This window comes from Cricetulus griseus, chromosome 7 (assembly GCF_003668045.3).
Source record: "Cricetulus griseus strain 17A/GY chromosome 7, alternate assembly CriGri-PICRH-1.0, whole genome shotgun sequence".
Lineage (NCBI taxonomy): Eukaryota > Metazoa > Chordata > Mammalia > Rodentia > Cricetidae > Cricetulus > Cricetulus griseus.
In genome coordinates this window covers 99861201-100149558 of record NC_048600.1, presented here as the reverse complement: position 1 = coordinate 100149558, position 288358 = coordinate 99861201, and the positions used below count along the sequence as shown (strand labels likewise).

The 288358-nt window shown below is 40.7% G+C and overlaps 3 protein-coding genes and 1 pseudogene across 4 annotated transcripts; 3 read left to right on the top strand and 1 right to left on the bottom strand.

Moving 5' to 3' along the window:
* The first annotated feature begins 51577 nt into the window (after positions 1 to 51577).
* LOC100758946 lies at positions 51578 to 69982 on the top strand (annotated as a pseudogene).
* Positions 69983 to 98029: 28047 nt separating this feature from the next.
* On the top strand, positions 98030 to 141260 carry Dhx40 (DEAH-box helicase 40). The gene is made up of 18 exons (XM_027426350.2): positions 98030 to 98217; positions 99027 to 99194; positions 100976 to 101121; positions 103678 to 103797; positions 104715 to 104942; positions 105358 to 105424; positions 106667 to 106798; positions 113176 to 113275; positions 118198 to 118284; positions 118422 to 118604; positions 122000 to 122080; positions 123629 to 123786; positions 132544 to 132658; positions 133593 to 133701; positions 135689 to 135783; positions 137185 to 137254; positions 138148 to 138376; positions 139972 to 141260. The coding sequence occupies exons 1-18, from the start codon at positions 98106 to 98108 to the stop codon at positions 140109 to 140111; spliced, it is 2340 nt and encodes a 779-aa protein (XP_027282151.1). The 5' UTR covers positions 98030 to 98105; the 3' UTR covers positions 140112 to 141260.
* A 10266-nt stretch (positions 141261 to 151526) lies between these two features.
* Cltc (clathrin heavy chain) lies at positions 151527 to 213617 on the top strand. Of its 2 annotated transcripts, XM_027426351.2 has the most exons (33): positions 151527 to 151742; positions 172610 to 172817; positions 176114 to 176382; positions 176890 to 177051; positions 178987 to 179100; positions 179716 to 179889; positions 182290 to 182487; positions 183511 to 183711; positions 185895 to 186047; positions 186629 to 186751; positions 188262 to 188399; positions 189004 to 189168; positions 189253 to 189433; positions 190833 to 190996; positions 196041 to 196166; positions 196768 to 196910; positions 197159 to 197393; positions 198992 to 199114; positions 200637 to 200782; positions 200994 to 201177; positions 201345 to 201537; positions 202358 to 202515; positions 203138 to 203302; positions 203427 to 203534; positions 203616 to 203783; positions 203878 to 204027; positions 204116 to 204247; positions 204330 to 204440; positions 205243 to 205413; positions 205631 to 205852; positions 206983 to 207003; positions 210832 to 210907; positions 212599 to 213617. In XM_027426351.2, exons 1-33 carry the CDS (start codon positions 151701 to 151703, stop codon positions 212721 to 212723), a joined length of 5049 nt encoding a protein of 1682 aa, XP_027282152.1. In that variant the 5' UTR covers positions 151527 to 151700; the 3' UTR covers positions 212724 to 213617. The 2 variants fall into 2 exon arrangements, with proteins under 2 accessions (XP_027282152.1, XP_027282154.1); XM_027426353.2 differs by lacking the exon at positions 206983 to 207003 and having other exon boundaries at positions 151529 to 151742.
* A 4027-nt stretch (positions 213618 to 217644) lies between these two features.
* Ptrh2 (peptidyl-tRNA hydrolase 2) lies at positions 217645 to 228845 on the bottom strand (the record flags this gene model as incomplete). Its single annotated transcript, XM_027426358.2, has 3 exons — positions 217645 to 219292; positions 219483 to 219536; positions 228741 to 228845. Coding segments are annotated over 3 exons (705 nt in total), but the record flags the coding sequence as incomplete, so codon positions are not given.
* Between the last annotated feature and the right edge of the window lie 59513 nt (positions 228846 to 288358).

Genomic DNA, 288358 nt, shown 5'->3' with positions numbered 1-288358 from the left:
AGAACTGCGCCTCTAGATAAAATGATTCCAGTTTCAGATTCTTCTGGTAGACGATTTTGTAGGAGGCAAGAAGAAGAATTAGAGGACAGGTAGGAGGCTGAGTAATCCCCCAGTCAGCTCTTTTGGAGGAAATGGTTCCCATTGATTCTGGGCAGCTGTTTATTGCAAAACTCGCTGCCAGCTATTGATAGCTAAAGAGGCACTGGAGAGCTTTGCATGGTACAACTGGGGCAGGGGCTAGATGAGAAGATGGCTTTCTATTTGAGAAGCGAAGTCTCGAACTGCTGTGTCCTAGATTTCCATTGTTAGTGTGGGCTGTTCCCAGGACTGGGTGCAGAATCCAAATAGTGACCTCCAATATAGGCTAGAGTGAGTCTGTCTCCAAAGCCAAAGCCAGGGGGTGGAGAAATATCTCTGGAGTTAAAAGCCTTTGTGCGTTTGATTCCCAGCACCCATGTTAGGCAGCTCCTAACTGCCTAAAACTGCAGTTCTAGGGGATCTGACTCCCTCTTCTGGCCTCCACAGGCACCCCCATACAGATGTGTAGCATAGACACACACAGACATGACATACATATATGTAAATGAAAATTTAAAACAAAACAGATCAGGTGTGTTGGTATACACTTTCACTCCCAGTGTTCAGGAGGCAGAGACAGGTGGATGTCTGTGAGTTCAAAGCCAGGGTGGTCTGCATAGCAAGTTCCAGACCAGCCAGGGATACATAGTATCTCAAACCCAAACCAAAGGGAAAACAGCAACAGCTAAACCAAAGGTAGACATATGGGGATGTAACTCAACAGAGCAATTGGCCTGTGTTCAATCTCTGAGTTAGGGCAGGAAGTGGTGGGGCACGTCCTTAATCCCAGCAGAGGCAGGCTGATCTCTTTAGACCAAGTTCCAGGACAGCCGGGACTATACAGAGAAGCCCTGTTTCAAAAAACAAAAACAACAAAAGAACAAAAAGGGAGTGGTAATGAGTGTTAGCTAAGGATGTAGCTCAGGTAGTAGTAATCTACTTGCCTAGCATGCTCAGGTCCTATGTTTCATGCAATACGGCACAAACCCAGTGCAATAGCACATGCCTGCTGTCCCAGCACGCAGGAGGTGGAGGCAGGAGGATGAGGTATTCAAAGTCATCCTCAGCTGCATTGGGAGTCTGAGGCTAGCCTGAACTCCATAAATCCCTATTTCAAAACAACAAAACCGCCACATAAACCCCTAGAAAACAGGAGCAGGGCAAAGTGCCCATGAGAAAAACCAAAAGCACGTGGCAGGCAGGCACACTGCCAGGCTGGCCATGGCTTTGACCAATGCTCATGCCCCGGTGTTGACACAGTGGAAAGTGGGAACCTGAAGCTAACTGCTAAGCCTGCATTTCCCAGAATCCATTGCAATGCACCCTCTCCTGCCAGCAGGAGTTATGCTTTGGTTCTGTTCTCTGAGTGACTCACATGCACTTGTGCTACTCTGAGATCATCCAGAAAAAAACACTGACAGTTGGCGTGGGAAGTGTGTGAGGCTTCCTTGCTCTTGGGACGCCTTTGATGGGCATGGCGAGTGGGCACAAAGGACTATTGCTACCTAGTGCCCCTGGTTATGTAATTTCTTTCCTTTTTTTCTCCTCCCATGAATTCAAGTTTCTTTGCCTGAATTTTGATTTAATTCCTGCCCCTCCCAACAGAATCTGACGATGTAGCCCTGGCTGGCCTGGAACTTACAGAGATCCACCTGCCTCTGCCTCCTGAGAGGTGGGATTAAAATCATGCACCATCACCTTGCCTTCCCCCACCCCATTTTATTTTCGCGTGTGTGTCTCTCTCTCTCTCTCTCTCTCTCTCTCTCTCTCTCTGTGTGTGTGTGTGTGTGTGTGTGTGTGCAGGCACGTGTGCACTCATGTGTAGGCACACGAACGTGTAGAGGTCAGAGAACAACTTGTGGGAGTGTCTACCATGAGATCTCAGAGAACGAATTCAGATCATCAGATTCAGTCACAGGGTTCTACCTCTCAGTGTCTTCCCAACTGATTTTTTTTTCTTTTTAATGCTTTCTAAGCTAAGAGCTCTAATTCCTGAGGAAAGTGTGTATAGCCATGGTGTGTGAGCTATTTCTGGAGATAGATGATTTAGATTCTAACTCCGCAGCTCAGAAGAAGCATCTATTTTGGCTGAAAGCAAAGTAGAATTATTGACAGATCCTCACCTAATACACAACAGTCTTCCCACTTTTAATTCCTTCCTTTCCCCACCTTTACCCTCCTGATCCTCCTTTCCTTCTCTTTTTAGAAGCAGGGTCTCATTAATATTGTTCAGGCTGGTCTTGAACTCACTCCATAGCCCAGATGGCTTTAAACTTGTAATCCTCCTGTCTTGGGCCCTGGAGTAGCTGGGACTGTATCTTTGTACCACCATGACACTTTTGTTTTTCTTTTTTCTTTTGTTTTCCTTTAAGACAAAGTCTTTTGTAGCCCAGGCTGACCTTGAACTCACTTTGTAACTAAGGATAGTCTTAAACTCCTGGTCCTCTTGACTCAGCTTCCCAAGTAGCTTAGATGACAGAGCACAGAGCCCTTCCTGGCTGATGTTTTCTTCCTTCTGAAAGAAACCCAATTAGCAGAGCACTCTCTTGACTTCACCTCCTCACCCCTCCCTGAGAAGGAGGCAGAGTTGAGTATGACTGATAGGTAGGAAGGAGAGGAAGGAGGACTCAGAGCATCCCCTTTTCCTGTCTGCCTGGGTGCAAGCTTTTCTCCTGCAGGCTGGGAAACAGGAGCCCATTGTGGTCCAGGGCCCTCTGAGTGGCCAAGATGGTCTGATCCTAAGATAGAGTCCTGGGAAGCTCAAATTTTGGACAGCATGAGCCACAATCTCTATCCATTTATCCCCACTGAAGATTATTTTGAGTTCTCATTTAACTTTCTATTGCCTTCTGATTCCATTTGAAACTTGCAGGGAAGGGAAGGGGCTGCTATTTTTAGTCCTCCACAAAGACCCCAACAGATTTTTACTGGGAAACTTCCTGCTAAGTCAGAGAAGCTGGCTCTCAGTGCCTCGTTACTTGTCTATAGAATGCCAGGATCCCTAGCTGTCAAATGAGCAGATGGAGTGGGAAGGTGTTTTCCCATCTGAAATGCATCAACGGTGACATAAGGAATACCCGGGAATGCCTGGATGATGAAGAGAGACATTCTGTGCCATCATACTTTATAGTCTAAATAGGGTGGATCAATTGAGTGGTTTAATGTTGCAAATGAAATAAAGTGATTTCAAACATTTATTGGCTCATTTCAGATCTGGGAACAATTGGGGCCAGAACTCAGACAACACACATCTTCCTTGGCTCTGCTCTCCCTGGATTGGATTCATTCTTTAGCCACCCATGACATCACTCCTCCCTCCCCCCCCCTCTTTCTCTCTCCCAGCAGCTTGGTGCTTCCCACTCTTTGCCTGCAGCAGTGTGGATGTTCCATTTACCAGGCAGTGAAGACCCTAGCTGTCCCTTCAAACTCCTGAGGTCTACTGTGATTAGACCACCTTAGGATAGCTTGGGTCATGCACTCGGAGCATAGTAAACACTGAGCAGCTCACACCAGGGGGTCCCACCCTGGTGTAGAAAAGTTGGCTTGTCTTTATCTTCCTGTCTCTTTTAAATGTGATTCATTTTATTACCCTGTATGTGTGTGTCTGTGTGCATGATGTGTGTGGAAGTCCATGTGTCACAGAGAGCAAATGGAGGTCAGAGGGCAATTTTATGGAGTCCATCCTCTCCCTTTATGTGGTTCCGGGAATCAAATTGGGCTTTTGGATCTTGCAAGGCGAGAGATAACCTTTACCGGCTGAGCCATCTTACTGTTCCTCTTTGTTTCTTTTCCTGTTGTTGTGATAACATATTCTGACACGGGGGTGGGGAGAGCTGGAGAAGTAGCTCAGTGGTTAATAGCACTGGTGGTGGCTCACAACCATCTGTACTGAGCTCCAGTTTCAAGGAATCCAGCACCCTCTTCTGGCCTCAGGAGGCTCCAGGCACACAGGTGGTGCACACATACACACACACACACACACACACACACACACACACACACACACACACACACACACACACACACGGAAAGCTCCCATATACATAGCTTTTAACAATAAAAAGAGAGAAATACTCTGAAAAAAGCAATTTAAGGGGAAAAGAGTTTATTTTGGCTCACAGTGCAGTGTGTCCATCCTGGTGGGGCGTCAAGGCAGCAGGACCCTGAAGCAGGTAGTCACCTGACACCCACAGTCAGAAAACAAATGGCTGAACGCATGACAATGCTCTGCCCACTTATTCAATTTTGTACAATTCAGGAACCCTGGACCAGGGAATGCCCCTCCCACAATGAATATAGGTCTTATTAATATAAGATAGCCCCTCCATATCCAGAGGCCCAGAGTATGTAAAGTTGGCAATGAACACTAACTATAACATGGGGCCTTTCCACAAGGCTCAGCCATTTGAACATCTCTTTGGAAGGGAGAAGGAACCACAGCTCTACTGGTTGCTTTTTTGTCAACTTGACATGAACTTAGTATTTGGGAAGAGGGACTATGCCTCCATCAGATCAGCGTGTAGGCAGTACATGGGTGCTGTCTTGGCTTTCATTTGATGGGGAGGGCCCAGGTCACTGTGGGTGATCCATCCCTAGCCTAGTGGTCCTGGGCTCTATAAGAAAGCAGGCTGAGCAAGCCAGGAAGCCCACTCTGCCATGACGTCTACTTTCCTGTCTCCAGGTTCCTGTACTGAGATCCTGCCCTGACTTTCCTCAGTGATCTGGATGGGTAAGATAAACCCTTTCCTCCCCAAGTTGCTGTTGGTCATGGTGTTTTATCATAGCAGTAGGAGAGTAACTAATACAACATATGGAAAAAATACAAAAAAAATACAATGAGAATTCTCTAAAGGGACATTTCAGTCAGTAGAATATGGAGACCCGGTGATTAGCAAGCACTCTCTACCCTGGGTATGGGTCTGGTCATGCAAGCTGTGGTTCTCATTACTCAGAAGGTTGAGGCAGGATGATGATCAGTTCAAAGCCAGCTTGGGTTGAAGAGTGGGTTTAAGGTTAGCCCAGGTAACATAGTGAGACCCTGACTCAAAGTAAGAAGTGAAAAGAGAGGCCAGGGACAATTTGGCAGCAGAACATTTGTTTAGTATGTGGGGGCCAGATATCCAGTACCCTCCCCAATCAGAAAATAAGGCAGATATCATGCTGCTGGTTGGTGTGCCAGGTACAGGCCTGGGAAGCCAGAATTTACATTGCAAATTCTATGCAGGTGTTATTCAAAGCAGACCTCTGGACACTGTGGGGCTAACAATTCTGCTTTGTTTTGTTTTTTATGCATGGGCATATGTATATGTGTGCTTGCAAATGCGAGCACAGACCACAGAATAACCAGGGATGTCATTCTCAGAAACTTGTTCTATCTCTTTTGAGACAAGGCTGGATCTCGACTTTTAGGCTACTCTGGCTGGCTAGCAAGTCCCAGCACATGGATTCTGGGGACTGAACTCAGGTCCTAGAGCTTGCAAGGCAAGCTCTTTACTGAGTAAAGGGCTCTCTCCATCTCTAGACATTGCTTCTTTTTTTGTGTGTTTTTGTTTGTTTTTGTTTTTCGAGTCAGGGTTTCTCTGTGTGGAACTCAGTAGACTAGGCTGCCTTGAATTCACAGAGAGCCGCCTTCCAAGTGCTGGGATTAAAGGCATGAGCCACCACCACCTGACCCTAGACATTACTTCTTGATTTGATGGGAATTGTCCTTGGGTTAGATTTTCCTGTTCTGTGATCCTCCCCTCCCCTCCTTTCCCTTTTTGACTAAAATATAGATTTGTATATTATATATATATATAATGATGTTAATATATAATATATAATTGTGGGCCCCCCCACCAGTCCAAGAAGATGAAGGGGCAGAAGTAGCAACAGAGAGCTTTTCATACAGCCTGTGAACAGAGTGGAAATAGCCTTCCAGGAGACAGCTCCAGTGAGACAGCTTAACTTTATTCCACAGTGAGGGGAGATATAAGTATGGTGACAGGCTGGGGCATCACCTAATTTGTATTAAATACCACATTCCTATCATAGGGCTCCTAGTACAAGTCTAATTACCATGTGGGCAGCAGAGGCAAAGCTTCTTTAGGGGACCGTGTCAAGGGTCACACTAGAGATAAGTCAGGTATCCTGGCTTAGGAACAATCTCCAGTTAAGGTCAGGTAGAGAGCAAGAAGCCCCCTTGCCAGGGGAAGAGAGTCCTTCATGTTGCTGAGCTCAGAGAGCTGCCAGGCTGTGGTAGACCGCAACCTCTGAGTAGCAGGGCCTCCCAATATAGTATATATATTAATATGTAGCATGAATCTAATTCGTTTTAATAATAAAAACCTGGAGTCAGATATAGGGGTAAATGCTGAAAGATCAGGGCTGGAGAGATTGCTCAGTGGTTAAGAGCACTGCCTGTTCTTCCAAAGGTCCTGAGTTCAATTCCCAGCAACCACATGGTAGCTCACAATCATCTGTAGTGAAATTTGGTGCCGAACACTGTACACATAATAAATAAATCTTTTTCTAAAATGCTGAAAGATTAGAGAAGTAAGGAACAGACAAAGTCACCTCTCACCTCCACAACTCCTCAGAACAAAAAGGGACAAGCTCCTGTCTCTGTCTGCCTTATATTCCTCTCTCTACCCAGCCATATCACTTCCGGTCTCCTTTCTTTCTTTCTTTTTTTTTTTAAAGATTTTATTTATTTATTATGTATACAGTTATCTGCATGCATGCTTGCACACCAGAAGAGGGCACCAGATCTCCTTACAGATGGTTGTGAGCCACCATGTGGTTGCTGGGAATTGAACTCAGGACCTCTGGAAGAGCAGTCAGCGCTCTTAACCACTGAGCCATCTCGCCAGCCCTCCAGTCTCCTTTCTATACAGACCTCCAGACTTCTATGGTTGACTAATGGCTAACCCCACCCTCTGATCTTCAAGTGAGCTTTATTTGTTAGAGCACAAACAAAATGTCACTAAATTAATATACTAATAAAATAATACATTAATATTATGCACACACACATATGTTTTGGCTGTGGTGACGCATGCCTTTAATTCCAACATCTCTGAGTCTGAAGCCAGTCTGGTCTACATAGAGAGTTCTAGGCTAGTCAAAGCTATGAAGAGAGAACTGGTTAAAAAAAAATTTTTTTTTTGACCGAGTCTCATGTAAAACAGGCCAGCCTCAAATGTGCTATGAAGTTGAAGATGATCTTGAACTTCTGCCTTCTGCCCCGCTCCGCCTGAATGCACCACCCTAACAGGTTTATGCAGTGGATCCAAGGCCTTGTGTATGCTAGGCAAACATACTACCACCTGAACTGCATACTTAGCCTTTAAGGATTTTGAGACAGGTTCTCATGTAGCCCAGGCTAGCCTCAAACTTGTTCTGTAACCAAGGATCATCTTAACCTAGAAAGCCTCCTGTCTCCACCTCCCGAGTGTAGAGATCACAGGTGTACCACCATGTCCCGCACTCTTCTGTTTTAAAAGGAAGATCACACGCGCCTGAGAGAGGCTGGAAGGGTAACTGAGGCAATGTCCATAAAGAAAAATGTGCCAGTCACTTCACTCAGGCCCCCTATTAGAGTGGGTTGTTATTTTTATCAGATGTAAGGGCTAACCATTAACCACACTGGGGCAGATCAGAACTAGATGAGCTATGAGCCATGAAGATTCTACTGGCCCACAGTGTTCTAAGTTCAAATGATCTGTGAACAAGATAGAACCTGAGTGAGCTGAAAACCCATGGAGAGCAACCGAACGCATGGTGTAAAGGGAGCATGGTTGCTAATCACCGCTGCTCACAAGAGCTGTGAGAACCAGCCAAGCGACTGCAAACTGTCTGTGGTGCCTGTGCAATCCCTTATTTTTCCAGGGGTTCATCTGCCTCTGCCTCCCCGGTGCTAGGTCAATAAACGTTTTTTAGGTATCTTTTATATAAGAAGCTACGGCAAGGGACTGGGGGTATAGATCAGTGATAGTCTTTTCTCAGTGGATGAAAAATGTGTTTGGTGCACAACCATCCCCACCCCACCCCCAAAAGCTACAAGCAGGGACACACAGTCTGATTATGCAGCAGGCTCTTGAATCCTTTTTAAGATAACGAAGAGATCATGTAGCCCAGGCTAACCTTAAGCTTGCTGTGTCTCTGAGGATGACACTGAATTTAGGATTCTGCTGACTCCATGTCCTAAATGCTGGGATTACAAATATGTGCTGCCCCATGCCTGGTGAGTTCAGTGTTGGGCACGAACCAGGGTCTTTAGGCTTGGCAGGCAGGCTATTACTAAGTAACATGCCCCAACCCTCCTTTTAAAAATGAGCACTCCTTTAACCCCAGCACTTGGGAGGCAGAAGCAGACAGATCTCTATGAATTGGAGGCCAGTCTGGTCTACATAGTGAATTTCAGGCCAGCTGAGCTATGCAGAGGGACCCTGTCTCAAAAACAAAACAAAAGAATAGGTACTTTGAACCAGAGAGCTATATCCCATCTTAAGAGCAATTACTGCTCTTCCAAAGGTCCTGAGTTCAGTTCTCAGCACACACATCAAGTAGCTGTCAGCATCCTTTAGTTCCAAGGGATATGATTCCTCTGGCCTCCAAGGGTACCCCCCTCAACAGACACATATACACAATTAAAAATTAAAAAAAACTATTTACCAATGGATAAATTATAAGAAACTACATGCAAGCTGTATGTAGTGACACAAGAGTGTAATGCCAGTACTTGGGAGGCTCAGGGGATGCATCTGGAGTGTGAGGCCCACCTGGAATATAATGTATAGACAAGGTGAACCTGGGCTTCAGGGACAGAAAAGGCAAAACTGATTTTTTTTCTAGAGAGGAAGTTAAAGAAGGGATGAGCCATGCCTGAGAACTGACCTTGAACTAAGCCATAAGCAAGTAGGTCAAGAGAATCCAATCAGTCATTCCAAGTCTTTTGCATAAATGTGACTCAGCCCTCTGGACATGACAGCAGCAGCCTATCTGTGCTTTTTCTATGGCTCTTATGCTGACTTGAGTCACAGTTGATGATTTATTCACTTACTTATTTGGTCATTTACTCATTGAACCATGATAGAAGGATCACTTGACCTGGAGTCATGCCAAAGGCCAGGTACAAGGCACAGTGAGTGAGGTTCTATATGCTAGGAACTCACACCAAGCAGGGGGAAGCAGGGTGTGTGTGTGTGTGTGTGTGTGTGTGTGTGTGTGTGTGTGTGTGTGTGTTGACCATAGCATGACAAGTGCTCTGACAGAAGCATGCCCCGAGTGCTTGGAGATGAAGTCTTTACAAAGAAAGTGACCTGGAAGAAATATCTAGAACTGAATTTCCAGGGGAACAGGAAAGCCCCTGAAAGAAGAGCTGATATGTGTGTTAAGGTTGTTGTAAGTGGTTTGGTATGCAAGGGTCCCAGGTGTTCAGGAAAAGCAACCTGAAAAGGTAAGTGGGTTTTAAGTCAGGAGGGTTGCTATTTCAGTAACCAAGATGAGAGATGGGAAGGTCTTCAAGACTGAAATTGGAAAAAGAATGAACTCAATGAGTTCAAGAAAGAATAGAAGGATCCAGTCAGCAAGACTTGGTCCACTAGGTGGGTGATAATTTGAGAAAAGAGAGTTAATAAAGCAAAAGCTGGACATCATGGCCCCTGCCCCTAATCCCAGCACACCTGTGTGGCTGAGGAAATGGGGGCTCTGATCTCCACAACAAGTAATAGACCGGTTATAACATGCTGTGTTTAAGATGTCAATGTGACATCCAATGGGCATGCCTCATTTGTAGTTAATTCTTCCTTAAGCTGCTGGAGAGGTTAAAATGCATGCTGTTCCCAGCACCCACATAGGGCCATTCTCACCTACCTGTGACTCCAGCTCCAGGGGATCTGATGCCATCTTCAGGCCTCGGAGGGTACTGCACGAAAGCACTTAACTCCCTACCCTCATATACACCTAATTAATTTTGAAATAAAAATAAAATATTTTTATTAATTTTTGGTTGAGACAGGGCCTTGATGTAGCCGACCTGGAACATGCTATATCAACCAGGCTGGCCTGGAACTCACAGAGATCTGCTTGCCTCTGCCTTCCGAGTGCTGGGATTAAAGATGTGTGCCACCATACTGGGCCAAAATATTTTGAAAATACTGGCTTTCGAGTTGAGAAAGATGGAAGCTAAAGTCTGGCTTTGGCATGGGTAGGGGCCACGTCTGTGGACTTGTGGCACAGCTGAAGAACCAGGAGAGGTGAGGCACTAGAGCCGCGCTAAGGGCACTCTAGAACAGCCTGGTTGAGGAAGGTGGCCGGAGGGGTAAGGGGGTGGGATAAAGGAAGCAAAGAGAAGGCTCCACAGAAGAGCTGGAAGAACCTGGAGACAGCTGGAAACCACAACAAATACGAAGAGGCAGCCACTAGGTCAGAGCTGCTGAGAGAATTCCTGAATAGCATTTGTGACATGTCCCCACTAAAGAAAGTTACTAGATGCTTGTATCACAAGCGTGAAGCCCTGAGTTCCAGGCCTAGTGCTCCATAAAACAGGCATGGTAGCATGTACTGGTAATCCCTGTACTCAGAAAGTGGAGGCCGAGGAATGAGAAATTCACTTCTACCTAGAGAGTTCCAGGTTAGCTTGAGGTAAATGAGACCCAGTCTTGGAAAGGGGGTGGGGTGGGATTGTGTGTGGATTTTTTTCTTTTTTTTCTCTCTTTTTTTTGGGGGGGGCTGAGGTGGGGAGAGCTGAGGACCAAACCCAGGGCCTTGTGCTTGATAGGCAAGCACTCTACCACTGAGCTAAATACCCAACCCTGGGTATGTGGATGTTAATCTTCAAATTCTACTAAAAACCTGGTGCACTGGCCTGTGTATTTCTTTGCACTTGGTCTTCGGGAGGACATACATGCTAAATGCTATCTAGTGTGGATACTGTGAAAATGTAGTTTTTTGGAATTGGAGAGCTCAATAGATGTTGCTGGAACACAGGAATTGATGTAATTTGTTTGACATTTAGAAAAGTCGTTCTGAGGCCACCTTCATAGTGTCTTCAAATGTCACGCAGCATTTCAGTCCTTTGCATTTGCTTGTCCTTTCAGCCTTGTTTGAATATCTGAAACGGCCTAGAGCGTGGTGGGGACAAAAGGCGCCTTATCATCTCTCAAGGAGCTCATTGTCCAGCAGATCTATAGAAGGGACTGTCACTGAGGTAGGCCCAATTGCAGCTGAGGATGGAAGACATCCCAGTGCAGAGGCAGGAAACATGGATGCCAGCATGGTTAGAGAAGTCTTTCCAGAAGAGGAGGGAGTGGGTGATGCAGGCCTGTAATCTCAGCAGGCACGAACTGCTGAGGTGGAGGCAGGAGGATCAGGAATTCTAGGTCAGCCACTACAAATCGAGTTCAAAGCAGCCAGGGATACATGACACCCTGTCTCACTTCAGCACTTTGGAGGCAGAGTCAGGTGGATCTCTGTGAGTTCAAAACCAGCCCGGTCTACACAAGTAGTTCCAGATGGTCTGGATTATACAGAGAGACCTGTCTCAAAAAAACCAATCAACAAAACAACCCCCGGCCCTCTAAAACCACCCCAAATCAAACCAACCAACTAAACAAACCAACAGAAGAGGTAGTGTCTGCCAGGTGACACACTGGAGGATGAGGGTCCAGATCCAAGGGAGAGCAACTGTAGAAACAAGAACAGAATCCAGTGTGTCCAAAGGGTACAAAGAGGAGGATGCAAGAAACGAATGTGGAGAGGTGGGTATCAGGTGGCTTTGTCGGCCCCAGTGGCCCTTCTAGAGTGTGAACTTGCTGGAATGTACCTGAGTGGTACTTGCCTGGCGTTCACAATGCTCTGGGTTCAATCCTCAGTTAAGAGGGAGGGAGGGAGGAAGGGAGCCCGGGAGAGTGAGCTCAAGCATGCCTCACAGATGTGGAGGTCAGAGATGTGAGACGTGGAGGTCATGACAGTGTGTGTGTGTGTGTGTGTGTGTGTGTGAGTGTGTGTGTGAGTGTGTGTGTGAGTGTGTTGGAAGAGTTCTATGCTTCTGCCATTTGGGTTCCAGGACTTCCACTGAGCAATTTAGCTGCCCTATTCTCATATATATATATATATATAATATATATATATATATATATATATATATATATATGTAATTTTACAGGGCTGGAGAGATGGCTCAATAGTTAAGAACACCGGCTGCTCTCTTCCAGAGCACCTGGGTTCCATTCCCACCATTTGTGGAGCTCACAGCTGTCTGTAACTCCAGCTCCAAGGGATCCGAAGCCCTCTCTCGCCTCCAAGAACACTGCAGGCATGTAATACACACACACACACACAGAAAATAAAGATTTAATTCTGTACCAATTTTCCATCTTTTTCTCTCTCTTATTCCATGCTGTCCTTTGTTCCTTTCTGTTTGTACTTTCATACACTAGCTGGTCTGGCCTATCCCTAGGGAGGAGAAAGGCAGGGGGTTATTTATGGCTTGTCTATGCTTTGTGTGGAGAAAAGAGTTGCAGATCCCGGCACCCAATTCCCACTCACAATAGGGATCAGACAGACTTGTAACTCAAGCTTCAGGTATTTGACACCCTCTTCTGGACTCCTCTGGCACCCACAAAAGCAAGCACCTATCCCACAACTTACACACACACACACACACACACACACTTGCAAATTAAATAAGTCTTTAAAAACAAAAACAAAGTCTAGCAGGCTTTCTTTTGGGCCACCAACCAGCTTGGGCATGATTGGCAAGCGCTCTCTCACTCACATGTCCAGCTTTAGGTTTTTGAGACAGGGCCTCATTTTGTAGCCCAGGGTGGCCTGAAACTTAGTATTCTCAAATACTGAAAATACAGGTGTACACCTCCGTTCCAGCTTGCATCCTGACTTTTGGTGATAGTAAGAAACAAAGTAAGAGGATCCCAGAAATAATTCATATCACCCAGAGACTCTCCTCTCACCCCAAGCTGTCTGTGTTCTGACTTTAAAAGGAGTTGGTACCTGAAAGGGGTGAACAGGGATCTTATTTGCAGAGAGAGTTCTAGACATACTATTAACATTGGGGCCCCTGCAAACTCAGCATCACCAGAGAACTGGCTAGGCAAATCTCAATCTCCTCCATCTCCCGAATCAGATCTGTTTTATTAAGATATGCCATAGTGACACCCATGCACATTGTTGGTTTGAAAACTCTGATTTTTGCAATAGGAAACAGCCTGGTTGGTAAATTTTATGTCACAGTATTGCAACCGGCACTTTGCTTTGCATGACTGATTGACATATGATCAGTTTGTCAACAAACTCTTTTTAGGTTTTCAAAAATGATTTTTTTCATCAGTATCAGGGATGGGACCCAAGGCCTTCTATGTGCTAGTCAAGCACTCTGCCACTTAGCTATATCCCCAACCCTTTAAAATATTTTCTTTATTTTGAGACAGGCTCTCACTCAATTGCTCAGGGTAGCCTGGACTCACTTTGTAGCCCTGGCAGGTCTTGAACTTGCAATCCTCCTTGCCTCAACCACACAAAGTAGCTGGAATTGCTGCCATCATTGTATCCTGTGCTGCCATCATTGTATCCAATTTTTGTTTTGTTTTGAGACAGGGTCTCTCATACAGTTCTGCTCTCTGGGAACTCAGTATATAGACCAGGCTTGCTTCCTGCCTTGCTTCCCTTCCCAAGTGCTGGGATTAAAGGTGTGCGCCACCATGCCTGGCCATTGTATGTATTTTTAAGTTATGGTGCAGTGTATTTTGTGCATTTCGCATAGTTGAGCATCATCCCCATTATTCTTCCACACAGCATTCTTTTTCCTTTGGTGCTGTGGAACATTATTTTAACCTAGGCAAAGATCTGTTACATTTGTTTCTGCTGCTGTTACACTACTGTAACTGTGTAAAGGTGTGTTACTTTTGTTTATGCTGTCTTTGGTAACAATGTGAAAATGTGCTACATTTGTTTATGCTGCATTTGTTTAATTATGAAAAGATGTGTTGCTGTTGCACCTTGCCTGCCTAAGGCACCTAATTAGTCTAATAAAAAGCTGAACGTCCAATAGCTAGGCAAGAGAGGGATGGGCGGGCCTGGCAGGCAGAGAGAATAAATAGGAGGAGAAATGTAGGAAAGAAGAGAGGGTGGAAAGAAGGAAGAAGAGAACGAGGGGAAAAACACAGGGAGATTCTCAGCTGCCAGCCAGCCAGCCAGCCAGCCAGCCATGATAAGCAGTGAAGATAAGATACACAGAAGGAAAGAAAGGTAATAAGCCCAAGACAAAAACAGATGAAGAGAAACAGGTTAAGTTGTAAGAGTTAGTGGGACAAACAGATAAGGCCAAACATTCATAACTAATAAGAAATCTCCTTGTCATGATTTGGGAGCTGGTTGGTGGCCCAAAAGAAAGCTTGCTAGACTTTGTTTCTAAAGATTTATTTCATTTGCAATTGTGTGTGTGTGTGTAAGTTGTGGGATATGTGCTTGCTTTTGTGGGTGCCAGAGGAGTCCAGAAGAGGGTGTCAAATCCCTGAAGCTTGAGTTACAAGTGGTTGTGACCAACCTGATGTGGATGCTGGGATCCAAATTTAGGTCCTCTGCAGGGGCAGTACATTCTCTGGCATTCAGACATTTCTTCAGCATCACCACCACCCTTTGCTCATTTGTTTGTTTGGGGCAGAATCTTCTACAACTGAGGCTTCCCACCCTTAAGCTCACTATGTAGTTGAAGCTGGCCTTGAATTCCCGATACCCTGGCCTCTACCTCCCTAGTGCTGTGATTATGGGTGTGCAGCACCATGCCTGACTGCCAGGCGCTTTCGTCTTCCTAAAATGAAATACACTTACACAATAACTGTCCATCTGGCCACCCCTGACCACTACTGTACTTTCAGTTCCTATGACTGGACTACTCCAGGTATCAGTGAACTCTATGACACTTGGCTTTCTACAGCTGGCTTATTTTACTCACTGTTATGTCGTTACGATGCATCACTGTTGTAGCTTCTCACTCGTGTTGAAGCAGAGTTTCTCTTCCTTCTAAGGCGGAATGATATTCTCCATCGTGCATCCAGAGAACTTTATCATTCATCCAGGGCAGACATTTGGCTTGCTATTATGGATAATGCTGCCACTGTATGGGTGTAAAAAGATTCCCCCCTACCTTCCTTTCCTGAGACAAAGTCCCCACGTGTTGTCCAGCCTAGTCTCAAAGACTCACAGGCCAAAGGAACCAACCCACTTGGATCTCCTAAGTAGCTGGGACTATTGTAGGTGAACACCACCATACCTGCTGAAGAATCAGTGGGATGTGGAGTGAGACAGGGTCTCCCCTTATATCTATAGCTCAGGATGCCTTTGAACTCAGCCTCTTGAGAGCTGGTGTTATTGACATGTCACTACTTGGAGTTTTTTTGAAAATGACTACTTGCTGAGCACAGTGGCTCATATGTGAAACCCAGCACTCAGGAAGTAGAGGCTGGGAGACTCAGAGTTCAAGGCCAGCCTGGGCTACATCCTGAAACCTTGTCTCAGGAAGGAGAAAGAGATCCTCTTACATCCAGTATTATTGACAGCCACGCAGCGCTCCCAGCTTAGCTTATTGTTTAACATGCTAAACAAACGCAAAATCCCCAGCTAGGGGACACTCACCATGGATTTTTCTTTAATCTATCAAGTCTCTTGATGACTCTCATTTAAGAGAAATGAATTTTCTGTTGTTGGGAGCAAACTGTCCATTTCATTTAGTGTCTCTGTCCTAAAGGAGGGGCTCCAGACCCAGAGCCCAGACATTTGTCTGTGAAGTTCAAGGATTTATCTGGTTTACCACTTTCTTCTCCTATGTATCCAAATTATCTTCGTGAATATAGGAACTTTTTTTTTCTGCCTAGTGTGGGGGCAGTTGGTGACAAGCAGCTGTCTGATGGGCTCTGACAGAGCAGCACAGTTGGCTGCCCTGGGTGAGCGAAGCCTTCCTCTCTTGTCAGTGTTGCTAGGCAGAGACATCTGTATGCCCAAAGCCCAGGGCAGACAAGGCCCAGGCAGTCTCAGGGCTCCATCCCGACTTCATCGGTCTCCCAGCAGGGCTCACCCAAATGGAGTGGCAGCTGAGCTTATGTGTGACCTATTCTAAAGAACTGGGGAGAACTCAGGCAGTAAACTGCTGGCTGTGCCAGTTTGAGCCTCTGAGTTAGGCTCTTCCAGCACCCAAGTGAAACCCAGGTGCAGTGGTGTGCCTGTAATCACAGTGCTGGGAGGTGGAGGCAGGATAGCAGAGTCCCTGCTGCTTGCTGAGGCTTGCTGGCCAGTCTAACCAAATCAGCGAGCATCTGGTGCATCGAGAGGCCTTGTCTCAGAAAACAAGGTAAAGAGCAGTTGAGGAAGGCAGCTATGCCTCGCCATCAAACACATCACGTGTGTGTGTGTGTGTGTGTGTGTGTGTGTGTGTGTGTGTGTGTGTGAGAGAGAGAGAGAGAGAGAGAGAGAGAGAGATTATGAATTATGTAACAGTATTATCTCCCCCAAATGTTGACATCTGTCTCTGAACCTTGGCTTCTACATATCCTCTTGCATGCTTTCCCTCGGGCATCCAGTTGGGGTGCTCTAGCACTCCAGTTCATCCCTAGGATTCCACTTCTAGAAGGTAGGGCTTATCAGATTCCCTGTGAAGAGAGGGTGACAATCACACCAGCTCATTTGGAAGGCAGACAACAAAATTCTGAATTTCACCTTTCACGGACTCCCTTTCACATTGCAAAGAAAATCTAGACCTAAAGATAGGGAAACAAGACCAACTTCTGGTTCTGACATTAAGGCCTGGTCCTCAAGGATGACTGCTTCTGGTCTAACCATCTATGGGATCTGATTAAGGGCTTTGGCAGAGATGTGCACCTTCTCTGATAGAGGCACTATCGATTTGGAAGAATGTACGTGGAAGGAATTTCCATTCACCACGTTCCAAAAGAAATCACAAAACAACTACAAAACAGCGAACTGCACAAGGGAGAAAGGGGCCAGGGCCCATCTGTACGATGCTAAAAAAGCAACTGTCTGCATACCGGTGAACACACTAGATGGATTCCCCAGGAGAGCCAGTGACTAGCCAGAAGCTACAATTCCATGGGGAGGTTATACAGGTAGGCAGCAGGTGACGTACATGTGTTATGTGTGTGTGCGTGTGTGAGGACTCATGAAAGCATGGTAATATTCATGAACTACTAGCGCACTTGCAGGCAATTGTGTGGAATTTACAACTTGCCGCCTCTCAGATTGATCCCACTATGTCCATTTGGAATGCTCTTCCTCCCCTGTGCTTTCTAGCCCAGTAGTATCAGCTATGGCCTTATTCTGGAGCCCAGGAAAATGTACTGCCTACAGGAGACTGCCTGGACTGACCTCCCTTAGCTTGTGATCAGTCTTTTTTTGGGGGGTGGGGAGGGTGGGGAGGTTCAAGACAGGGATTCTCTGTGGCTTTTTTGGAGCCTGTCCTGGAACTAGCTCTGTAGACCAGGCTGGCTTTGAACGCACAGAGATCCGCCTGCCTCTGCCTCCCGAGTGCTGGGACTAAAGGCACTACCCTGCTGTGATCAGTTTTTTTTTACTTTGCTTTTTTTTTTTTTAATTCTTTCAATTGAACCTGGGACCTCATGAATGAATGCTAGGGAAGCCACACACTGAATACATAAGAAAGAGGGAAAGCAATGGACAGGAAAGGCTTATCGTATATTCTTCAACCTGCCTTCTGAGGGGGTTAACGTTGTGAATAGCTTCAGTGCAGCATCAAAGCCGGGAGGATGATCTGGGGACAATTCCTCAGCCCAACCACCCTATTACTGTTTTCTTTTTCTGAATATTGTTTTTAAACAGGGGCTTACTGTGCTTGAGCTTGCTTCGTAGCCCAAGCAGCTCTTAAATTTGAGATCCTCTGGTCTCAGCCTCTTGAGCAGCTGGGATTACAGGTCCAAAGACACCAGGCCTGGCTTAATCAGCCTTTTGTATACAACCACAACAGGCAGCCGTCTGGCATTGGTGATCTCTCTCTCTCTCTCTCTCTCTTCTCTCTCTCTTTCTCAGTTTTATTTTTTAAGTCTCACTGTGCAGCCCATGCTCACCTCAAAGTCGTAACAATCCTCCTGCCTCAGCCTCTGTAATGTAGGAACCACCACATCTGGCTCCAGTGATGGATTATTTTCCTTTTTTTAGGTGGGGTGGGGGTTGTCTGTAGTTTAGAGGCTATCCTGGAACTCACTCATACGACCAGGCTGGTCTCGAACTCACAGAGAATCCGACTGTCTCTGCCTCCCGAGTGCTGGGATTAGAGGCATGCGCCACCAACGCCAGTCCCAAAGTGCTATTTATTAATGCCATTTTCACATGTTTCTCTTGGGTAGCTTAAAGCAGTGTGCTTTTTGTTTTCTACAAAGGGTCACATGTGGCCCAGATTGACTTTCAACTAGATACATAGGCAAGGACAGCCTTGAACTCCTGATCCTCCTGCCTGCCCCTCACAAGGCCTTGTGATACCAAGTATAATGATTCAGTATAGGCCAGTGGAGACTCTGTTTCATTTTTTGAGATAGATTCTTGCTGTACAGCTTAGGCTGCATGGGAGTCTCTATGTAGTCTAGGCTGGTGGTCCTCAAACTCACTACCCCCCTGTGCCTCCCAAGTACTGGGAGTACAAGTGTTTACCACAAGGCTGAGGTTCCATTTAGTTCCACTCTGCACCAAGGCTGCCTTGCTTTAAGGCTGGGGAAATGTTGACACTTTGTAGGTTCAAGTGTCGGTTAAGGGACAGCTACTTCTGCTCTTGGGACTTGGTAGTATCAAACTCTGCCTTCTGGGAACTCTCAGGCTTTTTTTTTTTTTAAATCAGTAAACTTTGAATTGTTTCTAGGAAAATTTCCCTTCTGAGACCAAACCCTTTAAGCAAATGCTACCTTATAATAAGGTCTTTCCCTGCTTTGATCACTAACCAGTCCCCTAAATTAGTTGAAGCCTGAGAACATGGTTTTGTTACAGGGCAGTTGTTTGAGTCTGTGTTTAAATTCTAGGACTACATTTGGTTTTGCTAATGAAACTTGAGAGGATTGGTGAGTTATTTTGGGTGTGCATGGCTCAGCCTTGTAATGCTAGACCACTCTTGATAAGAGCCGCAATTGTACCGGCTAGTTCCCTAAAAAGGCATGCATTCTATCTGGCACGCAGCGCTGAGATTGTGGACTCCATTATCTGACTATAGGCTCCCTGTCTTTTCAAGTGTTAGGTAGCTGGAGACAGAAAGAAGCTTGGTTTCCTTTCCCTATGTCCCATACACTTCCACTTCACCATGGACAAGTAATTCTGCCCCGGTTTCACACAACTTAATCCCTCCACCCTTTACCCCAGACATAGGGTATCGTGTAGCTCAGGCTGGCCTTGAACTTGCCATAGAGCCAAGGATGGCCTTGTATTTGCTGTGTTGGTGAGGCTGGCCTTGAACTTCTGATCCTCCAACCTCCACCTCCCCAGTGCTGAGATTCCAGACCTGTGCTACTATGCCTGGCTCAAATTGGTAGTAATTTACTCATGCTAAGCAGACTTCTATCAACAATTTGAAACTAGAGGACAGGCAGACAGTTACAGAGGCTGGTACTAGTGAAGCCACACCCACATTGGGATCGATTTCTACCGCAGAACCAACAGGAGGGTGGGCTACTGTGAACAGGAGGGCACCCAATGCCAGGGCTTTGGAAGGCATGTCTACAAGATCAAGGTTTTGGGCTGAGCATGGTGGCACTCACCTGTAGCCTCAGCCCTTGGAGGTAGAAGCAAGGATCAGGAAGTCAGGGTCATTCCTGGTCACACAGGGAATCTGAGGCCAGCCTGGGCTACATGAGATGCTATCTCAAGGTAACAACAGCAACAACAAAACCCTAGAAAAAAAGTTAAAATCTAGGTGTTGGTGTGAAAAGAGTGTCCGGCTTAAGGTCTGCTGCAGAGTCTTCTACCGGGAAAGCAGACACACAAGTGCACAGCCGGCTGCTGGACAGCACAGAGTCACGGGGAATCTTGGCTGGTTCGCTGTTTCCCTGGTCTCAGCCCAAATGCTTGCCTTGATACGGAGCTAGGTTATCCCTTCCTAGAAAATTCGGTGCCTCACTTTGGCCCATCTGTTATGGAAAGACCCAGAAAGATGTGCCCTGTGCTGCCACCTAATGGCCGTGCTCGTCAAGGCCAAGCTCCTCTCCTGTCCCTTTCTCCCCCAGCCTTCCCCATCCATCCGAGGCTCACAGGAGCCAAGAGAAGAGCGCTCGCTCCTCCGGGTGCCCTCATCCACGGAGCCCAGGCTCTGACTGACGAGTCTTTTCAAACGTCATAATGTCCTCCTTGTTATTTCCTGACTGTTTCCCCGCCGTGATTAACTCTGAAAGCAGAGAGGGCCAGGAAGTGGGGGAGAGGAAGGAAGCGGAGCCGGGGTAAAGGGAAGCAACAGCCTGACTGTGAGGAGGATGGCGGGAACTGACAGGAAGAGAGGCTGAGTCCTCCTGTTTGTTAGAAAGACCAAAGAGCAGGTACCAGCTACTTGGAATGAGGGTACCAGTCAGGTGGCTCGGTCAGCCTTTCCGGTTTTATCTTTTTAAATTATGATTTGTTTGAGACAGGTTCTAAGCCCAATCAAGCCTTTGTGCCTTGAACTTTTCTTTTTCCTTTCTTCCTTTCTTTCTTTCCATCTTTCTTTTCTTTCTTGCCTTTCTTTCTTTCTTTTTCTTTTTTGAGCTAGGGCCTCTCCATTAGACTAGGCTGGCCTAGAACTCACAGAGATAGATCCTCCTGCCTCATCTCCTAGCTGCTGAGGTTTCAGGACTGTGCCACCATACCTATGGACACATCTGTTTTCAAGTAGGAAAACGAGGCAAACAGTAGTGTTACCAGCTAGTGCTGCAGGTTGCAATGGCACCTTGGTAGCAATGGCACTCCCAGACTCTACACCAGCCTAAGTACACATGGCTACAGAAAGGCCACACATATATGGTACCTGCCTGGGAACAGTGAGGGGAAGGCTATAGGGAGTGGTGGGGACTGTGGTAAAGGAGAACACATGCCCCAGCTAAGGAAGCAACAGGTGCTTAACCACGGGTGGTTATGAGTTTAGTAAGACGGTGCACCTGCGTTGCCAGATCTGTCAGACTCTAAAGAGCTGGGAGCCTGGACTCTTCTGTGAAGTCTTTCTTTTGAAGTGTTGGCAGCTAATGCTGCTTTAAAAAAAGCATTCTGTGGGCCAAATAAAACATGTCAGTGAGGCATATTTAGCTCCAAGGCTGACTCTGAAAACTTGGATCAAGGGCTATTTGTGTTCTGGAATCACGACACACTAAGAAGACCCTTTCAAGGCATGTGGTCTCCATCAAGCACGTGCTAGATAAAGGGGGAGAGAGCATGTGTAGAGCTTTGGCTCAGACTTATTAGCACTGCTGGTCATACCTAGAAGTCTACAGAGAGTTAGTTAATATTTCACACACTACTAGAAAGCATCAAATGTATTCATTCACGAACACATTCTTCATTTCGAAGAAGCAGTTATCAGCTAGACCCAGTGACAGAGGCCTGTAATCCCTGCTCTTCAGAAGGCTGAGCAGGAGGATGTCACATGTGAGGCCTGCCTGAGCAGCACAGTGTCACTTTGTTTCAAAATGAAAAGAAGTCTGGGGATGTAAGTCAGTGTTAAGAGTAAGCACTTGCCTAGCACACATAAGGCCTTAGGTACAACCCTTAGTAATGAAGAAAAAAAGAAACATGTATTGAGCACCAACAAGTCTGGCCTTTTTCAGTGATGGCCCAGGTTCTGTCTGAGACTTTTAGGGCCACACAGTGTCCATCACAGCTACTTGTCAACCACTGTGCTTGCAAACAGCTTACAGGCAACACATAATAAGCCAATGGGTATGACTGGGCCCCTCTAAAACCCTTTTATCAGCAGGCAGCAATCCAAATTTGGCTTCCGGGTCAGGCCTAAATCCTGACCTACAAGATTTAAGAGAACTTACAGCCTAATGCAACCATACTCTTTCTTTTGGTTTTGTTTTTCCAGACAGGGTTTCTCTATGTAGCCCTGACTATCCTGGAACTCACTCTGTAGACCAGGCTGGCCTAGAACTCATAGAGATCTGCCTGCCTCTGCCTTCTGAGTGCTGGGATTAAAGGTTTGTGCCACCACCAGCTCAGAGTTGGTTCTGTCCTTCAGCCTTGAGGTTGCTGGGGATTGAATTCAGATTCTCAGGCTTGCTGGCAAGTGCCCTTACCCATTGATCCATCTTAACACCCCATGACTGTTTTAAGGAAAGCTACACATTGCATTTCACCTGTCAAGACAAGAAATTAAGATGGTATCATCCTATGATTTTAAAGTTGTAAGTAGGATATTCAATGTGACAGTAAAATTCTCTCTCTCTCCTGAATGTGGGTCTAGTGGCCTGAACCCCTCACTCCTGGTGCCACAACCCTCTTGGTAGCTGTAATCATCTAGTTTATCATCATGTATAGCCACTAGAATCAATAGAGGTGGCACTAGCCTGATCTGACCACCCAGGCTGTCTGAATATGAATTTGATTTAAGACAATTTTCACAAAGGGAACTATTTCCAGAGCATGTTGGATTTTTTTCTTTTCAACCAAGATTGAGTTATTCTAAAGGAGTGATTCAACTCTTTCTTTTTTTAAGCAGAACAAATGTAGATTTGTTAGGGTTTATTAAGGAAAAGTGAGGAAGAACTATGGAAGGTGGGAGAGTCATCAAGGGAGGGGTGACCCGTTTTGATGGGATTGAAAGCTGCCACTGATAGGCAAATAGGCAACAGGACCTGAACACACCTGTTTGTCTCTGAGTCCCCAGGACTTGCTACATGGAACCTAAAAACTAAATAAATAAATAAATAAATAAATAAATAAATAAATAAAATGATCTATGAGCTGGAGAGATGGCTCAGAGGTTAAGAGCACTGACTATTCTTCCAGAGGTCCTGAATTCAATTCCCAGCAACCACATGGTGGCTCACAACCACCTTAAATGAGATCTGGTGCCCTCTGCTGGCATGCAGGCAGAAGACATAATAAATAAATAAAATCTAAAAAAAAAAAATGATCTAAAGAGAGTAAAATAGAGTGGCATTTCATTTTAATTTCATTAAAAATTAGACCTGTTACTATAATGTTCTCTTTACCTTTTAAAAAGGATTTACTTATTTATTCTGTAAATATGTGTATATGCCTGAGTGTTATGTACACCAATTCATGCAATGTCCATGGAGGCCAGAAGAGGGCACCGGATCCCTTGGAACTGGAGTTACAGCCAGCTGTGAGCTGCCTAAGGCAAGTGCTGGGAACTAAACTCCGGTCTTCTGCAAGAGCAGCAAGTGCTCTTAACTGCGGAGCCATCTTTCCAGCCCTTTTAGAGAGTACTTTTTTGAAATTTCAACTATAGATGCTTTGGTGTTCACGAAGCTGTGGAAGATTGGTTATTAGGCACCAATGAGCTGCCGGTAGCCATCTTACCTGTATTCGTCTACTGCAGACCCTTCTGCAGGCAGAAGACCACACGTGCCAGTTTTGTTTAACAGATATGGATGGAAGAAGCATCTGCGTAGGGCCCTGGAGAAAGCTCTCCAACAAGGATGAGTCAGTTTGACCACTTGGCCGTTTCTTTTTCTTCTTGACTAGAACACGCATGTAATACCTAAGTAGTTCAGCGATTATCTTGTGGCCATGAAAACAAAAGCTACAAATGGAGCATAGTGGAGTAAGGGGGTTGAGGACATGCTCTCCTAGCCCTGAACTGAACTAGGCCTTTGTTTCATTTTCTTTTTTTTTTCTTTTGTTAACATTTATTTATTTTAATGTGTGCATATATGTACACATGAGTGCGGGTTCCTGTGTAATCCACAAGAGAGCATCCGACCCCTGAGCTATAGTTAGAAGTGACTGTGAGTTGCTTGATGTGAGAAATGAGAACCAAGCTCAGGTCCTCTGTAAGAGCCATGATTGCTCCTAGTCACTGGACCATCTCTCCAGAATGTCCTTTTTTAGTTTTATCTTTTCAGGATCCTGCTATGTAGACTAGGTTAGCCTCAAACTTGAATGGTGGAACAGTCCTTCCTGCTTTGCCTTCCAAGTTCAGGGATTAAAGGTACACACCACCACACCTAGCTTCCTTGGACTTCTTACTCTGTGAAGAAAGATATGAAGTCATTATCATCTAGTTTTTTTTTTTTTTTTTTGAGATAGTGTGCTGTAGGCTGGCCTTGAACTCACTATGTAGCTGAAACTGGTCTAGAATTTCCTACTCCTCCACCTCCCCATGCCCCAGCTATTTAGAGTCTTCTCATACTCTCACACTCCATCAACCACTCGGGTATGAAAATGCAGGGGAATCTGGCAGCCAGATCTGTATTAATATCCAATTCTTCCTCTGCCCCCTTGAAGGTCAGAGTTGTTTAAAATCTAGAGCTGGGTTGTAATTCAATAAAAAAAGATCTTGTCTTACTCTTGCTCGAGGTCTTGGGTTCTATCCCTAGCACCAAGGAGAAATAAAGAAATAGGATCTTGTTCCAAACTAAATAACATATAAAGATCAAAAGCCCTTGGCATTCTCCAGAAGACGGCTATTATAATACATCAACATGAGATTCTGAAGAAAATGTTCAACAAGGCAACTTCTCATAAAATCAAAGGGCCTGTCAGCAGACTTCCCCCAGAGTAGGTAGCAAACACATTATGTTGACAGATTACCCCAAAGTATTTAAAAATACCTGACACTTGCCTATATTTTAGAGTTTTGTGTCCTTGCAGTCCATCATATTTTCTGGCATATAGATTAAATTAAAGGCCGTCCAGCTCTTCAAGCTCTGACTTGCCAAAGTTAACACAATGTGTGTTTCAAATCATAGTGCTGGTGCTGGATGAGAGCATAAGATGTACTGAGGGAAAAACTCTGGAAGTTCTCGGCAGCTCAGGAGCATGCGGGCTGTTAGTAACCTAACAGGGTTACTATGACAGGGTCAGATGCCCTGGAATTGGAGTTACATGTTGTGAGTTGTCCAGAGTGGGGTGCTGGGGACCAAACTCCAGTCCTCTGTGAGAACTTTTAACCACTGAACCCTCTCTCCAGCCCTGCTGCTGTTTTTGTTGTTGGTTTGTTTAGTTTTGGTTTTACTCAGCAACCTAGAGTTGCAACATAACCAATTACCTCCACTCTTGGTAGAAGCCTAAAGAAAAAAGAAAGGAGACAAGAAAACATGTGAACATATGTTTGCACACAATTTGAACATCAAAGCCAGGACATGAAATCCTGGATCTCAGGAGCCAGGGCACAAGGATCCATGAGTTTGAGGTCATCTTGGGCTTCATAGAGAGTTCAAGACTACACAGTAAATGCCCTCCGAATATCTCCAGTCTCCCTTTCCTGCCCACATTATTTATCCCAGAAATTATTGTGTGTGCTTGTCTGTCCTTACCTCTTTGATAGCAGTAACTTTCTGTTTCTGTCAGGACCAGCCTCACTGGTCCTTCACACAAGATCCTTCACCAAAAAGTAGCTAAGAATGACTTTGAACTTCTGATCCTCCTGCCTCCACCTCCCGACTCCTGGGATTACAAGCATGTACCACCAGGCCTGGTGTGAGCAGTGTCTCAGGTCCAGGGCCCTGTCCATGCTAGACAAGGACTCCCACAGGCTCAGCCCTATCTTTGAAACTCTTGATACTGTTTGGACAAGTACAGGTGTTGCCCCACCCTGCCACCCACTTCTCACTATGTACTATGCCGTAGACCTTCCGAACCCATCTTTTCACCTCCAGGTCTTAGTTCAGTGATGATGCACATGATCTATGCTCCACAAGATCCACTCCTTTTGCCAACCCCACTGTGCCAAGAACAGAGCCTTGACCTTCAGCATGGGTACTGCAGCTCCCTATGCACCCAGCACTCTATTAGCAGCTGGGGAGGATTCAGTGAGCCAAGGCAGGCAGGCAAGGCTGTCTTCCTCATCTCTGCAAGGAGCCATTCCCTGGGAAGACATAAGGTCCTACCTCCAACTGCAGTGACAGCGTCTGACTCATTTGTACTTTGGGTTAGAGAAAAACACATCACCTTGGGATCCTGACTCTGTCAGTCCCGAGGGTTACAGGAAATGGGAGTCTCTGATGGATCTGGATTCATCTAGTTCTTTTCCATGGTGTGAGTAAGAAAGAAGTCTACTTTGCCTTTTTAAGTGTCTTTGTTACAATCACTTTGACATCATAATTAAAGAGATCTTATCAGTACCTGTTCACTGTAGTTTCTATGTACAAAACATAGCAATAGGCATTGTCATGGGAAGACTGCCGCTGGCTGTCTCTCTCTCTCCCCTTTTTTCTTTTGGTTTCTTGAGACCAGGTTTCTCTGTGTATCCCTGACTGTCCTGGATCTCACTCTGTAGACCAGGCTGGCTTCTAATTCACAGAGATGCACCTGCCTCGGCCTCCTGAGTGCTGGGATTAAAGGTATGCACCACCCGGCTTGAGACTTAATTTTAAGAAGGCTATATCTCACTCACCAGCAGCCAGTCCTATGTGACTAATAGGGTAGAAGTACCTTCCATCCACAAAAGGGTCCCAGCTGGGAATATATTTCCGTGGTGGAGCACGTATGAGGCCCTAGGTTCACTTCCTAGCTCCCCAGTCAAAATAAATAGCATAACAATAAAAGAGAAACCAGAGTATGGCACAGAGATGGGGGTGGCTGGAAGAGGGCAGAAATGTCACTTCCCCATGAGAAATTTTGATATTCTAAGTTGTAGAGGCCTCCAGCCCAGATCCTCAGGGACTAGGCCTGGCCGCAACCATGGGTAGGCAGCAATCTGTCATAAGCCATGATTCGCATGGCATTGTCAGGCAAGCAGGAAAGAAGGCCAAGGACTTGATCCTGGGTGTTCTGCCCGGGTCTGCTGTGCCCTTCCCGAGTGCCTCCTGACAGGCTGGTTCTCTCCACATGGGAAGCTCACATTTTGAACTTTAGTTTCTAAAACACATTAAATCCCATTTCAGCTTCTAAGGGCAGGAGGGGATGTGCATAATGACGACTCATCTGCTTCATGCCTCATCTAAGGAAATTATCTCTTCAAAAACGATCAGGTGCTCCTGACCCGTTCTTAAGTGTGGGTATTTTTGAGCTAACTTAGGAAGTGTGTAGGATAATTGCTAGCACTCAGAAAACCTAGCTCTAGCCTAGTGTTTAAAATCCCAGAGACGCGCAGATGCCCCTTTCTCTGTGGAGGAAGGAAAAGACACTTGCTCATGCCGAGAGAGCTGCAAAAAACCTCGGGGTGGATGGCAAATTGACAGTTTCTATTGTGGATCAACAGTCATAGCAGTATTCTACTATGTGCTCTCTCTCTCTCTCTCTCTCTCTCTCTCTCTCTCTCTCTCTCTCTCCTCTCTCTCTCGCTGTCTCTTGCTCTCTCTCTCTCTCTCTCGCTGTCTCTTTCTCTCTCTCTCTCTCTCTCTCTCTCTCTCTCTCTCTCTCTCGCTGTCTCTTGCTCTCTCGCTCTCTCTCAATGGGGGGTAGAGAGTACATGTGTGTGCATTCATGTAGAGGCCAGAGGTCCATGCTGGTGTCCTCCTTGCTCCCCCACCCCTCAGCCCCTTAATTTTATTTTATATGTATGGGTGTTTTGCTTGCATGTAATGCTCCTGGGGGCCAGAAGAGGGCACTGGATCCCCCTGGGACTACAGTTTCTGATGGCTGTGGATGCTGGGAATCAAACCTGGGTCTGCTAGATGCTTAGCCAGTGCTCTTAATTGCTGAGCCATCCATCTCTCTAGCTCCTTCACTTACTTTTTTATTTTTATTTTTATTTTTGAGATTGTATCTCTTCCTGAACCCAAGGATCACCCATTTAGCAAGATTCTCTGTCCAGTGAACTCCAAGGATCCTCCTGGCTCTGCCTCCTGAGGGCTGAGATTACAGACAGGTACCACCATGCTCGATTTAAAGTGGGTGCTGGTGATCATGTCCCTGCTGCAAACATTTTACCAAAATGAATCCCCTTTCCCGTCACTTTCTGCCATTTATTGTTTGTTTAGACACAGGCTGCCCTCAAACTCACTAGTTAGCTGAGGCTCACCTTGAACTCCTGACCCTCCTGCTTCTACCTCCTAACTGCTGGGATTACAGGCATATGCCACCATATCTGTCTCTCATTTCCCCCATGGTTTATCTAATTTATATTTGTTTGTTGGTAGAAACACTACCAACAACTACTTTCTCTCCATCTACCATGGAGAGAAAGAAACCACTGTGTGTTGAATGCTTGTTTGTACCAGGCACTAAGCTAAGGCCATTCAATCCCCACAAGTGTCTTCAAATAAATTTTCGTATGGGTCTTATTTTATGGATGCAGAAATTGAGGCTTAGAGGGTAAATTCCATGTTCCTAACCACCTAGACTGTCCCTGATTCTCTCTAGGGTTGGACTCATCTGCAGACTTTCACGTGACAATATCCAGCCTTGAGGGCATCCATCATCCATACAAGAAAAAGAGGGAAGAGTAAACCCCCCCTACCTCCACCAGGTTGCACTGTAACTCTGCTTACCTGTGTCCTTCTGCAGCATTCTTCCACGGAGCTCTGAACTTTGCCTGCCTGACTCTAAGTGCAGGCTTTTTGCCCCCTCCTCTATGAGCTTCCAACATTGCTGGTTTCCCTGAGGATGGAGCCTGGCTCACCCCAGTATCTGCAGAGGTTATGGCATAGCAAAACAAGCCCCCAAACTAGCTTCACTCTGCAAGGCATAGCCTGTTCCAAGAACATGCTCCACTTGGAGAAAAAATCTGTTCAGGCTTGTAGAACAATTGGGCAGAATGGGGATACAGAAGGCTGGGGAAGTAGCTCAGTGGTCAAGCCCTGGTCTGGTATATAGAATTCAATTCATTTTTTTTTTTAATGTGAGGGATGGCTATACAGAGATGTTCACCTATAGTCCAGGAGGGGATGGGAGCTAGAGATGGGAATAGATTGTTAGAGGGGAGCAGGTAGCTCGGCAAGCCTCATTCTGGGCACAAGGCCCAGCTCAGAATGCCGAGGGCTCCCTGCTAGGGAGTGCAGTAGTGAGAGATCCAGAAGGTCCAATATTTAAGAATCGAGCCAGGCCAGGAATGGTGGCACATGCCTGAAATCCCAGTATTCAGAGATCAAAGGTAGTAGGTTGGTTGGTCATTTCTAGGGCAGCCTGGGTTACATAGCAATATCCTGTCTCAAGACAAAAAGAGGACAGGTGTCAAGGCGTGGCCTTTCCTTGACTACACCCCCTCTCAGGCCTAGAATGCTGCTCTCTCCAGATTCCATTTACCATTCCTAAGCTCTAGCACCCCAGTGTATGTCCTGATTTGGAAATACAGCTATTATAGGTGGGATTAGTTTAGGCATCATGAAAGTGGCCCTGTTCCTAGTACTGATAAGAAATTTAGAAGGCTGGAGAAATGGCTTAGTGGGTAAGAGCTGCTTTTTTAGAGGACCCAGGTTCAATTCCAAGCACCCACAAGGTGGCTCACAAGGTAACTCCAGTTCTCTGTGGGCACCAGGGATATACATGGTATATAAACATACATACAAAGAAGACATAATTGGAAACATTAAAATGAAATTGAATTTAAAACAAGAAAGAAATTTAGAGACAGAATATCCTGTGGCGAGGAAGGCAGAGAGTAGGGTGATGTATTCACATGCCAAGGAGTGTCACAGCTCACCAGCAAGCCACTGGAAGCTGGGGAAGCCATGGAGCAGATCCCTTCAGCCCAGGATGGCACTTTGATTTCAGGTGTTTGGTCTCCAGACCTAAAAGACAATACATTTTGCTATTGAAGTCATTCAGCTTGTGGTGTTTTGTGACAGTGGCCTTGCAAACTAATGCATCCATTTGCTTCTGACCAATCTGGCCTGGTTTCCTAAACCCGAGCCTCAGAGAAGCTGAAGTTATGGAGAGCTTTTCAATAAAAATCACATGTTAAAAGCTCCCAGGTAGGCAGAGGGAGCTCCCTGGAAGCCAGCAGGCAGTGATGGGGGCTTAGTTCCATTTACAGAGGGGAATGTTCCAAGCCCTGGAAAGCATGTGGTTTAATAGAAGAGGGTCTCAGAGTGGAGCTGGGTGCCAACTTTCGGGGAGTCCAAATATTCAGCCCCATGTCTGGAACATGGGCGTTGTTTAATATGGCTCACAAAGTCTTTGTTCTCAGCCTTCTCTTTGTCATCGTTCAGGCTTGTACCCAACTTGCCTTTAGATAATCCGATAAAGGCAGCCAGTTTCCATGGTTACCTCCAAGCATGCAGCAAGGTGCCTTTCCTAGGAGACCCTAGGTTTAAGCAAATAACAAAACATGGCCCCTGGCTCAGTGAAGGTAACCTGGGCCCAATGAGCAGAATGAGATACTGGGGTGGGGGTAAGCAGGAAACCCCATGATTAGAGTTGGGTGTGTGCAAAGAAACAGAGCAGAGCGCCTCCCCAGTGTTGCACCTTCTCTGCACCGAACTGGTCCTAGGGAGTAAGTCCTGTGTCCAGTCCTTCATCTGGCTTTCCTCCATTTAGTCATTGCCAGGGTGAGGATGCCCAGGTCACTGGGTTAGTACTCAGTAAATCCCTGCAATCTAAAGTCGGGGTGGGTTTCTGAGACTTGCAGATAAGAGGTGCTGATCTGGCTGGGTGGTGGTGGCACACACCTTTCTTTAATCCCAGCACTTGGGAGGTAGAGACAGGTGGATCTCTATGAGTTTGAGGCTAGCCTGGTCTACTGAGTGAGTTCCAGGACAGCCTCCAAAGCTACAGAGAAACCCTGTCTTAAAAAAATCAAAAAAAAAAAAAAAAAAGAAAAGAAAGAAAGAAAGAGAAGAGGTGCTGATCCGGAGTGTGTGATATGTGGTTATACACGGGAGAGGAAGGCAAGAGAAAGGCCTAGACAACTAAACAGGGTCTGAATTCAACTCACTTATAGGGGCTTCCAGTTCCCACATTTCCCTTATGTCCTGACAGCTACCCACTTCTCAGCCATGGTTCTGAGTGGTCTAACTATTCAGATGGAGGGACCTGTCATAAGTCTGTCTGCGTCTTCGACACCACTGCCAAGTTGGTAGGTCCTGAGGACCACCCTTGCCTCAGAAGATCAGGCTACCAATGTACAGGTTCCCATAGCCACCCTAACAGCCTTCAGAAAAGGTGCACACAGTTAAGATTTATTTCTTATCTTATGTGTGTGGGTATTTTGTTTGCATGAATGTCCGTAGACTGCCAGCCTGCCTGGTGCACAAGGAGGCCAGAAAAGGGAGTTAGATCCTTAAAACTGGAGTTATGGATGGGTGCTAGGTACTGAATCTTAGCCCTCTACGAGAGCAGCTAGTGCTCTTAACCCCTGAGCCACCTAGCTCCAAGTTGTCATATTTATGTTGGTACTTTATCAGAGTGAGTTGCACAAAATCAGCCAGGGGAAGGGATACACAGGAGGTGTCCACAAGCAAGCTTCCGGTGATGCTTCCCCATGAGCCCTGGAGTCCTGTCTACCAGGCATGATGATATTCACGCAGTATTCGAATATGGAAGTTCAACCAAGCCTTTCCGGCCCAGTTTTTAATGGTGTCTGACCACATAATACCCTTGTGGCGTTCAGTCTCCAGGCCCTTCTAAAGGTCACCATTGATATCATTGTGACCCAAAGTCCCCATCTCAAATCTCATGTTAGCTTTTCCAATGGCCAAAGCTCCTAGGCAAACAAAAACATGGCTAGCCAGCAGGACATTCAGGAGCCTGGAGATCCCTGATGACTAGCCCAGGGCAAAGGGCAGGTTCCTGCATTCCTGTCCTCCCCAGCCAGCCCACATGTCTGTCTAGTTTGGAAAGGGCTCAGGAGGTATCTGAGATAACCAATGTTGAGCTAAGCAGATCTTACCCAGTCAAAGAGTCACCATGGAACCACCGTTCCCCACTGCTGTGGTAGCAGAGTGTGTTTATTTACCTTGTTGCTGGAGAGGGACCCTGACCAAAAAACAATTCCTTTGTGGCACACAGGGAAGAGTCTACAATCTATATTTATCTTTTTCTTTTGTGGTGCTAGGGATCAAACCCCATCATATATTTATGGTGTTTTCCACCATATATATTTATGGTGGAAATATATTCCATCATACATTTATGGCAAGTTTTCCACCATTCTCAGATGCTGCCGCCTTATATATAATTTTTTATGTGTATAGGTATTTTGTCTGTCTGTATGTGCATCATAGGCATGCATGGTGCCCATGGAAGCCAGAAGAGGGCGCCAGATCCCCTGAAGCGTAGTTGCAGCTTTTTGTGAACTGCCATGTGGATTGAACCCTGATTCCTCTGGAGGAGCAACCATTGTGATTTTAACTATTGAGTCATCTCTCTGGTCCTTGCAACCTTCTTTAAATGCTCTTTTACAAAATATTTGTTGTCACATGAAGAATGGTGGCATTCCCATTCAGTCCCTTGAACATATTCTCTGTTCTACCTTTCTTTCATCCTCTGCTGCTTGTTCTAGTCTTAGGACTTTTGGTGCCAGCATGCCTTTCTCCTATACCCCCAATGCCTTGCACAAGCCAGTTCTGAAAGGCATTCTGTAAACATGAGTTCCTGCTTTGCCTGCTCATGGACACAGCTGTGTTTAATTTCTGCAGATAAGTGCCGGTGTGGATGCTTCTGGCTGCAGGCTTGCCTGCTTTTTGGAAAAAACAAAACAAAACAAAACATTTCATTTGAAAGAGTTACTCTGTAAGCAAAGATGACCCCTTTTTATCCTTGTACCTGTGAGAAATGTACTGTAACCCATGAATAGATAAAGAAATCGAGGTGTAGAGAACAATTTCCCATACTTTCTAACCCCGAGGTGGTCCAGCAGGAACAAAACCAGACCTGCTAGATTCCAGAGCTCCAAGCCCTTAACCACTGCTCTGGGTTGGATGGAGCAGTTCAGTGAAATCAATTCAGTTGATAGGGAGTTTCCAGAAGAGAGCTGAGGGTGAAATCATGCTTATAGTTGGGAAAGAGATTGTAAAATGAAAGTACACTAAAAGGAGGGGGGAAACACACCTGTTGATCCTGCTTTTTCAAGGTAATACAATGCTACTGTCAACCCACAGACTGAAAAAGGTTAGTGTTAAAGGTTAGTTTAAATTTACCTGCAGGTGGAATGAAAGCTGGGTCATTTCTGCATGGATTTTTCCATATCCTCGGAGGAGTGCTGGGATTACAGATGTGCATTACTATACCTGGCTTTGTTTGGGTTCTGGGGAATCAAACTCAGGTTCTCACATTTGCTTAGCAAGCACCTTAATGAGCCATCTCCCTAGTGCCCCCACCAGCAAAGCTTTCCTTCAATTAATGTTTTTAGAGATTTATGTATTTTTATTTTATGTGTATGAGTGTTCTAAATGCATGTGCACCCCATGTGTGCCTGGTGTCTGAGGGGCCTGAAGAAGATGTAGGATCCCCTGGAACTGGAGTTATGGACAGTTGTGAGTGTGAGCCCTGTGGGTGCTGGGAACAGAACCTTACGCATGTGGTCAGAAGACAAATTTGGGGAGTAGGCTATCTCTTCTGCCTTGGGTTCTGTGAATCAAGCTCAAGTCATTAGCTTGCATGGCAAGCATTTTTACCCACTGAGCCATCTCTGCAGACCCTTTATTTTTCAAAGAACACCTGAACTAAGCACTATCGCTAGGTGCCAGGGTAGACAGAGGGAAAGGACTGCTCTCATAGCACTTAGAGGTAACTTGTTGCCATCCAGTTTTAGACATGACATCAGCAGAGCAGGCTGCACAACATTCCAGATGCTATTTTTCCAATGATGAAGCACTTTATGGATTTTGACCCTTTGGGGGGAGTTGTTGGGAACTGAACCCAAGGGCAAGGTACCCTACTGTTGAGTCTCATACCCAATCCTTGTTTGTCATCCTGTCTAAAGAAGTAGGCCATTTGATTCAGTAAACATATACAATATTGAATTCTATTCTGCAAAAACAATATTGAATTCTGTTCATTTAGGAAATAGGCATTAAATTCTAGATAGTTCCACAGCGAATTGCTTCAACAAAAATAAACATATTGCTGTAGGGAGACCGCTCAGTTGATAAAGTGCTTGCCTGGCATGCATGAATCCTTGGTTCTATCCTCAGTCCCACATAAGACTAGGTATGATGGCACACCTCAGAAACTCCAGCACCTGGGGGTAGAGGCAAGAGGACTAGGAGCCCAAGGTCATCCTCAATTCAAGGTCATCTTGGGTGCAGGAGACTTTGCCTCCATTCCTCTCCCCAAATAGTAATAAATAAGAACATCCCCCTATGAGAGTATTTTCACTTCTGTAATCTGGAGGTAGAGGTGGCAGTGGGGATTCGGGATCAGGAGTTCAAAGCCAGTCTCAGCTGCATAGCAAGTTTGATGGGCTGTTTCCTTTAGGTGGCCTCTCACTGTGTGACACAGCTTCCAAGATCCTGACTGCATTGATGCTGCCGAAAATAGGACCTTGGTGACAACAGCAGTCAGCAGTTACAAAATGCCAGCACCGTTTTAAAAGCCCTCTGTACTATCTCACTCCATGCTCATCATAATCTCTTGATGTTGATATTATTTTTGTTCCTATATCACAAATGAGGAAATTAAGGTCACAGAGTGAGTCAATGGGAAGTCTGGACTCCCACCCTAGTCTATTTCAGGCAAGAGCCTGGACTTTTAATGTCTAGGCCATAGTTCCTCCATAATTGGAAAATGAAGTCTGGGCAGGGTCACTTATTTATTTATGTTCTTGTTCCAGAGAGCATTTAAGACATCTGGGTAAGTAACTTGCCCAAGATCACCCGGACAGTTAGGAACACAGCCAGGAATCTATTTCTCTCACAAACTGTACAAATGGGAGATAACACTGAGGCAGACTCCTGTTATATATCCCTTCACAAGCATGAGAAAGGGAAACAGGGACATTTTCTTTGGCTGCTTTCTCGTTCATTGTGCTTGGATGTGTTTTTGGCTTTATAGTCTGAGAACAGAGTGAGTAGGCTGAGCGAAGTTAAGGGGCAGTTGGACCAGGCCAGCAAGGATGTAGACTGCCTGTGGTGGGAAGATGAGAAGAAGGGCCTTAGAAGTGTGCTCAGGACATGGGCATTGCTCAGCAAATCAACAGTTTTCAGAAGTAAACCTAAGAAATAGAGAGGAGGACAATGTGACAATACAGCAGCTAGGAAGCCCGGTGTTACTGGAAGAAGAGGGGAGGAAACAAGGACACATAGAGTTTGCTGTCCAGGGAAGATTAGAATGTCAGGCTGTAGTTGAGGTAGTGTGGGCTTAGTATGCCTGCTGAGGGTTCAACACCACACACACACACACACACACACACACACACACACACACACACACCACGGAAACACACACACCATACACAACACACAAACACATACACTACACACACACACCACACAAACGCACACCACACAAACACCTCACACACAAACACACACACACACACACACACACACACACACACACACACACACACACACTCCACCACCACCACCACACCATGGTGTGCACACACACAAACAAGTAATAATTGGGGTTGAGAGCACAAAAAACAAAAGACAGACATCCATTTTTTTTAAAAAAAGTAAATAAAACCACACACACACACACACACACACACACACACACACACACACACACTCACATTATCAAGTATCTTCAGGACAGTCCCCTCTGCTCAGTGATTAAGCTTTGCCAGTTTCTGTCCCTCTTGATTCAGTAACATCATCCCTCTTAGAACAGACCCTTCAACCATTTTCCTTTATCCTAAGAACTCCTTCCAAACAGTTTGTATAAAGAACTGTCTTTTCTTGGCAATAACTCGAAAAATAAACAAATGTAACATACACTGTGTGTGCGTGTGTGGCTTTGGCCTTTTTTTTTTTTAATGGAACATTCATTTGCTTTCAGTTTGAATTATTACAAAAACATTGCAGTACTTGTCCCCAAACTTTTTTTTTTTTAATGAAAGGAATCTGTCCCAATTTAGTATTCTTAACCAAACATGCTTTAGTGGGGTGGGGTGGGCAAGGACTGGCTGTAAAGAAAACATAGCCCTTACCCTGGGAGTCTACCAAAGCTGTCAAGGCAAGGTGTGTTTGAAGTGTTCTCGTTAGGAAGCATGCTGTTTACCTGTGCTTGGCCTGGGCCACTCTAACAGGAAGCAGAAGGCTTGGGCTGAGAGGTAGGCACAGGAACAGGAAATGGCCACCCTGAGTTTGCACACCACCCCTTCTCCTTGCACCAGTATGCAACTCCAGCTGAGCAATACTTAGCTCCTCAGAGTTGATGGGTGATTATGAACCTCACAGGACATTAATTTCTTTTTTTCTAAGTTTTCTTCTCTGCACATTCTTCTCCCGCACATATACTTAAAACAAAATAGCCGGCAGGTGGTGGTGCTTGCTTTTAATCAAAGTACTTGGGAGGCAGAGGCAGGCGGATCTTCGTGAGTTCGAGGCTTGCCTGGTCTAACAAAGCAAGTTCCAGAACACCTAGGGCCCTTACACAAAGAAACCTTGTTTTGAAAACAAAGTAAACTATGTAAATACATTTTAAAAGGATACTCAATACAGGCTTTTTGGACAGAATCCTGTAGTATATTGATCACTGTAGTTTCACTTTTGCCAGAAGCCGTGAATAGAGTTCTTTGCTGTAAGTAAATAAGTCCAGGACAAAAAAAAAAAAAAATTCCCATCACTCTGAGCTCATTAGAGCTATTCCTTTTCTCTAAAGCAGGCATAACATATCTATTTATTTTTAAATATATGTAATTTAAAAAAACTTTTTTTTAATTTTTTATCTATATAGTGTTTTGCCCTCATGTATGCCTGTGCACACATGTGTGACTGGTGCCAAAGTCCAGAAGAGGGTGTCAGAGCCACGGGAACTGGAATCACAGTTGTAAGCTGCCATGTGGGTTATTGTTATTATAGAACTATTAAGATATTGTTGTGCCTAAAAGCCTGGCCTGAATTAAGTGTAATCCCTCATTGGCAACTTGGTAAAACCTAATTTCCAACAAGAACAAGCTTGACATGAACTCAGTAAGGGCACAAGTAGAAGATTTAAATGCTCCATAACGGACTGGAGGCTCACAGATGAGCCTTGACGTTATTCTTCAGAGTTCTGACTGATTAGCAGTTCTAAGAAACCCTGAAAGCAAAGTGAGTCATTCCATAAGGGCCTGCATACGAAGGAAGTGAGTTGGGACTTAATGGTGGCAGTAAGTTATTATAAACCAGTGAATTCCATGAAAAGCAATTTGGTATTTATAATGGCATCATTGTCGATTGAATTAATAAAGAATAAAAGTGACTCAAAGGTCTGTGATGAGCAAAGGATGACAAAGTGGAAACAGTAATGGAGAGTTTGGTGATGAAGACAGAAGAAAAGTCGGGGAAAGAGACATAATTGCATTTGTTTTTAAATTCACTCTTTACCAGAAGCGGTGGACATGATTCCAGCCCACTGGAGGCACCCTGAGCTACATCGAGATTCCAGGTAAGCCCCAAAAAGATACATAGTGAGACCCTGTCTCAAAAGACGCTTCTTCTCCCCCCACCCCCACCCCCTGCGTGCTTTTGTTTCTTGAGACAGGGTTTCTCTGTGTAGCCCTAGCTGTCCTGGAACTCACTCTGTAGACCAGATTGGCCTTGAATGCAGAACTAAGAGATCCACCTGTCTCTGCATCCCAAGTACTGGGATTAAAAGCATATACCGCCACCGCCCAGCAGAATATTTTTATTATTAAATTATTTGATTGGTGATCCATCCTTGAAGGACATGTGTTTATGATATTCTCAAAAGCCACAAACTAAGACTATCTCCATTGTTCCTTGGCTACATATCCCAGGCTATTTAAACTGTAAACTAATGTGTTTTTCTGTTGTTTGCACTCTATAACCTAATCCACTCCATGCTACCTTTGGAGGACAATGTAGGTTTTGTAAATGTCAGGAGCTTGTGTGAGTTATCAGACCTCATTGTATAACATACTGTACCAAGAATGTTCTTTTTTTCTTCACATGTGGTGTGTTAGTGAAGAAACAGAACCTTAACAGTAAAGTCTGTCAGAGAGACTATTAGTGTAGAAATGGTGCCTGCCCCGGGGTGAAAATGAACCGATGCTTTGACATAACCTATTGACTTTTAATTGAATCCCAGCTTATTTTACAACTGCTAATCTATGAGCTAAATTGCACTTTGAGTCTACACATTTATGACTGGAATGAGTTTAATGGTGAATTAGCCCTTGGAAAATGTACCTTGCTAGAACAAAAGTTTCAGCTCCAAGATATATACCTCTGGTTGTTTTATTGCACCCAAAACAAAAGGCATTGAAATTTGGCAACAGTGTAAGACACCTACTTTAGTTAAAACAGCATATATTTTAGAATGAAGTATGTTCTGTAATTGTTTCCTAAGAGCACCTGGAAATGTGTTCACAATATCTCCAACGCAGTGGACAGTGTTTCATTTTCAGGACAAGAAAGATGATGTAGCAAATGCTTAATTAGCAAGGCTACTCTGTTCAGAAATTATAATACATTTTCCTTTTGTCCTCTTCTTTCTTCCTCATCTTGTTATTGTTGTTGTTTGGGATGGTCTTACTATGTAACTCAGGCTAGACTTGAACTTAGAATTCCCCAGTGCTGGGATTATAGGCACATACCAGCATACTTGGCTACATACTTTTAAATTTTACTATCATTATTATTGTTGTTATTACTATTCTTTTATGTGTGTGGATATAGAAGGGGCATGTATTACACAGTGCACATGTGGAGCACAAAGGGCTCCTTCATAGAGTCAGTTTTCCCCTCCCACCTTTCTGCGGGTTCCAGAAACCGCTACACTTCTCAAAGCATGAGCATTTGCTCTCTGACTCATATCACCTCCCTAGCAAAAAATTTGACATTTTGATAAAATAATTGTTTTAAAGATTTTATTTATTATGTATACAACATTCTGCTTCCATGTATATCTGGACACCAGAAGAGGGCATCAGATCTCATAACAGATGGTTGTGAGCCACTATGTGGTTGCTGGGAATTGAATTTAGGACCTCTGGAAGAGCAGTCGGTGCTCTTAACCTCTGAGCCATCTCTCCAGGTCCCGATAAAATAATTTTATTAAAATTATATTTAATAAAAATTTAAATTACAAAATTCATTTTCTTTTTTACATGTATGTCTATGCACTGCAGAAGCCCAAGGAGGTTAGAATAGGGTGTGAGTCCCCCCCAGAGGGTTGTAAGCTGCCATGTGGGTGCTGGGAACCAAGCCCAGGTCCTACGAAAGAGCAGTCAGTGATTCCTAAAGTACGCTTTTCTTTTGGTGGGAGTGGACAGGATTTCTCTGTGTAGCCCTGGCTGTGCTAGAACTCACTCTGTAGACCAGACTGACGTTGAACTCAAAGAGATCCACCTGCCTCTTGACTCCAGAATGCAGGGGAGATTAAAGGTGTTTGACACCATGCCAGTCCTTACTGTACATTTTTATACCCTCTGTCTCCCTGAGAACGTCTGCTTTGAATTTTCATTTTTTTTTCTCGCTCTTGGAGGTTGTAGCTGGAAAAACATAAGCAGTAATTATGTTTGCCTAAAAATCTAAAAAGTTTTTCACATGACCCCTTGACCACTCTAGTATGAATTATATTTTATTTACCCTTTTAGGGAGTGGGGTAGGGTGTGAGGAAGGTCTCCTGTGCAGCCCAGGCTGTCCTTGAACTCACGATCTTCCTGCCTCAGCTTTCCAAGGGCTGAGATTGCAGCTCTATACTTAAAAGTTGAATTGTTTTTAAGATTTATTTTTGTTTTTAACTATGTGCATATGTGTGTGAGTGGAGTGTGTATCTGAGTGGAGGTGCCAATGGAATCCAGAAGAGGGTATTGGGCCCCTTGAAACTCAAGTTACAGATGGTTGTAAACTGCTCGGCATGGGTGCTGGGAACAGATCCAGGGTCCTCTTCAAGGCCAGTATGTGCTCTTAACTAATGAACTGTCTCTCCAGCCCTGTGATCATTTGAATTTTCAAGATCAAAAGAAAGTTAAGCAATAAATACTACTTTCTAAGAAAATAATTTTTTAAAGGAGATCCTTTTTTTGTTGTTGTTGTTGAGACAAGGTCTTTCTATGTAGCTCAGGCTGGCCTTGACCACTCACAGTGGTCCTGGGGTCTCAGTCTCCCAAGAGCTGGGATTACATGTGCATGCCACTTTGCTTGTCCTGAACACTGATTTTATTAAAGGACTGAAAGTGACACTGTTTAATTCATTTACTTTGATTGAGAACTGCACAAAACTGTAAAGATGGACATGTGGGGGTGAGGGGATGCCTGGTGGGTACAGTACTTGCTGTACAAGCCTGAGGATTTGAGCATCCACAGAGAGAGCCTGGTGTGGTGGCTTGTGCCTAGATTTCAGTGCTGGAGTGATGGAGATAAGAAAATTCCAGGGGCTCACTAGCCAACCAGTTTAGCTAATCTGTGGACCTCAGGTTCAGTGAGAGACCCTGTCTTCAAATTTAAGGTGAAGAGCAATAGAAAAAGACATGCAATGTTGATCATCTCAGGCCTTCACAGGCTCAAGCATTTTCATGCATTTGTACCCATTTTCTCTCTCTCTCTCTCTCTCTCTCTCTCTCTCTCTCTCTCTCTCTCACACACACACACACACACACACACACAAAATAAATAAATAAAAATACATCTCCCCACAGTTCACCCACACACACATTAAAAAGATAAAATAAAGGCAATGTGTTTATGTAACTCATTTGGAATTTCACCAATCCAGAGAAAACATGAACTTTACTATAGGTCTGTTCATGTAGTTTAGGAATATAAGGAAAGGAAACATGATTTTTAAAAGTAAAAGAGACCTGGTGGTAATGCTCTTTTCTTGAAATAGTTTTTTTCTACTTTGCAGCTAAGAACTCCTGGCCTACGTACCCACGTGAACCCAGTTACCATCTGCAGGTGAGAGTCTGTCAGCTGCTGGATTTGGTGGAATGGCGGACAAATCACAGAGGCACTGTGACTGGTCCCTTCATTCACCGACAAACAAGAGTCAGGATGTTCCAGGCTCTAGCTTTGGTCCATCCAAGTGCTGAAAGGGGTAAACGAAACCTAACAGGAGAAATTGAACTACGAGGCCTCTCGGAATCACTATGCAAATGCACCTCTAACTTCCTTTCTTTTCAAGTCATTGTTTCATTGAAGTTCATATTTTTAGACATTTTCTTTCATAATGAAGGTTGAATGTGGTTTTTTTGTTTTTTAGAAAAAGATTAATTTTAGAAAAGCCGCAGTGTATAGCTCCTGTTTAGAAATGTTCTGTTCTTTGCTGTTGCTTCAGGCAAATGGAGTGAGCGCAATTCTTCTTAGCTTTAGGATCCTGTGGGTCTGCAAATTACTTTAGTGGATTTTTTTTTTTTTTTTTTTTTTAAGTACAGGGTCTCACTATGTAGCCCCAGCTGGCCTGGAACTCACTCTATAGATCAGGCTGGTCTCAAACTCACAGAGATCGATCTGCCTGTGCTTCCTGAGTGGTGGGATTAAAAGTGTGCACCTTCAGACCTGGCTTTGTTGTTGTTGTTGTTGTTGACAGTGTCTTACCATATCATTCACCTGGGCCTCAAACTCAATGATCCTCCCGATTCAGCCTCCTGAGTCTGAGAGTGTGGGTGTGAGCCCCCACACCTGCCAGCAAATCATTTTGATTAGATACATTTGCCCCAAAGATATTAGTGTGGTAGCTCATACCTGTAATCCGAGAACTTCAGTCAGATGTGAAAGGCAGGAGGATAGAAATTTAAGACCACCTTTGGCTCGATAGTAAGTTTAAAGCTAACCTGGGCTACTTGAGACCCTGTCTTTAAAAGGGGGCGGGGCTTAGCAGTTAAGAATGCTTGTTGCTCTTGCAGAGGACTCAGGTTCAGTTTCCAGCACCCACAGGACTGCTCTTAGCTGCCTATAACCCCAGGTCCAGGGGATCCAGCGAGCTCCATTGGTCTCCATGGGCTCCTGCATTCACACGGTGCTCATACATACACTCAGGCACACACACACATAAAATAAATAAATACCTTAAAATGCATTTACTCGGGCTGGAGAGATGGCTCAGTGGTTAAGAACACTGACTGTCCTTCCAAAGGTCCTGAGTTCAATTCCCAGCAACCACATGGTGGCTCACAACCACCTGGAATGAGATCCGGTGCCCTCCACTAGCATGCAGGCAGAAGACTGTATAGACTGGATACGTAATAAATAAATAAAATCCTTTAAAAAATGCATTTACTCAACCAAGGAGACTGAATTTGACACCTATTCAAGATCATGTGTGGGGCCTGAGAGACGGCTCATCGGCTAAGAACACTGGCTGCATTTCCAGATGGACCCAGGTTCACTTCAATTCCCAGTGCCCACATGGCAGCTCATATCTGCCTGTAACTCCAGTTCAAGGGATCTGGGACCCTCATACAGAAGGACATTCAGCCAAAACGTTAAATGAGCATAAAATAAAGATAATTATTTAAAAAGATCATGTGTTACCTGGTAATACACCCTGATCTTTTTGTTCTGAAGACTGAGATGTTTTCTGTGCCCATATCGACCTCCCCATTGCCCGGTATTTGTTTGTCAGTGTCCTTCGGACTGAGCTTTCCAGATATGTTTGTTTCTCTGTCTTGCATTCTCTAATGCTGATGAAACAGGCCCACCCAGCAAGCATTAAACTCCAGTGTAACAGAGCAGAGAAGGTGATCAGATGTGCTAAATAAGGTTCTGAGCCACTTGAAATAATCAAAGGCAATATAGATTGCAAAGCTTGCAATTTGCAAGCAAGGGTACTCAGAATAAGCATAGACTGAAGAAATGAGACTCATTGTGAAACGGGACTGGAGAGCTGGCTAAGAGTTTAAGAACACTTACCGCTCTTGCTGAGGACAGGTTTGGTTCTCAGTAACTGCATGGAGACTAAATGATCTGATGCCTTCTGACTTCCAAGGGCACCAGGCACACACATGATGCACAGACATACATGGAGGCAAAATACTCATACACATAAAATGAAATGAATAAATTTAAAAAATCCATGGGGCGTTGGTGGTGCACGCCTTTAATCCCAGACTCAGGAGGTAGAGGCAGGTGGATCTCTGTGAGTTTGAGGTCAGCCTGGTCTACAGAGCGAGTTCCAGGACAGCCAAGGCTACACATAGAAACCCTGTCTCAAAAAAAAAAAAAAAAAACAAAAGTAAAAAATAAAAATTCATGTGGAACAAAGTAATCCATACTTCCTTTTGTCTAGCAAAAAGAGAAGAAATAGAAATAGATTTGTATTTGATTATATCTGCAGAAAGAAACTTTACCTGGAAGGGCAAACAAAAAAAACTAAAGAATTTCTGGGTCAGTGAGATGGCTTAGTGGGTAAATAAAGGAGCTTGCTACCAAGTCTGAAGACTGTAGCTTGGTCCCAAGGTCCCACATGGAAGAAGAAGAGAACAAAACCTCCTGAAAGTTGTCTTCTGACCTCCATTTACACACCACAGCACACAAGTGCACATACACAAATGTACACAAAATATTTGATTCAATAAAATCCATAGGTTGAGTTCAATGACACACACATAATGAAACGCATTAATTTTTGCATCAAGTAAATGATACAAATGTACAAAAATGTTATTATAAAATTCATTTCTTTTACAATAAAATTTAATAATAAAAAATTAAAATGCATAGGTTGAGAGAAGGAAAGAAACTGCATGGAGTTTCTTTCAGCCTCAAAATGACATTGGGTTATATTCTTTTATTAGGAAAGGTTGTTAAATGCTGTGTGGTATAAACACCGTCTACCACAACAACAACACTCCCTTGAGACTCCCTGGTCCCTTAAAGTCTCTTGGGCTTTGGGGAGATGATAAAATGTGGCTCTTCAAAAGAGATTTCAGATTCCTCAAGAGGAATTTCTTAGCCTGAAATAGGCTACTTTTAAAAGTCAGTCAGAAAAATTGCTATTCTAATCAGAGATTTAAAAAATTGCTTATATCCCCCCATTTTATGAGTCAGTTAATAACAAGTAGTTTGCAAAACTGATTACTGAGTTAGACAAGACAATAACAACTTTTTTTAAAATTTTCATCTTTGAGCTCCGTTTTGCTGTATACTGTTTGAGGATGGTGACTGCTAAGCCTCCTGGGATTCCTCCAAGAAAAGCTTAAAGGGAGGCTTCCCTCCAGGAAGTCTTCCTGGAAGTGTTCCCTCAGCCAGGTATTACCCTGTGAGTCCCTGGCTGGGTCCAATTAGCTTTCTACACCATCATCAATTATGAAAAGGGTGGTAAGATCCTCCGCCATTTTCTCATCATTCCTGGCAAGCTCAGAACACTTCAGTCCAGCTACAGTTGGTTCAGGTACATGAAGAAACCCCACTACACAGAACATAAGTGGATCCCAGGAAGCAAACTGTCTGCAGTGAGACTGAAATAGGTTTTCCTTGTTGAAGGCTGGCCCTAACGGCCGTACCTTTGTACAAGCTGACCTCAGTGGGTCTGTTTCCCTGGGTTCCTTCTTGGCCTTTGGTCAAGTGGGAGCTGGTGTCCATGTACAGGGATGGCTCTGGTGTTTTGAAATGGGAAATGGTTCAGGACAGCCATATAGTCAGAGTAACGTAGGGAAATATGCAGACTCTTGTGTATTTAATTAATTACAGTTTTGGCTATTGTTATTTATTTGGTTTGTTTTTATGACCCATCCTAAGCAGGCACCCCAGCTTTTGCATGCCTGGGGTCTTTTTAGTGGTGATTCAAGGAGAGACACTGATGGAGAAAATGGAACTTGCTTTGTGGACCAGGCTGGTTTTGAAATCACAGAACTCACAGAGATCCACCTGCCTCTGCCTCCTAAGTACTGGGATTAAAGGTGTGCACCACCACTGTTCAGTGGAAGAAAGCATTTAATGGGGGCGGCTTACAGTTTTAGAGGGTTAGTCCACTATTATGGCAGAGAGCATGGTGGCATGCAGGCAGGTGTTGGAGCAGTAGTTGAGAGCTACATCCTGATCTATAGGTAGACACTGGGCTTGGCATCAGCTTTTGGAACCTTAAAGCCCGCCTCTAGTGACACACTTCCTCCAACAAGACCACACCTCCTGCTTCTTATAATCCTTTCAAATAGAACCACTCCCTAGTGACTAAACATCCAAATATCTGAGCCTATGAGGGACATTCTTATTTAAGCCACCATACACACCCACTTTTTCCCCTGTAGAAACTGCCTCTTGTGGCAGGCACTGTCTCACTCTGTTAAACAAATTCACCCATGAGAAAATACCTAATTTCCATGAGCAGCACATTGAGGGATTCTACATTCATGTGAGCATTGAAGATGTCCCTGCCCCCAAGTTCACAGTCCCAAAATGGAGTGAGATATTAAAATACAAATGACAGCCAGGAGTTGGTGGCACAAACCTTTAATCCCAGCACTCGGGAGCCAGAGATAGGTGCATCTCTGTGAGTTCGAGGCTAACCTGGTCTACAGAGCAATTTCCAAAGCAGGACATGTTCCAAAGTAAAACAGAGAAACCCTGTCTCAGAAAAAAAAAAAAAAAAAAACCAAACAAACAAAAAACAAAGTCCAGATGGTTCAGAAGTTAGAAAAACTTGTTGCTTTTGCAGAGGACCCAGCACCCAGATCGGGCAGCTCACAACCACCTGTAACTCCAGTTCCAGGGGATCTGCCACCCTCTGACCTTTGCAGGCACCTCCATACATGTGGTGCACATAGACACATGTACATACACATTTAAAAAATCTTAAAGCCAAAGTCAGCCTTAGGAGACTCGTCCCTGAAGGATGGCAGGTAGATATTACAGTGTGGGCACCAGGGAAGGTTTCATTGCTTCCTTGTGTTTCCTGTTGTATTCCTTCTCAAGTCATACTGTCTTCTTTTCCACATTGAAGTCACTAGGCAAATATTTGTTGCATATTTCTGATAAAATTGTTGGCGCTGTCAGCAGCATAGGACTTTTATTCCAGTGGGGGAATAAGATATAAGCGATTAAACAAGTAAGATTTCATATTGGGATAAACAAAACAGGCTACGGGCTAGATAATGATGGTAGATAGTGGCCAAAGGGAAAAGACCTAAGGAGAGGCACAGGCTCTGTCTGGGGGCACGAGGCATGACTGGAAGGTAAGAAGGAGGCACAGAGAGATTTGGAGGAAGAGTTTGGCTGCCAAGGTGGAACAGGCAGGGTGGGTTCTGTCAGCTGGAGTGTATGGAGACTCAGAAATGAGGAGTCCAGTGCTTAGAGTCCCGTGCAAAGTGAGGATGGACATCTGAACTCAGAGGTATCTCCAAGGGTGTGCAGGCTGATGTTCATCCTTTAAGTTTAAACCACATTCTTCCTGCAATCTGAAGAGGGGAGTGTGGGTTTATAGGGATCAGCCATGCGTCTTTTCTATCCTTTTAAAACTGTCATTAAAATCCTGACAGTCTGACAAGCATGGTATCAAAGACAAAGCAAAGATAGAATAGACAATTAAAAAAATTTTAAATTATTAAGTTTGTGTGTGTATGTGAATGGGTGTGTATGTGCGTGTGCTTGCTTGCATGTGTGTGTGCCATAACATATATGTAGAAGTCAGGGGACAACTTGCAGAAGCTAGTTCTCTTCTTCCAGCATCTTGGGCCCATGGATCTAACTCAAGACAACAGGCTTTCGGACAAGTCTCTGCCCACTGAGCCGTCTTTCTGGCCCCAGGATAGATATTCTACACAGGCTACTGTGAGCTAGACTTACTGGGAAGAAGCCACACCTGACCCTGAGCATTCAACAAAAGCTGAGTAACTGGTTAGAAATTTCAGTGTTTGTTCATGGGTGGGATGTTGCAAGTCCAGAGCCTAATTAGAATTTATCTTGAGTTATCTTTACCCCACAACCTAGTTACCTTTAGACTGACCATTCATGTCCCACCTTTGCGTGACTTAACATCTTGAGACAGTTATGGAAATCTTTTTGGAATGTAGCAACAGACACCCTAGCTTCACCAATCTAAAGGCTCAGAAAGTTGTTGGGCAGCACCTAAGACCTATGGCAGACATTTCCTGTAACACTAAACCCACCCACCTGATGTTTCCACTAGAGTATTTGGAAAGCATGTTGCTTTAGACTTTCATTATTCTGTTACTATGCAAACTTCATGAAATTGCTACAGTGTTGGAACATGCAATTTCAAAGAACCCAAATCTGTGTTCTGGCGGCCACAGTCAGCCATATTTGGTTCCAGAGTAAAGGGTCCCTTATGCCTTTCGAGATAAGAGCTGTGCTTTCTGTTGTCACCACCCAAGGGTCTTCGGCACTGGGGATTTTCCTTTCAAATATCTCAATATTTTAAAGTACCAGATATTCTAAATTCTTTTGAAAAATTCAAAGTCCTCAAGTCTTCTTGCTTTTTTTTAAGGCTGACAAGGACTCATTTACCTTTATTTATATTCTTTTTTGTTTTGAGACAGGATCTCAGTATGTAACTGGCTGTCCTGAAACTCAGTATGTAGACCAGGCTAACCTCTAATACCACAGATCAGCTACCCTCTGCCTCCTGAGTGATGGAATTAAAGGTGTGTGTGCCACACCCAGCTTTTATATTCTTTTATTTTATATATATGTGAAAACAATTTTTAAAAATTTATTAAGTGTTAGAGATATGATTCATCTGTTAAGAGCACTGGCTGCTCTTCGTGAGGACCTGGGTGGGTTCCCAGCACCAACATGGAGTTACAGAAGTTTTACCCTTCTGTGTAACTCCAGTCACTGGGGGTCTGACCCTTTTTTCTGACCTTGGCTGGTACCAGGCACCCACATGGTACATAGATACACATGCAGGCAAAACACTCATACTCATAAGCACATACAAATAAATCTCAGCTGGGAGGTAGTGGCACACCTTTAATCCCAGCACTCAGGAGGTAGAGACAGGCAGATCTCTGTGAGTTTGAGGCCAGCCTGGTCTACAGAGTGAGTGCCAGGACAGCTAGGACAGTTACACAGAGAAACAGTGTCTTAAAAAAAGTCAACCCCAAAGAGTGAGACTTTTGAGTATATCGTTTTGTATTTTATTTTCAAATTTTATAATTATACGGGGGATGTTTGAGGGTGTGGTGGTCAGAGGACAACATTCGAGAGTCCGTTCTCTCTTTCTGCCCTGTGGCTTCTGGGGATCCAGCTCAGGTCTTTAGGCAGCAGGTACCTTTACTAGCTGAGCCACTTTTCTGACACCTGTGGTGTGGGATTTCCTTTGTTTAGTTTGTTGTTTAGTTGGTTGTTTCACTGTTGTTTTATTTGGGGGATTATTTTTCTTTTGTTTTGAACCAGCATTTCTGGTAGCCTAGTCTGACCTCAAACCTACTGTATAGCTAAGGATAACCTTGACCTCCTGACCTTCCCACCTAGACTTTCCCAGTGCTGGGGTTACAGGTGTTCGCAGTCACATTTAGCTTCACTTGTTTTCCTCTTGTTTATTTTGTTTTAGATATCTCCATATCCTAGGATGGCCTCAAACTCAGCTATCTTCCTGGTCAGCACCGGGGTACCGGGATTACAGCACGAATTTGGCTTGGTCTTTGGTGTTAGTCTTTTTTTTGGGGGGGGGTAGTCAGGATCTCTCTATGAAAATCAGGCTGACCTTGAAATCACAGAAATCTGCCAGCCTCTGCCTCCAAGTACTGGGACCAAAGATGTGCATTGTCATGCCTGGCTTTGTTAGTCTGATTTTATAGCTTGTTATCCTGTTACCATTGACCACAATACACATATAATTTTGGTGTAAAATAAAATGTATGTATTATCTCTCAACGTCACAACCCATATGGGATGACTAGTGTAGGTGCTCACCTTCTGAGACCTCAGTTATTAATTCAATTAACTGGAGCCCCAGGCAATGCACTGGGCACAAAGGATAAAATAGAATCGTGATGGTTCTTCCAGTCCCTGAGCCAGACAAAGCTTTTGTATGTCCTTAAAATGAATGATCTCTCCACTTAAAAACTGTATACTTTGACTGCTGTGGATGAACAGGACCTTTACTCTCTATAGCTTACAAATAACATCTTTCATTGTTTTCCAAAGACTAACAACCACCACCGTTAAAGGTTTTTTCCCCCCCTCTTCTTTCTCCTCCTCCTCACCACCTCCAGAGCTCGGGCCACTGTCACCATGACAACCAGAACAGAAAGCCTTGGCACCTTCTCTCTTACTTCTCTATGGACACATATCTCCCTATATGGACATTTTTATATGTCAGCCATACTGGACTCTAGGGGCTGATCTTCAAATAGATCATTAAGTCATATAGAAATTGGCAGTCTAGAGACAAGATTCTGATGATCAAGGAACTAGGTACCCTCATATCTTGTGTCAAAGAAAAGAAAGCAAGTGCCGGAAAGTGTTTTTACTGACGGGGCTTCACATCTAAACCCAGGTAGAGTTCCTCTTAGTATGGCCGAGACTCTCCTGAGCTAAGCCAGCGTGCTTTGAGAAGCCGTTTGAACACTGAGAGACTGGAAAATAGTTCCCAGATGAAACCTGTCCTTTGGGCCTTAGTCTCATGTCCCATCTGCCTCCTGGGCATTCCCCTGGCTGTCTCTGGGTCATCTCAGCAATCACCCATCCCTCCTCTTCCTTCTCTCCATAAACAGTGCACCAAGCAGCTGGTGGCCTGTCCAATGGGAGCCATTCCTGTTTGTCCCACCCCCTTGCCTCTTTCCATAGCAATCCTTATCAAGCACTAAACTAGAGCAGGCATGTTTTTCTCCTTCTTCAGCCCCACCCACCACTTTCAATGAAAGCATAGTTGCCTTCTGCCTCTATTTTTGTTATTTGACTTTTTTTTTTAAGACTTTTTATTTCCTGGTGTGAGTGTCTTGCTCTTATGTATTTCTGAGAAGAAGTTGTCAGATTTTTCCAGAACTGCAATTGTGGATGATTGTGGGGGTGGGAATTGGACCCAGGTCCTCTGCAAGAACAACTGCTCCTAATCATGGAACCATTCTTCAGCCCAACTTTGCTCCTTTAAGACAGAGTCTTCCTTAATGGCTCAAATTGGCCTCAATCTTAAGGTTTGTCTCTATCCATTTGGTGCTGGGGGTGCAAGTCTATAGCCCACACCTGACTGCAGGACTATAACCCACCCCACCTGTCTGCCTGGGTTAGTCTAGGCTTCTCTCATTCCTCTTGTTCCTCATATAGGAACCTCTGTGACCTCTCTCCCTCCCTCCCTCCTTCTCTCCCTCCCTCCCTCCCTCCCTCCCTCCCTCCCTCCCTCCTCTCCCTCCTCCCTCCCTCTCTCTGTTGTTTTGGTTTTTGAGACAGGGTTTCTCTGTGTAGCTTTGGAGCCTCTCCTGGAATTGACTCTGTTGATCAGGCTGGCCTTGAACTCAGAGATCCACCTGCCTCTGCTTCCCGAGTGCTGGGACTAAAGGTGTGTGCCACCACCATGATCTTTTCAAAGGATAGATCAGGGGCTGGAGAGATGGCACAGTGGTTAGGACTTCTATCTGCTCTTCCAGAGGACCTGAGTGCCTGTAGCTGATCCCAGGAAGATCCAATATCCTCATCTGGCTTCTGAGGGAACACACACACACACACACACACACACACACACACACACACACACACACACACACACACACACACACAGGCATCCTTAAAAATAGATTAAAGGGGCCGGGCGATGGTGGCTCCCGCCTTTAATCCCAACACTCGAGAGGCAGAGGCAGGTGGATCTCTGTGAGTTTGAGACCAGCCTGGTCTACAAGAGCAAGTTCCAGGATGGCTTCCAAAGCCACAGAGAAACCCTGTCTTGAAAAACAAAACAAAACAAAACAAAAAAAAGGAAAATAAATAAAGGGATAATAATCATAGAAATTCTTTTTAGCTTCCCCTTATGCGTGGAATAAAAGCCTCTACTCCAGTTCCTCACCGCCCCCACCCCACCCCCTACTGCCCTCCCCTTTCCACCGGGCTTGAAATTGCCCGGATTCAACTTCCCCCAGAGCCAAAAAAGTTGCCACAGGTCTCGTTTTCCCCACAATGCTCTTTGCTCATTTCCAAGTCTTTACCCTCTCCACCCCTTCCTGGAACTCGTTCCTAGATTTTGCCAGCTCATTGCGTGGTGGCCATTTCCTTCTCAACCTTGAGGTCTCAGTTAAGTGCCATCCCCTCAAGAAGACCTCTGACCAAGCCTATCCAATGCTGCCTTCTTCCATCAAAGAGTCTCCATCAGGACCCTTGGTTTATTTCTGTATAAGACTTTCCAGAACATGTGACTACCTCGACTACGCATTTGTATCTTTGTTTGTCTCCCCAGCTAGGAAGGGAAGTTCCTTGTGGGCTCCAGGAATTCAGTCTTGTGTTCAGGATGAATGGCATACATGAAGCACTGCACGTATGTGGACCAGCCTGCGGCAGTGCAGCTAAGGACCTCTCCTCCCAGGAAAAGCACACCTCTTCTCCCTTCGATGCCAGGGTTTGTGGGCTACGATGCTCAGATACCAACTGGCATAAGCAAGGAGCCATTATATGTGGGAGATGAGGGACACAAAGGAATGAATGGGCAGAGTCCAGTAAGACACAATGCTGGGGCCACCATCCATCTAGGCATGTGGTCTCAGAGGTGACAGCAAACCAGGACAGGAATAATATCATCTTTTCTTACTCTACCATGTCTAGCCCATTCCCCTCCGTGACTGAGGCCAAACGAGGGAACCAGGCCAATAACGAAGTCTGCAGGAGCTCAGTCTTTCCAAGTCACACAGAGAAAGATAAATGGAGACACAAGAGCATAGGTACTCAATGCCAGCAGCAGGGTTTTAGGCTGGTTCTGCCCCTAAGACTTAGCAGCGAATCACAGTGGGAGTTTATGTTCAGACTATAACTGCCATTTTTTTTTCCTACTGTGGGCCAAGGAAAAATATATTTTAAAAAAATTTTGGTGGTGTTTTGAAAGGGGGTCTCATGTCACCTAGGCTGGTCTTGAACCCACCCAGTGTGGCTGAGGCTGAGCCTCCTGCCTTTACCTCCCAAGTGTTGGGATTTCAGGGTTACAATTATCACTGCTTGATTCCTAAACAACCAACTTAGTAACAAACCCAAGAGCACAATTCTTGGGGGCGTTGGAGCCTGCTTTTATCCTGAACACGTGGGTGAAGTGTTTTTCTTATTAATAAGCATGACACTGCCCACTCAAGAAAAAGAAAATGGTAATCTTATTAGGCCACCTTCTAAACTGTATTATGCAACTTACTGACAATAGAGTATTTTCAAAGTCTATGGGACCGATACTTCGCAAACTCTGATTTCTAGGTTCTGTCAAAGCAGTTGCAGGGGAAATAGCACTGCAATCTGTTTTTCTGAGTCAAAATGCTTTGAGTATTTGGGTTCCAGTGTTCATCCTTCTCTGAACAGTTTGCTGCGTGAGAACTCGTCTGTAGCTGACTCATTTTATTCTACAAATACCAAACTGCACCCAGGTCTATTTCAGGGATGTTGGTCATCGTGGAGCTTTTACAGACATATGCTGGAGGAGAAATATGTGAAATGCAAATCTTCTTGAATGCTGGCCATGCAGGTTTACCTTTGAGTAGCGGTGGGAGCTGGGCCAGCTCGGAACAGCTGGAAGGAATTGCAGTATCAACATACAGCTCCTAAAATTCTTTGGTTTGGAATTTAACTTGAATGCTTAGCTGGTTATATTGAAAGCTTCCATAGGAGCAGAGGGGCCCACGTCTATAGTGCCAGCTGCCTAATTGATTGTCTCTGTTAATTAGGCCCTGGTTCTGTGAATGGAGGCCCCCCCACCAGTCGCAACAGCAACTGGATTTTCAATAATTCATTTTTCTTGCTGCTGAAAATGTTCTGGACATTGGAAACACTGTTTAATTATAATATCACCATCTGTCTACTCTCTGCATTACACAATGCAGATGCACCAGCAAATGCACAGTGTGCTTATTGTGTTTATTGATTTATTTAAGCTTCAAATATAATAGAAGGCTGTATAATAGGGTGGGTTTTTATCTTTCTACTGTTCAGAGCAGAGACAAATTGCTCTATGCTTTCAAATGTTTGAAACAGACGCTGTGAGAAAAATCCAAATTTGCCTCTGATTTCCCTGTTCTCAGAGATTCCCCTGACAGAAAATTATGTCCGAAAATACCTGAATGCCACCTGCTCTATATTCCAAGAGAAGCAGAGTGGACAATGAGGTTTTTTAAAAAATGCCTGGAAAGCCAACTTGTGATAATAGAGATCTTAATTGAATCACCGGGGACCTTAGGCTTCACAGTAAGTGCCCAGTGCCTCTGGCATCCACTTCATTAGCACTGCGGTCCCTCTGTTAGACATGGTGCCTACGGTTGGGATATACCTGCCGAAAACACACATCTGTAGGAAAGAACAATGCCTTGGTGGTGTGCGTGTGTTTATGTTCAGATTAAAATGGCCTCATTTCTGTCTCAATGTATGTAGCGACCTTATCGAGTCACCCAGATTAAAGGATGTGGTAAAAATAAGGTAGTTTCACATCTAGAGATTAGAAAGCACACTGGTGTAAATCTTATAGAAACCAAGCTTAAGAAACACCAGGCATTGGCTTTGACCCAGAAGCTTCTCAGATGTTGGAGAAATATGTGTAAGATTTGGACTCTCGTTTTCTCAGATATGAGGAATCTGTGTTCCAGAGTCAACAGCCAAGAGTGGATGGAAAGATTAGTGAGAGTCCCACTTGACAGGCTGCTGGGCAGAAACCCATACGCTCTCTGACATTGATTATAATTATCTTTCCATCACTCTGGGGCTGGTTCTTAGCAGGCATATGAGCCTGCTCCATCCTGAGGGAGGCTCCTGCTGGGAAACCATAGCTGCCAATGAATCTTTAACAAAAGATCAAGAACTTGGCATTTATTTTTAAGCACGAGAAGGAAGTGTGCAATGTTGGAAGCAAACACAGGGAGGGCTAAGCAGATCTTCTAAACAGTTGCAGAGAGAAGTGGAACTCGGAGCTGTCACTCGGTATGCTGGCGCCTTTACTGCTGTGAACTATCCCTGCTGATCATGTGGGGACATGGAGAGTTTATAATGCAATATGTGTATACACATATATAGTGTGTATGTGTGCCCACACACATATATTCACATCTTTTTAAAGTAGAAAGGTGGGGCAATGCATTTATTATTTTTATTTTGGATCAGGTGTGGGGTTTGATTTTTGGTTTATTTTTTTATTTTTTGGGTTTTTGAGACAGGGTTTCTCTGTGTTGCTTTGGAGTCTGTCCTGGCACTCGCTCTGTAGACCAGGCTGGCCTCGAACTCACAGATATCCACCTGCCTCTGCCTCCTGAGTGCTGGGACTAAAGGCATGTTTACTGGCTACTTGTTTTTGTTTTTTTCCACAAGGTTTTTCTGTGTAGCCCTGGCTGTCCTAGAACTCACTCTGTAGACCAGGCTGGCCTCGAACTCAGAGATCCACCTGCCTCTGCTTTCTATGTGCTGGGATTAATAGTGTGCTCCAGCACTGGCTGGCTGAATCAGGTTATTTTTTATAAGAAGATTTATTCCTATCATTTTTAATTATGTGTATTGTGGGGGTAGGCACACATGAGTACAGGTGTCTGTGGAGACGAGAGGTGTTGGATCCCCTGGAGCTATAGTTAGAGGCAGTTGAGAGCTGCTAACATGGGTGCTGGGAACTGAAGCCAGGCTCTCCGCCACAGCATCAAGATACAACCACTGAACTCTCCAGTCCTGCCGGTGTGTGGTGTGTTTAACATTTTTTATATGCAGCTAACGATTCAATGACCCTATTAGGAGGTTTGGTTCACACACCAAACAGAAAAGACAGCCATGTTCATTTTTAATTGACCAGACTAGCAGAAACAACAGCAATGGTTTTGTTTTGCCCTCTCCTCCCCTAAAGGATGTATGCATGCAAACTTTGAATTTGTCAGTCTCCGTGGAGGTGGGAGAGTGTGCCTGGTGAAAAGGTTAAATAAAGTACACTGGGTGAGAATTTATCATCTTCAAGCTGTCCACCTACAGTGAGGAAATTTCTTCAAAATTAATTTTAAACACAACAGATGCAGAAAAAGGTGTGACTTGTCAGAAACTTAACACATGAGGTATAAAAGGGTGTCGGCTCCTCCCCTAAAGGAGAGTCATTTTAGTGCCCTGATTAGTTCTGCCATTAAAATCAAATGCAGAATATAATTAAGTAAATCCTCCAGCTGACAGCTTCAAAATTCCTCTAGCTGCAGGGTTTTCCAGAAGGAGTAGTATGTACTTTACTAAATGATTTAGACCATAAATTCAGTTCAGATGGGCTTTGAAGTCAGCATCCACCCACGGTAGGCAGTATGCAGCCAGTGGAAGGCAGTGAGTGGTTGTGTGTGTGTGTGTGTGTGTGGTTTTGTTTTCTTGAGACAGAGTTTCTCTGTGTAGCCCTGGCTATCCTGGCTCTCCCTCTGTAGACCAGGCTGGCCTCCAACTCAGAGATCTTCCTGCTGGGATGAAAGGTGTGTGCCACCACTGCCTAGCTCTAATGGGATTCTTATTTCTTCTTTAGTTCAAGTTGGTGTGTGTATGTATGAGTTGATATGTATATGCCTATATGTGAGGATGAGAAAGTTGCTTTGATGGTTTGAAGGAGACTCCCACACATACACACTGACATATTTCATTGCTTATTCACCAAGAACTGGAACTGTTTGAAAGGGTTATAAGAGCTAAGAGGCGTGGCCTTGTTGGAGTAGGTATAGTTTTGTTGGAGGAAGTGTGTCATTGGGAATGGGCTTTGGGGTTTTAAAAGCCTATGCCAGGCCCAGTTTCCCTCCTTCCCTCCCTCTCTCATTCTCTCTTTTTCTCTCAGACTGCTGATCAGGATGTAGCTCTCAGTTACTGTTCCAGTGATATTTGTGATGCCATGTTCCATGCCAGAATGATATTGGACTAAACTTCTGAAACGTAAGGAAGCCCCCAATTAAATGATGTTCATGGTAACTGAGGGGGAAAGAGACTATTTACTAAATGCAAATTTATAAAATAAAGGAGAGACAGCTAATGAGTTCTTTACATAAGCACATTTGTTTCTTCCTTTGACAGTGGTTCTCAACCTTCTTGATGCCATGACCCTTTAATGCAGTTAGTTCTTCATGTTGTGGTGACTCTTCCCCACCAAAAAATTATTTCATTGCTACTTCATAACTGTAATTTTGCTAGTTATGAATCGTAATGTAAATATCTGTGTTTTCTGGTTGTCTCAGGCCACTCCTGTGAAAGGGTTGTTCGACCCCTAAAGGGTCTTGACCCACAGATTGAGAACCACTGCTTTAGAATAAGAATTAAGTGAGCCTGGAGAGACAATTCAGGGATTAAGAGCTCATTCTGCTCTTACGGAGCACCTGGGTTTGGTTCAGAGCACCAAAGAGAGACCAAGAGGTCGGGAAATCTGTTCCTGGATTGAGCAATGTGGTGTTTGTAGTGTGTGTTATCTTGCATGCTGTCTTCTGGCCTTCATTTTTCCCGTCTTGTCCTAGATGTCCAATGGTCTGACACACTGGTGTGTCCCTAAGATCTGGTACATGGTAAGTGTTCAATGAGTAGTCATCAAATGTTTCTTCAATAGAAACCCTGTGGAAGCTGAGCGCAGTGGCGCACATCTTTAATCCCAGCACTTGGAAGGCAAAGGGAGGCAGATCTCTCTCTGTCTGAGGCCAGTTTGGTCTATATATCAATTTCCAGGCCAGCCAGGACTACATAATTAGTACCTATCTCAAAAAGCAATCCACAAGACAAGGAAAATATCATAGTTAGATCTCCCGCTGCAATTTTCTCTTTGTATTAAGGAAACTTGCTTTTGTATTTGGGTACAGAATAGTAAAGGGGGAAAAGAACCTGAGATAGGGCCTCCTTCTGCAAGCTGGCCTTGAATTCTCAATTCTTCTGCCTCAGCCTCTTGATTATAGAGGAGCATCCCATGACCAACTAAGATTTTGAATGATTTATTCAAAATTAGGCAAGGGTTTAACCTCACTATATCTGTAAGAGGGGATGGCTCATTTCGGGAGGTACTTGCTGTCAAGCCTGAGGACTTGAGTTCAATCCTTGGAACCCACATGGGAGGAGAGGACTGTCTCCCAAAAGTTGTCCTCTGTCTATGCACACACACAGACACATACACACACACACAGTGACACATGCACAATTTCTCCAGCGCAGAACAAGTACAAGTAAATAAATGAATAAATAAATGTATAATAGCCGGGCCGTGGTGGTGCACGCCTTTAATCCCAGCACTCGGGAGGCAGAGGCAGGTGGATCTCTGTGAGTTCGAGACCAGCCTGGTCTATAAGAGCTAGTTCCAGGACAGCCTCCAAAGCCACAGAGAAACCCTGTCTCGAAAAACAAAAAACAAAAAACAAAAAAAAAAAAAAAAAAACAAAAAAAAAAAAAAGGAAAATATATTTTAAAGGAGATGATAGCAATCATGTTTGACACTTAGAACGGTGTGTGCTATTTAGTAGGTACTCAACATGTGCTTTGTAGATCTGAAAGAATCATACAAATCAGACCCCACAGCATGGCAGGCTGTTCTAGATAAGTAAGCCATTAGTATAGCCAGTTCCACCTGCTTAGGAAGGGATTTGCTGTTGCCCTTCTCCCCCAGTCATGTTACAGTCTCACTTTAAATACCAGGGGGAAAAAATCCCTGAAATGTTCCTGGGGTTTAGGTTTCCAACCAAAAGCTCTCAAATGCCTCTCGGGGTTGGAAAAAAAAAGGGCCATAATATACCTGGACAAGTGTTGCTACTATCCTTGTCTTATAATAAGATGAAATAACTCTGAGAGCCACACATGCAAGGTGGCTCACACCTATAATCATAGCACTCCAGAAGCTGAGGCTGGAGGATGACTAGCCTGAACTACATAGAGTTCCAGACCAGCCTGGGCCATAGAACGAGACCTTCTCTCTCCTCCTCTCCCCACGTCTCCCCATGGGTTTTGTGCATAATACCTCATTTCTTTGTTTAGGCTCTGTAGCTCAAACATCACTCCTTGGTGGACCTATAATGGTTAGACCTCCCTAGACCTACATCTTCTTCTCAGTAATCCTGAGCAGAGTGGAGGCGATGCTAGGGCTTGGAAAGACCATTGTTGCAATCTAGATATTTGGCTCCAAAGGTTAACTAGGAAACTCCCAGGAGCTCCTGTAGGTTTAAAACAGGTAAAGATTCCATTTTCAAGGAGATTGGCCTTTAACAAGGGAAAAAAATGTGCTGAGTGGAGATGGTTAGAAGGGGGTGGGATAAGCAGTTGGAGCCGAGAGTCCATCTGGATTATCGCTAAGCAGCCTTGGCCAGGAGCCAAGGCTTCTGAGTTAATGTTCCTCCTTTGTTGTTCAGGATTAGGCAACAGGCGGCCTTCTGCTAGTCTGCGGTTCTTCCTGCCCTAGACCCAGAATATTTGACCCTGGTCTTTTCCGTTTGTAGATGGACCGAACTGATTACATTTTGGCACTAGCATATTGATACCAGATATCAGGAGGCAAAGCCAGGATGGTGATTAAAGTGAAGATATTTTGGAAATCAGCATTTTGGGGAAGCTATTAAACGTTACGAAATGCTAAGAACTTGAAAGACAAATATTTAAAGAAAAGCTTTAAGGACAGACATTTCCAAATAGGGGCAGAGTTTGCATTAGTATGCTAATTCTATTATTATTATTATTATTTATCATTATTATTCCATGTAGGTTAGTGCAGTGACAGGGGATGAATGACTGAATCACGAAGGACGGCCATCAAAGTGTGACGGCAGAAGGATGGGTTCTTAAGTCTGCAAGTGTGCCCTTTAGATGACTCAAAGCCGTCATGCTGCAAACTCCCTCTTTTGTATTCTTGTCTTCACGGGGGCAATAACATCTCTGCAAGTGACTGTGCCTGACTGGCCTGTCATTATTTTTATCGCATTCACTTGTCACTTCCTAATATTAGATATTGTGCTAACTGCTTTGCATATGTTATTCCTTTTTAGTCCTTATTATCACCCCCCCCCCAAAAAAAAAAAACAAAAACCTCTGCAGTCGGAGTTATGAAAGTTCTTACTTCATACAGAGAAAACAGCCTTAATCCCTTGGTCAGGCACAGCATCCGGAGAGTGGGCAATAAATCACCAAGGAAGAGGAACAAACACAGTTAAGGGCGACTTCACAGAGGTAAAGTGTACTTAGCTGGAATAACAGGATGCTCGGGTCAGGAAGGGGCTTTCTGATTCGAGGGCTCTTTGAATAAGAAATAAACACATTCCCATTTCCATTCGCATTCTGGTTCCTTCCATGAGCTGAGTATTGTGTTGGGACCAAGAATAATGAGCAGATGCAGGTCCAATGCTTTAAGCCTTTGTGGTATAAATCAGGGCTTTTAAAGCCTTTCCAAACCGGGTGATCTCCTGGGCAGGCCGGCCTACTTCCCTGAAAATTCTAAGGCTCTAAAATCTGCTTTTCTTTTCCTCCCTTTACTTCACCCACGGGTTCTGAGAAACCAAAGCTGAGGTGTTTATCAGGCCTGGGGAGTTGCCAGGACTTCCCAGGGGGAGGTGACAGCTGAGGTGTCACATCAGCAGTTATTTCATCTTCCTGCAGTAGGATCCTCGTGCACCAAGGTGTGAATAAGCGCTGACCCATTTAGGATGCTGAAACACCACGGGAGCACAAACTGTACGGGGCTGGGGTAGGGTAAAGAAAAAGGTAGGGGCCAGGTGTGAAGATCCTAAAATACCATGGGAAGAAACTGAGAGCTTTGGGGATGCTTTTTAAATGGCTTTGGTTTTTGTTATTTTAATATTATTTATACTATTTATCATTTGTAGATGCCTTTTCATTTCTATATCAATATTAAATAGACTCACACAATATGTATGTTTTATACATGTTCGAGGGATTGACAGGGCCTTAGATAACTGAGGCTGCTCTCAAACTTCTGATTACCTTGCCTCCACCCTGCCCAGTTTGAAAACTGTTGCTCTTTGTCTCATAGTCAACAAGTCTATTATTTTAAATAGGAAACCTTTAAAAATATTTTCTATTTTATTTGTAATTTGGTTGGGTCATGATTTTGTAGTCTGGTTCTAATTCAAGACCATGAAATATTTTAAAAGGAATTTTCCTTTTTGTGAAACACTGGACACATGGAAAACTCACCCATACTTTCCTTTCTCTGGGACACTTTACATTTTCATGACAGTAAACTTTCTTTTTTTGGGGGGGGGGGGAGTTCGAGACAGGGTTTCTCTGTGGCTTTGGAGGCTGTCCTGGAACTAGCTCTCGTAGACCAGGCTGGTCTCAAACTCACAGAGATCCACCTGCCTCTGTCTCCCGAGTGCTGGAATTAAAGGCATGTGCCACCACTGCCAGGCCTGACAGAAAACTTTCTAATTGGTTTTTGTTTTCATGGTGCCAGGGATCAAATCCAGGACCTTATATATGTTATGCAAAGTCTTTACCACTTAGTTAAATCCTCGCCCTCTCCACCAGAGTCAGTTTCACTTTGTAACTCAGGATGGCCTGAACTTGGTGTATTTAGTATGCATAGAATAGTATAGACTGGCCTCAAACTTGAGATCCTCCTGCCTCAACCCCTGGAAGTGATGAATCTAATTACCTTTAATGCTTACAAATTTATTAGTTTAAATTAATTTTTATTAATAAAATATACTTATTCTATAATCATTAAAGTAAAGTAATAAAATCTTGAGTTTAAAACTTATCTGGGCGGGCGTGGAGGCAGAGGCAAGAGAATTTCTGTAAGTTTGAGGCCAGCCTGATCTTTGAACCTAAATGTGGGCACACAATAATAATTCCAGTACTTGTGAGGTTAAGGCAGGAGGATGAAGTATCCAAAACAGAACAAAATAAAACAAAACACATAGCCTTTAGTAAAGACATATCTTGGTTATGTAGATATACAGCATTCTCACAGGAATCTGAATTGAATCACTCATAAAAAATCTTCATTGAAGAAAAAAATCTTCATTGAATGAAGAACTGTACATAGGCCAAATGAAATTTGGCAAAAAGATTAATTCATTTTAGGGAAAAAAGAAAATTAATAAACAGAGAAGGGTAATCTAGAAAAAGCATTAGTGTGAGTCTATTGGCCGTTTGGACTCAAGCAATTTATCCAATGAAGCAGTTATTTGTATTTACAAAACTGGAAGAAAATGTTGGCAATCTTCGTTTTTCTCTTGTGGGTCATCTTCTTTAATATCCTGGATGTTTGCCAGGCTTGGTGGTGCATGCCTTTAATCCCAGCACTCAGGAGGCAGAGGCAGGTGGATTTCTGTGAGTTCCAGGCCAGTCTGGTCTACAGAGTGAGTGCCAGGATAGGCTCCAAAGCTACCCTGTCTGGAAAAACAAAACAAAAAACAAACAAACAAAAAACAAAACAAAATCCTGGATCTTTGAGGGGAAACAGAACACTAGCTGAGTGTATAACTCAAGCTTGTAATTCCAGCACTCAGGAGGCTGAAGCAGAAGGATGGCAAGGTAAGGCCAATGTGGACTACTAGTAAAACCCAGTCTCAACAAACACCAAAACCCAGGGCCAGGGGTCTGTAATTCATTGTGTTTAAGAGTCATCTCAGGGGCTGGAGAGATGACTCAGAGGTTAAGAGCACTGACAGTTCTTCCAGAGGTCCTGAGTTCATTCCCAGCAACCACATGGTGGCTCACAACCATCTGTAATGAGATCTGGTGCCCTCTTCTAGTGTGCAGATATACATGGAAGCAGAATGTCGTATGCATAATAAATAAAATATTTTTTTTTAAAAAAAGAGTCATCTCAGAAACTGGAAAACATCCATGCTTGGACATCTTGTTCCCACCAGTTAGCCATCTTAACACAGCTGGTTTATCTAGGCGTTGGTGGCACACGCCTTTAATCCCAGCACTTGGGAGGCAGAGGCAGGCAGATCTCTGAATTCGAGGCCAGCCTGGTCTCCAGAGCGAGTGCCAGGATAAGCTCCAAAGCTACTCAGAGAAACCGTGTCTCGAAAAACAAACAAAAAAACAAAACAAAAACAAAAATAAAAAAACAGCTGGTTCTGTGTAGAAGCCAGTATCATATTTTTCGTATAGTGCAAAAATATACAAAGAAAGGGCTGAGGATGTGGTATTGCTGGTGGATTCTTGCTTGGCCCTCGAGAGGTCCTGAGTTCTGTGTAATCAGGCATGGTGGTTCACTCCTGTAATCCTAACACTTGGGGAGGAAGGCAGGACCGGGAGTCTATGCTCATCCTCAGTTACATAGGGAACCCAAGAACTGCCTTTAGTGGCACTAAGTTCACTCATGGTTTTATAAAGCCACCGCAGTCACCCAGCTAGAGAATTCCAGTAGCATCTCTAGTGGGAGTACAGCTCCAGCTCCGTGCTACAGTGCTGGTCCACCAAGCAGGAAACCCTAGGTTCAATCACCAGCACAAAACCAAAATAAAACAACAAGGAAGCCAAATATAATCTCTGTGCCTGGCAAACAGGAGCCGTTCTCCCTTCCCCCTCCTCTTCAGCCGCTACCACCAGTCTGCTGCCCACCTCCATCAACTTGTCTGCTTCACACTATCCTGCGCAGCGTCCTGGAGACTCCGTCACGTTGCAGCATGGATGTGAGTGTCCTTTTTTCTTTTTCAAGCTGAATAGCATCTGCTCTATGTATTTTCATATTTTGTTTACCCATTTGTCTATCAGTAGACATTTGGGTTATTTCCAGTTTTTGGTTGTTGCCGACAAAAATGTCTTAATTATCTAGTCAAGTCCCTGACCTCAATTGTTGCTGATATGCATTTGTGAGTGGAAGTGCTGTATCACTATTGTACCATATGCTTAATTTTTGAGGCACTTCCATTCTTTTTCCACAGCAGCTGTACTATTTATTATCTTCGGCACGGTATTTAATTTCTCAACACCCCCCCCCATCTAGGTAAAAATTTAAATTTTATATAACATTTGATAACTACTAAGTTTTTGTAACCTCAGCTGGTTCTAGATTGTTTCTAAAACAATCAAAAGATTTGTTTATTTTTATTTTATGTGTACAAGTGTTTCCCTGCATGTGTGTCTGTACAGTGCACATATGCAGTGCCCATGGAGGCCTTAAGAGGGCATCAGATCCTCTGGAACTGGAGTTACATTGGTTGTTACTCACCATGTGGGTGCTAGGAATGGAACCTGGGTCCTCTGCAAGAGCAGCAAGTGCACTAAACACTGAGCAACCTCTCCAGCCCCATGTTGTTTTGGGGGGCTTCAGTGTAGCTCAGGCTGGCCTCCAATTTACTGTGTAGCCAGGGCTGTCCTTTAGTTTCTGACTTCCCGCCTCCACCTCTTAAGTGCTAACACTGCAAGTGTGCCAACTGTACAGAAGCAGAGAGTTTTAAATATTCTGTATGTCTAGATTTTGTGATTTTTAGTGTAGTATGAACACTCTGGCTATAAAGGCAGTATGTGATTATTGTAAACCTATACAGTTCATGTAATCCATATTTTTCCATCTTTCACAGAACTGAGATTACTAATGGGGCCACATTAGCAGTAGAACCTGAAATGTTGCCAGCTCTTTTCTCTGTCCTGCCCTGGTATGTTTTTTGATGGCTCTGCACGAGCTGTGCAGTCATGATGTAGTTACCATACAAGCCACTGGAGGGCAGCAGCTCCCTCTCACCTCTGACCCTATTGTGGAACTGTTGTCACCAGGCCAGGAGCATTCCTGAAGCAGCAACTTAAAGGACTTGCTTGACAACTGTACAGAAGCAGAGAGCTTCTCCTTCTTCTGCAGTGAGTTGTCCTTGGTCACATGGGTTTTGTAGAATTCCTAGATTAATATCAGACTGAAAAAAATGGAGGGGGAAAAATGGCCCTGGGGGTGGGGAGATGGCTCTGAGGTCAAGAGCTTGTTGAGCAAGCATGAGTACTTAAGTGGAAAGCCAGGCACACTAGTGTGCCTCTCTAACCCGGGCTGTGTATAATCCAGACACACCATCGAGCGTCTCTAACTCCAGCTCTGTGAGGAGAGGGCTTGAGACAGGCAGATCTGGAAAACTCATCTGCCAGTGACCCTGCCACAAATAATAAGGTGGCAACTAAGGAGGCTGAGGCAGGTGGATCTCTTCGAGTCTGAGTCCAGATTGCATTATCTGGTGAATTCCAGGTGAATGCTATATAGTGAGACCCTGTCTCAGAACTCAAACAAAACACAGCAAACAACAAAGCTGCAGGGGCTGGAGAGAGGGCTCGGTGGGTAAGAGGTCCTGGGTTTGATTCCCAACAACCACTTAGCAGCTTACAACCATTCATAACTCCAGTTCCAGGGGACCTGACTCCCTGTTCTGACCTCCAAGTGAACAACACAAACATGGTGCATAGATATGCCTGTAGATAAAAGAGCAAGACATATACAATAAAAATACATAAAATCTTTTAAAAATAAAGGTTATAGAATTCAAGATGTGACTGGGTTGGTAGAACACTTGCCTAGTAGCCATCAAGCTGTAGGTTCAATCCCAAGCACTTTCTAAAAGGTGGTAGGGTGATTTATACCTGTAACTCCAGTTCAGGGAGTTGAAGTAAGCACATCTCTCCTAAGCTTGGCAGAAACTGCTCCAGAAAGAGGTCTCATAACTGTACTCAGGGTAGGTGAAGCTCTACAACTTGGCCATGGTTTCATCCAGACCTGTGACCCAGGAAAAACAAACTCCTTCCATCATAATGTGTGGGACAGTCCTTGGCTAGACAGCCAGTTTGGGGCCAGCCTGGGATACATGAAGGCCTGTTTCAAACAACAATAACAAAATAAATACAGTGAAATTAAATTTTAATTTGTATTACATCTATTTGTGTGTGTTCAAGTGTCTGTGCCATGCATGTGGAGGCCAGAGAGCAATCTTCCCAAGTCAGTTCCTCCTCCGCCACAAGGTTCCAGAGATCAAAGCACCTTTACCTGCTGAGCTATCTCACTGCCTGTAAAACATTTTTAAACTACAATGCTGGTTTAAGCCTGTAATCTCAGTCCTTGAACTCAGAAAGCCTAAGGCAAGAATTCAGGTTGAGTTGGAATTCAGTCTGAGTTACATAGTGAGACTGTTTCAAAAAACAAACAAAACCAAAAACAAAACAGTGAGGGAAAGAGAGAGATTATATTTACTCCTATTTTATATATGTGCACATGGAGCCACAGAATAGCTCAGTGGTAGAGCACTTGCCTAGCACATGCAAGGTCCAGAGTTCAATCCCGGGGGTGGGGCTGGGGGGAGCCATGCCCCAAGCTCTACTCTATTGTTCACAATATCCTGAGATAGCTATCAGGGACCCCTGTGTCTTCTCTGATCCAAGCTGGACAAAGCAGAGTCAACTAAACATTTACTCATAGTAATTCATTTCCAGAGCTAAGGGGCAAACATGTTTGGTTTCTAAGCACTCCAGCTTGGAGGGGGTCCAGAGCAGACCACTTGCCCTGTAAGCTCTTCATAGTTCTTGCCCTCGACTCTGCCCTGCCTCCAGCTTCCAAGCAAGTCTGCTTGTTCAGCCTTCCTGTGAATTCTATAGTGTCATCACATTCTTCTAGCAACTTCTTTTCTGTGTGAGCTGCCAGGATTTATATATATATATATATATATATATATATATATATATATATATATATCACCAAAGAGACTTAATAGCTATCTTTGGGGACTAAAGATAGTTTGGAAATTGTCTCTGTTCTACATCCAGTGATACTCAGACTGACAGAACATGCTTTAAAGCTTAGTTGCTCTAGTGTGAGCACAGTTACAGCACTACTAGTTTCTTATCTATCACATGGTGATGACCAGAGTAGCTGCGTCAGAGGCTGGCTAGTCGAAAGTCTTGAGAGAAATGCGAAATATCTGTGGAACAGCACCAGGCATGTAGACTGTGAACAGATAAATATTAATCCTGTTGTTTTTTTGTTTGCTTGTGTTCTGAGATGGGGTGTCTAAATATAACAGCTCTGAATGTCCTAGAATTCCATTTGTAAACCAGGCTGGCCTTGAACTCACAGAGATCCACCTGCCACTCCCTCCAAGTACTATTACCTGGTTTATCCCTTCCTGTTTTTATCACTAATATTTGTAGATAGTTAATGTTATTCTAATTATGAAGGGACTGTACACTAATAATGTTTCTGAGACAGGCTCTCTCCATGTAGCCCACAATGGTCTTTAATTTGCAATATTCTGCCTTAATCTCCCAAATTCAGGGATTACAAACATGTACAGCTATGACTTTTACAGAGACAATATTTTTTAGAGAAACATTTAAAAAATAGTTACATTTGCCAGTGCAGGCCAGTGGTGTGTGTGTGTGGGGTGCCTGTGTCACAGCACTTTTTTGGGTGATCAGAGGACAATTTACAGAAATTGGTTCTATCCTTCCACCATGTAAGTCCTGGAAATTGAACTCAGGTCATCAGGATTGGCAGCAAGTGCCCTTCTTAGTGAAGCCATCTCGATTGCCCTGCAGTAATAATTTCCAAATGTGATCCTAATAATGTTAATTCAACTTTTGAATGCAGTCATGGTGGCACACATCCGTAATCTCAGTTTTGAAAGTCGAGGTGGGAGATTGAGAGTTGGAGACTATCTTGGCCTACACAGTAAGACTGGGCCTTTGATTCTAGCAACTGGGAGGAAGAGACAGGCAGATTTCTAGTTTGAGGTCACTCTAGTCTACAGAGCAAGTTCCAGGCCAGCCAAGGCTATATAGTGAGACTCTGTCTCAATCCACAAATAAGCAAAGAGGGGCTGGGGAAATGTCTCAATCAGTAAAATGCTTGCCGTGGATGGCTGAGGGCCTGAATGTGGAGCCCCAGCATCCACATAAAAACCCAGGTGTGGTGGCAGAGATGGGTGGACCCTGGGGGCTCACAGGCCAAGCGCCAGGCTCAGTGACAGACCCTGACTCAAAAGCAAGGTGGAGAGTGATAGAGGAAGACCCATGACATCAACCTAGCCTCGACATGCACCTGCATAAACACACGAATATGTGTACACACTCGATGAATAAGTAACAGGTGGGGTGACAGTCCCTTGAGAAGCCCACATCCACATTTGGGTGAATTTGATCTTTTCCCTGAGTGTAACGTTCTCCTTTCTGTTAATTCTCATGATTAAATCAATGCTAAAAATGTCTTTTGTGAGGACCAGTGAGATAGTTTGGGGGTGGGGTGGGGTAAAGAAACTTACTGCCAAGAGTGATGACATGATTTGATTCTCAGAACCCACATAGTAGAAGACCAACTGCCAAAAGTTGACCTCTGACCCCTACAGCTACACCCACCCACAACACCCACCCCCCCACACCTAAATAAACTTTAAAAATTAATGCTGAACAGTGGTGGCACACAGCTTTAATTCCCAGCACTTGGGGGGGGGGCAGAGGCCAGAGGATTTCTGTGAGTTCAAGACCAGCCTGGTCTACATACTGAGTTCCAGGACAGCCAAGGCTACACAGAGAAACCCTGTCTCAAAAAACCAAAACCAAGAAAAATTAAAATTACTTAAATAAACTCCAACTCTATTTTAAAATAAGTAACTTATTCAAATAAAATATAGGTTTTCATTAAAATCTACAGTTTTTTTTTCCCTAAGGAAAGTTATATTCATTAAGATTTTTTGGTTTGGCTATCATGGAGTCATTGTCAGCTTTGATAATTATCTAAGTGAGAAACATATTAAGTTTTTCCTATTGTCCTAAATTATCTTGGCTCCATCATACTCATCAGATAAATATGCAACCCTCAAATTGGTTTTTCTATTTTGAAGATCAAAATATTCACCAAGAACAGTTTTTGTTAAAAATGCTGTCCCATCTACAATAAGGGCAGCTGTCTGATAAATGCCACATCATCAAAATTAGATTAGAATGGTTATAATTGCTTTTAAAATGAAAATTAAAGTTTCAATTATTTTCTTTCACTCAGTCAGGGTAAAGGACATTCATTTTCTTTCCCAGTTTATAAAATTGTTACTGAAGACTCTTGAATTCAACGCCAGCCTGGACTACACAATGAGACACTGCCAAGAAAAGAAGTAGGAAACTAGGTGTGTGGCGTGTGCTTGTAATCCCAGCACCTGGTGGAGGCAGGAAGGAGGAAAAGAAAGAAATGAAAGAACCAGAGCAAAAGGCAATGGGGCCTGGGAATTGGCTCAGCAGTGAAAGGCAGGAGACGCATAAACCTGATGCACCGAGTTCAATCTCTCGAACCCACCTAAAAATGCAGATGTGGCCGGGCATTGGTGGTGCATGCCTTTAATCCTAGCACTCAGGAGGCAGAGGCAGGCAGATCTCTGTGAGTTTGAGGCCAGCCTGGTCTCCAGAGCGAGTGCCAGGATAGGCTCTAAAGCTCACAGAGAAAACCTGTCTCAAAAAAAAAAAAAAAAAAAAAAAAAAAAAAAAAAGCGGATGTGGTGCTGAGTAGCTGCAATCCCAGCTCTCATGTGCCAGGATGGGAAGTAGAGGAAGGAAAACTGCCCAGAAGTTCAAGAACCAGCCAGCCGGGAGCACGGTTGCAGAAAAATAGAGACCTTCCTTCAGCAAGGTGGAATGGTAAAGCCAACTCTTAGAAGATGTCCTCTGGCCTCAGTGCATGCAGCCATAGCAGTTTCTCTCTGTATCTCTGTCTTTGCCTCTCTCTCTTTCTCTCAATTAAAAGAAATTATTGAATTTGTTTGATAGCCAGGGCATGGCAGGGCACCTCTTTAACCTCAGAAGAGGCAGGCAGATCTCCGTGAGTTCGAGGTCTGACTGATCTACATAGTGAGTTCCAGGACAGCCAGAACTACAAAAAGAGATCCTGTCTCTAAAAACAAACAAATCCTTTCTTGTTGGATTTCGGGCTCAAACAATGACTCAGTACTAAGAGCATTGGCTCTTCTTCTAGAGGACCTTGTTGAGGTTCCCAGAACCCACATGGTGGCTCACAACCATCTATAACTCCAGTACTAGGGGATTCAATGCCCTCTTCTGACCTGTGTAGGCACCAGGCACAAAAGTGGTGCACAGACACATACCCATACAAATAAAATAAAACTAAAACAATGAACAGAAATTTTAAAAGTGTGATTTAGTTGCTTTGTGGAGAAAAAGGAGTGAGTGGAAGGAAAGAGCAGGGAGCCAGCTCAAGTGTCTGGGCCTGTTAACCTAGCTACTCAGGAAGCTGGGGTAGGAGAACGGGAAATTCAAGACCAGCCTGAGCAACTTAGTGAAAACTTGTTTTAAAAGAACATCTTCCAGTAACTCGCCAAACACAAAGGGAGAGAGGAGGGGCACTCGTTATGTTCTCTAGGCCTTTCAGGGAACATGGAGTTGCTCCTTTGACCACATACATGCGAATCTACAAAAGGGTGATATCGTAGACATCAAGGGAATGGGCACTGTTCAAAAAGGAATGCCCTGTAAGTGTTACCATGGCAAAACCAGAAGAGTCTACAAGGTCACCGAGCATGCCTTGGGCATCGCTGCAAACAAGTAAGCTAAGGTCAATATTCTTGCCAAGAGAATTAACATGCGGATTGAGCACATCAAGCACTCTAAGAGCCAAGACAGCTTTCTGAAACGGGTGGAGGAAAAACGGTGGGGAGAAAAAGGAAGCCAAAGAGAAGGGTGTCTGGCTACAGCTGAAGCGCCAGCCAGCTCAACCCAGAGAAGCACACTTTGTGAAAACTAACGGGAAGGAGCCTGAGCTACTCCTTCCTAACCTAACGTACAAAAAGAAATAAAGGACCTGGACTGTAAAGTGTTTTTCCTTTAAAAAAGTGAGAGAAATTAAAAATAAGCTAAGTATTGTGGTTTTGTTTGGTATTAACTCGCTGTTGCTAAACGAAAACCCATTTGCTATTTAGTATGTTTTTAGTATTTCCCACTGCATGTAAATGCACCAAGTAGACATCGAGGGCAAAGGGTGGGAATTGTTTAATATAAAATTTATTCACAGAAATTCCACTAAGTTCAGGGTTAACATCAAAGAGAATGGAAGAGAGGGCGTCTTTGAGCCAATCAGGATCGAACTGTCTTTGAGCCAATCAAGATCGAACTGCGCAAATCCTCCCACTAGACCTCTTAGTTCTCTCCTCCTTTCTGCTCACTGCTGTCTTTTTCAGTGAGAGCTGTGTCTTCAGGCAGGCTTTTCCACACAGAAGCAAAAATGACCATAGAACAGCCCCAGTTCATTTATTTATTTACTTAGATTTTTAAAAAATGTCTTTAAATGTTTGCCTGCATTTATATGTACACTGTGTGCATTTCTGGTTTCCCTGGAGATCAGAAGTGGGCATTGGATCCCCTGGAACTGGAATTACAGATGGTTGTGAGCCACCATGTGGGTGCTGGGAATCAAACCCAGGTCTCTGTGAGAACAATGTTCTTAACCAATGAGCCATCTCTCCAGTCCCCAGCTTATATAATTCTGCTGCCTACTATTTCCCACGAAAAGAGAGCAACTCTTACTGCCTAAGCATTCATACCAGTCCTTGGAAAGAGCTAGTTCCCTTCTGGAGTAGTCATATGTCTAGGTTATTTCAGGACTTTGGACAGCCTGCTTCAGAAACCCATGGGGTTTGTTTTAGGGTCATGTGGCTGATGTCTGGGAAGACAGAGGGTGGATACATATATGCTGGGAGTTAGGCAGCTTCTCAGTTTCAACCCATGCATCTGTTAAATCCACAGGATTTAACAGTTTGCAAGAGAAAATGATCAGAGGCTGGAGGGGTGGCTTGGAGGTTAAAAGCACTTGCTGCTTTGGCATAAGGCCCCAATTTAGTGCCTAGCACAAATGTCAGGCAGCTTATAACTATAACTCCCTCTCATGTACATCAAACATGTTTGTGTGTGTGCACATGGACACACACACACACACACACACACACCCCTCTTATATAAATAAAAACAAATCTGTTTTTTAAAAATAAAATGACCAGAGAAGATGCTCTTCACCCCCCAATTCCTCCACTGCTCACCCTTCAAATAACAGACATCCACTTATGTGGTATATTTTCCTAAGAGCTGAAGTTCTTCACCCTGCAGAATACTAAATAAAATATTGCTTTAAGGACATCCTTGAGAAAACTGTCCTTCTGAAGTAATAGATGGCTTAGAGTTAAAAACAAAACCAAACCCTCAACCCACAACATTATTAAAGTTAACATACAGTCTTGGTTTCTAGGAGACATGTAAATGATTCTCTTGTATTTTTAATCTGTAAATAAATACTGCCAGATTTCCAGATAACTGCTAAAATCAAGTACCTTATAATGTTTTAAAATTACATTTATTTTTATTATTTTTGGTGTGTGTAGGTCAGTAGCTAGCCCAGGTTAGGGTCTTCACTTGGTTAAATAGTCATTCTGTCACTGAGATACACATAACCAATCCATTAAGTACCAACTTTTTTTGTAGGTAGGAGTCTTGATATTTTGCCAAGGCTGGTCTTGAATGCCTGGGTTTTGGCAGTTCAAGACCAGCCTGGGCTACAGATGCTCATTTCTCAAACAAAACAGAACATACATAGTACTTTAATTGTTATATTTGTCTTAGGGTGCTAGGAATAGAACCCAGTTACATGCTAGTACTTTATCATCAAACCACATGCTAGCTCGATATCTTAGGATTTCTACTGTTGTGATGAAACACCATGACCAAAGCAACTTCGGAGGAAAGGGTTTATTCAGCTTACACTTCCATATTGTATTCCATCATTTAAGGAAGTCAGGACAGGAACATAAACAGGGCAGGAGCTGATGCAGAGGTCATGGAGGGGTGCTTCTTACTGGCTTGCTTATTATGGCTTTCTCGGTTTGATTTCTTATGGAACCCAGGACCACCAGCCAAGGGGTGACACCACTCACAGTAAGCGCCCCCGCATCAATTACTTTATTTTATTTTTGGTTTTAAGAGACAGGGTTTCTCTGTGTAGCTTTGGAGCCTGTTCTGGAACTCACAGAGATCTACCTGTCTGTATCTCCCGAGTGTTGGGATTAAAGGCGCGTGTCACCACTGCCTGGCTGCCACATCAATTATTAATTAAGAAAATGCTCTTCAGTCTTGCCTACAGCTGATCTTATGAAAGCATTTTCTCAATTGAGGTTCCTACCTCTTAGATGACTATAGCTTGTGTCAAGTTGACATAAAACTAGCCAGTACATCACACTCTTTTTCTCCATTCTCTCTCTCTCTCTCTCTCTCTCTCTCTCTCTCTCTCTCTCTCTCTCTCTCCTCATGTGTGTGTGTGTGTATGTGTGTGTGTGTTGTTGTTGTTGTTGTTGACTACATTGGTCTCAAACTCACGGAGATCCATTTCCCTCTGCTTCTTGAGTGCTGGGATTAAAGGTGTGTGCCACCACAGCTGGCCTTTTTTCAAAAAAGTGTGTGTGTGTGTGTGTGTGTGTGTGTGTGTGTGTGTGTGTGTATGCTCCAGAGTGAACATGTGGAGGTCAGATGACAACATGGAAGAGTCAGTTCTTTCCTTCTACCATGTGGGTCCCATGAATAAATTCCAATGATCAAGCTTGCTGTAAGTGCCTTTACCCACTGAGCCATCTCTTTCACACACACCCCTTTTCAAGGTTAGTTATTACATTCATTTATTTATATATGTAGACAAGCACAAGCCACTGTGTGTGGAAGTCAGAGGACTTCCACTTTCAGGAGTCAGTTTTCTGCTTCCACCATTTGGATCCCAGGAATGAAACAGGTCATCAGTTTTGGTAGCAAGCACCTGTACCTGCTGAGCCACCCTATCAGCACCTCCTTCCTTTTTGTCCTTTGGAGGTAGGGTTTCACTAAGTTGTCCATACCGGGTATCAAACTCTTGGACTCAAATGATCCTCCTGCATCAGCCTCTGGAGTAGATGGAAGTTCAGGTGTGTGCCACCATGCCTGGCATTACTTGTTATTTGTTTATAACTTGTTTGAGACCTGATCCTCGAACTATATGATAACCTGTAAGCTTTAAGTTCCAAGAGGACAAGTATCAGGTGTGCTTTACCGGGTGCTCATCCCCACAAACAACTTAGCACATTACCTGTGTTAAGTTAAGCTCCAGTGGTGGTTGTGAAATCATCGTGTTATAAGTGATCAAGCAAGATAGAACCATGTGGACATTGACAGGCTAGATAAAAATTGGATGCAAATAAATGACCATCTCATCTTTCCTTGTGAGGAACGTGGACGAGAGGAGTCCTTCCTTCCTTCCTTCCTTCCTTCCCTCCCCTCCCCTCCTCTTCCCATCCCTTCCCTTCCCCCTTTCAGACCTCTGGCTTTGAGGCCTATTGACAAAGAGCAAGGGCAGTCTCTGTTAGTGTGAGTCTCCTCCAGACCCAGAATGTGAATGTCCTAAGCCTCCTGGGTCTGTCTGACTCCCTAAGAAGTTGATAGCTCATCCAACAACATACATTTCCTGGTAAGAATACTGATGCGTAAAAGTAAAAAACAGTAAGTACAAAAAGAAAAGGAAAAAAGAGCACAGATGAATGTCCTAGTTAGTTTTTTGTTTTGGCGAACTGACACACCCAGGAATCACCAGGGAAAAAGGGTCTCATGAGGGACTGCCCGCATCAGATTGGCAGGTGGTCATGTCTATAGGGAATTGTATTGATTGTTGACTTAAGTGGAGGGCCCAGCCTACTGTGGTACTACTACCCCTGGGCAGAAAGCTAGCTGAACACAAGTAAGGGAAAGCAAGCTAGCAAGCAGTGTTCCTCTGTAGTCTCTGTTTCAGTTCCTGCCTCTGGGTTTCTGCCCTTACTTCCTTTGGCGATGGAGTGTGACCTGGAAGTCTAAGCCAAATAAGCCCTATTATCCTCAAATTGCTTTTGGTTTTGTGTTTATCACAAAATAGCAGGGAAGTAAACTAGGACAAAGAATGTTTATCTTTTAGGGGAGTCACATGAGAGTTTGAGACAAGTTCTTGATACAGAGCACGAGAGGCTTGAAATTTGTTATGTAGCCCACGCTAGCCCCAAATTTGTGATCCTCTGCTTCAGCCTTCCAAATACTGGGAATACACCTGGTTTGTGATTTTTTTTTTTTAAATGCAAGCTTTCAAGGGAGACAGAAGAGAGTTACATAACATCACTAGGAGCATTTTATATGTTCCTGCTGACACACCGCTCTCTCTCTCAACGCTTCTTGCCTTATGCAGTGGCCTCCTGTCTTCCTCTCTGCTCACATCTGTTTAGGTTCTATCTTCTGCACACACACTTCCTCTTTCCTTCCTCATCTCTCCAATGTGAAACAAATGGCTCTCTTTGAAGGAAAACTTTTATTTCTAAAATTAAAAAAAGTAGAGAATGTGTGTACATGTGGAGGCCAGAGGACAACTTTATGGAGTCAGGTCTCTTCCCACTTCATGGTTCCTAGAGATTTTGGAAGTATCTTTACCTAGTGAGCCCTCTCATCAACCCCCCAAAAACTTTTCTTTAGAAAACACAATTAGCCAGGCAGTGGAAGCTCAAACTTCTACACCCAGCACTTGGGAGGCAGAGGCAAAAGGATGTCTGAGTTCTAGGCCAGCCTGGTCTACAGAGTAAGTCCCAGGACAGCCAGGGCTACACAGAGAAAACTTGTCTCAAAAAAAACCAAAAGAAAAAAGAAAAATAAAGCATAATTAATAGAATGTGAAGATAAGATGGAATTACAAGTAACTGCTTGTGTTTGTGTGAGAGACACGAGTGGGGGATCAGGGAAAGTACCCACAAAGGCCAGGGGAGGACATCTGATCACCTGACAGAGAACCATTCTAGGCATTAAAAGGATTTTGTGACTTGTCTTGGCTTTTGTATCTCATTAGTGCTCAAATAACTAATTATAAGCTGTAGAAACTTGTTAAAGCATCTCAGTGTAACTCCTTAAAAAACACATTACAAATACCTGTGTATATGCATCTTTCTCTCTCCCTCTTTTTTTAAAAATTTATTTATTATGCATACAGTGTTCTGCCTGCATGTATCCCTGCAGGAACCAGATCTCATTACAGATGGTTGTGAGCCATCATGTGGTTGCTGGGAACTGAACTCAGGACCTCTGGAAGACCAGCTAGTGTTCTTAACCACTAAGCCAGCTCTCCACCTCTCTCCCTCTTCTTATGTTATTTTTATGTGTGTAGGCCAAATGTCAACATGACATGTCTTCTCCAGTGGCTTCTGTACCTTATTTAAAAAATCTCTCACTGAGCTGTGAGCTCACTAATTGGCTAGACCAGTCAATGAGTCCCAGAGACCCCCCCTTCTCTACCTCCCCAATACTGGGGTTACAGACTGGCTGGCCAGCAAGTTCCAGGGAGGACCCTCCTTCCTCTGCCTCTCCAGCACTGGGATTATAGACTGACTGTCCAGTGAGTCCCAGAGACACCCCTTCCTCTGCCCCCGCCACTGGGATTATAGGTGCACTGGCCTTCCAGTTAAACTTTGAGGTTTCATAAGCCTACCACCAGCAACACACATCCCCCAACACACCCCAACCTTTCCCAAGCAGCTCCACCAAATGTGGACCAAATGTTGAAACATATGAGCCTATGGGGGCCAGTCTCATTCAAACCACCACAGCTATGTTTTCTAGGGAAACTTGTCTATGACCTACAAGAGAGGGATTTATTGTTACAGCTCAGCTTCAGAAGAATTGTGGCTATAAAGATGATATTTTAGACTTCAACTCTCTCCCTTGTGTGCCTTTCTCTAAATAGGTAAAGTTTTGAACTCACAGTGATTCAAATGTTATTATATGGCAAAAGTTTTTTTTAAAGACATACAGTGAAAACTGCCAGAGTTTCAAGTGAGGACCTTAAGACTTGACTGAGTTACTATAGCTAGAGAAAACTGTGGAAAACCCACCCATTCACTGACAAGGGTGCAAAGAACTAATCCTGATCCTAGACACCTGTTATAGTTCAGATGTCCAATGTCCCTAATGTCCATGTTTTAAGTAAAGACTTGGTCCTGAGGGTGGTGTTATTGGGAACTAAGTGGTGGAGTCATTAAGAGACGGGGCCTTCTGAGAGGTCTTTAAGTCATTGAGAGCACGGTTTTCAAGGGAACTGTTGGGTTCCAGTTGTTGTGGGATATTTGATTGCATTGTGAAACCCCAAGCAAGGCTGTGTTAATAAAGTTAACCTTGGATCAGGATGCTGGGCCAGCAACTAATTGACAGGAATTAGCCATCCAGAATATGGAGGGATCGGGAATATGGATAGAGACATGCACAGGAAGGAGGAGGGAGGGACCGAGAGAGTCACAGTCTTTTGGCTTTGGGACAATAGGAGAGATGCACTCTTGCTGGGTCTCCAGCCAAAAGGGGAAGGTCAGCTGGTTGCTTCTTGGATTCTCTGACTTATCAGGTTTTCACCTCAATATCTGATTCCCAAGTAAATAGAACAACTTAGTTAAAAAAAATTGAAATCCGGCATGTGGTTCCATATCACACTAGCCAGTGCTACAGCTTCTGCTGCTGCCACTTTCCTGCTGTGGCCTGCCAACTTGGGCTTCTGCCACTTTTGCCACCAAGCACACTGGCCCTGAGTGCCTCGCAGTCCCACCACCGCAGCCATTGCAGCAGATTTGGTAAGCACCTAGAATCCGTAAGGAGAGAGTTAAGCAATATTTGAAAAAGAAAGAAAAATCTTTCCCATGTAAAGAATGGGACTATCACAATGCAGAGAGTTGGGACTCTGTAAAGCACTATAACAGATATCTTGAAATGATAAATGAAGGGATAACTGACTTAGTAGGAACTGACATAATGCTGACTATAATTACTATCAGTTTGGCCATTCATATTATATCCTTTAAAATATGGTTTGATAACTATGCCAAATATGATAATTTGACTGATAAGATATAAGCCTTAGGGAGACCTAATAATGAAAAGAATAAAAATACATAGATACAAATAGAGGAATTTAGACAAGAACCTATCACACCACTGTATGATGAAACTGAAGAGGGGTGCCCAAGGTTATTAGAAAACCCACGTTAGTTTATCCAGTTACTATAAAGGAATGACCAGCAGACAATGCATATCCCAGGGGTTATGCAGAAGTTAGATGGAATCGTATAGAAATATTAGATTTGAGGAGATTTAAGGAATCTGTCATTTCATATGGTATGTATTCACCCTATGTGAATCAGATACTAGATTCATGGACAACTCAGAATAGAATTATTTCCAAGATTGGAAAAATTTAGCTACATCAGTATTGGAAGCTGGTCCTCAACTACAATGGTGAACATGGTGGAAAGAGGAATCTAGGGTCATAAAACAACAGCAAAATAGGGCTAGAAGCATTAACATTTCCCAAGAACTGTTTCTTGGTGAAGGTCAATATGGTGATTTGCAAAAACAGTGTGAATTGGATGATCAACCTTTGATCTATGTCATTTAACAGCTTTAAATGCTTGGGACATGTTGAAAAATCAGTAAAAAAAAAAAAGGTCTAAGTCATTTATTAAAATTATACAAGGCCTAAAATAAGCATTTATTGATTTTTTAAATATGGACTTCAGCTATAAATAGTACAGTATCAGATCCAGAAGTCAGATGAATATTAATTGAATCTCTGGCCTTTGAAAATGCTAACTCACAATATATAATTGTGATTAGGCCTTTAAAGGCAATATCAGCACCAATAGATGAATGGATTAGAAATATAGCTGATATTGGATCTCACACTTATGATGCTGCTTTGATAAGACAAGTACTTTCTAGAAATGCTAAGAAAAACAAAAATATCATCTGTTTTAATTGTGGTAAGCCAGGTCATCTGAAAATAGATTGTAGGGATGATGTTTCTGGAAACAATGTTTTTTCTAGAGACAATCCAAACTGAAGTCCCCAGCGTTCTGGAGTATGCAGAAGGTATGGCAAAGGCAGGCATTGTACTAATGAAGGCAGATCAACAAGGGACAGGAAAAGTAACACTTTGCTATCAAGAAACAGGTTCAGGGGCCTCTTGCAGGTCCCAATATCAAATCTGGTTCAATCATTTCCTGCCAGCATTGGAGAAACTCATCCATAGAGCAATTAAAGGACTTAATACCTGTTGTTAAAACCACACTGCTCTGCATGTGATCAAGGACACACACACAAAAAAGACACAACAAAGTTTTCAGGAGGGACCAAAAAAGAAATATTTTGGCAAACTGCTATAAATAATCAGAGATCAAAATTAAAAATACAAATAAATGATATTGAAATTGTAGGTTTATTAGATACAAGAACAGATATAACAATACTTTCATTGAAAACTTGTAATCCAGATAGTCCTTTTCAGGAGGAAAATATTTAGTTTCTAGAGATTGGAACTTTATCTTAGGCAAAACAAAGTACAAGATAGGGTAAGTGGATCAGGCCAGAAGGAAAGAGGAAAATTAAAGCCACACATGGCTGACATAGCAATGAATTTATAGGGATGTGATTTATTGTATCAGTGGAAGACACAGGTTAACATTCCTCCAATCTCAGAAACAAACAATAGAATAAAGAATATCTCTGAGAAAATTATTAAAAGGTATTAGCAAGGACAGTTACAGACTGTTAAGGTTAGACATAGTCAGGGCACACAGCTGTTGGTCTTTCAAAGGTACCAACAGTCCTACCTTAAAATGATTAACTGACAAATCTGTGTGGGTAGAACAACGACCTTTGATATCAGAAAAATTACAGGCACTAAAACAGCTGGTACAGGAGCAGCTTTATGCTCAACATATTGAAGAATGAATCAGTCCTTGGGTTTCTCCTATATTTGTTATTTTAAAAAAGCTGGAAACTGGAGACTGGTAACAGATCTGAGAGCTATAAATTAGGTGGTTCAGACACTGGGTTCTTTACAGTCTGGAATTCCCTTGTCTTCTCTAGTACCTAAAAGATGGTCTATTATAGTGATTGATTTAAAAGTCTTCTTTATTTACTACACTTTTACAAGAGCAGGACAGAGAAAAATTAGCCTGCACAGTGCCTACTTTAAAAAATTCCCAGCCTGTTAGAAGGTACTATTGGAAAGTTATTCCACAAGGACTGTTAAACAGCCTCACCTTGTATCAATATACTGTGCAACAGCCATTAGAAATAAATCATAAACAGTTTTCTCAATCTATAATTTGCCATTGTATGGATGATATCTTACTGGTTAATTCAGACATAGATACCTTAGAAAAGATGGTTGATGAAGTAAAGAGAATTTTGCATTATTGGGGATTACAAATTGCTCCTAAAAATACAAAGAAGAGATTCTATTAATTATTTTGATATAAGATAGGTTTAGAGAAAATTCAGTCATAGAAGTTACAAATCAAGAGAAATCAGTTACAAACTTAATGATCTTAAAAAATGGCTGGGAGATACTGGCTATAGCCTACAACTGGATTAACTACTTAAGAGCTTTGTAATTTATTTCAAACATTACAAGGTGATATGGACTTAAATAATTCAAGAAAATTATCAGCTGAGACTGAGAGAGAATTGGCTCTGGTAGAAAAAAATTACAAGAGGTACATGTGGATTGCTTGGATCCTGAGCTCGGCTGTATCCTAGTCATTCTAACTTCTATTCATTATCCTACAGGAACTCTTATGCAGAGAGAAGATGTTATCTTAGAATGGATATTTTTACCTCATAAAGTAAAAATATTAAAGACCTATGTAGAAAAGGTTTCTGAATTTTAGATTCTGAAAGGGGGGCTGGAGCCCCTACATTCTATACTGATGCAAAAAAAAATCAGAAAAGCCATGTTGTAAGTCAGGAAAATGAGGAAAGTGACTCAAAACACTAATGATTCAGTTCAAAAATCAGAATTATATACTATTCTCATGGTATTATTAGATTTTCCAGAACCTCTTAATATGGTTACTGACTCTCACTATGCAGAAAGATTTGTTTCACATATTGCAACCATTGGAGTTATTCCAGATGATTCACAAGTAACTTTGTTATTCAGTCAACTACAGCAAGTAATCAGCAATAGAATCCATTCATGGTACATAACACAAATCAGATCCCATATAGGTCTACTAGGCCCTCTATCACAAGGTAATGATGAAATTGGTCAGCTATTAATAGGAAATGTGCTGAAAGCTGCAGATTTCCATAAAAGAACGCAATGTCAATAGCAAAAATTTGAAGAAAGATTTTTCCATCACTTGACAACAAGCCAAGGAAATGTCCTACTTGTTCTTTGTCCAAACTCCATTACCTGAAGGAATAACCCAAAGGTATCCCAAGAAATGAAATTTTGCAAATGGGTGTGTTTCATTTTGCAGAGTTTGGGAAATTAAAGTATTGCACCATTCCATGGATACATATTCAGGATTTCAAAGATTAACTGAAAATTCTGATTCTGTAATTACACATTCATTAGAAGTTATGACTGTCATGGGATTACCTGTACAAATTAAGACTGACAATGCTCCAGCATATGTCTCTAGTAAAATGAAACAATTTTTTGCATATTACAATATAAAGCATACTACAGGTATACCATACAAATCCTATAGGACAAATAGTTATTAGAAAGATCTAATCACACTTTAAAACATATGCTTAATAAACAGAAAGGGGTAATAAAGATCCCCAGAAATAGAGCACACAGTGCTTTATTAACTTTAAATGTTTTAAATGCTAATGAAAAGGAACAACAGCTGGGGAGAGACATTTGATAGTAGAAAAAACTGCTTAATTAAATCAGCCTATGTATTTTAAAGATATGTTGACCTCTGAATGGAAACTGTGTTACAGTTTGGGAAAGGGAGTTGCTTTGGTTTCCACAGGGGCAGAAAAGCTATGGATACCATTGAAGAATGATAAAGTTAGGTTTGAATAGGAGAGACCTCTCTATTAGGAATGGTGATAGTTCATCAAACAGCATGGCCATTCAATCTAAACTGATTTATAAGGCTAACAAATGCCTCTCATTTGACCAGGTATGAAAAAAAATATTAAAAAATAAAACTTAAAAAAAAACAAAAACAAAAAATAAAACTTTTTTCTGTTGTCAAAAATAACAAAGATACAACCTGGCAAAGAGTAATTCCCCAAAGTTAGATTAGGACATGGTTTTGTTTTTGTCTTTCCAGGAGAATAAAAGCATCCAACTAAGGACTCTAAAGACCCCTCGACAAATGAGGCATCTGAAGAGGAAGGACAAAAAATCAAGAGAAAATTTCCCAAGAAAAAGAGTAAGTTGGTCCAATGGTATATTTCATAAATCTTCTCAAATGCTTGTTTTTGCTGCTCTCTGCAAACATAAAAGGCAAATGGTCTTTTTGTGCTTCTAGTTCAACTAAAATTCAAAGCTGGCTTTGGAGTAGGAGCATGCCTCTCTCTTTCTCTAAACCCAAGCATGCTTGTTAAAGGAAAATCTAAAATCTCTGTCTCATGTTAGAAGAGTCACCAAAAGTAAGGGACTAGTCTATTGCTACTAATCTTATAATCCTTTGGTTTTATTTTCACTCTTTTTGTTTGTTTGTTTGTTTTTTGAGACAGGGTTTCTCTGTATAGCCATGTAGACCAGGCTGGCCTCAAAATCACAGAGTTGCCTGCCTCTCCCTTCTGAGTCCTGGGATTAAAGGTGTGTGCCATCAACACCCGGCTTATTTTCACTCTTTAAAACTTTTCTTAACATATAAATATTATCTCAAAATCTATAAAATTATATATTGAGAGTAAATATATATATATTTATATATGTATAAATATATAAATATATTTATAATATAAATATATATATAAATATATAGATACATATTTATATATATATACATATGTAGTATATATACTTTCAGGATATTAGTAGTCATACGGAGTATTAACTAATTTTAGAAATAAGCTTCATCTAGATTTCTTCTCTCTCTCTCTCTCTCTCTCTCTCTCTCTCTCTCTCTCTCTTTTTGAGACAGGGTTTCTCTGTATCTTTGGAGCCTGTCCAAGAATTCACTCTGTAGACCAGGCTAGCCTTGAATTTACAGACATCCACCTGCCCCTGCCTCCTGAGTGCTGGGATTAAAGGCCTGCCTCACCACCTGATAACAGGAAATAATTTAAAGAACACAACATCCACACTCCCAAGAGATAGTTGGATTGTTTTTGGTTGTGGGTTATGGATGTTTGTTATTGTTTAGGTGGTTAGTTGCAAGTTGTTATTGGTCATGGTCAGGAAGAAGACTAAACAAAGGAGGTTATAGTAAGGGATTTCTTTTCCTTCCTTCCTTCCTTCCTTCCTTCCTTCCTTCCTTCCTCCCTCCCTCCCTCCCTCCCTCCCTCCCTCCTCCCTCCCTCTCTCTCTCTCTCTCTTCTCTCTCTCTCTCTCTCTCTTTGTTTCTTTCCTCTATCCTTTCTCTTCCATCTAGTGTTGAAAAAACAAGGATGAGGGATGAAATGAAAGAAAAGGAGGCTATAGGAATGATAGGATAAAAGGGTACTTTCTGTTTATTCAGGTAATATTTTATCCTTTATAGGTCTCTCATAGAGGTTGAATACTAGATAGTTGTACTGTTTTCTTTGTTACCAAATTCAGAAAAGAACTTGTAAAAGAGCTGTAAAGTTTATAAGGTTAAGACACATAAAAGCCTAAGTTGTTTATTTAAAAATTGGTTTAAGGTTTAAAAGGATATTTTTTAGGCTGGTAATACAAGTTATGATAGAAGATGGTTTAGATGTAAAACTTTGGACTCATCAAGATATCATAGAAAAATTTCTCTAAATTTGTTAAATACAAATGGACTGGACATGGTGAATGTAATTCTTACCTGATATATGTTTTAATTTTTATAGTTTTACTGTGTTAGAATTAAAAAACATTTATTTTATCTTAGCCAATACCTGATAACTTTTCTTATGGTGTATAGTTTTACTGTGTTAGAGTTTAAATTTTGAAACCCCAAGGTTGGGTTAATAAAATCAACCTTGGTTCAGGGGGTGGAGCCAGCATCTAGTTAACAAGAATTAACCACAGAGAGATAGAGGAGCATGAATACAGACAGACACAGGAAGGAGTAGGGAGGGCCTGAGACAATCACTGTCTTTTTTAGTTTGGGTTGGTAGAGGTGCGTGCTCTTGCTGGATTTCTGACCAAAAATGAACGTCAGCCATTTTTCCATTTTTGCTTCTTGGCCTCTCTGATCAAGTAAGTTTTCACCCCAACATCTGACTCCCATGTCTTCATTGGTAAATAGAACAACGTAGTTAGAAACAATATCTAGCCACCTCTTTTTGGTTGTTGTTGTTGTTTTCTTTTTTGGTTTTTCAAGACAGGGTTTCTCTGTGGCTTTGGAACCTGTCCTGGCACTCGCTCTGTAGACCAGGCTGGCTTCAAACTCACTGAGATCCACCTGCCTCTGCCTCCCCAGTGCTGGGATTAAAGGCGTGTGCCACCAAAGCCTGGCTCCAGCTACCTCTTTATTCTCACTTTTGCTCTGTCTCTGGATTTAAACGATTTTGCTCTCTGCCATGTGCTCTCACCTGGGTGTTTTGCCTCACAAAATGCCTAACGCAATGGAGTCAAAGCTCTGATCAAAAAAAAAAAAAAGCAAAACAAAACAAGACCTTTTTTTTCAGGCTGCATGGTAGAGAAATTGTGTACCACATGTGAGGATCTAGGTCTAGTTCCCAGTATTGAAAATGAATTTCTTTTTTGAAGCAAAGTATCTCTATATAGTCCTGTCTGTCCTGGGACCTGCTCTGTAGACCAGGCTGGCCTCGAACTCCCAGAGATCCACTTGCCTCTGCCTCTAGAGTGCTGGGATTAAAGGAGTACACCACCACTGCCCAGCTCAAAAAAAATTCTTTTAAAGAGTAAGACCGCTATAACCTTTTTCTTTGTAAGTTATTTATCTTGGGTGCTTTACTATAGTATTGGAGAGCTGACTAAGACCCAACACAGTGAATAAGTCCTATGGGCTCTTTCCCAAGGATAATCTTTTCTACTTTCTCCTTTTCTTTGCTTTTCTCTTCCTTCCTTTAAAATTTTATTTTTGTGTGTGCAAGCTCTAGATACCTTCCTGTGTCCCACTTCCCCCATTTCTGGGGTGACAGGCATGGGTCCATGATCACGACTATTTTCTCTGTGGTTGCTGGCGATTCAAGCTCAGGTCCTCGTGCTTATCTAGGAAGTGCTCTTCCCCACTGAGCCCTCTTGCCAGGCCCTCTTTGTTTTGGCTGTCCTTCCTTCCTTGTTAAGGATTGAACCCAGAGCTTTGCAAATACTAGATAAGCACTACACTATCCTTTCCCTTCGCCACTCACCCCTCTTCCAACAGAGTTTAAATAAATGACAACTATAAAATAATATGAGATGATCATCAATGATTTGAGCAAAAATCAAAAGGTGGGGACAGACAGGCGCTGTCTCAGGAAAGTCCTCTTTGTGAAGGAAGCCTGAGTGGGAACCCAGTGGACTGAGACAGGAATGCACATGGACATCTAGGGAGGAGCATTCTCCTGTCATGCAAACTCAGGTCTCTTTCGTTAGGTCAGCTTTGCAGTGTGAGTAAAAGCAGGGCAAGGTAAGAAAAAAGGATCTCAGAGAGAGAGAGAGAGAGAGAGAGAGAGAGAGAGAGATAGAGAGAGAGAGATAGAGAGGCTCAAAGTTAAGCCTGAACTTCTTGCTGGCTGGCTGTGTTTCTAAAATCAACCAACTTTACCAAGGTTGAAAGTAGTGCCTTATGGAATGCAAAAAATCATCTCTAATCCTCTTCTAGCCCCACACATTTCCAGTTATTATCATTCTTATAATGAACATGCCAGTCTCTTGTTAGCACTTGTTTTCAGCTATTCTCTATAAAGTGCATTTGTTTTCATCATGGGATATTCTTTGGTTGGTGTTATTGGGGTATAATTTGCATGTAATTGTTATGCCAAGTTCGTGAGACCCCAAAAAAAGACCACCAAGGAGCCAACTCACTGATGCAAATGCGTAAGGTTAAGTTACAAGCCTCTGCAAGGACCCTGTCCAGCAAACTGGCCCAGCAGCTTTGGGAAAAGGGGTGCCTGGCCTCAGCTGCAAGGGGTTTATAAAGGAAAAACCGAAAGCAGGGTGGTATGTGCCTTGGCTGTTCAGGATTGGGTAAGAGTAGGTGATCTTTGGATTCATTGGCGTGGGGGTTAGGGGAATTTCAAAATTGTTACTAACAGTTGCCCACAAGGACAGTTGTGGTGAGATGTTGTTTACCAAAATTAGTCATTGCCTGACCACCAGGATGGGGTCACTTTGTCCCAGGTGGGCACAGTTTGGGTGCTCCTTGGAACTGTTTATGGTTCCTTGGCTGGAGCTGAATCAGCCTTGTGCCACGCAGGGAATTTCTCAGGGTGGCTTTTCTCCAGTTTACCTTGCTCTTACAGTAATACAATTCACCAGTTTTAAATGTATAATTATTTGACAATTATACACAGTACCTTCCACCATGGTCAACACATAAAGAAAATAGTTCCACATTTGGAATCCCCTCTCTCTCTTTGAAGTCAATCCCCACTATCCATCTGCAGCCCATGACAACCATTGGTTTGTTTTCTGCAGAAGATTACATTTTCTTTCTTTCTTTCTTTTTTTTTTTTTTTTTTTTTTAGACAGAGTCTTACTATTTAGCTCTGGCTGTCCTGGATCTCACTATGTAGACCAGCCTGCTAGCCTTGAATTTACAGAAATCCAACTGCTTCTGCCTCCCAAGTGCTGGGATTAAAGGCATGTGCCCCTATGCCCAGATCAAAAGACTACCCTTAATATGATGCAAATTCTTATGAGGACTTTCTGTTTGGAAATTCTTGACTAAGATACTTCATTGAATATAAAAATCAAGTTGTTTTATGTAAGTTTATTATGCTGTCTATACATAATGCAGAACTGAATTTCAAAATGAATTGTGCCTTCTAAAGAAGAATGAAGAAGGAGAAAAACCACATATGCTCCAGAACTTGGAGAAGACTGAGCAAAATCCTGTACCTTCATGAATGCCACTAATTGTGATTCCTGTAAAAAAGGCACAGATTTGTGATCACAGAATGTTCCAGGTATTCTTGTAATAAACTTAAAAAAAAAAAAATCAAGCAAACTACATTAAGACAGAACAAGTACAAAACCTGTTGGTGCACCGTGTGATGCCTGTAGGTTATTTAATGCCAACGTAGACCAGTTTACTGACCAAGCTAACAAAAAGGCTGGGCGGTGGTGGCACATGCCTTTAAATCCCAGCACTCAGGAGGCAGAGGCAGATGGATCTCTGTGAGTTCGAGACCAGCCAGGTTTACAAAAAGCAACACCTTGAAGTCGTCTGGCTTAGGTAGAATAATTACCTCCTTGGAAGAAAGTAAGAGATAAGGGAATGAAGCCCTGTAAAGGCTCACAGAGCATTGTGGGGAGAAGTCGTGAGAAAATGAATGGCACATTAAAATTCATGAGATGCCAGTTAAGTTCTCTGAATAACAAAGTGATTATTATTATGCAAGGTCAGGCTCTTCTTTCATCTTCCCATAAAGACACAAAATCATTATCATGATCTGCCACGTGTCTTTCCTTTGTTATTAGATGCCGGACAGGCTTATTAAATGTTCTGCATTCCCTGAGGGGAATGGCCTGGGTGGCAAGGAACGATCACAGTACCCATGGCTTTGTATGGCTCTAATTGTAAGTGCATTTAAAGCAGAGGAAAGGAAAACAAAGCAGAAGGGAACACAGAATGGCAGGGTAGGCATTTTCTTGTAATGACAAAGAAAGGAATCTTTTCTTCATTTTACTGGCTCTTGCATATGCTTCACATCAGCCATTTCCAGAACACCTGGCAGATAACATGTCTGGGTTCTCCTTGGTCCGTACAACCTGGGCCATAGTTAATTTCTAAAGGGAAGTAATAGATGCAAATTAAGGAACAGTATTAACATCAGGAGGAGAAAACCAGGAATAATAATCCTGTAAAAATGTATATGGCCAAGGCTAACTCAGTGAAGTGTTTGGAAGACCAGAGTGAGTGCCTCAGAACACCCATGAAAATATCCCACCATAGGGGTACCTTGGAGAGGCAGAGACAGTCATACCCACACACAGACACACAGACACACAGACACACAGACACACAGACACACACACACACACACATACACACACACACACAGAGAGACAGGAGAGAGAGAGAGAGAGAGAGAGAGAGAGAGAGAGAGAGAGAGAGAGAGAGGAGTAATTGGTCTGCCAGCCTTGTCTACTTGGTAAGTTCCTGGGCAATGAGAAATCCTGTCTCAAAAAAGGACAGTGCCTAAGGAAAAACACCAGAGGCTGTCCTGTGGACTCTGTATGTGCACACAGAAATGTGTATAAGCACCCACACACATGTGTATGTATAGCAACTCAAAAACTTACCCACATTATAATTCCAATATACAAAGAAATTGCTGCTTTTTATTTTCTTAGATGGACCCCATTTTATTTGCAAGCTTCTGTCTTGCTCCATAAGGAGAAGGAAAAGCGAAACAAACTTGTCAACTTAAGGTAACAATCCCTTTCCATTCAAGTCAGAAGTTCCTTCCTCTGGAGGACTATATTTTATTTTGAGTGGATGCAACATGTTTACGTTTCTCCCCTCTTGTCCCTGATCTTGTTTAAAATCATATCCAATTGTTTAGAAGGATTTGTGAGCTGATGATGTTGAGGAGAGGAGAGTCCTCAAAAACCTATGGAGTCTCGGGGTCAAATGCGTCTCTGCAGTGCAGTGGCATGCCTCCTGTGGTCTGGTGGCCCTTGGTGGGTCCTCTGGCGCGTCATGTATTAAAATCAGCCTTTGTCCTCCTCAGACACCTGCACTCTTGTCCTGTGCACACATAACCCCCACACAGACATACACACACAATTAAAAATAAAATTAAAGTATCGATCAAGAAAGTGGTGAAACTAATTTGTGGTTTTGAAAATATTTGTTTATTGTGTGTAGGTATATATGCATGTGGGTGTACACACGCCACCACAGGTGTGAAGGTCAGAGGTCATCCCGAGGGAGGTGGTTCTCTCCTTCCACTGTGTGGGTCCCAGGGATAGAATACAAGTTGTTGGGCTTGGTGGCAAATGACTTTACCTGCTGAGCCATCTCGGCAGCTTCTGTATTGCATCTATTGATGACACTGGTCATGCTACCGTTTATACATGACATGATTCACAAAATTACTTGTTAAAATGGTTTTTCAAATTAAATCTTAATAAACCTGACCGTTCAGTACAAGACTTTTAGTAATGCTGAGTATAGATTTTAATGGTAAGAAATACTTGTCAGCCCCATTTTTTTTTCCTATGAAGAAACTGCATTGCAATTGAAAAGTCAAGGACAATACAAATTAGAATATTAAAATAATGAAAAGCAGTTTCACCACTAAGTGTGCATATATTAACTTATGTGCATAAAATTTAAACAATGCAGAACACGTGCTACACACCTTTAATGCCAGCACTCAGGAGGCAGAGACAGGTGGATCTCTGTGAGTTCAAGGCCAGGCTGGGCTACCTTGTCAGTTCTATCTCAAAACAAACTTAAAAAAAATGATTACCCAGCCTGGTCTACAAGAGCTAGTTCCAGGACAGCCTCCAAAGCCACAGAGAAGCCCTGTCTCAAAAAAAAATAATGATTACTTAGGTTTTGATTTTTTTCCACTTCCTTGACTTTGTAATCCATACTTGAAAGTTGTTTCATTTTTAGAGAAATAATACTGTTTAATTTTTCTTTTAAATAATGTTGCTGTTGAAGTTTCTCAAACCCAGCTTGCCACCTTCAGGCAACTGCAAGATTTACAGAGACCATAGCTAGAAATAAAATATTAATTTTGCATCTTTCTCAAAATTCCTTAATTAATAGTATTTTGATCTAGTACCACCTTTATATTCTGCTCTGTCTTGAAGCTTTCTCTAGCATGTATTGGTATTTTTCTTAACTTCCAATGCTTAGTTCATTTGTTGCTAGCTGCAAAAGGCTTCCCCATCGTTCTAGCTCCATTGTCTTCCTCAGATCGTCTCCTTGACAATATCTGCTCTCCACACCATGACCACAAACCGGTGAGCCACCTTGCTGACCCTTGCTTACTTTCAAAAGAGATCTACATCTGAGAATGGCTTGTTTTCTTGAATCCCTTCCACTGGATCTTTTCTAAAAACCCCCAAAATTCTTTTTCTAGCCCACTTGTGAGTTCTTTATCCTTCCTGTCAATGCTTGCCTTGCCACACCTCGCCTCTCTTTCTATGCTTTCTCACAAGCCCGAGAGGCTTCTATCAGAACGAAGTAAGCAAGCACAGGAGGCTTGAGTTGGCTCCTTTGCTCAGGAACATCCTTGGATCTTTGTTTTTGCCGTGGTGAGGGTTGAGGAGGAAGACCCTCACTTTACCAGCCAAATGAAAAAAGGGGGTGTGGAAGGGAAATACACAGAATCAGATTGATATTTAAAGCTTGAAATTTGTAAATTTATAATATAATTCTTAAAATGTGACTTCTTCAGTGCCCGTTTCAATGCTCCTAAACATGCTCTGCTATATCTCAAGTAATTTCACTGACCAAATCTTTTCTGTTTGAGGCAGGGTCTGTCTTTGTAGCCTTGGTTGACTTGAAACTTGATGTGTAGACCAGGCTGGCCTCAGACTCACAGAGATCCTCCTGCCTCTGCCTCCACGAGCTGGAATTAAAGGTGTGTGTCATGGGCTGGAGAGATAGCTCAGAGGTGAGCAGAGTAGTAGGTCTGGGTAGCCCAACAGACTGCCAGCTCTCCTAAGTTTGAGACTCCCCATCCAAAGTCCCCCATAGATGCACAGGATAAAGGCAGAGCATGTACCTCGTGTACCTAGAGGAGTGGTGGTATACCCAAATGGACAGATGGGGCAGGGATGACCCTATGACCGGCAAAACAGCTACTTCTAGAGACTAGAGCATGAGTCTGGTCTTCCTTTTAACTTGTCATATTTCCCAAAAGTGTTATAATAAGCTTGTCCTCCTTTTATAGCAAGGGGGGAAAGCTATTAAAGTCACCAAGTGCCGGGCTGGAGAGATGGCTCAGAGGTTAAAAGCACTGACTGCTCTTCCAGAGGTCCTGAGTTCAATTCCCAGCAACCACATGGTGGCTCACAACCATCTGTTATGAGATCTGGTGCCCTCTTCTGGTGTGCAGATATACATGGAAGCAGAATGTTGTATATTTAAAAAAAAATAAAAGGTGTACGTCACAATGCCTATCCAAGCGTTTTTCTAATTATCACATATACTCTGTGTCAATGGCACCTTTCACCATTCATTTTTTCTCTTCCTTTCACTTACCTCCTTCATTCAAACCAAGATCAACAAACTCATGAAATACGTTTTCAGTCTGTGTTCTAATTCTTTTTTCATCCATGTACAGTGCAGATTCTGTCTGTTTCTTTTTACATGATCAAAACAATCCTTGTTTTAATAAAATTAGTGAACTTTTAAAAAAAACTCCATGTATTTTGATACTATTGTTTACTCTTTCTATGAACCACAAGCCATTAGGTTCTGTTATGGTGTTTATAACTCTACTTGTAACATATATGAGATTTTTGCTTCATGTATTGCTTTTACTTTAAAATAGTTAATTATTATTATTATTGTGTGTGTGAGTGTGTGCAATGTGTGTGTTGGGGGTAGGTGGGTGAGTGTGCTCAAATGCTTTTACTCACTATGCAATCTAGTGGATAACAATTTGGGGGCTCTTTAACCATCACAGAAAGGATCCCATATTTCCCTTTCTTTCCTGAAGATGATATAATCATGTTACTGCATTTTTGTAAGTCTTTACAATTGAGTCCTCGATGCTCAGAAATAGATTGCTTGGAATCAAGAATGTTTGTTTTCTTCCCCTCCAGCAGTGGAATCAAGAATGTTTTAAAAAATTGCTCACTGAAGCAATAGCATTGAGGTGCAATCCATATTTTTTTCTCTATTTATCCCTTCTTTTGATCTTTCTCCCAATTCAAAGGTAACTAGACACAGATTCAATGATGTTGGAATGTTGGGAATGTGGACCTTTCTTCTAAAATTCAACCTACACATTTTCCCTTTTCACCCTGTGTTTGTTTTTAGTTTGCTACTGCAATTTGTAAGCTCAATGGTCAAGAAATAACCTTTCCATTAGGAATATCTCTAGATCATTAATGGTGACATATTTTACGTGGCCTTGGCTGTGAAAAGAACAGTTAGCATTTGGGCTCTCTGCTTTTTATTTTCCGTCATTCTTTGTTGTTGTTGTTGTTGTTTGTTTTTCGAGACAGGGTTTCTCTGTATTGTTTTGGAGTCTGTCCTGGAATTCGCTTGGTAGACCAGGCTGTTCTCGAATGCATAGAGATCCGTCTGCCTCTTCCTCTGACTCCCGAGTGCTGGGATTAAAGGTGTGCGCCGCCACCGCCTGGCTAATTTTCCTTCATTCTCGACTGATGTGGGATTCCCCTATGTATGCTATAAACATGTTTTATTACCATTGGTTAATAAAGAAACTGATTTGGCAGAATAGAGCCAAGTGGGAAATCCAAGCAAAGATACTAGGAAAAAATAGGCAGAGTTGGGGAGATGCCAGCAGCTGCCAGAGAAGCAAGATTTATGGTACAAGCTACAAGCCTTGTGATAAAATATAAACTAATAGAAACTGGTTAATGTAAATGCGAGAGTTAGCCAATAATAAGCCTGAGCCATTGACCAAACAATTATAATTAATATTAAGTCTCTGAGTGGTTATTCAGGAACTGGTGGGCAGCAGAGAAATTGTCCCTAGGTGGTTCTCAATGCATGAAGTCAATTCTATAAGAGTTATAAACACTGGAAGAAAATGCCTCATTTAAGTAATACCATTTCTCACTCTGTTATTGAGTTATTAGTCTGATTTTGAATCTTAGCTTTTTTCTTTTTCTTTTTTTTTTCCAAGATAGGGTTTCTCTGTGGCTTTGGTGGCTGTCCTGGAACTCACTTTGCAGACAAGACTGGCCTCAAACTTACAGAGATCTGCCTGCGTCCTCCTCCTCCTCCTGAGAGCTGGGATTAAAGGCAGGTGCCACCACTGACCGGCTGAGTCTTAGCTTTCTTTTTCTTTCTTTTTTTATGAAATAAAGCTTTTTAAAGAAAACAGATTTTATTCATTATGTATACAATGTTCTGCCTGCATGTATGCTTGCAGGCCAGAAGTGGGCACCAGATCTCATCATAGATGGTTGTGAGCCACCATGTGGTTGCTGGGAATTGAACTCAGGACCTCTGGAAGAGCAGTCAGTGCTCTTAACCTCTGAACTACTCTCCAGCCCGAGTCTTAGCTTTCTTATCTCTCTTTTTTTATGTGACAAAGAGAAAGGTTTAGAAGTTTCTTTTTCACAAGTGAAAATCAGAGATCAGTGTAGGGGACAATGTAAACCACACCTGCTAGAAGCTGGCTACAGGTGTGCCTGACCACTCCTGTCCGGGCGTGGTCAAGGTGAGGTCAGGATGACGCGTGATAGGGTTTTAAGGGGCAGCAAGGCACATGGGAGCCCCTTCTCTTTGGCCTCCCTGCCTTGCTGCCCCTGGCATACTCTGGCTTTCGTCTGGCTGGTGTTTATCTATATAAAGATATCTTAACCTTACAGACTATGTATCTTCTCGTATTAGCTGGCACCCAATGTGGGGCCAGAACTCATGACCCTGAGATTAAGAGTCTCATGCTCTACCGACTGAGATTCTATTAACTATTTAGGTTATAAGATAGACTTACAAAGAATCAGGCCACAGAAGGTACAAATTAGAAGAGATCGTTATCAAACTTAATAGGGGAAATTTCTCAGTTACAGATGATTATTAGGTAGAAGGACATGACTTAAAGGGTTTGAAAATGGCCCTTAAAGGTGATAAGGACCTAAACGGTCCACAAATATTATCCGTTGAGGCAGAAAAAAATTACAATGGGTAGAAAACAGAATATTGGATGCACATGTAGATTGGATAAACCTTGATTTAGACTGTATTCTGGTTATCTTGCCATCCAGAGAATACCCTTCTGGAATTCTGATGCAGAGGAAAGACACCATATTGGAGTAGATATTTCTGCCACATAAGCAGAACAAAAAGTTAAAGACATATATAGAAAATATTTCTGATTTGATTTTAAAGGGCAAATTAAGACTTCGTCAACTGACTAGAAAAGATCCAGCAGAAATTATAGTACCTTTGACTAATGAAATTTCCTCCTAATGGAAGGATAATGAATATTGGCAAATAGCTCTTACTGACTTTTTGGGAACGATTAGCAACAACTATCCCAAAACTGACAGAATTAAATTCACAAAAAAGATAGTCTGGATTCTTCCATGTATTGTAAGACAACTCCCGTTTCTTGAGTTCCTACCTTCTACACTGATGCCAACAAATCAGGTATGGCTGGTTATAAAGCAGGTGAGGTAAGTAAAGTAGTTCAAAGTTCATATACATCTGTACAGAACACAGAATTATATGCAATTCTCATGGTGCTTATGGATTTTACAGAGCCTCTTAATATAGTTACTGATTCCCAATATGCAGAGAGAGTCATCTTACACATTGAGACTGCAGAATTTGTTCCTGATAAATCAGAATTAACCTCGTTGTTTCTACAGTTACAGGAAACAATCATAAACAGAAGTAATCCTCTATACATTACACATATCAGATCCCATATGGGTCTTCCAGGCCCACTAGCACAAGGCAATGATGAGACTAATCGTTTATTAATTGGCACTGTACTAGAAGCCTCAGAATTTCATAAGAAACATCATGTAAATAGCAAAGGTTTAAAAAAGGACGTCTTCATCACTTGGCAACAAGCCAAGGAGATAGTGAGAAACTGTTCTACTTGTTCCTTTTATAACCAACCTCCATTGCCAGCAGGCTGTAATCCTAAGGGCATTTGGAGGAATGAGGTCTGGCAGATGGATGGATGGTTTTCACTTTACAGAATTTGGAAATTTTAAATATGTGCATCATCCTATAGACACATTCTCAGGGTTCCAATGGGCTACTGCTCTCAACTATGAAAAAGCTGATTCTGTTATTACACACCTGCTAGAGGTGATGGCAGTTATACCTGCACAAATAAAAACTGACAATGCTCCAGCATATGTCTCCACAAAATTGGAACAATTTTTCAAATATTATAACATAAAGCATGTCACCGGTGTACCACACAATCCTACAGGGCAAGCAGTGGTTGAGCGATCTAATAGAACACTTAAGGAGATGCTCCATAGACAGGCTGGGAAGACAACCCCCCCCCAAACATAGGTTGCATAATGCTTTATTGACACTAAACTTTCTTAATGCCAATGAAAAAGGACAAATAGCTGCAGAAAGACACTGGACTATGAAAAAAAAACTGCTGAACTGAATCAACCAGTATACTTCAAAGATGTACTAACATCTGTATGGAAGCCAGGACGGTGGGGTAGGGGTTTTGCATTTGTTTCCACAGGAGAAGAAAAACCTTGGATGCCATCAAAGTTGATCAAGGTTTGAGTTGAAAAAGACAAATCTCTTGACAAGGATGAGTGACAGGTATTTTACTAGGCATATCTCGTAAACTAAATAGAAATCTCCCAAAGAAAAGGGAAGTGCTTTGCTTTTTCTTCACAGGAAAACTCATCTCCAGAAGTCCCATCTACATGGGTAGATGCTTAAGAAGAGAAGGTAGCTATAACCATCAAACAAAAGGAATGTGCCATATGGTAAACTTTACAGCTGTCTCTCAAAGAACTCTATTTCTCTTTACTTCCTAGTCCCCATTCAATTAAATCAATGCTGGATCTAGAGTTGGATTTGACTTTCTTCCTCTAAAATCCAAGCATGTTGTTTAACTAAACTTTAGAGTTTCTGTATTATACCAGAAAGCCAATTGATGTAATACAGAATAAAAGAAGTATTTGAGGACTATCTTGTGTCTTTTCTTGGCTCTTTCCTTCAAGGTGTACACCGTCTCATAATCATTATTTTTCCATGGTTGCCTTTCCCAGTATGCATATACGTACAAGCAAACATTTCTCTGCTAAAACTTATGTTTGAGTCCCACAGAGCCAATGAAGACCCGCCTGACAGCAATCCCTGGATGCTCTGGAAGGAAATTGGGCCATACCTCCTAGACTGTACTGGATACAACTTACTCCTTCTCAACTGACACTCTGAGCAGAGCTTGGGGTACTGATTTCAATCAAGTTGAGGATTTCAACCTAGATGTTCAATCAAGCAAATCCCACCTAACATTGACTGGAGATAACCCATTAGAGACTTTCACTATACTAACATTTTCTTCCCACAGGACCCCAGGAGGCTACCGCCATCCCATTTCAACAGGAAGTAACTTGGAGGATGTTATGCCCCCTTCCCCCATTATTGTCTATTAGGGTAGTGTAAGCCTAGTTAGGGATAGCTTACTATTGTTTATGGTTGGGATTGGAAGGAGGTGTTCAGGCTTGAACACCTCTTTCAGATGACTTTAGGGTTTATTTAAAATAAATAGGATGTGACATTAGCAGATTGTTATATCTTCTTGTATTTCACCTTTATGATTGTTAATTTTGGATACTTTACACTGCTAGGTTTTAATCCTCTTTTAGACTAAAAGGGGAATTGTAGGGGGCACTGTAAGCCATGCCTGCTAGAAGCTAGCTACAGGTGTGACTGACCATGCCTGTCAGGGCATGGTCAAGGTGAGGTCAGATGACACGTGATAGGGTTTTTAGGGGCAGCAAGGCACATGGGAGCCCCTTCTCTCTGGCCTCCCTGCTTTGCTGCCCCTGGCATGCTCTGGCTTGCGTTTGGCTGGTGTTTATCTAAATAAAGATATCTTAACCTTACAGACTACGGATCTTCTCATATTAGAGTAGTAACATCTAATACCATCACCCTTGACAGGCAAACCTCTGTGAGTTCAAGACCTACATATTGAGATCCAAGGCATCCAGGGCTATACAGTAATATATAGTTAGGCCTTGCCCCCTGCCAAAAAAAAGAAATAATACTTTTGTCTTAAACATTTAACTACAAATTGCTTTGTAAATGGTAACCCATATTGGCTTGAAATGATTCTGTTTATTTTCTGGGCAAGTGACTTTGTGAAATAGCTGGTCCTATACTGAAATACTGAGGTCATCAATGTCTTCATAGCCTTACCACAATTGAACATTTTGCTCTTTTCTGACACAATAGTTTTAATTCCCAATAGAAAGTAGAATGTTCGGATATGGCTTTAATGCTTTGGAGAAACCTGGTTGTCCTCTCATTACCATGGCTATTGCTGTTACCCAAGCTGTTAGAAGGTTACACCAATTTACTATCATTCAAAATATGATAAACTTGCACTTTAGGAGTTGTCGATCAGTTCCACTGAAATGGAGTTCATATATACACTTTAAAACAAAGTCTCAGATTCTAATATCCCTACATCTTTTTCAGCTTGGTCAAAGAGTTGGGTTGATAGGTGAAGTGGCAGATTTCTGTTGCTTTCCTGTAAAATTTGATTAATTTTTAACAGCAGAAACTATTGAAAAGTGCAAGAAGAAGACAGGATGTGATGACATATACCTGTAATCACACCACTTGGGTAGCTGAGGCAAGAAGATCATGAGTTCTAGGTTAGCCTGGGCTACATAGTGATTTTTAAATTTTTTAGTGTAAGAGGCAGTTTTCTTCACATTTTGTCTACAATTGACGTTACTTAGAGAATCAGCAGGTATTTTAACTGAAGGACTCGTCCAAGATCATCTCTCCTTCCTTTTCTTCCCTTCTCCTTTCTTCCTCTCCCCACTCCTTCCCTTCCCTCCTTTCTCCCTCTCCCATTCATCCACCTCCTCTTTCTCTAAGACAGTCTCATTCTGTACTCTAATGGTGGCTTAGAACTCATAGCAATTCTCCTGCTTCAGCCTCCCAAGTGCTAGGGCCATGGGTGCAAACCACCACACTCAGTTTTAATAAAGTTTATGTGTGGTACTGGGGACTGAACACCAGCGCCTTCCAAGTAGATATGTACTCTACCACTTAACTACACACCAAGTCCTCAAAGCACCTTTTCTAACACACACACACACACTCACACACACACCTCAGACACTGTGTACCTGTAGGATTTTCAGCAGCTCTGACTCCTAAGGAATACACTTCCATTAAAAGCCAGCATATTTCTAAAACAGATGTTATTTATTCCTCTATCCTCAACAAATCTTGATTGTCCACTCGAGTCACTGCTACCTGCAGGGTGTACAATGAATAATAGTGTTCTTAAAGTCTGGCTCCTGTGGTCCTTGCCAGCGACTGGGAGGGTATGGAAAACACGCAAATAAATGAAAACGCAGAGTTCCAGGAAAGAAGTTAAAGAGCGAGATAATCTAAGTTTTGAAAATCACAGAACTAGAAGCTGGCAGGAAACTCAGTAACTATGTGCCTTGATAAGGAGATAGGACAGTGAGTTACCCAAGGTCACGGTGTAGGATGGCTGCATGCTCCCGGGAAAGGATCAATTAAAATGGTGTGTGTGGAGACAGAGGAGACTGTGGGGATGGTGCGGCACCTGAAGGACGTGCCACCCTGCCTTATTTCACCCTAGAATTTTTTTTAAAACAGAAGAAAACAACCCGAGAACCAGCTCTAGGTGTTCAGGCGAGGCTTCGCAGCTCAGGGGGAGGCACGTGGCAGTGGGCGGGACGCCTCTGGGGGCGGGGCTTCGGGGGCCCCCTAGAGCGCGGGCCCGTGTGCGTCCAAGCGGCCGCCGCCACGTCATCGAGCTGCTCCTCCTCCCCTCGCTGCCAGTCGCACGCGCGGAAGTAAACACCCCTACGTCATCAGGGCGCGCCCTCGTCTTTCCCCTCCCATCTCCTCAGCTCGGTGGACGTGCTCGCCTCTTCTCCGGACCGGGTCTATGTCCCGGTTTCCCGCCGTCGCGGGCAGGGCGCCAAGGCGGCAGGAGGAGGGCGAACGGCCAAGAGAGCTCCAGGAAGAGCGTCCGTCAGCTGTTCGCATCGCTGACAGAGGTGCGGTCCGCGGGACGCCGTGGCAGCCGGCGGGAGTTATTTGCGGGGCGAAAAGTACATCTCTGGGTGGCAGAGGAGATGGGGAGGAGGCTCAGGCGTTCTCTTGGTCTTTCAAGCCTGAAGGAGAACTTTGCGTCCAGTGAGCACTTTGGTTTAGAGGGGGGCGGTCCCAAACCCAAGTTGGGTGAAAACCACGCCTGGGGGTAAGAAAGTGGACCCGAACGCCCCAAATGCGTTCTGTTCTTCAACAGCCTCATAAAGCCTTTGTTCTCTACCCGTTCATCCCCCTCCCCTTCGCCGGGCCGCCAGCCTGCCTTTGGGTACGGTATGAAGGGAGCCCGTTTCCAGGAGCCAGTTTCCATGGTTACCCACCACTTGGCCTTCTGGGATATCAGTCACTCTGAACAGGGACCTAACTTGAACCGTGAATCAGAAGCAAATACAGGTGGCTTCTTATTCTTCTGAGAGTTGTTCCGCTGTGTTCAGGTTTTGGGTCTATTGTCTAAGAAAACTGAGTTTTGTGCTTCTGTGTAGGTATGCATGCATGCATGTTGCCTCGTGCTAGACCGACTCTGTCAAGTACATTGAGTTACACATCAACAGTGTTGAAGTTGTCTTGATTTTTTACCAAAAAGTTATTCTGAGTTTACAAACTTTCTCATGCGATTTGCACATAGTTCGCTTCACTGAAAAGTCATGAATTGATCCTTCCAGTTGTGTGATTCCTTTGCTTTTCTTCTTTCAGTTCTGAGACATTGTCAGATCGTCACAGGTCTTTTAATTGCACAATTGTTTCTGTGTTGTTGCAGAAGAAAAAGGATGCACATCTCAGGAGGGAGGAACAACTCCAACTTTCCCTATTCAAAAACAAAGAAAAAAGCTTATTCAAGCCGTGAGGGACAATTCCTTCCTCATCGTTACTGGAAACACAGGAAGTGGCAAAACAACTCAACTTCCGAAATACCTTTATGAAGCAGGTAATTTTATTCTTGAATAAAACTGGAAGCATGGGAGAAAGAAAGTAAACTTCTTTAAGGTGTAGCAAAACTGCTGTAGTGTATAAATTCCCATTTTTGCCTTACTTTCCCATGCCCCTATCCTCCCTATGTCTCCTTTGCTTTATTTCGGGCTCAGGAATGGTTGGTGGCTTTTTTTTCATTTTAATTACTGTAATAATTATAGAAGAAGGCTGTGTGTGGTGGTACACACTTTTGATCCCAACACTCGCTGGACAGTGTACATAGTGAATTCCAGGCCAGCTTTGGTTGTGTGGTGAGGAATTAAAAAAGGATGGCAGGTAGATGCTAACTTTCTTCTGAGAATAAGGTTATCTTGTTAACCAGTGAGAACTGAAGGGAAATGGTAGTTGATCTCTGCTGCTGCTATTTTTTTTTTAATTCTTCCTTCAGAGTTTTTTCAGGTAAATACTCTCAGATTCTATAAGCATCAAGCTAACAAATTACCAATAACGTGTCTGTCTCACCAGTATGACAGCATTCTGTGTCATCAGGTTGGAAAGGAGCAAAATCATTTTGGGTATGATTCATATTAAAATAAAAATTAATTGGGGGGCATCTGGAGAGATGGCTCAACAGATAAGAGCTCTTTTGCTGCTTTTTTTAGAGTCCAGACATTGGTTCCCAGCACCCACATCGGGCAGCTCAGAACCACCTAGAACTCCATCTCTGGGGAATCTGACGCCCTCTTCTGGACTTCTGGAGACCTGAATGTGCACATTCAAATACAGAGATATACACACTATACATAACAACATATCTTTATAACCTTAACTTTTTTGAGAATGGTCTCCACATGCTGTTCATCCTGGCCCCCATCACACCTGGCCCTTACATTATTCTAATATGTTGCATCAAACCTAATTTGACATCTGCTAAGACACAGCAGTGTTTTACATGTCATTAAGAGAAAAAAAGCTTCCAACTATATGTTGCATCTCCATTTTCATAGATACTAGAATAACTAAAACATCTACAAAAATTTATGGAGAGGTGGTATATTTAAATCCAGTTTTACCTCTGTGGCAAAGAAAAATTTAGGAAGTATGTAGAGGTGGCAAAGAAAAATTTAGGGAGTGTGTGGAGGTTTGTTGATCTCAGTTTTACAATTTTTAAGGGAGGTGCAGTATTTATGCCTATAGTACCAGCTACTTGGGAGGTGGCACCAAGAAGATTGGTAGAGCTTAGGAGTTTGAGACCAGTATGATAACATAATGTGATTTTGTCAAAAAGTAAAACAAGCAAAAAGACAGACCTACAGAATCCTCAACTTACTATTTAAATGTTTTTAAAAATTGAAAAGTAAAAGCCTGAAACCTAATTAACTTTGTACATTTAGAATGCCTATGGATGTATATTTTTTAATTAATTTCCTTTAATATACTATCAGTATATGTGTGTATAGACACATGTGTGTCACAGTGTGCATGTGAAGGTCAAAGGATAACTTTAAGGAGTCAGTTCTCTGCTACTGTGGTATCTGAGATGGAACTCGGGTCATCAGGTAAGTGTGTTTACCTGGTGAACCATCTTTTTGATCCCTGAATGTGCATTTCTGTTTTGAATTAATAGATTTCTTTGTCGTATATTTGCAGACATACTACAGCATGTTGCTAATTTGGAGGATTTTCTTCTGGAAACATTCATATTATTTGTATTGACTGACCAGGAACAATTTTAATTTTAGTTCAGTAGGAAGATTGCTAACTAACTTTGTGTGTTTCTGTTTCTGGTTTTGATAGGTTTTTCACAACATGGTATGATTGGTGTGACTCAGCCACGAAAAGTAGCTGCCATATCAGTTGCTCAGAGGGTTGCTGAAGAAATGAAATGCGCTTTGGGATCTAAAGTTGGATACCAAGTTCGTTTTGATGATTGCAGCTCCAAGGTACAAGAGTTTTACTGGTATACATTAAAAGTACTATGAACTTACATCTCTAGCCCTTTTTGTCTTTGTGTGATTTTGTGTGTGCACATGTGTGGAGGTCAGAGGGTAATTTTTGAGTGTTGTGCCTCCAGTGCCAATGTGCGTTGTTTTGTTGTTTTTGACACAGGTCTCTCCCTGGTCTAGAACTTCCCCAACTGGGCTAGGTAGCTTCTTCATAAAAAGCAAATAAATAAATATTCTTAAAGGAGTGGGGGTGTGTTGGGGTGAGATATGGCCTGGGGAGACAGCTCAGTTGGTAATGGATCTGCCTTGCAAGCATGAGGACATGAGTTCAATCCACACACTGCACAAAGAGTAAGTTTTTGTTTTGTTATTTACTTTTTATGAATGTATTTTGCCTGCCTGTGCACCATGTACATGCCTGGTGTCTGGGAAGTCCAGAAGACACCAGATGCCTGGATCTAGAATTATAGATGGCATCTACCTTATGGGTGCTGGGAACGGAATCCCTCTCCTCTGGAAAAAAAAAGTAGCAAGTATTTTTAACCACTAGGGCATCTCTTCGGCCCTTAGAATTAATTTTTATTGCATATTGTTAAGGATACATGTCTTAGGTAACTGATACTTTTATATTCTTTTTCCTCAACTAGTTTATCTATTATCAAATGATAGTAATGTTTATTTTTCTTAAGATACTCTTTTTTTTTTTAAATTCATAAGTTCCTTGATATGTTGTTTGCATTTTTGAAAAGCTTATTACTTGCTGGGCAGTGGTGGTGCACACTGTTAGTCCCAGCACTCGGGAGGCAGAGGCAGGTGGATCTCTGTGAGTTCGAGACCAGCCTGGTCTACAAGAACTAGTTCCAGGACAGCCTCCAAAGCCACAGAGAAACCCTGTCTCGAACCCCCACCCCCCCAAAAAAAAACATTTATTACTTTAAAAATCTATTTTATGTGTATGGGTATTTTTTGTCTGTGTGTATGTTTGTGTGCCACATGCATGCTTGATGCCCATTTCCTAGAATTGGAGTTAATAGATGGTTATGAATTGCCATGTGGATGCAGGGAACCAAACTAAGGTCCTCTGCAAGAGCAGCAAGTGCTCTTAACCACTAGTCCATCTCTTCAAACCTGGTGTTGATTGCATTCATATTTAAACTGTTTTGTCGTAGTAATAAAATGTACATTAGGATAAAATTTACTATTTTAACCATTGAATTCAGAATACAGACATTGGATATAACAGTTTACAACTACCACTGCTATTTTCAGAACTTTTTATAATCTCAAACAGAAACTGTGTATTCAGTCCCTGTAACTGTAATCTCTCTCCCTATGGACATGCCTAGTCAAAATACCTAAGTGGAATAATTGTGCCTCTTATCACACTTTGCTGTTTTCAGAGTTTCCAGTATAGTTTGATTTTTATTACTGTAATAAAATACCAACCAAAACTAAGGTGGGGAGTAGAGTTCATTTGGCTTACAGGTTACAAACTGTCTTTAAGGGAAACCAAGGCAGGAACCTAGAGTAGAGGCCATGAAGTGCTGATGACTGGCTTGCTTTCCACGGCTTACTCAGTTTGCTTTTTCATACAATCTCCTAGGACCATCTGTCCCAAGATGGTAGTGCCCTTATCAATCGTTAGTCAAGACATGCCCAGAGGCTAATCTTTGGAGACAGTTTCTCAGTTGAGGTTCCCTCTTCTCAGGTGACTATAGTTTATGTCAAGTTCACAAAAACTAGACAGCATATCCAGTTGTAAATGGAATTTCTGTTCTGCCTGGTCCTGTAGCCATTTAGTCCCAAGTAAACACACAGAGACTTATATTTAATTACAACTGTTTGGTCAATGGCTTAGGCTTCTTATTGGCTAGCTCTCTTTTAATTATTAACCCATTTCTGTTAGTCTATGTATTTCCACACATGGTCTTAGCTTACTAGAGGATGCTCCAGCATGTTACTCCTTTGGTGGCTACATGGTGTCTCCCTGGCAACTCCTCTCTGCCTTCCTCTTCCCAGAATTCTTGTCTGGTAGCACTGTCTGTACTTCCTGCCTGACTACTAGCCAATCAGTGTTTTATTCATCAACCGATAAGAGAAACATATATTTACAGCATACAGAAGGACATCCCTTATCATACAGTGCTGTGTTTTGGTGCTCTTGAAGTCAGTGGAAAACTTGACAACTTAATTAACCAAGTCAGCAAAGTTTTTTTTAGTTTTTCTTCCATGTTGGGAATAGAACCTAGGGCCTTGTGCACACTAGAGAATGCCTGCACTGCCACTGAAGTATCCCCATAGCTTGTCTGTAAGTATTTTATCTTCCCACATTCCACAGATCTCTTTGTATCTCCTTATTGGTGACTTGTTTTATCTCAGGGCATTTTCTTAGTTCCTATTTATTTAGGTGACATGTTTTATAGTTAACCATCCTTGTTAGACAATTTTATGTTCCTCTTAGTGTAGACCTTGGTGGTTTGTCTGTGTATTTGGGGATGGAGAATCATCAAAGTTTTTTGATGTGACAAGTTGATGTACTCTGCTTTAAATTAGGAAACAGCAATCAAATACATGACTGATGGATGTTTACTTAAACATATTTTGGGAGATCCAAATCTTAACAAATTCAGTGTCATTATTTTGGATGAAGCCCATGAAAGGACTTTAACTACAGTGAGTATTTAATTTTTTTTTTTTATAATTAACAAGAAGTTCATTTGTTTGGAATAACTGTTTACTGTATCGAGAACTGCCTCCTCTTACATTTTAACCTTTTGAAATAAAAATTCCTTGGTTATAATAGCAATGTATTTTAAATAGGTTATGGCTGGGCATGATGGCATATGCATTTAATCCCAGAACTCAGGAGGTAGAGAGGTAGGCAGATCTCTTAAGAGTTTGAGGCTAGCAGCCGGGCGGTGGTGGCGCATGCCTTTAATCCCAGCACTCGGGAGGTAGAGGCAGGTGGATCTCTGTGAGTTCGAGACCAGCCTGGTCTACAAGAGCTAGTTCCAGGACAGCCTCCAAAGCCACAGAGAAACCCTGCCTCGAAAAACCAAAAATTAAAAATAAAAAAAATAAAAATAAAGAGTTTGAGGCTACAGAGGAGTTCCAGGTCAGCCCATGCTACATAGCGAGACCTTTTCTCAACAAACAAAAAAAATAAAATAGGTCAGCTGGGCTAGGGGTGTAGCTCAGTTGGTAGAGTGCCTGCCTAGCATGTACAAAGCCTTGGGTGTGAGCCTCAAAACCACATAAAAATGGTCATGGTGGTGCACTCTTTTAATCCCAATGCTCTTGAAGTGGAAGCAGGAGATTAGACGTTCAAGGTCATCCCAGACTATATATCTAGTTCTATGAAAGCCCTGGGCTACTTGAAACCCTGTCTCAAAAAATAAATACTCCTTGTTTTCAGGAGGCAGAGGCAGGCAGATTTCTATGAGTTTAAAGCCAGCCTGCTTTACTTAGTGAGTTCTAAGCCAACCAGAGCTAAACACTGAGACCTGGCTTAAAAAATAAATAAGTAAGTAAAATGAATAAATAAAATAATAAAACACTAGCATTTGTGTCTTACTAGATTTTTCTTTCAGGATATCTTATTTGGTTTACTGAAGAAGCTGTTTCAAGATAAGTCTCCTAACAGGAAGGAACATTTAAAAGTGGTGGTGATGTCAGCAACTATGGAGCTAGCCAAGCTCTCTGCGTTCTTTGGAAATTGCCCCATATTTGATATACCTGGAAGGCTCTATCCAGTCAGAGAGAAATTCTGCAATTTGATTGGCCCACGAGACAGAGAAAATACTGCATATATTCAAGCGGTATTACTTATCAATCTTTTTGTGTCTTTTGTGTGTGTGATTTTATTTACTTGTGTAATTTGGTAATTTATCATGTTATTTTTATAAATTTCTTTTATTATTGCTTGTGTCTGATGTGTTGTGGGTTGAGGGTGGGGCTGTTCACATACGCCATGCGTGCATATGGTGGTCAGATGACAACTCTATAGAGTTTTTGTCCCTTTTTACTTTTATGTGGGTTCTAGAGAGTAAACTAAGGTCATCAAGCTTTTGTAGCAAGCACCCTACTCACTGAGCCATCGGGCCTTCATGAATGCTAGGACTTTTGGAAAGCCTGATTCAATTTTTTTTTTCTTTTTTTGAGCAAGAAGATATGGTAATGGAAGAATGAGTATTTTATACCAACATATGATTATTGTTATTTTTTTTTATTTAGATTGTAAAAGTGACCATGGATATTCATTTGAATGAAATGGCTGGAGACATCTTAGTTTTTCTGACTGGTGAGCATTCTCTACTAAGTTTAGTAATACCTATAATTTGTAACCAGGTCTAATGGTCCATGCTGCTAACTTTAGGACTCTGGAGACTGAGCAGGATGATTGCTGCTAGTTCAAAGATAGATCAGGCTACAGATTCAAGACTATTTTGGGCTATATGATAAGCCCATGTTCAAAAACAAAAGAGGAACAGCATCAAACAAAAACCCCTCAATTCCTTAGTAAATAAATAAGTAAATAAAATGATTTTGTGGTTTTTGAAACGAAGTCTTTCTTGATGTATTGCCCAGACTATTCTGGGAGAGCAGGCACACATCACTGCACGTGGTTAATATCTCACTTTTTGAAGCAAGAAATACAACACCAGAGTGGACAGACTGCTCCTTCCCCTAGGTTATGTGGACTTGTTTTTCAACTGTTACATTGCCTTTTAATGATTCTCTGCTAGATAATAGGTACACAGAATGCCAGGCTCACTGATAAATACACTTGAGCTACACCACCCTTTCATAGAAAGGACTGAACTCTGAAGAGTGTTTTTTGGGGAGAGCGGTGGTTACTATAGACAGAGTTCCACTTTGACTAAGTAATCCTGGTTCTGAAGAATTAATTCTTTTATTCTGACATCCCAACTGTCATTTCTTTTTTTTTGTTTTTGTTTTGTTTTTCTTTTTCAAGATAGGGTTTCTCTTTGTAACAACCCTGGCTGTCCTGTAACTTACTCTGTAGATCAGGCTGGCCTCGAACTCATAGAGATCTGCTTTCCTCTGCCTCCTGAATGCTGGGATAAAAGGTGTGCACCATCACTGCCCAGCATATTATAACTTTTCACCTAGTTGCATCCTAGCAGAAATAAGTAATTTCATTGCTGATGGCTTACTTTGCCTTGTACTAATAACTAAAGTGAGATATTTAAAACTATCTCTTCACCTTTTGGAAGTTAATTCAAGTTTTTGCAATGTACTTGAATTCATTATTTCCTGTAGTAGTTTCTCCTATGTGTGAGTAATTCAGTCTTCCTGAAACTCTGTATGAACAATATGAAAGGTTTGAAGATGATAAACACTTTTGCTCCTTTAGAAATCAGAAACATACTTCTGCTTGAATTTTGTTGTTGAGGTTGGCCATTTCTTACAAGATCAAAAAAAGTGATTTAGAATAACCTTAAACTAATTTTAAACTGGACTTTAAAAAGGTCTTCAAAATTTGTAGTTCAATTCCTAAAGTTCTTCCTTTTCATTTCAGGCCAATTTGAAATAGAGAAGAGTTGTGAGCTGCTTTTTCAGATGGCTGAGTCTGTCGATTATGATTATGATGTACAAGACACCACGCTAGATGGCTTGTTGATACTGCCTTGTTATGGATCTATGACAACAGGTACTCCCTTACTAAGAAAGAAAGTATGATAGGCAGACTTTTTTTTAAATGATTTAGTTTTTTTATTCTTGTGTTTCAGTGTGAGTACATGCTTATAAGATCCAGCTGGGCCAACAGAGGGCATTGCATACCTTAGTGCTATTGTTACAGGCAGGTGTGTGTTGCTTGGTTTGGGTACTGCACACCAGACTCTGGTCTCCTGAAAGAGTAGCAAGAGCTCTTGACCACAGAGCCATCTTTCCATCTTTCCAGCCCCCTTTTAAAGTGTTTTTATTAATTACCGGATATATACAGAAAAAGTATAGATTTTCAGTATTTGGGTCAAAAAATTTCACGAAATGATCTCAGTTTTGTAACTCAGTTTTGTAACTCCTAGGTCTCTTCCTTCCTTCCTTCCTTCCTTCCTTCTTTCCTTCCTTCCTTCCTTCCTTCCTTCCTTTCTTTCTTTTTTTGGTTTTTCGAGGCAGGGTTCTTTGTGGCTTTAGAGGCTGACCTGGAGCTAGCTCTTGTAGACCAGGCTGGTCTCGAACTCACAAAGATCCGCCTGCCTCTGCCTCCTGAGTGCTGGGATCAAAGGCATGCACCACCACCGCCCAGCCGTAACTCCTAGGTCTTAACCCAAATCGTGAAGTAAAACGTTAAGAGAGCCATCATCCTCAGGAGAAACAATTTTGAACCTTGGTTCTCCTAAGTATTTTAAGAATTTATTTTGTATTTTGTGTTCTCCCAACAGAACAAAATTCCTTTTTGGGATTCTTACAAATGAGGACTCTCTCAATACTTAGTCTGCCACTGTTGCAAAATTGATAGAGATCTTAGGTATCCAGATACGTCTTACAGTAAGCAGAGTGGATTTTCATTCCCTATTAAGTAGCCATATATTTTGGCCTGCTTTTCAAGAATGATCATGTAGTTGAGGTGTGTGTGTGTGTGTGTATGTATGTTCAAAGAGAAAATGCAAAGTTTCATTTGGGTATTTGGTTATAATAAATATTATTTAATAAGGCTAGTATTTGTCCTGTGAAACTTTTTTATTATTGGATTTTAACTTATAAAAATAAAGGGATGTTGTGGCTAGAGAGAGATGGCCCATTGGTTAAGAGCACTGACTGCTTTTCCAGAGGACCCTTGTTCAGTTCCTGTCACCACATGGTGACTCACGACCATATCATCTTAGAACTTCTAACCCAAGTAAATGGCAACTTGCAGAGGTATTCTTTTTCTTTTTTAATAGTGGTGCTTTTTTTTTTTTTAAGATACCTTTATTTTTATGTTTATTGGGCTTTTTCTGTGGGTGTCGGGTCCTGTAAAACTGGAGTTGCAGACAGGTGTGAACTGCCATGTGGGTGCTGGGAATTGAACCCAGGTCTTCTGGAAGAGCATTCAGTGCTCTTAACCACTGTGCCTTCTCTCCATCCCTGTAAAGGTATTCTTTTACCAGATCATTTCTTTTCTTTTGTAACCATTACTACAGTGTTGGTGGGTGTGTGTGTGTGTGTGTGTGTGGGTGTGTGTGTGTGTGTGTGTGTGTGTGTGTTGAGTTGTTTCCATGATCTACTAACTCATTTTCCCTGATTTAATTTGCCATCAAGCACCAGTGGTAAACATACCTTTCTAAAAGTATACTTCTGGTTCTACCATTATTAGAAGCTTTATTTCTGAGTCTATTCAATTTTCTATGTTGATGTATATATCTACATGATGAAGTTTATGATTGAGTGTGTATATAGCTATCATTGAAGGTTTTAGCTTGGTTTTTCTTTTGAGTATTATGATGGGTAAGCTGTTATTGATCCATTATGAACATAATTATAGTAGCTTTGTAGTAGTACAAAGAGGTATTCAGGTGGAATTGATGCAGTGCTGATTAATATGCTGGGTGGGTAGATGTAGTCAGATTTTTTTGTCCCTCCAGCCACTCCCCAAATAACCACACAGAGACTTAATATTAATTATAAATGCTCAGCCAATAGCTTAGGCTCTTACAACTTAAATTCACCCATTTCTGTTAATCTGTGTATTGTCCCAAGGCTCCTTTACCTCATTTATGAACTTCCCATGTTGCTTCTTCCGTGTCTGGCTTGAGACTCCTCTGACTTTGCCCTTCTTCTTCCCAGCATTCTCTATTCTCCCAAAATCCTACCTAGCTATCAGCCAATCAGATTTTTTATTAACAATGGGAGCAACACATTGTTACAGCATCCAAAAGGATTATTACTCGACAGGCAGGCAGATGAAGAGAGTTGCAGATGTGTGAGATCCTTTTTTTTTTTTTTTTTTTAGATTTTCCTTATTTTTATTATTTTCAATTATGTATATGTGTGTTTGTATGTGTATGTGCACATGATTGCAGGTGCCTACAGAGGCATGTATCCACCTAGACCAGAAGTTACAGGCAATTGGGTATGAGCTTCCAGATGTGAGTGTTTGGGACCAAACTAGGATCCTCTGCAAGAAAAATATGTACTCTCAACATCTGAGCCATCTTTGCAGTCTGTGAATTCTCTCAGCTGCTTTTAGCCTGATTAGTGCACCACTGTGCTTCTCTTCTATACTGTTGTCATTGTGAGTTTTTGAGATACTTTTATAATCTTATTTCTTTGTTTTGTCATGGTTTGGTGACATGAAAGTGTAAGGAGAAGGAAGCATTTCTTGGTTGTAACTTATAGAAAGAATCAACTTGTTTGTTTGTTTTTGTTTTTTCAAGACAAACCTTGTCTGTGTAGCTCTGGCTGTCCTGTAACTTGCTCTGTAGATCACTGGCCTCAACTCAGAGATCACCTGCTTCTGCCTCCCCAGTGCTGGGAATAAAAGCATGTGCCTTCACCACCTAGCTTAGAGAAGACTTTTAACAGTGACTCATACCTGGGTTAGTGAATAGGTAAAATTAATGAGGTAGATATTTTGAGACAGGATCTTATTATGTATCCTAGGCTGACCTTTAGCTTGAGCCCCTTCTAACCCCCTCTTGAGTATTGGATTATAGGTGTAAAATGCCACATTTAGCTCAAGGTAAATATTTTTTATTTAATCTTTTAAAAATTTATTAGCCATGAAAATGTCTTTTAAATGAAAATCTTAAATGTCTTCTCAGTTGAGACATCTAAAATTTTCACTTGTCAAATGTGGACAGGTGCTATGTAATCCCTTCCAAAATCATATGAACTGGCTCTTTGGCCTGGATTGTGCCTAGCAACCACTTAGTCCCACACTTTTGGGGATGTTTTTATAATTATGTGTATATATGTGTGTCTGTGCTGTATGTGCACATGTGAATGCAGGTACATGGGGAGTCCAGAAGGGGGTTTAAGATTCTTTGAGTGGAGTTCAGGCTGTTGTGAGCTATCCCATGTGGATGCTGGGAACTAAATTCAGGTCCCTGGAAGACTAGTACTTGCTTTTAACCTACACGCCAGCTCTCGAGCCTCATATTATTATTGTTTTGTGACATGGCCTTATGTAGCCATGACTGGCCTGAACTTGCTACATAGACCAGGGTGGCTTCAGACTCAGAGATCCACCCACCTCTGCCTCCTAAGTGCTGATACTAAAAATGTGTGAACAACTTGAATGCAGGTATGTATGCTGTAAATATTGAAAAATCCTGTTTATATATGTGTTAAACTGAGTTTCAGACTTTTTTTTTCTGCTGACATTCTTTTAAATATCTTACCTCAAGTTCTTGTTCTCTCACAGTTCTTTCTTCTGTCTGTCTGTCGGTCTCTGTCAAGAGAGAAAATCCAAAAGGTTTTTGTTGTTGTTGTTTTTTTTTTTTTTTTTTTTTTCTTTCAAATCATTCAGGCCTTGGAGGCAGAAGCAAAGCTTCAAATGGAAACAAGATGTTGTATGAACTCCACTGCTTTTTATTACAATGGACAGCACAATTTCTGATATATTGACATCATTTCAGTTGTATCTGCTAGGTTAGAGTTGGCAAATAAGCAGAACATTTTGGAGAACAAACATGTCCTGGAGCTCAGATAGACTATAATCAAGCGAGCTGAATTATTGACTTCTTTGTTCAAGTTACTCCTGTTGTGTGTGGGAAAGTCAAACCCCATTGAAATATACCTGTTGTTTCATAAATGACAGATACTTGTATGGGTTTGGAAAATTTTATCACTAAAAGTACTTAGCCTTTTGGGAGATTTAGAAGGGTTCTCAGATTCCTTTAAGTAGCTGGGCTTTGGTTGTGCACACCTTTAATCCCAGCACTTAGGAGGCTGGAGGTCCTTGACATAGATAGATGATCCATCCATTCAACTTTTTTTTTTTTTTAATTTTTTAGACAGGGTTTCTCTGTCTAAATGAATGGGTAGCTTTGGAGGTTGTCCTGGAACTCTCTCTGTAGACCAGGCTGGCCTCGAACTCACAGAGATCCTCCTGCCTCTGCTGGGATTAAAGGTGTATGCCACCAACGACCTGCCCCCATTCAACTCCTTGGATTTGAAGTTTCTTGATCTTTTCCTTTACTTCAGTGCAGCTACCCATTCAAATTCTTTTTTTTTTTTTTTAAATAACTTATTTAACTTCATTTTATGTGCATTGGTGTGAAGGTGCTAGATTCCCTGGAATCTGGGTTACAGACAGTTTCGAGCTGCCATGTGTTTGCTGGGAATTGAAGTCTGGTGCTCTGGAAGAACAGCCAGTGTTCTTAACTGCTGAGCCATCTCTCCAACCCCCATGCAAATTCTTACATCCTAGAACTTGTGATTACCATCATTTCTCAACACTTAGTTTAAAGAATTTGTTGTCTGAAACCTTCCTATCGCTGACAACTTAACTCTGTTGTTCCAAATTCATCAATTATTAGAATGTCAGAATGTATTTAGCGTTATCCTTTACCAACTTTCACTTACTCCCTTTCCCCTATATTGTTGTATCCTTGCCAATGCCTTGTGCCGATTTCTGTTTAACCTGGTAGGTGGGTCCAAATCCATCTTTTTCCGTATTTTATAGTCATGTCTCTTAATTTCTGGAAAGGGGCAGGAAGGAACATAGGAATACTCTCTTGTCTACTCATGAATAATTGTTTTGTTTCTTTCTTTAGGCTAACTTTCTTGTCTCCATATACATTGGTTACATCCTTAAGGCTCACAAATTTATTTTCTTCTTTTCAACTTAATTGCTAAATCAAATTTAGCATCTCTTGAACTTTATATTCATGAGAGAAACACATTGGCCTAGCATAGGGGAAAATATTTATTCCTGGTGTTATACTTTAAACCAGAGGCAAAAGCTACTATATAGTATGCATTGCGATAGGGCTAATCCTCCCCTAGTAGGAATGAGTGTGGCCTTATTTCTTTGGAGAGGTTGTCATTAGGTAGGCAGACGCACCTCAAAAGTAAAAACTATTTAGCTGATCTATTATTATTATTATTATTATTATTATTATTATTATTATTATTATACACAAGGTTTCTCTGTGTAGTCCTGGCTGTCCTGGAACTTGTACTGTATACCAACCAGGCTGGCCTTAAACTTACAGAGATCTCCCCGCCTCTGCCTCCTAAGTGCTGGGATTAAAGGTGTGTACCACTGCCCTGCTAGCTAATCAATCTTTAAGGATGACAGAAAGCCTTAGTTTGGAATCTGTGGTTTAGCTTCAAGAAGTTTGAATATGAGCGTATGTGTGCATATCTTTGCTTTTTAGTAAGTCCATACTTTTATACATGTCTTTATATGGAGCTATGACCTAGATAAAGGACATTGCTGTGGTGATTTTTTTTGTAATCATAGTATATAATTCCATATGTTCAATCTGTTTGTAAAGATTTATTTTATGTTTTATTGTATGGATTTAGGTGGGTCTGTGCATGTGATCAGGTACCTTTGGAGGCAGAAGTGCTTCAGATCCTCTGGAACTGGAGTTAAAGGTGGTTGTGAGCCAACTGATACGGTGCTGGGATTCAAACTTGGGTCCACTGCAAGAGCAGTAAATTCTCTCAAGCTCTGGATTTTTCCATCCTGGATTTAAAAGTCTTAAAAGTGAAACATTAAGAAATAGTTGTAGGTTTTGTTGTTACAGCTTAGATTCTAGATTATTTAAGAGGTGATGAGCTGGGTGTAGTTACACACACCTTTAATTTTAGCACTCAGGAGGCAGAGGCAAGCAGATCTCTGAGTTGGAGGCAGCCTGGTCTATAAGAGAGTGCCAGGATAGCAAGACAGCCAGGGCTATACAGGAAAGACAGAAAAAAATGAAAGAAAGAAAGAAAGAAAGAAAGAAAGAAAGAAAGAAAGAAAGAAAGAAAGAAAGAAAGAAAGAGAAAAAGAAGAGGTGATGAAAATGCAACTTAAATGAAAAGAAAGTTCTTTTCAAGCTTGGTGTTGATAAGAACATGTTTTAAACTAGTTTTCTCTGTATATTTTAGATCAACAGAGGAGAATATTTTTGCCACCCCCACCTGGAATTAGAAAATGTGTCATATCCACCAATATTTCTGCAACATCTTTGACAATAGATGGAATCAGGTACAATTTTTTTGTTTATTTTATTTTTATTTATTTATTTATTTATTTTGGTTTTTCGAGACAGAGTTTCTCTATATTGCTTTGGAGCCTGTCTTGGAACTCACTCTGTAGACCAGGCTGGCCTCGAACTCACAGAGATCTGACTGCCTCTGCCTTCTAAGTGCTGGGATTAAAGGCGTGCACCACCAACTCCCGGTGGTGCAATTTTTTTTAAACTTATTTATTTGTGCATAAGGACAACTTGAGTGAGTTGGTTCTTGTCTTTTACCATGTAGGTGGCCAGATTTTTCATACAAGTGCCCTTACACACTGAGCTGTCTTACTGGCCCAGGTTTAACAACTTCTGAAAGTTCTCTAACAATAAAGGAAATCATTTAGTTAACTGTAAATCACAGTTTGCCATCTGTGTTTCTTTACTAACTCCCTTCTCACGTATCTTTTTAGTGTTTCTCTTTTCTTAAATTTTATTTGAATGTGCATACATACAGAGGCCCGAGGGCATTGGTGTCCTCCTGTACCCTTATTCCTTTTGAAGGGAAGTTTTTTTCACATCCTAGAGGTCCTGTTTTTCATCTAGGCTGGCAGCCAGCAAGCCCCCATTAATTCTCTGTCTTTGCCTGCTCTGCTAGGGTTACATGCATGCTGGGACCATGCCTGGCATGTTACATGGATGCTAGAATCAGAATGCTAGTTCCCATGCTTGTACAGCAAGTGCTCTTAACTGCTGCTGAGCATCTCTCCAGTCACAGTACCACTGTGTAGACCTGGCTGGCCTGGAACTCACTGTTCTTGTTTTTTGAGACGGGGTTTCTCTGTGTGGAACTCAGTAGACCAGGCTGGTCTCACACTCAAGAGATCCTCCTGCCTCTCCTTCCCAGGTGCTGTGGTTAAAGGCGTGCAACACCACGCCTAGCTCACCTACAATATTATAAAATTACTGATTGCTTTGAGTGGGAAATGGAGTAGGAAATATACTCTGAATTATGTCATCTTTTTAATTATTTGGTAACTTGAAGCTTTTTCTTCCTAAATACAAGATTATTTATAGTGTTTCATAGGTTTCAGATAGATGTTTTTCTAGCTGTTGTTATTAATGTACATTTCCATGGTTTGGTATGCCTTTCTGTCTCCAGCCCAATTTGGTAATTTTGTTCATGTAATGTTTATGTGGAGGGAGCATTTCTTTTCTTTTCTTTTCTTTTCTTTTTTGTTTTTTTTTTTTTTTGCATTTTAGGATATATTTGAGTTCACAGTTGATCCTAGTTAGTTTTTTGTTTGTTTTTTCATTTTAGAATATATTTGAGTCCACAACTCATCCTAGTTTTTTTTTTTAGATATTTATTTTTGCTTTCCAGTTCTAGTTCCCCCTCCCTCCTCACCTTCCCCTCCCCCACTTCCCACCCACTCCACCTCCCATCTGCTCCTTGGAGAGGGTAAGGCCTCCCCTAGGAAGCCTACTAAGTCTGTCCCATCATCTTATTGAGGCAAGACCAAGTCCCATGTCCCATCCTGTCCGTCCTGTCCCCCCTCCCCATCACCCCCTCTCCACCCTATGAGCACAGTATCTCGGTATCTCTCCATGTAGAATGGGCTCCAGAAAGTCACTTTGTGCATTAGAGTTAGATCTTGGACCCACTGCCAGTAACCTCATGTTATCGCCTTAGCCACATCATTGTCACCTGTATTCACCAAGTCTAGTTTGGTCTTACGCAGTTCCCCAGTTGTCAGACCAGAGTCAGTCATCTCTTACTACTAGCTCAGGTCAACTGATTCTGTGGGTTTCCCCATCATGGTCTTGACTCCATTGTTCAGATTACCGCTCCTCCCTCACCTTGTACTCCAGGTAATGTCTGTCTTTAAGGTTGAGGTGTGTTTCTTGTATGCAGTAGAAGGATGGATTCTGTTTTCGTATCCAGTCTATTAGCCTGTGTCTTTTTATAGGTGAGTTGAGATCCATTTATACTAATGGATATTAATGACCAGTGACTGCTAGTTTCTGTTATTTTTGTTGTTGGTGATGGCATTGTGTGTTCAGTTCCTTCTTTGGAATTTGCTACTGTAAGCTCATCTATTGCCCGTGTTCTTCTGAATGTAGCTGACTTCCTTGTGTTGGAGTTTTCCTTCTAGTACTTTTGTTTGTTTGTTTGTTTGTTTTTTTAAATATTTATTTATTATGTATACAACATTCTGTTTCCACTAGAAGAGGGCACCAGATTTCATAATGGATGGTTGTGAGCCACCATGTGGTTGCTGGGAATTGAACTCAGGACCTATGGAAGAGCAGTCAGTGCTCTTAACCTCTGAGCCATCTCTCCAGCCCCTGTTTTTTGTTTTTTGTGACAGGATTTCTCTGTCTATCCTGGCACTCGCTCTGTAGACCAGGCTGGTCTCGAACTCACAGAGATCTGCCTGCCTCTGCCTCCTGCATGCTGGAATTAAAGGTGTGTGTCACCAATGCTGGCTTTCTAGTACTTTCTGTAGGACTGGGTTTGTGGATAGGTATTGTTTAAATCTGGTTTTATCATAGATTATCTTGTTTTCTTCATCTATGGTTATTGAAAGCTTTGCTGGGTATAGTAGTCTAGGCTGGCATCCATGGTCCCTTATTGTTTGCATAACATCTCTCCAGGACCTTCTGGCTTTTATTGTTTCCATTGAGAAGTCAGATGTAATTCTGATAGGTCTGCCTTTATATGTTACCTGGTCTTTCTCCTTTCCTTTTTTCTGTAGGTTTATTGTTTTGATTATTATGTGGTGAAAGGACTTTTTTTTCTGGCCTCTACAGGCCTTAGTACATATGTGGTACACACACACACACACACACACACACACACACACACACACACACACACACACACACACACACACACACACACGTACGTGTACGAGTGCCTGAACACATGTAGAAAGATTCAGAGAGAGATTTAAAAAGAGTCCTTGGCTGTGCTTGCTGGGGACCTGTTTCTGATTCCCAGCATCCACATGGCTACTCAAAACTGTATGTGCCTCCAGTTCCAGGGGTTCTGATGCCGTCTTCTGACTTTTGTGGACAGTACATTCATATGGTTCACATGTGTATGTATAGGCAAAACATCTATATGCATTTTAAAAAACTTTTAAAATGATGGTTTCTTGTCAGGTGGTGGTGCATGCCTTTAATCCTAGCACTCTGGAGGCAGAGGTAGGCGAATCTCTGTGAGCTTGAGACCAGCCTGGTCTACATGAGCTAGTTCCAGGACAGCCTCCAAAGCCACAGAGAAACCCTGTCTCGAAAAAACAAAAACAAAACAAAACAAAAAATAAAAACAAAACCAAAAAATGATGGTTTCTTATCCAGATGTGTTGGACTGTAGTGTATCTATAATTCTAGCACTCAGGAAACAGAGGCTAGAAGATCTTGAGTTTGAGGCCAGCTTGAGCTACTACAGAGTCAGCCTTGGCCATATAGTAAGACCTTATATCAAAAATAAAGTACAAATAGACACTTAAAATTTAAAAGAAAAAAATAGTGATTTTTTTCTAAAGGGTTAGAACAGTAGAGTACATTGACTTCTGTAATCCTATATTTGCTGTACAGGCAAAGGACTAGCAGTTTTCAGAATATTGTTTAGTAAAATAATAGAATTGGTGCTATTCCTAACTTAACTCTTTTTTTTTCTTTTCTTTTTATTTATTTATTTGTTTTTTTTTTTCAAGACAGGATTTCTCTGTGTAACAGTCCTGGCTGCCCTGGAACTCACTTTGCAGACTAGAGTGGCCTCAACTCACTGAGGTCTGCCTGCCTCTGCCTCTGGAGTGCTGGGATTAAAGGTGTGCACCACCACCATATGGCCCTAACATAATTCTTTACTTGACTTTTTCTACTGTGGCTTAAAATGAGTTGCTAAAGAATTAGATTTTGAATTTGTTACAACAATTCAGAGCTGAGTGTGAACCCTGTTTTACTGACTTTAAAAATGGAAAGAAATTTTAAAATTTAGTGCATTTACAGTTTTGTTTAAGTACTACTTTTATCATTTTTATGTGTATGGGTGGTTTGCCTATATTCATGTCTGAGCATCAGATGCATGCAGTGACCACGGAGGCCAGAAGGCTGTCAGATCCTCTTGGACTAGAGTTACAAGTGGTTGTGAGCCACCATGTGAATGCTGGGATTCAAACCCCGATTCTCTATAAAAGAAGCAGTGCTCTTAACTACTGAGCCATTTCTAAAGTCCCAGTCTGTTAGGTTGTAATGAACAATTTGATGGATTTTTAATTTCTTGGTCTTTGCTATTACTTCTTGTATGAATACTCATCTATGAATGTTTGTGTATTGGATCACTTTGTCATCAATTATGTATGATGATTGCATTTCTTGACTTTCAACTTCTTTTTTTCTTTCCTTTTTTAACATTTATTTGTGTGTGTGTGTGAGTGTATAGGTGTGGAGGTCAGAAGACCACTTGTGTCAACTTGTATGAGTTGATTCTTGCCTTGTACTATCCTAGTTCCAAAGATTAAAACTCAGGTCATCAGACTTGTTGGCATATACCTTTATTCTCCAAACCATCTCACCAAGCTGATTTCCGAGATTTATATTTAATACAAATAATGTAGTAAATGAGGTAGAAAAAGAGAATCTGAAGTGGTTAAAATGAACAACTTTTGGGGCTGGAGAGATAACCCAGTGGTTAAAATCCCTGGCTGCACTACCAGAGGGCCTGGGTTTTATTCCCAGCACCTACTTGGTGGCTCCCAACTGTCTGTAAGTCCATTTCTAGGAGATGTACTGGTGGCCCTCTTCTTGCCTTTGTGGCAACAGACATGGATGTGGTGTACAGTAATACATGTGGGAAGACACCCTTGCACATAAAATCAAAGTAAACATTCACACATCTCCCCTTATTTTGTGGATATTTAACTTGCTTTCATTCTCTTAGATATGTAGTGGACGGAGGCTTTGTGAAGCAGTTAAATCACAACCCCAGATTAGGATTGGACATTCTGGAGGTGGTTCCTATTTCAAAGTAAGTCTCTTTATCAAGCTTTGAAATTCAGAGAACAGTTAACTGATTAGAGTATTTCTGCTTGGTTTGAATATGAGAAGTAAACTACTTGGCAAACCCACAAAACATTTTGGGGACTGTTTTCTTTTCTTCTGTAGAAGTGAAGCATTACAGCGAAGTGGCCGAGCCGGCAGGACTGCCTCAGGAAAATGCTTTCGGATTTATAGTAAAGATTTTTGGAACCAGTGTATGCCTGATCATGTGATCCCGGAGATTAAGAGAACTAGTTTGACATCTGTAGTTCTGACATTAAAGTGCCTTGCCATACATGATGTCATAAGGTAGGTGAGGAATCTCAGAAGATGTGGCTAGAGTGGAAGAAACCAGGTTATTTCTCAGAAGTCATTTTGTACTTTTTGACTAATGTGTCCTTAGGAATTGAGACTAACCTACTTCCAGGGTTGATTCTCTTTGGTTCCTTTTAAACTAAACAAAAAAATGTTAATTTATCAAAAATAAAATTCTGCATTTTAGCCATTTGAAAGTATACAATTCAAATAGTTGTTACTAAAGTCATAATGTTGTATGACCATTACCACTGTCAAATTTCAGAACATTTTCATCATCCTCAAACTGCTATAATTTTTTTAAATTATGTGCGCTTAGGACAAACTGCTATAATTTAAGATTGAGGAATCCAGAAGTAAACAGTGTTAAACTATTATTTGCCTTCAATTTTTTTGAAAGTTTTATTTCAAAGCTTGCATTGCTTTACTGAATATCTTAGTTAGAGTTTCTGTGGCTGTGAAGAGACAACGTGACCATGACAACTCTTATAAAGGAAAACATTTAATTGTGGTGGCCCATTTAGAGTTCAGAGATTCAGTCCATTATCATCATGGCAGGGAGCATGGTGACATGCAGGCAGACATAGTGCTGGAGAAGTAGCTGAGAGTCCTACATCTTGCAGACAACAGGAAATGGTCAACTGTGACACTAGGAGAACTCAAAGCCTACCCCCACAGTGACACACTTCCTCCAACAAGGCCGCAACTACTCCAAAAAAGCCACACCTCTTAATAGTACTACTTCCTATGTGCTTATGGGGGCTAATTACATTCAAACTACCACATTTAGATTTGATCTTTTGCTCATATTTAAACCTTGGCTTAATCGAGGCTTTCATGCTGATGTTTATTTGATTACCTTTAGTGACCACTGGTTTTTTTATTATTATTATTTATTTGTTTGTTTTGCTTTTTTGAGACAGAGTCTCACTATATAGCTTGGGCTGTCCTCGAACTTCCTATGTAGAACAAGCTGGCCTTGAACTCACAGAAATCTGCCTGCCTCTGCCTCCCAAGTGCTGGGATTAGAAGGCATGCACCACAAAGCCTGGTTGACCACTGTTAATTTTTAATGTAAGGCATATGACTGTAATTTTGACTAGAAAGTGTTTTATGGAGCCAGATGTAATGGTGTACATATTTTCCTGTGTTTGTTTGAGTCAGAGTCTCACTGTATATTTCTGCCTGGCCTGAAACTCACTATGTAGACTAGACTGGCCTTAGCAAACCTCTTGCTCTTGTCTCTTGTGTGCTATGATTACAGACAAGTGCTACCAAGCCTGACTCTTAGAAAGCCAATTTAGATGGTTTCAAATAAGACTGCAGATTTTTTTCTTTTCTTGAGACAGGGTCTCATTATGTATCCCTGGCTGGCCTGGAACATGCTATAATGATCAAGCTGGTCTTGATCTCATAGTGATCCACCTGACTGTGACTTCCAACCACTGATATTATAGTTATGCACCACCATATCTGGCTCAAGACAAGAAGTTTTCTAGTTAAGTATGTAGAGGAAAACATAAAATTTAACTGAATTAATAAATTATGCCATTGAGAAAGAAATAACAAGCCATTGAAAGAACTTAATAACAAACAGAAATTTTTCAGGTAAATCCAGATTTAAAAACTGTGTCTTGAGCCAGGCGTTGGTGGCTCACACCTTTAATCCCAGCACTCGGGAGGCAGAGGCAGGCGGATCTCTGTGAGTTCGAGGCCAGCCTGGTCTCCAGAGCGAGTGCCAGGATAGGATCCAAAGCTACATAGAGAAGCCCTGTCTCGAAAAACAAAGAAAAAAAGACAAAGAAAAACAACAACAACAAAAAAAAACTGTGTCTTGATATATTCTCATTTAGGAAAAGGAGACTCTAAAAGCAACTACCTAGTAAGCTTGGCATTAATTTCTAGCATATTCTCAATGAATTACAGAGTACAAATAACCAAGAATGAATACATGTTAGAAAAAAATATAAATGAATAGAGATTAATTCATTTAAAATAATTTAGTACTGTTTACATTGTTACTATTCTTTTGCTTTTTTCTTTAAATTTTTATATTATGTATAAGTATGTTTTGCCTGCATACATGTCTGTGCATCACTTGTATGCTTGTTGTTCATGGATGTCAGGAAATGTTGTTAGATCCTGTGGAACTGGAGTTACAGATGGTTGTGCCACCAAGTGTGTTCTGGGAACTAAACCTGGGCCCTCTACAAGAGCAGCAAGGGCTCTTAATGCCTGATTCATCTCTCCAGATCCCATTGCTGTTTTGTGAGAAGGGGTCTCATGCCTTCCAGGCTGACTTTAAACTTGCTATATAGCTGAGACTGGCCTTGAGTGCATGATCCTTTTGCCTCAGCCTCTCAAGTGGTAGGACTGCCAGCACTAGAAGAGCTGAGGTAGAAAGACTGCTGGGAAGACAAAGGTAGTGTAGGATACACAACAAAATCCTGACTTGAATAAGAACAAAAAGGAAAGAAACTAAAGAAAATGAAGAAAGAAACCAGGTGTAAGCCTGGTGTGGTAGCACTTTATCCTCTGAGCCATTTTTCTTGTAATTAAAATACGGGGTCAGGAGACTAGGCATGGTTGCACTTGCCTTTAATTTCACCTCTTTGGAGGCAGAAGCTGGTAGGTCTCATTGAAATTCAGGCCAGCCCTGAGTTACTATTAGATAACTTGAAATTTCAGGTATGAATGAGTTACTTTTCTCTTTTATTTAGATTGTGTGTATGTACATGCACATAGGTGTGCATGTGGAGGTCAGAAGACAACTTGCAGGAGGAGTCAGTTCTCTTCCACCATGGAATCTTGGAGATAGAACTCAAATCGTCAGGCTTGATAGCCAGCACCCTTACTGCTTGATCCATCTCATTGGCACTCTCCTCTGTTTTGTAACAATTTAGTAAAAACAGTCATGGACTGCAGAAGAGAAGAGAGAGTAATTGGCTACAAAGTATGAATCAGGATTAAGATAGAGAGAAAAGATGGGTGTGTTCCAGCCAAGGAGAATAAAAAGAAGTGTGTTTTGAATGAGAGGAATGTAATTCCAGAAAAAGCAGAGTTTTCTTCTTTTTGAATGTGGAGCATGGTGCTAGAATGTTTTCAGGGAGAAAAGGACTTGAAAAATAGAGCCAGGGGAGGGCATGGTAGTGCACACCTCTCATCCCAGCAGTTAGGAGGCAGAGGCTGGTGTATCCCTGATTTTGAGGCTAGCCTGGTATACATTTGAGTTCCAGGACAACCAGGACTATATAGAAAGAGACCTTGTCCACAAAAACAAAAAGAAAATGAAGTGGAGAAGTGAAACTTTTAAGGACATTTCTATCAAGGGTGTATAAAGTCTTTCTATGAATAATCCTGACTTTCCCCTATCTCATTTAAATACACAGGTTTCCATATTTGGATCCACCTAATGAGAGACTTATTTTGGAAGCACTTAAACAGCTTTATCAGTGTGATGCTATTGACAGGTAAAAAGTGTAATCTAAACATATTGTTAGTATTTTTGTTTGTTTGTTTGTTTGTAGCTGTGTAGCTCAGCCTGGCCAGAAACAAAGCATACAGTCTATACTGGCCTTGAATTGACAATCCTCCTTGCCTCAGCTTCTCAAGTACTGGAATTACAGGTGGGAGCTTTTGGGCCTGACTTTTCCATTTGTTATTTAAAAAAGGGTCCTAAGTCTTACTTCAGAAGTGGAAAGGAATTTATTTCAGTGTGAATGCATTGTTTTGCATGCAATTAAAATCTGTCCTTAGTCTTTGTTTACCTCAGTTCTCAAACACTGAACTATAAAGATGTTTTCCAGTAGCTAGACATGGAAGTGTATGCCTGTAACCTGTGATCCCAGTACCTGAGAGTCTGAGGCTGTAGTATGGCATTTGAAGCCACCCTTGAGAGTCTCTGCCTAAAACAAAACAAAACAAAACACCCAAACCACCAAAAAGCTACGTAAACAAGGAGAAGAAATGAAACATTTTTTTAAAAAGCCAAACCAAAGCACTTTTTCTTAATATGGTTTCAGTTAACAAGTAATTTTGAATACCATTTCAATACCAAGCATTATTCTAGCTACATAAAAAATGCTAAGACTTGGGCCAGATGGTGGTGATGCACGCCTTTAATCCCAGAACTTGGTAGGCAGAGGCAGGTGGATCTCTCTGAGTCTGAGGCTAGCCTGGTCTACAGAGCGAGTTCCAAGACAGCTTAGGGCTGTCACACAGAGAAACCCTGTCCCAAAAAACCAAGAAAGAAAAAAAAAATGCTAAGACTCTTCGTTGTCATGATTGTGTGTTGAGGGAAGGTTTGATAATTGTTTTTCCTTCATTTCTTCAAGGCTAACTCTGCTCTGCTGAATGTTTATAGCTCTTATATTATAGTTTTCTATCTCATTGAGTAGTTTTCTTGGGCCATGTGTTGGTGGTGCATGCCTTGAATTCCAGCATCCAGGAGGCAGACAGGCAGATCTATGAGTTCAAGGCCAGCCTAATCTACACATCGAGTTCCAGGACAGCCAGAGCTGTTACACAGAGAAGCCCTGTTTTGAAAAATCAAAGTCAAACAAACAAATAATTCTGGGACCCACAGGGTAGAAGAGAAGAACCATTTCCCTGCAAGTTGTCTTCCAACAGCTACCTACAAATGCGCTGCTTCCTGTGCGTGCACATACATTAATTAAATAAATGAAAATGCAACAAGAAAAGGGAAAGTAAGACTTCTGACAATAAAGGATTTATTTGTTTTTATGGTTTTTTGTTTGTTTTGAGACAGGGTTTTTCTGTGTAATTGTGGTTGTCCTAGAACTCATAGATCCATGTACCCCTCCCAAGTGCTAGGATCAACGGTGTGGGCCACCACCAACCAATTTTCATTGTTCTTACCAATGACTACAGTGTTTTATTCTTTGAATTGATTTTCTAGAGATGAGTTTAAGTAATTAAATTATATCTTATGTATTCTGAATGATGAACATTATATTTGTATTGTCCCAGAGTCCTAAGAACTTTCTTTTTCGGTTAAGGAGTGGTCATGTGACAAGATTGGGTTTATCCATGGTGGAGTTTCCTCTCCCCCCACATCTGACGTGTGCAGTGATCAAGGCTGCTTCTCTTGATTGTGAAGATTTATTGCTTCCAATAGCAGCAATGTTATCTGTGGAAAATGTCTTTATCAGACCAGGTAAGCACTTTATTTTTAACGATTTTCGTTGTATTATATTATTTTACTCTGTGTGTGTGTGTGTGTGTGTGTGTACATACATGTGTGCTTGAGGGTACAGATGAACAGTGCATGTGTGGAAGTCAGAACAACTTGGAGGAGTTCTATTATTCTACCATGTGGGTTCTGGGAGACAGAAAAATGGGTAAGTTTAGAAGGTTCCCATTCCCTCAGCCACACTATTTTTCCACTTTACTAACATCTTTTATTTGTGGTATGTTTGCTGCTGTCCATGCATCAATATTGGTAGATTACTAACTGAAAGGATCACTCATTTGATTGTATATTCTATAACTTTTTACTCATATCCAATAGCCTGTATCTACAACTAAGAATCCTACAGAATAATTTTATTTGCTTAAACATCCCCTACTCTGTTTATTCACCACTACATCCTTTCCTTCAGGTTGTCCCTTGGTGTTCAGGTGCATGGAGAATGTATATGCCCACACACAGTTGTCACACACATACACATAATATAAACCAACCACTTGGCAGTTGATCTTTTTACTGTCTTTATTATCATTTTTTATTTGAATTACAAACAAGATTGAATTACATGACAATCCCAGTTCCCTTCTCCCTCTGTCTTTATTATTTTGTCTTTTCCAGAATGCCTTGTATTTGTGATCATATAGCATATGACATTTTTCAAATGGGCCTCTGTCATTTAAGATTTAAGATTCCTCCATTGTAGCATGAATTCCCCTTGGTCTTAATAATAAAAACTGAGTCAGCTATCTGGGGGTGAAAGCTAAAGGATGAGAGAAGCAGGATGGCCAGTCACTAGAGTGCTCACCTCTACCAATGATCAGGCTAAAGGGGCCATCCTATCCTCAGACTGCTGCAGAGTGACTCTGCTCAGACTGACTGCTCATACTGCCTGAGCTTCTATGTCCTCCTGCCTTATATTCCTCTCTCTGCCCAGCCATATCACTTCTGCTTGTGTGAGCTCTGTTTCTCTCTTAGATAAATTCAGTTTCATGTAGCCCAGGGTGGCCTTGAACTCACAGAGATCTGTCTGCCTCTGTACTGGGATTAAATCCAGTGTGTTGGGATTAAAGATGTGTGCCACCACTGCTTGATCTCTGTAGCTAACTATTGTGGCTAGCTTTGTACTCTGATCTTCAGGCAAGCTTTATTTGTTATAGCATAAACAAAATACTACCACACTCCATGGTTTTGTTTTGTTTTTTGTTTGTTTCTTGGGGGTGTGATAGCTCATTTCTTTTCATCACTAAATGGTATTCCATTATATTATATGGAATCTATCCAGTTATTACAGGGAATGGTTACTTTCTCATGTTTTGCTATTAAAGAAAAAAGTTGCAACCAAGCAGTGGTGGTTCACTTTAATACCAGCACTTGGAGACAGAGATAGGCCAACTGCATCTCTGACGTCCTGGACAGCCAGGGCTACACAGAGAAATGCTTTCTGGAAAAACAAAACTAACTAACAAAAAAAGTTAAACTAATACCACTATCCAGTTTTGTTTGTTTTGGATTTTTGAGGCATGGAGACTCTATGTAGCCCTGACTGTCCTGGAATTCACTATGTAAACCAGGCTTGACTTGAACTCACAGAGATCTGCCTGCTTTTGCCTCTTGAGTGCTGGAATTAAAAGTGTGTGCTACCTCATCTACCCCAGTGTACAATTCTTCCTTCCTTCCTTCCTTCCTTCCTTTCTTCCTTTCTTCCTTCCTTTCTTTCTCTCTCTCTCTCTCTCTCTCTCTCTCTCTCTCTCTCTCTCTCTCTCTCTTTCTTTCTTTCTTTCTTTTTTGGTTTTTTGAGACAGGGTTTCTTTGTGTAGCTTTGGAGCCTATCCTGGCACTCACTCTGGAGACCAGGCTGGCCTCGAACTCACAGAGATCCACCTGCCTCTGCCTCCCAAGTGCTGGGATTAAAGGCTTGCGCTACCAATGCCTGGCCTGTATTTTCATCCTTCCTTCCTTCCTTCCTTCCTTCCTTCCTTCCTTCCTTCCTTCCTTCCTTCCTTCCTTCCTTCCTTTATTTTGTTTTAAAACAGGTTTTCTCTGTGTAGCAGTCCTGGCTGTCCTGGAACTCACTCTGTAGACCAGGCTGGCCTCAAATTGGAAGAGATCCTCCTGCCTCTGCCTCCCAAGTGTTGGATTAAAGGCATGAGCCACCACTGCCCAGTTGTTAAGTACTTTCTTCAAGTGTTTGATTTACCCTTTCATTGTTTTGGCATTGCCTTTGGCAGACAGAAGGTTTTGGTTTTAATGAAGTCTAATATAACTTTTCTTTTGTGTATCATGCTTTTGGTGCTATATCAATGAGGTCATTGCCATACCATGGCCATCTAGATTTTCTATTAATGTTGTCATATCATGGTTGCGTATACATTTGTTTCAACATCATTTGTTCACATATCGTAGTTTCCCTATTGAACTGCTTTTGTTCCTTTGTTATAGATCAGTTGACTATACTTGTATGAGCTTTCTTTTTTTTTTTTCCAACTTTTTTTATTTGAATTAGAAACAGGATTGTTTTACATGACAATCCCATTTCCCTTCTCCCACCTGTCCTCTCCTTGTATGAGCTTTCTTAAGTAGTTAGATGAGGTAATCTCTGACTTTGTTCTTCCCCTTCCTTGTTTTCCTGGCTGTTCTCAGTCTTTTCCTCTCCATGTGAACTGCAGAGTCAGTTGAAATCCCCAAAATGATTGTTGTGTGATCTAGTAAATCAAGTTAGGAAGAACCTGCCATCTTACAGTGTGGAGATTCTAATCATGTACATGTTGTCTGGCTGTTTATTTTGGTCTCCAGTAATTCACAGAGCCTTTTGGGGATTTACCATATAGCTGTGAGACAGGAAACAGGATAGGTAGTTTTATATTTTGTTATCCTTTAACTTAGTTGTTTGGCATAGGGAGTATATAACATTGCTAGCTAAAAGTTAATTTCCCTTCACGGATAAAGCTAGATAATAAGGTGAACCTTTGTTCTTTTGTGGTAAATTAGTAATATATTAACTTGTTTTTTGGAGTGAAAAGAACAGGTAGTTCAGCCCTTTATCCCTAGAGTATTTCTTTCTTTCTTTATGGTTTACATATCTTTATATATTTCCTTTTTTTGTTTCTTAGTGTGTTAGTATGAGACAGTTTAACATGTGTTGACTTTGTTTTTGTCTAGAGAAATCACTTTTTTCTGTAAGTGTCTTCAGAGTAGTCACCAGACCTTGTCAACAGCTAATACTATAACAAGAGATTGTGCACCTCATTGGCCTTTCCTTTTGTAGGTTATGAGTGTTGGGTCCATGATTATAATGGTGGTAAATTTTTCTGTAAAAGTAATGTGTTATTGAATCAGTTTTCTGCCTACCCCAAATAGTCCTCAATTTTAACTGTCAGCATTTTGATTCTTGGGCCTGCAAGATGGCACATTAAGTAAAGGTATTTGCTGTCAAGTCTCATGACGTGAGGTTTTTGGTTTTTTTGTTTTTAATTCATTTTTATGTGTATTGGTATTTTGTCTGCATGTATATCTGTGTACCATTTGCTTGCTTGGTGCCTACTTAGGCCAGAGAGGGGTTTGGATCTTCTGAGACTGGAGTTACAGACAATTGTGACTTGCCATGTGGCTTCTGAGAAGAATAGCTAATTCTCTTAACTGCTGAGCCATCTCCCCAGTGCTGATGTCCTTAGTTCCTTGGAATTCACAACATGATGGAAGGAGAGAATTAACTCCCATAAGTTGTATTCTGACTGCTACATATTGCCTTGGCAAATGAGCATGCACAAACACAAAATCAATTTTTTTAATGTACTAAATTTTTTTCATAAAATTTTAATTCTTATATCCAATTGCAACCTTTCTTCCATTAAAATAGTATGTGCAATAAATAATGTTGATTGGCTTTCCTTAGGAAATGTCAAGGCTAAAGATACTCTAAAAATTACTGGGGAGTATGAAGTGGATGTAGGAGTTGAGTGTTCTGACTGTCCTTACCTAAATATCTGATTATGAGCTTAGTTTTCTCAGACTCCCATGTTTTTATAAAACCAGATAGTGGTGCATGCCTGTAGTCCCAGCATTTTATAAGGTAACATAGGAGGATCTCTTACCTTGTCTCAGAAAACCACAGGGAGAAAACAAAACAACAATAGCAAACCAGGGAATTGCGTTCAATATTAATCTAACTTCAGCAGTTAAGGTTAGAAAAAGAATTGGATTGGGTGAGAAGATCAAGTGATCTTGAAGGCCTTCATTGATATTTTTAAGGCAAACTGAATATATTGAAATGCATACCCATTAGTATAATTCAGTGAATTTTATGAACTGAATATACCCATATAACATGCACCCTTATCAAGATAGACAATGTTCTGGGCTGGTGACATGACTGGGTTATGTCATAAGCACTTGCCACCAAGGTTGACAACCTGAACTCAATACTGGGATCCACAGGGTAGGAGAAAACTTATACACATTTTGCTCTGACCTCCATTTGCAGAGTGGGGTGTGTGTGTGTGTGTGTGTGTGTGTGTGTGTGTGTGTGTGTGTGTGTGCGCTCGCGCTCGTGTGCACGTGCGTGCGTGCATGCATGTACACCCACTCCCAACATGTACAAAAGTAAAAACTTTTTTTTTGCGGGGGTAGGGGTGGGGTGGGGGTGGGGTGGGGGTGGTTTTGGTTTTTCAAGACAAGATTTTTCTGTGTAAACCCAACTGTCCTGGAATTCTATAGACCAGGCTGGTCGTGAACTCTCAGAGATCTGCCTGCCTCTGCCTTCTGAGTACTGGGAATAAAGGCGGTTGAGACCATCACCTGGCTGTAATTTTTTTTTTTAATGTTAGTTTTGCCTTTTTTGAAATTACAAATAGAAATATACAGTATAAAGTTTTGGGTGTGTATTTGGCTTTTGGTGAACATACTCTATGTGAAATTCATCTGTATTGTTTTATGGGTCTGCATTTTGGTCTTTTTGTTGGATGGTTTCTACTGTGTGAACATAGTTAATCATGTGTTATCCTGTCCATGAACATGTATATTATTCTTGTTTAGTGTTGTTTATGAGTGAAATATTTCAAATACAATTTCCTGAGTAAATTCTTGTATAAGTCTTTTGTATATTTTTATTTTGCTTAGCTTAAAAAAAAATAACTGGGAAAGAAATTGTTGTGTTCTTGATTGTTGTTATGATTAAGAAACAAGCTGGAGCTGGGCAGTGGTAGTGCATGTCTTTAATCCCAGCACTCAGAAGACAGAGGCAGGTGGATCTCTGTGAGTTCAAGGCCAGCCTGGTCTACAAATCTACACAGAGAAACCTGGTCTCGAAAAATCAAAAAAGAAAAACAAACAAACAATCTGGGTATGGTACCTTTATTTCCAGCACTAGGGAGGTAGAGACAGGAGGATCTCTTTGAGTTTGAGGCTAGCCTGCTCCTTATGGTGATCTCAAAAAGAAAACAGCCAAATCTTACCCTAAAGTAGTTGTAGTATTTAAAATAAATATCCCATAGACAGTGTTTGAGGGAGCAGAGTGAACTAGCTTGTGCATGTCCTCCTCCACTTTTAGTGTTGCAGAGCCATTTGCGTGGTGTACATTCTATTATGCATTTCCTTGTTTTCACTTTACAGTTTTGTGATGACTAATGATGAAGTTTTGGTTTTAGAAATGGTCTCACTGAGTAGCTTCCACTGACCTGGAACTCTCCAACTCAGAGATTTGTCTGCCTCTTAAGTACTGAGATTAAAGACATGAATGGTCATGCCTGGAAAATAATGGGTTTTTCATGTGTTTATTTAGTATGTTAATCAAGAGATTAAGCTGCCCGGTGGTGGCACATGCCTTTAATCCCAGCACTCAGGCAGCGGCAGGTGGATCTCTGTGAGTTCCAGACCAGCCTGGTCTACAGAGTGAGTTCCAGGAAAGCTTCCAAAGCTACACAGAAAAACCCTGTGTCACAAAAATAAAAGTCAATAGATAGGGTCTCACTGTATAGCCATAGCTGGCCTGTACACCAGGCCGTTGTCCTTGCCTTCACAGAGATTCACCTGCCTTTTCTTCTCAAGTTTTGGAATTATAGGTATGTGCCACCGCACCTGCCCTTTGTTTTTGCTTTTCCTTTGACTCCACGTCTGTAGGTTTGTATATATGCAGGTATGCTTGAGGTGTGGAGGCCAGAGGACAATTTCAGGTGCCATTCTTCAAGCATTATCCTTTTTTTTTTTTTTAAGAGTTCTCCCTGTGGGTGGTGCATTCCTTTAATCCCAGCATTGGGTGGGGCAGATGCAGGCATATCTCTGAGTTCTAGGACAGCCTGGTCTACTTAGTGCGTTCTAGGATAGCCAGGGCTATTTAGAGAGACCTTGTCCCTCAAAAAAGATTTCTCACAACCTGCACCTTGCCAAGTAAACTAGGCTGGCTGGCCAGTTAATCTCAAAGGTCTGCCTGTCTCTGCCTCCCCAGTGCTGCCATTACAAGTTTAAATTTTGTTTATTTTCATTTTATAAATTTAGGTCCTCATGCTTGGCCAGCACTTTACCACTGATCTTCCCAGCACTTTTGTTTGTTTTTTTGAGATAGGGTCAGTATAGCCTTAGTTTAGTTGGTTTAACACTTTCTATATTGACAAGACTAACTTAGAACTTGCAGAATGAAGCTGCTATCTGTAAGAGGTTGAGCCAGTGTGTAAATGACTATAGTAGGTAAGTTGAAGGTTTGTAGGGTAGCCTACAATGAACAGAAAAATTAGGCCATACTGTAAGCCTCTCTGTAAGGCTTCATAACCCAAGGGACCCAGGCAGAATAAAGATTAATCTGATAAAGTGCTGGGTGGGGAATTTGCCCAGAAAGCATGTCAGGCTTGAAATGGATTCAGGAGAAATAGGATCAAAGTAAGTAAAAGATAAATCTCAAAAACATGTTGCGCAAAAGCAACTAAATGCATCAAGTACATACTGTGTGCTTCTCTTCTTGAAAGGTTAGAAACAAGGCTGGTGAGATGGGCCAGTGGGTAATGGTGCTTACTCCTAAGATAGACAACTTGAATTTCACTACTGGACCTGTATGGTGGAAGGAGAAAACTGATTCTTGCAAGTTGTCTTCTAACCTCCATATTGTATGCTATGGGATGCTCACACACAAAATAAATGTAAAGACATGTTTTTAAATGTTAGAAACAGGCAAGACCCATCTGTGGAGTTAGAAGTCAGGCTATGGTTACCCTCCTGAGGGAAGTGGATGATAGTATTATGTGATTAGGCTTCTCTGATGCTCATAATTGTTAATCTGCTTGAATACATTGTTACACTATGTTTATAACTACCTCTTGGAGTATACATGTATAGCTTAAGTAGTTTTCTGTGTATTTGTTATACATTATTCATAAAATTAGGGAATACTTATAATAGGGAAGCTTAATGTATATGGAGGTCCTGTTTACCTATTATTTTGAATTCATTATATAATGTCTAGTTAAATTGTGTGTGTTCTTTATATGTTTAGGCAATGCTTGATCATTTTTTGTATGTGTATGATATACATGTTTGCCATTGCATTGCATGTGGAGGTCAAAAGACAAAACTGTATAGTCAGTTCTCTCCTACCTTTACATGGATTCTGGGGGTTGAACTCAGGTCATTAGACTTGTGAGGCTAACACTTCTAATTGTTGAGTGATCCTGCTAACTTTTGACCACTGTTTTGATACCTGGAACCCACATGATGGAAGGAGAAAAGTGGAAAATAGTTGGCAGAACACAAACTTACTACAGGTGCTCCTTGATTTATGATGGGGTACATCCTGATTAAATTCATCCAAAATTAAAAACATCCTAAGTCAAACATACATTAAAAACACTAACTTACTGTACAAAGCTGCATGGTTTACTATGGAATGTCTATTATCTTATTTATCCTTATAGTTACATGTCTGACTGGGAGCAGAGGCTCAATATGGTACTAGCATTGGGAAGGGATTATTGTGCTGAGTTTTGGGAAAAGAATAAAATAGAAAATTGTAGGTACAGCTTCCACTGAATGTGAAATATATTGTTTTTACATCATTATAAAGTTAGGGGACAATCTGTAATAGTAGTTAGCCTTGAAGATTGTTTATATGACAAAATGTGGACATGGATACCTTATATCCCTTTTAACGATGGGCTACTCTTTTTGTTGTTGTTGTTATGTTTTGTTTTTCAAAACAGGGTTTCTCTGTGGCTTTGGAGTCTGTCCTGGAACTAGCTCTTGTAGACAAGGCTGGTCTCGAACTCACAGAGATCAGTCTGCCTCTGCCTCCTGAGTGCTATGGGCTACTCTTATACAATGAATTTTTTCTAAGAGTAAATTCCAGATACTATTTTAAAGACAATTGAATTGAGAGAAATAATGTTGACTGTTGTAAATCTCCAACATGTATTTAAAAGAAAAATAGCTATGTGTGGTGGTACAGTTCTGTAATCCCAGTGCTTGGAAGGCAGGAGCAAGAAGAGAATTTCAGGGTCATGGGGCTACATTCCAAATTCCAGGTCATCCTGAGCTATGTAGGGAGATATTGTGTCTTGCAAACAATGGGGGTGAGGGCAGGACATGGACTGATTATAGAGACTTATGGGAAAAACAGGAAGAGCTAATTAAATTCTACTCAAAGAGTGAGGCAGATTTTGTTGAACATAGTGAAAAGGGAGAGCAGAGTGAATGTGGGCACTTGATTTAATGTGGACCTAAACTGTCTCTTGATTTGCCTTTTAGTTGATCCAGAGTACCAGAAGGAAGCAGAACAGAGACATCGAGAATTGGCAGCAAAAGCTGGAGGATTTAATGACTTTGCAACTTTAGCTGTCATTTTTGAACAATGCAAGTCAAGGTATGTGAGCTGGTCCTTCATACTGGAAAATGTCACTCTGATCTGCAGCTCCATTGCTTACTTACTGTATATGGCCTTAGACACTAAGGTTCAATGGGATGAAACTGGCTTCAAGGTATTTTCCACTTCAGGGGGCTGTCATGTTATTTAATTGCCATTTATTGTATATTGCTTCTCCTCCTTCCTCAGATTCTTCCTAAAAGTGATTTTTACAGAATTTTGTTTTTAGGTACTTAGATTAAATAATGAGTAGATACTTGTTAATTCATATGTGTAAAAAGAATCCCATTTACAAATTATTTTTTAAAATTTAGTCAGAAGGCCTGACATTAATTTTTTTGTCAATTTTTTTCTTTCAGAAGATTTATTTTGGGTATATGAGTGTTTTGCCTGCTTGTGTGTATGTGTATGTACCTGGTGCTGGTGGAAACTAAAGAAGGTGTAGGATCCTTAAAACTGGAGTTACTGATGGTTGTGTGCCACCATGTGGATGCTGGGAACCAATCCCAGATTAAGTGAGGAGCAACAAGTATTCTTAACTGATGAGCCATCTCTCCAGCCTGTGATAATTTTTTGTCAAATTTTCTAAAATGCTCTTTTTAGTGCTTGTCCAGATCTTTTCTTTTGCTTATAGGTTTCCTTTTGGAATTTGTTGTGGTGGTTTGGTTGGTTGGTTGGTTGGTTGGTTGGTTGGTTGCTTTTTTGAGATGGTCTTCTGTAATCTAGGCTGGCAGCAGACTTGCTGTATAGGAGATGACTTTGAACTCCTGAACATTCTGCCTTTACCTCCCAAGTGCTGAGGTTACAACCACCCTAACCCTGAGCACCCTAACCACACATGACTGGTTTCCATTTTTTGTAAAGAAAATGAAGACTGTTTTTGTCTTTCGTTTATGTAAGGTATTTTCAAGACACCAGTATTTTTATGTTGTAGTGGAGCTCCAGCTTCATGGTGCCAAAAGCACTGGATTCATTGGCGGTGCTTATTTTCTGCATTTCGTGTGGAAGCTCAACTTCGGGAACTGATCAGGAAACTTAAACAGGTGATTGCCGTAGTTTTTATTGTTTTGTTTTAAACGTATCTGTGTCATACTGGATTTTCATTGAAGTACATTTACATTTGTGCCACCTTTCTTGTTGGCCACCCTCCCTCTGAGTGCTATTTTGCAGAGCCATCTCTCTGACCTAGTGAATCCTAGTAGCTGTAAAGAAGTATATCTGAAGAAATGAAAATAATTTTAAATGGTTGTACTGAAGAATCATTGGCACATATTAAGCCTCACATGTTAGGCTGGTGAGATGACTCAGCCAGTAGGGGTACAAGTCACCAAATCTAATGTCCCAAGTCTGATCTCAGAAACTCTCCTGTTGGAAGGAAAGAACCAACTCCCAAAAGTTGTCCTCTGACCTCCACACACATTTATGCTTTGTCATGAGGATGTCCACCTATCCACTCACCAAGTCAATGTAAAAAATTCTAAAACACTTAACAAAAACGGTCCAGTTTGCTTGAGTTTTGACATTTGCATGTGCCTGTTAAGTCATTACTACAATCAGGACAATAGATCTGGGCTTCGTTTGGTGGTACATACCTTTAATTCCATCACCTTCCCGGCAGGAGCAGGTGGATGGATCTCTGTTAGTTGAGAAAAGTCTAGCCTATGTTTTCAGGCTAGCCAGGGCTCAATAGAACCTGTCTAAAAAAAGATGAGAAAGAAGAAAGGCTAATAGTGCTGGACAGACTGTACAGTGCTCAAAATCATATACTCTCTTGCAGAAGAATTCCCAATACCCACATCAGGTGATTCATAGCTGCCTATAATTCTGGCTCTCAGGAATCCTATGCCTCTCACCTCCATCCTGTAGTCACCTGCACATACTTACATAGACACACACATTTACATATTCTAAAATAAATATTTTAAAAATAATATACATACCTTCCAAAGTTTCATGCTATTTTCTCTGTGTGTCTGACTATGTGGCACTGGCTGGTCAGGAACTCCATAAATACCTTAGGGCCACCCCAATGTTAGAGATCTGCTGCCTCTGCCTCCCAAGTGCTGGGATTAAAAAGGTAATTCCCTTCTAGTATTCAATCCAAAACCAGGATTTAGAGGGGGTTTTGTTTTGTTTTATACACCATTCTTAGCCCTGTGAGATACCAAGAAATCTTATCTTTCTGGGAGGTTATTTACTTGGGCAGACAAGTAATACTTTCTGCAGATCTCTGGTGCTGTTTTTGAACATCTCTCCTGAACCTACTCTTTCCTGCAAATTCCAGCCACTTTGGTCTTTTCAGACTCTTGGCTCTGTTTCCTTATGAGTTCTCTGGGTTCCATTTGTTTTTTTCTTTTTTTAAATAATTATTTGTATTTTATGCACATTGGTGTTTTGCATGCATATATGTCTGTGTGAAGGTGTCAGATCCCCTGGAACAGGAGTTACAGACAGTTGTGAGCTGCCATGTGGGTGCAGAACCCAGGTCCTCTGGAAGAGCAGCCAATGCTCTTAACCACTGAGCCATCTCTCCAGCCCTTGGATTTTTTTTTCTTTTTTCTTTTCTTTTCTTTCTTTCTTTTTTTTTTTTTTTTCTAGACAGGGTTTCTTTATAGGTTTGGAGACTGTCCTGGAACTCTCTTTGAAGTTCAGGCTGGTCTCGAACTCAAAGAGATCCACCTGCCTCTGCTTCCTGAGTGCTGGGAATAAAGGCGTGTGCCACCACCGCCTGGCCAGATTTTTTTTCTTATGCTATAGTCAAAACTCTTTCTCAAGACTAGGATGAAGCTTTTATTGGTATTAATTTCCTGTCTCTTGGGTCATCGTCCTTTTTTTGTTGCCTGATACATGGTATTCTGTCAATTATTATTTTATATATTCTGTGTGTCTTTTGATTATTTTGGGTGCAAGGCTAAATCTAATCCTTCTTACAACATATTACCCAGAAGTCTTTAGGAATGTGAACTTTGAAAAAAGATTAGATCAGATTGTCCTGTGAGCTTTTTCACTGAATACATATTCTTTCTACAGCAAAGTGATTTCCCAAGAGAGACTTTTGAAGGCCCTAAACATGAAGTACTACGAAGATGTCTTTGTGCAGGCTACTTCAAAAATGTTGCTCGAAGGTGAGCATTATGCTTAAGAGAGTTCATAAACACTAATGGAAAGATTGAAGGTTTGAAATCTTTTCATAATTATCTGTACACAGGGAACTACTGTGATCTCAACTGGGGTATTGAAGTACTGGCAAGATAGGAAGAGAAGAACATGTTGGGCCGATGTATCAGCACCTAAAGCAAATGACAAGAGTTTTTTTAGTTTCATGGCCCCAGGTAGAGTGTAAGAGCCAAACAAGACAGAATGGCATCCCTGGGAAAGCTTAGATATGGAATATCAGGGCTAATTAAGATGGGGAGAAGTAAGGCTATCTTTGTAAAGAAAGTAGTAACATTAGTAATGGGAAATGCACTATATAACAGAAAAACGAATCACATGAGTAAATACTAAGGATAATGGTGAAAGGAGTTAGAAATACTCAAGAGTTGGCAGGCATGGTGGTTTATGCCTGGTCTCCTGGCACTATCATCTGAGAGAGCCTGGGAACAGTGATGCCACTATGAAAGTCAAAAGGGGATGAACAAGTGTTCCAACATGAAGGATATGAAAAATAAAGGTGGTTCTGATTCTAAATTGAGTCTTTTTGCTTCAAAGGATATTACTATGACATTAGTAATACTTCAGTAGGGTCTTAGGATTTGATGTTAGTAATGAATCAGTGTTAATTTTCTGATTTGGTGGTTGTATCATAACTAGGAAGGAGAATGGTAAGCATATGGTAAGAATGGGTAAGGTATTGGGTACTATTAGTGCTTTCAGTTAAAACAAAAAAATGGTCCTTTACATTGCAATTTTTTGTAAATTTATTTTAGAATGAGATCCAGGAATCTATAAAGGAGGACACCCCACATTGACCTCTGGCACATGCACACACACATGAAATAGCTGAAGAAGTATGAGATGGACTAACATGCTAAAGTTACTTTGACATAAAAATATAATTGTAGGGCTGGTAAAATGGCTCAGTGGGTAAAGGTGCTTGCCCTGCAAACCTGAAGAACTCAGTTTGAATCCTGGAACTGAAATAAAGGTAGAAGGAGAATTGACTCCAAAGTTGTCCTCTGGCTTCCACATATGGCAAAGCATGCATGCATCCCCATCCACACACATTAATACATATTTTTAAAGGTATAAAGTATAAATCCACCGTTTAAATCTCTTCTGTAATAGCAGCTTCCTTTCTTTAGCCTTGTGATGAAAAAGATTTTCTAACTGTATAGATACTCATTAGTAGAATATATAATTTGAGGCGGGCAAGTATTTATATGGCTCCTTTAAACCAGCTCTTGTGACAGTATTGTTTCTCTTCCCCAGGTAAACTGCTCATTTTAGCAGTAAAACATAGTATATCTGTTATTTTATTGCTTTATTTTATTTTGATCTTTATCCTTTGTTTTTTCTTTGTATAGATCTGTTGGCAGAACGTTTTGCACAATGGATGGGCGTGGAAGTCCAGTTCATATTCATCCTTCCTCAGCAGTAAGTACTTTTTTGCTTGGTTTTTTGTTTGTTTGTTTTGAGATAGGGTCTCTTTGTAGCTCAGGTTGGACTCAAGCTCTTTTTGCCTCTACTTCCCGAGAGATGAGATTACAGGATTACACACCAACATGCCTTGCAACAAATACCTTTGTAGATTTTGGGTTTTTGGTTTTTTTTTTTTTTTTCTTTTGTAGTTAGTTTTTGTTTTGGTTTGGTTTTTAGAGACAAGGTTTCGAACAGGCTAGCCTCAGACTCACAGAGATCCACCTGCCTCTGCCTCCTAAGTACTGGAATTAAAGGCCTGCACCACCATTGCCTAACTGTGGGTTTGTTTTTTGTTTCATTTTCTCTTTCAGTGTCTGGGACCTTGAACATACAAGGCAGGGACTTTATATCCCCAGCCCTTAAAGTACCTTTTTCAAAAAAATTACATTTTGGGGGAGTGTGGTACATGTGAGTGCCAAAGAATAACTTGCAGGAATCATTTTTCTCCCTATACCATGTGGGGCCTGAGGAATGACCTCTGCTCAGTTGAGCTATCTTGCCAACTCCAATGCATCTTTTTTTTTTTTTTTTTTTTTTTTTTGTAAAAGGTAGGTATTTATAAGAGTGTAGATATTAGTGTCTTCTAGTTTTTATTTTCAGATTTTTACATATCTGTATTATATAGAGTTTAAGGGTATTATTAGTTGGCATATGACTTCTTTTTTTGTGGGAGAAAATGGGCATTCAGAGGTTTCAGGTTATTTTCTTCTTGTCATTTTGGAGACAGGGTCTCTTTCTCTGTAGTCCTGGCTTTCCTTATGTCCTTTCTCTAATGAGTAGGGCTAATTATTAATAGTTATCCTTAAATGCAATTTTTATGTTTATTTAAGCCTTATATTTATTTATAGCTTCATGAACAGGAAACAAAACTTGAATGGATTATTTTTCATGAAGTATTAGTTACCACCAAAGTCTATGCAAGAATTGTATGTCCAATCCGTTATGAATGGGTGAGAGACTTACTACCCAAGCTGCATGAACTTAATGCACATGATTTGAGCAGTGTGGCTAGACGTGAGATGAGAGAAGATGCAAGAAGAAAATGGACAAATAAGGAAAATGTGAAACAGCTAAAGGGTGAGTGAATTCTGAGGAGTTTGCTTTATAGACCACTTTTCCTTTTGCCTCAGTATTCTGAATGCTGGGATTATAGGTGTTCTCTTAACTATGAAACCATCTTTTCCCAGTGTTTTTGTTTGTTTTGTTTTATGGACACCGTTTTTCTGTGTAGCCCTGGCTGTCCGGTAACTTGCTATGTAGATCAGGCTGGCCTTGAACTCAGAGTTCCGCTTGCCTCTGCCTCCTGAGTACTGGGATTAATTAAAGGTGTGCACCACCACTGCCTGGCTCCCTTTTTTAAATTTTGTTTTTGTTTTTCCTAGTTTTACTTACTGCTTTTATTTTGTCAAATTTTGTGACTTATTACTTCAGAACTTCCATTTTTCCAACGGGTTTTCTGTACAGTTAGGACTATAGATGGAAGATACAAACAGTTGTGGTGATGAACTACAGTATAAAACACAATTAGCTTGGCCGGGCGTTGGTGGCGCATGCCTTTAATCCCAGCGATTGGGAGGCAGAGGCAGGCAGATCTCTGTGAGTTCGAGGCCAGCCTGGTCTCCAGAGCGAGTGCCAGGATAGGCTCCAAAGCTACACAGAGAAACCCTGTCTCAAAAACCAAAAAAAAGACAATTAGCTCACATACATTTAAAAGCCTTTTGATACAACTTTGAGACAGAATGATGAATCATATATTTAACATCTCTGGGAAATAGATGGTACAAAATGTTGCTCAAGAAGTCACAGAGGGGTTTCTTCTTGAGATAGAATTTCACCATATAACTCTGGATTACTGGACAATTGCTATATAGATCTAGGTGGGCTTGAATTCACAGAGATCTACTTATTGCTGGTATCACCAACTGCATTAATCACCATGCCTGGCTCATCAAAAGGTTTTTAAATATGGTAATCACTAGATGTTTTATTGCAATATTATAATACTGTCCAATATGCTTGAATTAGGGTTAGTTTTTCTGACTTGTTGATCTTAATGAATCATTTTGTTATTGTTGTTCATTACATTTATTTATTTATTTTTATTTTTTTATTTGTGTGTGTGTGTGTGTGTGTGTGTGTTGTATATAAGTTGGGGCAGAGGACAACTTGTGGGAGTTAGCTTTCTCCTGTCACACGGGTCCTGATGATCAAATTCAAGTTGTCAGGGTTGGCAGCAAGCACCTTTACCTGTTGGCTCATGTACTTTTTGTTATTGTAGTGGTGGTCCTAGAGTCTTGTTCATGTAAAGTATCCATTATTCCACTAAGCTCAGCATCCCCACCTGTGTGCTCTTTCAGCCAGACTTTTGATTAGGCAACATTTAATTCCCTTGTTGATCTTTTTTCTTTAAAAATATATTTGTATGTGTATGATGTGTGTGTTCATGTGTGAACATGTGCATATAGGGGTCAGAGGACAACCTCAGTTATTGGTGCTTATTTGAGACACAGGGTCTTTGCTACTGTGTACTCTAGGATAGCTAGCTGTGGTACTCCTAGGTATTTTTCTGTCTCCACCTCCGATTTTGCTATACAAGTGCATGCTACTGAACCATCTTCCTAGCCCTTTTTTCTTAATGCTGAAAATCAGGCATATCTTTGCACTGTTTTCAGATGGAATATCAAAAGAAGTTCTAAAGAAAATGCAAAGAAGAAATGATGACAAATCTATCTCAGATGCACGGGCTCGTTTCCTTGAGAGAAAGCAGCAGAGAATCCAGGACCACAGTGACACACTGAAGGAAACAGGCTAACCAGTGGATCATCCACTTCAGGAAGTAGGAAAGCAGCCAGGAAATGTGCTTCTGTTTTGCCAGTTATTTCAGACAGTACTGTCAAGAGGAAGTGGTCAGCAGCTGTTCCTAGCCTGTGAGCTAAAAGCAAATCAGAATTTATAAATCACATCTCATCAATACCAACAAATGACATTTTTGAAAGAAAAGATTGGGTTGCATAGTCATAGGCAATGGTACATGAAACCAATGATGATACAATATTTTCCTCACTTCTGTTTTGCTGGCCTTAACTGGTATCAAACGCTGTCACTGAGATATTTTCAAAGAACACTGAATTGTATTTAATCAGCGTGTATTCCATTTGCATTGAAACATTAAAGATTATTTTCCTTAAATCTCTTCAAGGCCTTCTTATTGCTATTAGAATAGTGTGGTATCAGATATGTGACCATTTCCTTCAGAAGGCTAAACTTAAGAGGTTTTTACTCAGCAATACTTAGATGTCTTAACCATTTAATTGCTCCAGAGCTTTATAGATATTTAAAGATTCAATTAGTAAATAAAATTGCCTATGGCAGGATTCTTTCTTAAATTAATCCTAATCCTTAAATTGATTTTTCTGGGATTATACAAATTCCTTTTTTTATATAAAATTATATTGTTTAAAACAGTAGCTATAGCCATTAACCAAAGGACAGTGTATATACACAGACACACACACACACACATATACACAAAGTTCTTTTTAACTGTTCCTACATACTTTTGTCAGCACATGTATGTAGGTGTGACAGTGCTTTCAAGCAGCCCCTCCACCAGGCCTACTCTCTTGACTGCAGCTGCTTGGGTAGGGCCATTTAAACACATATTATTCTAATCCTGAGATGGGATTTTCAAAGCAGTCAACACTTCACTAGTGTTTCAAATCAGAACCTTAAGGCTAATATCATACTCAGGCCACACTCAGCACTTGCCTACTCTTCTTGTTTACTGCCTTGTATTGTAGTTATGTGTGTATGTCTGTCTTCCTCATTAGATTATACGCTCCTTGTGGGCAGGGTCTGTGTCTTTCACCTTTGTATCTTTCATGGCATCTAGCATAGTGCCTGGCACATAGTAGTCACTCAGTGTTTGTTAAATAAAGCTATTAGTGTCACTGAAACCCAATAGACAGTATGTGGATTTATTTATTTGTTTTTTATTTATTTCTGTACAGCCCTAGTTGGCCTGGCATTGCTACAAAGACAAGGCTATACCTGGCAGGGTTTTGTATCTTGTGTGTAAAAATTAAGTTGCATTTATTAGGTAATTCTCTTCTTTGGTATCTAAAAAGTTTTAAGTTCAGTGGTTAGGCACTTGAGGCCTTTTTGGAAAATTGGTGATAGCACAAATCTTGCTTTTCTTTGAAGGTAAGTAGTGATAATTTCTTTGAATGTTTGCAGCATTGTTAATTTGTGCTTTCAAATCATTTAGTCCTTCCAGTTTTTTTTTTTTTCAGGTATGTAAGTGCATTTCCTTAGATAGTAGGGATATAGGTAGATTCTTGGAATTAAAGCTCTTTATAATTTTTTAGATGTGTTTTTATCTTATGTGTACGAGTGTCAATTTGTCTGTGTATCACATATGCCTGGTGCCTCTGGAGGCCAGAAGAAAGCATTGGATCCCCTGGAACTGGAGTTACAGATGGTTGTGAGCCACCATGTAATCAAACCAGGGTCCTCTGGAAGAGCAGCCAGTGCATCAGTAAAATTAACCATCAAATTCTGTATCATATAGTCCATATTCAAATTTCATTAATTGTTCCAAAAGTCTCTCTCTCTCCCCCTCTCTCTCCCTCTTTCTCCCTCTCTCTCCCCCTCCTTTCCCCCCCCTCCTTTTCAAAGCAGAATGAAAATAGACTACAGAGAAATTCTAGGAGAGAGGAATTCTAAAGGGGGAGTACACCTAATTGTTATTTGTTCATTTCGAGATAAGGTTTTTCTGTGTAGCATTGGAACATGCTTCATAGACCAGGCTGGCAACAAACTCAAGATTTCTGTCTGCCTCTGTCTCCCAAATGCTGGGATTAAAGGCATTCATCACACCTCACAGGTATTAATAATCTTTCAGATTTTTTTTTCCAGTTTGAGAGTCAGCCAGGGATCATGTGTTATATTTAGTCTGTTCCTCTTCTCATATTTCAGTCTGGAAAAAAAATCTGCAGTCTTCAACTTTACAGAATTATTTAAAAAAAAAACAAAAAAAACCCGAGTAGTTATTTTATATGTTGACATTGGTTTGGATTTCTCTCCTCTCTCCTCAGACTATGTATGTGCATGCACATTAGCCCGTGAGGAGGGTTGACATCAGGTGTTACCTTCTATCACTTTTACCTTACTGTTTTGAGGCAAGTTCTCTCACAGAACTTAGAGGTCTTATCAACTGGCTACAATGGCTTGTCAGCAAGCCCCAGAAATCATCCTTCTTCACTTCCCAGTGCAGGTATATTGAGCTGCTACACCCAGTATTTTACAAGTGTGCTGAGGATCTGAACTCAGGTCCTCATGCTTGCACAACTGTCTACCAGGCCCCGAAGTTTACTTGAATGTTATTTAAGCCACCAGACTCTCTCCTAGGGTATCAGAGCTGAAAGTACATAGTACTTGCCCTTATTAGTGATACTAATCTTTGTTATACTGTTTTAAGCAAAATTTCTTCAAACTACTTCTTTTACAATTCCAAAGTAGTTCAGGGCTGGAAAGATGGCTCTCTGGGTAAAGGCACTTGGCCCAGTGGAGGTTGAGTTTGATTACCTGAACCCATGTAAAGGTAGAATGAGATAACTGATGCCAAAAAGTTGTCCTCTGATCTCTATATGTGCTACAGAAACACATCATGCCTACACATACATAGTAATTAATATTTTCAATTTAAAATAACTTGAAAGGAAGATACTTTAGGATTATTAAATTATATCACAAACACAAAGATCTTTGTCAATTGGTGATTCTTGCTTAAATCAGCTTGATGGATATAATTGTTTGTTTTGAAACACTGTCTCATGTATAGCCTAGACCTGCTTTCATTTCTTAAATGCTGGGATTACAGACATACGACAGCAGACCTGGTTGCATGCAGTGTTGGGGATCCAACTGATATCTCTGGTTCCATGTAATTTTTTTAGGTGGTGTGTGTGTGTCTATCTGTCTGTCTGTCTATCTATCTAAAACTTGTTCGTATTATAAGGAAAAGCATTCCTTGAAGAAAGAACTTTCAGTAAATGTACAAGTTCTAGGTATAACATGGACCAACATAGAATTAGAAAGGTCATTCATACATCCACAATTAAAAAAAAAAACAAACAAAAAAACCCTTGAGGCTGGAGAGATGGCTTAGTGGTTAAGGGTACTTGCTGTTCTTGTAGAGGACCATAATTCAGTTCTTAGCACCCACATTAGGTAGATCATAACAAGTTGTAACTCTAGCTTCTAGAGATTCAATGCCCTTTCTAGGCCTCCATGGGTTTGCACTCATATGCACAAATCCAAGCAGAGAGACACATCTCCACAAAAAATTAGAACTTGGGGCTGTGTGTGGTGACACCTGCCTTTGATACCAGCACTAGGGAAGCAGAGGCAGGCGGATCAATGTTTGAAGATGGCCTGGTCTACATAATTGTGCCAGGCCATGCAGGTTTACACAGTGGGATTCTGTCCCTCAAAAAAAAAAAAAAAATCCTTGGGGTATTGAAAAGGGTGACTAACAGCTTTACTTGGCATATAGTATATATATGCAGGAAAATAATGACACAAAACGACTGAAATCACAGTTCATGGAAACCTGTGGATTGGATTGGGAATTGTGGAACAAAATTCTAACATTTGTTAGAAGAGAATAATATTACAGCTTTGAGATAATTGTGATGAGAATATTAATAAAAACATTCTCTCAATTTCAATTAAAAGAACTGTTAAGGGAATGTTTGACCTAGTTAAGGCAAGAACGTGAATAGAGGCTGAGTATAGTGGTTTTAGAGGGGTTTTCTCTTGAAAGCATAGGAATTTGCCTCAAATTACTACACAAAGGAACAAATGTTATGGTAGGAAAAGACCATGATCTGTTGTTTCATTAAAAGAACGAACTTTTTAAATGTTCTTTTTCAAGAAAAGATTTTGAGATTTCCAGTCTCTTTTTTTCTTAGCAGGGCAAGTGAGAATACCAGGAATAAACAAATTTATGTCTTTTTTCATTTTATTTGTGTGTTTGTGTTTGTATATGGGCATGCATATGCCATAGAGTGCATTTGGAGATCAGAAGGACTACTAGTGGAATTTTGTTCTCTCCTTCCAGTATGTGGTTACCAGAAATGGGACTCAGGTCATCAGGCTTGGGAGCAGGAACCAGCATCCACTAAGCCATCTCACTGACCCTAACAAATTTAAATTGCAATCTGCAGTCTCTCTAAGATGTTAAGATAATCCTTATTACTGTTCAATGCTCCCTTAAACTTGAAATACAAATTAATACAAAATTTCCCCTGTGAGTTTGTTAAAGATTGCTCAAAATAATGTGTCAAGATAAAATCCACCTGTGTTCCCTAATGCAAGAGTACTTGATTTTCACTTAAAACATGAAATAGGATTGGTTAATTCAACCTATCCCCTAGCATCAGATTGGTGTTTTGTTTATGGGAACACTTGCATATATACTCAGTTTTGTGGTACTAAGGATTGGATTTTGAGCCTTGTGCATACTAGGCACTCTACAATCACCAACAGACATCCCCAGCCCCTGGAAATGTGAATGCTTGTTCTGTTAAATCCAGGTGCGGTTACTGGCATGCTAACATAGTCTTCAAGTTAACTGGGTAAAATAGTCAATACATATGATAGTGGCTGGAGAAAGTAAATGAGTTTTAAGCTAGGTTATCTAGGAATAGTAGGATTTAACTGAAAGAAAAAGGATAGTTACATTGTTGTTTTTTCTCTCTTTTGTGGGGCCTGCCACACAGCTCCCAAATAAATCACAAGGAGGCTTATTCTTTCTTATAAATGCCTGGCCTTAGATTGGCCTTATTTCTAGCCAGCTTTTCTTAAATTATCCTGTCTACTTTTTCCCTTTTTCTCTGGGCTTTTATCGTTCTTTATTTCTGTGTACCTTTTTTTTTTTTTTTTTTTTTTTTTTTAATTTCTTACTCTATGGCTTGCTGTGTAGCTGGGTGGCTACGTTGCTGGCCCCTGAAGTCCTCCTTCCTCTCTTTTTCCTCGATTCTCTCTTTTTTCCCTTGTATTTAGTCTCTCTGCCTGCCTATCCTTTCTCCTGCCCTGCTATTGGTTGTTCATCTCTTTATTAGATCAATCAGGTGTTTTAGACAGGCAAAGTAACACAGCTTTATAGAATTAAAAAAAAAAAAAGTAACACATCTGTGCATCATTAAACTAATGTTCCACAGCATAAACAAATATAACGCATCTTAAATATTCTACAACATAGTTAAACAATGGAAAAGATTTTTAATGTGTGCTGAGAGGAGCTTTAAAAAGAATTTTAGGAGTGGGTGGTGGTGGCACTTGCCTTTAATCCCAGCACTCGGGAGGCAGAGGCAGGTGGATCTCAGACCAGCCCCTTCTATAATAGCTAGTTCCAGGACAGTCTCCAAAGCCACAGAGAAACCCTGGGGATAGGGGAATGGATTTTAGTGATTTTATTTTGTTTTGTTTTTGGTCTTCATCCTGGGTAAACACTCAATAGCTCAAGTAATAGTTTGAGTGCCAGGTATTTTCTTGAAGGGATCTCATCAGGGCGACCTTGAACTCCTTCCTGATTCTACCTATACTTCCCAAAGTCTAGGATTACTGACATGCACTACCACACTTTTTTTTTCTTTTCTTTTTTTTTTTTTTTTTTTTGTGGTACTGGATATTGAACCCAAGGCTTCATTGTTTGCTAGGTAAGTACTCTACTAACTGAACTACATATTCTCAGTCTGAATACCACTCCTCCTTACAGAGAGAAAACTTTTTAAGTCAGTCTTGGCAGAGATTATCCTTTTGTAGTATGTAGTACTTATATTCTGTCATTGTGTGCCAATGTGTTCCTCCATTTAATTCCCTTTAAAGAACTAGAATTTTAAAGCCTTCCTTAGTAATGAGTCTCATCTTACCACATCTGATCTGGAGGCTGAACTAGAGAGTATTATAAATATATATGATTCTTTGTATTTGTGTGGGTAGAGGGCCTAAAAGAGAACCTTTTTATGACTCCTGGTGTTAACAGCACTGGCTCAAAGAAAGTATGAAGTAGGCCTCTGTACGTTACTTTTCTGTTACTGTGATTAAAAACCATCACCAAAGGCAATTTAAGGAAGACAGTTTATTTTGACTTACGGTTTCAGAGGTATAAAAGTCAATCATGTCAGGACAGAAGCATGACAAGTGGCAGGCACTGTAGCAGCAGGAAACCAAGAGATCAAATCTTTTAACAGCAATCCTGAAGCAGAATGAGGAATTAGGGGAAGCTATATACTCTCAATGTCAGTCCCAAGTGACATACTTCTTCCAGAAAGAATGTGCCTCCTAAACTTCCAAAAATAGCACCACCGACTAGGGAGCACATATTAAAATGTATAAGCCTATGAGTTATGCATTTCTCATCCAAAGTACTACAGCTTATATCATGAATGCCTGCCACAAACTTTCCAATCAATCCAGTATCACAGAATGAATGGAAGTTTGAAACTGTATTATTTGGGTATTAAACTCGATTACTTGGAAGATAAACAACCAGGAAAAGCCAATTATCAGATATATAACATATTTTTACAAATTGTGACAGTGTAAGGTCTTGTGTATTTGTAAGCTAGCCTGAAACTTGCTCTGTAGACCACACTGATCCTCCTGCCTCCCAAGTGTTGGGAATGTAGTTTAGTGGTAGAGCACTTGCCTAGTATGTGACACCTAGCACTGCCCTCTCCCCAGGTTTTCTTTCTGTTCTGCACTTGGTTTAGTATGCATTGAGACAAGATGTTTGTTAGGGTTACTATATAAAAACGTCACTGTGATGAACATAAGACCCTTAATATGCAGATTTGCTTTCCTATATACATTTTCTGGACTTTAAAAAAATGCCTTTGTGTGTACACTTGCAGAGGACTGAAGAGGACACTGGATTCCCTGAAGCTGGAGTTACAAGTGATTTTAAACTGCCCAATGTGGGTAGCTCTGAACTCTGATCCTCTTTGAGAGCTCTTCACCATATCAATTTTTAAAAAGACTTTACAAAAAGAATTTCACATCTGTGGTTTTTACTTTACAGATGCTGAAAAATACTGAAGGGCATACAACTTCATTACTGATTTAACCAAAACTTATTTACTAAGCTTTAGTCCTTAACTGTTCTTCCATGAGGTAGTGAAAGTTTACTACAAGGCATATATACTGCTGCTGAGATCTAACCTTTGAGTAAGACAAAACTGATTGTTGAAGGAACATGTTTGTGGGTCATACTTTGCTTTGACCTGGAAGCAGTAATATCTCTAGGGCATGAAAAAGACAAATGAGTTCCTAACGGATGTTCCAAGCTACTTCCTTCCTCTCCAAGGATCTATCAGAAAATAAGGGAGGGACCTGTTTAATGTGACCAGATACAAGGTTGGTTCCCAAAAAGCTAGTCTTAGTCTTTCACCTGGAACATACTCCGTGCTATTAAGGTGAATACTCACTACAGATCTTACTGCCATTCTGATAACATTATAAAACTTGTCTATACACTGGTTGGAGAAAAGCTTGACAGTGAAGGAGTTCTTTAAACTCAGGTCCATTTCATATTAAAATAGAAGGGCCATCTTGCTTTGCAAATTTCTGTCCACCCCTGTTGAGGAACTTTGCCTGCAGTCTGCTTATACAGAACTGAAATACTACATTGATCAATTCCTGAGACCCAAGGGATATTCATTTTCTTATGGTGTTTGGTGTTTTTATCTTGCATGAAATGATAAAGCCCCAGTCTAATCCTGCTGGGATTCCTATCAGTAGTGAATTCCAAACTGTCTCATGGTTTCATTAAAATTTGAATTATATTTGGTACAAAGCATTAGAGTTCTGCTTTCAAATTAATCTTTGACTGAGAAATGCCCTTACTCTGTGACTTTTACACTGTAGTTAGCTCAAGCTGTTTTTAAAAGGTCAGTTTTGTTTTGCTTTAAAATGAACAACTGTGGGCTGGGCAGTGGTGGCACACACCTTTAATGCCAGCATTCAGGAGGCAGAGGCAGGCAGATCTCTGTGAATTCGAGGTCAGCCTTGTCTGCAGAGTGAATTCTAGGACAACTGGGGATACACAGAGAAACCCTGTCTTGAAAACACAAAAAAGATGAACTAAGAAGGAATCCTACAATAAAAAGGTGGTCTTTTCTCTTTTTTTTTTTTTTTTTTTTTTTGAGACAGGCTGACTTTGAACTGCCATCAATCTACTGCCTCACCTCCCCTGGTGCAGAGATTATAGGTGTGAACCATCATGCCTGGATATCAAAGGTTTTTGTTTTGAGGCAGGGTTTCATGTAGCTCAGCCTGGATGATACAGGAAAATAGCTTTGAATTCCTGATTTTTCACCCTAATCCTCCTAAGTCCCAAGTGCTGGAATTACAGGCATGTATGTACCACCAGCCTAAATTGGTGTTTTGTATTTTTATTTCCTCAGGATGGTTATACATATTTAGACTTCCTGGCATATAACATAGGTACCAATGAATGATAGTTTTCTTGTGTAAGTTTTGAGAAACTAGAATTCCTCAAAATAACATACCAATTTTTTAAGGCACTTAATATGCAAGGGGTTACTATTGATAATTCTGTAAAAGTAGCTTCAAATTCAGACCTTGATCATTTAGCAACATGGCTTCTTTACTAAACCATCTGAAACTAAAGCCAGGGTGATGAGTCATCCATTGCAGTAGTCTGTTCCCGGTGAAAGAAATACTCTGGATAGCAGAATTTGTTTTAGGGCTTATTAGGTTATCTATTTTAAGGTAGGACCTAAAACAATGCCTTTCAGGTACAATTTAGGAAACTTAAGTTTCTAAGCTAGGGAATTGCCCTTTCTCCTGGCTCTATGTGGCTGGATATTTGGGTAGTATAATCTCATAATATATATCTTTTATTACCATAAATTACTGATTTTTAAAAGACATGCCAGTTTGGGGGTTTGTTTTTGTTTGGGGACATGGCCTTGCTATGTGGTAGGGTTATCTTGAACTCTAGATCCTCCTGCCTCAGAACTCCCCAGTGTGGGGATTACAGGTTTGTACCACAATGCACCAGCACTGAGTAACACTGATTACCATCTGGACCATTTCTCTTGGGGGAGGGGTGTGCATTAACTGCTTTAAATTTAAGGTGCCTTTGCTGAGAGAAATCTGCTTAGTCATTTTAGTTGCTTTTAGTGTTTTTCCCCAATACTGTCTTTTATACTTAGGATGAGAGAAGGCTCTGGCAGGCAAGAAGGCAGTTCTATTAATAAGCAAAATGATTTGGGATATCATAATCTACTTTTCTTATTCTGAAATGATTTGTGAAAACAACTCATTCCTGAAATTTCTGTGTGTGATGACACAGCAGTCTTTGGACTCAATGCACTTTTTAGTTAGCTGTTCCACACTAAGTAAGTAAAATCAATTGCTTTGGCGATTCTAAATGTACTTAAAATTACAGGGTCTTTAGGAAAATGCAAGGCACTTGTCAATAAATTAAAGTGTGATCTGTTCATGATGCAGGTCTTATATTCCGAGATTGAAAATGCAATTCGTTTAGTTAGTGGCATTTCTGTAATAAAACAATAGCTCCCTTAGAATTTTAGAATCTGCCCACTTCCAAAAAAAGGACCTAAAGCCTCGTATTAAAACGATCATTTCAAACGTTGCAAGACAGAGCACATTCAAGGGCTTGTCTTAATAAAGTGAAATTATGCAAACACAAAGCATCCTACAATATGGTGGCAAGGCTCTTCTTCACAATCATCTCCGACTGCCCTCTTACCTGCCAGTTTCTTCAGTCAGTCTAGGTTTGAAAGACAGTATTTGGGGTGGAAACACTAAAAGCAACTAAAATGACTAAGCAGATTTCTAAGCAAAACTGCTTACACAAAATAATTGTATACCTAGTGAGGTCTTATAGTGTTTAGGTGAAAGGGGCAATGAAAATAATTTTCTCAAGAACTTTCAAGGGAATAAAAAAAAAAAGATGAAAGGCACGGGATTGAATTCTATAATTCTTCCTTATATCGGTGTTATTGTGAAACATTACATCTTACGCTTTATCAAGGGCTCTGGGGCGGCTGCTAATCGCTAATGAACGCTGCAGATACCTTAACGCTGTGGGCAGCCACGGTGCTCCGGGTTTGAAGTGCTTGTATTGCCCACACTGCTACGACAGGCAATGGTCCTACTAACACGTATGACTAGCAGTCAATCCCTCCGCTCCGAGAAAGCCTTTGAGGATCCTTCCTCCAAGCCATCCCCTGATCTAAATAAGACTCATGATCTGACGTTGCTGGACCCTCCAAGTCTCGAAGGCCAAGCTGATGTCTACACTAGGTGGGTCTAAATCCACCAAAATGTCCGCGGGAGCGCTCTCCGGGGCCGGCCTCAAGACACTCCTCACATGGCCTTCCTTCACTGTCCTTTGAGGTGGTTTATCTGAGGAACTCGGAAGCCGGCCGGTTCTCCCGGCGTCAGCAGGGCGTGCGTCAGGGAATGGAGCTTGCAGCCCGGCGCGATCCCCCTCCCAGAGGTGTCAGCAACCACCCACTGCGTGAAACCGGGCGGGGGAGGCGCGCCGCAGCCAGCCGCCCGAAGAGCGCTGCGGCGCGGCCCTTTTCCTGAGTCACCCCGGCGCCCACGCCGCGGCCTCCTCCTCAGGCACTCGCTCTCCTCACGCCCCGGCCGCCTCGCCGGCAGGGGGTCCATCCGCCACCTCACCCCCAGAGGCCGCGGCCATCCCCTAACCCTCGCCCTCCGCTCTGGCAGCCGTCAACCGACCCTTCCCTGCCCGCATCACGTGCGCCTGGAAGTGCGTGGGTGGGTCCTACAGCGCCTACGGAAATGACGTCGGTCGCCCCGAGTCGCATGATGTGGCAAAATGTTAAAAAAAAAAAAAAAAAGAGTGGGGGGAGGGGAGGAGGTAGAAACCGGAGCCTGGGGAAAGTGATGAGTCTTAAAAAAGTAGTCCCTCGGCCCCTCTGTTTCCTCGCAGTCGCCGCCGCGAAGAGCGCTCCGCGCACTGCGTCCCTGAATTCCTACGCCCGACCGCGGCGCGGCGCTCGTGGAAGGCTACATAAGGCGGAGGGGGTGAGGAGGCTGGGCGGAGTTCTGCCCCGGGATCCTTCCGCAGGGCTCAGCCGTTTCCGGAGTCTGCGCTGCTCCCGGTTCCGCCATTGCGGCTCTCCCGGCCCCTGGAGCCTCCGCCCCCGACCCAAGCTCTTTCGTCTGCCTGCCAGTTTCCTGCGTCCCCGGAGAGTATCCTGCTGAGCCCAGCCTCCCCCCCTTCCCCTTCTCCTCCTCTCCCTTGGAGAGCCCGGGCAGGCACTGCCCCGTAGCCCAGTGACAGGAGGAGACCATACCCCCCGACAGCGCCATGGCCCAGATTCTGCCAATTCGTTTTCAGGAGCATCTCCAGGTGTGTGTGGGTCGGGGCTGCCGAGGGCCTTTTCGTGGGTAGAGGCAAAGAAGGAGCCGGCGGCCCGGCCCGAAAGGGATCGAGGGGAGGCGGGGGGGGGGGTTGGTATTTGGCGTTAGATAGAGGAAGGGACACTGTCTTAAAAGCTTAAAGGGTTAAGTGATATTAGACTAGGATGGAAATGACGAATCGGAGTGCAAAGGGCGGCGAGGCCAGGCCTTACGTCTGACGGCCTCTTATTCTGCTTCCTGAATTGCAAGAATTGCACATACTAGACTCGACTCCCTTCCCATTTCACTCAGTTCATTCATTTGGGTAGGGGGTATGTGGGAGAGATTCTCGCACGTTTCTTCCGGAGCGAGAATTCTCGTTAACCCTGGGCTGGTGCAGGGCTGTCACCTTCCCTTGGTTTATTCCCGTTTCCACACCTAGTCTGCACCCAGAAATTGTGTGTCGGGTGGGTTGGGGAGGAGCAACCTTTTTCATCCTCCCTCTGCAGTTCACAACTGAGAAAGGCACCTTGGGGTAGGGGTAGGCAGTGGCTTGTGTCTTGTCTTCCCTGAATCTATAAGGAACCGAACGAAGGTCACTCACTGCAGGAACAGAAAGAAGATAGAATAGAGGGGCGGCTAGGGGCGGTGTCAGCCTCTGGGTGCCTGGGGTCAAGGTCCCAAGGGGAACGCGCATATTTTTCCTTTCTTGGTTTCTTCGTAGGGTGGTGTAGCTCTTAGCGTCACTTGGATTCTAGAAGGCAGGGAGAGTTATTTAGAGGTTATTTGTGGCCTTTTGGAATCTAGCAGGTAGTACAGTCTCACAGGACTGTGTGGAATTCAGCAGAGCCTGGTAGTAAATGCATACCTGCTCTGAGTCAGTACCAGACCAGTTGATCTGTAACTGGCTTCTTTTTAGTAGGTTGGGCGACCCCCCCACCCCCAACTGTGCCTTATCCTGGAGTTAATACACCATTGTCTAACCTGGCAGCATGCCAACGGTTGGCCTAGGCAGGTGACCATTGGAGGGCTTCGCTGAATTAAGCTTCTTCCGAACTGCTGATTTTCCTGATTCACTTGTCCTGACTCTTTAACATTATTCATTCATATCAAGTTATCACCCCCAACCCCCCCCGCAAATATCCCTGTGAAGAAGCTTGCTTTCAGGTCTGACTTCTAAAGGGCTAATTTCTGAAGGAAGACGCAATGGTCCAATGCAAATAATTCATCTGTTTTGGCAATAAGACCACAATTTTGCAAAAGTCTGAAAAATGGCAATGCTGATCAAGAAGTGAATTTTTGTCCTCAGTTCAAACTTGTTTTGGGTCCCTCTGTTAAAAAACGAATATGAAGAGTTAGTGACTTCACATTGTTCCTGAATCCTAGTGGACAATGGGCTTGTCTGCAGTAAAGTGCACCAAAAATAACCTTTCTGCAAGCATGTTTATAAACCATACACAAGAGAAGCAAAGGCAGTTGCTAATCGTTTCACATGACCTGTGGTTTGTCCCTTGGTAAATCTTATTTGTTGGTCATTGGTGATTTGAGTAATAGGTTTTCATTTTTAATAAATAACAAGAATTGTTGAATGGTCCTACAGATTGGAATCCAAACTTGTCCCTAATTAAAATAAATTTAATGCAGGTGTGGCATGTGAGGAACAATTTCTGCAAATAATTGAAACTGTTTCCTTCTCAAATGTGAAGCTTTTGAATATTTACAAAATAGCTTTACAAGTATTCTTGAAGGTCTCTGACATTTATTTTTTGTAGGATCATATTCCACTTTAAGCTTATGCTTGGCTGGTAGGATTCCACTCCAGTAGATAGTGACCAATTGCACCAAAAGTCCCAAACACCATTCTCTTCCAGGATAATGTATCTCCTGACCTCAGGTTTTTAGCCCCTCTTTTAACGCATTATTGCAAGGGTTATTTCAGTTGTCATCTTAAGTCTTTGATTTCCAAGCCTCTGCCATTCTGCTTAGTAGAAAACAGTTTTCTAAAACACATAGAAGAACTGTAAATGAGGAACTAGAGAGTGTAGTGTTAACTTGTGAAACTTAACAGCAAACTCTTAAGTTTATGTTAAACTTTTCTTTAAATTTTATTTTTATTTTATGAACATTAGTGTTTTGCCTGTCCGTGTGAGGGTGTCAGGTCCCCTGGAACTGGAGTTTCAGGCAGTTGTAAGCTGCCATGTGGGTGCTTGGAATTGAATCTGGATCCTTTGGAAGAGCAATCATTGCTCTTAACCACTGAGCCATTTCTCCAGCCCCTATTTTAAGACTCCTGCAAATAAAATATTGCTATTTATTTCCATGATGTTCTGTCATTGAGGCTTGGAACAACAATCATATCACATAAATATTAATATTTTATGTGATGAAGGAATTTTTGTTAGAATTGCAGATCCTAAAGAAATTGTAGGTTGCAGAACTCAGAAAGTTCTATGCCATCCAACAAAACCCTATCTCAAAAAACAAAACCCCACTGCCTGAAATTCTCAATTCTTGGCATATTAAGCATCTTTACAATTCTTCTCTCATCCTGTTGAACACTTGAGCACTTTTAGTTTTCCATTACAAATCTCCCCACCCTGATCTTCTCCCTTTGATCCATAAATGCAATTATGCAATATGTTGCTGAGCTGAATAGTAGGATTCTTGCTAAGGTTTTGGTTTTTCAAAGAGAAGGCAGTATTTTCCTGGGATGTAATGTACGCTTAGGTAGACTAGAAGAGCATACCATCTGGAATTACACTTTAGTCTACCGTGGAAAGACTTTCTAAACTGGAAACCTTAATTTTTTTTTTCCTTCAGAATTTTCTTAAATTTACTTAGCTTTAAGGAATTTGGCTAATTTTAATGAAAACACTGTGCTATTATAGGGAATACTTTGAGATATTTAAAACTGTAGTTGTCATTTTAACGCAGTGAAATTTGTAGTCTTAGGAACTTGGTGGTTTGCTGTTAGGACAATTGTTTCTGACCGTGGCTGGGATTTCTGTCTTTCCTTAAGGACATGGTGATGATGATTGAGGACTAGAGAGTGAAGAGAACCCCAGATTCTTGACCGACTGTTGTGTGTTGGGCGCTTTCCTGTCCTCAGCCCTTTCTCTCAGTAACAATGAGGAAAGTGAGGCTGAAGGCAGTGTAGTGATCGTGGACCATAGTCCTAGTCAGAATTCAGTCTTTATCTAGGAGTTCTGGAACAGTCATTTTTTTTTTCCTTCCTTTCCCTTCCTCTTCCCTTCTTTTTTTCTGAGACAGGGTCTTACTGTGTAGCTCTGTCTGGCCTGGAACTCACTATGTATACCAGGCTGGCCTTGAACTCTGTGAGATCTGCTTGTCCCTGGCTCCAGAGTGCTGGGATTACAGGCATATACCACTACACCTGGCCATAAATCATCTATTTTTGAGACAGTGTCTTGCTAACATTGTATAGGGTAACTTCAGACCCAAAATCCTCTTGCTTCTCAGCATCCTCAGTGCTGTGATTCTAGGCCTGCCACCATTCACTGCTGAATTATTGCCTTTAAGAGATGCTACACAGAAACTGGAGAGATGCCTCAGTGCTTAACAGTGATTGTTACTCTCATAGCTCCTGTGTTTGGTTCCTAGATCACAAATGACAACTCAAAATCATCTTTCACTCCAATTCTAGGGGCTTTCTGACCTCCAAAGACACCAGGCACACTTGGTTCACATATATATATGCAGGCAAAATGTTCATGTGCATAAAGTAAATAAATATTTTTTTTTAAAGCAAGAAGCTGCACAGATTTCCTGCTGCTTTTGTTTCCTGTTGGACTTTGGCCTTACCTGTTTAAAGTATGGTTAGTGATGTGATATAGTGAACAAAGGAGGGCTTGGGGTTGGTCAAACAAGTGCTGAGTAACAGAAAAATGTGAGCCACTTATTTTCCTTTAGATTGTGTGGTAGACATATTAAAACTTAAAATAGAGGTGGAATTCATGTTTTATTTACCTCAGTACACTGAAAATACTGTTTTATCATGTAATCAGTATAAAATTTGCTATCAAGGTATTTTACAAGTTTTGAAAATTTTGATTTATTTTAAAATTTTATTTAAAATGGACATTTTGCACCCAGACATCTGGGTCTAGACCTTATCTTCATTACAGATACTTGATATCTATTTAGAGATTATATGCTTTACTGTAAGGAAACCAAATTTGTACACCTAGATTATTTTTATTTTTTTCTGTTCTGATTTATTTTGGTTTATTTTTATTTTTTTGAGACAGGGTCTTACTATTTTGCCCTAAGTAGCTTGGAACTCATGTAGAACAGCTGACCTCAAATTCAAAGAGATCTACCTGCCTCTGCTTCCCTAGTGCTAGGATCCCAAAGGCATGCTCCACCATGCCCAGCTTACTGGATTTTCTGATAGCTGACTCAGTCATCAATTAGTTATTTGATTTGAACTAATGTAAAGTGAGTCACAGTATCCAAGTTTCAAGAGCTCAGTGTGAGGTGTTGCTTATGGCCATGTATATGAATAATACAGATTGCACCTTGATTCTTGTCTCATTTGTAACCATGGGTGTTGTCTCTGTGTCGGTCTTTTGTATATCTGAACATTTGATATATAGGATTTACTACAACAGTGTTTTTAAAAATTAGTGATCTGAAATTGTGTCTCCCTCCATATCTATGAGCTTTCATTGTGTGACTTTGGTATAGTTTTAATTGTTGTTCATCGTGGAGATGTTTTTCACAAACCTCACTAATCACATCTAATAAAATACACATATGGAATACTAGCCAGGCCTTTATTAATATAACCCCCCCCCCTCTTTTGAGGCAGTGTCTCATTGTATAGACCAGGCTAGCCTGGGAGTTGCTATGGTCTGCAGAGTGATAGCAGCCTGTGCCCCACCATATCCTACTGGTTTTTGTTGTTGTTTGTTTGTTTGTTTTAGGATAGGGTGTCTCTTAGCTGTGTAGTCAAGAAGACTGGTCTCAAGCTCATGGTCTCCTGTTTCTACATTCTTTAAGGTGGTAATGATGAAGTCAGTATACTCACTGAGGGTGGGAAATAAGTCATAGTTGATAGTCCTTTAAACTAGAATGGGTTCATTTTACATATATTGCCATGCTAACACTATATAAAATCAGCTTATCTTGTAAGCCAGTAGCAATCATACCTCTAGGTGTCTACCATCAACTCATCAACTCTAGCTAATGTTATAACTTGTAGGGATGACCAAAAGCTTGGATAATTACCCTCAAATTTGAGCTACAAAATCAAACTCCATTGACTTTTACAGCTATTTAAATACCTATTATACTAAAAATCTCCTAAATGTCTTATGTTCATCCCCCTGAATAGTTGGGATTACCCTTCTTTTTCAGGCGGTAAAGCTAAAGTTACACAGCAGTAAACTTATGGTGCCACACAGATAGTGATGAGATTTTAATATTTATATTTTGAGTTCAGCAAGGTGCTTTCTTCAATGAATAGTCTGAATAGTTGGGACTACAAAATATAACACAGTTAGGTCAGTGAGGTGGCTAAGATAATAAAGGCACTTTGCGCAAGTCTAGCCGCCTGAGTTCAGTCCCTTGAACCCGCTGCACTGACTTCACAAACTAATTCTATATCTAAATACACAAAGTTGTCCTTTGGCCTCTGTGTACACACCATGGCATGCATATGCATGCACACACACATCATGCACAATATACTATAATAAAATTTTATTTTACTTTATTTTGTTTGTTTGTTTGTTTGTTTTGGGTTTTTCGAGATAGGGTTTCTCTGTGTAGCTTTGGAGCCTATCCTGGCACTCACTTTTGAGACCAGGCTGGCCTCGAACTCACAGAGATCCGCCTGCCTCTGCCTCCCGTGTGCTGGGATTAAAGGTGTGCGCCACCAACACCCGGCCTTGAAATTTTAAAAAATGTCACTATTGCTTCTTCTATACTGAGGTATTCTTTAATTCATGCATTTAGTAGTGTTTCTCTTCATGCATTTAAGTGTACCACATGTGTGCAGTGCCCACAGAGGCCAGAAGAGGGTGTTGAATCCCCTAGATCTGGAATACAGACATTTGGAAGTCACACTTTGGATGCTGGGAATTGAATCCAGGTCGTTTGGAAGAGTAGCTAGTGGTTGTTTTTAACTACTGAGCCATCTCTCCAGTCCCAGCAGTTTTAGTTTAGGTGGTTTTGTTTTGAAGATAGGGTCTTTCTGTGTGTGTTGACTAAGACCCTTGAATTTCTCACCCTTCGGCCTTGGCCTCCAAAAGGCTAGAATTACAGACTTGTGCCACCCTGTCTGGTGGCCAACAGTTTTTTCTCTTAGATAATACTTTTAAAGGGGATTTTCTCTAAGTTCTTAGATAAAATATTCAAAAAAGATAGGGTCAAGTTAACCTTGTAACCAGGATTATCTGTATCCCTTTCAGAAGGTAGAGGTTTTGGGACTTTCCTATTCCTCTTTCCTTAATGACAGCATGAGTGTGTTCCATTGTGAAGCCACTGTTGTCTATTTCACAAATGTTCATGATTTTGGATTTATACTAATGCAAAGCTTGAAGTGGAAGACATTGTACTTGAGGCTCAGGGAGGGGGGGGAGTAGAGTTTGCTTGCTCAGCTTTAGTGTCACAAGGGTAGGAAGGGAAATGGTTGCAGATCTGTAGGGTTGTGCTTGGGAAGCAGAACTGCCAGCTGTGTTAGTACTTCCTGTTCTGGCTTAATAGGTAAATCATTTTTGTTTTTAAGTTAGGTAAAGTAGGCTTTCTTTTCCGGTTATTTCTGCAAGAATAGGAACCAAACTTATTAAAACAACATTTCATCATACTATGAAACTTTAAACTGCAGTGTACAGTTCTGAAAATGCCAGTCTGGGTTTTATTTAATTGTGTCAGGATTTTAGCTTGTCCCCACTTCCTCATTTATTAGTATACTTCTTGGCAACTGTGAAGTTAGAATGTAGCCCAGGTTGTGTGTATGGCATAACACTTAGATGTTGTAAATATTAATCCTTCTCAACTCCCTTGGAGAAGTGTCCTTTTATCTACTCAAGGTACACATGTACAGTATGTTGAAGGAGAAAACTACAGTCTGCCCAGTTATCGAAGCCAAGATCATAGAGTTCTGTCAGATTGCTTCTAGTTTTCTATACCTGGACTACTTCTGGAGTAGGGAAGGAAAGAACCCTCTGGTGATCTAAGACCCAAAGGGTCTTAGAGATGACAGTGTTTCGATGATCTTTATCTATTGAAATGGGGAATCTCATAGTAGATGAAACGTGGGAGTTAGTTAACAATTGTTTTCATTTATTTCTGATCAGCTGGCTCATACAGAAACCACCAAAGACTACACATGCTCAACTTGTAGAATTTATAAATGTATAGGCTTATAGAACTTTGAATGGGCCTTAGTTTGAGGATGATTAATCAGGTGAAATGAAACCTGTAAAGGGTACATGGTTTATAAAACCTATCCCTTTCCCCACTCTACTGTAGTCTGTATTTGGGCATATTGTGAACTGTGGACAAGATGAATTTGTGTTTGATTTTTTTGGGGGGTTGGGGTGTGGTGGGGTGGGACAGGGTTGCTCTGTGTAGCATTAGTTGTCCTCTTAACTCACAGAGATCTGCCTGCCTCTGCTTCCTGAATGATGGTATTTAAGGTACATGCCATTACCGCCTGTTTGTTTGATTTTTAACCATAAAACATCTTTCAGGAAAGAATGTTTTTTATTAGGAGTCTTTCTGAGGACCTGCAAGTTGCCTCAGCAAGAAAAAGTGCTTGCTATGGAAATCTGATGACTCATAAGTCCCTGGAACTCACAGTGGAAGGGGAGAAACAACTCCACAAAGTTGTGTCCTGTAACTTCCACACAGGTGTCATGGCACACAGGCACACACTCAACAACACAGTTGTTGTAGATAGTAGTTTAGATTTTACAGTGAAAGAGCCTTGCTGAGCCTGACATGGTAGAAAGAGGAATGTTCCAAGTCGAGACCAGCTTGCTCTGTATATTGAGTACCAAGCCAGCCATGCTTATATAGCAAGACCCTGTTTGGAAAAACAAAAGTCTGCATTAGTTATTAAGCTTCTCACAGTTACTTATTTGAATACCAAAATATTATTTGACAAAAACTATCATGTGCCCGAAATCACCTGTATTTGTATAAGGCTACTTTATCCATCTTAAAATTTCTTCTTTATATGGCCTCACAATTGGAACTGTCGGGTGTCACAAACATCTTATCTATCCCTGATTATTCATATCCTAAGACAAATGGGAAGAAATTCCCTGATATGCAAATAGAAATTTGAAGCATGTCTGTAAGTTTAGTGGTTGTACCTTAATAGATTAATATATATATTATGTTAATATATAGTATATGAGTGTTTTGCCTGCACAGGAGAAGAAGAGGGTGTTGGATTCCCCGGAGCTAGAGTTAAAGATGATTGTGAACCACCATACGAATGCTGGGAGTCCTTCTGGAAGAGCAGCCATTGATCTTAACCACTGAGCCATCTCTCCAGTGCCACCATAATGGATTTTTAAAAAGTACTCTGGGATAGAGATGATTTTCTGGTACTAATAAAAGTACTGGTTTAAAAGAAATGCTTATGAAATTAGTATCAGTTGATTTTTGTGGCTATTACAGAATATATGAGATCATGTAATTTATAAAGACTAGACATTTATTTGGCTTATTCTGGGAGATGGCAAGTTCAAGAACATTGTTCTGTGTTTGATGAGGGCTTGGTTACAGCTTTGGCAGAAGGCATCACATGGCAAGAGGAGAGTTAGTTGGCTTGGACGTGTTTCTTATAGAGCAATATTACCTCATCTAATCTTTGTTCCCATGTGTGTGTGTAGGGGGTGGTAGCTGTGACCAAGATATCAGTGAATGTGACCTGAAGAAGGTAATGGGTTTCGGGGGTTCAGTTTGTGGTTGTTTGGGTATATATGCTTGGGCAGAAATGAGGAGGTTCTCCATGTCATGATTGCTAGAAGCAAGCAGATGGTGTCCCACTCAGGTCTCCAAAATTCCGACATAAAGCTACTGGGTAGCTAAGAACCAAGTAACCCAACACATGAGTCTGTAGGAAACATCATACTCAAACCATAATGCCCCCAAAGGCCCACCACGACAATATGATTTGCATATGATTTGGTGTTTTAGTTTCCCACAGGTGAACTTTGGGGGGCGGGGGGATACATTCAAAGAATAACAAAGAGTTGAAGTTTCTGAAATGTGATGTGTAAAAAATATTTTTCAAGTTACTTTTTTATATAAATGAGGAGCCAGGTGGGTTGGAGGCCAGAAGAGGCCCCTGAAGCTGGAGTTAGAGGTACTTGTGAGCCAACCAATGTGTGTGCTGAGAACTGAACTCTGGTTGCCTGAAGGAGCAGGAAGCGTTCATCCTCTGCACCCTTTCTCCAGCACAGGTTTACTTTTCCTATATATAAAGAAGTCAAGTCTGCCTAATCTGAGTTTATACTTTCAAAGGGGCTAAAAGTTTTTTAGAGTGAATGCAGTGTGTATGTGTGCTCATTCGCTAGTAATAAAACCCAGGGCCTTGCCCCTGCTAAGCATAATAATCTCTTATTTCTGAGCTATCACTCTAGTCTTTTCAAGCTCCTTTTTTTTTTTTTTTAAATAAAATTCACAAAACCTAAATTAGCCATTTTTAGCATGAGCATGCATGTGGACAGCATTCTTTGCTGTGCTTGTGGCCCAGTCTTGGAAACCCAGCCCTCACCTGTAATCTTGCTCTGGGGTGCTGAGGCAGGATGCAAGACTTTATAGGAAGACACTATCGAGGTACTTAGTGTTTAAAATGTGACATCACGTAAGTGTATATTTTCAACATTTTCATTGCCTAGCATGGAAATTATACCCATTGAGCAATCAATTTATCTTCCTCTCATTTCTTCCCATTCCTTGGCTGATAAATCTGCTTTCTGTCTCTAAGGACTTAATTCTGGCTATTTTACGTAAGTGGAATTATTCATTATGTTTTGTCTTGTTTCTGTTGTGTCTATGGGCAGGGGGAAAGACAGGATTTTGCTGTGTAGCCCAATCTGGTGCTAACTTGGTCTCTTCCTGTCTTAGCCTCTTAAGTGCTGGGATTACAGGCATGTACCACCATGCCTAGCCAAGAACAGGTTACATATTTAGGAATTTAAGTGACCAAAATAAATGGAGTAAAAGATATTTTTAGATCGTGGAAACAAGCTTTGCTTGTATGAAGGAGCCAAGACTGGTTTGTTAAACTAAAACTTATTCTAAGCACTAAGGATATCCCTTCTCTTTGACCAAACAAAAACAAAATACTTCCTTTTCTTTTTGAGACAGGGTCCCTCTGTGAGACCATAACTGACCTGAAACTTGCTTTGTAGATGAGTCTGGTCTTAAATTCATGAGGTCCACCTGCGTCTGCCTCCCAAGTGCTGGGAGTAAAGCTGTGCACCACCACACCCAGTGTTCTTTGCTTTTTAACCTGTTTCAGTGACTGTACATTTCTGAGATGGCTTTTTTCTTTCCCTTTCTGGAAAACATGATCTACAATTTGAATACAAGTCCCTAAAAGCCTAAAATCTGTTCCCCCCTCAATTTCTGAAGTAATAATTAGTGATAAAATTACAGTTTAATGAAAGTAAAAGTTTGATACAAAAATTATACTTAAAATACTATGTTGAAAATGGACAAGCTGGGCATGGTGGCACACTCGTTTAATCCCAGCACTCGGGAGGCAGAGGCAGGCAGATCTCTGTGAGTTCAAGACCAGCCTGGTCTATAAGAGCTAGTTCCAGGACAGCTTCCAAAGCCCAGAGAAACCCTGCCTTGAAAAAAACCAATAAATAAATAAATAAATATTAAAAAACTAGTGATCCAAGCAGAAAATGAATAGTACAGTATGATATTTAATTAATTTTTTATGATTTGTTTAACTTTATTTCATGTGCATTGGTATGAAGGTGTCAGGTCCCCTGGAACCAGAGTTACAGACAGTTGTGAGCTGCCATGTGTGTGCTGGGAATTGAACCTAGGCTCTTTGGAAGAGTAGCCAGTGCTTTTAACCACTGAGCCATCTCTCTGCCACATCCCCCTCCCCCAATATGTAATTTCTTTTTTTTGGGGGGGGGCGCGTTTGAGACAAGGTTTTTCTGTGTAACAGCTCTCTGGCTGCCCTGGAAACTAGCTCCATAGAGCAGACTGGCCTTGAACTCATAGAATGCTGGGATTAAAGGCATGCCCCACCGCTGCCCTGCTCTAATTTCATAACAGACCTGTTAGCATATGATAGAAAACGGAATGAGTATATGCAGCAGCCTACTATTGTGACCCAAGGCTTTGGCTAAAAATGGCTTTAGGTAGTCATCCTTGGAAGCCCTAGTGTCTGCCCAGCTGTGCAGGTAATGTTTTTGTACAATCCTGGGATCTGAACCCAGGGGCATTTGCTTGCCCTTTTACACTACCACTGAACTACAGTCCTGTCTCTGCTTTTGAGGATCTCTATGTTGGCACTAAATTGTATATTCTTAAGCCCTTGAAAAAATCCCCCTCCTTCCCATTGGTGTGTTCTTTGCCTACACAGTGGCATTTGTACAAGAAAGGGCATAATCTTGGGATACCATTTCCATCTTTAAAGTTTCAGGAATAAAAACTCGTATATCCTTGAAGCTTGGTCAACATTTCATCTGATTTTAGTTTTTTATTAATTAGTCATTTAAAGTTGTTGTTTTAAATTCCTAGTCATGTTCCAGGTCAATCAGGGCTACACAGAAAAACCCTGTCTTGAAAAACCAAACCAAGCCAGGCCGTGGTGGTGCACGCCTTTAATCCCAGCACTTGTGAGGCAGAGGCAGGTGGATCTCTGTGATTTCGAGATCAGCCTGGTCTACAAGAGCTATTTCCAGGACAGCCTCCAAAGCCACAGAAAAACCCTGTCTCGAAAAACCAAACCAAACCAAAACAAACAAAAAAAAATCAACTTAATGCTGAGCATTGGTGGGGAATGCCTTTAATCCCAGCACTTGGGAGTTAGAGGCAGGTGTATCTCTTCAGTTTGAGGCCAGCCTGATATAGAGTGAGTTCCAGGACAGTCGGGGCTACACAGAAACCCTGTCTCAAAAGAACAAACACAAAAACAGAAAATGCAAACAAAATCTCCAGTCAGTAGTAGGTTATAAATAGGAAAATTCTTTAGATCTCTAAGAGACTCCAGTGCTGTCAAACTAAATGGCTCAGTCCTTGTCTCTGGCTGTGGTTCTTTGCTTGTTTTGTATTCAGTTTTTAGTTATTGCCAAAAGTCAGGAGTTCTCCCAAGAAAGTGATTCCTTCAAAGACTCCCTTGGAGTAGAAACAAACCTATATATTATAAAGTGTAGGATCAGCAAAGGTTAAAAGTGTTTTGTTTGTTGCTTGAAATTTGTGGAGCCAACAAAAACAATGGCTGGTATCCTGTTGATGGAATAAACCAAGGAATGCTGCATTCTCAGCATTCTTCATTTCCTGCAGACTGCAGCAACTGCAGATTTTGACATTCTTCTTTCTAGTTTCCAGGAAGGTCCAGTTTCCAGTGAAGTGACAGCGCAGCATTTTTCTGTGTTTAGTCCTGGTGGAAGGTAGAGGATGTTTGGTGTTTGTAGAAGAAATTAGGCAGAATGAAATATTTAGACTAGGTAGGAAGCTAACTAAATCTCGAAATGCATAATTAGAAATACCTTTCTGGGGAAATAATGGTGGAATAAAGGTTATAGAATAGCTGTAGTATCTAAAACTTCACCTTTTAAATTCATGACTCCTACTTTGGAAGTCTTTCTATGCTACAAGAATTAGCAGAAGCGTGCACTCATAGAGCATTGAGAAAATAACTTTGTCTGAAATGCAGCAGCTCATGCATACTTGCTGACGTTATCACTGTTCAGATGAAACGAGGAAGAAGGATCTGAAAAGTGTGGTATCAAGCATTAATTGTGAAACGTAAGTCTTAAGTAATGCTGTCAGAAATACAGGCTTTCGTGTATTTCAGTTTTCAGCTGATGTGACTGCTCCGTGTTGACTAGGCATTTAGTGGGACACATTTTCCTTGGGTGTACTTGTAGAGAAGATGATTGGTGATTCATTTCTTCCTGGCTGATCAGATCAAGAACTGCTGGATGGGTGAAACAAAGCAAACTTATTCAATAGGCACAAATACAGTTAGTTGCAAGTGATGGCAGAGATTGAGCTATTGTATTAGTGGGAGAATTGCCTTTTAGTATTTGATAGTAGTGTGGTTTTATGTGGTTGTGTGCCTTCTGCTAGCATTTTGTTCTGCATGTATATTACCAGATTGCATGTTTATTGTTGTCCTTTAATGATGTTTTCAGTTTTTGACCAAATTATGTATTCTGGTGCTGGCTTACCTCCACCCAGTTTCCTGGTTCCTTGGCTTATCAAGGTCTTGCTGTTCTGTTCAAGAAAACAAGAGCAAAGTTTACTTAGGAAATGATAGAATGACATTCAAACCAGTTTCTTTCAGAACAGTCTGCATCAAACAAACTATAGTTCTAGAGCTTGGTAACAATAAAGATAGAACTCCCTAAAATACAGTGTCTGTGTGGCGTGGTAAATCACTACAGTTATTAGAAAATGGTGAACAGAATGTGATTATTTCAGGTCCTACTCAGATTTATCAGTTATTCTAATAATGTTGAATATATCAAAAGATAACTCAAACAACAGGTTGAGTTGCATTGAGTGGTCCTATTTGCCTCTAGGTTTTTAAAATCTAGACTGTGCTTCAAGACATTTTTTGAAAGGTACAGTTGTGTATAATTTTGTGAATGTTCCTCAGTTTGGGCCCATCAACTAGGTTGTAGTGATTTGGGTTGTCTTATTTGGACAGAGTATCACTAAAGTGATAGAAAGCATATGCGTCAGTTTGATACATTGCTTGTGATACAACTTGATGAAAGTTGGAACTGAGTTTTCTGCACCACAAATTTCCTTTTCCTCTGTAATTATCTTCTGAGGAAGATAATGTTGAATATGCAAATTTCCATCACTCCTTAAAAATCCATTAGTTTTAGCATTCATTGATCCCCGGGTCCCATTCCCCCCCCCCAAGCAAATGGTGTGATGATTGTACTTTTTAAAGAATTTTGTCCCTCTACATTTTGGAGAGTGGTTTACTGTGTAGACGCACAGGCTGACCCCAACCTTGAGATCCTCCTGTCTTAGCCTTCCATGCACTGAGATTATAGGCATGTACCAATACACCAAATCCTACGTGGCCCCACTTTAAAAAAGTTTGCATTTATGTATTAATTTGTGTGTATATGTGCCTGTGTGCCATGGCATGTATATGGAGGTTGGAGGACAATTTGGGAAGTGGGTTCTTTCCTTCTACCATGTTGGTCAAAGACTCAAACTCAAATTATTAAACTTGGTGACAAGTGCTGAGCCATGTGACCAGTCCATTTTGTCACTTTTTAGTTAGCTCTCTTCTGTGAGAAATGAAGAAATAGAGGCTAGAGAAATGGCTCAGCAATTGAAAACATTGGCTCCTTGCTCTTCCAGGGGACCCACTTGACAACTCAAAACTGTCTGTAACTCTAGTTCCAGGGGATGTGACACCCATATGGACATAAATGCAGGCAAAATACCAGTGCACACAAAATAAAAATAAATGAATCATTTAAAAAGAGAAAGAAGAAATTAAGAAATAACAGCCCCTCCCTTTAATGTGCATGGGTGTTATGCCTTCACATAGGACTGAACATTAGTTGCCTGTATGGTACCTGTGGAGACCAGAAGAGGCCATTGGAGCCCCTGGAACTGAAGTTATGTATGGTGTGAGCCACCATGTGGACACTGGGAATTGAATCCAGTGTCCTCTAGAAAAACAGCTAGGGCTCTTAACCACTGAACCATCTCAGATTTCCCTTCTTACCAGGTTTTTGTTTTTGTTTTTAATTTTTGTTTTTTATGTCAACTCCTGGATTTTACCTTTTCATCCACAATTATCTTGAAAATGTATTTAAGGGGTCTTTCTGTGTAAGAAGGTTCTAGACTAGTTTTAGAAAGGCATGTTAAAGATCAGTGATAGATGGGGTGGAGCAGTGGCTCAGCAGTTATGAGCACCTGTGGCTCTTGCAGAGGAGTTAGGTTCAGTACCCAAAACCCACATGGCAGCTCACAACAGGGGATCTGATGCCCTTGCCCTCTTTTCTGACTTCCATGGGTACCAGGCACAGACAGACATGCAGGCAAAAATTCACACACATAAGAAAAAAAAAAAGCTTAATGGTAGAAGGTTTCTAAAGAAGCTGTTTTATTTGGGGAGCCTAAAGATAAATTTTCTAAGGCAGCCTAGAATTGTGGGGCATAGGCAGACCAGGAAAAGTGACAGCTATTGATTTTTTAGTAGCTAGGCTTTGGACCCAGTGGTTTCAATCAACTCTTGTATATCAACAAGGGGGAAAAAAAGAATGCCCTCTTTTTTGGGGGGAGGGGTTTAGACAGGGTTTCTCTGTGGCTTTGGAGGCTGTCCTGGAACTAGCTCTTATAGACCAGGCTGGTCTCAAACTCACAGAGATTCGCCTGCCTCTGTCTCCCGAGTGCTGGGACTAAAGCTGGGACCAATGCCTGGCTGGAATGCCTACTTTCTACTTGCCCTTCTTAGTCTTGAGTGTTTAGGATGAAAGAAACTTTGAAACTAATCTCATGTTAGTTTTAGCATTTCACATTAAATCCGCACAGCTCTGAGAATAGGTACCGCCATTCCAAATGTTTGAGACGAAGAAACAGTGCACAGATATTAACTTGTCCATAGTTATTTTAGTGAAAAAACAAGGGCTATAACCAGACATTTAGGCTCTTTATGAGGATTTCAGCAATTAATTTTAGGTGCCATTTGCACTTCATAATCAAGTTATGAAATTTATTGTAATTGTCCACATGAATGATATTAGCTTTGCTAGCTTCCTCTTCCAGCACAGGTATTGGAGACATTATTAGTTTTGATAGAAGACTTTAGTGGTGCTGTTCTGTATGCTATTAAAAAGTTAAATGGGGTTACTTAGCAGGAATATGTGGTGTGGCTTTGAAGATTCTGTTCTTTGAAATTTAATGATCAAAACAGCAGAATTACAAGTCTTAAAGTATAGTTTCCTTCTCAAAAAGAAAGAAAAAAAGACATGGGAACTCATGCTTGAAATCTGCTCTAGGCAAGTAGAAGGATTGATGTCCCCTACGGTCCATTCAAGGCCAATCTGGAGCAGTACAGTGAGGGCTACATAGCAAGGCTGTCTTAAAAACAGAGAGATAGGGAAAAAGAAAGAGCAAATTTCAGGGTCTTGAGTAAGATTCCAAGAACTTACTAGCTGTTATCAGTGTAGTGAAATAAAATTCACACCCACAACCTCTGGACAGCTGAATTAAGCAGATAATGAAATGCAATGAAAGACAGTTGACTTGAGCTGGGCCCACAGTTCTTCCCTGTTGCAGTTACTCAGTCTACTGAGGGCCTGATGGTATTGGGCATTGTTTTATAGCATTTTGCATTAAGTCCTCACAGCTCTGAAAATAGATCTTGTCATTCCAAATGTTTGAAATGAAGGAATAGTACACATATAACTTGTGAATGGTTATTTTAGTGAAAAACCTAGGGTTTGAGCTGTTTATGGGGAACCCAGAAAAGCAATTAGTCTTCGATGCTACTTATCTTTATAATCATGAAAGTTACTGTAATTGTCTTGAATTAAGGAAATGTCTGCTGTCTAGAGTATGGAAAATTTGAAATACTATATCTTGCTACAATAGAATCTTAGACTGAAGTGCCCCCCTCTCCCAATTTGATCCATAAAGATTTATTTATTTATTTATTTGTTTGTTTGTTTGTTTATTTATTTAAAGACAGGGGCTCTCTGTGTAGCCCTGACTGTCTTGGAATTTGTTCTATAGATCAGTCTGGCCTTGAACTCACAGCAATCCACCTGCCTCTGCCTTTTGGGTACTGGGTAAAGATGGGCACCACCACACATAGCTTGTGTGTAAAGGAAAGGTTTGCATATTGTTTATAAATGGGTAATTCCAGGGTACTCAGAAGTTTTGTATTGGTTGATTACCAGTAAATCTGTTTTCTAAGCTAAGTTCAAGCTTTGCTCCTAAAGAGATGCCACTTGGCAAACCAAAATCTAGCCTAGAAACCAAATTACAGGTTACAAAGATCATGTGTTTCTCAGAAAGAAACAGTTGATAATTAGTATGCTTTTGTTCATTGTCCTATTAGTTTTTGTTTGAAAAAATGAGAATGGAGGACTGGAGAGATGGCTCAGAGGTTAAGAGCACTGACTGCTCTTCAGAGGTCCTGAGTTCAATTACCAGCAACCACATGGTGGCTCACAACCATCCGTTATGAGATCTGGTACCCTCTTCTGGTGTGCAGCTATACACAGAAGCAGAATGTTTCATGCATAATAAATAAATAAAATCTTTTTTTAAAAAAAAAGAGAATGGAATTATATTCTTAATTGTACTATGGAAAAATATTGCTAATCACTTGAATGAGAGACTGATTGGGTTAAGTGGCATCACAGAGCTGTAATGAGCCCCCCCCCCTTTTTTTTCATTTGAATGCTGACCAATATGCATGTGAATCAAAATTCATTTTCTCTAGATTCTCTCTCATGCTGTCTCTTACACTCACTCTTCCAGGATTGCTCCCTTGTTCTTACTCTTTATATGTCTATCTCTGGCTGTGTCTCTTTTTTTTCTTCCTGGGATAAATCTTGTGATATAGCCCAGGTTGGCCTTATATTTAATATTTAATGATCTTGTGCCTTAGCTCCCTAAGTAGAATCACAGGTAGAAGCTGTCAAACCCAGCCACTTGGAATAATCAAGTCCTTTCACCATTATCCTTAAAATATTTAATCTTGTGACTCATTCTTCAGTTTAGGATGGATTTCCCATCACCAGTGTTCCCTTTTTTCTTATAAAAATGCCCTTACATGTGCTTCTTGAGACTAGACTAAACCCCTTACTAACCATACTGAGCTCTGAATACTCTCGTTCCATGCCAGAGTACCCTCAGGATGTCATTCTCAAACTGACAACACATTTCAGTTTTGTTTTGTTTTGAAGACAAATAATACGATTTCAAGAGGGAACTACAACCAATAGTGGCTTCTTGTCTTAGAGTTGCCTTTGAAATTGAAGGATAGGAACGGAGTCCTTTTCTGTTCAATTAGTAATATCTCTGTGTAGCCCTGGTTGTCCTGGAACTTACTTAGTAGACCAGGCTGGCATTGAACTCATAGAGACCCACCTGCCTTGACTTCTTAGGTACTGGGATTAAAGGCATGTGTCACCTCTGCCTGGCATCATTTTTTTTTTTTTTTTTTAGTAGGAAAAAGTGTTATGTGTATGAATGTTGGCCTGTATGTATGTCTATGCACCATGTGAATTTCTAATACCCACAAAAGCTACAAGATGGCATCAGATCCATTGGAACTTCTGTTGACAGATGGTTCTGAGCTAACATGTGGGTGCTGGGAATCAAACCCAGGTACTGTGGAAGAACAACCTATTCTCTTAAAGCAGAGCTCTCCAGCCTATTGTTTAGCTTTTTTGAGTCAGAATCTCTGTAGTCTGGGTTAGTCTTAAACTCCTGGCAATCCTTGTGCTTCACCCTCTGTGTGCTGGCATTGCATGCAGGCTGTCAGTCACTGTATCCTGCTCCTTAAATTATTTTGTTTTTAATTTTACTTTCTGATTAACACACTTAAATAAATCTGCATTTTTCATATAACAAAGAAATTATTAAATAATGATATCTGAAATTCAAAAGGACAGTAGGTGAAGGCTTGGGGGAGAGAGAGCCATATAATTCTCATGGAGTAATTCAGAAGTTGGTGTACTGTGTTTATATGTATAGCTGTGTGAACTCTGAGCCATTGGAACACTTTTTCCAACTATTGAAAAGGAAACTATCACAATGAATCTTTTGAGAGATTCTAATGGCCCTCTTTCTGAAAAACAAATGTGTATTCCTCCTTAGGAAGGAGGTAGATAACTTGTTTTTCCTTAGTTTACCCAAGGAAAAGACTTCCTCGCTGAATCCCACTCATGGTCCATTTGTACATTTGGGGACAACTTCCCTTCATTTTTCTCCAGTTCTGAAGTTTAAAATAGAAGCTGGATGGTAATGGTGCACACTAGGGAGGCAGGGGCAGGCAGATCTCTGTGTTCAAGGCCAGCCTGGTCTACAGAGTGAGTTCTAGGACAGCCAGGGCTACACAGAGAAACTCTGTCTTGACCCAATAGGTTAATGTCAAAGAGAAGTAAAAATCAATTCCATAGTCATTATAAGTTACCTATTTTATAGCTTGTGAATTTGCCTGGCATTGAAGCATATCTTGAGCTTATTTTGTAAAGCTAGTTAATGTTCTACTTTAATGCCATTAGTGGTTAGATAGTTGCTTGGCTTTTTGCCCTCTGGTGCTGTGTCTGAGTTTATAACTACATTTTCTAACTTGTTATACCAATAGTATTTGAGGAATTAAAGGAAAGTGAAAGTAAAAGAAAGCTCTTAAACTCATTCTGGACCTTGTTCAGATCATGGCCTGTTTATTTGTGGCAAAAGAGTTTGACAAAAGAATTCCATAAAATACAGCTGACATTGATCAGCCAGTGCAGTGAAAGGAAACTACATAGCTAGGAGACAAGGGCTTTTTCTCAATTTATACCATGAGAATTTGCTACCATGGAGGGAGAGGGGGAAATGGGGTATGATCTGGCCTAGGCTAGTAGAGCCAGCCCTTCAGGCAGTTTCTTTTAGAAGGATTTAATCACCCAGAGAATTAGTGATCCATTCCAATAGAGATTTTTTTTTTTCTGTACTCACACACTTATTTTCAAAGATATATTGTCTTTAGAGCTACTGTTTTTGAGCAAATACTGTAGTGTCTACTATTTATACAGAGCAAAAATTCCCTAATTTTCATTTTGGTTTTTCAAAACAGTTTCTTTATGTAGCCCTGGCTATCCGGAACTTTCTCTGTAGACCAGGCTAGCCTCAAATTCAGATTTCCTCCTGCTTTTGCTTGGATTACAGGCATATGCTGCCGTGCACAACTGCTTAAATTCTTAAGTAGCTCTTTCTATCTATATTGTATGTTCAGGATTCTTAGGAGGTGAATTTAGCTTGTTAAGCAAGCAATTCTTTCTTGCCTCTCTGTATAGTCTTGATTCCCTGCTCAAGCCTTTCCTAGTCTATACTCTCCATGCTATTTTAAGTACTTGTAGTTCCCTTAGACATTTGCCCGCCCCTGTGCATTAGCAGCATGTGCTTCTCTTGGAGAGAACTCTCTAGACTGGCTCCTTGTAAGTACTGCTTGCTTATATGGAGGCATTTGACAGAGCCACTCCTGTATTGTCTGTTCTGACTCTTTGCACGTTTGAGAACTCCTGACATTTTAACTCTTTTTCTTTTTAAAGTATTATTTTACCTTAAACTACAGATCCCCGAAACCTAATAGAGGGGGATAAATAAGTGTGCTAAGTTAGTTGGGAACAGGAGAGGGTGAGTCCAATAGTTCAAAGATTTACAATTCACCAAGAAACATAATGATCATAAATCTCTGAACCATGGACGCCAGCACTCAGAAGGTGCTCTTTAACTTCTTATCTAACCTCTGTAGTTGTAATATGAAGTTAAACTGCAACAGGTGAATGCAATTTTTTTAAGACAATGAAGAATTTCTGTTGCGTTCCCATTCTTGTCACTATTGGACTTGTATTGATGGTTAAAGTATGATTTATACTAATGATATTATGAATGTCAAATTTTACTTGCACATTAGGTAACATGATCTATATTTCTTTTCAGCTCCAGAACCTGGGTATCAACCCAGCAAACATTGGCTTCAGTACCCTGACTATGGAGTCAGACAAATTCATCTGTATTAGAGAAAAAGTAGGAGAACAGGCCCAGGTGGTAATCATTGATATGAATGATCCCAGTAATCCAATTCGAAGACCAATCTCAGCAGACAGTGCCATCATGAATCCTGCCAGCAAAGTGATTGCGTTAAAAGGTATAAAGATTGTGGGTGGTTTTCTTGAAATTCTTATATGTATGTTATACAAATACAGTTATTGGTGTGCTCCTTTTCTTTTAGTATGTTGAGTAAATTTAATTAAATCTGTAAAGCTGCGATCAGTTCTGACTTTTATATGGAATGTTTTTGTGAAATGTCTTAGAATATATGCACTTGGAAAAATTTTACGTTTTGGGACAAATACATTCAAGTTTTATATCTGATATGATGAAACAGCTAAAAGCATTTCTGTATAAGGGAATGAAAGTATTATTCTGTAGTAAGCCATAGCTTAATATTAGGACTTAAGCACTTCAGAGTTTATTGACGATCAGCTTCTCCATTCTGTGCCTTTCTATGCTATAGGCTTCTTTGAACTTAGATCATCAAGCTCTAAAAATGGCTTGATTGACACTGGTCAGAGAGCGTGGAGGAGAATGAGAATGAATGAATACCAAAGTTTGGAATCAAGATTGTTTGCACACTTTTCTTTGACTTTATTTATCTATCTATCGTTTATTTCTTTACTTTCTTGCTTATTTTTAGCTGAGTCTTGGCTCTGCTCTCCAAGTTGGCTTTGACCCTCTTGCCCAAGTCTCTTGAGTGGCTGGGATTATAGGTGGGGGCAACTAGGCCCAGCCAAACTAACTTGTTTCCAAGGGAACTATACTGCCTATCAATTTAAATGAACTGAAACCATCTCATATTATCTGAGAACCTATTTTCTTTTCCTTTGAACTTTGGAATTAAGGTAATAGAAGAATAGACATTTCTATTAAGAATAATTAAGAATAGAAGAAGACTAGGTGCCAAACTACTGGACTTTTGAAATGGCATTTAAAATTGCCTCCTTTTCCTTCCTGCTTTAATTAAGGTTTAAACCCAAGGCTTTCACATGGCAGGTTTACAAATGATTACCACTGAGCTATTATGTTCCAGCCCTTGTTTTTCTTAATAATAAGAGAAAAGCATTCAGATTCCCAGTAATTTATAAGTGTGGATGAGTTTCTAGAGTGCTGAAGTTTTAGCCAGTCTTTCCTTCATATCATTTAAGCTTTGGGAGCTTGTTTTGGTTGTTTTCTGTTTTGTTTTGGTGAGGTAAGTCTCTGACAGTAGCCCTGGCTATCCTGGAATTTGCTGTGTAGACCAGGCTGGTTTCAAGCTCACAAAGCCCCACCTGCCTCTGCCTCCCTAGTACTGGAATCAGAGGCATGTATCACCATGTCCACACCCTTTAATCTCTAATAATACAAATGTTGAATAACTCTTATTAGAAATGATCAGGTCTAGAAGTATTGAGAGCTTTTTGACTTTGGGGAGTTCTTAAGAATTTTTTCTATAACATTTTGTCTATTTTGTGTGTTTTTGTGTGAAGTCAGAAGGCAACTTGGAGAAGTTTGTTTTCTCCTTGCACCATGTGGCTCCTGGGGATGACTTGGTAGCAAATGCCCTGCTGAACATCTCATACGTGGCCTGGATTTAGGAACCTTCACATAGATTTTATTCTGGATCATCACTGAAAGTAGAAAATTAGAAGCCCTAGCTTTCTGGTTTCGTGGTACATGTTTTGGAATATTTTTGAGTGTCAATATTTAACCTAGCCTACTGGCTGGAAATAAATGGTGGGCAGGTTGGGAGCTAAGAATAGAATAGTCAACAAATCATCAGAATTTGTCTCAGGGAAAGGTTGATCTCGTCTTCAGGAACCAGATGTTTTGTGACGGCATATATTTTGCTTCTGTCTAAAAGTATACTACATTTTAAATGTCCTTTGGCTTCCTTAAATAATTTGAATTCAAGTGCTTAGCATCCGTCACACTTCTTTTTAAAGGGCACCAACTAAATTTTGCCAAATTCTTTTCTATTTTTAATGTTACTGTTATCTTATCACATTTCTTAATGCTTTCTTATGTGTGCAGATGGTGAGTTACCTTAAATTAGATTGTGTTAGTCATTGTCCTGTTCTATAAAAAGAATAATTGAGAAATTTTTATAGCTTTGTAAAGTAGTATGTTATACTTTGTGTCTATTGGTCTATATCATGGCTGTTGTCCCTTGTTCCCTTCCCCAGACCCTTAAACTTACACGTTCTCCAGCCCCTTTCATGTAAAACAGAATAAAAGTCTAGTTATCTGGAGGTTGGAGGATGCAGCAAAAAAAAAGCAAATGCTTACAAAATTCTGCTTCCCTCTGAAGCCAGTTTAAACTTCATGCCTTCTTTTTATAAACAGGACTATAACTTTCACAATTTCTTGAGTCTGGTTGTGGTTTATAAACTATGTGGGATGGGAGTCCTCTACTTGGCCTTATAGAAGAAGGTTTTGTTCGTAGTAAGATGGGTTGTGGCACAAAGCTTCTTAGGCTTTGTCTGTCTCCTACCTACCCTGTCACCCTCCCACTCTGACAGCTTTTGTCCTTTTGGAGGCAGATTCTCTGTGGCTCAGGAATAGAGTTATCCTCAGTCTCCGAGGGCTATTCTTCATAGCCTAGCGATAGCTGTGGGCTTTGACCACTGTTGATATCAGTGAAATCACCTTTTCAACAGTGACCAGTTGTAAATGACAAGTATAAGCCCCTACATTTATAACATTCAAAGCAAATTTCACCCTCCTTTACTAAATGCTGGCTGTCTTAACTGGATGAAGCTTGAACTTGTTCTCACCTCCAGTATATTAACAGCATCTGAAACCGCCCTCCTTCCTGTCTCCCTTTCCTTTCTCCAGCACTGCTACTTCCCTTTGTATCTTAGACCAGTTAAATGTAGCATGCACTGTGGTGACATGGCAAAGTTGAAGCACAACTTCTTTTCAAAACGCAGTTTCCAAAAAAATTAAGTTGGATGAGAGATGACTGCATTTTAAAAAGTAGATATTTCTTCCTTGTGTTTCTATTAGATCTGCTTTGTCTTACGTATATACAGTTATCTTAGTTTTTGTGTGAACTATGTAATGAAAGTTACAGCTTTGTTTTTTATCAGTAAGGAAGCTGTTCCTTAGTCTCATTTTCATTTGGGATATAGAATCCTGTAGAAGTCATGTGTTTAGATTAGAGTGTTGCAGACATGTTCATAAGAGGTAAAAGAGTTTTGCTTAAGGTTGTAGGTGTAGATTGATTTGCTTGGTCTCAGCTGTTAGCTCCTCAGTGACTGTAGCTCTAGCAGTATGACTCCTGTGTGTAGTTAGTTGTTAGTCTTAGAATAGAATCACATTATTTGGAAGTTAACGGCTAGTCTAGGTAGGTATTAATTCATTTTGAACTTCGCTGTTTTCATTATTCTTTAATTCTGTATTTAGCTGCTAAAACTCTTCAAATATTTAACATTGAAATGAAAAGTAAAATGAAGGCCCACACCATGACTGATGATGTCACCTTCTGGAAATGGATCTCCTTGAATACGGTTGCTCTTGTTACGGATAATGCAGTTTATCACTGGAGTATGGAAGGAGAGTCTCAGCCAGTGAAAATGTTTGATCGTCATTCTAGCCTTGCAGGATGCCAGATTATCAATTACCGTACAGATGCGAAGCAGAAGTGGCTGCTTCTGACGGGCATATCTGCACAGGTAACATTTTTTAGTTTTTGGTAAAGAAGTTATCTAAGAAACTGTTTTGACATACACTTTAGTTAGGTCTTTAAACCAAATATTGTTGATTTTTGACTGATTTTTGAAAGACGTTTTCTTTTTAAAAATAATTGCTGGCTTAAATTTTCTGACATTAAATTGCTGACAAAATTTCAGTATTTTTACCAGTTTTTAATTCTTACAGATAAGTAGCGATTGAGTGATTTAGGATTTATCATGGAGTCAGTGTGCTGCAAGGTGACTACTTCTGTATTGTTGTATTAAGATGGTGTAAAGAGATGATCACATGAGGCATGTCTTATTAAGCTTTAATAAGATAAGGTTTGGAGTTAAACTTTAAGTTAAGATGTGTCAACTCTACATTGAGAGACTCAGTAACAAGTACTGCTGAAGATGGCAAAGTATTATAATTGTTTCACAAATTGAATCTGAGATCTACTGGATCATTGGATCTCTAAAATTTATTTATTTTTTGATCCTTTGTAGCAAAATCGTGTGGTTGGAGCTATGCAGCTCTACTCTGTAGATAGGAAGGTGTCTCAGCCTATTGAAGGACATGCAGCTAGCTTTGCACAGTTTAAGATGGAAGGAAACGCAGAAGAATCAACATTATTTTGTTTTGCTGTACGGGGTCAGGCAGGAGGGAAGGTAAGTTTTGTCTGGTAATTATTTTAGTGAGTCTGTTTTTGCTCTCTGTCATCTAAGTTCAAAATAGTCATCATTATTCCTTACTAATTTCATAATATTCAGATTTGTGGTGACTGACAAATGGTATGTATAGTAATACTTGTGTAAAATGATAGCATTCTTTTAATATTATTTCCTGTTCTGCCATCTGTGGATCTTACTTTTTTTTGTTTGTTTGTTTTTGTTTTTTCGAGACAGCGTTTCTCTTTATTGTTTTGGAGCCTGTCCTGGAACTCACTCGGTAGACCAGGCTGGCCTCAAACTCACAGAGATCCGCCTACCTCTACCTCCCAGATGCTGGGATTAAAGGCGTGTGTCACCAACGCCCGCCCGGCACATCTTACTTTTTTTTTTTTTTTTTTTTTTAAACAGTATCTTGTTATATAACCTAGGCTGGCTTTGAAGTTGGTCCTCTTGCCTCAGACTCTGAGTGCTGTGATTGTACCATTGTGCCCAGCTTTGAGATTTTTGTATTCTTTATTTTGATTGCCTTTATCAAAAGCTTTTTGTTGGTGTCTTTCACTTTATTCTGCATAGACTCATTAGAGTTGCTAAAATACCCATTTGTGTGTGCAGTACATGTCTACAGTCTGATTCGTTAAGTATTGCCCAAGATGAGGTCTAATTTCGTTAAGTGCTGTCCTTTTTAAATCCCCTAGGTGACTTGATATCGATGGAATGGACAGCAGCTTAAGTTGGAGAGTCTCATCCCTAGCTGTACATTGAAATTACCTAGACAGATTGAAGCACTTTGTGTATTAGAATTCGTAGTTGAGGACAGCAGAAACAAGGTCTGGTTGATTAGAGTATAAAAAATTTATTGACAGGATACTGGATACCTGGCAGTAGCTAGGACAGCTGTATCACTTAATGTGGGAAATGAGAAATGAGAAAAACTGGGTAGTAGCCAGGGTTCCAGCCAGAAATCATGCTGTGCTTTTGTTGCGCCTGCACTGCTGGATGCCTGGTGACTCAGTTTGCTGCTATTTTCACTGCTACAGTAGATAGACTCTCCCTCAGTCTTAAAATAGCCTGGTGTCCTGAGCTCCCTCTTTGAAGTCCAGTATAGGCAAAGTCACATAACTTGCATCCTAGCTCTGAGAGACATGGAAAACAACGGTTTGCTGCTTCTAAAATGGAAGACTGGCTCTACTTGCTGCCAGAATTTGTAGAGTACTGTCCTCTGTCCCTGAGTCAGAAAGACCCTAACTTCATCTTTGTTTTACACTTCTCCACCCCATGTCTCCCTAGTCTCCCTAGTAAGTAGTTTTCAAGACTAAAGAAAGAGATTGGCACTGATTTGAATCCTAGCACTTAGGAGGCTCAAATGATCCTCCTGCCTCTACCTTTCATGTAGTCCTAAGAGTGCTGGAGTTACAGATGTATTTGGCTATTTTACATGGTTTCCAGGGATTGAATTTAGGTAGGTGGTCAGGCCTATTCCATAATTGCTTTTACCGACTGAGCCATCTTGGCAGCCCCATCATGACTTTAAAGTCAGAGCTACTTCCTACCTTTATAATTTTGACACTTCAAGAACGGTATATAGCTGAGCATGGTGGTACACGCCTTAAACCCAACACTCAGAAGGCAGGCAGATCTCTGTGAGTCCCACGCCACCCTGACCTAAATATTGTTTCCAGGCCATCCAGGGCAACATTGTGAGACCTTGTTTCAACAACAAAAAAGAAATCATAAAGTAAATGTGTGACTTTGAGATTAGTGTCCTCCTTGTCAGTTTTAATTTATGGAGGAGTATCCCACAGTATAGATGGATCAAATAAGTTAACTGGTTATAGAATGTTTTGGTTATTTCCATTTGGGGGGCTTCAGAAACTTGCAGTGACTAGCTGATACATGATTTAGATTGATAGTAATTTTCTTTTCTTTGAACAGTTGCATATCATTGAAGTTGGTACACCACCCACAGGGAACCAGCCCTTCCCAAAGAAGGCAGTAGATGTTTTCTTTCCTCCAGAAGCACAAAATGACTTTCCTGTTGCAATGCAGGTATTTCATCAAAATAAATGGATTTTTAAAAATCTCAATTTAAATCCTGTTCATAGTTGATATGAATGGTACTTAAAAGAATTACTGTTGGGGGCCCCTGGTAGTGGATTAGTATTTTTCCCTGGTGTAAGAAGGGACTTTGTGAGTCCATCACACGTGAAGGGATGCACTCTAGGCCTGGACACATGGGGGAGGGCCTAGACCCAGCCCAGGATGATATGGTGGACTTTGGGGGAGCTCCCGTCTAGGGACCTACCCTGCCTGGGGAGTGGAGGGTGGATGAGGCAGGGGATTGGGGGGACGGAATTGACATGTGAAGCCAGCTTGTTCCTAATTTGAACTAATAAAAAAAAAATAATTTTAAAAAGAATTACTGTAAAATAAAATAAAAATTATTAATAAAACTTGGCAAAATAAGACTCCTATTTTCATGTAATAAGTAAATTGGGTTATCTTAAGTTGTCAGAATTACGTTCTCTTGTGTTTTATGTTTGAGCTTTGGCTATCCCACATATAAATAACAAGCTGTAATGAAAGAAACCTTAATATTACCTTAGCATTTTTCTTTTAAGTTTCATGACAAAGTTTTATAGAAAGTTTTCATTTTCTCTTCAGATAAGTGAAAAGCATGATGTGGTGTTCTTGATTACCAAGTATGGTTATATCCACCTCTATGATCTTGAGACTGGCACATGCATCTACATGAACAGAATCAGTGGAGAAACGATCTTCGTTACTGCACCTCATGAAGCCACAGCTGGAATAATAGGAGTCAACAGAAAGGGACAAGTAAGAAAACCTTTACCAAAAGCATCTAAGTAACAAGTATCACTATCGTATTTTTTTCCAAAGGTAATTTTGGATATCATGGGGGGAAGGCAAAGAGAAGAAATGAGATGAGGGTCAAAGGATATAAAATAGCAGATGTAAGTTTAGACATCTGTTCAAGGTGAAGATTAAAGCTAATAAAATTGTATTAGTGTGTGTGTGTGTGTGTGTGTGTGTGTGTGTGTGTGTGTGTGTGTGTGTTGGTGCATGATTATACACATTCATGTGCTAAATATATGTAAAAAGATTATTATATAAAATCCAGCATGGTGCATGCCTTTAATCCCCATACTTGGAGGATGAGGCAGGGGGATTTCTGTGAGTTGGAGGCCAGACAAAGCTACATAGCAAGAACCTGTTTCAAAAAACATAAAACTAATAAAACAGGGTGTTGGTGGCATACCCCAGCACTTGGGAGGCAGAAGCAGGTGGATCTCTGTGAGTTGGAGGCCAGCCTGGTCTACAGAGAGAGTTCCAGGACAAGGCTCCAAAGCAATGCAGAGAAACCTTGTCTCGAAAGAAACAAAAAACAAACAAACAAAAACCCCTAGATATAATAAAACCTTTAGCCAGGAGGCAGGCAGATCTCTGTGAGTTCGAGTTCAAGACCAGCCTGGTCTACAAGAGCTACTTCCAGGACAGCCTCCAAAGCCACAGAGAAACCCTGTCTCGAAACCCTCCTCAAAAACAAAACAAAAAACAAAACAAAAAAAAAAAACCCACAAATCCTAATAAAAATAGATAGAAAGGTTGTTGTCTGATTTGTTTTTTAATTGTTTTAATTACAAAAACAAATTAATTTGTTTTAATTAATTTTTAATTCACTAACCTCTTTTTAGGTTTAGTGAATGGCATGAATCATTATTTAGTTTTTGTTATTTTATATGTCTGGGTATTTTGCCTGCATGTATGTCTGGTGCCTGTAGAGATGAGAAGAGGGCATCAGAACCCCTGAAACTGGAGTAACGGTTGTGAGCCACCATATGGATACTGGGAATCAAACCAAGGTACTCTGGAAGAGCAGCCAGTGCTCTTAGCCACTGGGCCATCCTTCCATCACCTGTATTTAGTTTTAAAAGTTTTATCACCAAAAAAATTAACATAAACACTACAGTATATAATAATAAAATCTTTTTAATACTGTATCATAGAAACTATTTGGTTTAGAGCCAGTTAAGTGTGTATATTTTTATTATCAAAAGAAGTAAATCTCTGGGGGAAAAAACTGTTTTGGTTACAAATTGATAAACTCCTTTTTCTAGAGTTTTCTTTCCCTATTATCTCCAAGATAGGATTCATCAGCTACAGAGATAAGAATTCTACCTAATCCCACTTCTTAACTTCCTAAGTATTATTGAATATTTAATGTGAGAAGGTCATATGTTAAAGTACCTATTGTGGTGTCTGTAAAGTTACCCAGTTGGGTAGGATATCATCCAGTTGATAATAACTGTTCTGAGTTTGAGACATTTGACAACTCTTCATATCGTCTAGCAAGTGGTTCTTACTCTGTGAGAGTGTTGTCTTGAAACAAGAAAAAATTCTTCCGGGACGGATTTTATTTTCTAACTAAGATGGTTAAGATTCTTAAAAGGGGGCTGGAGAGATGGCTCAGAGGTTAAGAGCACTGACTGCTCTTCCAGAGGTCCTGAGTTCAATTCCCAGCAACCACATGGTGGCTCACAACCATCCATTTTGAGATCTGGTGCCATCTTCTGGTGTACAGATATACATGGAAGCAGAATGTTGTATACATAATAAATAAATAAAATCTTTTAAAAAAAAAATTCTTAAAAGTTAGTATTATATTGCTTTTGTTATTTACTGCTTCTCCTCTAGATTATTTTGTTGTTGTTGTTTTTGTTTGGTTGGTTGGTTTTTCAAGGCAGGGTTTCCTGTCTCTCTGTGAAACAGTCCTGGCTTTCCTGGAACTCACTCTGTAGACCAGGCTGGCCTCAAACTCATAGAGATCCACCTGCTTCTGCCTTCTGAGTACTGGGATTAAAGGCGTGAGTCACCACTGCCCGACCAAAAGGTGATTTTTAAAAAAAAATTATGTAGTTCTCATCTATATATTCAGTTATATATGTCTCTCTTGGGTGGGGGGGGCAGAATTCAAGAATGAGTTGGTTAGGGATGATTTGATGATCAGGAGCTATAGAACTGGGAGTGCTTCCTTCTTTCTGCTATTGAGGTCCTTCTGTAATTTTACCATACACTGTAAGCATCGATAGCAAAGGTTCTAGAAATAAATTATCATGGTAGCAAAACAAGCAAGTGTCAGAATTTCACAAAAGTAACTTGATTACCTTTGTGACTTAGTCTAAAAAGATTTAACATTCTCTAATTGTTAAATTGCAGGTTCTGTCAGTTTGTGTGGAAGAAGAAAACATAATTCCTTACATCACCAATGTCCTACAAAATCCTGATTTGGCTCTGAGAATGGCTGTGCGCAACAACTTAGCTGGTGCTGAAGAACTCTTTGCCCGGAAATTTAACGCTCTTTTCGCCCAAGGAAACTACTCAGAGGCTGCAAAGGTGGCTGCTAATGCACCAAAGGTAAATTGTTAGGAAATTGAAGTTGCTATGATTGAGAGATTGTTAATACTCTCTGTTTCTGATACTGCTAGAAGAGGAACCAGCTTTGTAAGAGTAACTAGCCACTTTACAGTTATGTTTTTCCTCTAATAGAATATGATAATTAATTCTCAGTGTCTCTAGAGTTGATGGTTAAAAGCCCAGAATCTTAACAAGGCTATGAGCTATAGACCTATCATGGATGTAGGTGCAGCTATGTCCAATTACTAAAGTACAATACTGTTTGGCCTCATAAACGATGGCTGTCTATTTTAATTTGGAAAGTTAATCACTAAACATATGTTCTTCAATTTGTAGTCAGTAGAGTTTTTAGAAAAATGAACTGAATTTATTCCTATAAGCCTTTATATTGCTTTATGTAGAACTGAATTAAAACTTTGCATTCCTAACCAGTGTTAATTATGAAATTTGTACTTAATTGAACTTGATTTAATGACTTAGTGGTTACCATTTCATGATTATGTTTATCCTTTTTAACTTTTTAAAAACATTTCGAGATTTATAATGTAATTACTTATTTTTCTCTTCCCTTTGTCCCTCCAATTCCTCTCATATGTCCCTCCTTGTTGCTCCCTTTCAAATTCATATCTTTGTTAATTGTTGTTACATACATATATGTATATGAATATATTTCTAAATATATAAATCCAACCTTCTCAGTCTATAATCCTACCTGTAAGTACATGTTTTCAAGGCTGACGATTAGAAAGTAGATAACCAATTGGTGTGCTCTTCCCTGGGAAGCCCATTTGTGCTTATTGTTTCATTCACTGACATAATTAATTACCTTGGCATGTTTCTCATTTTGAATCATTTTTGTGACCCTGAGCCAGCTATATGGCAGGCATTTATTGAACCTGCACTATGGTGAATATTTGGAAGGTGGAATTAATAGGTCATATATGCAGTTCAGATTCATCAGAGACCTATAGGTTTAGTAGTGTGATTGAGCCACTGAGGAATATTTAATATTTCTTCTTAAAGGGAATCCTTCGTACTCCAGACACCATCCGTCGATTCCAGAGTGTCCCAGCTCAGCCAGGTCAAACTTCACCTCTCCTTCAGTACTTTGGAATCCTTTTGGACCAGGGCCAGCTGAACAAATATGAATCCTTAGAGTTGTGTAGACCTGTACTTCAGCAAGGGCGAAAACAGCTTTTGGAGAAATGGTTGAAAGAAGATAAGGTACTTTTAATTCATATTGATAGACTTTTCCTTTGATTAAATACCATGTTAACAAGTTAACATTGTTAGTTTCCATCAGAGTATGTCCATCTGTTATTTGTTGCTTGTGGAAATAAACATGAAGAGACCTTGCCATTTTAAAATGTGATCTAGGATTGTTGCTTTATCTTTAAAACTACTAGCCTAGAAGTGAGTTACTATTTTTTGGCCTTGGAAAATTTTCACATGAGATGCTTACTTCATTGTACAGGCATATTTGTCAGTGTATCTGACATTGCTCAACATGTGAACTTCCTCATCTCACTCTTGATAGGCATGCCTCGTAGTTCCTGCTCTCTATACAAGAACTTATAAACCCATCAACATTGTAATTTTTGATGATGGTAAGCATACTTGGGTATGCAGGGAGAACATGTTAAATAAAATGTAAGATCACTCATGTGTTTACAAGACAGCTAGTCTTGTTTTACAGAAAAATAGAGGATTTTATTTCAGACTTGAGAGGCTTGGCCACATACCATTCTCTACTAAAGAATAGCTAAGCTAACATATATGAGAGCTAGTCTAGTTTCATAAGATAACAGGATGGGAACAACCAAGATAACTGAATTGATCTATATAATAGGCTTTTAGTATTTTGAATATCATTACCTTTTGTTTGTACTCGCATGGGACTCATTTGTAGTAAAATTGGTTCATTGGTCATTAGTTAGCATGTTCAGTTAAGATGTATAGATTGATAGAACTTCTTTGAATGCTGAGTTATAAGGGTTACTCTTTTTAAAAAGTTACCATGGGGACACAAGAGATGGTTCAGTGGTTAAGAGAACATACAGTTCTTGCAGAGGATCCAAGTTAAATTCCCAGCACAAATGTTTGGCTGCTCCCAACTCCCTGTAACTTCCAGGGGAATCTGATAGCCTGACCCCCATAGTCTCTGGCATTCATGAGTCTATATAGAATAATGTAGAAAATCGGACGAGTAGTGTGGGTTAGTGGCAGAGGAGTGACCTACTTAGAATATAAAGGCCCTAGTATGTTCAGTTCCCAAAACTGCAAAAAAAAAAAAAAAAAGAAAGAAAGAAAGAAAAAAGTGGGGGGGGGGAGTGTTGAAACTCATACAAAGTATAAATATTGTTTTGTTTTTGAGATATTCTGTGTAGCGATCAGGCTGTCCTCGAATTCACAGAGATCCACCTATCTCTGCCTTTTGAGTGTTGGGATTAAAGGACACTACCTAGCCTCAAAGCAGAACTCTTAGGAAGCTGACTTGAAGGTGTATCTGCTATAAACTACCTGGAAAATTTTTAATTTGTGTATATTTGACTTTGTAAATTCGGTGTTGTGACTTACCATCTCAAATCTTAAAATTAAAAGAAAAGGTAAAAGATGGATCTTAGGCTCTTGAAATGTAAATGTTATAGTCTAGTTTAAAAATTACCCTTAGAATTTTAAAATAGCCCATATATAATTAAGGGTTATTTGGCTTAATTTCTAAAATTAATTACTTTACTTATTTAGAGACAATGTCTCCATTTGGGGCACAGGCAGGTCTTGTACTCCTGCCTTAGCCTCTAAGTGTTAGAAGTGTTAATATTATAGGCTAACAGACATTGTCCATTTTCATTGACATTACTACATCAAAAGTTATATTATCTGGGGTCTAAAGAGATAACTTAGTGGTTCAGAGCATATATTAAGTTCTTCCAGAGGACATGAGTTCAGTTTCTAGCACCCATGTCATATGTCTCGCATCTACCTCAAACTCCAGCTCCACAGGAGGATCTGATGTCCTCTTCTGATCTCCATGGGCACATACAAATAGAAAAACTTGTGACATTGTTTTTGAGAAGTTGTAAACGTGACTATAATGTTTGAATCTTAGTAGTTAGATGTATAAGATTCTTCAATAAAGAAAAGCTATATTCTTAACAAGGTAATAAATTCTTAGAAGCAAAGTTTTGGTGGCTGTCTTCCTTGTTTAAGGAGGAATTCTGGAGAATTGTACAGAACCATTCCTGTGAGTACAGTATCAGTTCCCCAAACCCAAATCCTCACATTTATATTTTTGGAAAATGAGTAAGTATCTTCTATATGAGTTGTATTTATAGGGAAGTAGCACCAACTACTCGTTTATGAAATAACTAATGGGTTACTAACCAAATTCTCTTTCCTTTGGACAGCTGGAATGTTCTGAAGAACTGGGTGATCTTGTAAAATCTGTGGACCCAACATTGGCACTTAGCGTGTACCTCAGGGCCAATGTCCCGAATAAAGTCATCCAGTGCTTTGCAGAGACAGGTCAAGTCCAGAAGATTGTTTTATATGCTAAAAAAGTGAGTTCAGTGGAACAAATTATCAATACAAACTTATGGGGGGGAAAAAAAGCTTGAGAGAAATTAGCCTTAACTTGCTTCAGTTTTGTTGGTTAATTTCTTTGAACTTAAAAAATTCCTTAACTAATGTATGTAGAGTCCATAACTAGTGTCATTACATGAATGCAAGTACAATTCTAAGAGCAGAGCCATGTTAAAAATTTGTTAGTATATTGGGGGCTGGAGAGAAGGCTCAGCTGTTAAGAGCACTGACTGCTCTTCCAGAGGTCCTGAGTTCAATTCCCAGCAACCACATGGTGGCTCACAACCATCCGTTATAAGATCTGGTGCCCTCTTCTGGTGTGCAGATGTACATAGAAGCAGAATGTTGTATACATAATAAATAAATAATATCTTTAAAAAAAATTGTTAGTATAGTTTTTGAAATGGTCTTCTACTGACTAGAAGTAATACAATTATATAATCTAGGCAAATATGTCATAAAGATATAATAATTTATATGTATCAGCAGTTCTGTTAGTAATTCTTATTACAGAAAAAGCTGTAGATGCTTTAAAAATGACTGAAGTCTCTGTTCGTAGGTTGGATACACTCCAGACTGGATCTTTCTCCTGAGAAATGTTATGCGCATCAGTCCAGATCAGGGACAGCAGTTTGCTCAAATGTTAGTTCAGGACGAAGAGCCTCTTGCTGATATCACACAGGTAATGGCATGTTAAAACTCTGTAGTTCATAGAGATGGAGCTGGGGGGAGTCTTAACTCTTACAAACTCTTCAGAAGAATAAGCTAAACTTTGAGCTGGCAAATTATGAGTGCCTACAAGGATAAACCCCAAGTACCTTACCAAAACATGTTGCAGAAGTGTAGATTTTCTAAATATTTATTATCTCAAAGCTGTTATTACAGGCACAGGTGTGCCACACCTGTGTATGGTGGTCAGGGGACAACTTGTGGAGTTGTCTTTTCCTACCACCTGTTTGGACCCAGGTAGTCAGGCCTGCTGCACACACAAGCCTCTATCCACTGAGTTGTTAAACTGGCCCAGTAAATATTTTTAAAATAAACACCATTTTGATTAGGGAAGTATATATGAAAAATCATATACATAATATTGTCCAAAAGGCTAAGTAGTGGTATATAAATGATAAAACACAAACAGTGGTGTCCGCTACTGTTGAGGAAAGAGGGGCATATAGAAAAGTATAAGTCGGCCAGGCATTGGTGGTGCATGCCTTTAGTGCCAGCACTCTGGAGGCAGAGGCAGGCAGATCTCTGTGAGTTCGAGGCCAGCCTGGTCTACCAAGTGATTTCCAGGACAGGCTCCAAAACAATACAGAGAAACCCTGTCTCAAAAAATAAAAAAAAAAAAAAAAAAAAAAAAAAAAGTGTAAGTCAACTTTTCATAATTGTATTTCCTTTGATTTTTTTTAAAACTTATTTTTAAACCATTACTCAAAGTAACTGCGTTTTAAATAACTTATTTTAGGTTTAGTTTGTTTTAAGACAAAGTCTCATTCTGTAGCTCTGTAAGCCTGGAATTCATATGTAGACCAGACTGGTTTGGAAGTTCCTACCTCTGCCCCTTGGAATACTAGCATTTACTGGTGGGAGCTGGTTTACTCATACACCTAGTTTTTCCAATAATTTTAAGTATGAGGTCAGGTTGTCTAAATAATATTCTGTAAATCTGGTGGGGTGGGGGGTGAGGCGGTGCTGGAGAGGTGGCTCGGCAATATGGAACCCTTGTTGCTCCTGTAGAGGACCCAGGGTTGATTCCCAGCTCATAGACATCCTTAATTCTCGTTCCAGGGGATATGATGTTCTGTTCTGGCCTCTGAGTACCACACATGCATGTGATGTATATACATACATACATACATACATGCAAAAACTCAAGTCACATATTACTATATGTGATATTCTCATACCTATAAAATAAGTAAATATAAAAAAAACAGTTAAAAATAAGAAAACTTTGAACTTGTATTTTGCATTTTTGTACATAAAAAGATCATGTTGATTTTGTATGCGTGTTGTCAATAATGTTTTGGAAATTTTTAAATTTTTATTAATGTAAAAAATGAGTTTTAGCATGACTTTTTCATACATACACATTTTTTTGTTTGTTCATATTTTCCTCCTAAACTGATCACCCTATTTGGTTCTACCCCTTCAATAGTATCTTATATCTCCTGATTTTTCTCTTTTAATAGATTGTAGATGTCTTTATGGAATACAATCTAATCCAGCAATGTACCGCCTTCTTACTTGACGCTTTGAAGAACAATCGCCCCTCTGAAGGTCCTTTACAGACACGTTTGCTTGAGATGAACCTTATGCACGCACCTCAGGTATGTGTTGTTGTCTTAGTTAGGCTTTCTGTTTCTGTGATAAAACACCATGAACAAATGCAACTTAGGGAGGAAAGGGTTTATTTCATCTTAAACTCTTCACCCCATAACTGAGAAGTCAGGGCAGGAACCTAGAGACAGGAACAGAAGCAGAAGTCATGGAGGAGCACCGCTTATTGGGTTGTTTGGCCTGCTTTCTAATGTAACCTAGGACTACCTACCTGTTCAAGGATGACACTTTGACTGGTGGGCTTCCCCCCTCCCCATCCATCATTAGTCAAGAAAACATCCTACAAACTTGCCTATCAGTAGTCTACTAGAGCCGCTTTGAAAGTTGAGTTTCCCTCTTCCCAGATGACCTTAGCCCATGTCAAGTTGACATTTAAACTGCCAACATAGTTGTCATGCTTCCAATCCTGTTATGATTGATTAAGCAGAAGTTCAGATGTTTACTCAGAGTTTTGAGGTGTTTTTAATGAAGAAAATTTACCTAGCATCCTTTGATATTTTTCATTCATTCAGTATTGAATTGTAATGTCCTTTTTGGGTGTTGTGTATGATGTAAAGAGGAGGTGATACAAGCTCATCTTGTCTGATTTTCTAGGTTGCAGATGCTATTCTAGGTAATCAGATGTTCACCCACTATGACCGGGCTCATATTGCCCAGCTGTGTGAAAAGGCGGGCCTACTGCAGCGTGCATTAGAACACTTCACCGATTTGTATGATATAAAACGTGCCGTTGTTCATACCCATCTTCTTAACCCTGAGGTATTTTGTTTCTTATCTGTTAGTTGTGATTAATTGGTATGTTGGCACTGGATGATAGTTAATTATTCATTTTTTTTTCTCTAGTGGCTAGTGAATTACTTTGGCTCCTTATCAGTTGAAGACTCCCTAGAATGTCTCAGAGCCATGCTGTCTGCCAATATTCGTCAAAATCTACAGATTTGTGTTCAAGTGGCTTCTAAGTATCACGAACAACTATCAACTCAGTCTCTGATTGAACTCTTTGAATCATTCAAGAGTTTTGAAGGTAATTAGGAATGTAAGAATTGGTAGTCAAGAGAGACATATAATCAAACCTTTGGAAATTATCTTTCACAAAACTTAAATTTTATGGGACATGGCCTCTGTGTGTGAGATCCTATGGATATACAGTATAGAAGACCATCTGCTTGGATATTTTATGAGTGAATTAAAAGCAGAATTTGGGATAAAAATGTGTATTGTCTTTGTGTTGTATAAATGAAAATACTGATAGCTAGTTACATGAATATTGCATGCATAGATCTGGCTCTTGAAATAGCAAACAGTTCTCCTAAGGGCATTTTGTGCTTCGCTAGGTTGGTACTGCAGGTGCTTAGTGCTGGGTGATTGCTCACTGTATGGCAGCTGTCTGTGTATGCAAAATCAGCATACTCTTTGACTTCTACCCACTAAGTCACAATAGCATTCGTTCTATCAGTCGTACTTATTTAACCACTTGTTAGGCAGCTCTTAGGGTCATTCGCTAAATCCTGGTCCCTCCTTAACCTTTTTTTCTGTCTTGGTGGTATTAGTGCTCTATGTAGAAGGGGTAGAATAGGAGATTCCGCAAGTTACTTTGGTTTTTGTTTGCTAACAATATGTTGAATTTACTGTTTAGCACAGTAGCTACTGGCCACGTGTAGCTATTTAAAATTTTTGTAGTCAGTCTAGCTGAACTTGTGGTGAGCCGCAGGAGGTTAGTGGCTGAAGCAGACAGTCGTCTAGGTGAGAGAAACTGTCATCGCTGTAGAAAGTTCTGAACAGCACCACACTAAATTCTTTTGAAACTGCTTTTACATGTCTTCTCTTATTTATATGTGGGAAAACGTCTGGTATTTGATACTTGATTTAAAATCTCTCATATGGAATGTGGTATTTGCTTTGCTATTGGTCTCTTACTATTTGAAACTTTGGGGCCAGGCATAGTAGCCACTTGCCTGCGTTTTAGCAATCTGAAGAATGAGGCAGGAGGGTCACATATTCAAGGACAACTTGATCAAAAGCCTCCCCAAAACCAGAAAAACGCTTGTAAACAGAATTTTCTACTTTATAGGGTTTGAAATTTAGGTTTGTTTTATTGAACAGGTTCCTGGATTAATTTGTATTCTTACTGGACTTAAGTAGCCAGTTTATTAGGGACATTTTCTATAACGATGGCTTCTAATTCTTAAATAATTTTCATTCTGCCATTCTTTAGAGTCCATTTAGGCAAGCTTGGTGGCACATGCCATTAATTTCAGCACTTTGGAGTCAGAGGCAGGAGGATTGCTGTGAGTTAGAGTCCAGCCTGACTTACACAATAAAATCCAGGACTATATAGAGAGACACTGCCTCAAAAAACCAAAAAGGCCAGGAAAGGAAATGTGCTTATGTCACTTAATTCCAATTGTTTTTGTCTCTTTAAGGTCTCTTTTATTTTCTGGGATCCATTGTTAACTTTAGTCAGGACCCAGATGTGCACTTTAAATACATTCAAGCAGCTTGCAAGACTGGGCAGATCAAAGAAGTGGAAAGAATCTGCAGAGAAAGCAACTGCTATGATCCTGAGCGAGTTAAGAATTTTCTCAAGGTAGGTGGCTTTGAGTTGCATGCGTGTGGATGGTGAGGGGTCAGCAGTTGTACAAGGGTTCAGTCATGCTTGGAAATCTTTTCCTTACACTTGAAAATTTTAGCATTCTTAAAATCTGTGCTGGGTTATTTTTTTCTAAACTTAATACTCTGTGGTTTTTAAAGAAATAAGGAAGGAAATTAGTAAGTAGTACTTAAGAACTACCATCTGTTTAAAAAGAAGGAAAAACAGTTTCATCTTCTATGAATTTCCTTTTTTTTAAAATTTTCTAAAGAAAAACATTTTGGGGTTTTTAGTTGGTCGTCCCCCTCACCCCCCACCCCCCTATCTAAGACAGGGTCTCCCTACATAGCCTTGTCTATCCTGGAACTCACAGACTAGACTCAAACTCACAGAGATCTGCCTGCCTCTGCCTCTCAAGCGCTGGCATTAAAGGTATGCACCTCTGTGCCCTGTTTTAAGAAAAACATTTTTTTAAAGTTGTTGTTAATACATTTTGGAACGCTTCGATCTTTCCACATATGGTGACACACAGGTGTAAGTAAGGCCAGCACTTGGGAGGCAGATCTCTGAGTTCAAGCCAGCCTGGTCTACATGGTGAGACCTTGTGTTGAAATGGGGGAAGAAGGTAATCACCCTGACCTCCAGTCCTTAGAATGCTTTGATTCCTTTTTTCCTTTCTCTTTCTTTCTTTCTTTCTTTCTTTCTTTCTTTCTTTCTTTCTTTCTTTCTTTCTTTCTTTCTTTCTTCCTGTCTTCCTCTCTTCCTCTTTTCCTCTCTTCCTCTCTTTCTCTCTTTCTCTCTTTATTGGTTTTTCGAGACAGGGTTTCTCTGTGCCTTTGGAGGCTGTCCTGGAGCTAGCTCTTGTCGACCAGGCTGGTCTCAAACTCTCAGAGATCTACCTGCCTTTGCGTCCCCAGTGCTGGGATTAAAGGAGTGTGCCACCACCACCCAGCTTCTTTTTTGTTTCTTTAGGCCCAATTTTTGTTTTATTTTATTTTGTTTTTATTTTATTTTGATTACTGCCTTTTAAATTTTTTGTCTGGGTAACGTGATGTTCGTACTAGGTAGTTTCGTCCTGTCACGTGAGTCCCAGGGATCAGACTCAGATCACCTTTTCAGCAAACACCCTTATCCTTTGAGCCATCTTAACATAGCCCCCTTCCTAGTTTTTTGAGAATGTAATCTCACTTCACAGTGTCTAGGCTGGCCTTGCCTCATTTTCCAGAATGCTGAGGTTATAGGTGACAAACCACATCCATCATTCCTGGCTTAGCTTTCCTTTCTTTTACTGTCTCTTGCTCTGTTTAAAACCATTATTTATGCTTTCATTTTGTGTTGGTGGTGGTGTTCCTGTGCCTACGCAAGTACGTGGAGGTCAGAGGTCAGCTCTTAGGAGTCAGTACTGTCTTTGCATGATGGAGTCCTGGGTCTAGAGCTCAGATAGTTAATCTCGGTGGCAAGCACCTTTACCTACTGAGCCATCTTGCCAGCTCCTCACTTAGATTTTTTTTTTTTTTTTATCAGTTTACCTTTGGTATCATTTTCAGGATCCTTTATTGTATGCTAAGAAAATATCCAGGTTTATTTCTAGCATCAAATTTGCCTGAGTTTAGTTTTCTTTTGAAAATATTAATCATATATAATTCATAAATCAAGAGGTGTTGAGAAATCTTGGTTTTGTGACGCCTGAATTCTGTTGGAAAGAAGTAAAGACTATCTGTGCTGGAGTGAAAAATGATACATTAAAGGATGCTAAGTTTTAGAGTGTAGTTAAGGACTGTTAATTTATTTAGTATTTAACTTTGCTTGTTAGCAGTATGCTCAGGCCTACCAGTAATTTTGGGGGGAAAAATAATAATTTGTAGCTATCTATGAAAAACCAGGAAAACTGTAAAACTCACAGAGTACCATTTTCCCACTGTCACACATATGTAAATGTTTTACTTTTGTCTACTGGGAGAATTCTAGATTGAGCAGAAACCATTTTTATATGAGAATTGCATTTCCACCTCTCTAGCTATTATCACTTGGAGATAGTTCATAGCTGTATAGTTAGTTCTCTTGAATTGATCTCTGTGTCACATAGCTGAACCCATAGGGGTTTTTAATGTAACAAAATAGTCAGTGCTGAAATTGTCTTACATTGTACAATTAAAGATACACTTTATAAGTCACATTTTATCCCATGTGACTTTTCTGGGGAGCCTAGCTAGCATGATAATCCCAAAAATCAAGCTTTCTAGGTAGGGTTCCCAAGCAACCTCCCAAATGCAAGGAGTCGTCGGTCTGTGCTGCTAGTGCACCCACACCATCTCACAGGATGAGGCTCACTTCCTCCTGAGTATCTACTTCTGTTTTTTGTTTTTGTTTTTAAATACAATCAGATTCTTAGTTGAATTTATTTTTGTAATTAAACTCATCTTTTCTTTTAATTTCTCTTCAGCCTTGGGAAGTAATGTTTGAGTTGTCTTTTATGTTAAAACAGGTAAACTTAACGTCATAGCAACTTAAGTACGGCATTCTCAAGTTTAAAAAACAACATTTATAGCCAGACGGTGATGGTGCATGCCTTTGATCCCAGAGACAGGCCATCCATCCTTGCCTCTCTTGAGTTCCAGGACTGGCTCCAAAGCAACACAGAGAAACCCTGTCTCAAAAAATCTCAAAATTTAAGCCAGATATGGCAAACTGTAGTGTGGAACTATTTTCAGACCCATGATCTACTCCTTGCTCCCTTTATCTTACTTTATAACACGCTTTGTCTCCTGGAATTGCCCCAGTTTTCCTGGGTGACTCACTGCTCTGGAACTAGCGTGTTGGAAGCTTGGCATCTGCCCCAGACCATTTTTTTCTAAGACCTTCATAACTTATTCCTTGACCTTTGCTTTCTGATCAAATGTCATGGAGGTTTTTCTCAAGTTACTCGACCTAAAATAGAAACTACTAGAGCTAGGGAAATAGCTCAGTCAGTAAAGTGCTTGTCATGCAAGCATGAGGGCCTGAGGCAGATCCCAAACCCAAGTGAAAATATTGGATGTAATACCTCATGCTTGTAAGCCTTAGCAAGGTGGATCCCTTGGTGAGCTCCAAGCCAATGAAAAGACTGTCTTAAGTGAGGTGAATAGTGTTCCTGAGGAATGTCACCTGAAGTCCTCTAGCCTCTAGATGGGCAAACAATAGAATATCTTTACTAGTTCCTCTTCTTGTCCTGCTTCATTGTCACTCTAATGCCCTGTGCTCTGAAGGAAGCCTGTCTCTCCTCACCCCGTGGCAGTGTTCTTGAGACACAGGACCATTTACTTAAGAGCCTGATACATAAGTACTCGGCAAATCATTGTTACCTTCATGTTGTAAAAAACCTCTACATGAATTTACACAGTTCCAGTTTTTGTCTTAAAATGGCTGCTAGGAAGAATAATGGTTAATAACTTAGTAAACAGTTGAAAATGTATAGATAACATGGGACCAGAGAGATGGCTTATTAGTTAACAGTGCCTGCTGCTCTTCCAGAGGACTCAAATTCAATCCCCAGAACCCATGTGTCGGGTTCTCACAAACTACCTGTAACCCCAGGGGCATCCAATGCTTCTGGCCTTTTCGCTCTTACATACACGTACACATCACTATACACATAATTAAAAGTAAAATATTTGGAAATGTACAGCATTACATTTTATGCACGTTATGAAGGTTTAGACAAACAAGAAAATGCCACAGTTCTTGTTAAGAATGAAATAGCTAAGTGATTTGCTTGTATGTTATTCCACTAAGTGATGAAGCTTGTGTTTTATGTGCACAGAGATTCACTGAATTTTTTTAATGTTTATTTAGGAGGGAAAGTTGGCCTAGAAACTTTGCATTTGTAGAAGCAGACATCCTTTCTAGAAATAATTGAAGCAGCTGTTAGTAGTGTTTTCATTTTTTGAAATGCTCATACACTGACTTTCCTTAATGTGAACAGCCTGTAACTGAACTTTGACTTCAAATTTATAGCCATTTTTATTCTTTCAATTTAGCTTAGCTCACAAATTTTTTTGATATTTTCTGAAGCTTTCATGGATTAAGCTTCATGTGATTTATAATTGGGTAGCTAGAGTCTAATCTTAACCATTTGAATTGTCTGGGAACATTGATCAGTGGTAGAATACTTTTCTAGCCTAATCCCAATACTGGAGGGGAAAATCAAAAGACAAAAGAACCATTTTATTCTAACCCTAAAAAGATTTGGCTACCATTGGGAAAAGTCCTATCCTGCTTAGTTTCTGCTGCCTTAGTTGACTCTTAGAGGAATCATTTATTGAGGGATGTGTCACTGTGTGTAAATGAATTCCTGATGGAAACTGTTGTTTTTTGTGCTGTACCTTATGTCTGTGGAATATAACAGGACATGTATCAGGTAATTGCCCCACACAGGTCTTACCCTTCCCTGTCTATAAAACCTCTGTCAATATAAGTAGGACTGTAGCTTCATCTTTGTAATGATGAAAGCAGTTGGCAATTTAAAGATGTCTTTTCTTTAAATTCTATGTTGTGTTTAATTCATGGCCTTTATCACAGTGCTCTTTGTAGACTTAATTATAGTAGATTGTTAGAGCCTGGGGTATAGCTTGGTATTGGGGAGGACTAGAGAAGAAATCATTAGTTTGAAACAAATGTGAGCTTTTGTACCACCTGTGTGAGGATAGTGACTAAACCAATCGACAAATTCAGCTGAACTATTTATTATAAAAGTCCCAGTGTAGTGATTTTAAAACCTGTGTACTTCTGCTGGTGGCTCACAAATCTTAATTTGTTAATTTTTTTTTTTTTTTTTTAATTACGGATGTGTGGGAAGGTCGTGGCGTTTGCTTGTGAATCTAAGCTTTGCTTAGTAAAATATGTTGAAATGGGGGAGGTGGACATTCAGCTCTGGGGTTATTTCTTTTAACAGAAGAGTCGAGTTTGTATGAACCTCTCTCTCCCATCAGCACAGAATGAATTCTCATATTTTACTTAATGCAAAGGGAAAATTGAAGCTTCTTTGTTTTTCCTTCTCTTTCAGGAGGCAAAACTAACAGATCAGTTGCCACTTATCATCGTCTGTGATCGATTTGACTTTGTCCATGACCTGGTGCTGTATTTATATAGAAACAACCTTCAGAAGTATATAGAGATATATGTCCAGAAGGTAAATATTTTTATACTTCAGTAATTGAAACCTTATCATTATGGTAAGAATGGTCTGTTAGAGTAACTTTTAGTATTTTTTGTCCCAGCACAATCTTTTTGTTGATTAAAATTTTACATCCATGCCAGTATATGATGTGTGAGAACAGAAAACCACTATAGTTGAAGGAGTTGTGAAATCTAGGAACCAAACCCCAAGCACGTGTCTTAAACAATGTTAGATTTAGGTTTTAGAAACTTTGTCTTTTAACTTTAAAGGTATTCTAGCAGGGCTTTTTTGCTGTAATTGAAGCTTTTGCACTTGGTAATCTTCCATGGTTGTCTTGGCTGCTGTTGGTTTTGTACTTAGCATTTGGAGTAATCCTTAGGTAGAACTAAGTAAGCAAACCAACATGGGAGTCTATGGGGCAAGTGCTTTCAATTCTGACCAGACTCTGGGGCCTTTCTAAAAGTGGACTTACGCTGATAAATCTCTGCATCTGACTGGAAATTTAGATTCACAGTTTATGGGCTTTAAAAAGAAAACGGTCTTTTAGATTTTTAAGTCAGTTTTGCTTGTTGATGAAATGATGTGCTTTTTATTTTCTCTTTTCTAAACCTAGGTAAATCCAAGTCGACTCCCCGTGGTTATTGGAGGGTTGCTTGATGTTGACTGCTCAGAAGATGTTATTAAAAATTTGATTCTCGTTGTGAGAGGTCAATTCTCTACTGATGAGCTTGTGGCTGAAGTTGAAAAAAGAAACAGGTGTAGTACTATTTTTCCACATTACAACAGATGACCTTGCAGCCCCAGTAGTGTAGTAATAGCTGACATACAGCTGACTGATGATCTGAAGCTGCTCGGCAGCTAATGGAAAGGGCTCAGGCTAGCTTTCAGAGTTGAAATTGGCCTTTTTTTTTTTTTTTTTCCCTGAAATGTGACTATATTTCTATAGTTACCAGAGGATTGTGCCGTTTGTAACATAGCATGTTGGGGCTTTGTTGTTTCACTAGATTGAAGCTGCTTCTACCTTGGCTTGAGGCCAGAATTCATGAGGGCTGTGAGGAACCTGCTACTCACAATGCATTAGCCAAAATATACATCGACAGTAATAACAACCCTGAAAGGTTTCTTCGTGAAAACCCCTATTATGACAGTCGTGTTGTTGGAAAGTATTGTGAGAAGAGAGACCCACATCTGGCTTGCGTCGCTTATGAACGTGGCCAGTGTGACCTGGAACTCATCAATGTAAGTACTACTTGCTGAGCATGTGCAAAGGCGGCTGTATCCCTTTAACTGCTTGTATTTTTGACTAGCAAAATTTGAATTTCTGTATGATTTTAGGTATTTTGGAGCAGTTCTGGGCAGAGAGGTGCTTTTTTAAAACTTTAACTGGAAATAAGTAGTAAACCTAAATGTGCTCAAAATGTAAAGTGTGTATATACTCTTTCCTGATCTGGCATGTTAACTCTATTAGCTTTACCTGTTCTTGTACATGGTCATACATACCTGAACATAGCATTTTACCTGTTACATACTTCATGGATTTGTGCCCCTTTGAGCTCTATTTTCTAAGGATGAAAAAGTATCTTCACATAGATACTAGCTACAGTCAATATGACATTAGGTACTTTGAAGGATCTGTTTTCTTTCAGTGTTGTCAGGTTTTTGTGTAGTTTAGGATCATAATTATGTCCTCTGTAGTATTTTTATAATGAATCAGTTCTTAGAAATGTATTTTTTTTTTAATGATGGATACCTTTGCTAAACTCCTAATTTTATTTGTATTCTCTTAAAAAATTTTATTTGTGGAATAAAAGCCAAAATTTCCATTTTTAAAAATGTCTTTTTAAAAAAAGACATTTATTTATTATATATATAGTATTCTGCTTGCATGTTTGTCTGCAGGCCAGAAGAGGGCACCACATCTTATTACAGATGGTTGTGAGCCACCATGTGGTTGCTGGGAATTGAACTCAGGACCTCTGGAAGAGCAGTTATTGCTCTTACCTTTGAGCCATCTCTCCAGCCCCCAAAGTTTTCAATGTGAAGTAAACAATTAAGTGGCTATTAGTTAATACACAGTGTTACATAATCACTATTCTTGCCCACCTTTCAGGGTCTCATCATTAAGGAAGAGGTCCTCTTTTCAGTAAAGCTTCTCTATACTCCTGCTTCCCACGAACCCTCACAAATGACAAATCACACTGAACCCCTGTGGGTTTGTCTGTTCTGTATGTTCTGTAAACTAAATGTTTATTTTATTTTATTTTTTGCACATGCATGTGGAAGTTGGGGACAATTTGTAGGAATCTGTTGTCTCCTTCAACTGTATGTGTGCCTGGCCAAAAGTAAAGCATTTCTCATTTTGAGTTTCCCTGTATTACTTCCTAGCCTTTGGGCTACAATCAAGTACTTCTGTAATGGTTCTCTGTGGTGGGATTTAGATCACACACTTCTACTGGGAATACTCTTGCTCCCACCCCACCCTATAATTTAAAGTAATACAATATTAATAATGTTTTAACATCGAAAGTAAGCTGAGTATGGTAGTGAATGTGTGTAATTCCAGCAGGGAGATAGGTTTTTGAAGCTCTGGTACATGAGACCACCATCTCAAAAAAGTAAGCAGATTGTATAATGGAATCCTTTCTTAAAGCCCCTGAAACTTTTTTTTTCCTTTGTTGGGTTTCCATGAGAATATGTGACTGGCATCCCTAAGAGATTATATAGAAGTAATAGATTTCTTACAAAACAAAGAGTTGACATGATTGCAAATAACGTTCAGAGTCATCTGCAGTCTTTTTACTTTTTGTGTTGAAATTAACCCTTGCTATTTTCATTAGGTTTGCAATGAGAATTCCCTGTTCAAAAGTCTTTCCCGCTACTTGGTCCGTCGAAAAGATCCAGAATTGTGGGGTAGTGTGCTACTGGAAAGCAATCCATACAGAAGACCACTAATTGACCAGGTAAAAATGGCAAAAATGGTTCCCTTCCTTTTGACTTGGAATACTTTCCTCTCATTATATACCTAGATAAACTCAAATGAGTCATTTAACTATAGCAGAAAGCAGAAGTTAAAGAACATTAAAATTATATTAAATAAATACAAAATTATACATAGATATACATTAAATTTAAGGAAAGAGAAATCTAAAAATGTAATTATCTTAAGTTCATCATCATTAAAAGGAAATAAATTAGGATTGACTACAAATTACTACCTGAAAAGTTGACTAAATTGAAGACGTTTAAAACATCTCTTCTTGTAAGTCAGCACACAATAAGAATTGATAATATATAATACAAAAATCCAAGTGACTTGGAGGAGGGGAGATGATGACTATGAGTGAATCATGAGCCTATCTCCAATTCTTTTTTAAAAGTCCAAGTAAGTGTCATGGAGATGGTTCCATTGGCAAGCACGAAGACCTGAGTTCACATCCATCCCTATCACCCACATACAAGCTGGGCTTAGGGGTCCCTGTATTTAACCCTAGTCATAAGTAGACAGAGACAGGAGGACCTCTGGGACATCCTGGTCAGCTAGTGCAGTCAAAGTGGATGAGCTCCAGCTTTAGGGAGAGACTTCTATCAAAAGTAGAGAGTGAGCGGGCTGGAGAGATGGCTCAGAGGTTAAGAGCACCGACTGCTCTTCCAGAGGTCCTGGGTTCAGTTCCTGCAACCACATGTTGGCTCACAACCATCTATAATGAGATCTGGTGCCTTCTTCTAGTGTGCAGATATACATGGAAGCAGAATGTTGTATACATAATAAATAAAATCTTTAAAAAAAAAATAGAGAGTGAGCAAGACACCTGGTATCAAGACACTTTGATACATGCACATGCACCTGAACGCATTGATGCACACAACCACAGTAATAGTACCTAATAGCACACACAATGCTCAAATCAATCATAGTGAATCTAACTAAAGTACCACAGTACACAAGTTTTTATACCTATATGATAATTGCAATCTCAAATTTAAAGTGCTAGTTATTGCTCATTATTATAATGATTCTTAAATTCCTCTGATAGACAAAGAGGTACAGCACTCTGAAGAATAGATTACTACCTCTGAGTTTTTCACTAACCCGGGGAAGCATTTCCAAGGCACATTCTCAAGTAGATAGAAAGCTTCCTGCAGTCATCATGGCGTCTGGGCATATGAAAGTAGCTAAAACCAGGGTTGTTCAATTTATAATCTATATCTAGGGATTTGAAAATAGGAAGCCATTAAAATAATAGTGGTAAGTGTTGTTATGGACAGTGTTTTATGAGGAGAAAGTAAAAATTACATAATTGCTCATGTTAATGTAATTATTAATGTGTGTTCATGTTTGTGTACAAAGATCGTTGTGAAGTTATAGGTAGTTTTTCTTCTATTTAAGGTTTTCTAATAAGTTATTTAACCTATTCTTAATAGGCCATGTCTTTTTAAAAATACTTTGATTTTTCATAACCATTCCCTGTATATCATCTGTAGGTTGTACAGACAGCCTTGTCTGAAACTCAGGACCCAGAAGAGGTGTCAGTAACTGTGAAGGCTTTTATGACAGCAGATCTTCCTAATGAACTCATTGAACTGCTGGAGAAAATTGTCCTTGATAACTCTGTATTCAGTGAACACAGGTACGCTGGCAGAGGATTGCACCAGCTTTCTGCTGTCTTTGATTGCAGCCAGTCAGTTTGGGGAGGCAGTTTTCTGAATTGTTACTCCTTGATACTCTGACCTCTTCCTACGCTTTCCCCTGAGACAGATCACCCTCCAGTGCCGTAGTGTTTATTCCTTATCACTGATGGGCTTTATGAACTTTGTGGTTCAATGTCTTGGTTTCTAAAGGAATCTGCAAAACCTCCTCATCCTCACTGCAATTAAGGCTGACCGAACACGTGTTATGGAGTATATTAACCGCCTGGATAATTATGATGCTCCAGATATTGCCAATATTGCCATCAGCAATGAGCTGTTTGAAGAAGCATTTGCTATTTTCCGGAAGTTTGATGTCAATACTTCAGCTGTTCAGGTAATCTTGAAATTAGATAAATTGAGATAATGACTTTGTGTAAAGAATGCATTGCCTTATGATGGCATGCACAGATTGCTGTCACAATAGAATAATCACAAAAATGCTATAGGTAATAATGAATAAGATCCATTTTACTGTAACACCAATTCAAAAATGTTGCCCAGGTCTTAATTGAACATATTGGAAACTTGGATCGTGCATATGAGTTTGCTGAACGCTGCAATGAACCTGCTGTTTGGAGTCAACTTGCAAAAGCTCAGTTGCAGAAAGGAATGGTGAAGGAAGCCATTGATTCATACATCAAAGCAGATGATCCTTCATCCTACATGGAAGTTGTTCAGGCTGCCAATACTAGTGGTATGACTTCTAATCTTTATGCCTTTGAGATCTTAGAAAATTGCTAAGCCAAGCATTTGGATATCTTAACGTTTAATTGTGTGAAAGTTAGATGCTTCTTTATTACTTATGAAAGCTTTTAGCCCAGCATGTTGACCCAGCTAAAGTCTGACTGCATTGTGTGAATTTAGAAGGTCCCCAGAGGTTAATTTTGTATTGAAGTCTAATAAAATCCTGATAGAACTCTGATATGTAACTTTAAAGGAAGCATGTAGGGAAGGTATCAAATATTCTTTGGGTCAATAATACAGAAGTATAGTGGAATTTTTATACTTTCAGGTATATTCATTTTTATGTGTTATTCTATGTGATGTTTCTTTGTAAAGGGAGTTAAGTTGCTGAAGTGATGTACACTTGCCATCCTAGCACTTGGGAAGTTGAGGCAGGAGGCCTTAGGTTCATGGACAGCCTGGGCATCATAATAATCATTGTGTGTGTGTTTGTGGAATGCTTGTGTGTAGGTACATGAAAGGCCAGAGGACAGGCTCTGTTTTCCCCCTTAAGGCACTATCCACTTAAAAAAAAAAAAAAAAAAAAAAAAGGTCTCTTGTTGGTCTGGGTATCACTAAGCAATTTGGGCCAGCAAGCATAAGCATATAGCAAAATCCACAAGCATAAGCATATAGCAAAATCCACTCTCAAAAAAATAAATTAATAATAATTGTAGTTGACGGTGGCGGGGGGCGGGGGGGCGCCGACACACTAATAGCAGATCTTATATATTTGGTTGAGATATAAAATAAGGATGCTAATCTATGGGCTTATTTGTCTCTTTATTTAGGAAACTGGGAAGAACTGGTGAAGTATTTGCAAATGGCCCGAAAGAAGGCTCGAGAATCCTATGTTGAAACAGAATTGATATTTGCGCTGGCTAAAACAAATCGCCTTGCAGAATTAGAAGAGTTCATCAATGGGCCAAATAATGCTCATATTCAGCAAGTGGGTTTCCTGTTTAAATATGTGTGTATGTTTAGTGGGATGCTTGTATATAGGTGCATGCAGAGGCCAGAGGCCAAGCTCTGTTTTTACCACTCAGGCACTATCTGCTTAAAAAACACAGACAGGGTTTATTGTTGGCCTGGGTGTCAAAAGGTAATTTAGGCCAGCTGGCCAGCATGTATAAAGGATTGGTTTGTCACTGCATCAGTGCATACTATCATACTTGGCTTTTTATGTGGGTGGTGGGTATTGAACTGGGTCCTAATGTTTGCAAGTACCTTTCAACTGAATTATCTCACTGGCTCCACATTTTAAACATATGTCAAACTCAAGGAGTAAGCAATTTTATCATTTTGGAAGAATCAACACATTAGTGCTAAGAAATTAAATTATCCTTAGAGGCAGAGTGTGTGTGTGTGTTCATTCATTTTGTTTGTAATTTTGGAGATGGAATCTCTCAGGTGGCCTTGAACTTGGGGTGCTCCTGACTCAACTTCTTGGGTACTGGATTACAGCATATGCAATGTCCCTATCTATTCCTCAGTGTAAAAATATTAACTTGAAAAAGGGATTGAACTGAGACCTCTATTTTACTGATCATGGATTACCTTTTCCCCACTAGGTTGGTGACCGTTGTTATGATGAAAAAATGTATGATGCTGCTAAGCTGTTGTACAATAATGTTTCTAACTTTGGACGCTTGGCATCTACCCTTGTTCACCTTGGTGAATATCAGGCAGCAGTTGATGGTGCTAGAAAAGCTAATAGTACTCGAACATGGAAGGAGGTAATCTAAATCCAAGTTTGAATGATGACTTAAGATTCTGTTTGAAAATTCTGTTTGTACTGTTGAGTTGAAATAACTGTCTGCATTTATATTTGGATTCTCATAGTGGAAAATTATATTCTAGGTCTGCTTTGCCTGTGTAGATGGGAAAGAATTCCGTCTTGCTCAGATGTGTGGACTTCATATTGTAGTACATGCAGATGAATTAGAGGAACTTATCAACTACTATCAGGTAACGAACACCAGACCTTTATATGGATTGAGATCTTTGTATAGATATTCTGTCCTCTAATTGCACATTTCCCTTGTTTAGGATCGTGGATATTTTGAAGAACTCATTACCATGTTGGAGGCAGCCTTGGGACTAGAACGAGCTCACATGGGAATGTTTACCGAACTAGCTATTTTGTATTCTAAATTCAAGCCACAGAAAATGAGGGAACACCTGGAGTTGTTCTGGTCGAGAGTGAATATTCCTAAGGTAACAATCTTCACCACTGTAAGGCAGCTCTAATCATTTAGGCTGATAGCAGGAGTTGGGCTTACATCTTACACGACTGGTCTATGTTGTGCAGGTGCTGAGAGCTGCAGAACAAGCCCACCTTTGGGCAGAGCTGGTGTTCCTGTATGACAAGTATGAAGAGTATGATAATGCCATAATCACCATGATGAACCATCCCACTGATGCATGGAAGGAAGGGCAGTTCAAAGACATCATCACCAAGGTATATACCTTCAGAGATATGGGCTGTGGAAAGACAGGGCTCGTTGGGGACGAACTGGCTTTTAATGCATGGGTTTCTCCTATTTTAGGTGGCCAATGTGGAGCTGTACTACAGAGCAATCCAGTTCTACTTAGAATTCAAGCCTCTGTTGTTAAATGACTTGCTTATGGTGCTGTCTCCACGGTTGGATCACACTCGTGCTGTCAATTATTTCAGCAAGGTAACCATTTCAAACCGACTTCATAGTGAAGATTCATAGACCTTCAACCATGGCTATCTTTCTAACAAACTTTATTTTAAAGGTTAAACAGCTACCACTGGTGAAACCATATTTACGCTCAGTTCAGAACCACAACAACAAATCTGTGAATGAGTCACTGAACAACCTCTTTATTACAGAAGAAGATTACCAGGTAAAACCTTTGGATTCTTGTAAATACTTAAAACATGGTTCTGATTAGGTTTAAAGTTGGCTTTAAACAGGTTCTGTGGTAAAAGCTACTGTTACCTTTACATTTATAAAGAAGCAGGCACGTGGGTGCCTAGGCTTCTTCAGTTAGTCCATAAAACTTACTTGTTATTAAGTACTTAACTATTACTTTTCTTTAAAAAAAAAAAAAACTATTACTTTTCTTTATTTTAGTATTTGTCTCATATTTTAGTATTTGTCTTTTAAATTTGCTTTTGTGAAAGATAGCACATAAATAGAAAATGTCTAGGTTAAGCTAGTTGCCTTGTTTTCTTTCACTTAATAATTGTTGACCTGACTGGAACTTGCCTAGTAGTGCATAAAGTGCAGTCTTGCCTCAGAATCTGGCTTCTGGATCAGCATGATTCCTTTAGGCTCATAGTCTAGCCTGTAAGGCTGAATATCATGTAATTTTATGAATTATTTCCTGGCAGCATAAGTTGTTGTCCATATTACATATTCTCCCAGCTCCATAGCTATTCAAGTTAGTATCAGTACTGGAAACCTTGGAGCAGATTGCCCTTTCAGAAAATTGTGCAGTACATTTGAGGATTTTATTTATTGTATTAGAAGTAGATGAAGAAGATTGACATCTGAATCCAGCTTACAACTTTTGTAGTTTGATGCTTGAATCTATGTTGTTATATTTTATGCTATCATCTAATTGCCTGCATCAAAATGAATTGTGAAAAATAAATGTTAAAAGTAAAAGCCTTTTTGACTTTTGAATTGCTTTGTCTCTTAAGGCTCTACGAACATCAATAGATGCTTATGACAACTTTGACAATATCTCACTTGCTCAGCGTTTGGAAAAACATGAACTCATTGAATTCAGAAGAATTGCTGCTTATCTCTTCAAAGGCAACAATCGCTGGAAACAGAGCGTAGAGCTGTGCAAGAAAGACAGCCTTTACAAGGTTGATAAAGTGGGGGTGGGCTGTCCAATCAACTCAGATAGTGTCTTACAAGTGTTAGTTTCATGGGTATGAGAATTGGTAGTGTAACTCTCTTTTGTGAATGTGGTCTTTTAGTCAGTGGGGTTTTGTTTTGTTTTGTTTTGTTTTTTAACTTCCAGGACTGGTTTGTGTCAGCATCCTTGGATAAACCTCTAACCTTCATTGTTTCTCTGAATAGGACGCGATGCAGTATGCCTCTGAATCTAAAGATACAGAATTGGCTGAAGAACTCCTACAGTGGTTTTTGCAGGAAGAAAAAAGAGAGTGCTTCGGGGCTTGTCTCTTTACCTGTTATGATCTTTTAAGGCCAGATGTCGTCCTGGAAACGGCATGGAGGCACAATATCATGGATTTTGCCATGCCCTATTTCATCCAGGTCATGAAGGAATATTTGACCAAGGTAATGACGCTTAGAAGTATATTCAAAACTAATAATCTTGAGAATATGTGCAATTCTACATGCATATTAGTTTTATTTTTTCTAATATAAATTGTTTAGTTGATCATAAAATGTTCCTATTACATAGAATTTTTCTTAAGTGTTGACAGATGCCATGACTAGGAAGGGAACTCAAGCTTGTCATTGTTTACCCTCTCTGTATTCTTCAAGTGAATAGCACTCTCTGTTTTAATATTTGAGATCTTTTAAAATAGCATTTTAAAATTAATTCCTATAACTCAGATTTCCATATATACTTCTGTAGACTCCCTTTGGTTTCTGACTTCATGTCTTTACCTGTTTCCCATGGGGAAGCTCTGTTGTATTAACAGCCTGCTAGTCATCACAGATTTTTTTTTTGGTAATCAGATATCTAATTTAAAAATACAATAGGAAATTTGCAATTACCCATGTTTCCTAAATACACATTAAATAAACTGAGGAGACAGCCACTTTATAAAATTTACTGTTCATGTTAGCATCTCTTTTTAATGTTAGAATAGATTTTGCTTGTCCTGAGTTACTAGCTATGCATAGAAAAATAATATTAAAAGATCCATTTTTGTCAGAACAAATCAAGTCTCACTTCTGTTCTCTTCAGCATGCCTGAGTACAAGTGGGGGAAACACTACAAATAAACCCCAGGATAGAAAGTTTTTTCCTCAAGGGATCACCTACCTACATACCTCATGTTGCACTTAGATTTTTTTTTAAGGGAATAATATTTTATGTAAGTTCAGTTCAGTGTGATTAAAAGAGTTACCCCAGTTTAGCCCCAGGGGAGCCAAGCTTCTTTTCTTATGCATAATGCCACCTTTTGAGACCTGGCTGCTGTTAACCTAAGTGCTGTCCATTACTAGCCATTAAGCTGCTTCCTTTCACACTGACTTAGCATAAATACTTCTGCAGTGAGCTTTGAAGTTAAAAGGATTCTCAATTTTGCTTCCGTTTGCCCTTGACTTCCACTTCGCTCCTACCTTTTTTAGTGGGTACATGTTTCTCCCCTGAACCTTTGTTGCTGATTCTACCTTTTTATGCTCAATATGGAATTTGATTTTTTTCTAAGCTGCACCTTCTGAATTCCTTTGCAGGTTGATGCAATAAAGGAAAAGGTGAAAGTTGATTCTTTTCCATCTTTAAGTCTGGAGGACTAAGTCTAAGGAATTTGCATGATTTTTTTCCTTCCTTTTCTACACTGCTGCTGCTGCTTTCCCCCCAATAAATTTTCACTAAGCCTCTGCAAGTCCCTTGAAACATAACTATAATAGAGCTGTAGGACATTAGTAGATGTTTGCTACTAATCGGCTAATAGGCTTTAGGAAGGGCAGGAGGCTAATCAGTAGTTGGTTCACAGTCTCTCTTTAATATATTAAAACTGAGCATGGTGAGTTTCAATATTAATTCCAAACTATCAGGAAATTTCTTTTCCCTGTCAGGGTATCTGGACGATAGTAGGACTCTCTTAATATTTTAAATAAATTAAAATACCTTCTTTTTTATTTTGTGAGCTTGCCTGACAGTTGTTGAATTTATATCTGTATGTACATGCCCTAAGAGGCTTTTGGAGTTCTGTGGGGCTTTTTTGTTTGTTTGTTTCCTGGGGTTTTTGTGGTATTGAAGGACTGTGATCCAGTTTCTGATCTCTTGATTCTTACTAATTTTTTTTGCTGAAAGTAGATACAAGAGATACTAGCTGCTTCCGAAGAGACTTTCCTCATGTTTCTCCAGGTGTCCAGTTCTCATGGTGCTAGTCCATTTTTAAGAGGAACCAAAACCTTTTCAATCATGAGAGAGCCAAGCTTGCTGTAACTGTTGCTAAGCAACATGGATTGCTTATGTTTATAACAAGGCAGTATTAACACCTATCTGTCATAAGGCATGCCTTAGAAACTACCTAAAATTTGCTCTCTTGTTGATTACTTGCCTCATCATCCAAGGATGCCAAATTTAGGCACCATTTGGTTGCTGCTTTCTTCATTGGCTTGTCTCCATCCCAGTATAAATGAAACAAACTTTAAAACTTATGTCTTGTGTAAAATTATGGCTAGAAAGGGGTGGGGAGGTAAAGGAGTGTTAAATTTAAATGAATTTGGGTGGGGCCAATGCCTTGGGATTCTGTTGATAAGACTGGAGTCACCACTGGAACTTAGGGCAAACCTGAGTAAAATGCATTGTGTGTGAGGCCCTTCAGCAGCTAGTAAGCAAGACAGCTAGAAAGCGTGTGTGTGTGTGAAAAATGGGTCATTGAACTGTAGTGTTATGCGTTGTTTTAAATCAAGCATGTACAAGTCATTGCAATTACATCATACTACTCCGAAACATAGAGCATTGCTGTGGGCTGTGTGTGTTTCTTGAGAGCCTGTATGGCACCAGTCATCTTCAGATCTCACTTCTTGCTTCAGTACTTTTGCCTTTTTTTCATGCACACATACACCAAAGTAACTGACTGCATGTTAACTTTTACTCTGCAGCATATTGCAGTCTTTGTGGAAAAGCCTTTTGCATTTTAGTTGATTTTCAATTTTACCAATGGAACTGATTTCAGTGACATGATTATGTTTAATTTTTCTTCTTAAACCCAAGGATCAGAAACTTTTGTTACAGCTCTTAACAAAAGCTTATGTTCATAAAAGCCTTCTCTGGTTTTTCTTTTTTTTTTTTTTGTGCAATCTAAATTGGGCTATTAGACAAAAATTGGCTGTTCCTGTGCCAGAGGCTGTCCCATTATATAAAAACATCAACATTTTTGCTTATGTTGGTGTTTCTCCTCTGGAATTTGTGTTTCTCCTCCTCCTTCCTTGCCTATGTCAGTGACTGGGCATTTGGATAATGCTGGCTCTTCTAGTCTCCCATGTGTTTCTGTAGCAGACCTGTGTTCAACAATATGTGTCTGTTTACTTGAGTTTTTTTTTTTTTTTTTCCTTGAAAGTCTGGAGATGTATTATGCAGTGCTGGGTTTTTTTGGTTTCATTTTTCTTTTATCTTAGAAATTATTTATGTACAGTCATCCATGTTTCCTGTATAACTTTTGTAAACCATTCTCACATATTAGCTAGCTAGGTTAGCAAACCCCAAATGATCTTGATGGCATAGCTATGCTTTAAATTCTACAGATGAATAATTTTTCTTATAGATTGAAAGCCAAATAGTGGGTATTTCACATGATCCTTACATTCCATGGTAGTCTTTAATTTGATATTAGGATTATTTGTAACATGTTCATAAAGGCTATAAAACAAGAAAACCGTAAACAAAAGCAAACTACCACCCAGGGATACACAATGAGACTGTTCTCCCCCCCCCAAAAACACACACACACACACACACACACACACACACACACACACACACACACACACACACACACACACCCCCGAAACAAAACAAAGCAAACCCATTTTCCTAGGGTAAACAAACTACTGAAGCTTAGTTCTCAAAAGTCCTTTAACAAGCCTGGATTAGACCCAGCTTGCTTTTAACATGGAGCAATTAGTATACGAATAAAACATTGTCTTGAGCTGGCTCACCTAGGACAGGCATTTGCTGCCTTGATTCTGTCTTTGGGGCCCACATGGTAGAATGAGAAAACCATCTAGGCAAATTGTCCTCTGACCTCCACAAGCACACCATGACACATGGTTGTCTTCCCTGCCCCCCAGTAAATGCATGCAATTTTTAAAATTGCAAAATAATACTGTCCTAACCTTCTGTGCCTGTGTATACACTCAAAAGTACTATTTTAAGTTTCCAGTAGAACACAGGTCCTGCTTTAGCCTTTTGAAAGATCGAGTTTTTACAACTTTTCCAGGGATCTACATGTCTGCTCATGTGCCTCCCTCCACCCCACCTTTCTGCATTGTGTTTTGGAGGAGTATATGAGGTTCCTTTCTACACTCACATTCTTAGCACACTTTCAGTCTTAAAAACAGTATATAGAACACTGAAATTTGAAGTTTAGTAGTAGAGAAAAACTGGCTCAGATGCCAGATTTTAAATACAGTTTAAACTACAAATAATAGGCTAGTGTAAAGGCAATGTGAGTATATGGTACAGAAGATTCTATAATGCCAGGATCCTGTTATTTTTCTCAGTGTGTGTCACAGACTTACTGAATGACGTTATGTTAGCCCCATAGGGAACTTCCAGCTTTTTTCAGCCCCATTTTCTAGAGATGGAAATACAAGGGTTGAAGAAGTGGTTTGCCAAAGCCCCCACCTAGCTCTTAATAGAGCTGAGTAGTAGCCATCATGCCCTTCACTCATACACTGATATTGCCCAATTTGATTAGCTAGTGTAGTGTAGTGTAGCCATTTATTTCTTTGGCTTCATTAAAAGTAAAAGCTTTCTTCTAAAGTTGGAGCCAAGTCAGGTAACCCTGGTTACTTCTTAGAGACATGTTCCATTAATCTTTGCATTTAGTTGTCTCAGACAACTAAGAAAAATGATGTTACACAGTAAGATTGAAAATGGAGTTCCTTGAAACTTAGGCTTCGGTCTATAAAATACAAGCCTCAGCATAGTTGTCGAAGCTGCTTATCCTGCTCAAGTACTTAGACTCATTTCACTTTTTTCAAACTTATTTCCCCTGGGAAGGAAGTCTTGATAGTTCACGAGTTCCTTACCACCTCTGATAGTGTGTACACTTCCTTCTCACTTTCTCCCTTGCTCAGGCTGCATCCCAGCATGTCCAGTCTTAGCCTGGTGTGAGCTCTTATGCATTTATAAACCCCTCCTTCCTGAGGGGTTATAATGACAGTGCTGAAAACCTCCCTTACTGAAGTATGAATATTGCTGTTGAATTTGACGGGGCCTGAGAATGTTCTTGGCAGTCTGTTTTATTTTGAAAGAATTTAACATACTAAGGCTTTTCCACTCTCTGCCATAAACCTAAGTTTGTAGTGCTTTTGAGATTCTAACTGGTACAACCTGTTTTTCTCTAGGTGGATAAATTAGATGCTTCAGAGTCGTTGAGAAAAGAAGAAGAACAAGCTACAGAGACTCAGCCCATCGTTTATGGTAATCTGTCTCTTTTTAAGTTAGACCCTCTCAAATGTAGTAAGTTTTGAAAGGAGCAGTCGATGTGGTGAGTTAAGGGATGGTCCTCCCAACTATTACTGTTTTCTCCTGAGGACCATTTAAAATGCTTTTTGATATTATCTACTTTGATAATCTTCCATGTATAGAATATCTCAGAAATAGCCATTAAAGATGGCCTAGGTTTTCCTGTTGCCTGATTAATGACTGGTCTGTTTGCTCCTAAGTCACTAAGAAAGAATTAACTAACAATGGATTGGATTTGGTTTTTAGAAGAACCAATGTGCCATGTCTGTCTTCAGTGCGCTTTACATAAAGAATGCATCCTCAATTTAAAACTTACCTAGGACAGAAAATGGGGGTTGAGTGCCTTTAATCCCAATACTCAGGAGGCAGAGGCAGTCGGATCTCTGTTAGTTAAAGACCAGCCTGATCTACAAGAGCTAGTTCCAGGACAGCCTCCAAAGCCACAGAGAAACCGTGTTTTGGGAAAACCAAAAAAAAAAAAAAAAAAAAAAAAAAAAACCATGGGGTTTGAGTTTCAATTTGAGACCTTTCCAGAGATATAGTACATCCAAACCCTAAAGTAATTATTTAAAGCAGTTTGTCATCCTCTTCTACTAGCCTGTGTGGGTTGAATGATTAAAAGAAGTATGCTTAAAAGTTTTTTGGAAGGAAGTATAAAATTATGACCATTTTGTCTCAGGCAGTTTAGGGAATCATCATCATTATTATTATCATTATTATTGATAAACAGTTTAGAGGAATTTAGGGGACGGGGTAGTTTTGATGAAGGACTGGGTAGACCTAAAATGTTACATGAGGTTTGACATATTTGAAATAGGAAACAAAAAAAATGATAGTGGTTATTTAGTAGGCATCCATAGACTGCTGGGCCTTCATGGTGTTTTAAGTAGGTTGAACTAGGGTTAGAATTTTCAAGATAATCCAAAGGTGATTCTTTGGTAAATCGGTTTCCAAAAACACTTGCTTCCTAAAGACAATTTTGGTTGTATTACAAGAAGGGGACACAGGAGTCTGTTCTGGGAGAAAGATAGCTTACATTCTAGCAGGAGATAATTTGGAGGGCTAGGGAGGTATTGTGTTTCTCTCTCTAAAAGTTCTTTACATGTCATGTTTTCTTTATGTGGTCAACAACTATTTCAGCTTCATCAGCAAGTATTTGATAGAAGGTATATACGTTCCCATGTTTTTCATACCTAATGCATTGCATATTTAGTGCATATTTGAATGTGTCTTTTCTATTGCTGTCGCTAAATTAGCGCTGGATTCTCTGCTAGAACATACTAGGTTTCATTACCATCCAGATGTTTAAAATCAGAGATTTAAATTAACTTTAACAACTTGTAAAGTTTTCCTGTGCTAAAATTTTAGTCACTAAAAGTAATGTGAAAGGCTTGTTGGCAGATGTATGGCCTGATAATGTCAAATGTGCATGTGTTACTGCTTTAAATATAGGATGTTGTGGTCCTGAATTCTGCATCATTGGCTTTTTTTAGGCAGGAACCTTCTCAGGGCAAGACTGTTCCAAACTGGGACAGTCAAAAGTGCCCCACACAACTTAGTGAATTGTGATTGCGCTGCTAGAGTGGGGAAGATAATAGTGCTAAACCCGGGTGCTAACAGATTCTCTTCCTCTTTGTCACCTTTAGGTCAGCCCCAGCTGATGCTAACAGCAGGACCCAGTGTGGCAGTCCCTCCCCAGGCACCTTTTGGTTATGGTTACACTGCACCACCATATGGGCAGCCACAGCCTGGCTTTGGGTACAGCATGTGAAATGGAAGCTGATGCTGTCGTCTCTGTTTTCATACTGAAGCATCGTCTACCCACCTCTCAGTTTATAAACGGGGAAACCGGCCATGTGTTCTTGTAACCTTTATTTCATGAAGGACTACTTTTTTGTTTCTAACTATAGACTTGGATCGTCTATATTAAAACCTTATTTTCACATTCCGCATCATTAGAACTTCTTTTCAAAGGGGAATAGTATTCATGTGGGCTTTTTTCTTCCCCCTCATTCTTTGAAGAACTGCTTACTATTCAATCTATTGTGAAGAACCTGATTTGCACTCTGTAGTGTTTAAAGAAACAAAGAAACTCTAATATTGAATCTCTTAAATTTAGTGTATGTAAACAGCTTTCAGTATGTATTGTCTAAATGCATTTAAATCTCTTTTATTCAAAGAAAAGCTAAAGTGAAAATACTGGTATGTGACCATGCAAGACTGTCAATGCCAACAAAGACAACACTAATCAGCATATTCTACATTGGATCACAGCGCTCTCCAAATTATTTGAAAAATGCATACAGACAACTTGCCTGATTTTTAAATGAGCATAAAAGGCCCTTTAACCTATGCAGGTTTCCCCATTGCGCATATAGAAAATGCTAGTGTGTTTTGCTCACTTCATGTGTAACAGATGCCCTCATGTTGTGCTGTATCCTGTGCTTTTTCTGTGGGACCATTCCATTCAGGAACAAAGAGCACCATGATTCCACACGTATGTATTTACTAACCCTTCCCTGAGGTTTATGTTGGATATTGTGGTGTTTTAGATCACTGAGTGTACAGAAGAGAGAATTCAAACAAAATATTGTTGTTCTTCAGTTTTGTTTGTGGAATTTGAAATTACTCCAATTTAAAATAAATTACTGGACTGTGGAAATAACATGTAGAATTGCAGTTTTAATTAAATACATCTCAAACCAGAAGAATGGTGGTTTTCATAGTTTCATACTAGATACTGCTAGAGCATTAAAGGGAGGCATAAAGGGTAATTATGACAAAGACATGCATTATGTCATTTGCATATTTATACTTAAAGTATATGCAGCAATCTTAAAGGCAGTTACTAAATTAACAGTGGGCTCCTTCTCATGTTTCCAATATTTTGACCAAGTAGCACTTCAGGTTTTAGAATTTTCACCTAACTAAATCATGTTACATTAACTTGAAATAAAGATGTATTTTAAAAAGCAGTCAGCATGGCATTTCTTATCATGAGCTTAAAGTGTACCAAGTTTAAATCTTTTGCCATGACTAAGAATATTGAATTTATTTCATTGTGACTTAATTTTCTAGTTGCATAGCTTACTGCCTAGCTTATATTGGTTGCTCTATAACTCTCAGGCACATTACCTAAGCTTCACAGAAAGCTTTTTTTCTTTCTTTCTTTCTTTCTTTCTTTCTTTCTTTCTTTCTTTCTTTTTTTGAAAAGCTTCAAAACACACACATACCCATAGTAAATTAGTATTAATGAGAAAGTCATGTTGGTTTGTCATAGTGAAAATGTGGGCTGTTGAGGCCAAAGCTACACTGTGTTCCCAGATCTCCACCTACCCCTCATCATAAGGAATCAAGAAATATATCACATTGTTCTTGATTTTTCCTGAACTTGTGAAATATGCTATCTTTTCCTTTCCTTAGTAGAAGCAATTTGAAATAACATATTTATATTTTATGTGTATGAGTCTTCTGCCTATATGTATGTCTGTGTACCATGTACACACAGTGCCCTCAGAAGCCAGAAGAGGGGCTCAGATCCCCTGTTACCCTGTGGATGCTAGGAATTGAACCTGGGTTCTCTAAAAAAGCAGTCAGTGCTCTTAAACACTGAGCCATTCTCCAGACCTCATTTATTTTCTTAATGTTTCATTGAGGATTTTATCCCCAACAAAAATTCACTGTTTCAATCATATACTGTTGTCCTGTGAAGTCGAGTTGCCATTTAAACCATCCACATTGGGCAATGCAAAAAACAAACCTGAGGATGTGCCAGATAGTCAGCACGCTGCTGATGGTGTTTTCTTCTCTGTACACCAAGTGCTGTGCAGAATTACTAGGCAGATTTTATGTGTTTGGATATTTTGACTTCATGTATGTTTGTGTACCATATTTGTGCCTGATGATCCAGCAGGCCAGAAGAGGGCATTGGAACCCCTGGAACTGGGGTTACCATGTGGGTATTGGGAACTAAACCTGGCTCCATTTCTCTTAATTGTTGTACATTCTCTCCACCCTATCGGTTTTTTGGTGGTGTTGTTTTTGTTTTTTGAGGCAGGGTTTCACTGTGTAGCTTTGGAGTCTATCCTGGCACTCGCTCTGGAGACCAGGCTGGCCTCGAACTCACAGAGATCCGCCTGCCTCTGCCTCCTGACTGCTGGGATTAAAGGTGTGCACCACCAACGCCTGGCTTACCCTATCAGGTTTTTGATTCAGTCAGGCTGAACTTGAGATCCTCTTTTTCCCCAGCCTCCTGCAGTGGGGATTATAAGTATGCTGCACCTGTCAGGTTATCTTCAAATGATAAAATGGCCAGCTAAGGATTGAGCTGTGGTATGTGTACCATGATGTATGGATCTTCACTAACATTACTCTAGAATTTATCACTGGGGTAGGTTCTAGACTAAGAAACTGAAAACTGTACTAAATAGTTCTTACTGTTGCTTGAAGTAGGAGGAAATGGAAGAGGGAGGCTAATGAGAAATTCATATGACAAGCTATCTGATCTTGTGATATATAAAAATAACCACTGCGTGAACAAATCTGTGCTAGCGGTTAACAACTATTTAATTACGGCCATATTAGGGCAACAGCAAGTAGCACTTCTTGGTCTTTCTCTAGTGCAGCCAGCATTTCATCCTTGTCTGCCAAACTACTGGAGTTTAGTTGGTCAGTGACAGTAAAAAACAAAACAAAAACTTTGTATATTGATACAGAAAACATGCATATGGAACAATGGAGTGCTTGCCTAGCATGTGAAGCCTGAAGTGCCATCACTAGCACTGCTGTTTGTTTCTGTTGTACTGCTATGTTTGGTTCCAGCACATTGCAGGTGCTGCAGCCCCCAAACACTGATGTGTGGGAGAGGCTGAAAACATTCTCCAAACTTCTTCCAGTTGTTTTTATTGAAGTAGCTGGTGCACTTAGTTTTGGGGGACATGTCTGCCACACACTTGGGTTTGGGGCAAAATAGTCCTTTTTTGTCTTGTTCTACAGACAAGAATTTCACTGTTAACCTGGAACATCCAGAAATTCCCTGGGCTCAGCCTTCAAAGTGCAGGGATTACATAAATGAGCCACCACACCTAGCTACTTTTTGGTTTAGTTGGGTTTTTAAAGTATATTTATTGCCATGGTAGTGTTGTAGCATGAGAGGGCAGCTTTGTGGGTTCCATTGATCAAACTCGGGTATCCACTGAGCCAATTCAATAGCACTAATTTTATTTTCATAAGGTTTTATTTTTAATTATATGTATGTGTGCTTGTCTATGTAGTATGTTAACTTGAGTGTGGGTACCCATGGATGCCACAAAAAGGTGTTGGGTCCTCTGAAAAAGGTCATTGTGAGCCAGAAACTAAACATGGGTTCTCTGCAAGAATTGAACCATCTTTTAACCGCAGAGCCATCTCCCTAGCCTCTTATTTCAGTTCTTATGAAACTGAGTTCACAAGTAAGTGGCACTAAACACTAACCTTTTAGACAACCAGACTGTTACACAAATAGTTATGGGCTAAAAAATGCCTTTAATAGTTCTTATTCATTGAGAATTCCATACATGTATACAATGTACTGTCATCCTACCACATCATCCTGCCAAGTTAATCTTTTTCACAACAATGTGGTGAGAACAATCAGTGCTAGCATTGTGTGAATGTATGTTGAGCCATCTACTGGAGAATGGATGATTCCTGCAGCCTTGAGTTCTCAAAGCCCCTCCCCTACATATGCTGAAAAAAATACTCTTTTTAACTATGAAACTTTACTATCAACATGGGACCTTGCAGGCTGTAATAGCTATTTGTTTGGATAGATCATCATCAGTGGGAACACACTAGAGAAAAGAAAATGCCTTCCCTTCAAGTTAATGAAAATAGTTACATAAAGACTCCTTAGGCTCTGCAGAGTATGCTTTGACGACTACTTGGTAAGAACCTGTGAAATACATACCAAGAAGAGGTAAACAAACACTGGCTTGTTATCAGAATTAACAAGTTTTCACTGTCCTTATAGGTAAGCCCAGGCTTATTACAGGTCCTTGAATCAGCTACCTCAGCCATCCTGCTGGGAACACAGTCTGTTAGTGTGGAGTCATGCTGTAGTGTGCAGCAAGCCTCATAAATTACCTGAGTCATAACCATGCATTTAAGATTTGAGTTCAACTCAGTTACATGTGGTTGCATCACTTCTGACTCCTGTATAAACATCTGTTTAGAAACTGTTGCTACTGTGGCATCATTCAGTGTTGATTGCTCCTGTATCATCTATGCTTCTGTATGATAAAAAGCACCAAGCGTTATAACTGCCTGCAGTTTAATCATTCTGCATAGTTTCCACTTACGACCTTATACTTCCCAACACAGTTTCCAGGGATATAATGAATTTAGAAATCACTGTCAATCTTCTGGAGCTATCAAGAACAACGGACTCTAGCAATAGTGCTAGGAAATGCTGGTGCAAGCCTTTAGTCTCAGCATTGCGAGACAGGCAGGGGTCCTCGGCCTGTTCCACACAGTAAGTTCCAGGCTAGTCGGGGATACACAGTGAGAAAAAGTGCCCTTAATTAATAAAATTATTTAAGGAAATAAAATGTTAGCTCCTAACATTTTCAGGAGAGGTTGGATAAAAGTCCTTTGGTCACCATAAATTCCCACATTTCCACTTTCAAAGTCCATAAAGTTCACAAACTCACTGGTTTCACTGTTGAAGGAATTTTTTAATCTTTTCATAGCTTCATAAACACTGAAATATCTTTAGCCCAGGTGGATCAATAATAAACATCAAATGCTACATAAGGTCATAACTGGGTACAATTTCTCATGCTTTCAATCCCAGCATGTAGGGGGTGAAGGCAGGAGGAAATGCCACAAGTTCAAGGTTACCCCATCTCCAAAACATCCAGCTAGTTAAAAATCTGAATTAGGATTGCACGGTGGGTCTATGCAATGGTCTATAAGATTATCATTCAAAAAGTAGCAGCAGGGAAAAAACAATGATTTCTTGAACCAGGTCCTCAAAAAGGCCAGCACGGTTTGACTGAAGAGTAATCAATCACACTGGGGCCTAATTATACTTGGGAAACATGGCTTCCACCCAACATCATCACTGTTTCAGCACCTATCAATCCACAACATCATTTAAACAATGTAGTTTTATTCTTTTGTTGTTGTTTTTCGAGACAGGGTCTCTCCGTATTGTTTTGGAACCTGTCCTGGAACTAACTGGAGACCAGGGTCCTCTTGCCTCTACCTCCGGTGTATACCACCAACGTCTGGCGAGTAGTTTTATTATTTGTTTTCTTTTTTGAGACACGTTTTCTCTGTCTCAACATTGGCTATCCTGGAACTCCCTCTGTAGACCAGGTTGGCCTCAAACTCACAGAGATCCGCCTGCCTCTGCCTCCCAAGTGCTGAGATTAAAGGCATGTACGTTTATTCTTTAGATTTATGTGTATGGTGATTTTGCCTCTGTATATATGCACGGTGTGTTTGCCTGGTGGTTGATGAGATCAAAAGAGGGTGTTGGATTCCCTGGTACTGGAGCTATGGATGGTTGTGAACTGCCATCCAGGTCAATGAGAACTGAATCAAGAGTCCTCTGCAAGAGCAATGAGTGCTCTTAACTGCTGAAGCATCTCTCCAGCCCTTCAAAAGTATTTTAAGCTCAAGATAAAAATGGTCCAGTGCGTGATAGAACAACATGGGAACAGATTTTAAAGTGGGACAAGAATTAAGCTTTTATTGTTACTGACAGATTTCATACTTGTCAGACAGAATCACCATCACACAAAAGCTCATCTAGTAAAGTTTTAGGTGGCCGGTAACTTCATCGATTAGTTCTACTGGTCCTGGACCAATTCCCAGGACAGTTCGAGAGCCTGGTTCAATCTGAGTACGTCCAGCATCTTGAATTAAACTTACAGTCAGTCCCAACGTTTTTGCATGGGTCAGTAATTCAATGAGGGTGTCTTCATCTGGGGCTTTGACCACCACTTTGGGCTGGCCACAGTACTCCCACTCTTTGAGCACTTGAGGGTTTCTCCTTTGAATCTGCTTGTAGGCAGAAACAGCAGCATGGGAACACTGGGCAGCAACCTTCCCTTTTCCCATCTTTAGGTCAGTTCGAACCACAAGAATCATTTTGTACTCCCCACTCTCCCCCAGGATGCTTGCTTCGGTCCCCATCTCTGTGTCTTTACTTTTCTCCCTTGTTGAGTTCTGGGGGAGCATCCCAAGGTGGCCCCGGAGGCCCCAGCCCAAGCACATGCCACAAGCAACTCCAGCAGCCAAGCTGAGTGTACCAGGATGGGCCAGATACTCCATAACCAAGAACTTGGAGAGTACCTTAAAGGAAAAGAAAAAAGTTATTATATAGAACTGGGGTTTCAAGATACACAGATAAAGCACCTATAATTAGCAAACAATATTTTAGAACGGAACTAAGTGATACAGAGGAAAGGCAAGATGCATTGTGGATCTTATACATAGACCCTGCTTCCATCCATCCCAAGTACTCCAAAATTCAAAGACCCACAAGACATCGTTTTGGCCATTTTGAACTGTCAGCACAATTCAGTCTTCTTAAATCCTGTGGGAAAAGGAAATGATGGCTTGGTTAATATGTTGGGGTCACAGATCCTTGTACTCACAGAGAACTAGGAATATTAATCACACAGGGTGTCTCCTTAGAGATACAAACCAAATACCTGAATTCCATCCAGAAAGCTGAGAGTGGAGGTTGCTAACAATCTGTTGACCATTTTGCTATCTGAAGGGACAGACATCACCCTAATGCCCCAGAATGGTTACTTGAGACTCATCCTTCCCTACACCATTACCCATCTTTAGGGTAGATCTCACAAGTACTTTATGGCCTCTATACTATCGGTCAGAGATCACACTAGATCCTAGGCCTTTTAGCTATAGAACCCACCCTCATGGTCACTTTGTAAAAGAGTTTCTGTGTCATCACACCTAAAGGTTTATTGTGCATCTGGAATTGGACTGATTGTTGCCTGGAATTAAGACTCTGAGAAGTCTGGTCCAGGTTGATGAAGTCAATCTGCATGGTGTTCTCATTCTTAACTCTTTATATGGCCTCTTACTTCCCTGTATGATACCTGCAGGGAGTGAGTTCCAGGACAGCCAGAGCTATGCAGAAAAACCCTATCTCGACTGCCCCCCACCCCAAAGATTCACATATCATAACATTCACACTTTTATATCGTACCATTGTGGGCTTTTTGCTTGTTTGGCTTTGTTCTTTGATTACTATTTGTTGCTGATAGGGTCTTACTCTGCAGTTCAGGCTGGCCTTGCATTTATATACATCTATCTTTCTACCGCAAGTTTTCACTGCTATGAGAACTGATGTGAGCCATCATAGCTGGCATGTTGTGGTACTAATGTATACCCAGTCATGTCAACCATCATTTGTCTATTTCCAGAGAGGCAACCAAAGTGCAAGAGTCAAGATGGGATTCCAGCAAGCTGAGGAGCTTCGGCTCAGCACAGGGGCCACCAGATAACTAAGTACTTTACATTAATTACAGAAGCAAGTCAATTTTTTGGAGGCCATGGGGACTGACCCAAGACCTCATACAGTTAGGCAAGTGTTCTGACACCATGCTATATGCTCAGCTTTCTTTTTTATTTTGCAACATGGTCTCACTATGTTGTCCACTCTAGCTCTGAGCCTATGGCCTTTCTGCCTCTCCTTCCTAAGTAGCTGGGATCATAAACCTGGCACCAGGCTGCTGAAATAACTAAAACTTACTGACAATCAAGTATATCCGGTATAACTTTAAACCTCCTCTAGCTAATATTCCTATGGGAATCAGTACAAATGAAGAACATTTTGAGTTAAGCAATGGCAGGCTGAATACAGGGCTTTTTTTTTCTTTGAGACATGATCTTATTACGTAGCCCAGGCTGGCGTCATACTTCTAATCCACCTGAGTCAGCGGTGGTAGGACTACAGGCATGACCTACCACAACTGGCTCCCTTCAGTTACAGTTTTTCGTTTGTTTTCTTTAGGTTTGGTTTTTGAAAGAGAGTCTTACATAGCCCAGGCTAGGTTTGAACTCCCCCAGGAAGCCAAAGCTGACCAAATACCTTATCTTCCTACCTCTATTTCCCAAGTGCTGGGATTACAAGAACATGCCACCATGAATGGTTTTCTGTGGTGCTGGGGATCAAACACAGCATTCCATGTATGCTAGATAAGCAAGTACTCTACCAAATCCTCAATTACAGCTCTTAGTCACTAAAGAGATACATACCATAAAGCTCATTTATACATCAGGTGGGCACATGAACTATATAGTTCAAAAACAGGTCAAAGTTATAGTAGAAACTTTAGATGGTTTGGCTATCTATTTAAACCCAAGTGAATTAGTAATTACAAGCGTGTAAGAGTAGGAATGCATGCTTTGATGATTCATATGATTACATGGTGTTGTCAGCATTAGCTCTCAGAATAAGAGATCATCTTATACCACAAAGACTCTGATCCAAATGTAGGATTATATAAAGCCTGAATATTCTTTTTTTTGGGGGGGGGACGCAGCCATACATGGCTGGGAGTGTTGGAGTTCTGAGAAAGATACTAACAATGCACCAAGTTCCTGAAAAAGGGAAAGCATCCAACCATGGTGGTCTGGGTTAGACTTAGAGGCATAGACCTTTCAGAGGGGTGAAGAAAATGATTACATAAAAGCCTGACTTTTCCTAGTTTAGCTAGGAAATTCAGAGAGGTAGAAATATGTATATAAAGAGAATGCACACAACTTAGCCAGACTATAAGTCTATAGTGATTGAAGCAGAAATTAGAAGTGATATTTCTCCCTCTCTCTCTCTCTCTCTCTCTCTCTCTCTCTCTCTCTCTCTCTCTCTCTCTCTCTCTCTCTCTGGGTTTCTATGTGTTAACAGCTCTGGCTGTCCTAGAACTTGCTTTGTAGACCAGGTTGGCCTCTAACGCTACCTCTGCCTCCCAAGTGCTGGAATTAAAAGTGTGTGCCACCACTACCTGGCTGCCTCTTACTTTCTTAATGAAAAATGAAACATCACATAGGAAAACATAAGATTTGTAATAACTATTAAGGTGAATGAAGAACACGTGTAACAGAACTGTCAAGTATTTATGCCTGGGAACTCATCGTGAATGTGCACCAGGTCATGCAACTGTACCGAGTTCTCAAGCAGGATTCATCCCAAGTCTAGAACTAACAAGTGTCTATGATGGATAAAAAAGGACACTAAGATAAAAAGGAGCTGGCAAGGAAATGTTTGAAACCTGTGATGTGTGTCTGTAATATATGTGTGCACACACATGGATGAGAATGTATGGAGGTCAGAGGACACTTTTCCGTTGGAGTGGATCCAAAGAATTGATTTAGGTTGTCAGGTGTGGGGGCAAGCACCTTTACCTAGTTAGACAGTTCAATGACCCCGCCCCCCCCCCCCGCACCCCCACACCCCTCCCATTCCTTCCTGCAATGTTAGGGACAGACTCAGGTTCTCAACCTTCCTAGTACTTCCGATCCTTTAATCAGTTCCTCATGTTGTGGTGACAGCCCCACCCCACCCCACCTCACCCCCGCAACCATAAAGTTATTTCATTTCTACTTCATAACTGCAAATTTGCTACTGTCAAGAATCATAATCTAAGTATCTGATATGCAACCCCTGTGAAAGGATTGCTCAACCCCCAAAGGGGTGGAAACCAGTAGGTTGAAAACCCCTGCTCTAGAGCCTCCTGCGTATTAGGTTGGTGGGACTCACTCCCCCTGCTTCTGCTGTTTCAGACTGCACCTTGCTAAGTTGCCTAGGCTGCTCTTGAACATGACCATGATCCCTTTGCCCCAGCCTTCCCAGTAACTGGGATTCCGGGTATGTGCTCACAAATATAGCTCCCTCTTCATAACTTTTCTCAAAGTACACACTGTATTCACATTTTAATGAATCAAACATTCAACATCCCAAAAGGAGGGTGGGGCAACAGACAAACTAAGACCAAGAGAAGTCCAATATAGCAGATGTTTGGTAGCTGTCCACCAGGTAAAATTAGTAGTCCTCACAATTTCTAGGTCGCAAAATAAGCAAATATTCCATATACCAGATTCGAGGAAAGGTAACCTCTCTACAAAGAGTGTCTATTACAGGATGGATAACATACTGTAACCTTTAGCTATAAAGTTGTCAATTAAAATGGATTCACAGCCAGGTGAGTGGTACATTCCTATAACCCTAGCACTTGGAAGATAGAGCCACGCTGGTCTACATAGAGCATTTCAGGACAGACAGGGCCACACAGAGATCCTGCCTCAATAACTACATAAATAAATAAAATTGAATTGCTTTGGTCAGTGCCTAACACTAAATAAAGCTAGGTTATAAAGAAGAGGATCTCACAGCCAGGTACTGGTGGGGCACGCCTGTAATCCCAACACTTGGGAGGCAAAGGTAGGTGGATCTCTGTAAGTTCTAGGCCAGCCTGCTCTACAGAGTGCCAGGAGAAGCTCCAAAGCTACACAGAGAAACCCTGTCTTGAAAAACAAAAAAACAAAACAAACAAAAAACAAAAGAGGTTCTTGAGACTATGACTAAAGACTGCCAGAATGAAAAGCACACACAGAAAATGACTTCTGCCAGGGCAGCTGCTAAATAAGTGCCTGCAAAAGTAACACTTGCTACTGAGCCTTGTAGCCAAGGATTAGGGTTCAAATCAGTTCATGTTCCCTCCTCACTGGCCCAAGCATAATGGCCCACACTTGTAGTCACAGCATGGAGGAAGTTGACAAGCACTCAGAGAACATGGAGTGTGTTCAGGGTGGTAATGGGCAATGACTTGACAAGCACTCAAAAGGTAGAGGCAAAAGGACTTTAAGTCTGAGTCCTTAAGTGATTGTCCTGCCTCAGTTTCCCCCGACCACTGATGACTCAACATCCTTTAATATATACACAATTTACCAACAATTTACAAATTACCAACATAGCTCCAAAGCAATGTTCACTCCAAATAAGCGCACCCATCTTCAGACAGTTACTTAGGTGAACATATTTTATTGTTGTTCTGAACATTAAAAGAAAGCTATAACTCTCATTTTTAAAGATGAAGAAATAAGGATCAATCAGAGACGACATGGCTGAATTTTAAAAAAGCTAACAGCCATTATAAAAGTTGCTCACTCTAATTTAAAAATACAACAGTGACAAGCGGGGAGGGGGTGGATGAGTGGGTGTTGGTCATTCAGTGGGTTATGGATGTTTGTCATCATTGGGGGGGTTGGTTACAAGCTGTTAATTGGTAATGGAGAGTAGATTCAAAGATCTCTTTCTGCAAAGAAAAAAGGGGGATACAGAAATGATAGGATAAAAACAGTAATTATTGAATCTACTTTTAAACTAAAAAAGCAATTTCTAGTCTTAAATATTTTACATTGGTATGGATTTTTATATAGTGATACAAATTTAATGTTAATTTTGTTATACTCTTGGAATATTGTGTTTATGCAGCTCATTTAAAAATGTAATGTATAATTAAGAAATACAAATTAATAGTCATCTATAATAGTCAAACTTATAGTCATACTTGATATGTTTTCAAGGTCATAAACAGATATACTAGATAGACGGTTTTCAAACATTCCAAAGACAGTACAGAATATGGCATTTAATATGTTTAATAACCTAAGGCTTTTTATGACAGTGAAACACATTTACTCCTGGCAGCACCAATCTACTTCAGAGATGGAATTAGTTTTCTTTTTGGCAAAAGCTAGCCACGTGGGCAAAGAAACTGCCCTTGCCTTAATTTCTGACAGTATATTGTCTAAAACGGACTAGCATGATGTAAAAAAACAACTGCAGAACGTTGCCAAGACAAGGTAGGACAGTCCTTCAGAATCCCTGCTTTACAGGAAAGTCTGTCAGCTATGGTAGGCCTACATGCCTGAGTTGAATGCCCAATGTTACAATGGAATTCTGGATGACTGTCCAGGCAGCCTGATGTCTCTGTCACTATGTAACATTTCACCCTTCTGGGGTCTTTGATGGAGTTATAGACTAGATAGTTATAATTATAGTTTTCCTTAATTATACTAAAAGGTAAATTAGATGTAAAACTTTATACTCACCAATCAATAGAGTATTTTTTCTAATTTTGCCAAATACAAATAGGATTGGCTGTTGTAACTGTAATTCTTCATAACTGTTTTTGATATGTATCATTTTACTATGTTAAAGTTAAAACCTTACTTTTTAGCTAGACAAAAAGGAGGAGGGAAATGTTGAGGAATAATCCTTCTGTACAGTACACTGTGTGACTATATATTGCTGTAATTGGTTTAATAAACAAGCTGACTGGCCAATAGCTGAACAGGATAAAGTTAGACAGGAAAGCCAAAATGAGAATGCTGGGATGAGGAAGGGCGGGATCAGAGGAGTCACCAGACAAAGAACAACTTGGACACACAAAATGGGATAAAGGAAAAAGCCATGAGCCTCAGGGCAGCACAGATTAACAGAAATGGGTCAAGTTGTAAAAGCTAGTTAGTAACATACCTGAGCTAATGGCTGAGCATTTATAATTAATATTAAGGCTCAGTGTGGTAACTGTGAAGCAGCTCAGTGTGGTTATTGTGAAACTCCACCTACAGAGAAAGATTTCCATATTTCTTATTCCTACACCTCCATGAGGTCACTAATAAACTTAGGCTGTTCTAATCTCATGTCACCCCAATCAGACTAACACCTCTAAAGGTGTTTCAGTCTCTTTCTCTGCATCCTCAATATAAACCAACCAATAAGCTCAGAGCTTGACATTGCTCATAGTCAGTCTCACAGACAACCTTTAACAGCACAGTAAAATAAGTATGTCCATAAACCCTTCTCCTAGGGGCCTTCTAATTAGTCTGCTTCACCAAGCGTGTTTTATCAGGCTTCTTGCTCCAGATAACCTCCAAAGCCGTGCTCAATGCAATAATCTACTCCACTGGTTCTTACATTTTCCAACCTAAAAAAACCCTTTCCTAAAATTTTTGACCCACCATGGCATTTCCACTTTCACTTCCAATCTCAATTACCTGCTCCTCCTAATCACTGTGTATTGGTGCCTCTCTTCCCACACTCTATCAGAAGTGTTCAAGAGTCAGGTGGTGCTGGTACACTCAAAGGCATGTGGATCTCTGAGTTCAAAAACAGCCTGGTCTACAGAGCACATTCAAGGACAGCCAAGGCTACACAGTGATACCCTGTCTCAAAGAACCAGACAGTTGTCATTGTCACCACAGTTCTTTCTTATGGGTCTCACTGAATTTTGTTCGCCACTCCCTGGTGACTTTTAAAACCTTAAACCTTCCTCTTTGAATTACTTAACCCAACTTTGACCTAATGCTCACCTTACCTATCTGACAATTTTACAGTATCCTAAGCAAAACTACCTGCTATTTGCCTGGAAATATGGGTAGCATTATACAATCTTATATAGCTGCAATCTTACATAGTTGTCCAATCTTACTAAGCTGTCCAATATGGTAGTCACTAATGCCATATAGCTAAGTACATTTAACTTATGGCTAAATATTCAGTTCTAAGGTTATGCTAAGCCAAAATTCAAATTCTTATTCAACAGTTTGAAAGTGATTAGTGACTACTCTATCAAACTGGGATGGCACTGTTATCACTGAAGAAACCTGTAAGACCAGACAAGTTGACCCATTTTGTGATAGCCTCATGTATGTTTGGGGTCAGGTAGGAATTACAATAAAGTAACCCTATCCCAAAGAAGGGTGGGGGGATGGAAGCTCAGTCTCTAAGCTCTTTTGCAATCCTCTTCAATCAATTGATGGATGGATGGACCAACCAACCAACCAGTGCTCTCTGAAGACTATGTTCAGGCACTGTTTGTTGCAAAGCCTCAAGAGACAGCTCTCAAAACAAATGGGACTTCTCCCTGCTTCTAGTTGGCCTTGACAGGCAATAAAGTCTGTCAGGTTGTCTGTGATGAAAGAAGGGAGACAGCTGCTCCACACTGTTGCTCTCAGGAGTTTTTTCTTTTCATCTTTTAGGGAGCTCAACTCAAGCAAAACTGGGAATTGTGGTTTCAGCACAGAAAGAGAATTTCAGAAACAGTTGGAGATTTTATTAAAAATAGACTTTGAGTTCTAGGGTTAGGAGAAAAAGAGACACCCATGTACAGGGTGCTTTGGCTCCCAATGTGGGCCTCCAATTTCTGTTAGATTTCAAGTATTGTTTATTTTTGTTCGGATTGAGTTCTTTTTGCTGATCATCAGACCCAGGGTACTGAACATTCCATCTTCTGTTTGTTCTTTTTCATTTTTTAGAGACAGGGTTTCTCCGTATAGCCCTGGCTGTCCTAGAACTCACTTTATAGACAAGACTGGCCTCAAACTCTGAGATCCATCAGCCTCTGCCCCCTAAGTGCTGGGATTAAAGGTCTGTGCCACCTCCATGGGGCTTGTGTATTGATTTTTAAGAAAACCTGTCAGGGCAGTGGTGGTGTATGCCTTTGATCCCTGCATGAGGGAGGCAGAGGCAAGCAGACCTCTATGAGTTTGAGGCCAGCCTGGTGTACAGAGCAAGATCCAGGGCAGCCTTCAAAAGCTACACAGAAATCCTGTCTCAAAAAAACCAAACTAAAGAAATAAACAATTAAAGGGGAGGAAAAAAAAAAGAGAGCCTGTACTATCCCTCCTATAACCTATGTACTATCCATCGGTCACCCAAATACTGTTGTATTTATTGCTGTAGGCCTATCCCCACTAATTCTACCTACAGGGTCTTAACTATTTCATATCAAAACCTTTTAATTTTGATAACTCCAATCTTTAAGGGAGGTGATTAAAGGAGGAGCATCCCAAGTTCAAGACTAGACTGGGAAGCTTGGTGACAAATGATGATAAACCAGCCTGCCTCCATCTTAGGCTTGAAAACCATCTCATAGTAAAAACAAACTATATTCGTTACTGTTTATTGTTAAATTTGTTTCTCAAGGATTTCGCCATGCCGCCCCCCCATAACCTTAACTACAAAAGGTTCTGTACTTGCCTGTTCCTGGAAACAGCAACCATGCCTTTGTTTCAGGAAGTTGTTATGATCAACTTGCTTATACTTATGTTCTGCCTTTGTAACCTGGCCTTTTTGCCTGCCAAATCCCCCATTTGGAAAACCTCTACTCCTGAACTATGAAGCCCCTTATCTTCCCCATGTCCAATGTAGATCTCTTGAAACCACTCCACTAGGGAGGGACAGCCCATGTGCAGGAATAAAAAGAGCTTGCTTTAATTAATTTGGCCATGATATGGGTCCGTGGTCTTTCTCCTCCCACCCTTGGGATTAACAACAGCCCCATGGTAGAGCGCTTTGCCGAGCATGCACAAGGCCACAATACCAATAAACAGAAATACTTTTGATAGAATTCTTTCCCAGTCGGAGCAAGGCTGAACGCCTCGAAAACGGACATTCAGTATTTACAGTGTGAGGCCTGCTCTCCATTTTCTCATACTAACACAGCGTATCAATGCCACCTAAAAGAGGGGGCTTTGCTAGACACTAAAATTCTGGGTTCTATCCCTTCCCAGCATCTTGGTTTCTTCTTCCAGAGGAAGGTTTGCAGACAGGGCAAGACTTCCAGCGGCCACTGGGTGGAAGACAGCTTACGAAGTCGCTAAAAGGGGCCCAACTCAGTGGGATAAGATGGTAAGATACCTTCCGGTAGAGACCGAAAGTACTACACTCCTCTCCATCGTCCTGGAAGGGACCGAGACTTACCTGTAGCGCTTGCGGCTCACACCTTGTGGTTCTCCACTCCCGAACAAGGAACACGCTTCGCGCGCCACCTACTTCTTCCGGGTGTCCAGAAAAACTAGTTCCGGATCAGGAACTACAAAGCGCAGTCATTCTTCCTCTTGTCACACCCACAGGGCCCGAACTGAGAAAGCCGAACTGAAATCCCGCGAGGATCCTCTCGGGTTGCCAAAAGGAAGGTGGAACATTTCTCTTTCGGAGGCGGGCTCCTTGGGGGACCGGACCGGAAGTGACGCAGTGGGTTCCGGTTGGCCGGAGCCCAGCGGCGGGTGTGAGAGTCGGTGCTGAGAGCCGCTTCCAGGATCCTGAGATCCGGAGAAGCCGGGGTCTGAGCGGGTAGGTAGGCGAAAGCGGGGAGTCGGGGGCGCAAGCCGAGGCTCTCCACAGCCCGGCTTCTTCCGTGGCTCTCACACTTGGGCGGTGCAGATACAGAACACGCTGTTTTCCACTTGAGGAGCGTTTCAGGTCACTGCTGACAGGCTGTCAGCCTGGCGGTAGCCAGGTTATTTGGGACACCTCTCCGCGGTTGGTTACCGGGACACCGAGCCCAGACACTCCCGACCGCTCGTTCCAGACTTGGAAGCTTTCCTTAGCTTCTACCAAGCACCCTCTTCCCGGGGTGTCCAGAACCTTGGTTTAAATGAAGAAGGTGTTCGCTGCTGATGACCGAGCTGGTTTCCAGGACCTTTCGGTGTGTTTCTCCTCGTCAGCCGCTAGCGCATTATGCCAAATGTATCTCTATGAAGTGCAGACATGGGGGTGTCCTGACGGTACAGAGTTGCCAGAGGAAGGGGGCCTTCATTTCTCAGAGCCCTTACTGTGGACCTTGGCTCTTCCTCCAGCTGTCATTAAGAAAAGAGGGTTCTCTGCCCTTTCCAAACCCCTAATCCCCAACATTTGTATTTCACTGCAGAGGGAGTACTTGCAGCAAGACAGGATGGTTGACTTAAAAATCTTTGTTAGGTTACTTAAGACCTCCAGGTGGTTTTACATAGCCACCTTTTGTTTTTCTTCTACTCCATCAAAAAACTAATAATGCATTGGTTGGCGTTGTGCATGTATATTGGCAGTATATGTCTTGACTTTCAGTTCTTCCTTGATGTTTGTAGACAAACTGATCATTTAGAGAAGTTCTCCCGGTGTTTCTCTTGGTGTAATGAAGAATTTAATATTCCAACTGTTTTGTTAACTTTTTTCGAGACAGGATTTCTCTGTGTAGACCAGGCTGACTTGAACTCAGAGATCCGTCCGTTTGCCTCTGCCTCCAACGTTCTGGGCCCGGCTATATTCCAACCTTTATTATCTATGAATTATGTTATTATTGGGTCTGATTTTAGGGGAGAAGCTTACTTGCTGGGCAATATTTTGTGTATGAAGGTTTTGTTTTTATTGACCGTTGCTACCCCATACAAATATGACCAGTTTGTAAAGGTGCAAAATGATTCTAAAGTGGTATTTCTCCTGTTTAGCTTGTTTGCTAAACACAGATGCATTTTTTAGGGCTGTATTTCTTAGCTACATTTAGTAATACAGTTAAATCCCTGAGGTACACATTCCAGAAGAAAATATACATATAAACACATATCTGAACTACTCTAGCAAATGCTTTGATGCTGTTTACCAATTTACCTACAGCTAGTTTAATCTGTTCTCATATTATTCTTATTTTTTTTTGAGTTAGCAAACTGTTTTACACTTGTCTTTGAAATAAGGTGATAAGTTTTTGACAAGTGAAATTTAAGTTTGATATATCAATAATTTTAAAATGTAGTTAATTTACTTACTGATTCTACAACTACCAAAGTTTTTTCTTTCTTTTCCTTCCCTTGTTTTTTATTTCTTCTTGTTGCTTGAGCCAAAGTCTTAATATGTAGCTCTGGCTGTCCTTGGACTCACAACAAACCTCCTGCCTCTGCTTCCTGAGTGCTGGGATTAAAGGGATGCTCCACCACACCCAACCTAAATCCTTCTTTACATTCTGTTCCTTGTGTTATCCTTTCTTTCGTCTTCCTAACTTTGGCTCAAATCAACATTTTTTAGGATTTTGAGACAAGGTCTTACTCTATAGCCCTGGACAGCCTCAAACTCACAGAGATCCACCTGCCTCTGCCTCATGAGGTTAAAGGCCACTGCACTCATAAAGATCATTAAATTTTAAATTGAATGACCTGGATTAAAGTCTGGGCTCCAACACTTACTCAGTAATGACTGACAAATTATCCTTCAGAGCTACTCTTGACTGTGTGAATAGAAGGACTCATCCTATCTCATATGACTGTCACAGTGTTTAGTAAGATGGTGCATGTGAAATCACTGTGTAAATTCAAGTACGGTGTTTTTATTCAGAGAACTAGAAATACTAAAGTGTAGAATAATGTTACTTTGAATATATTGTTACTCATATTTATGATGATAGTCTTTGCCCTATTTTTGAACACAAGAAAGCTAGCCAAGAGTAGCCTGAAGTTAGTCACCTTAGTTAATAAGTAAGTGGCTGGAAGGTGAGCATAGCTTTGCATTTGAGAGTTTAATTCTGACCTTTCTTGGTCATCATGTATTGTCAGCTGGGAATTTCCAAGTACAGAAAACACTGAAGTTTTTGGTGCTTGTGTGTTAATGGCTAATCATTAGAAATAGCCTGCCTTTGCTTGCATTAAGTAAGAATTCTCATTATTTACTGAAACCAAGATTTAGAATTGTAGTTAGCTCTTGTGAATGCATAGTGAGTGCCTCTCATTTAATAGAGAGGGTGACTGGATAGCCTGAGAACTTGTGAAGTAAGTAATGCCAGAGCCTGAACTAGACTTGAGATCTAAGTGTTCTTTCCATTCCTCTGAAGTTGTCCTCAGGCATCCTGGTGAACTTTGGTAATAGCCTGGTTTGCACAACACTGTTTTCTTATGTGTGGAAGAGGGATGTTGTTGTATGTCTATGATACCCTGCTTCTTTAATCTTATAAATTGTGGGGAAACAAATTGCCCAGTGAGATTCACAGGGAAAGCCAAGGAGTGATTACAGTGCTTTCGAGGCTGAGGTGGAAGGATGCTGAGTTCAATTTCAATCTGGGTTGGACTACATAGTAAGATCCTGTCACAAATAAAATTTTTAAAAATTGTTCAGCAAGATGTATTAAGGAAAGAAAATTATGTATGTTTTCCAGAATATTCTCAGTTCACAATCAGTTGTATCAGGTATTGTGAAATGTCATCATTTAAGTGGAAATGACGGGATCCCTGTAACATGTCTCTTACCGATGTTGCCAATGCTTAGGGGAAAGCTGTTTCTTTTCTTTTCTTTTCTTTTTCTTTTTCTTTTGTTTGTTTGTTTGTTTTTCAAGACAGGCTTTCTCTGTGGCTTTGGAGGCTGTCCTAGAACTAGCTCTTGTAGACCAAGCTGGTCTCAGACTCACAGAGATCCGCCTGCCTCTGCCTCCCGAGTGCTGGGATTAAAGGTGTGCACCACCACCACCCGGCAAAGCTGTTTCTTTTCTTTCCTCCTTCCTGAGCTATTCTATTTTATTTATTAATTTTCACATGCAAGGTCATTTCTCTGTCATTCTAGGTAAACAGCCATTGTAGAAGAATAAATGCTTTGTTCTGAACTGTTGCTTACACTGACTCCACAGACCCATTTGGTTTCCCCTGCTGGGAAAAGCTGTATGGAGTGGTGGTGCCGCTGCCATCCTTGAGTGCTCTTGGTGAATCTCTTTTGCATTTGGAAGTGAACTCTAGATTAGCAAACCTGGGAAACCAGATGCACTGAAGCAATCATAACTTCATTGTGGTTCTTATAGTTGATAATTGCTTTCACAGAGCTGTGCAAGTATTTTGTAGAGTAAACTTGTTTGGGGGTTGGTGCTAGGATTGAACCCAGAGCCTTGTGCCAACTATCATGGGCTCGGCTGCTAGGTAAACCTCAACACCTAAAGTAAACTTGTTTGTTTGTTTGAAGGCTTTTTTGTTTTTTGGTTGTTTTTGTTGTTGTTTCATAGATAACTCTCTCCCAGCTGGTCTGAAATTCATCATATAGACCAGTCTGGCCTGAAACTTACAGAGATCTACCTGCTTCTGGAGTGCTGGGGTGAAAGGTGTGTATTACCACTCCCTGCTAGAATAAATTTTTAAAGATTGTGTTGTCTCTACAAACTTTCTTTTGAAGCCTAGCATTGGTGGCACACGCCTTTAATACCAGCACTTGGTAGGCAGAGGCAGGTGGATCTTTGTGAGTTCAAGGCCAGCCTGGTCTACAGATCAAGTTTCAGGACAGGCTCCAAAGCAATACAGAGAAACCCTGCGTTGGGGAAAAAAGAAAAAAGAAAGAAAGAAAGAAAGAAACTCTCTTTTGGATGGAATTTGCTTAACTTATGTAATATATAAATCCTTACATAAAGCCCATTTTAAAATATGCTCCGTGAAGGGCTGGAGAGATGACTTAGTGGTTAAGAGCACTGACTGTTCTTCCAGAGGACCCAAGTTCAATTCCCAGCACCCCCATGGCAGCTCACAGCTTTCTGTAACTCTAATTCCAAGGGATCCAACATACTTACACAGACATACATGTAGGTAAAACACCAGTGCACATAAAAGAAAATCATTAAAAAAATGTTCCTTGAATATTTGAGCAGGAGATACTTTTCTGTGCCATCTGAAAGGTGACATTTGAAGTTTAGGCATATTTAAATTAAGCAGTGACAATCCCTTGAGTATTTTTATTCTAGTTTATCTACCTATAATTACTGAAGTTGTTAGTGTCCCCTGACTGTTTTGTAGATTGCTGTGAAACCCTGTATCGGGGAGAGAAAAAAATAAAGACTGGGATTTGAAGCCTCGGTTCAAATTCCAGCTCTATTATAACCTGACTGCTGAGCTGGTTACGAAGCCACTTGTTATCTTAGTTTCCTTGTAGGCTGTGAAGTCAATGCCCTTTCTGTTAAGGGTCAGAGAATAGATTCAAGGAAAGCATTTAGAACAGTGCCTAGGTATGGTTGAAATCACCTGGTGGCACACAGAGCTGTTGCTGAAAACCCTTTCCCAGCTTTCTTTGGAGAATGTGTCATTATGTTAGTGCTTGCTTGGTTGCGATTTAATCATTATTAATGCAGCTTCAGTAAGTAAATATTTTGTTGTTCATTTTTTGTGAATATTTTACAGCATACGTATGATTTTTAATGAAAAAACATTTTGTTTTGTTTTTCGAAACAGGGTTTCTCCATATTGCTTTGGAGGTTGTACTGGCACTCACTCTATAGACCAGGCTGGCCTCTGCCTCCTGTGCTGGGATTAAAGGCATGTGCTGCCGCCACCGCCGCCGCCACGGCCTGTTGGGGGGAACATTTTTATAGCCATTCTTTTATCCTTTTGTATTGTTGACAAGTTTGTTTTTATTTTGTTTGTTTTGGTTGTTGTTTTGTGTTTTTGGTTGGTTGGTTTTGTTTTGTTTTGTTTTTTTGAGATGGGGTTTCTCTGTGTAGACTTAGCTGTCCTGGAACTCACTCTGTAGACCATGCTGGCCTTGAACTCACAAAGATTTACCTGCCTCTGTCTCTCAAGTGCTGGGATTAAAGGCTTGTGCCACCAGGCTCAGCTATTTTTTCTTTTTTAAAAATTTACTTTTTAACATTTATTTATGTTTTTAGTTAGTTATTTTATGTTTGTGTCTGCAGGAGTCAGAGGACAATTTGAGGGGGTTGGTTCTCTCCCCACATGGGTTCTGGGAATTGAACTCAGGATTGAGTTTCATACACTTACCTACTCATGCATGTCAGACAAGTGTGTTTGTGTAGCCACACCCCCAATCCCTATGAACAGTTTATATTTGTAAGTTATAACACAGAATTTAGAAAGTAAAGCCAACTATTTAACAATATTTGCTATCATTTTCTTTGCATGGAAAGGTAATTTTCCAGTGAGGTTTGTTGCCTTATCTATTTGTTCATTGATCCAGTTGATAGATGTCTTAGTTACTTTTTATTGCTGTAATACGATACTGGGACCAAGGCCACTTGCAGAAGAGTTCATTGAGGCTTACAGTTTCAGAGGATGAGTATAAACCATCATGACACAGAACGTAGTGGCTGGCAGGCAGGCAGTCATGGTGCTGTAGTTTTAACTATAACTGAAAATATAGCTGAAAGCTTATATTTTTATTCTCAAGCATAAGGCAGAGAGACAGGGTAGTCTAACTGGGCTTTTGAAACCTTAAAGCCCACCCCCAGAGAGACACCTCCTAATCCTTTTCAAAGAATCTTAGGTAAGATGAATGGTTTAAAGATAAAAAAAAAAAAATGTTAAGAATGAGTAGCTTCTGGGTTTAGTAACTGGGTGGGTGGGTGGTGGTTCTAGATAATAGGAGAAGGAAGGTTTGAGTGAGTCTGTTTTTTGTAAGACTGTAGGTAGGAGCAGGGTGTGTTGGTGTATGGCTTTAATCCCAAAGACAGAGGCAGGCAGATCTCTGAGTTCCAGGACAGCCACGGCTGCACAGAGTAACTCTGTCTCAAAATATAAATAATAATAGTGTAGGTAGGAGCAAGAGAGGAAAGGTGCCTGCTGCCAAGCATAAGGATCTCAGTTTGACCCCAGGACCCACATGGTAGAAGGAGAGAGAGCATCAACTCCTGCCAAGTCATCCTGCCTGTGGCTCGGGCAGCACCCCTCCCACACACACAAGTAAATTTATGTAAAAAATTTAAAACAAAAAGGTAGCTAAGTACAGGTAGGAAAGGATGTTAAATTGGAGATGAAGAATCATCCTAGTAGTCCTATAACATGCATAAATCTAGAGATCAGAACCAAAAGTACAAATTCAAGGTAATATTTTAAATCATAGAACCAGATAAATTGCTTTGAGACATATGGAAGGAGAGGCCCAACGTCAAATAAAGAAAAAGATAAGGCAAGGAGATAGTGTTTGAGGGCCAGCAAGATGGCTCAGCAGGTGAAGGCAATTGCCGGCAAGCCTGGCAACCAGAACACACACTAGGTAGGGAGAGAAGTGACTCCTGCAGCAGGTTGTCCTCTGACCTCCCCTACACACTGTCACAACACCCCTCCCCACACACACAGATGTTAAGAAGTTAAAGAAAAGATTTTTGGGGGAGTCATTGAGTTAGCTCAGCAGGTAAAGGCTTTTGTTGCCTAACCTGATACCTGAGTTTGATTCTCAAAACCCGCATGTTGGAAGTTGTGGTTCATATGTACCCACACACACAGGCACTAGGTGTTTGGAAAAAGAATGGTCTACTGTGCAAAATTAATATGGTGATGGGGCAGGAGAGAGTACTTACTGGCTGCTCTCCAGAGCACCCAGATTCGGTTCCCAGCACCCACGTGCCGGCTCACAGCTGTCTTTACCTCCAGCTCCAGAGGATAGGACACATGGCCTTCGCTGCACCAGGCACTCATGTTCAGGTACATACACGCAGGCACTCACACAAACATAAAAATAAATTAATCTAAAAAGAAGCAAATGTATTAGTGCTTTTAAAAAGCTATATCTTACAAGAAGAGTACTGGTTAAGTAAGGGACAGATGGGAGCAAGTTTTTTTTGTACACATGGAAACTTTTATGTGTTCAGAATGTCTTAAGTGGTCAGCCTTGTCAAATGCTCTTGTCTCATTCCATGAGCCACTTCACTGGAAGTTCTTCAAGAAATCTTTAGGTATTTAGGTGTGTAGGTTATAAAAGGCACTGATGGAGAGAGAGAATTCAGGTCCCATGACCCTGGTAGGTTTTTAAGATATTTTTAAACATGGTACAGTTAGTTATCCTTTGCATCCCATGGATTGATTTCAGAACCCCTCTCAGATGCCAAAATACGTGCATGCCTAGAACTCTAGCACTCAGGAGAGAGGCTGAGACAGGATAATTGTCACAAGTTTGAGGCCAGTCTGGTTTACATAGCAAGCAATTCCCCAAGACTTAACATTCAAGGGATCTCCCATGCATTCAGAAAACACATTTTTTAGCTGACATCACCATTTGACAGTTTCTGTTACCTACTCAATCTGGTGGTCTTAGTAATCTCTTTGAGAGTGTGCATTGGGTCAGGGTGTATTACTCACTTAGATTGCTTATTCCGTGTCTAACACTCAGTTTTGCAGGTCCAGTTGTTCTGGCATGGCCTATAACTGGATATGCTCAAGCATTCCACTTAAGGGTAGATACTTCTGAAAGCAAGAAAGGTTACTAAAAGGTAGTATCTAAGTTGACATCCTTGTGTGGCTTGCATGTTTCATTAAGAAACCTGACTTGATAGGGTATTAATTTCATTGTGGAATAATGTTGCCAAGAAAATGAGAATCAGTGGGTTTAGTGCTCTTACTTCCTTTTCTTTCTCCTTAACTTTTCCAGCAACTTTTACCTAAGGGAATTGCTATTACTGTGTCATCACACAATTGTTTAATATTTAATAATTAATATTTCTTATTTGTATGTGGATCTGTACTTGAGTGCCAAAGCATGTGGCAGTCAGGAGACAACTTGCAGGAGTCAGTTTTCTCCTTTTATGTGTGGAACCTGGGAACTGAACTCAGGTCGTCAGCCTTGATAGCAGGTGCTTTTTACCCACGAAGCCATCTTGCTTTCGTCTCAGGGAACAGAAGTGTCTTGTCAACATGTCAGCCTATTTCTTACTATTATTTAAGGCCTTGCTGTATCTGGGTGCTGCTTTTAGGTTTGTTAGTAACTTGGTGGTGTCTCCCTCCTGACTTTGGGGGACCAAATAATTTTGCTTTGTATTGTTTTTGTATTCTAAATGGGACTAATGTTTAAAATGAATGGAGTATTATAGTCTTGGCACTGAACATACAGCCTACAAAGAACCTTTGTGAATCGACTTAGCAATGTTTTCTAAGCATTTCTGCCAGAAACAGAAACAAACAAAAACAGCACATATTTTAATACCAAACTTTCATCTCAAACACAGCCTTTTAAGGTATTGCTTGTGTCTGAAATGTTGTTTGATGTTCTGGGATATGCTTCTGTTCTACTTCCGTCTTCTGACCTAATCCACGAATTACCTTATTGTAAGGAATATAAGGCTTGTTTTAGTAACCTCACTCCTACAAGCAAAAGTAACTTAAACTGTACACCCTGATTGCAAAGTAGGTTCCACTGACGGTCAAGAATTTATGCTAGATTCTTGTTTGAGGACATTTCAGTCTTTTAAACAGAACAAGAATACTTGGGGTTTACTTCCATATTCATGAATTTAACAGTATTTTATGGTACATGGTCAAAATTGATCCTCCTACATTGAATTGTGAAAAGTAACTTATTATTTCATTTTATCTTACCTACCTAGGCTTCTTTTAGATTTTTTGTTTTGTTGTTTTTGGCTTTTGAGACAGGGTTTCTCTGTGTGGCCCTGACTGCCCTGGAATTCACTCTGTAGACCAGGCTAGTCTTAAACTCAGAGATCTGCCTGCCTCTGCCTCCTGAGTACTGGAATTAAAGGTGTGACCCACCACCGATTGGCTTTTATTTATTTATTTATTTTTTGATCTGTATGGGTGTTTGTTTGCATATATGTTTGTGAATCATGTGTGCTTAGTGCCGTAGAGTACAGAAGAGAGCATTGGATCCCTAGAACTGAAGTTTTAGGCAGTTGTGAGCTGCTGTATGGGTGCTGGAAACAGAACCCTGGAGCCTTTGGAAGAGTAGCCAGTGCTCTTAACAACTGGGCCATCTTCCCAACCCCCTATATAGACTTTTACCCTCAAATAACTTTTTTGGGGTGGTTGTGGGGGCGTCAAGACAGGGTTTTTCTGTGTATCCCTGACTGTCCCGGAACTCTATGTAGACCAAACTCAACTGGCCTCAAACTCATCTGCCTGCCTCTGGCTGCCTCTGCCTCCAAAGTGCTGGGATTAAAGGCTTGTGCCACCACTGCGTAGCAATACATGCCAAATTTTAAAAAATGAAACGACAACAACAACAAAAAAAACTTTTGAAAAGAAAAGGGCATGGAGAAATAGTGTCTCTATCTGCCGGTCACTATGCAGGGCACTTTAATGTAATCTCCCTGTATGATTTGATTGTTTTTTGGGTTTTGTTTTTTGTGTGTGTGACAGGTTCTGGCTCAGGCCCTGGCTAGCCTGACACTTGTGAGAATCCCCCAGGCTTTGCCTCCAGAGTCCTAGGATTTCAAGTTTGTGTCATCATGTGTTTCGTCTTGTTTTGTCTTGTTGAGATACGATCTCACACTGTGGCACATACTAGCCTAGAGTTCACTGTGAATCTCATGGCAATACCACTGCCTCAGCTTTTCAAATGCTGGGATTCAGGTAAGTCAGGATGCCTACATCTCTATACTTCCTTTTGAAATAGAAAAACTAAATTACTGACAATCCCCCAAGGTAAAAGAAAAACATTTAAGGATGAAATTAAAATTAAGATGGGGGTGTTATACAAATATGCTCGAATTCAAAAGCTTAAATTACCCAAAGAAACACTGAGAGAGACCAAGAGCTAGAGATGAGTCAGCTCAGTTGAGAGCACCAGCTGCTCTTGCAGAGGACCCAAGTTTAATTCCCAGCACCAACATGGCTCACAACCATCTGTAACTCCTGTTCCAGGGTTTGTAAAACTCTTCTAGCCTCCATAAGTACTCCACACATGTGAAAAACAGATATACATGCAGGCAAAACATCCACATACATGCAATCTTCCTTAATAAAAGAAAAATTTAGAAGAGAGAGACTTAAGTGGAGATGGTAAGATTTTTTTTTCTTTTACAACTATAAAAAATTTAAACAATCTTGGGCTAAGAAGGAAAGCAGAATTGGGGAAGGGTAAAAATAAGTTCTGTCTTGGGGAGTAGACATGGACTATATAATTCAAATGATCCTTGTCCTAATGGCCTCAACTCCATCAGGACATATTAGTAACTTTCAGGAACAAGTTTCCCTGAGCCTGCAACAAGTAAGATGGTAATGAGTGAGATTAATATGGTGTGTTGAAACTGGATTGGGTAACCACCTGCATTTAGAAAACACAAGCAGCAAAGACAGAGTATATTTCTCAGATAAAAGGTAGGTAGGTACTTAATGTCCTCTCAAGGCATCTGGAACTTGATGCCATGGTTTAGGGGCTGAGCCTCTGGTTTGTAGTTTAGAAATTTGAGTTAATAAACTTACAGCCTAATAAGCTCTAGGGAATAGAATTATTTTAGTCAGCCTTAAAAATCACAATACCAGCTGGGCATTGGTGGTGCACACCTTTAATTACAGCCCTCGGGAGGCAGAGGCAGGTGGATCTCTGTGAGTTCAAGACCAGCCTGGTCTACAAGAGCTAGTTCCAGGACAGACTCCAAAGCTACACAGGGAAACCCTGTCTCGGGGGAAAAAAAAATTCACAATACCAATTTTCTTTTTTTATATTTTAATTTTGTTAAGACAGGGCTTCTCTGTGCAGCCTTGACTGTTCTGGAACTTGCGCTGTAGACCAAGGTGGCCTTGAACTCACAGAGATCTGAGTGCCTCTGCCTCCACAAGTGCTGGGATTAAAGGCATGAACCACCACTGCCTTTGCTTCAATTTTCTAATATTACAAAGAAAACTATGTAAATTGAGATTGTTTCTTTCAAAATTCTTCAAGAAATAATCTGTATTTAGTTTGGGGGAAGGAAAGTGTCTTGTCAGCAGGTTAGCATACTCCATACTGTTATTTAAGTCCAGTTGTGTCTGGGTACTGCTTTGAGGTTTGTTGTAGCTTGTTCTGTGATATTATCTGAGGCAGTTTACTTCTGCTTGCCTGTGTGTGCGTTATAGGAATGGATTGGGCTTGACTACTTTGCAAGATCCTTCTGTGATCTGGTTATTCTTACAGAATATTCATAAGGCAGTGTCATGTGGAACATTCTGCTTTTGAGAGAAAGAGAATTGTCACTATGTGGAGGGTATTTAAGGCTGAGTGACTAGATGACATCATTAGGGAGAGAGTGTGAAGAGAACATAAAAAGGAACTAGGAGCAGGCTTTGAATAACTCCAAGAAGTAGAAGCAGAAGGAGCTGTCAGAGAAGAAGGGAAGACACCGACCTTCAAGGAGAGAGTGGTTGCCTGCACCCAGATAGGTGAGAGGCTCAGTAAGGGGTGAGTGTTCTTGCATTTGCTAGCATGGAGGTCATTAGTGTTCTTGATGAAAGACATTTCCTGATACCTGATCTGTGGGGTTAGAATGCTCTCTGAGTGGCTGATGAGGAAGTGTAGGCTGTCTGTATGCAGCTCTGTGGAGAACTGTTGTCGGGGAAAGACAGAAATGGGAAGTACTAGATGATGTTTATGTGCCAGAGAATAAGGAAGCCAAGATGGATGACACAGAGAGAACCCAAGGAGCTAAGTCTCTGGAAAGGTGAAAGGGTTAGTGCAGAATGTGCTCCTCACACGGCCTTTGGTGACAGAAGTCTGTTCACATGGGTAGGATTGTGTCTTACTTAGGACTGAAGATTCTCGATTTGTTTCTGTGTTTTAAGAAATGAAGGGCTGAGACTGGCTCAGTGGAAGAATGTTGCCTCGTATGCATGATGTCCCAAGATCATCCTCCAGTACTGCCAAAAAGAAAAAAATGAAACTAAGTTGATTGCTGAGCAAATGTATGAATATCAATTAAAAGATTGAGACTTGGCATCTCAGATAATAACTGACAGCCAATGAACGCTTGACAGATGTTTATTGAGTAAGTGAATTTCAAGTGGCTGTACTGTTGTATTTTATTTTTCTAACTATGTTCAATTGTTCAGATACATCTTAAGAATGCAGAGTAATCCCAGGGCCTTTTTGTACCCCTCCTTTCTGCGTTCTGTGTGTGTGTGTGTGTGTGTGTGTGTGTGTGTGTGTGTGTGTGTGTGTGTGTCTGCATGTACATGTGTAGAGCATGGTTTCATGTTCTCAACACTGCCTAGAACTCATTCTGTAGTCCAGGCTTACCATAGATGTGTGGCAGTCCCCTGCTTTGCCTCCTGGGTGTGTTGGTATTTAAGTGTGTGTCAACATACCCAGTTAATGCTCTGTTCTTTTTACCACAAATTTATCAAATCTTATTTGTTGTGATATATTTGGATGTTTGGTTATGGGTTTTGTCTAAATCCAAATCCCCACAGTACCTTCAAAACTTACATATAACTCCAAGTTAAGTAACTGGAAGATAGAAAATCCTTCATTCCTGTAGACAGTGCAGTTTCAGACATCCTCAGTAGACTTTGTTAGAACTACATCTCTTCTTTGTAAACCATTCTAATGCTCTGATTTTATGTTTTCACAAAATACCTTTGTCATTCTTTTATAGTAATAGTATGCAACAAGTTGTGTTTTGGCAATATCCTCACAGATATTTGACTTAAATTTGTAGAATAAAACTTGGAATGCATTGTCCTCTTGAGCTCTCATAAAACTCCTGCTTATCTTCATTGTGTTAAGTAATGTATATTGAATTTATGTGAAAAGATGTGGCAAGAGCTGGGCAGTGGTGGCGCACGCCTTTAATCCCAGCACTTGAGAGGCAGAGGCAGCTGGATCTCTGTGAGTTCAAGACCAACCTGGTCTACAAGAGCTATTTCCAGGACAGCCTCCAAAGCCACAGAGAAACCCTGTCACAAAAAACACAATACAAACAAAAAAGATGTGGCAAGAGTAGGGAGATGACCATGCAGGTAAAGTGACTGCCATGCAAGTATGAGGACTGGAGTTCAGGTTCCCAGAACCCACATAAAGCCCAGGCATGGCAGCACACATCTGTAACCCCAATGCTGGTGAATGCCAAGACAAAATCATCTCTAGAGCTCATTGGCTAGCCAGGCTAACTGAGTCAATGAACTCAGGTTCAGTGAGAGTCCCTGTCTCAAAAAAAAAAAAAAAAAGTGGAAAGCAATGGAGGAAGACAACCCGATGTCCACCTCTAACGTTCACACACACTCTCTCCTGTGCGCCCACCTACCCCACCCCCACAAAGATGAGGCTATATGCATTTGTATATGTTGCCTTTAATTTTGTACCTTTGATAACCCATTTTGTCCCTATTTTACAAAATAATGTTGTGGAGCTTAAGACCAGTCTGTGCTCCTTAGTGAGTTATAGGCCACCTTGGACTAACCAATGAGACCTTGTCTCAAAACAGCAGTAAAGTTAAACTTGTTTGTAGAGATTTACAGACTTGTCAAATTCCTAGAGTAGTTGCTTGTGAAAGTTATATTTAAATCTAGTTCTGTTAAACTCTAATCCTGTTTTCACTCTGATTGTACACTATCTGTTTTTATCTAATTTCATTAAAACCCTTTTCATTCTGTTGAGTTGTAATTGATCTTGTGTGTTCATTTGTTTTCTGCCAGACTCTCCTGAAGACTTACATACTCATAACCTTACCTGAGTAAGCCACAGTGGTATCACTGAGAAGGTAGCCTGAGGTTGGTTTTCTGGTGTAGGTAGTTTCCAAGTTCATTATTTCACATACCTCCTACTCTTTGAATGTCTTAGCATTTAGGGTTAGTTCCTCACAAACACACACACACATACGTAGGGTTTTAGGTAAATATCCTATCCCTAGCCAGTGGTCACTTTCTTTTCTCTGTGTGTGTGTGTGTGTGTGTGTGTGTGTGTGTGTTGACATACACACATATAACAACACATATTTATGCAAGTGTGAGCAGGTGAAGGCCTGAGGTCACCTCAGGTATTGTTCCTTAGTCACTGACTAGCTTGTTTTTTGAAATAAGGTCTTTCACTGAGACCTGGAACTCAGCGAGTCCTAGAAGTATGCACCTTGCCATTACTACGCTTACAAGCACACTCCACCACACCAAGACTTTTATATGAGTACTAGGCATCCAACTCAGGTCCTCACGCTTGTGTGGTTAACATAACTGAACTGTCTCCCTAGCCCTTGTTTTTGAAACAGTCTTACACTGTGGTCCAGGCTAGGCTGGTACTTTGTGGAGTAAGTTGGCCTCAAACTTGTAGCAGTTTCTTCCTGGCGGCCCACATTGTTGTGAGATTGCAGGTATAAGGCACCACCATGCCTGGCTCTCAATTTTGGAGAACTTGTTTGGAGGTTCTAGCAGGGGAGTACATCTACTTCAATACCCTTGGCTGACGAATGACCATCCTCTTTAACCTGTGACGCATGCATCTTTGGAAGGGGCATACATGAATTAGATGGATATTAGATCTATAGTTTATCAGTATTTAAAGGTGCTAGTACTTGCTACCTTTATTCTGTGAATAAAATGCTCCCAAATTTTAATGTGGAAAACAAACCACTGGAATAACTATTTAGAAAAGGTTTACAACCACAAGCTTTTATATGGAGTTACAGAAATTATTTTTAAAACTCTTGGTTATAAAAGAAAAAAAATAGTGGGAACACATCATACAGTTCGCATGTGGTATATGTGTCATGTCATTCTGTGTGCAGTTTTAGTCTCCGCTGCAAAGCAGAAGAATCTAATTATTGCTGGCTTTGTTTTCTGTATTAGCTCCTCCAGAGTTACTGATCTATGAAATGGCAGAGAATGGAAAAAATTGTGACCAGAGACGTGTAACAATGAGTAAAGAGCAGCATAATGGGAGTTTCCCAGGTAAGAACTTCGTGGCAGCAGCAATAGCAAACTACCTGGGTATTGGGTGAGTGTCCTTGTTCTGGGGCTTTACATGCATTCCCTCACTTGATCCTTTCACTGACTAAGTAATTTGCCTTTTTACATTTTGAGATGCCACACACCTTTAATCACAGCACTTGGGAGACAGAGGCAGGAATGTATCTGAGTGTAAGGCCAGCTTGGTCTACATAGTGAATTCTAGAACAGCCAGGGCTATGTAGTGAGATCCTCTCAAAACAAACAAACATATCGCATGAGAAATACCTAGCCTACATGTATCATTCCCCAAATATGTAGTTTTAGTCCAAAATCAACTGTGGATTTTTTTTTTTTTTTTTTGAGGGGAATGGGGTGGGTATTGTGGCTTTTTTTTTTTTTTTTTTTTTTGAGACAAGGCTTCAGGGTTTCTCTGTGTAGCCATGGTTGTCTAGAACTCACTTTGTAGACCAGGATGGCCTCGAACTCACGAATCTCCACTTGCCTCTGCTTTCCAAGGTGAGCATCACCACACGCCTGGCTAAGAATATGATCCTGTGTTTTGTTTCATTTTTGCAATGTTTGTTGTAGTTGCCTCTGTAGCACTGATGGGAAAGTAACAGCCTAGGAGCACTGGTATAGTTCAGTGGTAGAAATAAAGTGTAACATCCAGACCATGCAAATTTAAGGGGTCCCAAGCACTAAGCCAAGAGGAACATAATCCTAAGTGTCTGAATCTCTGACTGAAAGCCAAGGACTGTGGGAGGTCCCCATACTGAGCCTCAGTGGCTTCCACATGTCTGTACACCTTGCCTACCTCTTTCCATCAGTGGCAACTTTGCAAAGTATTCTTTTTAGTTATCATGGAGAGGGACATACACTATCTGACTGCTTAGGAATACAGTGGATAAAAAAAAGTTTCATCCATGTCCCAGGTAACCATTTACAGCAAGTCCTGTAATCCTGAGAAATGGCAACTAGTCCAAACTCAGCCATATTTATTGGCTCAGAAAGGAAATGAAATGTACTGGTTGCCACCCATTTTTGTTGCTGAGGGTCAAATCCAGGACTTCACACATGCAGTCTGAGCAATATAAGATGGGGCATTGTGTTGATGTTTGTTCTTTTAAAAGGTGGTACAGATGTTGGAAACTCTGATTTAACTTGCATGCTATTGTTTTTCAGACCCCTCTTCAGTACATGAGAAGAAGAAAAGGGATCGGGAAGAAAGACAGAATATTGTCCTGTGGAGACAGCCGCTCATTACCTTGCAGTATTTTTCTCTGGAAACTCTTATAGTTTTGAAGGAATGGACCTCAAAGTAAAGAGTTTTCTGTTGCTTTTTATATAAATCGTATTTACTAATTTTAGAAGTCCTCAGCAATCTCTTACACCCTGCCATCTGTTCCACCAAAATGGATTAATTAAATTTAGAACATTATCTTAGGAACATTTGTTTTCCTTCCTATAGTTTAAAAAGAATTAGACTAGGGGAATGAGGATATAACTCAGTTAGAGTACTTGTCTCCCACATACAAAGCCAACACCATACACGAACCAGATTTTTAAGGTCATCCTTTGTTATGTATAGTTCAAGATCAGCCTGGGATACATAAAGACTGCCACCCCACCATCACCCTACCCTCCCAAAAGGGAGAGCAATAGATTGGGACATTTGGTTTGAAGAAAACTGACTGAGGAAACATTATTTGCTCGACAGGTTATTACAGTTGACTACTGTTTGATGTGTGGGTCTTCCAAGAGAAACATTAAAAAGATAGTGTTTTTTCCTCCTGATTTTATCTTGAAAAGAAATCAGGCCTGTGTGCAGTAGATACCCCAAGCCTGCAGCAGGTTCAAGAGGCCTGTGGTGTCTTGCTGATAGTCAATGAAAAAGAATTGCTGTAAAATGTGTACTGTCTGTGTTTCTAGCTGTTTGAAATATCCAAGGCAGCAAGTTGAAATTTCATACCCTATTATTTTCTTGTTCTTCTGAATTATCTATACTGTTAACTTACATTTTGTTGTACTTAAAAATTATAAAACATTTTCTAACAATTTTCAGCTTGTGTAATCCTGTAGGAAGTCTACAAAGAAGAAAAAACAAACATGATTATTATGATTTTAAAAGCAAAAGCTGGGGCTGGAGAGGTGGCTCAGTGGTTAAGAGCACTGGCTGCTCTTCCAGAGGTCCTGAGTTCAATTTCCCAGCAACCACAAGATGGCTCACAACCTTCTGTAATGAAGTCTGGTGCCCTCTTCTGGCATCCAGGCATACATGGAGGCAGACCACTGTATACATAATAAATAAATCATTAAAAAAAAAAATCAGAAAGGTTAAGTGTCCTGCTATAAGAGCAGCACTGAGTATCCGACCCATCCCATTTGAAGTCTGGTAAAACCTCTCCAAATTAAAAGATGAGGTGTGAACAAGATTAGACTTTGGGCACAGAGATGGCTGTGTTAAGGCTATGTGATAATTCTGGTTCTGGGTCCATTTACCTTAATTGACTATTTTTTACATCCCAAAGGCTGTTTCTGCAAATTGCAAGATTAATGTGAGATTGTTTTTCTTTCTCAATGTGTTTTTAAGATTGTGGCATCGTCAAAGCGTTGTGGTGTCTTCTTTACTGCTGCTCGCTGTGCTTATAGCTACGTATTATGTGGAAGGAGCACACCAACAGGTAAGATATTGAGTAATTCTCTGCTCCTTGGCATTCTGTGATCACATGACATTTCAGAATGGGACAAATGGAGGTTTCATAGAATTTATACCCTCTACATTTCCCCCCCCCAGATAGGGTTTCTCTGTGTAACAGCTCTGGCAATAACTTAGTATCTTAATGTCTTATTCCATACACTAAAAATACCCAAGCACTGTTTCGTAGCTGGTTAATGTTATTTTAGCATTTAGGATTTCTCTTTACCTTAAAAGATTTAAGGTATTCAGTCAAAACAGCATGAGTCCTTTCATCTCTGCCACAAAGCCTTCATAATGTGTATACTATGATCCATCCAAACAGATTTCATCCTAGATTGGGAGTTAGACTTTGTTTCTATGAAAGGTAGTTTGATTTCCCTGCAGTCTGTAGTCTTGGTACTGAAGGGAAAATAACAGGTTAACATTTTGTTAGCACCTTTCATTAAAATAGTAGTCTAATAGGAAATGTTTCTAAAAAGCTATAAATTTTAAAATAATTTGTTTCTAATGTCAGGGAAGGTGGTTTTTATTATTATTATTATAATGTTGACTGCATTTCCTGTAGGTAATTTTTATGTGTTGGTAAGAGTTTGCAATCAAGCTAGCCATGGTGGCACGTGCCAGTAAATCCGGCAGAGGCAGGGACATCACCATGAGTTTGAAATTAGCCTGTTTTACAGAGTTCCAGGCTAACCAGGAATACATAGTGAAATTCTGCCTCTTAATAAGTAAATAAACAAACAAATAAGCAAACCAAGCGGCCAGATACTCTGTAATCAGTTTTCTGACTTTTTTTTAACACTAGAAATTTGTCTCGAAATAAATCACAAAGCATCTTTCTTATACTGGACTTTATTTTGCTCATGTTTGAAACATATTTTAACAACCTGGTGCTAAACATTTACTTGCATTATCAAGACTATATCTATTTACAAAAATGTGTGGCTCCCCCCACACACACACACACACAACCTACACCCAGTACATTTTGAGACAGGGTATCTATGTAGCCTCCCTGTGCTAGAATCACTGTGTAGACCCGGTTGGCCTGGAACTCAGAGATTCCTCTGCCTCTGGGATTAAAGGCCTATGCTACCACACCTAGCTCATTGTCCCTTCTTTACCACTTGTTTTGTATTTTCCTACAGTTTTCTATTTACAGATAGTGTATATCAGCACTGTCTTATGTCTTCTTAAAGCTTGTAATTTTTTAAGTCACTTTAAATGTTTATTCTTAGTATCACTATACTAGGCTAGGCATGGTAGTACACATGTGTAATTGCACTATCCAGCAAGTAGAAGCAGGAGGAACAACTGACGTTCAAGGCTGGCCTGGTACACATAGAATATAAATACCAGGCCAGGCTGGGCTACAGTATGAGATGAAAAAGGAAAGAAATGAAAAATGAAAGAAATGAAAAAGGAAAAAAAAATAATGATTACCACAGTAGTAGTTCTTTCTTATTTTTCCCCAGTGTCAACTTATTCTGCTTGAATGAGTTGGGTTTTGGTTTGGGGGTTTTGATTTCTGTCCTCTCTGCTATAGTACACTAACAGTGTGAGACTTCTTCAAGGAATTTTTGGTCTTAATGTTTCTTAGCTTCTCCAAGCTTTGTTGAGCTGGCTGGTCGTGTGGGTGGTGGTTATTACTGCACTCTATTGGGCAGAGTGTTTCAGTTTATACCTTGTCCCCTTTCTTTTCAGTATGTGCAGCGGATAGAGAAGCAGTTTCTTTTGTATGCCTACTGGATAGGCTTGGGGATTTTGTCCTCTGTTGGTCTTGGAACAGGATTACACACCTTTCTGCTTTATCTGGTAAGAATGACTTTCTTTCAATAAGCAAGAACAAAGGAGATTCTTCTGTCTCTGTTAGTGCTTTTCATCAGAAGCTGTAGTTCTAAAATCTGTATTTACTTGCTTCAGTGTTTTGTAAGTGTTCTGATCTTGAGACCAGTGCCTGAAGTTCGGCTTCTCATTGTGCTCTGCGATTCCTTTGGAGCTAAAGAGTTAAAGGAGAAAAGGGGGAAGACAGTTGAGCAGATATGTTTGTTTACTTAAATTAGCTCTACCAGAAAACTTTTATTAGTTTAGGTTTTGAAGTAATGATTATTTCATCTATACAATTGTTATTTTAATAGAAATTTGAGGAGTGGGCAGAGTGCTTTCTGAATAATCTTGAGGACCTAAGTTTGAAAGCCCAGACTACATGAAAAGCTAGATAGGGTGGCACTGTGATCTCACTATTTCTATGGGAAAATGAGGATGGAGGCTGGAGAATTCCCAGAAGTCCATAGGCCTGATTGTGTGTATCAGACAATAATAGATTTGAGGATCAGTACCTGATGTCCTCTAATCTCCATATGGGCACCATACCACTCATGCTACACACAACCCTCAGAGATATATCCATTTGTTGTTGTTTCAGATAGGATCTCTCTCTGTAGCTCTGACTCTTCTGGAATTCACTCTGTAGACCAGGCTGGGCTCAAACCCAGAGAGATCTGCCTGTCTCAGCCTCTGTTGGGATTAAAGGTGTGCACCACCATGCCCAGCTGCCTATATTTTTTTTAAGAAGCAAATTTGAAGTAAGGAAATTTTGTTTTTTATTGTATGTGCATGAGAAACATTAATAAACTGTAAAATGTCTTCATATAAAGGCATTATTATCCCATCTCCACTGATCCAGGTATTCAGTAAAGGATTTAGAAGCATACAAGCATTCAGAGCCAGCCAGATGGCTCAGTTCAAGCCTGAGAACCTGAGTCCATCCCTGGGACCTAGATGGTTGAAGGAGAGAATTGACTCTTCTCACAAGTTATTCTCTGACCTCCACACATGTACTATAGTGCACACATACCCATTCACACAGACCGGCATAATAATACTTAAAATGTAACAATAAAGTTCAGTACATAATTGATGTAAGGGAAAAGTAAAATCTTTGTTTCCATGAGTGAGCATTTCTACCCTTGATTAGTATGCCAGTTTAATGGAATGTGGTTAGAATTTTCTCAGCTTTAGTTTTTAATGTATATCAATCAGTGTTTTGGCTGCATGTATATCTGCACTGTGTGTTTATCTGGTGCCTGTGGAGGAACTGGAGTTATACATGGTTGTGAGCTATCATGTGGGTGCCAAGAATTGAACCTGGGTCCTCTGCAAGAGCAGCCAGTGCTCTTAACCACTGAGCCATCTCTCTTCAGCCCCTCATGTTCTCAAGTTTGGGTTGGGTTGGGTTGGGTTGGGGTTGGTTGGGGTTGGTTGGTTGGTTGGTTGATTGGTTGGTTGGTTTTTCGAGACAGGGTTTCTTTGTGTAGCCTTGGCTGTCCTAGAACTCAGCATCACTGGGCAGAGTTTTTTAATTTACCATTTCCTTCATGAATTGTAACAAACTTTTATCCTTCATTGTAGTGGGTCTCTGTGACCACTATGGCCAACAGAGTATCATCCACATGAGATAAGGCAGTTCCATTTAACACAACTTAGTAGCCAATATTGGTTCAATGTTGGTGATAATAAACTCAATCCCATGTCAAAACTTTATGAAGTACATGTGGTATCTTCCATAAAGATAGGTTCTGTAGATTGATCATGGAAAACAATCTTATGATAAGGGTCTGCGTGGTGTCTGCCCACACAGTGCAAAAGTCATGAGGCTGTTAACTACCTCTGCTCTGAAAACAGATTGTAATCTTTGCCTTTGACTAGGCAACCCGGCATGTTTAGCATTCCTTGTTTCTCTAGTGCTTATCTGCAAGCACAAGGATCTCTGAGCCTCCTCCACTTAAGAATCTCCGTTTGTTGTTGCTGTCTGGTTATTTTGTTTTAGAGATGGTGTCTTACAATGTAGCCCTGGCTGTTCTGGAACTCACTGTGTAGACCAGGGTGGCCTTGAACCCACAGAAAACATCCTGCCTCTGCCTCCTGAGTGCTGGGATTAAAGGCTTGTGCCACCATGCTGTGGCCATTTATTTTGTTTTTATCTAGGGTATGTAATTGTGTTTGAGAAGTCCTGATTATATATCTTTCTTTTAGGAGCCTTTATGTAGCTGTCACTTAGATGTGATGATGTTGACATTCTGTGTCCTACTTTTTTGTGCTGATGAAGTAGACTCCTCTCCCTTACATTCATACAACCCTCAGTCTAGAGGCCAAGTAACCATGTTAGGAAAGTAGTCTGGTCAGAAACACAGCCTTCTGGGAAGACTTTGTAGCAAAATAAGTGACCTGAGGCAATGTGGGTGGCACACGCCTTTAATTCCAGCACTTGGGAGGCAGGCAGATCTCTGTGAGTTCCAAACCAGCCTGGTCTACAAGAGCTAGTTCCAGGACAGCCTCCAAAGCCACAGAGAAACCCTGTCTTGAAGCACCGCCCCCCCCAACCCTGGGGGAAAAAAAAATCCAGTTTTACAGCTGCCTTCCCAGTCTGAATGACGGTACCTTGAAAAGATGGGTCACATGCTGCATGACAGGATACTCCAAGGACCTAACTATTAGTGCATTTGTGTTACCTGCACTTCTCCAGAGGCCCCACAGGTGGGTGGTTACTCCAAGCACTGCCCCTCCAAGTCTCATGAGCCTCGGAACCGGACACTCGGTTCTGGGTCACACAATACCCCTATCACGTAACCCATGAAGAGGCCAGTGAGCCTGGCAGATTCTGGGGTTGCTGGAAGAACAGGTGCGGCCCAGACCTAGGCCCTCAGGGAGGTGAAGTCAGGTTCATATCCTTGGAAATACAGTCTGTCAGTGGCTGCAGAGCAGGCGATACTATCTGTCTCCATCAAGGTCTCTCATCCTTAGTGTCCCTCCCAGAACCTGTGTGCCAGCAGGGCCAGAGTGTTAAGGGGTGGACCAGGAGGGATATCCGAGGCAGCTGGCATCCTAACCTCTGAGGCCCATGCTGCTTCCTGGTTTGAGAAACTGCCTAGTCAGTCCCAGTGTATTTGCCTTAAAACTGGATTGAATCTAGTATTTTACTTAGCAGAAGATTTCAAAGTTAAAAGTACATGATCTCACTTTGTACAAAAAGAAAAAAAGGAAGTACATGGTTAAGTGATTTTCTTTATCTTTTGGTGGTAAAAATAGAGAGGCCAAGTCTGTTTCAACTACTGTGTAAAATGACTATCATTTGTAACTTGAATATCTTGTAAATGAATGTGAATGCTAAAAAAGAAAAAAAAAAAAAAAAGAACCCAGTTTTAGGGGCTGAAGGGATGGCTCAGCAGTTAAGAGAGAGCGCTGGCTGCTCTTCCAGAGGACCTGGATTCAATTCCCAGCATCCACATGGCAGCTCACAACTGTCTGTAACTCCAGTTCAAGGGATCTGACACCTTCACACCAATGCACATAAAATAAATTTAAATAAATTACTTTTTAAAAAAGAATCCAGTTTTAAAAACTGAAGATTAAATTCATTCTTTATCATGATCCTGTATCCTAAAAATCATGACTTAAAAGTAATATGAAAATGCTTTTCACTTCATATCCACTGTTTTCCATGGTGGAAGCTGCTCTTTTGGAGTTATACTTGTTAATTGTGATTGAATAGGTACCAAATGATCACTTAAAGTCTAAAAAGATTAGATCTTAAAATAAGTCCTATTTTTCAGTTACTGAATGATTTCCTCATTTTTAAGTTTAATTGAAAGGTTGTAACTTGAAATTGGGGTGTATTGGAACCCTCATCATTCTTTAAACATAGTTGCTACTTATATAAGTCATGGTTACAAAACAAGAGTTATTAAGGGAAGCAAATGCATGTCCTCTCTGTGGCTCACAGTAGGATGGTTAGTAGGACCACTAGATTAGGTCACTTGTTCTCTTCATTTTAATCATCAGTGAATTGACTTCAGAAGGCTTATTAATTTCCTAAACACTGTACTTGTGTGCCTAGAAGAATAAAATTTTCCCCCCAGGTGAAAAAAGCCTACAGTCTTCACATTCTTCAAAGATTGTCATCCATAAGTGGTTTGAAATCATTCTTCTAGGGGTCTGGGGAAATGGCACAGCAGTTAAGAACATTTATGCTCTTGCAGAGGGCCTAGGTTCAATTTCCAGCCCCACATGGTAGCTCACAATCGTTCACAATCTAGTTCCAAGGGATATAATGCCCTCTGCTGGCTTCTACAGGCATCAGGCTCTCACACATGTATGCACACATGAAAAACATCCATACATGTAAAGTAAAATAAATCTTAAAATCTTTTTAAAAAGAGAAGAAAACCATTCTTCTAGAATTTGTTTGTCTGAGTACATCTATATTTGATCACCACTAGGTGGCATCATTCACATAGTCATACTATTGAGTATTTGCCAGTAGAGCAACCTAAGCCAAATACCAGACCATCAAGTGACGCTTTTAGCTGGAGATATGATTTGTTATTTATCTATATTCGTGTATATACATTTTGCTTCCATAAGACTAGAGAATGGGGCTGTGTGTACCTCTTAATTCCAGAGGATCCAGTGCCTTTTCTGACCTGAGTACCTGGCAAACACATGGTGCCGACATGCATGCAAGCAAGACATGAATACATAAACATAACCTAACCAGTTTTTTAATAGACCAGTGAATTCGTGAGGGTTAAAAATGTTGATTTTTTTCCCTAATAGTTTCCCACAGTCCTCAACACAGCAATTATCAGCTAGCCATTTTTTTTTTCCGTTGACTTGCATATTTATATGTAGAAATTAAGTTCCACAGCTGTGTATCCTGGGCTGGTCTTGAAGTCATAGCATCCTTCCTTTTACAGCTGTAATCCCAAATACTGGGATTACAGGTGTGTGCTACCTCTTCACGTTTTCCATCCATTAATAGTCAAGAATATGCAGAAGTTCTGATTATGAGAGAAACAGAGTCAAGGACCTAGGTTGGAATGTCTACTCGGATATTAGCTACTTGATTGTTGGCAGATTTCTTAACTATAAATGGAGATGATAATGTTGGTACTTGTCTCATAGGGTTCTTGTTTTTGAAAGAGAGTGTATAAGAAAAAGAGAAATACCAAAGATCTCTAAGGGTTTGCATGTCACAGTGCATATGTGAAGGTCAGAGGACAACTTTTCAGGAGTCTATTGTCTAATTTTACCTTATTTTTTTAAGAAGGATATTTGTTTTTATTGTTGGTATTATTGTTCTGTTTTGGTTTGGTTTGGTTTTTGTTCTTTTGAGACAGGGTTTCTCTGTGTAGCCCTGGCTGTCCTGGGACTCACTCTGTAGACCAGGCTGGCCTTGAACTCACAGAGATCCTCTTCTGCTTCTGCTTCCCAAGTGCTGGGACAGAATGTGTACAGCACCACAGCCCGGCTATTAGATAGAGTTTTGTTATTTCTGTAGCTATGCTGCATACTTGAGCTTCCAGCAAATTCTTCTTCCTTTCCCTCCCATTCACCATAAGGGTGCTGGGATTATAAATGTACACCACTGTGTCCTGCTTTTTTACATGGGTTCAGTGAATCAAACTCAAGTTTTCAGGCTTGTACAACAGATGCTTTTGCCAATACTGAGTGATCTCCAGCTTCCCAATTCATTTTTTTTAAAGCAAGCAGTCATTTTCAGTTTATGTGTTTTAGCTATTTTTTAAAATTTAGTTAGTAGGGATCAATCCAATGGCCTTGTACATGCTTGCCAAATGTTCTACTACTGACTATGTTCATAGACTACCCTTAGCTCTTAATTATGTATACAACATTCTGCCTCCGTGGGTGGTTGCACACCAGAAGAAGGCATTAGATCTCTTGTAGATGGCTGTGAGCTACCATGTGGTTGCTGGGAATTGAACTCATGACCTCTGAAAAAGCAGCCACTGCTCTTAACCTCTGAGCCATCTCTCCAGCTCCCCTAGCTATTTTTTAAATTTTTATTTTATGTGCATTTATTTTTGGCCTTCATGTTTGTCTGTGTGAGGGCATAAGATCTCTGGAACTGGAGTTAACAGACAGTTGTGAGCTGCCATATGGGTACTAAAAATTGAACCTGGGTCCTCTGGAAGAGCAGCCAGTGCTCTTAACCACTAAGCCATCTCTCCAGCCCCCAACCCTTAGCTGTTCTTAACAGCCTTGGCTGCTTACTGAATCTTTGTCTCAAAAAGAAAGAAGAAAATGCACGTGGGGTGGTGGTGTGGCCTTTAATCCCAGCACTATGGAGGCAGAGGTCGGTGGCCAGCCTGGTTTAGAGTTGAGTTCCAGAATCCAGGACTACACAGAGAAACTGTCTTGGAAAGAGAGAAAACAGCAACAGCAAAAACAGAGAAAATGCAGAGAGAAGTGACCAACCAAGAGCAGCCCGACGTGAACTTTTAAATTCTGAAGGGTCACATGTGAAAAGAAGCTTGGGTTCCGGTAGTCTCACTTATCTCCTTAGAATTTCTGATGTCCAGTGCAGCCACTAATTTAAGCAAGTGTATCTCAGACACACACTTTTTTATATAGGTACATTATATGAATTAAATTATAGGACAAGAAGATGATTATAGAGTCCATTGTGTGCCACTAATGATTTATAAAGTCTTACATTTAAATAAGCAAGTTGAGTGTGGTGGCACACACCTATAATCCCAGCTACATAATAAGTTCTAGAGTCGACTAATTTACATGAGCTCCTATCTTAACAGCAGCAAAAACTAAAGTTTAGTCCCGTGTTGTGTGCTGTGTGGACAATTCTTGACACTAGGTGGGGCAGTTTTCCTGCGGAAAGACTTTACAAGCCCGGGTCCACACTATCTGTAAGAAGCAGATGCTTACCTGAGTGACTGTAGCTTTACAGACAAATGCTCTTTAGTGTAATTCACTTGTTGGCTTTTTGAACATTTGGGGATCAAAGTAGGAAAAATTTATGTGCTTGAACAATTAGCATTCTTTCTAAAAGCAGTGTGAAAGTAGAAAAACTTGGACCAATTGGATTATATTATAAAATTGACTGAGTTGTATTAGAAACCATAACCACAAGGTGCTATCCTTTGAAAATGTCTACTTAAGAGACATTTTCTTCTTTTCTTTTTTCTTTGTTTTGTTTTTGTTTCTCTGTGGCTTTGGAGCCTATCCTAGAACTAGCTCTTGTAGCCCAGGCTGGTCTCGAACTCACAGAGATCCGCCTGCCTCTACCTCCCGAGTGCTGGGACTAAAGGCGTGCGCCACCAACACCCGGCTGACATTTTTTAATATAAGCATTTCAACAAAAGCCCTTCACTCTGGTAGAAATTAAATGCCAAAAACATGTGGAATATTAGCTGCCCAGATGCCTGTTTTATTTTTAAGTTTGGGTTATTTTATTTCAAAATGGGGCAGAATTTGTACCTTTTAGAAGTCTGCATGTTGTTTTCTCATGTTCAGACATTGCTGTGGATGGCACTATGTCTCCTTCAGTGCACAGTGACCAATAGTAGTCTAGACTGCTTTATAACTGTGTTTCCTTAGGTACAGATGTTTCTGGGACCTTTGATTCTTGATTCCTTAATTGCTAAAAAAAAATACGTATTTGGGAAACATCACTGTTACAGTAAAACGCAGTGGGGAAGTAGTTTTAGTGAAATGCTGTATTGTAAATACCATGATGTCAGGGTGATTTTCTCAAAGCTAAACCAGTAGCTATGTTCTTCATGATCATTTCTACTTCCTTAGTGTTTGCTCGTCTACTTAGCCTTCAATACAGAGCAGGAAGAAATTCCCCCATATTGGATTCTGGTGTCATTCAATACTGATTTCTATAGGTACAGTGTCTGTGGTCATGAACATTGACTGAGTCAGAACTCTTCCTGGAAGATTAGAGGGAAAAAATGCCTTTGCCTTTGTTTGATGAGGGAGGGCACGGCAGCTCTTCTCCCTGCCTTTCCCCAAGGAATGACTCATGAATTAGCTCTCATGAGCATTACCACATCAAAAGCAGAAACCAAGGTCCCCAGGACATGGGGGTTCACACAGACTGGAAAGCTTCCTGCCCTCAAGTCACTATTTATAAATGTGTGCTCAAAAGAGTAGGTCACACAACCTGCACTAACTTTTTCTTTTAATGGCTCTACATATATGTAGTCCATTTACTCCGAGTACTTAAGTCAACTTATGATCAAAATTTGCTTAGAATAGGCTAGGGATGAAGCTCAGCAGCAGTGTGTGTAGCACTCGCAGCTGGCACACTCAAGGGCACAAGTTCAAACCCCAACACCCCAACAAAAGAGTCGGTTAGGTTTTTGTTGTTGCTTTCTTTTGTTTTTGTTTTTTTGTTTCTTTTAAGAAAGGGTCTCACTATTTAACTTTGACTGGCCTAGGGTTCACCAGGCCAGTCTCTAATTCACAAAGATTGCCTGCCTTGGCTAACTGAGTAATTAAGTAATGCCCAGCTTATTGTGTTTAGAGATACCATACTGCATTTTATAGAGAAGAACTGGGACCTGGCTTGAGACTTGACCAAAAGAATCAAAAGAATAGGTCTGAGAGCTGGAGGGGTAGCTCAGTGGCTAAAAGCACTGGCTGCTCTTCCAGAGACTCAGCATCCACATGGCAGGTAGCTCTCAATCCCCTGTAGTTCCAGTCCAGGAGATCTGCCACCCTCTTGTGGCCTCTTGGGACACAGACATACATGCAGACAAAATACCCAAACAAATAAAATTAGAAAAAAACAAAAAGAGCAGGTCAGCTATTGGCATCTACTTGAAATAAGTAGTTCTATATTCTACCCTTAAATTACTTGCTGTAAACCATATCTTTAAGTAAGTTGTTTTCTGACTGATGAGAAAAGCAATGGTTTTTAACTTTGGGGTGTAGAATTCCTATGTAAAAAGGGCTTCTAAAGTCCCCTAAAAGTCCAACTTTAAAAAGGAAAGAAAAGGTTGCAAGTCATGTAGACAACCATTTGCCATATCCATGCATTTATTTATCTCTAATTTATCCCTAATGAATCACATTCCAGGCCAGCCACCGTCCTTTTGTTCTTTAGTGAACAAGGGAGGCAAACACATGCTTTCCCAGTGAATCAGACAGGGCTCAATTTTATTACCTTTGCCCTGAGTTTTCCAGACAAAACGAAATGGAAATTTTGCCTTTGGGATCTCCCTTGATTTCTGTATGTAGATAATACATTCAGCTATGAATTGACTTTACAGATGTTATGGAAGCAACACCACTATTTAGGAATGTTTTTATCAGTTTTAACACAGCCACCTCAAATTAAGAGTGTCAGCTTGTTTTCTTAGGAGTATACACACACACACACACACACACACACACACACACACACACACACACACCACCACCACCACCACCACCACCACCACCACCACCACCACCACCACCACCACCACCACCACCACCACCACCACCACCACCATCATCATACAAAGAGGCTTGACTAAATTACCTCCTAGCTAACTAGTGTACCCATTTTAAATTTCATTTCTTAAAAGATAGCCAGACCTAAAAGTAAGCAGCTTTCTGCAGTTTCCAGAGTTACATATTCCATTTAACAAAACCTTGGTGAAACTGTGGCCTTCTTAATTAGTTCCTTCCATGCTAAAGGCACAGCTGTAAGTGTGATGAATTACCTGCTCTAGTGTACATACAAAGAACTGAAAAATTTCAAAACCCAGAAAAAGGTTTATTAATTTGTTTGAAATAAAGTAGAAATACACATACTATTTCATCATTTTACAATTAGAAAATTTTTAACTGATTGAAGTATGAATATACTCATGCCTCCTTATGAAGACCCTAATTTTCGTTTGTGACATCAGAAGGTCTTTCTCTGGACTTAAATAGATACTTCATAATTAGCATGATACAACTCAAAATACCTCTTTACCACCAGATATGGGTAGTTTTGTTTTACGTAATCTCAGATATAATCACTTGTAGAAAAGTGTTTTGGAGCCATCAAGATGGTGGCCCAGCATGTAAAGATGCACCATCCGTCCTGATAACCAGAGTTCCACCCTCAAGACCGTGTGGTGGAAGGAAGCAAAGCATCTCCCACAAGTGTCCTCCAACCTTCACCAGGCACTCCTCACCCCCTCCATTAAATGTAATTTTTAAAAATTAAATCTTACTCTTATTTTTTAATTGGGTCTTCTATGGGATGTGGTGGCACGGGAATGGTGGCACATGCCTGTAATCTTAGAAATTACAGAGAGACTGAGGTAGGAGGATCTGTCATTGGAGGTCAGCCTGAGCTATAGCTACAAAAACAACAACAAAATCCTAGGAAACTTAGCATACCTATTTTCACAAACAAATTTTTATTTCTGCTCCTGTTAGAGATCTTACATTATGATCTAACATGGGTATATTCTCACCCCCAACAGACTTGCCTGGGCAAGTGCTATGTGTATTATCCTAAACAAAGCAGAATTAGTCCATTAATCAAACTTCGGGAAATACTGTGTAATAAATACAATTTATGAGACTAGATACGGAATTTCAAAATGAAACAAAACCAGATGACCAGTGTCACAAGTAGCTAAACTTTCTTGTTGGGTTAAGAACAAAAAACAAAAAATCTTTTTTTGTCATTTTTCCCTAAACCTGTTCTCTGTACTGACCTTGTTGTATCATCTTTGTTCCTCTAATCTCTTCTGTCCATTTGAATTTTCATTCTGTTTATCCCATCAATTAATGAAAGGTGGTGGTCTTAGTTAGGGTTTCTCTTACTGTGATGAAACACCCTGGGGAGGAAAGAGTTAGTTCGGCTTACAATGCTTAGATCATGCTCCATTGCAGATGGAGCCCAGAAGGCAGGAACTGATGCTGCAGCTGGAGAGGAGCACTTTCTGGCTGCCTCCTCATGGCTTGTTCAGCCTGCTTTCATATATAGCACCCAGGACCACTAGCCCGGGAGTGACACCATGGAGAGCCAGATCCTGCCATGTCAATCATCAATCAAGAAAATATACCACAGGCTTGCCCAAAGGCCAGTCTTGCAGGAGCATTTTTTCAGTTAAGGTTCCCTCTTCCAAAATGACACTAGCTTATGTCAAGTTGACATAAAAGTAACCAGCACGTTGGGTGTTGAAACCTGTAATAATAGCATTTGCGCCAGGCGTTGGTGGCGCACGCTTTTAGTCACAGCACTAGGGAGGCAGAGGCAGATGGATCTCTGTGAGTTTGAGACCAGCCTGGTCTACAAGAGCTAGTTCCAGGACAGCCTCCAAAGCTACAGAGAAACCCTGTCTCAAAAAAAACAATAATAATAATAATAATAATAATAATAATAATAATAGCATTTGCAAAGAAGAATAGAAAGCTCAGGAGTTCAAGGACAGCCTAGGCCATGGTGACACTCTCAAAGCCAGATCTGTTAATCCCATCCCCCCAAAAAAAGAAAAGAAATTAAATTCTACTGTAGTCAGGAAGCTGCTTATCTCTCAGTTCAGTCGTCAAGTGTTGTTTTTGTGTTTGCCACTGTTATTGAATATATACATGTTAAAGTTTCTTTAGCTTCCTAAAAATGAATTCTTATCATTATGAAATGTCCCTCCTATTCTTAACTCTGTCTAATATAAATATTGCCGCTTGTTTTTTTTTTTATGGCATTTAGGTGTTTTGTCTTTGCTGACCCTTCCTTTTACTTTGCTCAGTTCCCATTTTTAAGTGTATAGTTTTTAAAGGATTTAAATTTTTTTATTTTATGTGTATGAGTGTTTCACCTGCACGTATATAAATGCACTGTGTGTGTGTGCCTGCTTCCTGAGGCAGTAAGATGGTGTCAGATCCCCTGAAACTGGAATTGGGGACAGTTGCAAGCTGCTGTGGGGTGCTGGGAGCCAAGTATGGGTCCTCTGGAAAGCCATCCCTCCAGTCCTCAAATATCTGTAACTGTTTGTATTGCTCATCAACTCTAACAATCTTTGCCTTTCCTTTCCATTTGTCTATTTCTAACTAATTCTCAATCTAGTTAAATGAACTTAAATGCAGTGCTTTCAGGATTTGTCACTTTTCTTCTTCCACTCTTGTCTCCTTGACCTCGATTAATATCTTATTTATTGGCTTACTTGCCATAGTTTTACAGAAAATTGTAGTGATTGCTGTGAGGTTTGTAATAGAAGATACACCTTAAACTTAAGGTGAATTGTCGGATTTGTGGGAAGTCCTAACATGAGCAGTGTTCTCCATTTTCCTCTCTTTATGCTTTTGTTGTCTTCGTTTTGCCTCCACATAGGTCATGGCCCCCAACCCCAAATAGGTTGTTATAAATCTACATTTGTTTTCTCCCTGGTGTTAGAAATTCAGCCTAGGAACTCAAACATGCAGAGCAAATTCTGTAAGCTGAGCAGTGTAGCCAGCCTGGCCTTCACTTTAAACAGCTATTTATCTCATGAAAGATTCAAATAAAGAGGAAAATCTGTATTGCCAGTGTTCCTCAACTTTTCATATTATTTTTGAAGTTTATTTTCCATGGGCTCTAGTGCACATGTATTTTCCTTCATTCTTTTCACATTTTGCAAAAGTAAATCCTATTGTCTTTTTTTTTATTTATTATGCATACAACATTCTGCTTCCATGTATATCTGCGAAGAGGGCACCAGTTCTCATAACGGATGGTAGTGAGCCACCATGTGGTTGCTGGGAATTGAACTCAGGACCTTTGGAAGAGCAATCAGTGCTCTTAACTTCTGAGCCATCTTTCCAGCTCCCCCTATTGTCTTTTGTTCCCGTTATTTCTGATTGTAAATCTGACCCTGTATTCTCTCTGGATGGTGTTATTTTTGGTCCCTCCTGATCATTAAAGTGTTTCCCGTGGTTGAGCTCTGCCATTTTGACTGTAATGCTTTTCTTTCCAGCAGTTGGTTTTGTTTTCTTTGAATTGACTCTCACTAAGCTTTGTTTTATTCCCTAAATCTATGCTTTCACGGGTTTCATAAAATCTGTAAAATATTTGGCCACTATTTCTTTTTGTGTTTTTCTGAAATCCATTTTCTCCCATATGTGTATTATACTGATTGATTTTATCCCACGGGCCACTGAGATGTGTTTCTTTTCCTGTGCTTGCTTTCTAAATCCTGTAGTTTGGGTACTTTCTATTGATCTATTTGGTATTTTATCCTGGCAATATCCAGCTAATCCCTTTTTGTGCTGTAATTTCTTGCCTGGCTCACATATTTCTTTGATATAACTAAATGGCATTCAAATAATACAATGGTAAGGCCTGCACTTTTTTCCTATATTTTATTTATATAACTTTTTTTCTATTTATTTGACATACTGACCACAGTTTCTCCTCCCTTAAGGCCTATACTTCTTAGAAATTACACTTAAAAGATGGTTTGGGGCCTGGCATTTCTAGATAGATTAGTGATAGAGCAACAGAATCCCATGTGAGGGAGACCACAGGTTCTGTCCCAGCACTATAAAGAGAACATAAGTGACTTGAATGTATGTAATTTTCTAAATTATTATATTAAAAACACATTTGTTCTTTGTTCTTGTTTGTTGTAAACTTTATTCCAGCTAGTTACATTAGGTACAGTTAGTCTGTAAAGTTGAAAAGAACTGTAAGGCTTCCAATCAGCAAATACAGTCTAACTTAAAATGTCAAGGTATAGGCTACAAATAGACTTGTAGAAATGACCAGAGGATGGAATTGAGTTGTTAGCCAAGCCTGTTAGCTTTCATTTTGTCTGGAAACCACCACATCTGCCTCCAAGCTGAGTAATCATGACTTAATAGTGTGGCTATGGGAAGTATTTACCACTTTTGAATGAATGAACAAAAAGGGTCTCACTGTGTGACCCTAAGCTGGTCTGAAACTCCTTCTGTAGATGGCCTGGCTAGGTTGTTCCAGAGCTGGCTAGGTATCTGGGAATAAACAAACCTCTTGTCCTCTTTCCAATACCTTCTGAGTGCTGGATTGCAGTCATGTGAGTCATCATACCCACTTTATGCTAGAGATGGAGCCCAGGGCCTTGTGCATGCTAGGCAGCCCTCTAGCAACTTTTCTGAAATTGGTGAGAATTTACTCTTTTAGAATCACTAAAATTAGCCGGGCAGTGGTAGTGTATGCCTTTTATCCCAGCCCTCGGGAGGCAGAGGCAGGTGGATCTCTGTGAGTTCGAGACCAGCTTGGTCTACAAGAGCTAGTTCTAGGACAGCCTCCAAAGCCACAGAGAAACCCTGTCTCGAGGGGAGGAAAAAAAAGGAATCACTAAAATTTAACTATATCAAAAGTTTATTTTATAAAGTAATATATTTAATTTGTATTTTAATCTATATTTTGGAATGAAAATGTAGGGTCTTTTGCTCTTATATCACAGAAGTCTGTCACACCCACATACACACCCCAGGACTTGGAATTAGAAGGAATTTAGACTTGCCAGGCAAGGGTTTCACTAACCAGTTCTGAAACTTCCATACTATTATTATCTTATTTTCTGATTTACATTTGTCCCACCCCACCCCACCTCACCCCTTGTTTTTAAGTATCTAGCTATATTTGTAGCCAAAGGAAAAGAACAGTCAATTCTTGAATTTTCTTCCTTTTTAATTATTGCCATCATCTCTCTCGTATTTTCTTATGTTAAAAAGTGTTGTTTGTGGCCAGGCAGTGATGACTTATGCCTTTAATACCAGCTCTCGGGAGGCAGAGGTGGGCAGATCTCTGAGTTTGAGGCCAGTCTGGTCTACAGAGTGAGTTTCAGAATAGCCAGAGCTGTTACACAGAGAAACCCTGTCTCAAAACGTTTCCCACCCACAATGCCTGATGGTATTTACTGCTTTTATATTGGATTTGCTAAATGCCGTTGTAATATTACTCTGGAGTTACTAAGAATATTAAACTTTTTTTTTTTTTTTTTTGGTTTTTCAAGACAGGGTTTCTCTGTGGCTTTGGAGGCTGTCCTGGAACTAGATCTTGTAGACCAGGCTGGTCTCGAACTCACAGAGATCTGCCTGCCCCTGCCTCCCGAGTGCTGGGATTAAAGGCATGCACCACCAACACCTGATGAATATTTAAACTTTTAATTCAAGTTTTTTTATGTTTGTTTTCTTTTTAGTAGGATCTGAAAACAATCTTTTTTCTCCCAATTGTGGGGTCTATTTTCTACATATAATATTTTTTAAAAAAACAACAAAACCCCCAAGTTTTAGTTTGCATGGTTAAATATGCTTTTTAAAAAACTTAGTTGAAGGTACCTGAGAGGATTTTTGGAGTGTCATTATAATCTAAATATTATATTCATATCTGAATTTGCCAAAGAATAAATAATTTTTAAAAGAAAAGAGCAAAATAAAAATATTGTTTTTTAGCCAAGGTTGATGGCACACAGCTTTAATCCCAGCACTTGGGAGGCAGAGGCAGGTGAATATCTGTGAGTTTGAGGTTAGCCTGGTCTGCATAATGAATTCCAGGACAGCCAGGGCTACTTAGTGAGATACTCTCTTCAAAAAGCAAAAGAAACAAAAAATATATTCTTTTTAAAATCATTGAATATTGTTTTATATATAAGAATTTCCAAGAATTAAAATCCAAGGGGAAAAAAAGAAGCAAAGACTAAAAAGTAAAAAGGTCAAGTAGATTTTTAAACATCTTTCTTAAAGACAAATGTATAAAAAACAAGCAAGTAAGTAAACAAACATGGAGAGGCATGGTTGGAGAAACGGCCAAGCAGTTGAGAGTGCTTGCTGTTCTTCCAAAGTTTGTGCACTTGCACTCATGTGCTAATGCCCACATACAGGAAGAGTAATTAAAAGTAATAAAAGGAAATCCTTGGGGCTGGAGAGATGGCTCAGCTGTTAGCAGCACTTGCTACTTTTGCCAGGGACCCAGGTTTGTTTCACAGCACCCACATGGTGCCTCACAGCCAGCCTTAACCTCAGTTGCAGGGGACCCATCTCCCTCTTCTCGCCTCCTCATGCTCCAAGCATATACAGATGTATGTAGGCAAAAAACTCGTGTACATAAAATAAAAGTAAATAATTCTTAAATACATAATTTGTTATCTTTGTAATAAGTAGGACTTGTGTAATATTTCATTTTCTTTTTAAAAAAAAAACTTTAATTTGTTCACGAGCATGGGTATCAGTGTACTTGGATATCTGAGAATAACTAGTGGTGTTGCTTCTTTCCTTCTAGCATGTAGTTTCTGGCAATGGAACTCAAGTCATCAGGCTTGATGACAAGTGCCTTTACCCTCTGAGCCATCTGTCAGCCCCCGAAAGACTTCATTTTCATCACTCCATCTTGGATAGCTGGCTTTTAAATCCAAATCCATTTACTCTGACCACTTTTTTAGGTCTGACTCATTTATGAAAAATTGTTGCTAGAAACCTTCACATTCAGAAATGTTCACACAATATGGTCAGTAACAAAATTTCATGTGTGTATAAACCTGTTCTATGAGTGTATTTTTCTTCTGGGCAGTGCCTTTAACCCCAGCACTTGGGAGGCAGAGGCAGGTGTGTATCTCTGTGAGTTTGAGGCTAGGCTGGTCAGCAAAGAGAGTTATGGGACAACCAAGGTTGTTAAACATAGAAACCCTGTCTCGAAAAAAGAAAAACAAAGAAAGATAAGTATTTTTTTATTTTAACAGATAATGGCTACTACATATTATATACTAACAGACAGCCACCCGTCTATGCTTAGGAAATGCAGGAATTTACAGTTTTGTCAATTCTTGTATGTATTTTACTTAATTATTAGCATGTGCATGTCAGAGAGAGAGAGAGGGAGAGGGAGAGGGAGAAAGAGAGAACACACCAGGTCAGAGGACAGTGTTGTGGAGCCCTTCTTCTTTTCTTCCTTCTCTTCCTCCACTTCCTCCTCCTCCTCTTCCTCTTCCTCCTCCTCCTCCTCCTCCTCCTTCTTTTCATCCTTCTCCTCCTACTACTCCTTCTCCTCCTCCTCCTCCTCCTCCTCCTTTTTTTTCCAAGACAGGGTTTCTCTGTGGCTGTGAAAGCTGTCCTGGAACTAGCCCTTGTAGACCAGGCTGGTCTCGAACTCACAGAGATCCACCTGCCTCTGCCTCCCAAGCCAGTTTTCTTCTTAATTCTTTTATGTCTGTTCTGGAGATTGCACTCATAGAGTTGGGTGTGCATGGCAAGCATGTTCACTGAGCTATCTCCCCAGCCCCTGTTTTTACCAATCCTACAGTTGATTTTCTGAATTATTTGACTTGTAATTGTGTGTATGTGCATGTGTGTGTCATGTGCACATGCACTTAATTCGAGCGAGTGCCTACAGAAGACTGGAGAGGGCATCAGATGCCCTGTAGCTGGAGTGAGAGGTATTTGTGAGCAATCCAAAGTGGGTCCTCTGCAGGAGTGCCACCCGCTCTCAACTGCCGAGCGCGCCCTCCAGCCCTCTGTAGTTGATGTTCAGGCAGGTGACTCGTCATGTGCAATTAGGAATCATTAAAGTTAAAGTGCAAAGTATCACAAAAGTTGTTGTAGGAAAAAGCTTTCTAAAGTAAAACTCATAAGTGGTTATACAGTTGCATCTTTTTTAGGAACTCGCTAGAAAGTGTGGATAATCTCAAATTGTACCTAAAAGAAAAGTGTTATTACAGGATAACATTCTGACAAGTAGTACTGGATAAATAATATATAAACCAAGCCAAAAATTAGATAGGCTGCCTAGAGCTAGGTTGGCAGAGATTGTTTTATCCAGTTGCTAACTGCATCTTACAATGTGTGTTTATGCAGAATCTCATTCTTTGAAAACAGTGTTTTCCTTATTTTACATAGTATTAATGTGATGTTGAAATACCATGCATCAAAATTCCTTTGTATTTCTCATCAGGAGTTTCTTACATTTGTTTTCCAGGGCCCACATATAGCTTCAGTTACATTAGCTGCTTATGAATGCAATTCAGTTAATTTCCCTGAGCCACCGTATCCTGACCAGATTATCTGTCCAGATGAAGACAGCACTGAAGGAGCCGTGACTCTGTGGAGTATCATCTCTAAAGTTAGAATTGAGGCCTGCATGTGGGTAAGACCTGCATTTTCATATCTGCCTGAAACCAGTCCTGCTGTCTTGATGCTGTCATACCTTTTAGAATAAGACCCACACGTGCTTTGCCAGTAAAGAATTTGTAAAGCCCCTTATTGCACACTTCAAGTGAAAAGACTCCTTAAGTACTTACAGAGCCACACATGGTGGCCCATGCCTGTGATCTCGGTACTGTGAAAGCTCAGGAAATAAAAGCAGGTAGAAAATATATACAGATCTTACCTCAGGAACCAGTGAGATGGATCACTGGGTAAAGGTGGCTACTGCCCAACCTAATGTCTTGAGTTTAGTTCCTGGAACCTGTATGTTGAAGGCGAGAACCACTTCTTATACATTGCCCTCTGACCTCCATCTATACCGTGGTATCCATATGCACAGACACACAAGCACATACACATGGCATGAATACATGAGTACACACTAAAGCAAATAAATTCTTAATTCCACTTTTAATTCCAGCACTTGGGAGGCAGAGGCAGGTAGATCCTAGTTCAAGACCAACCTGGTCTATAATATAGTGAGTTCCAGGACAGCCGGAGCTATACAGAGAAACGCTGTCTTGAAAAACACACAAAATAAATTAAAATTCTAAGTCATTAAAGCATTAATTGGTGCCATAACTTAGAAGAAGCAAGTTTTTTGGTTCTGGGGTATATGTGTATGAGTATTTTTCCTGCATGTATGATGTATGCCACCTGTGTACCTGGTATCTGTGGGGCTTAAAGGAAAGCATCAGAGCCTCAGAACTGGAGTTGTGAGTCACTGTGTAGGTTCTCAGAATTGAAGCCAGATCCTCTGGGAGAGAAGTACATGCTCTTAACCACTAAGTCTTCTGTCCAGGTATAGAAGAGACAGTTTTAAAAATTATGTGTTGCCTGTCAGAGAAGCTAGTAAACAAGGAGGACCCTAAGAGAGACATACATGGCCCCCTGGAGAAGGGGAAAGGGTCAAGATCTCCTGAGCAAATTGAGAGCACGGGAAGAGGGGGAAGGAGCTAGGAGAATGAGAAGGGGAGAAGAGGATGGGTAAGGAGGACATGAGGGAGCAGAAAGTTTGAGTCAGGGGAAGAATAGAAGATAACAAGAATGGAGATACCATACCAGAGGGAGACATTTTAGGTTTACAGAGAAATCAGGCACTAGGGGAATGTCTGGAGATCTACAAAGATGGCACCAGCTAACAATATAAGCAACAGAGGAGAGGCTACTTAAATGCCCTCCCCTGATAATGAGATTGATGACTGACTTATATGCCACCCGATAGCCCTCATCAAGCACCTGGTGGAAGTAGAAGCCGACACCCACAGCTAATCACTGAACTGAACTGGAATCCAGTTGCAGAGAAGGACGAGTGAAGAGCAGAGGGGTCCAGACCAGGCTGGTGAAACCCACAGAAATAGCTGACCTGAACATTGGGGAGCTCTTGGTCCCCAGACTGATAGCTGGGATACCAGCATGGGACTGATCCAGACCTCAGGAACTTGGGTTTCAGTGAGGAAACCTCGGAAAACTACGGGACCTCCTGTAGTAGTTCAGTACTTATCCCTAGCATAGGTGTGGACTTTGGGAGCCCATTCCATATGGAGGAATACTCCCTGAGCCAAGACACACGAGGGTGGACCTAGGCCCTATCCCAAAGGATATGACAGACTCTGATGACACCCTATGGAAGGCCTCACCCTTCCTGGGGAGCAGAAAGGATTTGTGATAGGTAGAGTTTTAGTTGGCGTGGGGGGGGGGGCGGGGAGACTGGGGACTGGGATTGTCATGTAAAACAATCATGTTTCTAATTCAAATAAAAAAATCTGCAGGAAAAAAAATTATGTGTTGCTGGGCAATGGTGACCCACATCTTTAATCCTAGCACTCGGAAGGCAGAGACAGGCAGATCTCTGTGATTTTGAGGCCAGCCTGGTCTACAGAGTGAGTTCCAGGACAGGTTCCAAAGCTACACAGAGAAACCCTGTCTCAAAGGAAAAAAAAAAAAAAAAAAAAAAAAAAGTTATATATTAGTGCCTTTTCCCCCTGGTGGTTCTGCAGATCAAACACTTGCTAAAAGCAAGTGCTCATCCACTAAACTACATCCTCAGCCCAGCAATTATGTTTTGCTTTGAAGGAATTCTAAAGGAAATGCCGTATGTTAAGTTTGTTGATTATGAAAGGCAGGAAGAGTTGTCATGTTTCCTGTTGCTCTTTTATAAACACTGGAGAGGGATAGGGGAGTTGTGGGGGACGGCGGAGGAGAGGAGGGAGAGGGAGCTGAGATTGACATGTGAAGCAAGCTTGTTTCTAATTTAAATTTTAAAAAAATAAAAAAAAACACTGGAAACAGATTCATTATGCTAGTTGTATGTTTTATAGATTGAGAGATTATTATGAAAAATTATTATTAGAACAACGGAAGTCATTTGGAACATGCTAGAAAAAAGGTTACTTATACTTTTGGTTTTGGTTTTTGTTTGTTTGTTTTTTGTTTTTTTCCAAGATGGGGTTTCTCTGTGTATCACCTCTGGCTTTCCTGGAACTCACTTTGTAGACCAGGCTGGGCTTGAACTCACAGAGATCCGCCTGCCTCTGCCTCCCAAGTGCTGGGATTAAAGGCGTGCACCACCAATGCCTGGCTTTAATTTTGTTCTTTAAAAGTTATTTATGTGGCTAGATTAATACTAATGCCAAAAAGAAAGCTCCCGTGGAGACTGGTGGCGATACTGGCCGCCTTCTTCTTCTAGTGTGTATTGTCTGAAGAGCTTCTTCATTCAGGCTTCATGTTCTAAAATAACCTAGTGTGATGACTTACTTCCCTAAATACTAATTGGCTCCTGAAAAATACCTAGAATGTGTGTTCTCACAGCTGTCAGCACCATGCTTTATCACAGTACAGGGTTTTGTCTAATGTGTATTTTCTTCTTTTCCCTCATTAGAACTGTCTTTTGTCTTATAAAAATCTTAGTACATATCAAATGTGGCTTTGTTTTTCTTTTGGTGGGTTGTGTGTGGTGTTATTGTTGTTTATGTTTTGGACACAAGGTCTCACTATGTGAGACTGGTTTAAAGGCATGTGCCACAATGCCCAGCCAGCATTTAGTTATTTTGGGGGGGGAGGGGTTTGTTTCTTTAGTTGGTGCCTGTTGTCCTCGGTATTTACAAGAGAGCCTTCTCATTAAATGTTGTTGCATATCTAAATGCTTACATTTGAAAGGATGAAGTTAAACATTTATTGTATATCATATGTGGAAATGAACTAAAATACATCAAAAACCTAAAGCAGAGCTAAGACAATCCTGCTACTTGGAGAAAATATAAAGAAAAATCTCATGCTGCTGAATTTGGCAGTGATTTCTTATATTTCACAATAAGAGCACAGGGGGAAAAGATTTAAAGACACATATTACGTGCTACAGGTCACCACCAAGAGATTGGGAGATAACCTATAGAGCAGGGAAGGCATCTGCTAGTTACACAGTGAGGAGCTTTGAAAAATATCCAAATGTTGAAGAACTCCTGTCACCAGCAATTGAAGAAAAATTGAATTTTACAAGGTCAACAAAAGCCAGGCAGTGGTGACACATGCCTTTGATCCCAGCGCTTGGGAAGCAGAAGCGGGTGAATCTCTTGAATTGGAGGCCAGCCTGGTCTACAAAGTGAGTCCTAGGACAGCCAGGGATACACAGGAAAACCCTCCCTCCCTCATTCCTTCTCTCTCCCTCTCTCTCTCTCTCTCTCTCTCTCTCTCTCTCTCTCTCTGTCTGTCTCTCTCTGTCTCTCTGTCTCTCTCTCTCTCTCTCTCTCTCTCTCTCTCTCTCTCTCTCTCTCTCACACACACACACACACACACACACACATACACATGCAAAAATGTCAACAAGAGACTAGGGGTTTCACTCAGTGATAGAACACTTGCCTCCTGACATGTGGCTTCCAGGATGTAAAGAAATCGGTGGCAAAAAATCTAAAGTTATTAGCTACAGATTGGCAGAGAGATAATTAAACCAAGAATGATCATAATGACTCTCTTCTAATCCATATCTACATAAACAGCAAAAAAAAAAAAAAATGAGACTAGCCAGACACACTTGAGTGTCATTGTTACCAGTAGGACAACAGCCCATTATTCTTCTGTAGATACATGAATGAATAAACAAAATGTGATGTATGTACACACTAGAATATAACCGGGGCAGGGCATTAAATACAGTGTGTTCTTGTAAGTGCTAAATATAAATGATTATTGAAAATACTATATTAGGGAGAGATAGCTCAACAGTTAAGAGCCCTTGCTGCTCACAATTATCCTTAACTTAAGTTTCAGAGGATCCAGTGCCCTCTTTTGACTTCTGTGGGCAACAGCATTCATGTGGCACACAACCATACATGTAGGCACACCACTTGTACACATAATTAAAATAAATAAATCTTTAAAATATAATAAAAAGAGAGAGGGCACCAGAGGGGGAAAGTATGTATGAAAATACTACAATGAAATCCATTGTTTTGTGTGTTAACTTAATTTTTTAAATCAATATTTAATGAGCACATGGTTTCTTCTTTTCATTTTTAGGGGTCCCTGGAGGGTGTGGGGGGATCCAGAAGAGAGTGTACAGGTGGAGTTATATATGGATTAAGCCACCCACCATGGGTGTTGGGAACTGAACTCTGGCAAAAGGCACCTTTAACCACTGAACCATCTCTCTAGCCTCTAAGTACAGAGTCTCTATTTGCTGAAAAATATTAAAAGCAGTGCTAATTACTTAACATTAGTGAATACAGTGAAGTCGGCATATTTTACATTTTTTAGTGGTACACACTCTTAAATTGTCAACAATTCCTAGATATGGAAACCTGATTTAGAATGTACAGTGGCCTTGATTCCTAGAGTTTACCTAATTTTATAGTTTGATTTTGTGTTCACATTCATGTTTGTTTGTTTGTTTGTTTTTTAGAGGAATGACTTGTTTGACTAACTGATATCTTGCTTGAGAGTTTTTCATCTAATTTTCAAATTAAAATATCCTTATGGACTTCACTATCATGAATATGTTGTCTCAATAAAGCCATTGTCATTTATGTCACTTGTAGTTATTCCCTCACTTCCACCTTGTTCATATGTCCTTTGGGACACACAGAAGGAATTGTTTGATAGATTTATCAGTTAGGTATCTTTCAGTTTGCATCTGTGTGAGTATTTTATTAGTACAATAAATACCTGCAATAAAGAGAAAGGTTTCTTTTGGCTTTCAGTTTGCAAAGTTCTAATCCATAACCACTGGGCTCCATTTGGCCTCACTTCATCTAGGTTCTGCCTCCTCCTAATAGTCCCAGTCTAGGGATAAAAAGCCAGCCTTTAGAAGCCATTCCAGGTCCACAATATAGTAGGGAGGGAGCATTGAGGTGCTGAACACAGGACCAACCTCATGCATGCTAGATAAGTACTCTACCATTGAGCTACAACCCTGCCCCATCAACATTCTTCTTCTAATGCATTTATTAGTGCGTAGACATAATAGGTCTCCTTATGACATTTTCATATATGTATATAATGTATTTTGATTGTATCTTTCCCCTTCCACATTACCTCTCCCATTGATCTTTTTTCTTTTCCCAACTAGGCCCCCTTTTTTCACATCCCTATTTGGGAAGGGAGAGAGTTTCCTGAGTTACACACAGGAGTGAGGGTGAGAGGTCACTTATAGCACGGGCACTGCCATCAGCGTCTTTTGAACTCCTATAATTTGTCTAACCAGTTCAGGCCTTCTCAAGTTTTCTTTCTTCCTTTCTTTCTTTCTTTCTTTCTTTCTTTCTTTCTTTCAAAGATTTATTTATTATGTATACAGAATTCTGGCATTTGTGCCTACACACCAGAAGAGGGCACCAAATCTCATTATAGATGGTTGTGAGCCACCATGTGGTTGGTTGGAATTGAACTCTTAACCTCTGAGTCATCTTTTCAGCCCACATTTACAATTTTTTTCTAACCATCTCAAATATCCATTTCTCCCCCCCCCCCCCCCCCCGTTTTCCGAGACAGGGTTTCTCTGTTTTGGAGCCTATCCTGGCACTCGCTCTGGAGATCAGGCTGGCCCGAGCTCACAGAGATCTGCCTGCCTCTGCCTCCCGAGTGTTGGGATTAAAGGTGTGCACCACCAACCCCCAGCTCCAATATCCATTTCTAAAACTTTTTTTTTTTTTTTGTCATCTGACCTGACCTTGGGAACCTCTGCTCTATTTTGTATTTCTGTGGATTTGTCTGCTGTGCATATCTTAAATAAGAAATAATAGATTCGTACCTCCTTTGTTCTTAGTTTGTAATGTTTTCAAGTTTAACCCATTGTGTAGCATTGTCAGAACTTCATTCCTAAGGCTGTTTAATACTAACGCCCATCTTTGTATATATACCAACTTTAAAAAATTAGTTTAAGAAAAAAGCTGAGCATGATGGTTATGCCTTAAACCCTAGCACTAAAGAGGCAGAAACCAGGGAGTCACTGAGTTCCAGGTCAGCCAGAGTGACACAATGAGACCCTCAAAAAGGAAAAAAGGAAAAAATTAGTTAAAAAGTAATCTCATGGGAGCTGGAGAGATGGCTCAGGGGTTAAGAGTTCTGACTGCTCTTCCAGAGGACCTGGGTTCAATTCCCAGCAACCACATGGCAGCTCAAAACTGTAAAATTTTTAAATTTTTAAATTTTAAATAAAATTTTTAAAAATTATTTCATGGAAGCTACAAGCAAATTTTATTTACAGAACAATGGTGATGTCATTAGGATGGTATAGCTGTTTTCTAATCACTGCTGTAAGAACTTTGACTCCCTTGGTGATATCAAGGTTACACTCCACGCCTTTGCTTATTTAACCTCTCATGTTTGTAGTTAGAGTAGTTACTGAAAGTGGCTTTGTGATTAAAGAATGTTAGCATTCTGATATTATAAAACTATAGCTTCTAGGAGGTCTGCTGTCCAGACCTCCACCATTAAACGTAACATTTCTTGATTGTAAGACCACAATGCAGCTGGGCAGTGGTGGCGCACGCCTTTGATTCCTGTACTCTGGAGGCAGAGACAGGTGGATCTCTGTGAGTTTGAAGCCATCCTGGACTACAGAATGAGTGCCAGACAGACAGAGCTTTTACAAGAAACTTTGTCTCAAAAAAAAAAAAAAAAAAAAAAGACCACAATGCTGCTTATGAGTCTACTTGACAGAACTTTCTCGGTACGTGAAACATTAGTTCAAAGATTAATATTAACACACCAAGAAGATACTGTGCTTATCACTTTGTTTTCATATTTTGTATACATTCGACTTTTCACCTGTCCCAGGAGCAAGAACTTCAGGGTAATAATTACAATGATTGCTTGTCTTTATTTTTTGATTTGTTACTGTCAGTACTAGGTAAACATTTTTCTTTTACAATAACAGAAAGCTTCCATCTCTTTGAATTAAATCTGGACTAACATGTTTTTATTTATAAATAGACAATTATAAAGTGTTTTTAGGACCAGTAGATGGCTCGCATGCTATCATCTTAGTGGCCCAAATTTGATCCCCAGGACCCACATCCTATGTAAATTAAAACTAAATAAATCTTTCAAAAAGGAATTAGAAAATTATCACTATTATTATTGAGAAAAGGTCTCCTGTGTCCCACTCTGGCCTTGAACCCATACTGTAGCCAAGGATGACTTTGATGTCTGATCCACTTGTGTCCTACTGCCTCTCAAATGCTGAGATTATAGGCATTTACTAGTTTATGCTATACTGGTGTCAAACCCAGGGCTTCACGTATGCTAGGCAGCACTTCACCAAGTAAGTTACAGCCTCAGCCTTATAAAATTACTTTTAAGAACTGTGGGAGCCTCCATCCTCATTGCCTAATTTGAGGTAACTAACTTTGTGTCTAATGTAATGAGTTTTGAGAACCTGCCTGGATCAATATATTCCTTTTATTTATTTGTACAGTAGATGACTACTGACATGATACCATACTTTTTCTATTGTGAAAAAATATGAAGATTCTATTAAAATATGGAAATGGATGTGATCAACTAAGAACAGACACAGCTCTTGATTTCTTTTCAATGCATTATGCTACTTCCTCACTAGGTTTAAGGAAATTGGTCACAAGTTTGAATCAGATGATTTTCAGAGTGGTTGACATTTGACTTCACAGAGGAACTTAGAGAAGTTCACATTTGAACTAAAATGTTGTGGTGAACTTGCCCTCTACTTTCTATTATGGAAAAGTTCAGCTTGCACATTGGCAGTTTTGTAGCCAATGAGGTGTCACTGTTGCTAATTTAAGTTTCCTAAAAGTACAGAAAGTAATAAAATGAACTTAATGTACTTTTACCAAACTTCAGCAATATTACATGCTTGCCTGTCTTGGCTGACTGTTATCTTAGAGCTAATCTCACACATTCTATCTGTGAATATATTACTCTTAGGGCCTAAATGAATAGATCACAGGAATTTTATAATACATATTAAAAGGAATTAGTAGTAGTCTTTTAAAGTTGTTGTTTACTTAATGGTTAATTTTCTTTTTCTTTTCTTTCTTCTTCTTTTTTGATCTTTTGAGACAGGGGCAAAGCCCTGGCTGTCCTGGAACCCGATTTATAGACCATAGTGGCCTTGAACTCACAGAGATCTACCTGCCTCTGCCTCCCAAGTACTAGAATTAAAGGCATGTACCACAATGCCTGGCTTGTTAAATTTTCTTTTTGGGGGGTGGAGGGTGGTGGTTTCCAGACAGGATTTCTCAGCGTAAAAACCCTGGCTGTTCTAGAACTTACAGAGATCCTCCTGCCTCTGCCTCCCAATTGCTGGCATAAAAGGTGTGCGCCACCACCTTACTCATATGTGTTTGTTTCAATTGAGACAGGGTCTCATTATAGTTTATATTTTAACAGAAATAGTTTTTCTGAGGCAATAATGGTTCCCACCTTTAATCCCAGCACTTGGGAGGCAGAGACAGGCAGATGTCTGTGAGTTCAAGGCCAGTCTGGTTACAGAGCAAGTTCCAGGATAGTCAGGGCTCCTACACCAAGAAATCAAGTGGGGGGGCGGGGAGCAAAACACTAGGAAAAGCTTTGTGTATTTCTGTCTCAAGGTACAGTAATGACTCCTTTATGACATTAGGACTGTTGACAATCCATTATTAATTTGTCTGTTACTTATTGTGATTCATAAAATAATGTTCCAAGTATATGGTTTTTCATTTTGTTATTAGTTAAAATACCTTTTTCTCCTCTATGACTGTCTTACTCTACTGCCCAGATTGTCTTCAAATTCCTGTACCCTTCTCCAACCTCCTCCTAAGCAGAAGCTTACAGACATGTGCCTCCATACCCAGCTTGTAGGACTTCCATAGAAAAGATTTGGTTACTAATTTGGTTACCCTGAGATTAAGTTCATATTTGAAAATAAGGATAAATATTTAAGCCTTTGTACTTTAAAAATTAATGGCTTGTTTCTCTGTTGTCCTCCCGAGTTGATCCACATTACCTTCTCTTGTTTTTTTCCCTTCCATACTCCTGACCTTTCTCCTCCTCCTCTTCATCAGCACAGATTTGTTTTGGGGCACTTTGTTTTTCAGAGTTCTTATTTCACATGTAGATAATGGATTTATACTTGGAGACTGTTGGCTTTACATATTAAAGACTCAGAATGTTTAAATTTGATAATTTCTTTCAAGGATTCTTTTCAGACAATGCCTCAAACTCAGAGATATCTGCCTGGTAGAGTTCTGGAATTAAAGGGGTACATCACCACACCTGGCTGTTTTTTACATTTATTTTTAATCATAATTTAACCATATGTATATGTGTGAATATGTGCACACATGAGTGTAGTTGCCTGCAGAGGCGAAAAGGTGTCAGATCTTCTGGAGCTGGAGTTTCGGGCAGTGGTGAACTGCCTGATGTGGGTGCTGGGAAGTGAATTGGGGGCCTCTACAAGAGCTGTGTGTCCTTTGAACCAGGGAACCATCTCTCCAGTCCCTTCAGGGGTTCTTTGAATGCATTTAGAGCAAAGCAAGCTGCAAGAGTTAAGTTTGTTTTGTGAACTAGCAAACGCTTTTATTCCTGTGACTCAGAGCAGAGGACCAGGTCTGTCTGGCTCAGGGTGAAGGCTTCTCCAGAGACTGTCTCTGTCATATTATGGCCTGATGGTATTTAAGCCACTAAGTCTAAACTTTTGTTTTCATCTTTATTCCCTGAACTGATTAAAGAAAAACAACAACAAGGAAAACCTTCTCTTGAAAAAACATAAATCTACAAAGTGACTGAGATGTGAATCACTCTGAGAAAATGAAACATTTTTAAATCCTGTAGTGACAATTACCCATCCTGATACTAAGTTTTCAGGGATTTCTTGACTTAATTTGTTTCAAGGTTTTATTTTTTTTTAAAGGGGGTGGGGACAAAAGGCTATATGGAGATTATCTGAAATGTTCTGGAGAACATTTTAATCTAATGACTGTACTGGTGGTTTTTGTTTCATGTTTGAAGGGTTTTGTTTTTAAGATAGCTTCAAACTTCTGATTGTCCTGTCTGTGACTACCAAGTGATGGCGACTTGCTTCTTTTCACATCATTTGGGTTAAAAAGTGAAGGAAGTACTAAGAAAAACACCAAAACCTAATGAGAGATGCTATATTGAGTCTGTCGTGTGTCCAGGAATGTCTCAGAATTTATTTATTTATTTATTACCTTGCTTGCTAGTCAGAATTAGGGCTAGGATTCAGACTCTCAAACTTTGAATTATGTAGCAGGTATATACATTGTATCCCAGAATGCTTTGGAAATACTAGAAAAATATAATTTGATTTATTGTGTCACTGTGCTGAAAACTAAACCTCACAGTGAATTGTTTTGTTTTCCATGCAGGGCATTGGTACAGCCATTGGAGAGCTACCTCCATATTTCATGGCCAGGGCAGCTCGCCTCTCAGGTACTGAACCAGATGATGAAGAGTACCAGGAATTTGAAGAGATGCTGGAACATGCAGAGGGCGCACAAGTAAGAACAATAGGGGGAAATGGAACTCCAGTCCCTGACTCAGCTGTTACTAAGGTAGAATGGTTAGTGGTTCCTGTGAGAGAGAAAACTGCAAAACACAGTGTGACCTGGGACAGAATATGCACAATTACTAAAAGTAAAAGTGATGATAAGGGCCTGGGAGTATAGGTTCCTGATACAATATTTGCACAGCATTCATGGGACCCTGAGTCCTGGCCCTAGTACTTGGAAGAGGCAGGGGGAAGCCTAAACATACCCTTTGTCCGTAGGTTTTTTTCCCTAACAGATTAGTAGTAAGTAGATAAAAAGCTACTTTTCTCCCCCTGGGAACAGATAAGTGTCACCTAATTGCTTCAAAAAATTTGTATGTCTCTGTGTGTATGTATGCACACCTGCCACACCTGAGTTCTTTTTGTAAGTTACTATTGGGTTTTGTTTATTTCTTGAGATAAAGTATAGTTTTGTAGCCCAAGATGACCTTGAACTCATAAGGATCACAGGTGTACAATAAGTACTGCAACCAACTCTAGCTCTGTGTCGGCCATTTCCTCCTTGAAAACAGCCTTGGGACTTCAACCTGAAAACACGCAATGCTTAAAGGTACTAAGATTTGCTGAGAGAATGTAAACATGTAATGTTCTTAAACAGTTATGAAAGCATCAAATAAGGAAGCAGCTTGGTCATTATACTTTAACAATTCAAATTAGTCCTTCTTCACCTTTGAATCTTCTGGAGAGTATCCTTAAAGTGGACAGGGTAAGCCAAGTCAGTAAAAACCCAGGTTTTTAGGAAGCCTGGTAATTGACTAAGGGTTTTGTTTTTGTTTTTTGTTTGTTTGTTTGTTTGTTTGCTTGTTTGCTTTGCCTGATACAACCTTGCAGTGGTTTTAGCCATAGAAAAATACCTCAAAATGTTGGTAAATGTTGAGTCTTTAAGGATAGCCTTAGAAAACACCACAGATTGCTGGGCGGTGGTGGTGGCACACACCAGACTTGACAAGCAGAGGCAGGTGGATCTCTGGGATTTCGAGGCCAGCCTGGTCTACGGAGCGAGTTCCAGGATAGCCAGGACTGTTACACAGAGAAACCCTGTCTTGAAAAAGCAGGAAGGAGGGGAAAAAAAGGGGAGGGAGGGAAAGGAACCACAGATAAAAGGGAAATTAAGGCAGTGACCATTGAACAAAGTGAACTCTTTTTTGCTCCTTCCCTCTACAGTTGTGTCTGACAAACCTTGTGTGGCTGAAATTGAGAATTTTGCTAATTTCAAATTAAAGTAAACAGAAACTTAAGAAAACAACCTTGTCTCCAAAAGAACATCAAACAGGAGGAGCATGAGAGAAAAAGAAAAAAAAAAAAAAAAAAAAAAACACGCCCTGTACCTGATCGTGGAAGGCATTTTCAGGCTCTGGTGGTGGTATTGAGAGAGGCAATACAGTTCTAAGTCTTTAGTTTTTGTTTGTTTGTTTAATTCAGGGGTGAGGATAATGCATGTGATTGTGCTACGTGGAGATCAAAGAACAGCTTGATTACCTTCTACTATGTGGGTCCAAGCTCAGACTCAGGTTGTCAGGCTTGGTAGCAGCTCCTTTACCTTTGGAGCCATCTCACTGTCCCAAGAGAGGATCTCTTACTTGTCCTGGAGCTCACGAGGTAGTCTGGATTGGCTGGCCAGTAAACCCCTGGACCCACCTATTCCGCAGCGCACTGAGCTTCCACATGAGTGCTGGGGATCCCCATGATTGTAGCAAGTGCTTTGCCAGCCTCACCAGTTGTGCTATCTCCCAATCTCTGAGTTATTTTTAAGTAGGAATTTTTATTGTCAGTTATCTGATTAGCTGAATAACACAATCACCCTATTAATAGTTAATGGTTCCACACAAGAACAGCTGTCCATCCTGCTCACAGATGTGTAATGAGTGCCTTGTTTCTGTGGAGTACGTTTCAAAGATCTTGGCCATACCACTCCCTACATTGGCTAGAACAGCAGACTTTATGACTCATTTCATTCTTGACACTTTTTTATTTGGAGATAATGCATTCCATAAGCTCATTGCCATTGAAAAGCTCAATTTCACAACCTCAGACCTGGAATGCGATGAAGAAAGACAGCAGTCATGCTTTATCTTGTGTCTATAATTGGAGTTCTTGAAGACTCTGACCAGTTAGTCTTTACACACTGTGAGAGTGCTGATTTTTTCCTGCTTCTCCTATGGCCCTGATTATTTTTGTTATTTTTAGTTGGATCTTTTCTAATTCAACTTCATCTCTTTTGAGCCTTGAAAATTAGATGAGATGGCACATAATACTTCTGATGATGATGAGATTTGGGCTGTTTTTATCTTTTTTGGCTTTATGCCAGTAATTGCAAAAATGATCTTTAGGATAACTATGCACTTCTTACTCCATGTCTTCCTATTTGCTTATTTTGAAAGTGAAGAACACAAACTATATGTATTTCATGTCCTTTAAATCAGACATTGCACACCTATAGCTTTTGTTTTCTTGCTGTGCTGAAGATTGAAGCTGGGCTTTGCTCATTGCTGGACAGACCGCATCACTGAGCTGCATCCCCAGCCTTGTGCTCTGTTTTTGATTGTTTGTTTGTTTGGTTGGTTGGTTTGGTTTTTTTGAGACATGGTTTCTTTCTATAACAGTCCTTGCTGTCCTTTAACTCACTTTGTACACCAGTTGGCCTCAAACTCACTGAGATCCTCCTGCCTCTGTCTCCTGAGAGCTGGGATTAAAGGCGTGCACCACCACCGCCCAGCCAGCCTTGTGCTCTTTAAGAACATTCTCTTTGAAATGTTTACTCACAATCTCAGTTATAGCTAACATCAGTTGCCATACAAACTAGAAAATTATTTGGTAAAATAATAAGAAAAATATTAACTCACACATGATAACTGTGCTTTTTACTAATTTTCTAAGATCAATAAAAGCCTGTGTATTGAACAGTTGAATAAATTACCTTGCCGTACTGTGAGGTAAATGGTATCATCCCTGGTTCTGTCTTGGTTTGTTGTTTCTGTTGTTGGCAGTTGTGCAGCTTTATTTGAGACTCAGCAGGTTAGTCCTCATCTACATTGACTGTAGATTTTTTAATGTGGTAACAGGCATTTAAGTAGCTGATGTATAGAGCTTGTTTGGTGAGTCCTCATCCTCATTATGTTTTCTGGACAAACATACATAGATACGTTATGGAACATTCCTTACTCCTTTGGTATCATGTACATATCTGGAATTCCCATCTCCTTCATGGCAGATTTCCAGATTTCTTTGGGTGTAGAGGGGAACGCTTTATGAAGCCCACTCCATGTCTTTTGAATGTTGATTGTATGTTCTTGGGTCACAACCTCATTGATGGCAGAATAGCCCTTCATGTTGCCACCCTTCTTTGTGGGGGCCATTATGCTGGGCCCAAGTTGGAAAGAACAGGCACAAGAGATTAGTATTCCTTTTCAGTAGAAGAAAAATCTGATTGGACCCAAATTCTGGGCTTCAGTGAGACTCCTGACTTTGTCTTTCTAGGAGCTGGGATTGTTCTACTGCCCCTGGCCTCTCCCTGATTTGAGTAAAGAAACACACTCAGGATCACAGGGCCATTGGATCACCGCGCTAAAGTCCAAGCCCGTTTTCTGGCCTAGGGATTAGCATTGTGCTTGCCATACCACAATTTAGCAGTAATTTCACTGGGTTTAATATTATAAAAGATGAAGAGCTAGGGGCTAGAAAGGCAGCTCAGGAGTTAATGGCACTTCCTATTCCTCCAGAGGACCCAGATCCTACACTGATCATTTCACAGCCACCTACCTGTAACTCCAGCTCTAGGACCAGCCTGAGCTAAATAAATACTTAGACCCTATCTCAGAAAACACAATGTGAAATGAAAGCATTAAAATAATTCTACATATGGTGAGATGTAGGGACCTGATTTTCCCTAACTAGTTACTTTCTGGCACTTCTTCCAAATAAATTTGTTATTTTTATCTTACTTTTTTTGTGGTACAATCAATCCTACAATCTTGCACATAACAGGTGAGTAGTCCATCACTGAGCTGTATCCTCAGCCCTCTTCTTTGCTTTTTATTTTGAGGTTATATCAAACTAAGTTGCCTACATAGGCCTTCAACTTTTTAGGTAGCCCTGGCAATCCTGGTGCTTGCTGTCTTCCTGCTTCATACTACTCAGTAGCTAGGATTACAACCCTGTACCACCAGCCTGGCTTCCAGTTGATTTAATTTTGTCTTATGTTTTAGCTAAATAGCTGTTAATGGCATATTCAAGACTTTCTAGCCTGGTGTATCTTCCATAGTGCCTTCTTACTGGTAGTTTAAAAGTTCTTTAGCAATAACACCAGAATGATTATGCAACCTCTCTGGCATTGGACTGGAATTTGCTCATATAGACAGATGTAAGACTTCTAGCTTGATAGGAGCAGGAAATGGGACTGTGAATCAACTATAATTAAAACAATAAAGTAAAATGAATAACTGTAAAACAGTAAAGATTGTTTGAAGTAGTTTTTATTTTAATTCTTGAAGGTAAAGTACTTTAATAGTATAAATTTACTAGCAGGAAATCTAAATAAATCAAACACACACACACAACACACACACACACCCTTGTCACTGGTTGCTTTGCCATGTGCTCTCCAAGTGGGTTAAAAGGAACATGTAGATTTTACTGAAATTGTTGCTCAGTAACAGTGTTCAAGCCACATATTTACTTAAATTCTACTTCTGATTAATGTTTGAATTTCATGTTTTAAGAGAAAGGACAATGATGTGTTGATTTGTATTTTGATTCCTTATAATTATCTCATTTCTTTTTTGAGTGCTGTATTGAGATTAGACTTATTTTTCCACTAAACTGACTTCCTTTGGCTCTTAGACTTCTATCCTGTTCTTACTCTATATCTATGGGAGATAGGGATGAGAAAGTGTAGCTTCCTGTGGCCTTGAACATCCAGTGTTTTCAAAAGTTAATTTCTAAACTAGGCTGGTAATGTAGGCCTGTAACCCTGCTAGTACTGGGGAGGCTGAGCCTAAAGGATCACAAGTTTAGGGCCAACCTGGGCGTCTTAGTGAGATCCCTATCTCAAAATAAAAAGTCTGGGGGGGGATGCTACTTGCCACAAAAGCACACAAATCTATGTTCAGTACCCCCTCAGTTGTATTATAGATGGCTCTTCCTACGTTTTGTGAACAGTTTCATGCTAAATTATCATTCTCTTTATGACCATCATTCTAGCCTTTGTTCCAGAATCTATAACTTGTTCTGTGATTTTTGGTTTGGTTTTTTGAGACAGGGTCTCTCTGTAGCTTTGGAGTCTGTCCTGAAACTTGCTCAATAGACTAGGCTGGACTCGACCTCATAGAGATCTGCCTGCCTCTGTCTCCCGAGTGCTGGGACTGAAGGCATGTGCCACCACTGCCTGGCTGCAACCCATACTTTTAACCACTGAGCTGTCTCTCCAACCCTCATTTGTAACCTTATTGTCAGCCTCATAGTTGCCTCAAGTTAAAATCTGATTTATCTTTGGATTCATTCCCAGTGCTGAGAAAATAAAAATATAACTAAGTGGAGCTGGAGAGATGGCTCAGCAGTTAAGAGTATTAGCCTCTTCCAGAGGACCTGAGTTCAATTCCCAGTACCCACATGGTGGCTCACAACCAACTGTTCCAGTTCCTGGGGATCCAACAACTTCTGGTCTCCTCACTTACCGGACACAGATGTTGCATGTACATACATGTAGGTCAAATGCTCATACACATGACATAAATAGATTTTTAAAAAGAAAGACACATGCAGGCAAAAATTCATACAATGAAAAAAATTAGATTTGAAAACTGCTAACAGAAAAGTATCTCAGTCACTTGAATTTTTCATTTGCCTCCCTCTACAGTCATCATCTCTGCTCCTTTGCTTCTGAATGGCTCGTTCAAACATATCTCAGTACCTACTTAACATTTCTAGGGGCTCCTTTTGTTTGTTTGGTTTTGCTTTTGGGGTTTTTGGAGATGGTTTCTCTATATATATAGTCTTGGCTGTCCTGGAACTCAAAGAGATCCACCTGCCTCTGCCTCCTGGGATCCCTTAACCACTGAGCCAACTCTCCAGTCCCTGTAAAAGCTTTTTAAAGAGATTTTATTCTTTTCTTTTCTTTTTTTTTTTTTTGTGTGTGTGTGTACACGTACCTATACACACATATGGCAGGGTATCTGTACATATTTGTGTTGGGTATCACTAGAGGCTAGCAGAGGACATCTAATCCCCTGAAGCTGGAGAGTTACAGGTGGTTGTGAGCCACCTGACATGGATGCTGAGAACCAAACTTGGGTCCTTTGGAAGAGCAGCAAGTACTCTTTACCACCGGGCCAGCTATCACTCCAACTCCTGGAAATTTTAGTTCATATTGAATAAAACAACTTTTTGCACCTTAATGATAGTGTATTTAAACATGTATTTAAACATGCTCCAGTCTCTAGTTACAATCTCCCACCCCATCACTAAAATTGAAGAAACATGAAAAATTCATACGGAATTTGTTGATTCTATAAGCTCCATAACCAAAGACAAGGAGACTGACGACATATTAGAGGATAAAGACTGTAGTTCAGTGGGAGAGCAGATGCCTAGCCTGTGCAAGCTGAGTCTGAAACAGAGGTAACTCATTTTTTTGGTGTGTTACAAGATTATCTTGTTGGATACTACAGAGGCAATAGAAAGGGAGTCTAGCCTGGCTGTGTTATTCTTGTGTGTATAACTGACACAATTGAATAGGAATGTTGTACATATTTACTTGGAAGACTGTGTTTTGGATAAGATAACTATCTATCAGATTGCCTAATACCATCTGTCCAAATGACCTGCCATTTGTGGGTTTTTTGTTTTTTGGTTTTTTTTTTTTTTTGGGGGGGGGGTAGTGCTGAATTGCTGACTTTGTAAAGCCTGCTGTTTTATGTATTTGTTTTAGTATTCTGCTGTGCTGTTTTGTATCAGAATCCAAAATTTGAAAAGTCTAACTTCACCTTTTGGAAGAATGCTATTTTTTCTCCATATTCATTCTAGTTAGCTTGTCTTTCTATTGAGTATCATGCAGGAGTCTTCTTCCACCTCTCCCTGCCCTGGAGAGTCAGCCTGAGGCTAGGCACATGAACTACATTCCCAGGCCTCTTGTTTCATTTGGGTTTGGTTTGGTTCTGAGGCAGTGTCTCAGCTCAGTTGTCCAGACTGTCACTCTTCCTACCTTAGACTGCCTAGAAACTACTTATATTGAGCATCTCTTTAAAGATTTGTCTTATTTCAAGAGAATGTTCTCTTTAAGCTGGCAATGTTTGACTAATATTTGCACTTAACCTATGTATTAAAACCAAATGCCCACATTAAGTATAAATTGTAGTATCTTTTCCCCTTACTAGTTTTTATTAAATTTAAGACAAAAAGAATTTATTTTACCTAATAAGATCATTATTCTATCAGGAATTTCAAGTTTCTTGCATTCATTTATTAATGGGGTGGGGGTAACAACTGTCTTGACAAAAACTAGTGCCTTTTCTTTTTAGACAGGGAAAGACATTTTCCCTTTAAAAGAACAAGGTGTAAATGTAGGGTTCTTTGGACTTTCTGTTGATAATGATAGAATATGTGTTTCATTGTTTGAATTTGGAGATTGTGGGAAAGCATTTGATGATGGTTACGTAGACCTTAGACAAGTGCTTTAGCATTCCATTTATGTCCTGTTCTGTTGAGCACATTTTCCTGTGAAGTGTTTGCATTTGCGTATGCCATGTAGTTAGTGCCTGCTGGTTTTTCCCCCTATGAAGTATCTGTTTCTTTTCACACAAAGATTTATGTCAGAGCTCATGGTATAGATGATCTGAAACTAAACAAGGGTCATTTTCATATGTGTTAATGTCATTTGAACACTGAGTGCCAGTTGTTGCTGGGACCTGTTTTTGACTCTGTTGAACCCTTTTGCTGGTTGTGGTTTGTATGGCCATCACATGACTTCTCTGAAAATTCCCCCTCCCCTTCATTTCCAGTAAACTGTTTGAGCAGGCGTGAGTCAGAGTGAAACCAGCTTCCCTGTAACCACAGGGCTTGTTAAAGAATTTGTCAACGTGGGACTCTAGAGGGTTTGCATTAAGCTTTGCAACAACTACTACAGTTTGTGTTGTGTCAGGAGGTCCTAGGAAAAGCTTCCTCTCTCAGGGTCTCCTGCTTATTTGCATTGTTAAACTGGTAAAGTACTTTAGAAATGCTCATTTGAGGCTCGTTGCCATTAGATACTTGTCAAAGCTCCATAGCCTTCCGTAGTTTCTCCTTTCAGATTCAACCAAACACACCCAGAAACATTTAGGGATTTGTTGTTGTTTAAGATTTATTTTTATTTTAAATGTGTGAGTGTTAGCCTGTATGCATGTGTTTACCTCATTTGAGTAGGGGTCAGAATAGGATGTTGGATCCCTGACACTGGTCAGAAATGGTTGTGAGCCACCATGTGAGCGCTGGAAATTGAACCCAGATCTTCTGCCAGACTTTTAACTGCTGATCTATCGCTCCCTTAAGGGTCTCTTACTGAGATTTTGTTATAGAATAACTCAACTATTGGGGCTATCAAGTTTGAGTGCCAGAGATTATTGCATTTTATTCAGCAAAAAAAAGGTAATACTTAAAATGTTTAGTGGGGGCCTAGGGAGATGGCTCAGTGATTAAGAGCCTTTGCTGCTCTTCCAGAAGAATCCAGATTCAATTCCCAGCACCCATATGGCAGCTCACGGCTGTCTGTAACTTCATTTCCAGAGGATCCAACAGAGACACCTGGCACAACATGCAGACAAAATACTCATACACCAAATTAAAATTTTAAAAATTAATGTTCAGTCGTTGTCATTTGAGCACACAGCATGATTTATTAGAATTTTTCATGACTTCTTTTGTTGTCTCAAAAAAATTTTGCTTAATGCTAAACTGTTCTTTAGTCATTCCCATTCCCAGATTTTACTCTTTCTTGGTTTTCTGACTCTTCTTGTATTCATTGGTACAGGAAAGATAGTTGTGACTTGATGCAGGCTTCAGAATGAGTAGCCACTGGGAAGGTTGTTTGCTCCTGGTATATTCCTGAGTCTCTTTCTTTTCTGTGTGCTAGTTTTACGGGTTTTGTTTTGGTTTGGGTGCTTTTTTTATTATTTAGTGTGTTTTTTGTTTAGTTTTCTTTTATTTACTTGTGGAGGCTGGAACACATGTTTGTCACAGCATGTGTATGACAGTCAGAATTCAACTGTCTTTCCACAGTGGGATTATGGGATTGAACTCAGGTTATCGGGTTCATGCAGTCAGGATTACAGGCATTTACCACCATGCATGACTTCCATGTTCATTTTTGAATTTAATCTTTTCATCTTCAGTCAGACTTATTGCATTACTTATTTATGCATGTGTGTGCACACACACATGTTCAGGTGTTGGAAAGGGCCAGAAGAGTGTTGGATCCTCTGGAATTGGAGTTACAGGCAGTTGTGAACTATAGTCCCCTGGAAGAGCAGCAAGTGCTCTTAACCACTAAGCCATCTCTTTACCACCACCACCCACACACACACACACACTTCCTTATTTACGAAATAGAATAAAAACTAAAAATATCTAAATCCAATCTCCTAATAATTTTTTTCTGCTTACTCTTCTATACTATATACACAGAAGAAAATGTTCTAGGAAATTCTGAAGTAGTTGTTCCTGACAAGAAAGAATAGAATAATGGATGTTTAAAATTGTGTTCTAGCCATATCCTTAACTCTCAAGATAAATTTAATTTTTTAAAGTTTTGCTTTTTTTAATTAGTGAAACAATTTGAATTGAAACCATCTGAATTTCAAATAAAAATAAGAGGTTAATACAACCCAGTCAGTAAGAAAGCACAGGAAGTAATATTTAAGGTTTTTCTTCTTAGTTTGCTTTGGAAATTGGAGTAGAATGGTTTTGTTTTGTGTTTGCTTTCTTTTCATATCCACACCTGTTTACAGATATGAAAAAATAAGTAGTAAGTAAGCATTAGGTTATCTTTGTTAACTAATTTACAAATGGCTTCTTTTCAGGTTTTGTATTTCAAACACCTCTAGAAAGTTCCCTTTTATTGAGACTTGGACTATAAGACTGTATATGGCTCTGATTTTTGCTGAGGGTTTTTATATCAGTACCATTACTGCTAAAAACACAAGCCCCCTCTGTACTTTAACTGCTAAGCCCTCAAGGGAGTTGTGGCTCAAGATCAGAATTAAATGGAAGGATGGCAGAGCTATGTTGATTTTCAGTTAGCCAGGATATTTGATTTGTTGTGAGAGATCTGGAAGTTTCTCTTGCTAGGCATGTTAGGAAT

Bases quoted from the DNA above. Each gene is read 5' to 3' on its own strand.
- Cltc (XM_027426351.2), top strand. From the start codon at position 151,701: ATGGCCCAGATTCTGCCAATTCGTTTTCAGGAGCATCTCCAG. The intron at 177,052-178,986 runs GTAAGTTTTGTC...TTCTTTGAACAG, and splicing joins GGGGTCAGGCAGGAGGGAAG to TTGCATATCATTGAAGTTGG. The intron at 201,178-201,344 runs GTAATCTTGAAA...AATGTTGCCCAG, and splicing joins TCAATACTTCAGCTGTTCAG to GTCTTAATTGAACATATTGG.
- Dhx40 (XM_027426350.2), top strand. From the start codon at position 98,106: ATGTCCCGGTTTCCCGCCGTCGCGGGCAGGGCGCCAAGGCGGCAGGAG. The intron at 132,659-133,592 runs GTATGTGAGCTG...TTTATGTTGTAG, and splicing joins TTTGAACAATGCAAGTCAAG to TGGAGCTCCAGCTTCATGGT. The intron at 137,255-138,147 runs GTAAGTACTTTT...ATTTATTTATAG, and splicing joins ATATTCATCCTTCCTCAGCA to CTTCATGAACAGGAAACAAA.